Source organism: Macaca nemestrina, chromosome 11 (assembly GCF_043159975.1).
Source record: "Macaca nemestrina isolate mMacNem1 chromosome 11, mMacNem.hap1, whole genome shotgun sequence".
In the NCBI taxonomy this organism is placed as follows: Eukaryota; Metazoa; Chordata; class Mammalia; order Primates; family Cercopithecidae; genus Macaca; species Macaca nemestrina.
This window is the reverse complement of record NC_092135.1, coordinates 46,956,230-47,244,587: the sequence shown is the minus strand read 5'-3', so window position 1 is coordinate 47,244,587 and position 288,358 is coordinate 46,956,230. Positions and strand designations below refer to the sequence as shown.

Genomic DNA, 288,358 nt, shown 5'->3' with positions numbered 1-288,358 from the left:
CAAAGTTTTGTGTTTTTCCCACTGGCTGCATCTTATCAAAGGAAAGATTCTTATTGCTGAATTATGAACAACTGATGATGTGCATTAATTAAGTTATTGGAGTGAAAAGAAAAAAGGGAAAACTAGTAAGTATTTTGGTCAGCAGACACAGGAGCCTTTCCATGCAACAGAGTAGAGAAAGCCGGGTAAGATGTATTTTGTTGGATTTCTTCAGTGTTTGCCTGGGGCAGTGCAGCCCCTGTCTTTGAACAAGGTCAGGTGCATTGTGCATGCCCACGATTTAAAGAGCATTGAAAGATTCCTGCAGGGGGTGTAACCCCAAGAACAAATGGCTCTGTGGAGGAGAAGGGACCCCACACAGACTGCCTCTTTATCTCCCAAAGGTAGGGGCCCTGCAGGCTCTTAACTCGTGGGGGTGGGTTAACACCTGCTCCCAGAAAAAATGTACTCAGGCTATCTGGTCACAGGTAGCTGACTTCCTGATAGGCAAGGCTGGAGGCCCCTTTCATGGGGAAATTTTCTCTCTCCATATAAATGCAAAATGGATTGTAGAGAACTGTATTATGTTTTCCAAGTTGAAGGTCAATAGGCACTAACTCTCGAAGCACGTAGCAAGGAAATCCCCCCATGAAAGTGTCAAATATATGTACACATTTGTATGTTGTATATAGTTGTCCATTTTTTTATTTCAACATTACCTTTGGATATATTTTTTTAATCATTATGGTACACTTGATTAAGTAATTAAGAAAATTTGGGATACCTGGAGTAAATCAATTGGATAATTGATATTTATATTGAAGCTTACCGTGTGTGGCTACCAGAAAATATGTCATTTAGGGAATACTTTAATGACAAGTCATGGTCCCTGCTTTTAAGCAGTTGGCAGATTATTTGGAAATGGTGCATGCACACACATAACATTTCTAGCAAATCAACAAGTACCAACTTGTACAACATACCGCAGTATTAATAGAAGATATCAATGCTCAGGCTCTGTCAAGTGGAGGAATAAATAGGAGTTAATCAGAGGTGTCTTCCACAAGGATTTCTCATGTTATTGTAGAGGATGTGGATCTCACTCCAGAGACTTGTGCTTGAAAGAAATGTCATTTATTTACCATTTTCAAATGAATTAACTCAGATTTTTATAATGATCAAAAGCCAGTGAATTCACCTTTCTTCTGTGAACACATAGCAATGACAGATGAAATATTTTTAAAAAGCAGGAAAATCTAACTAGGCTCTGGTTCAAGATAAACATCTCTGTGGACCAGAAACAAAAAAAAATCCCATAAATCGTGGGTTGTCTGGGCTCTGGAAGTAGACACTGGTGACTGAGAGTTTGGTCCCTACGGGAAAAGGAGTTTTAAATGTGAGTGAGACCTGGAGCAGAGCCAGGCTTCCTATGTGATGCCAGAGGCGAACAAGGCTCGCTGCTCTATTATGACTATGGCTTCAGATGAAGCTGCAAGCCTGAAGAGACAAAGGGCGAAGACCAAGTGTGACTCCCAGGAACTGAGCCAGCACCAGGCAGACTCGGTAATGGATCTGCTATACTCCACAATGTCCCCTAGGGGCAGTACATCCCAAGCTGGATTGTAAACCTGATTCTGGTTTAGGAGTAAAAGGGCTGGCCTAGGTAAAGAAAACCACCAAATTCTTAGGGAGGGAAAAGTTTGAAAGGGATGCTCAAAATAAGCCTGCAAACCAAAGTTCCAAAACACATGAAGAAGTCTAATTTCTCAAAGGACAGCCAAGGAACAAGACTTGGTGGTATAATTCAGAAAGAGTAATTCACCCAGATAAAATTTATTTTAGAGAATAGCCTGAAAATAGGCCAGAATAAATTTGTTGAGGTGGTTCAAAGACATAATAAAGGTATTTTTACATTAAAGAAATAAATTATGGAACATAAATAGGCAGAAATGAAATATTAAATCACATCATCAGTTCCTACATTGTTGGAAGAGCTGGCAACCAGCCTATGTAATAATCAGACTCCTTCCCCTACCTCGGAAGGAACGAGAAATCTATGAGGCTTACCTAACATTATAAGATGAGTGAATGATCCCTATGGTTAGTCCGTCCTGGTCACTGTTACAATCCTCATGTCTAGGCTCTTACGGTCTTCCATGATGACTGAGCTGCTTGAGTTACAGGTGGGCAGAGGTTATACTGAAGCTGAGACCCCTCCTGTTCAGAGCTGAGACTTCCTACCTTGCATCTCCTCAGAAGTCATGTCTCTGAACAGAAAGCCACCAAGAAGGAGGACACTTTCTCTCTTAGAATATTCCATTACTACTGTATTTAAATATATAGCTTCTCAGGCTGGGCTTGGTGGCTTAATGCCTGTAAATTCAGCACTTTGTGAGGCCAAGGTGGGAAGATTACTTGAACCCAGATATTTGAGACTAGCTTGGGTAACATGGAAAGATCCCATCTCTAACCAAAAAAAAAAAAAAAAAAAAAAAAATTAACCAAGGGAGGTTGCCAGTACCCAGTACCTGTGGTCCCAGCTACTTGGGGTGACCAAGGCAGGAGGATTGTTTAAGCCCAGGAGGTTGAGGCTGTGGTGAGCCATGTTTTTGCCACTGCACTCCAGCCTGGGCCTCAGAGTGAGACCCCGTCTCCAATATATATTTTATATATATCAGATATATATCCATATATATAACATATATATAATGTGTGTGTGTGTGTGTGTGAAGGGGAGAGAGAAAGGTTCTCAGGCCCTACTCAGAAATTTTGATTCCCCAGATCTGGGGCAGGGCTTAGAAATTAGCATTTCTGACAAATTCCCTTATGATTCTTATGCAGCAGGCCCATAACTTGGAAAACACTAATACTGTTTATAATCCTCATTTTTCAAGTGATGAAATCAGGCAGAACCAGAGAGAACAATACTTGCCCAGGTCACACCGTTAGTTGTTGTTATAATAAAGCCCAACCCTTTTTTTAATGCTCATTTTGGGTTTAATTCTCTCCTGTTTGTCTAGTTTCTTGGGTGGAAACAAGTAATTGATTTGAGACCTTTTTCTAATATAGGGGATTAGTGCTGTAACCTTCCTCCTATGCACTGCTTTAATGGAATCCCACAAATACTGACACCTTATATTTTCATTTTCTTTCACTTCAAAATACTTTTTAATTCCCATTTCAAATTCTGTTTTGATCCATAGATAATGTATAGGTGTGTCACTTATTTTTCAAATACTTGGAAATTACCCTCCCTGGACCACCCTTGGAAACTGTTTCTAGGCAATAAGTTGGGGGCACTTATAGGGCTCACCTCATTTGTTTCCTGTCTCTCAGATATCACTGGTCTTCATTGCCTGATGTCCAATGTCCTGAACATGTTTGCTTCACATATTTAGTTCAAGATTTTAGTTGTTTCAGGTGGGAGGGTAAATCTGCTCCTTGTTATTTCATCTTAAGCAGGAGGCCACTCCAGCCCCTACCTGGCCCCACAACACAGCTAGAGAGTCAAAGCGGGGCCATGCCACAGCTCTGTGTCCATACAAGATCCTCTCAGGGCAGTATGGTGGCCCCTCCCTGCTCGACCTCATTACCCTAATTTCAAGCTTCCTTCTGCTGCAGGGAAGCCTGGTCCTGCCTGCAAAGGGGATGGAGCTCCTTGAAGAAGGAACTATGTTTTCTCCAGCAGCTCACCAATGCCCAGTATACACTAGGGGCTCAGTTATTTTTGTCTTATTTTCTTGTTGACTCTACTCTGACGTATGACATGTCACTTTCCCCTCTTGACCTCTATATTCAGATCTGTGAATAAGAATAAGTGGGTAACATACCTTCTACCTTTAACTATAGAGCAAACCCTGAAATTAGAAGCAGAAGCTGAGGACTTGTGAATGGGGCATTTTCCCTGGCATGATGGATAGGACCTACAGATGTGGCTATTACGAGGTTTGCTTGCCAAGTGAATGTTTCTGCAGAATTTGACCCTAGTTTTCAAATCAGACTCAAGAATGACCTTTAGTGTTGGTGTTTTTTGTTTGTTTGTTTTTTCTGTGAGTTTGTGTATTTCGATACTTTGACACAACAGCTTCTGGAAATCTTTTTCACGGAGAGTATGGGGGCTTCTTTGGCCAAATTGGGTGGGTGCAGGCTCCCATGTGCTTGGCAGCTGCTGTGTGAGCTGCAGCATGCCCCATGCATCCTGCTCTTCCACAGAGGTTTCTTCAGACATTACCCTGTGTCTGGCCATGTCATTTGTCACAGATGTAAAAACAACAACCGAAAGCCTGAAGCTGCTGGGATGAGCACCTGCTGCGGAATCCCTTACAGATGCACTAAGAAAGTACTCCCGCCCTCCGCCCTGCTCTTTCCAAAAAGACAGGCCACTGGGACTGCCAGGATCCAGCTCCCTGGAACACCACAGTCTGTGTGGGCAGCAGGCCTGGTGACAGTGGCCATGATGGTGAGGGCTGAGAGCCAGATGATTGGATTAGAAAAACAGTGGCCTGGCCTCCTGAGAGCAGAGAGACGCGGCCTCCATTTCCCACTGGGAGCTGCCATCTTGTCACGGCTTTCCTCGGGAGCACCGGGAATGCTTCCCCAGGACCCCCTTTCTCAGCTTCTCTTAGCAGGACTCCCAGTGGGCTGCCACGGCTGGGGACTGGGAGCAGGGAGGGGAGGGGCAGCCAATGGGCCTGAGGTGGACTAACGGCCAAGGGGCCTCCACAGGGCCTGTCCCTCCCTAGCTCTGGGCCTGCACTGCCGCCACAGCCTCCGGGAACCCCGAAGACTTAACAGATCTGAATTGCCCCATAGCTTCTGGAATGCAATGACATTTGCATGTCTTAATTTTTGTAAATAAAAGAAATCTGCTTCCTACACCCCTTTACCAAGGTTGATGGCAAGATTGACTATCAGGGCGTAGTTGACACTCTTAATCTGACAAGAACCTCAATCTTACATTGCCATGAAAAATGGAAGATAACCGAGTTGAGGTGGAGCTATTTTCTCTTATTTCTCAGGCCTTTAAGGGTATAACAACAACTAGCATTGCATACAGTCCCTCCAACACTCTTCCACACTCCCACTAAGCTCAGCTAAGGAAATCTTTGCTGGGACCTCCAAGTCTATGCTGCTTGGCTGCCAGTTTCACAGAGTCATTTCTATCTGAGATTCTACCATCTCTAGAATATTGTAATGCAGTGACCTCATCGCTTTGCCCAGTTGCAAGAAAACTACCATACTCTAGGGTCAGACCCTGTAACATAATAAAATCTAATATATTTGGTCTCTGCCCCTGGTTCCTGCCATAGAGCTCCTAAAACCCTTGTAATTTCCTAAGTGCTAGAAGTTTTAGAAACATCTTTTGTATAATGTGGTCTTTGATCCTGGTTCCTGACACAGAGTGGCCTAAATCCCTTAGAATTTCCTGGGGAGGATAAAAGTATCTTGTGTTCTAATGAGGCAACTTTGGATAGGCTTCTGGCTAGCTTCAGGATGGGAACTGGTACCCCCCATAGCCATGGTTAGAGCTTGGAACTTTCAGTCCTACTCCCCATTCTTCAGGAAGGGAAAAGGGGCTAGAGATTGAGGTAATGGTCAGTTATGCCTCTCTAAAATTCCATAAAGTGTGGCATTCAGAGAGCTTCCAGGTTGATGAACGTGCCCATGTGCAGGAAGGGTGATGCATCCCAATTTCACAGGACAGAAGCTCCCGGGCTTGGGACCCTTCCAGATCTCACTCTCTGTATCTCTTCATCTGGCTGTTCACTTGTATCCTTGGTTATATTCTTTATAATAAATCAGTAAATGCAAGTAAATGTTTCCCTGAATTCGAAGCCATTATAGCAAATGATCAAACCTGAGGAGGCAGTCATGAAAACCCTCAGTTTGTAGCCAAGTTGGACAGAAGTGTGGGTAACCTGGGACTCACTACTTGTAATTCGCATCCAAGCTGGGGGACAGTCTTGTGAAAGTGACCACTTAACCTGTGGGGTCTGCACTAACTCCAGGTAGTTTAGCGTCATAATTAAATTGTAGGGCACAATTGGTGCCTGGAGAGTTGGAGTACTGGTTGGTGTGGGAATGCCCTGTCCCCACATTTGGTATCAGAAGTGTTGTGAAAGTAGATGAAAACAGTTTGTTTTTCCTATTTAGGCCCCTTTCCTCTTCCACCTAAACAGCACCAAGTCCCCATCTTGTTCTCTTTTCAGACAATGCAGCCCATTCTCTCAATGGTCCTAAAGCAGTGTTTTTTATAGTGTGGTCCAAAGAACACTGGTGGTCCCTGGCAGCTCATCAAATCAGCTGCATGTGTTTCAACAGTTTCAGATAAATAAAAGCAAGTAAGCGACTTTGTTTCCAACCAGTTCACAAATTGGAAATGTAGGATTAATTATGACTTTTACAGAAAACCCATTGGATCCTTTGTAATAAACCCAAGCTTACCAGGAAGACTCTGCTGGAATAGATGCCCACAGGAATAAGATGAGATAGTGTAAGAAAGGACTAGTATAGGAGATAAGCCCTTGGTGTTTTGTAGGTAGCGTTAGGCATTAACCAATGTGACCTCTGCAGAAGAGCACAAGAGGTCTCCTCACACAGTATCACTCATCTTGTCATCTCCTTCAGCTTCCCCAATAAAAAGAATGCAACGCAGCTGAAGCAGGATCTTCATTGCAAGAAAATGCTAACACACCTCAGGGTTTAGAGTGCGTGACGTGAAGACCCCGCCACTATGCCACATAAAATAGTAACAGGATTGATGGTAAATGAAATCATGTAATGGAATCTACTGTCTTTAAAAGCTCCGTCATTAGTCTCCATGAACATTGTTAGACATTTTAGGAAAAGTTAGAAAACATTTTTAGGAGAGAAGAATGAGTTTAGTCAGTGGGATAAAAGCTACCAGGTAAAAGCTTAAATTAGCACCCCTTTCCCCATGGTAACCCTTCCCCATCGCCCTCAAATTCAGCCTAACACATCATAGCTGTATTGGTATATTCTTTTTCTTCCCTGACACTAGAGTAACTAATAGGATCTGATATCAACAATCATGAAGTGGTCCCAGAACAATGCAATACAACCAAGAACAAGATTTTTAAAATGCTGCCTAAGAGCTGCCTCCTCCATAGTTACCTAACAAAGCTGTGCCCTAATCATCTCTCTGCAACTGCTTCTTCATTTCTAATCTACACTATGCAATTAACACCTCATTCTACCCCACTTTGTTCTCTGGACTTGATTCTTTAGCACTTTGTTTTGTCAATATAAAATATAGTTAATTATCACATTGTCTTCTCACTAATTGCTATTTGAGATTATTTTGTTTCGCCAACTAAATTTTAAACTTCTTGTGAACAAAGAGTATTGAAACTCTTTGGCATGCTCTAATGACTAACATAGGCATAAATACCTAATTAAATGATCAATAATTGGTTGACTCTCAGGTTTAAATCACACATCAAAAATAAAACAAAATTGGATTATTTCTTAGTTTCTTTCCTTCTGAATTAGATGTTCCCTCAGAGGCACTACAAAATATTAGACTTTTTGGTTATAAAATCCATTTTTTTTTAAAGTCACTCTTAGTAAGCTAGTCAGAAAAATGCAACACCCCAGAGACATAGGGACATCATAGGAGAGTGAGGATAAAATGAACTTTCTCTTAGGGAATTATTTTAGTTTCCAATTTGCACCTTTGTTTGAACTAATTAGATTAAGAAGGATGGAACCATTCCTCAGGCATGTTCGGAAGAGTCAAATTTGGAGTAGGCGGAAAACTAAGGATACAAAAACAGGAGCCAGGTCAAAGGTCTTCCCCAGAGAGAGGCTTCATGACTCTGCCTGATGAAACCCTTACTGCCTGTCACTATCTTCAAAGCACAGAACAGTACACAGCCCAGAGCAGGCCCCAAGATGTATCTGCCCTGTGATTAGTTGACAAGATCACTGAATTGTGGGCTGATGACCCCACTCACAGATGGAATCTGTCGGGCTCACTTTTCATCATCCTGGTACCCTTTTGTGAATAACTGGAGTTTCCTTCCTTCCTTTCCTGTCTGGTTTGCATCACTGACAAATTCCACTTTTCCTCTCTTGAGAAAGACATTCTTCCTCGGCCCAACCCATTATAATAGCACATTCCATTTCAAGATGAACTGGAAGATAGCCTTCATCATAAAACAATTGTAAGTGGTTGAGATAAAGCACCCAATAAAGCAACTGAAAGCAGAAAAAGGCAGAAAGAATTTGTGCCTTCTTATGGAGCAATACTCCCCATCCATCAGCTAAAAAGGAAAATCTGGGACACGGCTTAAAATTTTCATTAAAATGGAACAGAGCATCAGGAAGTCAGATTTAGACCAACAACCATGAGATATTTTTCTTACAGTTCCTTTCTCCTGGACAGTCTTGCAGTGGGCTTCAAAGTTCTCTCTGTGACCAAGTTCAGCAAAGTTGCTTTTTCCTCCTCTTTGATTGTACCAGAGCTTTGGGAAGGGCAGTGAAGTAAGCCGAAATGAAATTGCCAAAGTTATGGTTCTCAAGTAAATGAGATTTTCTCTAATGCTTACCAACTGTCACCAGGTCAGATGGATTTTTCTGCTTGAAGTCCCCTGACGCATTAATTTCTTCGCTGTCTTATGGTATCCCTCCAAAAGTAACCCTAGCAGCCATAAAAGCATAAAAAGAAAATATATAGCATAACTGGTGCACAAAAAGATGGCAAGAAATAAAAAGTGGGGAGAAGGCAGAAAGAAAGGTCTTTAGAAAAGCATGTTGTTTTCTTGGCTTTTAACTCGGGGGACAATTTACACATCACTCCACTCAGACCTACCGGAAAATAGCATGATGTGACAGGTCTGGGTTGGCTGAACTAGAAATCCTTAAAGGTGGGTGCATGCTTTCTTTTCTTGATTCATCTAGTACAGTGATTATGGAGAACATTTTTAAAGCAGTGAAACCACTATATATAAAGCAGCTGAAAGTAGAGTGACAGTGGCTGGGTTAGGGGTCTCACTAGTTGTACTTCCCCTCCCCACAGGAGTAGCCCATATGAGTCTTCAAGTAATTGCAGGATTGGAGGCGCAAAAGTCACCACTCTAGAGGATTTTGGGTGATCCATCAAGTGACAGCACCAGGACTTAATTTATCTGAATACAAATGACTACCATCTAAATTAGGGAACAAGAAGATAGTCTCTGTTTCTCTCTAATGTATTGACATACAGTTTACTCATTGACTCTGGTTTATTGGGCTAAAAATTAGCATCATTTTTAAATAGAGATCACAAGTCTTATCACCTACCAGCTAACTGCCCTCATCTTCCTTCCTTCGTAAAACATTTCAACAGATGTTTATTGAATCCCTCTTTTAGGTCTAAGGCACTATCTTGTTGTTGAAAGTTACAAATAAGTATAATAGTAGTAGCAGTAACAGTAATAATGGTAAAAATAATAGCAAATATGTAGATAGTATTAACTTCCAAACACTGTTCTAAGCTACTTATATATGTTAAATCACTCAATCATGTAAATGACACTCTAGGAAAGACATGATTATCATTTCCAGTTTATAGATGAATAAATCAAGGCAAGAATGATGAATCTGCCTCAGTTTAAGTTGATTTTCATTTCTCTTGCCTACCAAACCAGCAAATAAGCAGTGCACATAACATATATAAGATTAGCCGGGTGTGGTGGCTCATGCCTGTAATCCTAGTGTTTAGAGGGGCCAATGTGGGAGGATCGCTTGAGGCCAGGAGTTGGAGCATAACATATATAAGATTAGCCAGGTGTGGTGGCTCATGCCTGTAATCCTAGTGTTTAAAGGGGCCAATGTGGGAGGATTGCTTGAGGCCAGGAGTTGGAAATCAGCCTGGACAGCATAGCAAGACCCCATCTCTGCAAATATTTCTAAAAATTAGCCACCATCATGGCATGTGCCACAGGCACAACTACTTGGGACGCTGAGGCAGAAGGATCACTTGAGCCCTAGAGTTCAAGTGACATAATCATAGCTCACTGCACTCCAGCTTGGATGACAGAGCAAGACCCTGTTTCTGATACAAAAATTTAAAAAAGAAAAAAAACAAGATTAAAGAGGAAAGCAAATAGCTGTCATTCTCCAGTTCCTTCTGTAAAATTCAGTGTTCCACTGGAGTGAGGATTCTGCTGTGTTGGAAGACATAGACCCATGGGTTTATAGATTTATTATTCAGGAGTGCCCTGGACTGGGTCAAATACCCATACAAGTGCCATCTGTTACGGCACAGTCATATCTCACTGCAGCCTCAAACTCCTGGGCTTAAGCAATCCTCCTGCATCAGCCTCCTGTGTATAGCTGTATAGGAGTATACAGCTATCCCGTGTATAGGAGTATAGCTACTAGTGTATGCCATCATGATCAGTTAATTTTTTAAAAAAATGATTAGGAATTTCTTGCAGCACCACTCCGCTTCTAAGTTCTATCACTTACTGCATCACTGGGTTTGTAGCAGGCCTGGCCGTGGCCTACTGACAAATAAAATCACTAATGTTTTATGTGTCGAATAAAAAAGTGCTGTCCCTGCCAGATACCGTTGGGTATCTTGTCTGGGCTGGGTGTGAGACTGTCTGTGTAGAGTGTGAGGTTAAACAATACAACTTCCTAAAAGTCTCTTTGGTTTTCTAAGCAGAAAGCCCCCTGTTGTAGATATTTACTGAATTTTTAAATTAACTCAGAGTACCTGAAGATATTTAAAACAGATCCCCACTAATTTTACTTGAATTTTATGGAAACTTGGAGACCTATGTCAAATAACTTGCATCCTCTGTATAATGCGGCTTCAGACATTACAGACCCATTGGATGAACTAAGTATTTTCAAAGAGAAGCAAGCTATAAGAAATGGAACCTGGACCCCTGGAGAAAAATCATCTTGAAAGGAAACCTGTCAGGGAGGCTAACTAAGCAAGAAGGGCTAACACTTTAGTTCTGAGTGGGGATTAAGGCCCTCACGTACCCACCCAGATATAACCCCAACCCCAGAATGCCTGGGGGCTCTGCAAAAGAGAAGAATGAGGAATAGAGAACTTTGTCTTTAGAGGCCCTACAGTTCTGCTATAGGAGGCCCTTCTGAAAAATCTGGTCAGTCAACGAGAAAGTACTTCCCTAGTAAATTATGGGGAAGAGCAGCATTGGCAATTGGTGAATTAGAGGAAGTTGGGAGCTGTGCAACAGGAACCTGTTGACAGCGTGGAGACCAGTGGTTTCTAGGGCAGGCCAGGTATGATCAGCGGTATAGTCAGCAGGCTCAAGCTTGATCAGTTTCCTGTGGTGGTGCAGACACTAGTCTAGAGGAAAACTGACGGTAATATGGGTAGCAGCAAGGGCAGTGTCCAGTGGGCGGCTAAGTGGCAGCAGAAAGGTGAAAGTTCTGCAAAACTGGATCCACTGGGAGATGATACCCTAACCTGGGGCTCCTGGAGGGGGACTAACTCCATGCCAAAACCCTAAATCCTAGAGGAAGAGTAAGGAGAAAGCTAGAATCATTCAGAATACACCTGTAGGCACACTTGGGGACTCTCCACTGTCTTTGGGGAGAGGAGATGACTTATTATCAATTAGGCAGACAGGGGCTTTGAAGCATTGAGATTCCAGCTATTACTATAAATGTGACACTCTCACTGTATGAAGTCCGGGACTTAACAAGCTACATATATAACATTTGGGGTTTTTTGTTTGTTTGTTTTGTTTTTGAGACAGAGTCTTGCTCTGTCACCCAGGCTGGAGTGCAGTGGCGTGATCTTGGCTCACTGCAACCTCCGCCTCCCGGCTTCAAGCAATTCTCCTGCCTCAGTCTCCTGAGTAGCTGAGATTACAGGCGCCTGCCACCATGCCCGACTAATTTTTGTACTTTTAGTAGAGACGGGGTTTTTCCGTGTTGGCCAGCCTAGTCTCAAACTCCTGACCTCCGCCTCAGCCTCCCAGTGTGCTGGGATCACAGGCATGAACCACCTTGCCTGGCCCATATGTAACACTTCAATCTTAGTCCCAATAAATGCAATCTTCGTTATTTGTAAAGGAGTGCTGACCGAGTTATGTTTCAGTAGATATGTCTTTGGGGGCCTCTTTAGTTCATATGCTTCCATGTTTCTTAATTTATCAAACATTTATTGAACATCTATTATATGTCTGACAGTAGGCCAGGGGTTGAGAATATAAAAATACAAACATCAAAATAAAGATGTTGTAGTCTCTGATCTCAACAATCTTACAGGTTAGCAGGGCACTAATCTATTAAGCAATGATGGGATGTGAAGTGGTCAGTGTCACAGAGAGGTACGGCCATGTGTAGGGAGAAGCAAAGAAGGGGCTGGTGAGAAGTTGCAGAACGTGGCATAGTGGGTGAGCTGCACAGGGCATAATAGGTGACAATGAATTTGCTAGGACAACAGATGGGAGGCAGGGCATTTGGATCTGTAAGGGTAAATGGAGAATGCCCAGCATAATCTCCAGGCTTCTCCCTTCTTAGTATGCTGCGAGTTTGACTTCTATGGACTGCGTTCCCTCTTGTTCCCTGCCTTTCAGGTTTGCATTTCTGAGGGGAGGTGCCAGCAAGAGGAAAGAGAGATATTTATTCCTCCACCTCCCTCTCCATCCAGTTTGATAGTAGCTTTGTTCTTCCATCTGACAAGGACTCCCTCCCAAGTTCTAGCAAGAGAAGGAAACAGTTACTAGAAGGGACCAAGGTTGGCAGCTGCCTGCTGTTGCTGGCCCCAGGGTAGGCACCTTCCCTTACTGGCTTCACTAATCCTGCCCACATCTCTACAGAGAATCCCTTTACTTTACTACCTTCCATTACCTTTCTGGATGCATCACCTGTTCCCTGTTGGGACCCTGCATGATATAGCACTCTGAGTATAATAGTATATGTAAAGGAGATATGAAATGACACTGCTCAGTTAGGGAGCTAGTATTAGTTCACTGGCTGTAGGCAGAGCTCAAGAAGCAGAAGCAAGAGATGTAGCTGAAGAGGATGCCAGGGGCCAGGTCGCATGGAGCCTGGTGTGCTATGTGTGAGAGGCTTTGTCCCAGAGACTCTGCTAATACAACTGGTGTTCATGTATTTGACTTTTCTGGTGATTTCCTCACAAATCCTCAAAATTCCTTAAAATCTTATATTATCATGGCATTGGATTAAAGGCATTTCTCTGCCTGTGAATTATAGAACACAGCTTTCAAATAACCTGGTTGAGACGTAATAGAACTCCTCTATTTTCTGCCAAGAACCCCTGTGAATTACTCTTAGGAATGAGAACACAGGATTTGGTTGAAGGTAGTAGCTTTCCCCTTCCAATATGTATAATCCTTAAACAAATCATGTTCTGGTAGATGATCCAGAATTGAGTGTTTCCCTAGAATTCAACATCATTGTTCTTCACTTTTTATTTTTCTCCTAAACCAGCACGGAATTATCTAGGAAAGGTGAGTCAGATAAGAGAGTCATTGCAAGCCCAGAGAATAAAAGTTCTCAGTATATTCCATATTCCTTCTCAAATACAGACCTTCTTGCTAGCTGAGAGCAGAAGAGCCAAGTGGAGGAGAAGGCAGTTCTTTACTTATTATTAAGCACAGTATAGTTAATATAATAGGATAGTATTAGTGGAGTGATTGCTCTAAAACAGAGATACTTAAACTCTCCGGCCAGCCCTGAATGAAACAGATATTGTAGGTGGGCTGATTCACACCCATTCACAACATTTTTCCCCTGTCAGCCTCTATCATAGAGAGTAGAAAAGTTAAATATTCATTTTACACACCTCCCTTGCATAATGATGACCAGCCAATGAAATGTAAGTGGAAATCTGCTAGGGATTTCTGGAAAAACTTTTATAGCTCTGATAAAAAGAGACAGTCATAGTTAGCATTATCCTCTCCTCCTTTCATTTTGACTTGAGCATGGGAGGGCTGTCTGGAGCAGCAGCAGCCATCTTGTAAGCAGGAGGTAATGACTAGGAGGACGAAAAGTACACAAAGAGATTGGATCCAGCATGGCATTACTAAACATTTAAAAGAACAACAGCAATGTTTCCAGATTTTTTGTTATGTTAGATTCTTTGAGGCTAATATTTGTTGAGCAATCTGCTCTTATACCTAAATATATTCTTAACAAATACACAGGAATAACAGAAAAACCAAAGATATTTGATACCTCTCATTTCTCAATTAGAATTAGTGCTTTTGTTTTTAAAATAATAGCATGTCTTGTATAATGAGCCAGTATTTTTTTCCAGAATACCTTGACATATCTCTACACAGAAATTAATGTTCCTATCTCAACTGACACGCATTTGGCAAGAACAATAAGCGCACTTCCATTCTAGTTAAGTTTAGATTCCATGGTCATTGTTATAATAATTTTTGAAAAGACCTTCCCCTCTTTAACCCCTCACTCCCTCTTTCACAATCAATTGGCAAAATCTCAATAATAGTGAGATCCAACCATCCTCTTCTTGTAGGCACCCAAGCTGCTAAATACTGTAGATTGGTTTCATGTCAAGTCATAGTTGAAAACCTCAGATGGGGCCGGGCGCGGTGGCTCAAGCCTGTAGTCCCAGCACTTTGGGAGGCCGAGACGGGCGGATCACGAGGTCAGGAGATCGAGACCATCCTGGCTAACACGGTGAAACCCCGTCTCTACTAAAAAAATACAAAAAACTAGCCAGGCGCGGTGGCAGGCGCCTGTAGTCCCAACTGCTCGGGAGGCTGAGGCAGGAGAATGGCGTAAACCTGGGAGGCGAAGCTTGCAGTGAGCTGAGATCCGGCCACTGCACTCCAGCCTGGGCAGTAGAGCGAGACTCCGTCTCAAAAAAAAAAAAAAAAAAAAAAAAAAAAAAAGAAAACCTCAGATGGGTCCACAACTCTGCCCCCAAACCTAGTTATGTTTCTTTAGGGCTTACATTTCTACTCTCTAAGATAGTTTTTATGCCTTTATCTTCTCAAATGTCTTATTCAACTTCCCCCTCCCTCACTCTCAGAGTTTACTTAGCAACTAGAAACTATCAGGTAACTGCCCCCGTCCCTGCCACCTCCGCAGCTACCCATCTTCTCTGGCTTCCCTCCTCTTGCAACTGAAGAAATGTCATTTCTTCAATTAAAGGCATAACCCTTTATGTACTACCCTTGCTACTCAAAGTGGTCTGTGGACCGGCAGCACCAGCATCACCATCACCTGGGTAAATGTAAGAAATGCAGACTCTCAGGCCCCATCATACACCTACAGCCTCACAGTCTGCCATTTAACAACCTCTCCAGGGGTTTTCTGTGTTTATGTACACAAACACTTGAGAGCACTACTCTTGACTTTATTCCTTCTCTTAAGAACTTCATGCCTTTGATAATCCTCATTCTTCTAAGTCATCATTTGCTTTTCCCCTAGTAATACAATAGTTGATTCCTATCAGTAAACTAATAGTGTCTGAATTTTTATATCTAAGAAAACCAAACACTCCTTTCCAATGACTACTCTGTCTCCCTAATTCCCTTTACCAGGTCCCTGAGATATTTTCTGAGTGTTCTGTTTCTACTTTCTCATTTCCCACTCACTCATAACTCAACCTGCTATCTGTCCCCTCTACTCTACAAAAACAACCTTGTCCAGGTCATTTCTCATCTTCATGTAGTTAACAGGGCTCAGAACACGCTACCCCAAATTGTGGTGCCTGGGTATACTGAATATTTGAAGCTGAAGGACACTGAGAAAATCACAGAGCAGGAAGGTCACTCTCTGACCTTCTCTCTCCCTTCTCCCACAAAGTAGGTCTTAAGACCTTTTATTAACATTTTTATTCATGAAGGAAGACATGGGAACACAGAAGAATCTGAGGAAACAGGCCTTGCCAGGTTCTTCCAGTTTAGTACCATTAGATCATACCCCTTTGGTCCAATCATTCATCTACTTGACTGTGCACTCTTCATCAAACTGAAGCATTAAAAATACACAATTTCCCTGTTTCTTTGAGTCTTCATTTCTGAAGGATCCCATGTTGTGTAAAACTTATCTTAAATAAATGTGTATGCTTTCCTCTTATTAATCTGTCTTTTATTATAGGGGTCTTAGCCACGAACCTAGTGATGGGTGGAGAAAATATATTACTTATTCTCCCCTACATAGCAAAACCCTCCCTTCTTTGAGCTTTTTCTTCCAGATCTCTCACAGCTGAGTACTTCTTCTTCTGTATATATTCTTTCCTTGCCCTTTATGAGCCTGCATTTTCCAGGTTTTCTTCCTTCCTCGTTGGTGGCTCCTCTGCAGTCTCTTTTGCCAACTTCTCTTCCTTTACCTCTCCATTAATTATGAGGGTTCACAAGGCTTGATCCTTGATCCTTCTCTACCTTGTCCCCAGGTGATCTCATCCAGCTACAGGCCTTTAAATACCAATCTGCTTATGTTTCTCAAATGTCTATCTCTAAGCCCTGAATTCCTTACTGGAATATTCACCTGCTATGTGACAAGTTCTATATGAATATCTTGTTAACATCTCAAAGTTGTCATGTTTAAAACTGAACTCACTTTATTTCCCACTCCCGTCTCTCAAAACCTTTTCCTCCCCCAGTCTTCTCTATCTCAATAGAGGGCACACTGGCCCGCCAGTGGCATAAGGCAGAGACTTAGGAGTTATTCTTCATCCCTCTCTCCCTCACGCCCTACAACGTATCAACCACTAAGAACTATTTTACCTTCAAGACACGTCTCAAATAGTCTACATCTCTTGGGCTCTACATTTTACCACCCGACCAAGTCACCACCACCTTTCACTTGAAACACTACAAAAGCCTCTCCTCTGTTCTCCCTTCTTTACAATTTTGCGTCCTCCAATCTACTCTCATATGAAATCCTAAGTAGTCTTTTAAAATCATAACTCTGATTAAAAGTACCTGAACTGTGTAAATGGCTGTGTAAAAGAAGACAAGATGTTGTTAAAGGCTGAATGCATTATTAACCAGTATGTGCTGAGCCATCAGCCTGCTGGGACCGGTGAGCAACACCTTGTTCTTGTGGATGGGGTGGGCTTCCTCCACAGGAGAAGCCATTTCCACTGTTCACTGTCTTGGAAATAGGTTGCTTCTAGAAAAGGAAGTAATGTTTGGGGAGGTGGGCCTTAGACTGGAGAAACTAGAAATTGGAGATACTTTGGTTTCTTGACCCCCAACTTCTGGATATAACAAGAATCTAGCCTCTCTCATTCATTCATTACTTAATATCTGTGGAATTATATTTCTGGTTACAGGCTAGTGAGAACTTTTCTTGTTTAAGGTGACATTTTTTACTATAACTGGCATTTTGTGTTTGTATTTTTTGTCAAAAACCCTTAAGATGCTGCGGCAGAAATCCAACTTAACTAGCTTACGCAGGAATGGGAATTTTTTGACCCAATGGCCTAGAAAGGCTAGAAGCCTGGGGCTCAAATGTCTCAAGCACTCCATGAAGCTCCCCCACCCCTCTCTCCTGGCTTTGCTATTCTTTGTGCTAGCTTCTTTCTTAGGCAGATTCTCCCATGTTGTGGCAAAAATGGTCCTTGCAAATCCTAAGTTTTACTCTCTTTACAGATACCAATTCCAGATGAAGTATAAGAAAGGGTCACTTTCCTAAAAGCTCCCACAAAAATCCCAGAGAGGCTTTAGGAGTGACTTGGTTTAGGTCACATATCCCCACCTGAACCAATCAGGGTTCAGGCTAACAGGATGGGGCCAACCTGAGCTGGGTACCAGAGGAGGGGAGATAATGCAATTAGACAGCCCCTCCAGGCAGGTAGGTCCTGAAAGAAAATCATGTTGAACTGACAAAAAAGAAGCAGATGTCCCTTATTAAAAGAAAAAAAGGGATGACAAGAAGCAGAAAAAAGGTTAAAATGTGTTGATTCCAAAATAACCGAGGAGCTGGCACACAATTGAAAATATACCACAAATAATAGGAGTGTCCATGGTTTCTGGAAGATACAGAAATGATTCCTAGAGCTGAAGCCCAGAGAGATACAACCTGAGACGATGTCATTCCCTTCAGTACCAAGGGAGAAACAAAGACTGGTCACAGATTGGAATTTAAGATGCAAGGGGGAAAAGGTGTCCATAAAAAACAATCACAGATGTTAGGTTTGTCCTCTATTATTTCTTCTAAATTAAATTTCTAGGCAGAGGATCCGTATTTTTAAATATTTGAACGAGTTCTGAGCTAACAGCAACTACTTTCCCTAAAGCAGAATACCAGGGGATCTACATATGATCAAAGTGACATGAGCGTTTGCGTGTAATATTCAGGGTGGCCAAAGACAGAGAGAAAGAAACTGCGTGTTGATGATGATCTTGAGATGCCATCTGACTCCAAAAGTTTGTGATGAGGCCCAACTGATATCTCAGCCAGTCAGTCTCTGGAACAGCAGCCTGACTGTGGAATCCTGTTAAAAATCAATCTCAGAGAGCAAGGCAGATTTCATAGGCTATACATGATCTGGTATTAAGTATGTAAGTGACTTCACTTCAGAATTCCTTAAAAATAGGAAAGGGCATATAGATAGGGACAACATACAAACAGAGGGAGAATGAGAAAAGGATTGGGGAATATATTGCACCTAGCTCCTTACTTTCACAAACAAAGAAACTTAAGAGAGGAATGTATGGAACTCCATAAGGCACACAGTAGCCAAGGGCCTCCTTTAGCACATAGTGACCTCATCACAGAGGGATGATCCCCATGGCTTTAGCCAAAGGACCAGCAGAAAGATGCCTCTGATTTTTAGCATTTCTGGTTATCATCTTTCCTTCACAGTGCCCCAGTCCTTTGCCCATAGCCATCCTCATAGTGCTGGGAATCTCTTTCGGTGGACAAGACATCTAACAATGTGAAAAGGAACAAAAAGTACAGAATAAGTGAGAAAAATGCAGAGGGCTATGTAAGTGATGCAGGGGAAAGGTAGAGTGCAGCTGTCTATCTCAGCCAGCCCCTCAAGGGGGCTAATCGGTTCCATATGAAATTGTCAAAACAACTGTTCCATTGAAACTTAAACACCAGCCATCATCCCTGTTATATCGTTTTATAGGTGCCACTCATCTTTCAACTTCAAGAGCTAAGACATTATATCGCTTAGTTTTGAAAATATACTAATAAATACCATACCTTGCAGATTCATTTTAATCAGCCCTGTCTTGAAATAGCTGTTTACTAATTTTGCATAATATAATTAAATTCCCAAACACTGCACTTAAGAACCACTAAAGATGTGACTTATCCTGATGAGAGTTGGGAAATTCCAAATTTAGGATGTCTACAATCCCTAGTGTTGTGAAAATAAGATTCTCCACAAGAAGAGCAAATTGGAATGAGAATTAAAGAGTACAGTTTCCCTTTTATTAAATATTACAATACATAAAGCATACAAAAGGCAGGAGGCTCAGACAGGTTGAGAATCTGGTTCAACATTTTCTCCCCTGGTGAATCCAGTACACAAACACTGATTTTGGCATTAGGTTTCACAAGCTCCTAGCTGCAAGGGTTTACAGCAAAAGGAAGAGAGGTGTGGTGAAGTGAGTTAATAATTTCTTCCACCTTCCAGACTACTGATTCTTTCTCTTTCATTTAATGTCTCTCCCTCCACCCACCCTCCACCATCAAGCAGGACATCCTTAATTTCTCCCTCTTCCCTTCACATATTTTGACAGTCTCTTATCCATCCCACATGGCCTTTGTCCTAGTGAGCCCCTCATCATGTTATACCTTATCTGGTTTATTGCAAAGGTCTCCCAATTAGTTTCCCAGCCCCCAATGTCTTTTTACTCCAGTCTTTGCTACTCATGCTGTCGAATTAACCTCTAAGAGTTGTAAATTTCACTTCCGCTACTCAAATCCCACCAATATTCTTTCAAACTCTTGCAGGCCACATTTCTAATACATTTTGAATGCTCCTCTACTCAAATGCCTCTGCCTCAGTTGAATTGATCTTCTCTCCCCCTAAAAAAGTAGGTAAATGACCTAGACAGTGCTTGGTACATAGAGGGGAGAATAAGAAATATTAGTTTATTCTGCTTGGGATAAAATAAAGCTATTATACTCCTAGACCTTTGCCTGTATCTTCCCTTTTATGTAATGTACTCCATTCTCTTAGCTGCCTGTCAAAATATGGTCTTTTTAAAAAAAGATAAAGTTTCACCTCTTCTGTGAAGCCTTTCCTATTCAGCCATTGTGATTATTCCCTCTCTAACCTTCTGTAGCAGTTGCTTCTCCATAGCACCATTTGGTTCCAGTCCAAGGGAGAAGAAGTTGGGGTATTTGCCCACTAACTCCCATGTAGCACAGGTTGAGAGCTGCTTCTGGGAGCACTGGCTCCCTGGCATGTTGGCCTGTCCCATGAATTGACCACGAATGATTTCAGTCCCCCATCAACTGGCGCCCCCCCCCCAACCCACTGCAAGAAAAAAAAAAAAAAACAAAAACATTCAGCCAGAAGAAAGTCTTGCAGGTCTTGCAATAGAAAGCTGTGGAAATGTAAGGACATATTGAGGTCCTAGGAGCATGGGAGGGGCATCCTTCCATGGTGTCTTATTGTAGGGAAGTACTAAAAGTTTCCCCAGGGAGCCTCTTATATGTCAGATGGCCTCTTTCCAGCTCCCATGCTGTAGCAGTCACCCTAACCCCTCAAAATGTCAGTGTCAGCAAGTGACTTTAAGAACCCCTTTCTCTGCCTGCTAGACCACTGGCAGGAGGCACCAAAATGCCTAGGCAGCAGTGGATTCGTATGATGTTCTGTGGAATGTCAAGATAACCAAGATCCTTTGGATTATATTCTGTCAAAAAGCAGTAACCACCACCCTGGGGTAAGGCTCTGATTGAGTACAGCTGTTCATCCCAGGTGACTGGAAGCTGCTTTTGATCCTAATTCCTGATGCAACCTGAAGGGTATATATGCCAAATAAATAGTCCACATACCAAGTGCCCAAGTGTGAGACGCTATGTAGATATGTTCTAGAACATGTCAACACTGATACGACACTGCATCCAGCATAGCTGCTGTGATTGAGGCTACTATTTGATTAAGCTTACAGTGGTCAACCATAATTTGCCATGATCTACCTGGATTTTTTTCAAGGGCTAGGTTGGCATATTAAATGCAGTACCTTGGGCTTATACTCTGAAGCTTGTCTACAGAATCTTTGACATCTTAATGGAGATACTAGGAATGAAAAACACAGCTGCTTTCAACAGGGAAGAGTTGGAGACTTGGATCCACTTAGATGGTTTGATCTGAGAAAACTACAAGAATCAACCATTGATTTACGTAAATGATAGATACCATTACTAGAAATATAAGGGTTGTGAAATGCTCTGGCTATACATTGTCAAATGGTTGAAAAGTTACCTATGTGAGAAGCAGCAAAAACTGGCAAGGTAAGGGGCTGGGACCTCAAAGTAGGAAGCAAGAATGGTGGTGTAAGCCTAGGTCCTAAACTTATTCATGAGAAGTAGCTGTGGTCACTTCTGGACCAGGCTGGATAAAGCTTAACCTTGACTGTATATCCTACACATGGTATTTAGACTGAATAAGTCAGACATAGGGAAATACACTTGTGTTTTTTGTTTTGTTTTGTTTTGTTTTTAGACAGGGTCTCGCTTTGTCGCCCAGGCTGGAGTGCAGTGTCGTGATGAGATCAGGGCTCACTGCAGCCTTAACTTCCCCGAGCTCAGGTGATTCTCCCGCTGCCTGAGCAACCCCCCACCCCCCTAGTACCTGGGACTACAGGTGCAGGCCACCAGGCCCAGCTAAGTTTTGTATTGTTTGCAGAGATGGGGTTTCGGCATGTTGTCTTGGCTCAAAGCAATCCACCCGCCTCAGCCTCCCAAAGTGCTGGGATTACAGACATGAGCACCTGGCCACACTTGCATATTCTGATATCATTTCTCGGTGGAGATAAAAAGTCAGGGTTGGGCCTTCCCTGAGGGACTGGTTGTTTCCACTCTCAGTCATCCTGGGAAGAGTCAGCTCCTAGGACAAGATAGAGATTATAGACAGGTTTCCAAGGACATAATACTTTGAGAAGAAGATAAGCATATGAGCAGTGATTATTAAAATAAATAATTATAAGAAAAAAAAACCAGAACTGAGTTATCATTATTTTCATCACAAGTTTAGCTGCCCAAGCAGGTTTAGCCTGCAATCCTATGAACCAGTTCCACAGAAGGGAAACACACAACCCTTATCAAAGACCCACACAACTAAAAAGCAACTGTTTCATCCTACAAAATAATTTCCAAGATGATAGAAACTATGCCAAGAAGAAATGGACTAAGGTCAAGGATAGAGGAATGAGCAAAAGAGCTCAGAAAAAAAAAGGCAGTAGTTACACTGACTTTACTCCTCTCAAAATCTTTGATGGAAAAGACCAACTCTTCATGGACAGTCAAGTATTTATAGTGATGCTGCTGGAGGCTCTTTGAGGTTATAGTAGGTTATTACTGACCAGCTCAGGGAACTAACTTGCAGGGACAGGCCTTTGTCTGCATCTTCTCTAGTAATAACCCCCTCCTACTGCTCATGGGATCCATCAGGGGCCTGTGCAAGGCATTGGATTTCTACAACCCCGTCATCAGAATGTAGAATTTTCTCTCCATGCCTCTTAAGGAATTTTGTTTTATGACATCATTTGATTTTCAGTGTCCCATCTCCATTGATTTCCAAGGCAAATAAACCTACTAAAGCTCATTAGAAAACCAACACTTCATGCAGTTACAAAACCACCCCTATCTATAGGGACTATGCTCTTAGGTATTATTAGGTAATATTAGGTATTATTCTACCACCACTGGATAGATCTTAATTATTGCCAAGTTTATAATAATAAAAAGTAAGTACATTAGTTCAGGCTTCATATCACATTAAAATATGCTAAACATTACACCTGTGAACTGGTCACTTCTTTTCACAAATGTGTCCCTTTTTGCCTTTGTTCACAGTGCTGCCAAATGTTATACTTTCGTCTGATGCTAATGGATGTGCCTCTACTTGGTCTATTCTCAGCAGCTGTGACCATCATCTAAATGAATATAAGAATTGAATTAACATGGAATGAGTGCCCACAGTGTCCTGAACTATATTAAAAATGATGATTGATGGCTCTGTGGAGTAAGTTCCTATTTTCTTTGAAGCTCAAAATCTGTGTGAGGAATAGATTAAAACTATCTCATACATAGTTTACCTCCCAATTGTGAACTAATAAGATGGATAACTCATAAGAGTACTATATCTGATTCTGGAGTTTATTTCTTTACTAACTTGTAGAGGTGTGGATAGATTTTGAGAATTCATAAAACTTTAATCAAAATAACAAAACCACTATGTGAAGCTCTGTCTCTGCCAGGAAGTTGTTCAGTTTCCTCTTGGTATTTCATTTCAGACTGAGGAAGCTATCCCTGTATTCGTTGGGACCCACAGAAAATAGAAGGCCTGCTCTGATGGGGTTTCTGAAGAGATTGTAATGAAAGACTTTTTTGCAGAGGTTTGGGTGTGATCAAGGAAATCTATAGGCAAAGCTGAGGATTCCAAGGATAGTACCAGGGCAAGTCAGTACCACCCTGAGACCTGAGCCCTGACAGAGTGAGGGAAGATACATGTCATTGGATCCTGGGAGAGCTGAAAGAGAGTAAGGGGGTTTGCTGGGGAGGCAAGATCATCAGGGAGGGATGCATCTACCCCTACGGCTGCAGTTCCAAGCAAAGGGAGTGGGGAAGACATACTCTGACCTCTCTCTTCCTGCTCTTCCATCTCTTGCATTGCTTCCCACTGGCCAAGTCCAACCGGAAACCAGAGGGCAATGGAACCCAGATGATGGAGCCTGTGGAGGTCAGGACAGAGGAGGTAGAGAATGGATCTGAGGAAGGGCAAAAGGTGAATGACCAACATAATCACCATCTAGACTAACACAAAATGCCACCCTCTATTGAAGTGTCTTTTCTTGCTCTAAGATAGTATTTCCCCAAATATATTCCAGATGGGCGCTCTGTGTTGGGGGGATTTGGGGAGAGGAGAATTTCTTGTGCATACATTCATTTGGGAAACACTGGATTAACACATTAAACTCACACTAAACAGAAATCTTTACTCAAGGACTTTTCAAAGCTCTACTATGTACATAATTTTTTAACAATAATTATTGAGAGTTATGATGAGCCAGGTTCTGGGCCTGGCTCGTGATACAATGAATAGGACAGATACCCACACTTGCAGGACTCACAAACAAGTGGAGCACAGACAATAAGCAGTAAACCAAAAACTAATTAATTACAAAGTGTCTGATGAAGCTCCCAATGGGAATGAAATGTGCAGCATATCTCATACATTATTTAGCTTCATAAATCTTTGCTTCTGGAAATCTTTTGGAAGGTGAAAGACTCTCTTTGAGAAAGACCACTCTAAGTTTTTATCAACTATTGGTTATATATTTTGGTCTGAAATTTACATGATTAAATGCTGGATATCTAGTTTTTGATAACAGCTTTTCACCCTGCTGGCCCTACACAGTCAATCAAAGAGCAAATCTGATATTTACAGAAAATGGGGAATGGGAAGATAACACAAAAAAGGAGAGGCAAAAAAAGGAGAACACAAAAAAGAAGAATCTTAGTTGTCAAAGCCATTTAAATCAACTTAGCATTTTTCTTGCAATGTAGACTTTTCCTTGGAGTCCATCCTATAAGGCAAGGTGATATTGTTACTAAAGTTAGCATTAGGGTGGATGTGCATGAAGAAGGTAAACCTACTTCCAGGTTTTAAAGTAAAGTCCGCAGGGGTTCAGCAAAGATGGAGAAAGCAACTGTCTGGGGTCATTTGTTCATAACACACATGTACATGACTTTTCATTAGAAAGGTCTTCACAGGAAAATGTATGGCTTGTTTGTCATAGATGTGATTTGGTGCCCCACCTCCATTCTCTTTACTGGGCCTGTGCATGCCACCCCAGCTGTGAGTATTGCTTGCTATTGCCTCCTAAGAGTTCACAGCTGCCTCTTCTCCAGCCTCCTCTGCCTTCCCCTCTTCTAAGGGGAGAGTGCTCTTGAGTGTTTTATGCCAGAGGTGCCAGTGAATCAGGCCAAGCCTCCACTTTTCCTGGGCCACATCCTTGCTGACTCTTTCCCCTTCACTCCTTCCCTCATAAATTCTTCCCAAATAGCCTTTCCATAGTTGTGGTCCCCTGTTTTCATCAGGCTCCACAGGAAACTGGAATCAGAAGAGATTTGGAAAAAGTCACCCAGCAAGGTAATGCCAGGACATGAAAGACACCATCAGCCTCTTTATACTGTGCTCACTGGTCTTTCCATTTGCCCCATGGAGATCTAACACATTTGCTCATTTAATAGTTTTCCATTTTGATTTATCTTCAAAAAGAATATATGTGCAGAAAAGCTTATTGAACTAGCTGTTCTCCACACCTATGAGAAGCTATTATCCACATTTATGAGAAGCTAAGCTGTTTAGATCATTTGTCATGATTCTTCTGTTGACCATTGATGCAAATTATAGACATAAATATCTATGAAGAAAATTTAAAATGTGAGCTTCCAAGACCAGCAAACTCTTTAAAGTGATAGCAAAGGTTACAATCTTTAAAGAATCTTTGCCACATATTAAATATTGTTAGCATATATAAGCATTTGCATTGCATATTATGATTTATAATACACTATCATAAATATTTTATTCATCCTCCCAGTAACCGTGTGCCTGGAGTAAAGTATTGGAATCTCTATTTTATAAATGAAGAAACTGAAGTTCAGGAATATTAAGGGACTTGGTCAATGTCTAATAGTGATTAAGTTGCATAGTGAAAATTTGACAGGTTTTTTATTAGCAAATTTTGAGGCTTTCTACTTTATTGCCTATTTTATCTACTTTGTCATATTTTATCATTTCTTAAATTGTTAGACCTTACAACATCAGTGTATCATTTAGTCATCATAAAACTCTGTAGTACTATTTGTATTCTAGAACACAGGACCTTCTAGAATTTCTATGGCATAACAAAACAGACTGCATAATTAAACATTTATCCTATTTCTAGGAAGTTGATGTGTCAAATTTTTATTTCTCTCCACTTGTTATAAATTTGACTTGTGGTTCTATAAAATTAATGTCCATTGATTTCTTAGAAAACAGTGCATTCCCTACACAGAGGGTTTGGTTTTCAGAAGAACCAAACAGTACATCATTATTGATTATGTATTGCCTTCTTAAGAGCTGTTGAGAATGTGAATACTTTTCTAAATGGCTACACAGACATAACACTTTATTTAATTCATTTCCAAAATTCAGCCAGTCTCCTAGCCAACTACAACATAGTTTAGTTTAGAAATATCAAAATATTGTTTCAGAAAAAAAAAATTCAAGTAAGAAAATATTGCCCAAGTGTTAGCCTTTATATACAGAGAAAATATATGGTTTCAACTTGGTAGGAGAAAATAGAAACCATTTCTTCTCTGTGGGTTAAAAGAATATACCCTCCATGTACAGTATCTTCTTGAGTCTGTGCAGTTAAAAGTGACAATGGGACTGTTGATGAGCCAGAGAGAGAACACAGAACTATTGAGGGTCTCATGCGTATCTTAAAAATTATCATTCTAAGTGCCTTATGCACTTACTTCTAACTCTAGGCATGCATGAAAACAGCCAAGCAAATTTCATGTAATTGCCATACTCTTACAGTTCCAGAGGGAAATTACTGATCACAGTTATTTACTTAAATACAAATGGGAAACTAAAGTAACCTCAGGGTCACACTGAAACATCCCTTGACTTGGGTTACAACTTCAAAATTAATGGGAAAGAGCAGGCAGTAAGGTCATTGGGGTGCACTGAGCAGCCTCACCGTAATTAAAGACCTGCAGGCAGACAAATGACATTATCCACTGCTCTGGGAGGGGAGACAGTTTACCCATTCCAGCAGATCTCTAAACATCAGTAGTTGTGAGTTCTTGCCATATGGTTCTATGCCTTTAAGAAAGCAAGCTTCCTTCAGTGTTGTCGATGAACTGATAGTCATGGGCAGTCTTTTTCATTACTTTTAGATCTTCAGTAATCATGCTACCAAAGGATTTAAATATCATCCCCCGCTTCAGGCACCACACACAAAAAGTATCCATAGGCCAGGCACAGTGGCTCATGCCTGTAATCCTAGCACTTTGGGAGGCCAAGGTGGGCGGATCACCTGAGGTCAGGAGTTTGCGACCAGTCTGGCCAACGTGGTGAAACCCTGTCTCTACTAAAAAATACAAAAATTAGCTGGGCGCGGTGGTGCGACACCTGTAGTCCCAGCTATCGGGAGGCTGAGGCAGGAGCTTGAACCCAGGAGGCAGAGGTTGCAGTAAGCTGAGATTGTGCCACTGCACTCCAGCCTGGGTGACAGAGTGAGACTCTGTCTCAAAAAAAAAAAAAAAAAAAGGTATGCATGTACAATTGGCTCTAACAAGCATAGAGAGCTTAACTCTGCAATTTTCAAACAAACAGAACTTGCATGTTGATCGAGTCACTCAGAGCCAGAGATCTAACCTAGATTCTTGGAAGTACAATACTATTTGGAAGATTATTATAATAACACGATGAAGTAAGAGTTAGAATAGAACAAGAAACACATGACGAGCCCAGCCAACCAAACCCTACTACCAGTTCTGCCACGTGAACACATTCAAGCAACAATTTAAACCTGTGGATAGGCTGAGATCATTGCAGTCATCTGGCTATTCATTATGGCTGGGTTTGGGTCACTCTGTGAGCAGTCTTTCCCCAGAGGTGTGTCTTCACACAAGGAAATAGCTCTGCTCTGGGGCCTCCCAAAACTTCTACTTTGGCCACTACTCCTTAAAATGAAGATGTCAGAGGGCTCATTTTTGAGAAAAATGTAAACATAAGCAAGGCAAAGAACCCAAGTAATATAACAATAATGGAAAAAAGATTGTTTCTTTCAAGATAGCTGATAAAATGAGCAGAAATTAAGGTTTTTGTTTTTGTTTTTTGTTTGGAATGTAGTGTGTTTTTGTTTTGGTTTGCTGTTTGGGGTTGTGTTTTAGCTTTATCCACATAATTGCTTCTGATCTGCCTGGCCTTGGTGGTGATACACTAGACGTCGGGGCCCTTCTTAGGGTCCTGAAAGATCTCGTTAGAACCCAAGGTTGGGCTGCACGCGGTGGCTCATGCCTGTAATCCCAGCACTTTTGGGAGGCTGAGGCGGGCTGATTACCTGAAGTCAGGAGTTCAAGACCAGCCTGGCCAACATGGTGAAACCCCGTCTCTACTAAAAATAGCAAAAATTAGCCAGGCATGGTGGCACGTGCCTATAATCCCAACTACTCTTGAGGCTAAAGCAGGAGAATCTCTTGAACCTGGGAGGCAAAGGTTGCAGTGAGCCAAGATCATGCCACTGCATTCCTGCCTGGATGATAGAGCGAGATTCCATCTCAAAAACAAACGAACAAACAACAACAACAAAAAAAAAAAAGAAAAAAAAACAAAACCAGGGTTGTTACAGGAGCAGCTAACTTGATTCAGATCAAGGCCACCATTCCCTAAGCTTTCCTGGCTTAGAAGGAGTGATAACAGCACTTTAGAGACCAACAGTAAGAACGAGAGATTTTATTTACACTGCACTTTCCCACATGACATTTGAAAGGCACAATTGCTCTGAGAAGTTGAATAATGAGGAAACTGAGTCAAAGTTGAAGAATTGCTTGCCAGTTGAAGAACTATTTCTCTATCAGAGAAACAGAGCCACCTCGCCCAGGTGCAGTAGAGCCTGCTTGTCAGTATAAGTGGGATGAGCCGGCTACAAAGACGCCCGCTGTTCTTCAGTGAAACTGACTCTCAGCAAGCACCTGAAAATAGTCATGTTTTTGTGTCTCTCTCTGATTCACCAGTATCTTCCTTTGTCATGGATTTCTACTACATTTCCACCTTATGCTTTTTTTTATATGCAATATCAAATTGCTTACAAGTCCTTACAGAATTCTAGATGTGATATCTGGAAGATTTGAATTTTTAAAGTTTCCCATTCCCAAGCACTAATGTTCATGCTATCTTCTTCCCAGTATAACTGAATCAGATGAATAGAGAAAACTAGGATTCAAATACTCATATTGTAGGCAGACTACAGAAACATCTGTATATAACAAGAATTTCTGATATAACAAAATATTCCACATGCTTTCTCTCCAATTATTGCACATTGTGTTAATTTTTTAAAAAATCATAAATATTTAATATTTAAGTGAATTGTTAAACATGCAATGCTGGCGTACTTGCTGCTGAGTACAAAAGCAATTTTAACATGCCACTTGGTTGATTAAGTCATGTGTATACAAGATCACACATGACATACATTCCTTCAAAGTTGCCTTAAGCACAGGGCCTACAACTACCTCCCTAGACAGTAGGATCAGAAGCCTATAATTTCTTCCAAAATCTTCTATGGCTCTTTAAATGAAAGCTTTAGACAGAATACAAATTAAGCTACATGCAGAAAGAGGCATTTAAAAAAAAGAAGTTGAGGAGCCACCCTAATATTAATCTATCATTCTTGTTTTAAAGAAATCTATTGTGTGCTTTTATAATTAATTAAAGAAAAGGAAAATTACTCATTTCAGAAAAGTAAAGTTAGGTCATTTTTGTCTTCATGTTTTTAATGACTCATAGGCAGGGTTTTTTTATTTTTTTTTTAATGAGTGTTCTCTTTGTTTTTTGAAATAAATATCATCTGTTCTGAACGTAATGCTTTATTTTCAATTAATCCAAGACCTGAGAGCATTAGTTATCTTACAAACTAAAACACTGATTACAGACATTTAAACTTTGACCCTAAGAAATAGTTACTCTTCAACATGATTCATTTTATTTTTTTCTCCAGAGGTCTAATCTTTCAACCCTTCCCAGACAACCTATAATTCTGTTCCTTTGCCCTCTCTGAAATTACCCAAGTGCTGTCTGCCTTCGGGGGAGATTTATGGTCCTAATAGTAGAAGTGGTGAAGGTCAGCTGAAAGCTTCAGGTCTGTCTACCCAGGAACAAGGAATTCCTAAATAATTTCAGCAGTCCTAAAAATAATGATTGGTTTCAGCAACTCGATGACAGATAAACTACTACCCCACTTGGCAAAAGAGTTTGTTTCTCCACTGGGAAGAATTCATTTGCTGAGTTTCTCTGTATAATGACGATAACTGTGGGCAGAGTCAACGTGACTGACCGTGTAACATCATAAACAAGCCATTAAACCACAACCACGTCTCCTGAAGTTTGTGGGGTGATTTTCATTGCTCCCTTTTAAGTGCACACAGTGATGGTTCTCATGCCAGATCTTTCACTTGTTTTCCTTAGGGCCATGCAAGGCACTGTTTTATCATCCATCATGAAAGCTCTTCAGACCTGGCTTTTCCCAGCTTCTCTTAAAAGTTGTATGAGGTGGTTTCAACTAAGTTCTTTTGAGGCTTTGGTCTTGAACTAGGTTAATATCCATCAACTTTGTGAGCTAATAGTTGACTCTGATTGCTAAAGTCAATATTCTGTTACCTGAGAGGGGTTTACCTGTGGCTCCCCATGACTTCCTACCCTGCCTGTGGGTCAGTGCATGAAACGTTAAAAGACTAGATGGTGGGGGGAGGAGAATGTCAAGGTACCAGAGATTGGTGTAAGTGCCTGTAGCTCAATGTCCTTCACATGGCATGACGAAGGCAGATATTGACAGCCACTCATTTGGTGTTCACTAAGCCCATTTATTATTAACTCCTCAGCACCTTCCATATTCTTCCCTTACTAATTGCATGCTTAAATTCTTTAATAAAAAAAAAAAAAAAAAAAAAACCTTGTCACAGTCGTGGCACCACATTTGTGCACAACTCCACAAGTATTTGTCTAAACAGTGATTCTCTTAATCAATTTTTCAGTCTCATGTGGACAAAAAGTAGAAAAAGAAACATACCAATAGCATAAAGCAAGGATCTGGAAATATCAGACAGTTGAGTTCCCAAGACTTGGTTTAAACATATAGGTGGCATCATAAAAAAAATTATTTAAATAATAGAGAACTACAGTTTTTTTCCTACTCTGTACCATCTCCTTTCAGTTTTAATTCCTAGGATTAGGATTACTTAAAAAACACCAAACGAGACACCAACCACATACTGTTCATGATCTCTGCTCTCAAAGAACATTCAATTGTACTATTTTCCATAAAATCTTCACAAATCATTATCTTCTGTTTCTTGGCCCTCATCTGCCTTTCTCAAGGGGTAACATTGACTTCCTCCCTTAATGTATACAACATCAGGGATCTCATCTCAGACTTAAAATGTCTTCCAGGAATTGTTCCTTCTTAAATTTCTTTACTGTCTTCACCATTTCTATTATGTTCTGCTTCTCTAATTTCCTACAAACTTCCTCTAGTCATTTAGTATTGTTCCTTTTTCTTTTCTAAGCTGAATTCATGTACAAATTAAATGACACAAACTATACATACATGCATGAGCTGTTTGGCTTATTTTTGTCCTCGCTTTAAGGTAAAACGCATTCAGTTTTAACAACTAATTATTTTATATCATTGTGCTGGTATGTATACCCCCAGAATACACACAGAAGAAAAGTTATTGGTTTTCTAAATACTAGGCCATTACCTCACTAATTGCTATTCTTGTTTAGAGCTATTTATGCAAGCTTGAAGGTCATAATTTAGCCTGGATTCCTTAAATAAGTTTCTGCTTCATTTTTCTTCCTTTATTTAAACTTGCTTTGTCCCTTTTTTCATCCTTCAGTTTGATTATTAATCACTTGTCCTTGTTTTCCACCAAACTTAGATTAAATTTCTTAATAAAAACCTCCCAAATACTAAATCAGCATTTCCTATGCAGCAAAAGACACAACTATTCACATTGTGCTGATGATTTGCCATCTATCCACAATAACATCTGCTTCCAAAAACAAAGTCAGACGTACGACTTTTGTTGATTTTTATAGTTTTGTTTCTGGCTTTCTCAGACACTCTGGATTTATTGCCCCATTACTATGATTTGGTCCCTTCTTCATCTTTGTATTGTTGACCCTTCCATCTATTCACTGATACAATTACTTTTCTTCAAAAATGGAAATAAATCTGCCCAAACTTGGGATGGAATTATAATTTATTCTTTCAGTTGACTTCTTTGATTAGTTTCTTACTTTTCTTTAAGAGTAGTGGATATTTCACATCATCTCTTTGTCCTTGCTTGTCTACTAGAGTCAACACCTTACAGTAATTTGACAAAAGTCAGGTAGCACTGGTTACACACACATTTTTCTCTCACCCAATAAATTCTACACTAGTTCCCTAAGGTTTAATCAAGATAACCTTTCTAGTTCTTGGCTGAGCAAATGAACCTTTCTTGATGTTTTCCAGTGAAGGAAACTAGCATTTACTGTGTGCCTTTCCTGCATCTGTCATTATACCACATTAACTCGTTTAATTATTGCAAACAGACTCATGAATTATGTACTATTATTCCTATTTTGCAAATAGGAAATCGACCACCTCACAGGTGAAGCGACTTTGCACAAATTACATACCTGCTAAATAGCAGATGGAATTAGTGCCCACACTAGCCTGACTTCAGAATAGCTGCTTTGTCTACAATATATCATTCTGTCTCTAAACCAATTCTACCTTTCAAGAAACAGAAGAACAAGACCTACCAACCAACCTTCCCCCCAAGTCAGAATAATAAATAAATACAATTCACATTTTTTGTAATGGTTCACCATATATTATTCCCAGGCGAGCTGGGGCAAGCAAGTCATTCCATAAGTGTTCATGCTAGAAAAACTTCTTATAAAATCATTTGTTACCTTTAATTCCTAAAGTTTATTTAGATCTCTATTCATACTATTCTTATAATTTAGTATCACCAACACCTAGTTCCTTGAACTAAGCCAAAAATTATTAGCTTGTTCTTAAACATTGTTGATTCTGAGTATATATAGCATATTTGTGTCTACAAAATAAGCATTGACCATTAGAAAATTTAAAAAAACTTTTAAAATTTATCTCTATGATTCATCTAACATTAAATAATTGAATATGTATTTGAAAGCATCTGGATTTTCGACTACATGTCTTCATTTTCTCCCAGCTGTTAAGCATATAAATTCTGCCTGTCATTATCTCTTATTTGTTCTTCCTTTATAGAATTTTCTCTTTTTTTTTGGTTTTGCCTCCTTCAGTCCATTCCCATAAACTTGGTCCATGGATTTTTGTTCTTTTATTGCTGTAAAACCTTCCTCTCTCTGCCTCTAATTCGTCCGACATACCATAATAACCATTGTAATCTTCTTAAAGCTTTGCTTTTACCCCCTTGAACAAGCATTTCCAATTTCTACCTGTTTCATCAAATATGAAATTCCTCTAACTGCTGAGCTCTCAGAAATCATGCCCTGCTCCCATCACACTCCTTTCTCACTGTTCCTCAGCACAAAACCTTCACTCTGATTAGGCTAGTTCTTTCTTTGGTTTCCATATGAGTCTTTGCTATATAGCCTAAGTCCCAGATCTGAGCCAATGTCATGTGGCTGCCTTGATTTAAAGCCTTCTCCACATCCTACTCCTGTTATATAACTGGATGTGCATATGATGGAATGAACTGCTGGTAGACAGCCAGAGCCTGAAGATCAAAGACACCAGGTAGCCTGGAGAAGGTAAAGGGAGCTGTCCTGCCAGGGAAACTGAGCACCAGTAATGGATCTGAGAGGGATGAGGAGTAGAAAGAAGTGCAAAGAAGGGAGGAAACTTATGGAAAAGGGGTTAAACCAGTGTTACCCTTACTGGAACAAGGGTCTTGAAGAAATAAAGCATGAGTCATTTCTGGACTTTAGGAACTAATGGGAGATCACCAGATGTCAATGAACTAACTGGAAAAGTTTCTATTCTCCTTGTGTAGAAGCAGAGAGTTTAGATTCTCAAGACAGACTTACCCATACCTGTGGGCAAGGTGACTCAAGGCTTCAAAGATCAGAAAATGATCATATCAGGGTACCAAGTAGAGCATTACAGCATTGAAATTCCCAAGGGCAATTCAGCAGCTTTAAAGAGGACCATGATATGAGACTAATTCCCCCTTTCACAGAGGGCACGTTTCCTCAGTCTTACAATGCTCAGCATCTTCCCTGTAACACCAGAACTGTTTCTAAGCTTATGTGAAACTTACGTTTTCGCTTATGTAAGTGTGTGATTGCAGGGGAATGGTCTTTAATACAAATCCTAAAGCTGGCAGAGCTAGGCCAAAACCAGGTCTTTGAATTTTTTTTCCCTCTTGAAACTCATGAATCTTTTTATTCAACTATATATGAATCTGGAGATCTGTGGGTAGAAATTAATCTTCCTAGAGCTTCAAAGTGCCAAGGGGGATTTCATTTTGGAGTAGTTGGATGGCAACAAAATAATCCTAAATTTGCTATTTGTATTATTACCCAACATCTTCTCTGGTAAGGGAAAGTGGGGTCCAGAAGTTTGTCCACAAATACTAAATCTCTAACAATAGCCTTAACCAGTCTAGGACTGGCTGTATTCTAACTTGGGAAAGGAGTTTTAAAGAGCCTCTTAATTTTGCAGTCAACATTGGGAATTCAGCAAAAGGTTTATTTTCTAGTGTGATGCTCTTGAGGAAATGTATAGGCATAGCTGGTGAGCTCTGTCAAATTACTTAAACTCTTTAAGTCCCAGATTCCTCAACAATAAAATATGTATAATTATAGTACTATGGTCTAATAATATTGTTGTGGGAATTAAATGACATCATACATGCAAAAACCTGAGCACATCCTCTGGGACATGGTAAGTGTTTTATTATGAGAAGTTACCTAACTTTATTGATAGTGCATACAATAGCCCCTTTTTTGCTCATTGTTTGGAAATACAATGTATTTTATAAGTGACTCAAGCCTAATTCTGTATTAAAACTTTAAGATGTCCATTTTTTTTTAGTTGAAAGTATTTCTAAAATGTGTTTCATACATTTGTATTCTTCTTAATTACATAACATAAGTAAGGTTCATTCTAGGAAAAGGGCAGAGGGGGCTTTGTGGAAGGATATGGTACCTCCTGGATTTTCAGTTGTTGTATGTTTTAAAAAAATTAGACCCCAAGATGATGCTGACAAGGACTAAGAATTTCAAGACTAATAACAAATTTGTTTCAATCTTAGTCTTTATTTTCATCCTCCCCAAACACCTCTCAAGCCCTGAAGGGAAGGAATTAGCTTGTTTATTTAACAAATATCTATTGGGTGCCTACTTTGTGCCAGGAATTGTTCTAGATGCGGAGTAAATAGCAGGACGTAAAACAGGAAAAACATCCCTGTTTATTCAGATAAACAAACAAAATGCTTTATGTAAGATATTAAAAGGTAATAAGTACTGGGTAGGTTGGTAGGGGGTATAATTTTCAGTAAGCAGTCAGGCAAACCCTCGCTGGTAAAGTGATGTTTGATTAATGTCATACATTTGTTTAATATAGTTGTTGCCTGGGTATCCAATTTTAGGCCTGATATAAATTGTTGAAATCCAGGTGTACCCTGTCACCTTTGCCCTGGTTAAAATGTCCCCTCCCTGTGTGGTTGTTTTTGGATAGCCCACTTATTCCTCATCTCACTGACCTCAAACTCAACACTCCCCACAGCTGCTGATCGTGATAAAAACCTAATGGCCAATGCTAGAGTCATGTCAATAAGTTCCCGCCTTGTGCATGTTTTCCTTAAACTAACCAATCCACAACATGTGAAGGAAAGCCTAGGGGATAATACCATGGACATTAAGAAAGGCATAGTTCCACAGGTTCTCTCTCTCTTTCACACCCGTTGCACTCCCTGCCACCACTGGATTCCTCACATCAGCACCCCTAACCTCTCTGGGTCATATGCATAATAAATTTATTCTCTTTCATGAAAGTCTTTTGGTTTCATCACCTCATTGCATTTCACCTCACACACACACACACACACACACACACACACACACACACGGGAACCTAGTCCCTACCCCAACAGTCTCTCCTGGAGAGTGACTATCTGGGCTTATGGCTACTCTCAAGAGAGAGATCTCAAGACCCAATTAGAAAAGATCACAGCAATCAAAGACATGAAGGAAATGCAGGAGGAGGAATATAGAATAATGGAGAAAGTGCATTCCAGCAGAGGAAACAGTGCCATAAAGGCCCTGAGGTAGGTAGAACCTCACCTGCACCTGCCATCAAGGAACAGCAGCAGGGAAGGGGATTGTGATGAATAAGACAGAAGGGAGTGGTAGGAAATGAGGTCAGAAAAGGTTTGCAGGATATGAAGGTTATTTTCAGGACCTTGGCCTTTTCTCCAAACCAAGGGAAAGTCCCTCCAGTGTTTTGAGCAGATAAATAATTTGACTTAAGTTTTCAAAAGGTCTTGAAACTCCAGCTGCTGAAAATAGACTCTGGGGAAAAGGGTGGGGACAGAGATCAGTATAGTCATTTGGGTGGGAGATGGTGTGGCCAGGGAAGTGATTACATTCTCGATGTATTTTGAAAGTAAAATTGCTGATGGAATTGGTGTAGGATGCAAGAAAGAGTATCCACAATGATGCCAAGATTTTTAGCCTGAATGATTGGAGGAATGGAAATATGATAAATTGAGATGGAGAAGACTACATGTAGAAGAGATTTGAAGGGGAGGAAGGAGCACAGTCCGGGAATATGTTTAACTTGAGATGTCTATTAGACACAATAGACAATGTCAAGTAGGGCATTTGAATATGAGTCTGGAATTTTGCAGAAAAATCCAGAAACAACCCCTCACATTAATAACCAATAACAAATCATTAAAATAATTAAATAGGGAAATGATATTTTCAATAGTTTCTGCAGGAAGTAGGTATTTACATAGAAAACAGTAAACTTGGGTTCCTACCTAACACCATACCTATACATTAATCTGAAATGGATTATACATCTAATTGTAAAAGACTAAAAACTTTTAGACGAAACATGGGAGAATATCTGCACCACCCTGAAGTAGGTAGATTTATTAGACCGGACACCAAAAGAAACACCAAGTGTAATGTGGAAAATTCATAACTCAAACTTCATCAGAATTTTAATCTTCTTCTAAAAATTAAGTCTCAGAATGACAAAATATTTTCAATATATCTGATAAATAGCATGCCTCCAAAATATACAGAGATCTCTTAGAAATCAATAATAAAATAACAACCACATTTTTATACAGAACTCTTGAATAGTCACTTCATTTAAAAACATACAAAAATAATCAATAAGCATGCTCAGCATCATTAGTCATCAAGAAAGTGTAATTATAACACCCAAGAGTTACTACTTCAAACCTATTAGATTAGCTATAATCAAACTTTTTTTAAAAAAATAATTTTTAACATTTATGAGTACATAGTGTATATAAGATATCTTGATATAGGCATACAATGTGTAAATAATCACATCAAGGTAAATGGGGCATCCATCACCTCAAGCATTCATCGTTTCTTTGTGTTACAAACATTCCAATTGTACTCCCAGTTATTCTAAAATGTACAACAAATTTTTGCTGACTGTAGTCACACTGTTGTGCTATCAAATACTAGATCTTGTTTACTGTATCTGACTATATTTTTGTGCCCATTAGACATCCCCATCTCCCACTCCCAACTACTCTTCCTAGACTCTGGTAACCATCATTTTACTCTCTTTCTCCATGAGTTCAATTGTTTTAAGTTTGAGCTTCCATGAGTTAGAACATGCCAAGTTTGTCTTCCTGTGCCTGGCTTATCTCACTTAACATAATCTCCTCCAGTTCCACTTATGTTGTTGGAAATGACAAGGTCTGATTCTTTTTTATGGCTGAGTAATACTCAATTGTGTATATGTACCACATTTTCTTTATCCATTTGTCTGTTGATGGATGCTTAGGTTGATTTCAAATCTTGGCTATTCCTAATCGTGCTGCAATAAATGTGGGAGTGCAGATATTACTTCAATATACTCATTTTGTTTCTTTTGGGTATATCCAGTGGGAATAAATAATAAATGTGGGAGTGAGTGCAGATATCACTTTGATACACTGATTTATTTTGTTTTGGATATATCCAGTGGGGTTGCTGGATCATATGGTAGTTCAATTTTTAGTGTTTTGAAGAACCTCCATCCTGTTCTCCATAGTAGTTGTACTAATTGTCATTCCCACCAACAATGTATGAGGGTTCTATTTTCTCCACATCCTTGCCAGTATTTGTTATTGCCTATTTTTTGGATAAAAGACATTTTTACTGGGGTGAGATGATACTCATTGTAGTTTTGATTTACATTTCTCTGATGGGCAATAATGTTCAGCATCTTTTCATATAGCTTTTCAACATTTGCGTGTCTTCTTTTGAGAAATATCTATTCAGATCTTTTGCCTATTTTTTAATTGGATTTTTAGATTTTTTCCTATTGAGTTGTTTGAGGTCCTTATATGTTCTGGTTATTAATTCATTGTCAGATGGATAGTTAGCAAATATTTTCTCCCATTCTGTGAGTTGTCTCTTCACTTTGATGATTGCTTCCTTTGCTGTGCAGAAACTTGTTAACCTGTAATCCTATCTGTTCATTTTTGCATTGGTTGCCTGTGCTTTTGGGGTATTACTCTAAAATGTTTGCTAAAACCAATATCTTGGATAGCTTCCCTGATGTTTTCTTTTAGTAGTTTCATAGTTTCAGCTCTTAGATTAAAGTCTTTAACCCATTTTGATTTAATTTTATATATGATAGAGATCTAGCTTTATTTTTCTGCATATGGATATCCAGTTTTCTCAGCACTATTTATTGAAGAGATTGTCCTTTCTCCAATGTATATTCTTGGCAACTTTGTTGAAAATTAGTTTACTGTAGGTATATGGATTTATTTCTGGGTTCCTGTTTCTTTTCCATTGGTGTACGTGTCTACTTTTATGCCATTACCATGCTGTTTTGGTTACTGTAGCTCTGTAATATAATTTGAGGTCAGATAATGTAGTTCCTCCAATTTTGTTATTTTTGCTTGGGATGGCTTCGGCTATTTTGGGTCTTTTGTAATTCCATATAAATTTCAAGATGATTTCTTCTATTTTTATTAAGAATATCATTGGTATTTTGATAGAGATTGCATTGAATCCGTAGACTGCTTTTAGTAGTATGGACATTTTAACAATATTGATTCTTCCAATCCATGAACATGGGATATCTTTCCATTTTTCTGTCATCCTCAATTTATTGTATTAATGTTTTACAGTTTTCATTGTAGAAATCTTTCACTTATTTGGTTACATTTATTCCTAGGTATTTTATTTTATTTGTAGCTATTGTAAGTGGAATTTCTTTCTTTCTTTTTCCTTTCCTTCCCTTTCCTTCCTTCCCTTCCCTTCCCTTCCCCTTTCTTTCTTTCCTTCCTTCCTTCCTTCCTTCCTTCCTTCCTTCCTTCCTTCCTTCCTTCCCTCCCTCCCTCCCTCCCTCCCTCCCTCCCTCCCTCCCTCTTTCTTTCTTTCTTTTCTTTCTTTCTTTCTTTCTTTCTTTCTTTCTTTCTTTCTTTCTTTCTTTCTTTCTTTCTTTCTTTCTTTCTTTCTTTCTTTCTTTCTTTCTTTCTCTCTCTCTCTCTCTCTCTTTCTTTCTTTCTTTCTCTTTCTTTCTGAGATGGAGTCTCATTCTGTTGCCCAGGCTGAAGTGCAGTGGCACAATCTTGGCTCACTGCAGCCTCTGCCTCCCAGGTTCAGGTGATTCTCTTGCCTCAGCCTCCTGAGTAGCTGAGACCACAGGCACATGCCATCACATCCAGCTAATTTTTTTATTTTTAGTAGAGATGGGGTTTCACCATGTTGGTCAGGCTGGTCTTGAACTCTTGACCTCAAGTGATCTGCCCACCTCGGCCTCCCAAAATGCTGGGATTATAGGCATGAGCCATTGCACCTGGCCATCTCGTTCCTTTTTCAGATTGTTCACTTCTTGCAGATAGAAATGCTACTGATTTTTGTATGTTGATTTTATACCTGCAACTTCACTGAATTTGTTTATCTGTTGTAATAGTTTTTCAGTGAAGTATTGAGTTTTTTCCAAATATAAGATTATATCACCTGCAAACAAAAATTATTTGACTTCTTCCTTTCTAATTGGGATGCCCTTTATATCTTTCTCTTGTCTGATTGCTCTAGCTAGGAATTCTAGTACTATGTTGAATAATAGTGGTAAACGTGGGCATCCTTGTCTTTTTTCCAGATCTTAGATAAAAGGCTTTCAGTTTTTCCCCATTCAGTATGATACTAGCTGTGGGTCAGTTGTATATGGCTTTTATTGTGTTGAGGTATGTTCCTTTTATACCCAGTTTGTTAAGGGATTTTATCATGAAAGGATGTTGAATTTTATCAAATGCTTTTTCAGCATCAATTGAAATAAACATATGGTTTGTGTCCTTCATAGTATAGCTAAAATTAAATGTTGGCTGTTAATACCAAATTTTAGGAAAGATGCCAAACTCTAGAAATAACCCAAATGTGCATGAACACGTGCATGGATAAAACAAGTGTGAAATATTCATACAATGAAATTATATTCACCAATAAAAAGGAAACAATTATTGACTCATAACAATATGGATGCATATCAAAATCATTTTGCTGACTGAAAGAAGTCAGGCCAAAAAAAGTATACTATAATAATATTCCATTCGTATGAATTATAAAGACAGAGAAATCTAACCTATAATGTTAGAAAACCAGAACAGTGATTATTACCTCTTTAATTAGATAGGGTTGACCAGAAATAACATGAGAGAATTTTTTGAGGTTACAGAAATGTTCTCTCTCTTGGTTTGGGTGTTAGTTATATGGGTATACTCACTTATTACAACTCATCAAGCTGTTTGAGTTCTGTTATGTCTTATTGAATAAAAAGTAATCTTGATTTTAAAATAAATTTGCTCTGTACAGCTGGTCAAAGTCATCCTCCCTGTCTTCCACATAAGCAGTTTTCCTCCCTGTTCTCCCATGTTATCACAAGATTCTCCTCAAAGAAATCAAGGGAACCCACAAGCAGAGTGTGAGCCTCCTAAGCCCTCTTAGGTACTGTTACTTCTTCTTAGATCTTGAGATGTTGGGGGTGAGAGGGAAGAACTTATAGAAAAGGCAGAATTCGTGTTTATAGATATGTCAGAGCTATTTCTTCCAAGATTTTACCTTTCTCAGTTGTACCGAAGGTTAAAAATAACCTGATTTAGGTGGTTATGCATGTTGCAGAACAATATTACAAAATTTGCATGTTCCACAAGCAATTTTCCAAAGAGAAGAACGCACACTTGCTAAGTAATTGGCTCAGTTATTTTGTGAGCTGATTTAAATTTGTATTCCTTTTTAGTTCTTCTATATTTTGAACAGATCACAAATAAGGGCTGAAATTTACTACATAACATCCAGCTGGTAGAACAGGGTCTGGGTATTCTCCATTCTTCACAATAACCCAGTTCAGTCTGAGAGACAGGCTCTGATTCTAAGAATATGTGAATGCTTATTTTTTATAGACTGAATTCTTTATGAGTATCAATCATTTAGTGAAAGTCTCAGAGGTTTTGGAGATCTTTAAAGAAGTTTGACTTTTATTTAGTAATCCCAAATAATTTTTATTGAATTTCCAATACTACTTTGTAGTGTTTCTGTCTCTCACCTTGTAGTCAAGCTAATCACAATTATTTCTATTTTTCCAGCTTTATCAAGATATAATTGGTAAATAAAAATTGTATATATTTAGAATGTACATGATGTTTTAGTAGGTGTATACATTTTGACATGATTACCTCATTAATTAATATTTCATCACCTCACATAGTTACCTTTTGTATGTTTATAGAGAGCATTTAAGATCTACCCTCTTAGCAAATTTCAAACATGTAGTACAGTGTTGTTAACTATAATTACCATTCCGTACATTGGATCTCTACAACTTAATTATCTTGCATAACTGAAATTTTGTCCCCCTTGACCAATATCTCCCTGTTCCTTTCACCCCCAGAACCTGGTAACCCTCCTCTTACTCTCTTGATTCTACAAGTTTGACATTTTTAAATTCCACACGTAAGTGAGATCTTCAGATATTTGTCTTTCTGTGTCAAGCTTATTTCACTTGGCATAACGTCTTCCATGTACATCTATGTTGCCACAAATGGCAGGATTTCCTTGTTTTATTCTAAGGCTGAATAATATTCCACAAAATCATTTCTTGATATATTCATGCTTCCAAGACCCTTGGGGTTAGTTCCTATAATTTGCTAAGGGCCAGGAAACTAGAAACCCAGTCAAGCATTGTGTAAATTAAGTGCATATTCAACAATAATTGAAACTAGTATAATATTGATGCAGAAATGTATTCATTAATACAGCATAGAAATTGAAGAAGAAAATGCATATATAAGAATTTTAAATATTTTAAATAAATGAAAAGGGGGTGGATTATTTATTACATAGGTAGGGTTAAAAGACTAATAATTTAGGAAAAATAAAGATGTCTCCCTATTTATTTCAAAATGAATTCCAAGTTGATTAAAGTTTTAAATGTACAAAAAAGACACCATAAAAATAATAGAACAATATAGGTGACTATTAAGATATTCTTGGGATGAAGGTGTACTTTCTATCATACTCAAGGCGGAAATAAAGAAAAAGATAATTGATTTACAACATAAAACTGTAACAATTTTATCTGTGTAGAATGAATACAATTATAAGGCAATAAACAGATAGAAAAATAGCTATACATTTATGGCAGCCTAAGGATTAATGAGTTTAGTATGTTCAAAAATTCAATATAAAAATCACCCAAATGAAAAATAGAGTAAGAACAGGCAAAGGCAATGCATGAAGGAAATATGTCTGCCAAGAGTAAGTATTAGAGAGACTCTCCTAAATAAAGAGGCACGTGGACCTGGGATTTATGACTACTATCTGGGTAATGTTTTGGTCTTCCTAGCCCCCTTCTTGGTCCCTGAATGGTTAAATTTGCCAGTTAAAAGTATAGAAGTAGAGAAGGATTTTTATTGATGAAGCAGCATTTTCACTGGGTTTCCATTAATCCAAGACTACACTTATAAGACAAGTAGCTTAGGCTAAGAATGCAGATCATGAACATGGAGTAGATAAAAGTTCCTTTGTGTTTACAGCCTAGAATCTATGGCTTTGTCCTCATTTATGTAACTGGCCTACGTTCCTTAAAATAAACAGTGCTATGGACTGAATGTGTTTACATACAATTTTTATGTTGAAATCATAACCCCCAATGTTATGGTACTAGGAGTAAGGGCTCTTGGGAGGTAATTAAGTTATGAGGATGGAGCCTTCATGATGGAATGTGCATCCTTTTAAAAGGGATGTCAGAGCTCTGTCTGGTCTTCTTTCCACTCTGTAAGGACACAAGAAGATGGCAATTTGCAATCCAAGAAGCAAGCCCTCACTAGAACCTGGCCATGCTGGCACCCTGGTCTCAGACGTCCAGCCTCCAGAATGATGAGAAATAAATGTCTGCAGTTTAAGTCACCCAGTCTGTGATAATTTGTTATAGCAGCCCAAACTCACTAAGACAAACAGCCATAGACAGACACCAAACGTTGTCTTCCATGTCACTGGTGCAGAGACAAGGGTGTGGAGGCAGTTCAGTGGAGTGGTTAAACTACAGGGCCTACACTATTCTAGAGTCATGGTTACTTCGTTTTGAATCCTGGCTCACAATTTGCAATCTGAGCTCTTAATCTCACAATCTGAGCTCTGAGCCTTACCTTCCCAACTGTAATATAGGGATAATATTATTAACTACCTTCTAAATTTCCTATGAACATTTAATGAGATCATGTTTATAAAGCCCTTAGCACAATTGACTGATAACATAGGAACTGCTCAACTATTGGCTATTATCCTTGTTATGGGCAAAGAACCTTAATTCTCTACCTTCTGAATAAAAAACATGCTAAGATATCACAGGATGATTTAGGTTGTCTTTATGTGGACATTTACATGGCATCTTGGGAAAAGTGTAGTACTTGGGATCAGGAGATCTCATCCTAGTCTCAACTCTGCCTAACCACATAACCATTTTGGGCCTCAGCGTCCCCATCTGTTAAAGTTGTTGAACTATTTATTGCTATATACGCTTTTCGGTCCAATGTTATGCCCTGGAGAAATGCAAAAGAACAGATAAATCAGGGTCTTTAAATATGGTTATATCTACAGTAGGTAATAATTAGGTCTTCGAGCTATAAGTCGAAGTGTTTAAAGCCTAAAAGAAAATATTTATTAGTTTGCCAAACAGCAGGAATTACATCAATCTGTTATAATACTGACTACGTCACATCAATCAGAAGCTCCAATTAGCAGTTAAACATCTTTGATTAATGTTTCAAAATTAATAAAAGGAGCTCATTTATTGTGCTATGAGATATGGAAAGCTCTTTAGTGGTAACATGTTTGTGAACCATTAGCCTGTGTGCTTAGCATTGATGAAGATATCCCAGCCACTAACGGTTTTATAAGAAAGCAGAAGTTGGCCGGGCGCGGTGGCTCAAGCCTGTAATCCCAGCACTTTGGGAGGCCGAGACGGGCGGATCACGAGGTCAGGAGATCGAGACCATCCTGGCTAACACAATGAAACCCCGTCTCCACTAAAAATACAAAAAAATTAGCCGGGCGTGGTGGCGGCGCCTGTAGTCCCAGCTACTCGGGAGGCTGAGGCCGGAGAATGGCGGGAACCCGGGAGGCGGAGCTTGCAGTGAGCCGAGATCGCGCCACTGCACTCCAGCCTGGGAGACAGAGTGAGACTCCGCCTCAAAAAAAAAAAAAAAAAAAAAAAAAGAAAGCAGAAGTTGATGCTAATTTGCAATGCAGAGCACATAGCAATAGTAATAATGAAAATACCCAATAGTGTTGACCACTTATAGTGAGGCCACAACTGTCTCAGTATCTTGTGTAGATTACCTCGTTTAATCCTCATAACAACCTCTTTAGTATTTCCATTTCACAAATAAGAAAACTGAAACTTGAAATACAGCTGGAATGTCCATAACACAAAGAAATGATGAATGATTCGTGATGAATACCTCATTTACCCTGATGTGATTACTGCACATCGTATGCCTGTATCAAAATATCTCACCTACTCCCAAAATATATATAGACCTACTATGTACCCATAAAAATAATTTTTAAGAAACCTCAAACTTAAGAATGGGATCTATTGTCATCTAAATAGAAGAATCTCCAACACTGCAGTGTTTCAAGAATCAAGAAGTCTACAAAAAAAACAGCTTGAAAGCATTGAAACTAAATGTACCTTTTTTTCAGGCAAAGTATTGATAATATGCATATGAAATAGCTCTTACAGTTGAAGCCCCAATTTTTCGGGGAACCAGGGGTTGGTAAAATATGTAAATAACATAGTTGTCATTTAGAAAAATTAACTGGATTACCCCCTTAAGAATTCTTACTGGGACAGTTTTACTCTACTCTTGATGTCTTCTTGCTATTCAGCACCCTCGACATTTGTAAATTTATGTAATTAGTGTGAAAGTGCAAAAATAAAAACATGAACTTTAGTATTAACCCAAACAAAATGTAATTAAGGAAGTAAATCTACACCAGAAAAAAGGAAAACCGTATAATGTTTTGCAGTGCCCAAGAAAAATGGCTTTTGGATTATCTGCTATTAGGAATTATTTTGCTCATGTTGCCTTCTCTTTACGCATTTACATATTCATTTCATAATTATAGGGAACCTGCCAAATATGCAGGAATATGACCCTGAATTAAGGCAGATCACGGAAAACTGACGATGCTGAATTGATGTTGAACAACTGTTATCATGATTAACCTGAAGTTTCTTCTAGAAGTATCCTTTGATCTGCAAATACAGCTGCAAAAAGTGAAAAAGAAAGAGAAAAGTCAACATTGGCCACAATTAGGGCTTTATCTTTTGGTCAGAGGGTTGAAGGCGGATTTACAGATAAATCTTTCACAACTGATTCCAATTATACCGCTGAGTCTCACACACCATTGGTGTCGTCCTAATATCCCCCAAAATACAGAGGTCACTTTGAAAGTGCCTTAAACTCTCTCTCAATTACTAGGCTTACTTGCTGTTTCTTTGAAAATGACTTTCATGTGAAAATGCTCCAGCAACATAAAAGTTAATCACCCTCTATCATTACTCGCATCTAGCAGCAGGGTAAAAAGGAAATTAAATTCTTCTTCATTCTCTCCTACAAAATGAATTAGAACCTCACTCAATCTTCTCCACATTATATGTAGAAATGGAGCACAACCCAATTCTTCTCTCTTTTCTTTTATTTTTCTTTTTCAGAAAGCAAAAGGTAAAACACAGAGAATGTTCTCACATTTTCATAGTTGGAGAGGAATTCGAGGGAGAGTTGCATTTCTGCTAGAGGTGTATTGTGAAGGTGTGGAAATACAAATTAACGAGAGGTTAGTTCTCTACCAAACGAGATGTGACTTATTTACATCTTCAACATAAACCATGGAAAGCTAAATAATAAGTCTGTTATCCTAGATATTTTATTGTCAGTGTTCAGCAAATCCTTTATGTTCATTATTTAATAATGAGGCCCAATCCCCAAGCTTCCTTCTATTTCAAACTTTTTCGTAGACTGGCCTGAGTGTGAAATAGAAACCTTGTGCTTTACTAACTCCGGGGTGCTCAGCTTGAGCCCTATGAATAAAATATGACTGTGATCATTAAAATGTAATAAAAGCTGGTACTTTGAAGCCTTAACCTAAACAAGTTTGCTCTCTGATCTTGGGGGCAAACTTCAGCTGTTCTCTCAGCAGGGCCTCCTCTGCAGAAAGCCCAGGCCTCCTAGAAACGACTGCAACCTGGTAATCTGTGACCTGCACAGCTAAACACACAGTCAGAGCCATTTCCACAGCGAGATCTCCCAGTGTCTCTCAGTGTCTCGTCATTTTCAGGCTACCACAGCCTTCCCAATTTCCTGCCAGAAAGAACAGTGCACGAGGCAGGTGTCCGGCTCAGGTTGTAAAGAGGCTAAGTTTGAAGTTTAGTGTCCCTCATTTTTATCTTCCCAAAAATCCCCTTCCAGGAGAATAGAACAAGGTGACTTTTCGGTCAGCTAATTCTCTAAGGGAAGGCTGGGCAAATATTCATGAAGATTGGCCAATAGAATTGAGAGAGAAGGCCGTCAAGTAAATAACAAAGAAATGGTGTAATGTGATCCGGTTGTGCTCTTGGAATTTCCTTTTGATTGGTGCTAATATAAGCTACTCAGTAGTGGTTGGGAAATATCCCCAAACTACAGCTGTTGCTGCTGCTGCCAGGATTGCCTAGAAAGGATATTGAACACCCAGAGAAAGCTGTCCTAAGGCTTGTGCTCCAATGCTGCGGGAAAAAGGCCAACTTCAGCTCACATCCCAGAAGAAAGTCACTTCTGTTTAAGAGAACATAGTGCAAGGTTTCTCTCCCATGATCACAGCATGGACAGAAAACAGAACTACTTGACTAGAGAAAAAAGATTTCATTGAAGAAAAAGAAAGCAGTAAGGAAATAAATAACCCCAGGCACTTCTCAGAGAAAGGAGAAAATATCTTAGCAAAACTAGAAATTAAATTCTTATACTTAAAGTAACTTTGGGACAGCAAGTAAAAAGAGTGATAACTTCTGGGGAAAAAAATACATAAACAAAAAACTAAGTGTGTAAATTTAAGATCTCAAACATCCTAGTACTAGGGAGGTGTGACTATATGAAAGTGCTGGGGTTTGAGACTACTGAAATACTAATAACTGTAAGTTTTTACTCATAATACACAGCTAGAAGCAGAGATAAAAGGTAACTGGTGGCCAAGCATCCCCTCACCCCCTGCCCGCCCCCTACACACTAAGTGATACCTGAATTTGGTATGGGGTTTTCAAAGCATACGGCCAACCTGTAATGTAACTCTTAATGTATGCTTATCCCAGATTTGGAACTCTGTTGAGCAAGTTTCTGTTTAAGAGGTTTGATCAGGCCGGGTGTGGTGGCTCATGCCTCTAATCCCAGCTCTTTGGGAGGCCAAGGCGGGCAGATCATGAGGTCAGGAGATCAAGACCATCCTGGCTAACACAGTGAAACCCTGTCCCTACTAAAATACAAAAAAATTAGCCGGGCGTGGTGGTGGGCACCTATAGTCCCAGCTACTCAGGAGGCTGAGGCAGGAGGAATGGCTTGAACCCGGGAGGCGTAGTTTGCAGTGAGCCGAGATCATGCCACTGCACTCCAGCCTGGGTGACAGAGTGAGACTCCGTCTCAGAAAAAAAAAAAAAAAAGAGGTTTGATCAATAGCTTGAATCTTTTAAAGAGATCAAATCATCAGATAACATGGGGTCAAGGTGTTGTTTAGATACAACACTGCCAAAGTTCTATGCTCAGCTGAAGTATTATTCTTCACCTTAGCTCCTTACTAGGCAGGGTGCCCCAGTTAAGCATAGCAATCTAATCCTACAGTTATGCTGATATCTGGGAAATATCTATATCATTGACTCAATTTTTCTCTTTCATTTAAGCTAGAGTCAGGAAGGCTGGCCTTCAAACCACATCTAATCCTTGTCCTCATTTCTTCCAGCCTACCGGATGACAAAATTTTTATCAGTACAGCTGAAACCCAGAGAATAACCCTTCAGTGCTGGGTGTAGTAACAACCCCATTAACACAGGGGTGACATTCAAAGTGTTTGCCAAGCAATCATCATGGATTTCTGAAGCAGGGATCTGAAGACTCTCTGCTGGTCCAGAGTTTAACCCTTTGGTCATTGACAGTGAGGAGTTTGGTTCCTGAGAAGGGGCTGAGACATCAGGAGCAAAAAGGGCTGGGTGGGCAGGTGTACCTCTGGGCTGAGACCATCTGCAAACTCAATATTACAACAGCTGCTACAACTATACCACTTCATCCTGGCTGAATCTAAGAACCAAGTGGCTCACAGATGACAGAAGAGAACTAGACTTGTGAAATTTGAATATCCATAGAATCAAAACTTTAAATGCCTTGTTTAATGTACCTGATAGTGAACCACAACTAAAGATTCCTTCAAAACGCCTCTGCTTCTCTATAACCCATCTCCACCTTTCTCTCAATTGTCTCTCATTTTTCTCCATTATTTATCTTCCATTTAATACCTTGACTCTCCCATTACCTCTTTCCTTTAAAAAAAATATACTTTTACATTTCTCTCTTTGCTCCTTTTCTTGGCTGTTTTCCCTTTCTCTTCCATTTCCCATCTTATCATTTCTCTCCATTCTCTAAAATGTACTAAAGTGCATTTATTTTTTAAGTGTTTTTTGTAAGTCATTGTGGCTCACTCCACTTAAGGGCTATATGTAAAAAGATATACACAAAAGAAAGTAAAGTGAAAAATAAGCCTTTGTTTTCATTGTGTGCAAAAGAGGAAGGCATCATTTCAAAATTACTAGTTTGAAGATTCCCCACCTTGGCTTCCTTGGGTGCATTACGAAAGTCACCCTGTTCTTAACGTTCCCAAACCAACTGGCCAGACTTATTCCCATAAATAATTTAATTGCATTGTTCAGCCAACGTCATGAGTTTGGCCATTGGGCTGCTTACCCCTCCTTTATCTTCCAGCTGCACTATCTATCCTCCAAATTTTCACAGCCTTGGTGGAACCTAAGGAGGACAGTCATATCCCTTCCAACTGATACCAGCCTAAGCCATAAAGCTTAGTCAGCAGATTTCAAGAGCTACTGCCAAGGCCAGCAGATGGCATGCATAAAAACAGGTAGGATCTTCCAAATAAAGCAGGAGAGGATTGTTGGTATCCCATAGCACAGCGGTACTGAGTACACTTTGCCATCCTGGTTCTGTTTGCCTTAGATTGATTCCTTGCCCTTTCCCCACTCTGTTCTGTTTCCCTGGTTCTCAGGTCAGTTGGTTTCTGGCTGGGTTGGCCAATAGAAGACACTGTCTGGAGGAAGGAGATGCCAGTACGTTTCTCCCATTTCCTATCTGCTTTGGACTCTTTCCCCGCTACTCTTCTGCTTTATACAGAACTCTGGCTTGGCAATCCACTCCCTGGTTGATTTTTTAGCCTCTTCCATCTTTTGTGAAATCAATCCCCTGAATCAAATTCCCTCTGTTTTAAGTGCTCACAGTGGTTTCCATTATTCTAGTTGGACCTTGACCTTAATACTACTCCTTAAGAACAGCCACTTTCCTAACAGGCAACACCATTCTTGCCTACCTCCACTCCTCTAACACTCCCACTCCACACCCACACACATACTCAGCCACCACCTACACAAATCCACACCTTCCTTTTTGTCATTCTAGTTCAATTCCTGTCATTACAAGAACTGCAGACCTACCTTTTCTCCACTAGAGGAAATACAAGGCCAGGGTCTGGAATCAAGCAGGTCTGGATTCAGAACACAGAAGAATAGGTGCTGTCTCTCCAGCACCCAGCATCTGTATCTAACCCCAGCCAAGTCATTGTAAACTCAGCAGACAAATGACAAAAACTTCCCTAGAGCCCCCTGGATAGATGCCAGGGAATCAGAAAACCTCATGAGCTAGCATGTGAGATTTCATTCAAATGTATCTTTTATTTTTATTGGGAGATGGTCTATTTATTTTATTGATTTCTCAAAGGGAACGTAAGCCACAAACTAGTGAAGAAAAATGTAACCACATCAAAACTTAAAACTTCAGAGCATCAAAGGACACAATCAACAAAGTGAAAAGGCAACTTATGAAATGGGAGAAAATACTTGCAAATTGTGTGTTCTGATAAGGGATTCACACCCAGAATATATAAAGAACTCCTATAACTCAGTAACAAAAAACCCAACTAGACTAAAAAATGAGCAAAGAACATGAATAGATGTTTTTCCAAAAACATATACAAATGACCAACAAGCACATGAAAAGATGCTTAACATCACTAACCATTCCTGGGCAAGATGGCCAAATAGGAACAGCTCTGGTCTGCAGCTCCTAGCAAGAGCAATGAAGAAGGCAGGTGATTTCTGCATTTCCAACTTAGGTACCCAGTTCATCTCATTGGGACTGGTTAGACACTGAGTACAGCCCATGGAGAGTGAGCAGAAGCAGGGTGGGGCATCACCTCACCCGGGAAGCACAAGAAGTTGAGGAACTCCCTCCCCTAGCCAAGGGAAGCCATGAAGGACTGTGCCATAGGGACAGTGCTGTCTGCCCAGATACTATACTTTTCCCATGGTCTTCGCAACCCACAGACCAGGAGATTCCATCAGGTGCCTACACCACCAGGTTCCTGGGTTTCAAGCACCAAATGAGGTGGCTGTTCAGGCAGACACCAACCTAGCTGCAGGGTTTTTTTTGTGTGTGTGTGTGCACCAGTGGTGCCTGGAATGCCAGTGAAACAGAACCGTTCACTTCCCTGGAAAGGGGGCTGAAGTCAGGGAGCCAAGTGGTCTTGCTCAGCAGATCCCACCCCCACAGAGCCTAGCAAGCTAAGATCCACTGGCTTGAAATTTTCGCTGCCAGCACAGGAGTCTGAAGTCGACCTGGGACTCTCAAGCTTTGTGGTGGGAGGGGCGTCCACCATTACTGAGACTTGAGTACGTGGTTTTCCCCTCACAGTGTAAACAAAAGCCTCCTGGAAATTCAGACTGCGCGGAGTCCACCGCAGCCCCTTAAAGCCCCTGTAACCAGACTACTTCTCTAGATTCCTCCTCTCTGGGCAAGGCATCTCTGAAAGAAAAGCAGCAGTCAGGGGCTAATAGATAAAACTCCCATCTCCCTGAGACAGAGCAGTTGGGGGAAGGGGTGGCTGTGGGCACAGCATCAGCAGACTTAAATATTCCTGCCTCCCAGCTCTGAAGAGAGCAGTAGATCGCCCAGCACAGCACTCAAGCTCTGCTAAGGGACAGACTGCCTCCTCAAGTGGGTCCCTGACCCCCATGCCTCCTGACTGGGAGATACCTCCCAGCAGAGGTCAACAGACACCTCATACAGGAGAGCTCTGACTGGCATCTGGTCAGTGCCCCTCTGGTACGAATCTTCCAGAGGAAGGAGCAGGCAGCAATCTTTGTTGTTCTGCAGTCCCCGCTGGTGATACCCAGGCAAATAGAGTCTGGAGTGGATCTCCAGAAAACTTCAACAGATCTGCAAAAGATGGGCCTAACAGTTAGAAGAAAAACAAACAAACAGAAAGCAATAGCATCAACATTAGCAAAAAGGATGTCCACACAAAAACTCAACGCAAAGGTCACCAACAGCAAAGATCAAAGGTAGATAAATCCACGAAGGTGGGGGAAAAAAAAAGGCACAAAAAGGCTGAAAATTCCAAAAACCAAAATGCCTCTTCTCCTCCAAAGGATCACAACTCCTCGCCAGCAAGGGAACAAAACTGTACAGAGAATGAGTTTGATGAATTGACAGAAGTAGGCTTCAGAAGGTGGGTAATAACAAACTCCTCTGAGCTAAAGGAGCATGTTCTAACCCAATGCAAGGAAGCTAAGAACCTTGATAAAAGGTTAGAGGAATTGCTAATTTGAATAACCAGTTTGGAGAAGAACATACGTGACCTGATGGAGCTGAGAAACACAGCACGAGAACCTCGTGGAGTATACACAAGTATCAGTAGCCAAATCGATCAAGCAGAAGAAAGGATATCAGAAATTGAAGATTAAATTAATGAAATAAAGCATGAATACAAAATTAGAGAAAAAAGAATGAAAAGAAACAAACAAAGCCTCCAAGAAATACGTGACTATGTGAAAAGACCAAACTTACGTTTGATTGATGTAGCTGAAAATGACAGGGAGAATGGAAGCAAGTTGGAAAACACACTTCAGGATATTATCCAGGAGAATTTCTCCAACCTAGAAAGACAGGCCAACATTCAAATTCACAACTACACAGAACACCACAAAGATACTCCTCAAGAAGAGCAACCCCAAGACACATAATCGTCAGATTCACCAAGGTTGAAATGAAGGAAAAAATGTTAAGGGCAACCAGATAGAAAGGTCAGTTTACCCACAAAGGGAAGCCCATCAGACCAACAGTGGACCTCTCTGTAGAAACCCTACAAACAAGAAGAGAGTGGGGGCCAGTATTCAACATTCTTAAAGAAAAGAATTTTCAATCTGGAATTTCATATCCAGCCAAACTAAGCTTCATAAGTGAAGGAGAAATAAAATCCTTTCCAGAAAAGCAAATGCTGAAGGATTTTGTGACCATCAGGCCTGCCTTACAAAAATTCCTGAAGGAAGCACTAAATATGGAAGGGAAAAACTGGTACCAGCCACTGCAAAAACAAATCAAAATGTAAAGACCTTCAACATGATGAAGAAACTGCAACAACTAATGGGCAAAATAACCAACTAGCATCATAATGACAGGATCAAATTCACATATAACAATATTAACCTTAAATGTAAATGGGCTAAATGCCCCAATTAAAAGGCAAATACCAGCAAATTGGATAAAGAGTCAAGACCCATCAGTGTGCTGTGTTCAGGAGACCTATCTCAGGTGCAAAGACACACATAGACTCAAAATGAAGGGATGGAGGAAGATTTACCAAGCAAATGGAAAGCAAATATAAAACAACAACAACAAAACAAAAAACTGGGTTGCAATCCTAGTCTCTGATAAAACAGACTTAAAACCAACAAAGATCAAAACAGACAAAGAAGGGCATTACATAATGGTAAAGGGATTATTGCAACAAGAAGAGCTAACTATCCTAAATATATATACCCAATACAGGAACATCCAGATTCATAAAGCAAGTTCTTAGAGACCTACAAAGAGACTTATATTTCCACACAATAATAGTGGGAGACTTTAACACCCCACTGTCAATATTAGACAGATCAACAAGACAGAAAATTCACAAGGATATCCAGGACGTGAACTCAGCTGTGGACCAAGTGGACTTAATAGACATCTACAGAACTCTCCACCCCAAATCAACAGAATACACGTTGTTCTCAGCATGACATAGCACTTATTCTAAAATCAACCATACTGTTGGAAGTAAAACACTCCTCAGCAAGGCAAAAAAAGGGGGAAAAAAAAAAAAAAAAAGGAAATCATAAGAAACAATCTCCCAAACCACAGTGCAATAAAATTAGAACTCAGGATTAAGAAAATCACTCAAAACCACATAACTACATGGAAACTGAGTAACCTGCTTCTACATGACTACTGGGGTAAATAATGAAATTAAGACAGAAATAAATAAGTTCTTTGAAACCAATAAGAACAAAGATGCAACATACCAGAATCTCTGGGACACAGCTAAAGCAGTGTGTAGAGGGAAATTTATAGCACTAAATACCCACATCAGAAAGTGGGAAAGATCTAAAATTGACACCCTAACATCACAATTAAAAGAACCAGAGAAGCAAGAGCAAACAAATTCAACAGCTAGCAGAAGACAAGAAATAAGTAAGATCAGAGCAGAACTGAAGGAGATAAAGACATGAAAAACCCTTCACAAAATCAATGAATCCAGGAGCTGTTTTTTTTAAAGATTAACAAAATAGATGGACTGCTAACCAGACTAATAAAGAAGAAAAGAGAGAAGAATCAAATAGCACAATAAAAAATGATAAAGTGGATATCACAACTGATCCCACAGAAATACAAACTACCATCAGAGAATACTATAAACACCTCTATGCAAATAAACTAGAAAATCTAGAAGAAATGGACAAATTCCTGGACACATACACCCTCCCAAGACTAAACCAGGAAGAAGTCGAACCCCTGAATAGACCAATAACAAGTTCTGAAATCGAGGCAGTAATTAATAGCCTACCAACCAAAAAAAGCCCAGGACCAGACGAATTCACAGCCGACTTCTACCAGAGGTACAAACAGGAGCTGGTACCATTCCTTCTGAAACTATTCCAAACAAAAGAAAAAGAGGGACTCCTCCCTAACTCATTTTATGAGGCCAGCATCATCCTGATACCAAAGCCTGGCAAAGACACAGCAAAAAAAAGAGAAAATTTCAGGCCAATATCCCTGATGGACATCGATGCAAAAATCCTCAATAAAAGTCTGGCAAACCAAATCTAGCAGCACATTCAAAAGCTTATCCACCACCATCAAGTCGGCTTCATCTCTGGGATGCAAGGCTGGTTCAACATATGCAAATCAATAAACATAATCCATCACATAAACAGAACCAATGACAAAAACCACATGATTATCTCAATAGACACAGAAAAGGCCTTTCATAAAATTCAACACCCCTTCATGCTAAAAACACTCAATAAACTAGACATTGATGGAACATATCTCAAAATAACAAGAACTATTTATGACAAACCCATAACCAATGTCACACTGAATGGGCAAAACCTGGAAGCATTCCCTTTGAAAACCGGCACAAGACAAATATGCCCTCTCTCACCACTCCTATTCAACATAGTAGTGGAAGTTCTGGCCAGGGCAATCAGGCAAGAGAAGGAAATAAAGCATATTCACATAGGAAGAGAAGAAGTCAAATGATCTGTGTTTGCAGATAACATGACTGTATATTTAGAAAACCCCATCGTCTTAGCCCAAAAACTCCTTAAGCTGATAAGCAACTTGAGCAAAGTCTCAGGATACAAAATCAATGTTCAAAAATCACAAGTGTTTGCATACTCCAATAATAGACAGAGAGCCAAATCATGAGCAAACTCCCATTCACAATTGCTACAAAGAGAATAAAATACCTAGGAATACAACTTACAAGGGATGTGAAGGACCTCTTCAAGGAGAACTACAAACCACTGCTCAAGGAAATAAGGGGATGCAAACAAATGGAAAAACATTCCATGCCATGGATAGAAAGAATCAATACCATGAAAATGGCCATACTGCTCAAAGTAATTTATAGATTCAATGCTATTCCCATCAAGCCGCCATTGACCTTCTTCACAAAATTAGATAAAAACTACTTTAAATTTCATATATAACCAAAAAAGAGCCCATATAGCCAAGACAATCCTAAGCAAAAAGAACAAAGCTGGAGGCATCATGCTACCTGACTTCAAACTACACTACCAGGCTACAATAACCAAAACAGAATGGTACTGATACCAAAACAAGTATATAGATCAATGGAACAGAACAGAACCCTCAGAAATAACACCACACATCTACAACCACTTGATCTTTGACAAACCTGATGAAAACAAGCAACGGGGAAAGTACTCCCTATTTAATAAATGGTATTGGGAAAACTGGCTAGCCATATGCAGAAAACTGAAACTGGACCCCTTCCTTAAACCTTATACAAAATTTAACCCAACATGGATTAAAGATTTAACGGTAAGACCTAAAACCATAAAAGCCCTAGAAGAAAACCTAGGCAATACTACTCAGGACATAGGCACAGGCAAAGACTTCATGACTGAAACACCAAAAGCAATGGCAACAAAAGCCAAAATTGACAAATGGGATCTAATTAAACTAAAGAACTTCTGCACAGGAAAAGAAACTATCATCAGAGTGAACAGGCAACCTCCAGAAAGGGAGAAAAATTTTGCAATCTATCCATCTGACAAAGGGTTAATATCCAGAATCTACAAAGAACTTAAACAAATTTGCAAGAAAAAACAAACAACCTTATCAAAAAGTGGGCAAAGGATATGAACAGACACGTCTCAAAAGAAGACATTTATGTGGCCAACAAACATATGGCAAAAAGCTCATCATCACTGGTCATTAGAGAAATGCAAATCAAACCACATTGAGATACCATCTCACACTAGTTTGACTGGCCATCATTAAAAAGTCAGGAAACAACAGATGCTAGAGAGAAAGTGGAGAAATAGGAACACTTTTACAATGTTGGTGGGAGTGTAAATTACTTCAACCCTTATGGAAGACAGTGTGGCGATTCCTCAAGGATCTAGAACTAGAAAAACCATTTGACCCAGTAATCCCATTACTGGGTATATAACCAAAGGATTATAAAAATCATTCTACTACAAAAACACATGCACAAGTATGTTTATTGCAGCACTGTTCACAATAGCAAAGACTTGGAACCAATCCAAATGCCCATCAATGTTAGACTGGATAAAGAAAATGTGGCACATATCCACCATGGAATATTATGCAGCCATAAAAAACAATGGGTTCATGTCCTTTGCAAGGACATGGATGAAGCTGGAAACCATCATTCTCAGCAAACTACCACAAGAACAGAAAACCAAACACTGCATGTTCTCACTCATAAGTGGGAATTGAACAATGAGAACATATGGGCACAGGGAGGGGAACATCACACACTGGGGCCTGTCAGGGGGTGGGAGGCAAGGGGAGCGATGGCATTAGGAGAAATACCTAATGTAGATGATGGGTTGATGGGTGCAGCACACCACCACGGCACATGTATACCTACGGAACAAACCTGCACATTCTTCACACGTATCCCAGAACTTAAAGTATGATAAAAAAGAAAAAGAAAAAGATTTCAAATAGTTTTACCACTTGCAAAAATATATAACTAATCATTACAAAAATGCAAATCAAAACCAAATGAAATGTCACCTTGTAGCCATAGGATGTTCGCTACAAAAATATACAAAATAACAAATGTTGGCAAGGATAAGAAAAAATTGGAAGCCTCATTTCCTGTTGGTGGAAATGGTGCAGGCACTATGAAAAACCGTATATATAGCAGTTCCTCCGAAAACTGAAAATAGAATGACCACATGATCCGTCAATTGCACTTCTGCATATACATCCAAAAGAGTTGAAAGCAGGGTCTCAAACGATCTTTGTATATTCATGTTCATAGCAGCACTAGTCACAATGCCCAAAAGGTGGAAACAACGCAAATGTCCATCAACAGATGAATGAATAAACAAAATATGGTATATGCATATAATGGAATATTGTGTAGCCTTAAAAAGGAAGGCAATCCTGATACATGATACAATGGATGAAACATGAGGACATTATGCCAAATGAAACAAGCTAGTCACAAAAGACAAATAGCATATGATTTCACTTATATGAGGCACCTAGGGTAGTCAAAGTCATAGAGACAGAAAGAATGGTGGTTGCAAGGACCTGCAGGGAAGGGAAAACAAATGGGCAGTAGTGATTTAATGGGTACCAACTTCCTATTTCACAAGATGAAGAGAGTTCTAGCCATTGGTCACACAACAATGTGAATGCACTTAATGTATCATTAGATCATACACTTAAAAATTGGTAAGAAGGAAAATTTTTAGTTACTTGGATTTTACCACAATTTAAAAAATTTTTTTAAAGTTTTTAAAAGGAAGAAAATAAAACCTACCATATACTTGAGAATTTATTTTATAGCCCAAAAGAATGGATTAAGGAAGATTGGATTTAGGTCACATTATATTTTTTCTTCTTCACAGCTTAAGTAATTTATTGGATTGAGGTTTGGTTAGAGGTGTGTAACTGGCCAGAGTTTCTCGATGAAGATGGCTTTGAAGATGTAGTTTGCAAATGCTGATTTGGTTTTAAATTTTAATGGATATCATATAGCATATAAGTTTACTGCTATGCAGCCAATGCTAGTAGCTCTGTCCTCTGGTAAAAAAGAAAGCAACATGATATGATAAAACATGATATGATAAAAGGAACATTAAACCTAGAGTCAAATCTGGGCCAGCCTGGGTGCGGTGGCTCATGCCTATAATCCCAGCACTTTGGGAGGCAGAGGTGGGAGGATTACCTGAGGTCACGGGTTCAAAACCAGCCTGGCCACATGGTGAAACTCCGTCTCTACTAAAAATACAAAAATTTTCCAGGCTTGGTGGCACATGCCTGTAATCCCAGCTACTTGGGAGGCAGAGGCAGGAGAATCGCTTGAACCTGGGAGGCAGAGGTTGTGGTGAGCCGAGATCGCACCATTGCACTCCAGCCTGGGTGACAGAGTGAGACTTCATCTCAAAAACACACAAAAAAATCTGGGCTAAATCCTTGTCCTACCCCTTGTGACCCAGGGCAAATCAAAGAGCTTCTCTAAGTCTCAAATCCTTCTTCTATAAAATAAGGCAGATAATACCTGTTCCCTTATTTCACTGTTAGGAGCCTCCAACAAGAAAATATATGTGCATATACTTTATAAACTGTAAATGTAATTTCAAAGAAGGTATTAGTATAATTTCCACTTACGATCCTTGGTTTATGTTCTCTTTCAATTATTTTTACATCACTTTTCCAAATCAATCTATTATTTATTAGTTCTTTTAAGCAACTTAGCACACAATGAAGACTATAATAAGTGATTAATACCAGCCTTATGAAAACTATCTTCCAAACTTTATTAATGTACAGGCACAAATCTCTAATTATAATTAGCTGTTGCATGCCACTTTATATTCTGTCTTTTCCATTTAACATTATACACCATTCTCAGGTATTAACATGCCATGTCGAATAACTATGGCATTGCAAACCATCAACATGCCATAGTTTGCAGCACGGTTCCTGAATGAGCATTAGTATTCAAATATCAACCAATAAACAGAAAGCTTTAGAGGAAAATCTATGTGCTGGATATAGCCTTGTACAAAAGTGCCAGAATATAATCTGATGGGGTTGGGAGCAGAGGCAGTACCTACCTCCTTGGCTGAAAGAATTCTGAGGCAATAACTGAAGGAAGACAGTAATGATGAAAATACTCCTACAGGACAGAGACCTGAAGCCTGCCAACTTACTAACCAAGAAACAAGACTAGATTGATCACAAGTCAAAGACCAAAAGAGTCTGGTAGGGAGCAAGGAGACTGTGTACAAAGTGGCCCACAATTTCAGTAGTGGAATTCATGAAAACTTGAGTTTGAGTTCTGAATCTGCCTCCAGTGAGGGCCACTTACTTACCATTGGTACTTCACTTTTATAAGTCTTCATTGTTCCATTTATAAGAAGAGATAATAGTAGCATCTTACTCATAGGGTTGTTTGGAAAACAAATGAGGTCATACACATAAAACACTCAGCAAGTGCTCAAAAACTGCAGATATGAAATTAAGTTTGGCACTATGTTTCTATACATAACCAAATACAACGTAAAGGCTAAATGAGGTCTCTGCAGAATATGCAAGTCGTATCAATCTTGTGGGAATCGACATACTCACCGAAGGGGTGCTGACTGAATCCTTTCTTAGGGATATTAAATATTTTACAAAAGCAGCACTTCGTTTGCATTCAAACAGTCAGTGAAAGGATAGCACCCATACCTTCTACTCTAAAGCCTTGACTGTCCCCTAGGTGCAGATCCAAAAATTCCAATTATCTAACATTAATAAAGCAATGTACCAGGCAGCCCTACCTGAAGTCTCAGAAAACGTCAGGTTGCAATTCACCCTTCATTAGAGAGCAGTATCTATTACCAAAGGAAAATATCAAAGTCCACTTCCAGATGTTACAGAGTTGTTAATGCGAAGAAGCTTTATCCACATGTGAAAGCGAATTCTGTGGCCTGAGGAAGGCAGGTGCCATGAAAGCAGCACCTTTCATGGAGACTCACAGAGTTACTAAATTCTAAGGGTCTGAAACTGCCCAATAAGCCATGACACCCAGCAGCTTCAGAATGCATGTTTCTCCTTTTAGTATTGACCCAGAAGTAAAGGTCATCTCCTTGCTTCATGTGGCAGAAAAGATAGTTTCCAACATGCAGAAAACATTGAGGAGTTGATGTAGAGAAGGGAAGTTGTGGAATTTTTCTCTTTTTTCCAAAATTTGTTCATTACGGGCATACCCTGTCTCAGAATCCAACTCATAGGTTTATACTCAACAGACAGGCTTTAAATGTGCACCAAAACACATGTACAAGAGACCGATGGTAGCTTCGTTCCTAATGGCCCCAAGGTGGAAACAACCCAAACGTCCACAATTGGAATGGATAAATAAATTATGGTGTATTCATATGAAGGAATAATAACCAGCAACAAAAATGAATAAACTACCACAGTACACAATATAAATGAATCTCCTAAACATAATTTTGAATAAAGAAGTCAGACAAATAAAGAATATATACCATATAATTGCTTTTGTAAAAAGCTCAAAAATAGGGCAGCTTAATCTATGGTATTGGAGGTTATGACAGTGGTCCCCTTTGGCTGGGGAAAGGGCAGGGGGAAGAAGGGCATAGGGATTGGGAAAGTGTCAGTGAGGTTTTGGGATGCTGGGAAGGTTCAATTTCCTGATCTAGATGGTAATAAATGAGTGTGTTAACTTTGTGCTAATTCATCAAACACTTTGATTTGTGCATTTCTCTATATGCATATTATATTTCAATTAAAATTCTTACCAAAATAGATTTTTACTTTATTGTAATTTTTAAAATTTTCTGTATTTTATATTTGGTGTCTTAAAAAATCTTTCTGACTAGGGAGAAGCTGCCCTTCTTGGGGCTGGTCAATTCTTACAGGTAGCAAAGGGCCCAGCCTGGGTCACACCTATATGTGAACTAACCAATCCAGAGCCACACCTCCTCTATCTGGCCATACACCCCAGGGGGTAATATTTTTTTGTTTAATCCTCCCCAGGCCAGGTGCCAGATAACTAGGCACCACACCTAAGTCCAAAGCCTGTGGAAATTATTCAAGCTAACCAGTCCAAAACTATTTACCTGGCCCTGCCCTGCCTTTTTCTGGGGAACCACAATAAAGTCAGTGACCTAAACTCTTCTTCCTTCTGACCACCTGGTGTCTTTCTCATGTGGCCCTGTGAGGTGTGGCATGACTTCCTCTTGTCTTTAGGATCTGTAAGCATAACAGACTTTGTTTTCCTGAACCTCTCCTATATCTCTTCTTATGGCCACACCCAACTGACCATCTCATAAAAGAATACAACACATTTATGAAATTGACTAACACCTTAAAAAAAGGAGATATTGCCTTACTGTATAGGACTGATGAACAATTCAATCTAATTTTCTTATAATGAAACCAAGAAAATGAAACCATGTGTTGAAGTTGCCAACCAGGGCATCATCATTAAGTTAAACTTCCTTCTTTTGTCCAAATAACCTGATCTGAAGCTCTAATCTAATAATTCATTATTACCATCTTTAAGTTTCATTATTTTTATTTGATCTGATAAGTTTCAGATATTCATTATTGCTCTGAAACTATTTTTTCATATGTACTAACAGTCTCTTTTAAACCTTGAGGAGTATCCCACCTATCTTAATAGGCCAAAATTTAATCAACAAATTCATTTTCCTTTTTCATAATTGTGTTAACATGTTTGGTATATTCTCTCTGAATATTCCCAGCTTCAACATTTCTAAGGTTTCAGAAGCTGCTGATGAAACGCCAGTGTTGAGTTTCTTTTTATACATGTCCTTCTGGCTTCCTGATCATTTTTGTTGCCTTCTTTGGACTGGGTCCACATTCATTATGTTTTTCCTAAGTTCACAATGTGCAGTGATTACATAGGAGGTGGGGAAGCTCTGCAGTGAGGAGCCTCCCTCCATCTCTTGCCCAGCCTGTCCTGGGCCTTCGTGGCAGCTTTAAGGAAGACAGCAACTGGTCTGGTTGGCCGGGACCAAAGCTGTTAGCTCACCTTTCATACATGTTATAAAAAAATGCATTATTTGTATATTTGCCACATTGAAGCTTATCTGCCTCATTTTGAAACACTCCAGAACAGATCCTTCTGTTAGCTTTCTAAAAAAAAAATAGCTACTAGACATTCCTAGAGTTTGAGTAATTTTGCAAAGTTGGCAACTTCTGTTCTCCTGCCTTCAAAACAATTATAAAAGACATAAAAATGTATAGGCCCGGCACCAGCTCCTACACGACCTCACATTTGGCCTTGCTGATCCAGAGAAGTACTTATGTAGTTCTTAGTTTACATTTGCTGGCATTCGTCTGGTTTCTTATCCTTGATAACATATTTTCCAAAGCCTATGATAATACATTTTTAAAAGATTTTCACATGAAACCTTGTCTGACATTTCAAAATCCAATACATACATCCAGTAGTTGACGCATTCAAATAGTGACAATAATAATAATTCACATTGGAAGCTTATCGCGTACTAAGCCCCTCGCTAAGTGATTACGTGCGTTTCTCTCTTTTAATCCTTTCAAATATCTGATGAGATAAGTACTGTCACCATTTCTGAGGTCACCTTTTTCTCCAACAGCATAGTCTTGATGAGAATTCTGGCACGTCTGATGCTGTCCACACTCTGAACACATTACTATCCCCTTTTCAGCTTACTTACTTCCTTAAATAATTGAACTAGATACCACACGTTGTGTGAAATATTATGAATCTTCATGATCCCATCTTAAAATTAAAGCACCAAAGTGCATTTCAAAGCTAAATTGAAGTCAATTTTGGATTAGGAACACTCCTAAATAATCTGCCACTCTTAGCATTGGTAATCCACATCTGAATGTAAATAGTAACAATTAAAAGAGTAATTGGAAAAAACATTTGACCTAAAGTTTTGGTACAAAGAAAGGAACAGAAGGAATCTCTCCTTTTGTCCCACTTCCCTGCTGCATGCGAATGTGATTCCATTGCACTGGAGATATTGCTAGCAAGCAAATATGTAGGCAGGCATATTCGATGTCTTTATATTTGCTACTTTATTGTTTCACTATTGTTCTCTCTTCTCCAGTAAGAAGACAATGGGATTAGTGTGCCAGCCACTTATTTAATGTTAATATATGAATTGTACTTTAATTTTAAAGGACCATTACAAATGCCCAGATACTGGTCTACAGAAATCTCAAGAAAGAGGTACTTAAATTTTCAGAGGAAAAGTTAAAGGCCAAGGAGTCACTGAGAACATTATGCTAATGTATACAAATACTCATAAACAGAGTCCACTAAATTAGAAGCTGTGAACTGAATTGGTAAGATAAGTGAGGGTCACTGTGACAATGTTCCTCTAAGACTGCTCCTCTAAAACAGGCTCAAATGAGGACAAGGAGATTTTAAAAGGCTTAATTTGAAACAAGCTGAAAAAAGAAGCTTGAGAGTGAAGAACTGCTGGACAGAAGTGAACTGGCATAAATTTCATTTTAGAAGAAGTATTTTTATGCTCAACATCATTAGCTCTCTGACTGAATCAAGAAGAACGCTTGAAAATTAATTACTCCTCTATTCAAAAATGGAGATAAGCCAACACATACAGGCCAAGAAAAAGCTCGTTAGCCAAGCGTGTTAATGCGAAAGTTCTGAGGTCATGGAATACTCTGTGCATACCTCAGTCACCTTTGGGAATTGGGCAATGAAGAAAGAGAGCTGATGGGACCTAAAAGACATCTATTCATCTCAAGTACAAGCCAATTTCACCAAGGTTGAATTGTCTCCTTGGAGGGGATGATAAAATATTCACCAGGAATAGGCTTTTCCATGAAGAAAAAGAAAAAGAAAAAAAAAAAAAAAACCTTAGATCTTTTCACTGCATCTGCCTTACTTGTCCTAACTGCAGTTGCAAAAGGAAGAAAGAGGGAAGGAGGGAAAAGCAGAAGGGAGGGAGGAAAAGAAGAAGGGAGGGAGGGAAAGGTTGCCAAAGGATAACCCTTCTTTGTCCAAAAGGCTATCTAACATTTACGGTGAGGCTAAGACTGTGATATTTAAATTTCCCACCGCTATCACATTTTATTCTTTTTTTTTTTTTTTTTTTTTGAGACGGAGTCTCGCTCTGTCGCCCGGGCTGGAGTGCAGTGGCCGGATCTCAGCTCACTGCAAGCTCCGCCTCCCGGGTTTACACCATTCTCCTGCCTCAGCCTCCCAAGTAGCTGGGACTACAGGCGCCCGCCACCTCGCCCGGCTAGTTTTTTGTATTTTTTAGTAGAGACGGGGTTTCACCGTGTTAGCCAGGATGGTCTCGATCTCCTGACCTCGTGATTCGCCCGTCTCGGCCTCCCAAAGTGCTGGGATTACAGGCTTGAGCCACCGCGCCCGGCCGCACATTTTATTCTTTTACTCTGTTTTATTCTTTTCACAGTGCTCATTGTCATGTGCTGGTTGTCATACATTTTCTCCACTGCAATGCAAGCTCCATGCAGGCAGGCGTGTTGTCTCACTGCAGCTGTGGCTCCAGGTCCTAGAACAGTGCCTAAAACAGTAGGCACTCAATAAATATTTGTGAAACGACTGCACAAATGAGTGAATTGATGAGTTAACTAATTAGCTAGGGTACCAGAATATCTTGTTTTGTCGAAATATTAATATCCGGCTTCCTTTTCCTCATCTAGCCATATTTACATGGAGGTAAGATGATTCTGACATTACTTCCTCAACCCCAAGCCCAATTTAGGACCACTGTCTTATGCACATACACACACAGACACACGTTTTTGTTGCAAGAAATTCAAGCTAAAAAAAATACACTCTGGTGAAAGGGAAAAGATAGGAATGGACCATTTTTTTTTTTTTTTTTGAGACGGAGTCTCACGCTGTTGCCCAGGCTGGAGTGCAGTGGCGCGATCTCGGCTCACTGCAAGCTCCGCCTCCCGGGTTCCCGCCATTCTCCTGCCTCAGCCTCCCGAGTAGCTGGGACTACAGGCGCCCACAACCGCGCCCGGCTAATTTTTTGTATTTTTAGTAGAGACGGGGTTTCACTGTGGTCTCGATCTCCTGACCTTGTGATCCGCCCGCCTCGGCCTCCCAAAGTGCTGGGATTACAGGCTTGAGCCACCGCACCCGGCCAGGAATGGACCATTTTTTAAAAAGAAGAGAAATAACAAAAAAAATACACCCTCTGCATTGAAGAAAAAAAATTAAAACAGAAATGAGATACCAATTTTTTAAAATCTTTGCCATTGGGATGCAAAAAAGCAATAATCACTTTCACAAGTGTACAGGGAGATGAGCACTTTTATATGATGCTAGTAGGAGTGTCAGGTGTTAAGTTTTCTCTTCACACCACGTAGTCTTCGTAGAGCTGTCAACTACAATATCCATGCTTCTGCCACAGAGGCAAACCCAAGATGGTCATAGGATCCAACAGAAGGAAGAGAAGAAGTTGTGCTTGGAAGACTAATTCTTTCCCTGATGCAGATTACTACAGATATATAAGGGCATTGAACTAATTCAGACAAATCAGTGACCCAAGGACTGATCTACCACTCTTCAATTGGCCATAAGTACATATGGACTTTTGGAGAAGGAGCAAGAAAAATAACATTTTTTTTTTAAAGAGACAAAGCCAGAAAAGATGCACTATCTAAGGCAATGGAAATAAAACTACCCTGTAAGTGTCCAGTTCCTATCAAACCAAAACCCCATAGAACTACGTCATTATCTAATAACAGTGCAATGAAGAAAGTCAAAAGAAAGTGCCTCACTGAATAATGTGCTAGGAATTATGTGTGATCCTCTCCCTGTGTATGTTTCTCTCTTGAAAGACAGTAGGTATGTTTCATAAGTTATAATCGATTTTTATCTATATATATACGGAAGAGATATGAACAATTTGGTGTTTGGTATCAATACTAAAACAATCTTAAATGGATTTTCATTTGCTTTGGCTGAACATAGATTAGTTAGATAACAAGTCATTTTTTCAATAAAAACCATCTGGAAATTTTCTGTTTCACTCATCTTTTTTCTAAAGTGATTGCAAGTAAATAAATGGAAATGTATTCTCTTTTCAATATAATTTAAAGAGAATCAAGAATAATTTTCAGAGTTTTTAAATAAAATATCCACCACTAAAATAGTACACCAGGAATGTCATATCTATAAAGAAAATGTCAATTTTGAACCTAGCCACTTCAGTGATGTAAAAGTCAAATTATTGAGTGCCCAGACCCATCTGATGACAATGGGGGCGGGGAGGATGATACTGACTCATCACTCTGCAGGAGTAATGGCAGATTTTGAATCACTTTGGGTAAGATTTCTGAGTTATATTTTTTATTATTTTTCTCCATGTTTCCTCTTTAGGAATTCTGGAAATTACATTTGGTTGAATGGGAATGGTAAAAAATAGAAGAACCATGGTTTGTCTACTGCTGAGTAGTAGACAAGTTCATGGAAGTTCATGGAAAGTTCATGGAAAGGCCATATGCCTGTTCCTCCTTTCCTTCCTACCCTTCCTACAAGTAACAGAATGTTTTTCTGAAAGTAAATGAGAAAAACAAGCCTTCACTTTCACCATCAAATCCAGAGCCACTGAACTTCCAGAATCAGTTGGCTCTAGATCTGATTCTTTATTGGCACTTACCTTCATAGTCATAAAATAGTTCAACGATTGAGCTCCAATCATCATACAATCACTTTACATTACTGGAGGCAGAGAAAATCATATGATTTATCATTCAAACTAGACTACTTTTATTTTATCTCTTTGATTTTTCATTTCAATAGTTTTTGGGGTACAGGTGGGTTTTGGTTACTTGGATAAATTCTTTAGTGGTGATTTCTGAGATTTTAGTGCACTCCTCACCCAGGCAGTGTACATCGTACCCAATATGTAGTCTTTTATCCCTTACTCCCAACCTTCCCCCCTGAGTCCACAAAGTCCATTATATCATTCTTATGCATTCTTATATCCTGATAGCTTAGCTTCCACTTATAAGTGAGAACACACCATGTTTGGTTTTCCATTCCTGATTTACTTCACTTAGAATAATGGACTCCAGCTCCATCCAAGTTGCTGCAAAACACATTATTTCATTCCTTTTTGTGGCTAAGTAGCATTCCATGGTGTGTATATACCACATTTTCTTTATCCACTCATTGGTTGATGGACACCTACATTGGTTTCATATCTTTGCAATTATGAATTTTACTGCTATAAATATGCATTTGCATGTGTCTTTTTCACATAATGACTTCTTTTCCTTAGGGTAGATACCCAGTAGTGGGATTGCTGGATTGAATGGTAGTTCTACTTTCAGTTCTTTAAGGAATCTCCCTACTGTTTTTCATAGTGGTTGTTTACATTTCTAACAGCAGTGTAAAAGTGTTCCCTTTTCATCACATCCACGCCAACACAAACTAGAATATATTTAAAAGTGAATGAAGCACTACTCATAATTATACAAGAACAATACACATAAACCAGTGCCATCTCAGGAAAATTGGGATATATGCTCACCCTACTTATTAGAGACAAAAGCATTTCCCAGAATCCCTGGGAGTTTGAAGGGGGCTCTCCTTCTCTGAGCACTTTGTCACCTATATACGCTTCTGTTAGCAAGGAAGAAGATGGAGTTGCTGTTGAGTAGGCAACAAACTGTATACACCATAATCCCAGCCCTCAGTCCAGGTCTATGATAATAAACTGAATTTGCTCTTCAAGTCCTAGAAATAAAAAAGGTTGCCTGCTTTTCTGAGAACAAAGCTGTAGGAGGAAGAGATAGATATTTAATGGTGGTAACTATTCTTCCTCCTGGCTTAAATCCTCACAAATCCCATTATTAGACACAAAACCCTCCACTGTCCTATTTGAGTTAGTATTCTCATGGTGTGAAGAGCAGTACCCTATCCTTGGCAATGCCTGCACTTGGCTTTTCAGTGAGTGTGCAGTGGGATAATTATGGAATCAGAGAGACCGAGGGGTTGAGGAGGAATTATTTAATTATTTAGGTGCACTGACCCAGTTGGATTAACATCCAAAGGACTGAGCCCCGAACAAAGACTCAGGCTACCTTTTAAGCATTTTGTGGAGTGGGGGGAGATTTGTGCAGGGGGGAGCATATTACAGAAACGAGAAACAAAGACAGTTATTCAATTAAGACATGCGTTGCATTATTTCTTACTTTTTAAGGAACATGTTTTATGACTTGAGATTATCTGTCTAGTGACCTTGCAGCTGCACAGCCAGAGAAACAGAGTCTTCACAATGCCTGGGAAAGGGAGAGATAAGGCTCACTAGCCACAGAAAAACAGGCAGTTAATTTTAAAGGACTCCAGCTCTTTCTCTTCTTCAGGGGGAATTGGATTTTCTTACATACAACTGAGTTTTTGCTTACACATTCTTTAATTTCTTTTAATTCCTGTTCCAAGTGGACATTCATTCCCTAGCCCAAAGCACATGAATGCACATGCAGGCAAGCAGAGACACATTTCACTCTCACTGTCAGGTTGAATGGCATTTATATTCTCAAAGTTGAGAATTACAGAATAAATATTTTAAGATTTTATTCTAGTGTCATTCTCCAAGTCACAATAATAAAATATTGCCTCTTATATAACCTCTAACCATCCTATTTAAAAAAAAAAATCATTTGATGCAACTTTAAACCAAAAAGCATCGAAGTCCTGAAAGGTTATTGAAAAGGTTGGAAGCAGTCAAACAGATGTGCAATTAACATCTTTGTTGTCCTTTTCTGATGGCATCTGAACCATCCGAAAACACAAAATCAACATTCTGTTCTAAGACTTTGTTTCTTATGGTGTGAACACGTATATAACATGCCTTAAAAACTAAATGCTGAGAGCACTGAACCAATTCAAGTTCAGTATGTTCACAACCAAAGGGGAAATACTTGCTGTCAGATCTTGACTTCCCTTCACATTTATAAAGTATGATGGTTAAGCTCCAAAAGCCAAGGCTTTTATATTCAGGATGAAAATAATACTATTAACCCTTAGATTTCTATTATTCAATCTTCATTTCTATCTGGAATAATTGGCAATGAAAAGTAGAAATGAAGAGAAACATTTTTACATTTGCTTAACTCTGACACCTGACATAAGAAGGCAAGTTGAGATTATGAAGACCATTGGCTAGAGCAAATGGTCATGAAGAGAATGCTGTAGGATGCATGTGCTTGCATGCGTACATGTTCCAGGATGATGCTGGTCACTCAGGAAGAACTCTGACTTAATCGCCACACCTCTAAGAGCATCAGTTCCAAGATCCCTGAAAACAGGAAGTTAACCTATATGTCGACTACTGATCCTCTCAGCTTGTGAAATACAGAAAACTTCTAATTAAGTGGAAGGCAATAGAAACCAGGTAAGATTCTCCATTTTTAAAATAATTATAACCCCATCATTCTAAACTGATAACTTCTACTTAGTTTTTAGTGTGTGGTAAAGAGGCACCATTCTTTCTTATTCATTTTTATTTTTTTGAGATAGATTGGGTCTCGCTCTGTCACCCAGACTGGAGTGCAGTGGCACGATCATGACTCACTGCAAACTCGAACTCCTGGGCTAAAGGGATCCTCCTGCCTCAGCCTCCCAAGTAGCTGGGACTACAGGCATGTGCTACCATACCCAGCTAATTTTTGTATTTTTTGTAGAGATGGGATCTCATTATGTTGCCCAGGCTGGTCTCAAACTCCTGACCCATGTGATCCTCCTGCCTCAGCCTCCAATGTGCTGGGATAACCAGAAGGAGCCGCTGCACCTGGTCAGCATCTCTCTTTCCATAAATGTATAATGTGCCCAAGAAAAGAGAGAGCCCCAACTCTGCTTTGGCTTCTGTGGGCATTTACCAAGGAAAATTGGTATTCTCATTAACATGCTTCCCAATGGTTGTGTATATTCTCTCCTAATCAGTCTAGTTCATTTTTTTTACATGATCACTAGTATTTCACTATTATTTTCAGCCATGTTGAATTAGTTAAAAACAAAAAAGAAAAACATTATATTTCTCATGAATTAAACAAAAGAGCAATGCTACCTTAGTAGTGGTCTCCTTCATGGCTCTTTTTTTTTTTTTTTCATGCAACAACAAGAAATGATGTAATGAAGAAGATGTTAAATAAAGAAGTGTTTTCAGGAATAGCAGCTTTCTGAATTTAAATTATTGCCAGTGATTGGAGGGGAAAGGAAAGGGGCTGTTTTGTACCTGTCAGACAAAAGAATTTTCCTCAGTACATTGCAAAGTGAATTTGTACAGTCTCCTACTAAGATCTCAGTTTGAACCCTACGAGCATCACAAAGTCCACCTTCTACCTTGGAAGGCTTAGCTGATTTCTTTGCTTTGCAGTTCCTCATGCAGAGATCACACGTCAAACATATCATCCCAGGAAGAGCACCAAAAGTGAAATGCAGTCAGGAGCCTGTCCAAGTGTATTAGAGGGTTGACAAACAGTCAAACAGACGCAGGTAAAAATTTTCTTATTCAGAGATGGCCTCAAAAAGCCACAGGGACATGTTTTGCTTCTTTGCTTTTAACATGCCTCATTTATGCAGCCTAAAATTGTACATTACTTAGCAAATGGGCGGATAATTTTAGTCAGAGGACAAACTCCATCAGACAATGGATGATTTGGCCCATGCTTCCCAGGCCTCAATGGTGATTCTCAGGAAAGGCACACCTAAGTCAGCATTCGAGGGAAAAGGATTGGAAAGTAAAATAACTCCAATAACAAGAAATAATTCCCTAAATAAGTAAACTTGTTCTCAGTATACAAGTTCACTCTATCCTCTTTTGTATATAAAATAAGTCTCTCCTATAGATTGGGGTGCTCTGAGCTAGCAACACTAACATTTAAGAATTTCATAGCAAAGTCATCCTTCACACTCAAAGCTATTGAAATAAAGCTTCTCTGCTTCTATGTGATTCTTCTGTCCTAGAACTTGAGATCCCCTTTCACCCAATATTATGTAGTGATATGAAAAGAAGTTAAGTTATAAAAGTTAAATGAAAAAAATACGATACACAGAAATATAGTAAAAATAGTTATTCTTGAGGTGTGAATATTAGTACTGTGGGTAGTACTATTTCTTTCTCCTTTTCAACTATTCCTAGGGTTCTTCAACAAGTATGTTATTTGCATAAAGAAAAATAAATGCATAAAAACTAATAGTCACAATAATTGTTGATATATTCTCATTCTGAAGTAAAGTATCTGTATTTTTCTAAATGAAAATTTTATGCAGTTCTCTTCAGGAGGTTTATTTCCTATTCAACTTTTGTCTTTACTTTTTTTCATTTCATTAGAATTTCCAGTTTTCTTTTATCTTACATTGGAAAGGGTTCTCTCTTTGATCCTCTTTAACAGAACGTTTAGACATTAGTTGAATACAAATAAGTTATATATACTGTGTTGTAACATATAAATATCTTCCAAGTATCTATGTATTGCTCCTTTACAGAAAAATCTCTTGAAGGTAGGGAAATTATTTTTCTATGCATTGTGTACAGCTGTAACTATGAGGCCTTAAGTGGAAAAGTAATACGGGCCTATTCTCTTACTTGAAAGAAAGTTTTATTTATCCATTATCTGTTCAAATGTTCCCAAAACCCATCAGCTGAAGTCCCAGAGTCCTGACTGATAAAGTGTGGAAGAGATGTCCTCGATCTGGGCTATTCTGAGAGTAAGGTCTATCAACCTTCTGCTGCTTCCAAATATAACCTTAAGATTGTGCCAGTGGAATACTTGATTTTTGAGGAAGACTGCATGCCAATGAGCCTGCCAGGTCAGTTAGCTACAAATGTACTTCCAGGTAAATCATTTAAGCATGCACAGCGAGCCCTTTTAAATACAGTTTCCACATTGAATTGAAATTATTCACATACACCTTATCACTCTGGACATGAGGGCTCCATGAGGACAGAATTTCTCCTTCTCCTTCCTGCCCAGTTCTTATCAGAGTGCTTAGTATATAGTTAACACTTATCAAGTATTTATTCAAACTTACTTAACAGTATAATTGATTATTTGAACTTTTAGATGAACAAGGCTATTACCAGGAAAATGTTTTTTAAATCAGACCTGTGTGACCGACACAGATTAGCCAAGGCATGACACTTCAACATCTCCCTCTACCCAATCCTGCTCCCCCTGCCCTTCCTCTCACAGGAATTGATCCTTAGTTAACACTGTGCACCTCAAAGTCTGTTTGAGCTTCTGCTTCCAGAAAATCCAATCTATGACTGCTGGGAAATAAAATATAAGACAAAGTAGACTTCAAGGCAAAATACCTTAATGGCCTCTGATCGAACGTCACATCCTCAAAGAGGCCTTTGCTGAACCCCTCTCTAAAACAGGTCCCCTTGATCACTCACACACACTTCCCTCCTCTTCATTCCCCTCATATTGCTTTTTCTTTCTGGCAATATTTCTTCCTGAATTGTCTGCTTGCTTACTGTCTCCCTGTACTAGAAGATAAATTCCATAAAGCAAGGACTTTGACTTGTTCATCGCTGTAAGCTCAGCACCTGAGAGCACTGCCTGGAATATAGTAAGCATTCAATAAATATTTATTGAATGAATAAACCATTACCACATTTATTATCTTGGAAGCATAAAGGGAAAACCTAGAAGCCGGGTTCTACATAGTGAAATTTTAGTAAGAGTTTCTTATGGTTAAACTTAAAAATATATATCTGATATTCTAAATAGTCTCAACTGTTAATTGGATTCAATGGTTGTAACTATAAGCCTTTGTGCAATCATGGAAATAATTACAAATTCATAAATCCCAAAGAAATAAAAATCTGAGAGGCATTCCTAAGAGAATCATCATCTACCTTTCTCCACTACTGTATTTGGGTTTGGTTTCCATGTCACCTTCTTTTGTTTTGTTTTTAGGGAAAATTTCAAGGGTATTTGTTTTAGGATGTTCTCATGGTCTCAGAGGCTAGAGGAGGAGATTGTAATAGAGGGAAAATGCCGTGCCAAGGAAGAGAAGGATATGACATTATTCCGTGTGAGCTCAGCCTAATCATTAATTTGCTTTAAAAGTGTGCATTTGCTTTTAAAATGATGTATTTAAAAGCATAGCAACATAGAGATAACTTGTAAAGCCTTGGAAGTAGATCCAACTACCTAGGAGAGAGCAGGTTTTCAACACTGGCTGCTCATTAGAGTTTATATTGTATCCCTTTACACTTCACCTCCGACACTTCACACTCCTTACGTGGTATTTCCTTCCTCACACTCCTCACTTCACGCTTCCTGTTTCCCATTCACAAATGGAAAAGTTTACCACAGTGTAATTCTATTGGCCTTCCCGTTCATCCTATGTGCCATTGTTGTCATCTCTTTTCCTTCTATATTCATTATAAACTCCACCTTAAAATGTTACTTTTTTGCTTTTAGTTAATTTACTTATTTACTTTTGAGACAGAGTCTTGCTGGAGTGCAGTGGCGTGATCTCGGCTCACTGCAACCTCCACCTCCCGGGTTCAAGTGATTCTCCTGCCTCAGCCTCCAGAGTAGCTGGGATTACAGGTGCTCACCACCACACTCAGCTAATTTATTTTTGTATTTTTAGTAGAAACAGGGTTTCACCATGTTGGCCAGACTGGTCTCGAACTCCTGACCTCAAGTGATCCAACCATCTCAGCCTCTCAAAGTTCTGGGATCACAGGTGTGAGCCTTTGTACCCAGCCTGTTTTTGCTTTTAAATAGTCAGATGTCTTTTAAGAAAATTAGAAGGGAAAACCATATTCTTTTGTTTAGGTGATAGATTATGTACATTTTTCAATAACCATAGAACAAAATACTATACAGCAACTAAACTCATTGTGTAAGTAAAGTCAGTGATATTGAATATAATCCTTTCCTATTATAGTAATTGAGAAAAGGTTACAGAATAAAATCTATAATATTATCTCAGTTACAACAGAATCCACATATATTTAGAAAATTGTATAGGAAACATATTCTTCAAAACCTCAACATTACTTGTTTTTGATCCAGAAACACTAGAATGTTTAATTTTTTTGTTTTTCCCTCCAGTTTGATATTCAGATTTATTGTAATTTCTATCAAAATCTCAGCAAGATTTTTTTTTTTTTTTTTTTTTTTTTTTTTTTTTTAGTTTTTTAATTTCAATCATTTTTGGGGAAACAGGTGGTTCTTGGTTACATGGAAAAGTTCTTTAGTGGTGATTTCTGAGATTTTGATGCACCTGTCACCGAGTCAGTGTACACTGTACCCAATATGTAGTATTTTATCCCTTAACTCCCAACCTTCCCCGTCAAGGCCCCCAAGTCCAGTGTATCATTCCTATGCCCTTGTGTCCTCATAGCTTAGCTCCCACTTATAAGTGAGAACATATGATTTTTTGTTTTCCATGTGTGAGTTACTTCACTTAGAATAATGGCTTCTAGCTCCATCCAAGTTGCTGCAAAAGACATTTCATTCATTTTTGTGACTAAGTAGCATTCCATGGTGTGTATATACCACATTTTCTTTATTATGGCCATTCTTGCAGGAATAAGGTGGTATCACATTGTGGTTTTGATTTGATTTCCCCGATCCCTAGTGATGTGGAGCATTTTTTTCATGTTTGTTGGCCATTTGTGTATCTTCTTTTGAGAATTGTCTATTCATGTCCTTAGCCCACTTTTTGATGAGATTGCTTTTTTCTTACTAATTTAAGTTTGTTGTAGATTCTGGATATTAGTTCTTCATCAGATGTACAGATTGTGAAGATTTTCTCCCTCTCTGTGGGTTGTCTGTTTACTTTGCTGACTGTTCCTTTTGCCATGCAGAAGCTCTTTAGTTTTATTAGGTCCCAGCTATTTATCTTTGTTTTTATTGCATTTGCTTTTGGGATCTTGGTCATGAAATCCTTGCTTAAGCCAATGTCTAGAAGGGTTTTTCCAACGTTAACTTTTAGAAATTTTATAGTTTCAGGTCTTAGATTTAAGTCTTCAATCCATCTTGAGTTGATTTTTTGTATAAGGTGAGAGATGAGGATCCAGTTTGATTCTCCTACATGTGGCTAGCCAATTATCCCAGCACCATTTGTTGAAAAGGGTGTCCTTTCCACACTTCATGTTTTTGTTTGCTTTGTCAAAGATCAGTTGGCTGTAAGTATTTGGGTTTATTTCTGGGTTCTCTATTCTGTCCCATTGGTCTATGTGCCTATTTTTAACCAGTACCATGCTGTTTTGGTGACTATGGACTTATGTATAGTTTGAAATCAGGTAATGTGATGCCTCCAGATTTGTTCTTTTCACTTAGTCTTGCTTTGGCTATGCGGGCTCTTTTTTAGTTCCATATGAATTTTAGAAGCATTTTTTCTAATTCTGTGAAGAATGATGGTGGTATTTTGATGGGGATTGCATTGAATTTGTAGATTGCTTTGGGCAGTATGGTCATTTTCACAATATTGATTCTACCCATCCCTGAGAACGGGCTGTGTTTCCATTTGTTTATGTCATCTATGATTTCTTTCAGCAGTGTTTTGTAGTTTTCCTTGTAGAGGTCTTTCCACTCCTTGGTTAGGTGCATTTCTAAGTATTATTATTATTTTTTGCAGCTATTATAAAAGGGTTAAGTTCTTGATTTGATTCTCCACTTGGTTGCTGTTAGTGTATAAAAGAGCTACTGATTTGTGTACATTAATCGTGTATATGGAAACTTTGCTGAATTCTTTGATCAGTTCTAGGAGCTTTCTGGAGGAGTTCTTAGGGTTTTCAAGGTAAATGATCAGACCGTCAGCAGTGACAGTTTGACTTCCTCTTTACTGATTTGGGTGCCCTTTATTTCTTTCTCTTGTCTGATTGCTCTGGCTAGGACTTCCAGTACTATGTTGAAGAGGAGTGGTGAGAGTGGGCACCCTTGTCTTGTTTCAGTTCTCAGAGGGAATGTGTTTAACTTTTCCCCATTCAGTATTATGTTGGCTGTGGTTTTATCACAGATGGCTTTTATTACATTGAGGTATGTCTCTTGTATGCTGATTTTGCTGAGAGTTTTAATCAAAAACTGATGCTGGATTTTGTCAAATGCTTTTTCTTCATCTATTGAGATGATCATGCGATTTTTAAAAATTCTGTTTATTCAGAGTATCACACTTATTGACTTGCATATGTTAAACCATCTCTGCCTCCCTGGTATGAAACCCACTTGATCATGGTGGATTATCTTTTTGATATGTTGTTGGATTCAGTTGGCTAGTGTTTTGTTAAGGATTTTAGCATTATGTTCATCAAAGATATGTCTGTAGTTTTCTTTTTTGGTTATGTCCTCTCCTGGTTTTGGTATTAGGGTGATGCTGGTTTCATAAAATGAATTAGGGAGGGTTCCTTCTTTCCCTGTCTTGTGGAATAGTGTCAAAAGGATTGCTACCAATTCTACTTTGAATGTCTAGTAGAATTCTGCTGTGAATCCACCTGGTCCTGGACATTTTTTTTGTTTGTAATTTTTAAATTACTATTTCAATCTAACTACTTATTATTGGTCTGTTCAGGGTATCTAATTCTTCCTGAATTAAGCTAGAGGGTTGTATTTTTCAGGAATTTATCCATCTCTTCTAGGTTTTCTTGTTTACGTGCATAAAGGTATTCATAGTAGCTTTGAATGATCTTTTGTATTTCAGTGGTATCAGTTGTTATTTGGATTTTTGTCTCGGTTAATCTTGCTAATGAACTGTCAATTTTATTTGTCTTTTCAAAGAAACAACTTTTTGTTTCATTTATCTTTTGTATTTTTTTGTTTCAATTTCATTTAGTTCTGCTCTGATCTTGGTAATTTCCTTTCTTCTGCTGGGTTTGAGTTTGGTTTTGTTCTTGTTTCTCTAGTTCCTTGAGGTGTGACCTTAGAATGTCAGTTTGTGCACTTTTAGTCTTTTTGATGTAGGTGTTTATGAACTTCCCTCTTAGCACTGCCTTTGCTGTATCCCAGAGGTTTTGACAGGTTGTGTCATTATTGTCATTCAGTTCGAATCTTTTTTAAATTTTCATCTTGATTTTGTTTTTTAACCGATGCTCATTCAGGAGTAGGTTATTTAATTTCCATGTATTTGCATTATTCTGAAGATTCCTTTTGCAGTTGATTTCCAGTTTTATCCTACTGTGGTCTGAAACAGGACTTGATATAATTTCAATTTTCTTAAATTTATTGAGGCTCCTTTTATGGCCTATCATATCATCTATCTTGGAGAAAGTTCCATGTGCTGTTGAATAAAATATGTATTTTGTGTTTGTTGGATGAAATGTTTTGTATATATCTGTTAAATCCATTTGTTCCAAGGTATAGTTTAAATCCATTGTTTCTTTGTTGACTTTCTGTCTTGATGACCTGTCTAGTGGTGTCAGTGGAGTACTGCAGTCCCCCACTCTAATTGTGCTGCTGTCTATGTCGTTTCTTAGGTCTATTAGTAATTAATTTATACATTTGGGAGCTGTAGTGTTAGGTGCGTATCTATTTAGAAATGTGGTATTTTCCTGTTGGACAAGGCCTTTTACCATTATATAATGTCCCTCTTTGTCTCTTTTAACTGCTGTTGCTTTAAAACTTGTTTTGTCTGATATAAGAATAGCTACCTCTGCTCACTTTTGGTGTCCATTTGCATGAAATACCTTTTTCCACCCCTTTATGTTAATTTTATATGGGTCCTTATATGTTAGGTGAGTCTCCTGAGGGCAGCAGATAGTTGTTTGGTGAGTTCTTATCCATTTTGTAGCACTATCTCTTTTTAAGTGGAGCATTTAGGCCATTTACATTCAATGTTAGTATTGAAATGTTAGGTGCCATTGCATTCATTGTGCTCTTTGTTGCCTGTGAACTTTGTTTTTTTTTGTTTTTCATTTTTGCTTTTTAACATGTATTTTTGTTTTATAGGTCCTGTGTGATTTGTGCTTTAAAGAGGTTCTGTTTTGATGTGTTTCTAGGATTTATTTCAAGATTTAGAGCTCCTTTTACCAGTTCTTGTAGTGGTAGCTTGGTAATGGCAAATTCTCTCAGCATTTTTTTGTCTGTAAACAACTGTATCTTTCCTTCATATATGATGCTTAGTTTTGCTCAATACAAAATTCTTGGCTGATAATTGTTTTGTTTGAGGAGACTGAAGATAGGGCCCCAATCCCTTCTAGATTGTAGGGGTTTCTGCTGAGAAATCTGCTGTTAATCTGATAGGTTTTCCTTTATAGTTCACCTAGTGTTTTTGTCTCACAGCTCTCAAGATTCTTTCCTTCGTCTTAACTTCGGATAGCCTGATGACAATGTGCCTAGGTGAAGACCTTTTTTGTGATGAATTTTCCAGGTGTTCTTTGTGCTTCCTGTATTTGGATGTCTAGGTCTCTAGAAAGACTGGGAAGTTTTCCTCAATTATTCCCCCAAATATGTTTTCCAAGCTTTTAGAATTCTCTTCTTCCTCAGGAGCATCAATTTTTCTTAGGTTTGGTCATTTAACATAATCCCAGACTTCTTGGAGGCTTGTTCATATTTTCTTATTCTTTTTTCTTTGTCTTTTTGGATTGGGTTAATTCAAAGACCTTGTCTTTGAGCTCAGAATTTCTTTTATCTACTTGTTCAATTCTATTGCTGAGACTTTCCAGAACATTTCACATTTCTAAAAGTGTGTCCAAATTTTCCAGAATTTTGTATTGTTTTCTTTAAGCTATTTATTTCCTTGAATATTCCTCCCTTCACTTCTTTTTTTTTTTTTTTTTTTGAGATGGAGTCTTGCTCTGTAGCCCGGGCTGGAGTGCAGTGGCCGGATCTCAGCTCACTGCAAGCTCCGCCTCCCGGGTTTACGCCATTCTCCTGCCTCAGCCTCCGGAGTAGCTGGGACTACAGGCGCCCGCCACCTCGCCCGGCTAGTTTTTTGTATTTTTAGTAGAGACGGGGTTTCACCGTGTTAGCCAGGATGGTCTCGATCTCCTGACCTCGTGATCCGCCCGTCTCGGCCTCCCAAAGTGCTGGGATTACAGGCTTGAGCCACCGCGCCCGGCCCCCTTCACTTCTTGTATTATTTTTTGGATTTCCTTTAATTGGGCTTCATCTTTCTCTGGCCCCTCCCTAATCAGCTTAATAACTAACCTCCTGAATTCTTTTTCATGTAAATCAGGGATTTCCTCTTGGTTTGGATCCATTGCTGGTGAACTAGTATGATTTCTTGGGGGTGTTGAAGAGCTTTGTTTTTTTATATTACCAGGTTGGTTGTCTGCTTTCTTCTCATTTGGGTAGGTTCTATCACAGGGAAGGTCTAGGGTTGAAGGCTGTTGTTCAATTTCTTTTATCCCATGGGGTGTTCCCTTGATGTAGTACCCTCCTTTTTTTCCTATGAATGTGGTTTCCTGTGAGCTGAACTGCAGTGATTATTGTCTCTCTTCTGAATCTAGCTACCCAGCAAGTCTATCCAGCTCCAGGCTGGTACTGGGGGCTGTCTGCACAGAGTTCTGTGATATGAATCATCTATGGGTCTCTCAGCCATGAATACCTGCTCCTGTTCCATTGGAGGTGGCGGAGGGTACAATGGACTCCATGAGGGTCCTTAGCTTTGGTGGCTTAATGCTCTATTTTTGTGCTGGTTGGCCTCCTGCCTGGAGGTGGCACTTTCCAGAAAGCATTAGCTTTAGTAGTATGAAGAGGGACTGGTGGGGAGTGGGACCCTAGAACTCCCAAGATTATATGCTTTTTGTCTTCTGCTACCAGGGCCCATAGGGAAGGACCATCAGGTGGGGGTGGGGCTAGGTGTGTCTGAGCTCAGACTCTCCTTGGGTGGGTCTTGCTGTGGCTGCTGTGGGGAATGGGGGTGAGATTCCCAGGTTACTGGAGTTTTGTACCTAGGAGGATTATGGCTGTTTTTGCTGAGTCGTTTAGGTTGTCAGGGAAGTAGGGAAAGCCAGCAGTCACAGGCCTCACCCAGCTCCCATGCAAACTGAAGGGCCAGCAGATTGGACACAGCAGGATAGAGAGTCACTGCGCCCCCCCACCACAACATCCCTGAGGTCTGTTTCCAGGTGAAGGCTTGAAAACTTGCCCTGGGCTACACACCTTTGAGCTGCAAAAGAAAAGGGCTTGGTTCTTCCCCTACCTGCAGAGTCTGCATACCTGATTTGCACCTTCTGCTGAGTTCTGGCCAGGAGCCTTCTCGCCCTGTTCAAATTGTCACAAAATTCAGCTAGAGATTTCCTTCTCCCTGTGGAGTTTTACCCCCTGCTCCTCTGGTCACCCTCCTGATGGATCCCTGTGGTGCAAGGCAGGAATGGTCTGCTAGGGGACACAGCGAGCTCCCAGTGCCTTTCTGCTGCTTTTTCTACCCATGTATTCCACTAGGCTTTCTAAATTGACTCAGCTCCAGGTAAAGTCAGAAACTTCTCCCACAAACAGACCTTCAGATTTTCCGTGGGGATGTGTGTTCGGGAGAGGAGGGTCTCCCTTTCCCTCTTCCATAGCTGGGTACTCACAGTATTTGGGGTGTCAGTCCTCTTCCTTCAGACGGTCTGTCTCAGCATTTTCGAAATATTATTACATTGTCTTTTGGTCTCCATTGTTTTTGATGGAGTGTCCAGCCATAATTCATATCTTCATTCTCTACATAATGTGACATTTTTCTCTGTTTGCTTTCAAAATTATCTCTTATCTTTGAATTTTAGCAGTTTCACCACATACGCCTGGGTGTGATTTTCTTTGTTTTTTTTTGTTTTTGTTTTTGTTTTTTACTTGGGGGATCACTGAGTTTCTTTAACGTCTAATTTGAGGTTTTTAATCAAATTTGAGAAATTTAGACAATTTACTTTTTCAAATTTTTTTCTGTCATATATTGTCTTCTCCTTAGACACCAATTATACATATATTAGATCATTTTATATTTTCTATAGGCACCCAAGGATCTATACATTTTTCTTCAATCTTTTTTCTCTCTTTTCTCTAGATTGAATACTTTTTATTAATCTGTCTTCAATTTCACTGACTATCCTGCTATCTCCAATCTGCTGTTTAGTCCACCTAGTGAATTTTTAATGTCAGTTATTGTACCCTTTAGTTCCAATGAGCTTTCTATAGAGTTGAGAGTTATCAAAGGGTATGATGTTAAAAACCGAGAGTTTTAATTTGGCAGTTTTTCCTTTTGGCTAGAACTGTGGGAGAAGTTTGTGGCTGAGACAGTCAAGGAACTGAGATGTTAGGGCATCAATAGAGTTCAGAAAGGTGAGAAAGTCTATGAATCTAAAGATAAACTTCCTTTGGTTTATACCAAAGGAAGAACTTTGGAGCAGGGAGAGAGAATAGGAGATGTACCAATCAATGCAGAAAATAGTCCAGGTGATGATGGCTACCTGGAATAAAGAGTGGGACTATTAGAAGAACAGAAATAAACATGAATGAAACATGTAGAAATTTTGAAGCTTCCTTGGAGAGTAAGAATATAGTTCTAGAATAATGGATTGCATATTTAACTTCTTTCAGCTCAAAGTATTCTGGCAGTAAAATGATTTGCACCAACCATATGCAATTCTCCCAAAAGTCTCTGACACAGGCGTGGATAGGCTGATGATAAACTCTACCTCAATAGCAATATCTACTCTTGCTCCTCTGCCCAAATATTTTTTGCAAAATTCATGTCATATTTCTATCTAGCTTTGGTATTCACCAACTATACCTAAATCAACTCAACATAATAACTTGTATAAATGTATAGACAGAGATTATTTTTCAATTTACAGAAGAAATTAATGTTAGAACTCTTTTTATCAATCAGCATGCATCTGAGTTTGATCATGAACAAAGTAGAAACATGTACTTTTTACAATGGGATTATTACACTCAGGTGTGGTTTACAAATGTAGTCTGGAGAAATTTCAACACTCTCCAGATTTTGGATCAAATGAAGTAGTACTGAAGAGGAACATGGATGTTAGAACTTGAACTCAACATGTCCAGCACAGCTCCTTAGGAAATTATCCCAGCCTCCTTCATGCTTGTAAGCTAAACAAGCAAACTGTGGAATCATTTTTAAAGAAAAATCCCTTCATTCACAAAGGTAACACAATAAGATAATAATCTCATACACTGATATGGTTTGACTGTGTCCCCACCCAAATCTCATCTTGAATTGTAACTCCCATCATCCCCACTTGTTGTGGGAAGGATCTAGTGGGAGGCAACTGAATCATGGGGGCAGGTTTTTCCTGTGTTGGCCTCATGACAGTGAATAAATTTCAGGAGATCTGATGGTTTTACAAAGGGAAGTTCCCCTGCACATGCCCTCTTAAAGGAAAACACCCAGACTTTGTCTCCAAAAATGATATAATTAATCTGCCCAAATAGTAGCAATGGAAATACACTTCTTATGCCCTACCACATACCTGTGATCCCTGAACTATTCCCTGCATGGCCCTGTGCAGCCATAGTACTTTGCACTGGTTTATGTATTTCCTTTGTGAACATTAAGATTTTTCACATCTGAGTTCTGTTTTTGTCATTACAGTAAAGATTTACAAAAGAATATGCTCTTTACTTCTTTCCTTTTCTTCTGTGTCTCTGCCTTTCTTTCTGCCTCTCTCTCTCCAGCTCTTTTTAACTTTCTCTTTATTTAGTCTCTGAAGGAGTTATATTAATTTATATGTCTCTTTATATGTCTCCTCATTTACTCCCCCATTCCCACCCTCACTCTTAACTTCCAGGCTCTCTCATAGTCTTGGAACTTTCTTGGGTAAAGGGAAAAACCTTCCATGCAGAAGGAATAGTAAGAATTGGTCTTGGAGGGTATGTAGTTAACTTCATTGTACTTCTTTTTTGGTGCATCTCTGTGAGACACAGAAAGTTGTGAGAAGATTATGGTTTACCTTGAAAGTTGTGCCATTTACCTGGGGCAAGAAAACAATGTCAGGTGTTGAGACTGGAGAGCCAGGGACCAAATTTGACCTCAAGAGCTTAGACAAAGAGGTAGAAGAAGGGCTCTTTCCAGATGTAGTTTGTAGCCAAGATTAGAAACCCCTCAGACTCATCTATCTGCTATCACAGCATAGAAATGCCTGGAGAAATGTTTGTATTTAAGACCTAAAGTAGTTAGTAACTTTGGAAGTCCAGTTCTGGGAAAGCTTGAAATGAGTTTAAATGAGCAAAATAATTGAAGATAAAGACTTTCACCTTAAACCCAGGACCACTGATATGGTCAGTGATTCTAGATCACCCACATTTTCTTCTTTAGTGAGTATATGTCACCCCAAGCTGCCAGGCTACTGTATTTCAGAGTCAAATCACTGCAGGGCTTCTAGCCACAGGCTGGCATGGCACCTGATTACCTAAAATCAATGTTTCAGCAGCATAAAGGCAGCAACTACCAAAAAATAAGAGGACTATTAGCTGACTGAGAAGGTTTCCTGGATTTCTGTCAGTAAAAGATGGTATCAAATTAGGCCTAGATCCTAAGATGGTGTGGACACTGCTGGAGTTCTTAGAAAAATTCCAAGAAGGAGAATATCAAGGAGGGAAGAATGATATTATGTGTGATAGACAGAATGCGACTCCATGACATTTAATGTGAATATTAAAAGTAACGAGCTGCTGTTCTATGCCCTGAGCTGAAGCAATTTTTGCCCCTAGCCAACCCAGAGGTCACATGCAGACAATTCCAGCACACACCAAAGTGCCTGCAGCTCTTCCTGTCTCTCCCCCCAATCCCCTTTATCTCTCTCTCTTTCTTTCTCTCTCTCTTTCTCTAGAAGGAGCCATAGGAGCATGTTCAGCCAGTGAACAGCAGCCCAGAAAAACTGGGAGTTAACAACCCAGAAGCAACCCTCAGCCCTTTGGGAATTCATGGATAAATGTCTCAACTTTCTTGCTTTTCAAGGAGACAGTTCGTAGTTGTGGTCCACAGTATCTCAAAAGGCCCCAGGAAGATTGAGCCTCAGGTGCCCATGGCAGTAACCTACTCATTTGCCATCTCCTTCCTTCCCTACCCTATCTTGCTTCTTCACTCTCTCACGGTACTGCCTACAACTTTTTTCCCCTCAAACAAAGAGAGACAGAGATGGGAAAAAAAACTAACTTGTACCCAAATGCTTGCCTCAGGGTTTGCTTTGGGGGAAACAAAACTGAAACAAGCCTACACTATGAAGAGGGACACTTCTGTTTAATCTATTTGCACATCTGGCTTCCTACTAGACTCAACTCTTTGGAGAAAAGGACTCAGTATTCTTTGCATCTATCACATCCTGATATTTTAAAATTAAAAAGACTTTATCAGGTCTTTAAATATTTATCAAGCAAATGAATGAGATACCTGAAAAAGTCCATGTAAGCTACCGCATTTTCTATCCTATAAGTAATGTGTTCAGTTTATTGGGTAAAAGCAAATTGGTGACAACTATTATAGCTACTTCTAAAAAAAAAATGTCCATTTTTGCTTTTAGCATAGTGAGAAGCAAAGATGAACCCACTATGCTAAGTGCAAAATGGGCATCTTTTGCTAGGCCTACCAAGAATTCACTGAAGAATTATCCACCACACACACAAGGACACATACACACTCACACACATGCACATACATGCAACCACGCTTGCATACCCATACACACACACACACCCCCACGACTTCTCCCAGCAAGGCAACACCAATACTATGCATGTCAGGGAGGGAAACAACACAGCTCAGGCAAAATGCCTTTTCATTCCACACACAAACATTTGACAGAGTCCATCCCGACTGGTGAAACAAACTTAGAGAACCAACTAGCTGCTGTCAGAATGGAAAAATATCTGAGACCCCGTATTGAAAGACAGTAACTCCAAATGTATTTCTGTCCCTTACTTCTTCTGCTAACTTTTGTATCTTTTTCTACCACTACCCCAAATTAACTACATCTCTAATAGGACAAAGTATGGTCTGACATTAGTATGTTTTTCAGTCTTATTTTTTGTATAATCATTTTTGAGGTAAAGAAGCCATAACGTACCATCGGGGTGGGATGGTACGTTATGGGTTTCTTGGATGAAGTAGATATTCCATTGCAGTCATACTGAGATGAGGCAGCTTCTAGAGTAGGAACAGAGGGCTGGGAGACAGGCTAGGAACCCAAAGGGGAAGAAACTCCTTTTATTTTCTGTGTCAGATACAGATGGGACTTCAAATAAAGCATTAAAATATTCAATAAATTCCTGGTGGTCAGGGGTGAAAAAAAAAATTAGACAAATTAAATTTAACAGAGTCTAACTGAGTAAGAACAATTTGTGAGTTGAACTCCGAAACCAAGTTCAGAGAGATCAGCCCCGCTGCGTGGTCAAAGAAGATGTATGCATAGGAAAAGGAAAGCAATATTCAGAAAATGGAAGTGAAGTACAGAAACAGCCAGATTAGCCTAATCAGCCTTTGCCTTACTTGAACATGATTTCGGCCACTTGTGATTGGCCGAAACTCAGTGATTGGCACCAGAGTATAGTCTGTTTACATATCCAGTTAGGTTATATTCACTACATACGAAGAAACCTTTACAATAGGTAAAGAGGCAGTTTTAGGCTAAAGTTAATCTAGCCTAAAGGGAGGAGTAGTGGCAAATGGGGAGGAATTGTTCGCTGGCTGCTGGCACAGGGAGGCAGGCCGGGGGTGTCAGGGCTTTGTAGAGTGACCCTGTGCAACCACTTTATGAATCAGTGGTCAGTTATTTTGTGCTCTACTTCTTCAAGATGACCTAACCTTCAGTAAAGTTGTGTTCAAACCTTGCAGTGCAGTCTTAGCTAGCAGAGGTTAAGAGAGAGGATTAATGTAGGGGAGGCCATGCCCTGCTCTCTAAGTCCTGAGTGGTGTTAACAGGAGCAAACAGCAGGAGAACAGAACAGTGTGTTTAAATAATGGAGAAAACAGAGCAAAAAGACCCAGGGAACCAGTTTCTACAGAAAACAGCACTCAGGACAGCTTTTACAAATGACAAGAATCACTTTTTGATTGTTAGCCCCCAGGCCCTTTTAACTTCAGTTATGTGCAGCGGGAATCTGTTTGTTCTGTGTGATGATGATGACACCAGATTCCTTGAGAGACTCCCGTGGTAGCAGGCTAGCCAGAAGTGACCTCTCCTTCTCTTGAGAGTCCATTGCAAATATTGCCCAGACATTTTTCATCTCCCAACTATTTGGCAGGAAAGAATAAATATCACTTATTGATTACAGTGCTATTTATTGCAATGACCAAGGTTAATGATTTGTTCATTTTAACTAGACTGGTGTGTTTACATTAATCATTAGGGTCCAGGAGCAAATTTAATGGAATTTGAATTTTCTCCTTGATCGTGGCATTTCAAAATGTAATTCATCAGTCTCTGAATTCTTTTCTGCCACTTGGACATCAGCCTGTTGGACTTTGCCTTTTAATGTAAATCCATTAGGGTTAATCCATGGGTGTTAAATTCTAGTTCTCCTCCACATCGATTTCTAGGGTCCCTTTCTCTACACCAACCAAAACAAAACCTACATGTAGAATATTGAAATGCATTAAAAATTGAATATTGAATAAGACTATGTTTCTGAAATTTTTATATTAGGGCACATTTCCGAAGAAGCTCTTATACACCGATAGTCCAAATATCTTGACCTTCAAGAAACATGAGAGACAACCCTGTAGCCAGCCCTTGGCCTAATTCAGTTGAGTCCCAGAGCTGACATTATTTATGGCAACATAAGCGGTTGGTTGGAAGAATGCCCAGGGACCTTGGCATCATAGGTACTTAAATAAATCAAATGATCCAGAAAACCAGGATTATGTGAGACCTCCACTTGAACTGCCAGCTCCCCCATACCCATTGGCAAATTCAAAGGGCAGGGAGGACCCTCATCTATTACAATGGAGAGCAGGGCCAGGGAGAATGAGGGAACCCAGCCAGGCATGCCCAGTGTTTAACAACATGGAGACCTTGTAATATCATGGTAGGGGGCAGAAAGAGAGCGTGCCCTCAGAAATGAGAAATGCTGACGAGAGCGTTTCCAGTGCAAACTTGGCTGTGAGAATCCAGGCTGTTCCTCGGGACCTTGTCCCGAAGCTCCACTAAAGCATACTTGCATTTTAAATCAGGTTTTGGCTTTTATTATTTCTATCATTTTACTAAATACCTTTACCCCTGTGGCTTGAGGTTTCAAAAAATGTGGTTATCTTGCAGTCTCAAACATTTCTCAGAAATTTGCCCCTAGGATACAAAAATTCTACCTGAATATTAAAGAAATACAACCTTACCATCCAAAAATTCAGGATAAAGACCAAAAGATCTAATTGAATATTGACCACATAAAAGCTATCTTGTTTATTCCTTACTTTCATATTCTTTCTTAAAGCAAATTTAAGCAATCTAGTCAGTTTTTCATTAGATCTTCCAGCAAGATCAGCAGGAAATTGGAAATGCTGCATTAAGATATTTAGATCATAAGTCTCCAAAACTGGAACCACATCTGTCTGCTGGTTCAATGAAGGCTTGGAAAGACCGATGAATATTACATCAGCATAACAGAAACACCAGCAAATATGCAGTGAGTTACAACTTGAATGCATCCAAGACGGACTGTACTTCCTTAAGAGTTAATTAGTCACTGTACATATAACTAATCTCACATATTCTAAATCTCTATCCCAGGCAGGGTACCCCTGGATTGCAGCCTCTTGCTCCATTTCATGACTAGGTGTTGATGTGAAAACTAAGAGCAACTAATAAAAGGGGTCGGTCCCACGGAAAAGCAAGCATTCTGGGCTGTTACCTCTCTGACCTCCTTCTTTGTGTCTCTGGATTTTACCCTTGTATAAACATAACCCCCACAGGCCAAAACAGTGGAACAAAGAGCATTCCCCACCAGTACTTATCTTCAAAGTTTCAAGTCAGTGAAAATCTGATAGCTAGCAAGTCATGGTCTCATTACTTGAAATTCAAATGCAGATAGAATAAATTTAAAGATAGGAAAGGTTTGAGTATGGAAGTGAGAAGAGAGACCAAGAGAGAAAAGTATCCCCACATTGCCACATTTAGCTTTAAAAAGTACCTCAAAGGTGTGTCCCCACATATTATTTGGGGTGCTGGCCAATCACAGTACCACAGAACCCACCCACATCCACTTTTAAAGGAAATTGCCCACCTAGCTGCTATGGGCAACACCAGGCACCCATACCCCCTTGTCTGTAAGCCATGCTATTATCCCCACTATTGGACCACAGTTTCCTGGAGCAGAGGCAGCCAGCTTCTAGGCTGGACAGGGTCCTCTGTGGGAGCCTAGAGTGGAAATGACTTCCAAAACAAGAAAGCGCTGAGCAATTCAAATTATGCAGTAGGAGCAAATGCAGAAAGGGTGTAAGGTAAAAAAGTGACAAAGGCCAAAAGAGCCAGAGTTATGAGGGATTTGAACATCTGAATAAGCAGAAGCTACATCGTAGAGAGAGGGTCAGGGAGCCAGTTCCTGGGAGGAGGGCTAAAATGAGAAGACACCAAAAGGAAGTATAATTGGAAAGTCACATTAAAGGTATTGCAGTAGAGAGAAGATCCAAGCTCTTCTGCTTTATAAGGGTCTTGATTCCCAGTGGGCCTTTAGTTCCAGTCTCAGAGAGAACTGTCTGAACCACATTCTGTTCTGCCCAGGAGTCCTGGTTTCTACATTGCCTTGTAGCTGAGAGACTCGCTTTCTTTTTTCCCCACATAGAAAAACTAAGCCTCAGATAAGCTGGGCTAATGCTTTTCTGGTGGGCATATTAAAGTCTCCTTATGTAACAAGCATCAAGGACAGCATAGGAACACTCCAGATGAATTTACTTTTAACTGTCAAGTGCAATAGAACTGTTACCCATCAACATCTTGAGAAGCAGGCAAAAGAAGGATAATTAAACCCAGCCTTTCAAATAAGCAGCATTGCAAAGGTTACAAAACACTGCAGAGTTGCCAAACTTGGTGAAATTAATTTCCATTTTGTTGCACTATGTGTCATGCAGAGATTGCTGAAACCAACAAAATGAAAAGCATTAATAATTGGTATTAATAGCTTGTACAAATTAATGTGCTTATTTGCCTAAAAAAATTAGCCAAACAATGCATTAAATGGAAGCCATGCACATTATATAGTATGAAGCATACAGACTTCCTATTGTTTTTGAAAATGAGGCATTTGAAGATGAGGAAATCTAAGCAGTTGATGAAAACTAAATGGAAATCTCATTGTCAAGAAAATGAAGTCAATTTAATGGAGTGTGGAAGGGGCATCTTAGTGACATCAAAACCACAGAAAATATAAAAGGTAGTGAATAAAATATAACCGATCTAAAATGAAATGGAAATAATTTAAATCTGTAGTTGTTTTGCAGCACTTGCCGACTACCAAATACTTCAAATAGTCATTACTGGATCCTCCTGCAATGCCTAGGAGGGAGATGGAGAATAAATAATAAGTACAATTGGGAAACCAAATGCTGATGAGTTAAGTACCTTGTGAAAAATATTTAATGGATTCAATTCAAACAGATATTTATTGTTGGGCAAAGCCATGGTTTACCTGTTGGCTTAGTACAGGAATCAGTGCTGGGCATGGTGGGAGGTGGTAGGAACAGGGAGTTGAAGACCCTCTGTGCCCAGTGTTTTGTTTATAATCATATCTCATCACATGCCCAAGCCATGTTCACTTCTTCCAGGACTGAGTTACAGGATTTCATGACTGTTAGACTCTGGGCTTCTTTCTCTGTTCTTCCTGTTCGTCTGCCTGTTCATCTTTATTAAGGATTCCACAGAGTTTGGTTTCTAACTGCTAACTACAAAGGATGAATATATCAAAAGTTGGCTAAAATTACAGAGTCTTAGAAATGTATCATAAAAAGGCAGAACTTAAGTTACATGGGGCAAAACTGGGAGCGGGAAGAACCTGCCTCTCAAATGGGATAATATATGAGATTGCAAAACCATTTCCTAGTCACATCTTATAAATTACTCACCTTCACACCTATTGACCTACACAACACCATCCACCCTTCCTCCATTCAAGAAAACCGCAAGCAGTAAGCTATTCTCATTCAACTACTTGATCCCGAACACCTACTCTGATCCAAGCATCTAGTACGTTAGGGCATAAGTCATTTAAACTCTAGCTACTTACAAACTCTCAGAACAGAGCTGCAAGAGCCAAAGCTCGCTCCCTAAGGGTAAACTATTGGGCCAGGCTTGCCCCTAGATTTAAGGCACTGCTGAACACTAGCAGAGATCTCAAGAGAGCAAGCATGGCCAAGCCCCTCCGTCTGTGTGGTTTTCTTTCTCATTGTGCAAATCTCCGATTACACTTTGCCTCAAGGCACTGCGGGCTTCTCTCAGTAAAAGAATTAAATGCTTATTAGGATTCTGCACGTGCACCCTGGGAACTGCATCCCACATACCACGGTGCTGTCCTTGCATCGTTAGCACAAACACTTACCCACGTCTGACAAGGGACATCAAACCACTTCAGGTAATTGCATTTCCAGAGCAGCTGATAATGAAACAGGGAAGATTTAGCCTTATCCCTTGCCTCACTCAAAAAGTAGATAAAAATCGAGCATTTTTGCTTTTTTTCCCTTCAATAATCCGTCAAAGTTTTGCCTTAAACTATTTGACTGTTTTCTCTCTAATCATGAGCTCTAAGTTTTTAACCATGTTCATTTGTTTGCAATATCTGCTTTATTATCTTATTTAATCATGGATTATCTTTCCACTTAATTAAACTCACTTTTCATTTTGAAACTTTACATTAAAAAGAAAAATACAGAAGTCTTGTAGAATTATTCCACTGTTCTATCAGTCAAATAATAATTCCCTATCCTTACATAGTTAAAAACGAGACATTGTTACAATTATAATCAAAATCTTTCTCTTGTCTTTCTTCAATTCCTGAATTCTTAAGGCCAGGTGAGTAGAAAAATGCTCAGATCCTAAATACTGCTGAAAAAAACATCCTCCAAAATCAATGTTGGACATTCAATTTAGGATTAATTATAAGAAAAAATACCACCAAAACAAATGTGGGCATATTCGTCCGTTTTCACACTACTACAAAGAAATATCCGAGACTGAGTAATTCATAAAGGAAAGAGGTTTAGTTGGCTCACAGTTCGGCATGGCTGGGGAGGCCTCAGAAAACTTACAATCATGGCGGAAGGGAAAGCAGGCACCTTCTTCTCAAGGCAGCAAGAGAGCAAAGAGCAGGGGAAACTGCCGCTTTTAAAGCCATCAGATCTCGTGAGAACTCACTTGCTATCATGAGAACAGCATGGGGGAAACCACCCTCACAATCCAGTCACCTCCCTCCCTCGACACCTGGGAATTACAGGTCCCTCCCGCCACAAGTGGGGATTACAATTCGAGATGAGATTTGGGTGGGGACACAGAGCCAAACCAAATCATATCAGTGGGTTTACCTATGTTAGTTAAAATACTGCATTAATCCTTATTTTACATTTCCACTTAATTATGTATTCATTTCCTTTGTCGGATAAGATATAAAAGGACTTTCCTTGAAGATCTGTCCAGAAGGGAGGCATTCTCTCAGTCCATGAATGAATTTTGGTTTAAATTTATTAGTTAAAATGAGGATAAATCTTAATATTCAGGACTCATCTCTGACTCAAGATTGATTTCATAGTAAATCTAGTAATATACAGACATAACAAATGACTGACAACTTCAGAGAATTCTTCAGAAGACATATGCAAAGAGAGGAAACAAGAACATACAATCTTCAGGAACCGTTGACTTTTTTATTGATTTACAGTTGAGCCCTAAGGAGTGGTGGGCATGAGTGGGATTAATATCCATTCTAGACACTGAACAGTGAACAAACATAAGGACAAAACCAAAGAAAAAGTATTTGAAGCTTCCCCTTTTTAAGGCAGTTTTTACATTTTCTGCTTCCGCTCACCTGAGGATGATGGCAACAGGTCTGTACAGGTAGGAGCCTATGATCTTGGAGAAGTGAGTGTTTCTGAATGTTTAAGGTTTATTCATTCAGCATGCATTTATTAAGTACCTAGGATATACCATGTGATTTAGGAGTCAATGTCTTACCCACCCCCAGGTTTTGCAGGTTTCCCCTCATACCTGTCTACATTTGTAAGGTTGTGTACACAAAAGTGTATTCTGTGGAAACCAGATGCTCGGTGAAACAATGTTTCTCTCATGGAATAGTTTGGGAAGCACTGCGTGCTCTTTCCCCGCCCTTGCAGATTTACAATGTACATTAATCACAATGGAGCACAATGGGAATTACAGTAGGCATGGGAGCTTCTTTATCTGTGTCTGCTTCTCGCTAGCTGTGTGCTTCGGGCAAGTCCATGCAGCTCTTAAAGACAAAGGCTCCCTCTCTTATCTCTGACATGATAGCATTGCCTCAGCCACCTTAACAATGGCCCCACCACACAGCCTCACATTGTGGGAATCTGTAGCAGACAGTTCTGGTTGCTTATCTAGATGCATTTTTTCCTGCCTCCTTTCTCATTCCTGCTTTGTTCACATATCTAGCCTCCACCGTGTACCACACTTGCCTCGTGCACCACACATGCCTCGGGGACACTGAGCTTCCTTTAGCTGAAGTAAGCCAAGGGTGACCACAGCTTTCTGGCTTGTGATTTGCTGGAAAGCTGGGCAAAGGCCTTTGCTTGGAGAGCTTCCAGAGGCATCCCCCTGCCTGTTTCCCTGGACACTGGGTAGGCAGTATGCCACAGCTATAGCCATCTAGTTACCAAAGGATATGAGGGAAGGGAGAATCAAAAGAACAGCACAGAATGGGGCTGGAACCACTGGACTAAGTACACTTTGAAGCCCTCTCTCTCTCTCTCTGAACCCCCAGTAATGTAAGCCAAGAAATTCATGTATGCCAATTTGGGACTCTCTGTTATTTGCAGCTGAAGCTATCTGATGGCTACAGCATTCTATAAAAGATGCCTTCCCTGACTGAGGATACTCAAAAATTGAATCAGAGTTTATCTTCAAGACCCGCTTGCCCCATGTTGCCTGTCCTCCAAATATTTGGAAAATATTTGCATTGGAACTGATTTTGAGTCTGTGCTTAGGTCCTGTGGATGGGCTCACCTTGCGCATTGCTTTCCATGGCTTCTTACTGCCGCACTCAGCTATGATGCCCAGGGATGCAAGTCAGTGCTCAGAACCCTTGACATCCTGCTTGCCTGGAAGGGGCCCCAGAATCCATTCCTGGAGCTCCCACTTGTCCTAGGCAACTCAGGGCCATTCTCAATGTGTCAGCTCTGCCAATCCACAATGTCCTCCACGTGCTTCCAGACCCTTAGCTGGAACCACTTTTCATGAACTAAAAAATTCCTTGTGTAGTGGCTTAGGAGACTGTGAGCTCTCAACACAGAGCTCTACAGCCTTATGTTGAGGGCCTGGGTTATTTTTTTTCTAAAAAATGATGCCCTAAGACTCCCAGGGTGAGAATCACCAATATCAGAATCCGATGCTTGTTAAAAATGAAGATTCTCAGACCTGCTAAATAGCATTTCTGGCACTGAGCTGCAGAAGCCCTATTTTTCACAGCCCCAACCAGAATGATCTCAACTCTGGGTCACCCTAAAGACAGTTCAGCTTCTAGTCTCAGCATCTGATGAAAGAGAAGCCAAGGCAAGGAGTGAGGGGGGCTGGGCAGGAGACAGAATTGTGAAGATGAAAGGGGAGTGGGAAGAGTCATAGAAAGATGCTGCACTGTTTCAGATACACAGGAGAGGAACTGTGCCTAAAGGCAGACTCAAATCACAACTGTTTTTCAGTTTCTGGGACTTTCACCTTTGTGCATTTGTTAGCCTTTGTCTTCTGGCATGATTTGCACCCAGACACAACCAGCATCACCATGTCACCCTCCACAAATCCTATAGTTGACAACACATAATGAGGCAAAAATAAAATAAAATAAAATGTCGAGGATCCAAAGGTCATAGCAAACTTTGTAACTGGTGAGCTACATGTCACGAAAGTTTTGCCTAAGGATCATTTCACGAATGTAAAACATAGTTTCCCAATTTCATGCCACACCTCACCTCCCATGTCCATGCGTGTCCTCATTGTTCATTTCATGCTTTGCGTGGCTTCATAAGTTCCTTTCCAGTGAGAAAGAGAAACCAACCCACCTTCGCCTTCTTCCTTTCTCTTATGAAATATATTTTACCCAGTGATTGACATGACAGAATGCAGATTGTATAGAAAGTAATGCCGATAATTTCTGACTGCTTTCACTCAGAATTGAATTTAGGGACAGCATTTACACATGGGTGGGGAAAAGGTGTTAGGTGACTTTTTTTTTCAAGGAATGATTGATGGATGGAATTCAAAGTTTATTCTAGAATGTAGATCTATTGAAAGTGGACCTTTGACAGGCCATTCCCTCAGATCTTCCTCATATTCATAGCTAATCCCCTTGTCTCTTTTATACTAACAAATCTACATGTTCCCCATCTTTCCTCACTCCACTACTAGGATTCTCATTGGACATTTTGACACTAAAGTATTTCTCATTTTCTTACCCACAAGGGGCAAATTAAATTAATCTGAGGCCTGGGATGCTTGTCCATTCCAGGTCCCTATGCAATGGACTTTAAATATCTATGCAGTGAACTCCAATGATTGAATTTATTTTTTGCATTGTAGTTTTTAAATTACATTGAAGATACCACAGAGTCAACTTAAAGTACATAGGGCTTTCAGATTAGAACTCAAAGGTCAGGTGTTGGAGTCTGGGCCTTCTGATCACCAACATGACTTCCATCTTTTATTCTTTCCTTTGGTGGCTCCCAAAGTGGCTGTGTTTCAGAATCATTTGAGGAATTTTTTTTAACTACACATTTTTTGACTCAACACAGCGAATCTGACTTTGTGAAGCTGGGGCCCAGATTTGTTTTTTTACAATATCCCCCAAGCAATCAGGCAGATACCAGGGACACATTTACTGAAGACTTTTAGGGAGCACTTCTATCTGGTACAGGGGTTCTTAAACTTGCACATGCATCAGAAGCACCTGGAGGCCTTGTTAAATCACAGCTTGAACCCGCAGAGTTTCCGATTTAATAGGTCTGAGATGGAGTCTGAGATTTGCATTTCTAACAAGTTTCCAGGTGATGCTGTTGGGCCACACTTTTAGAGCCATGCCTGTAACCGAGGTTGCTTGTGTCTGTGTTTATTACTCATCAGCATACCTATTATGTGCCCAAGGACCAGGCTTCAGAAAAAGGAATGATCCTCTTACATCAGAGGTAACACCTGGATGAGCATTATAATCACCTGAGCGCTTTTTTCCGTTTGTTTAAATTTAACTTTCAGCTATTGGGGGTGGGCTTCAGCTTCATCCCAGAGCTACTGAATCAACAGCTCCAGAATGCCCTGGGGACTTGTTTTGTTTTGAAGTTACTCAGAAGATTTTATTACAAGGATTCGAAACCATTTCCTTAGATGAGCCAGTCTTGTGAGTTCATGAATAACTTACACAAAAAGTTATTTTTTTATCTGAAATTCAAATTTGATGCGGCATCCCATATTTTTATTTGTAATTCCCTGTTCACTCAGCTGCCTTTACCAGAAGCTTGTTTCCTCTGCACTCCTTCCTTTGCTCAACATACCCTGATTTTAAATGCTTAAGGGAATGGAGGTGAGACGTGAAATCCATACGAACTTGATGTTCAGGGTAAAGAAGAGAAATTAAGATATTTCCTCAGGAAAGAAAAAAACACACACAAAAGAAACTTCATTAATCTATACAGCAGAAACAAAATCAGGAAAAAAAAAAAGTGCTGTCTGCTAATGGTTTTTTTTTTTTTTTTTTTTTTTAACCAGACAATTTGTCAATTACACAGTCTAAAGAAACCCTGGGGAATAAAAAGATGCCAAAGATGCTATTAAAATTTCCAAGCGAAGCCCCACATAATTAATTTCAAACAAGTATAAGCTATGAAAACCCAAATACTTCAAGGTGCTGAGTGAAAGATGGGATAAATCTACATTAGGCTTCAAAACTGATGCTACCAGGTGAGTCTAAGTTTGGGCCACAGACAGGGAGATAATGATGTCTGCTCCCTCCCTGTTTGATAGGACGCTAAGGAGCCTTAAGACGAAATGCTCCCGGTGCATCAACGATGAGAAGAAACATAAATACAGCTCAGCCCCTGACATTAGTACATAACGGAATCAAATACATGAAACAATCAAAACAGAAGACAAATTCACTGACTCAGAAGACAGAGAAAACAAGGGAAGTGATTTGGCCAACCATTGCTCAGGCTGAGTAACCACCATTAGCACCATGGTCCCTGCAAAGAAAGCTTCTTTCTCCTTAAGCAGTCTTGACATCCCATAGATTAGGGGTCAGCAAATTTTTCCTGAAAAGGGCAAGATAGTAAAGCTTTTAGCCTTTGCAGACTATACAGTCTCTGCTGCATCTCGGCAACCCTGCCATTATAGCACAACAGGAGACACACACAATACATAAACAAGTGGCCATGGCTGTGTTTTAATAAAGACTTATTCACAAAAATGGATGGTGGAATGTATTTGGCCTGTGGGCCATAATTTGCCAACTCATGTCATAGGTGAGCCCATGCGGCAAGGATAGCATCATTAATAGAGTCTACAGGGCACCCAGCATTCTAATGATGGATATTTAATTAGGGGAAAAAACCCATTCCATTAACTCATCACTAGAAATACAAGGACAGAGTGTTTAAAGGTCATCCCAAAGTGTGACCGAAGGCAGGAAATCAGAATTCTAGAAACAGGAAGAAGATGCTCATTTGAAATTCAGAGATTGCATTATAAGTGGAAAGAGAAGAGAATGGGACCAAATATTTTAGCATGTATTTACAGAAGTTCTCTTGGTAGACATGGCATGCATAAAGAATATGACTGAAGGAGGAAAAGGGACCCTCCTTGCCATTTTCTCTGACTAGAACTTTTGAAGCTACTACTGCTGAGGGTGCATCATATGACAAGGTGTCAATCTTCCTTTATCAGGGAGGTTTCCCAGATATTCTCAGGTCACTGAGTTTGTATTAGCATCCTAAAATGCATCTCTCCCCCAAAAGATAAAAGCTAAGTAGCTTTAGCATAGAATTTTATAGTTTTTTTTTTTTTTTTTTTTTTTTTTTTTTTGAGACAGTCTCGCTGTCGCCCAGGCTGGAGTGCAGTGGCCGCATCTCAGCTCACTGCAAGCTCCGCCTCCCGGGTCTACGCCATTCTCCTGCCTCAGCCTCCCGAGTAGCTGGGACTACAGGCGCCCGCCACCTCACCCGGCTAGTTTTTTGTATTTTTTTAGTAGAGACGGGGTTTCACCGTATTAGCCAGGCTGGTCTCGATCTCCTGACCTTGTCATCCGCCCGTCTCGGCCTCCCAAAGTGCTGGGATTACAGGCTTGAGCCACCGCACCCGGCCAGAATTTTATAGTTTAACACATATCACCAACGGTGCATGGACACAAATGTCAGTGACCTATTTTATGGTCCTGGTAACTGTTTCACCAGAGGTCTCCACATCAGTCAAGAAACACACAAGCATGCATTTACATTGTATAATTTAAAAGCTTTATTTCCCCCCACAATTAGCAAATAGATTTCATGTTAGTTCAACTGGAAGTTTTCTTCGTGGCAGTTGCCTTTCTCATGCACTAGTCTGTTGGTGGGGAAAACTGCTTTCTCGTGAGGGGAAGGGCTAGATTTCATAGAGACGCTCTGAGCTAATCATATAAACAAGAGGGTTTGACCTGGCAGCCTCTGAGGCAGTCAAGGAGGTCAAGAAATTCTTTCAGCTAAAGGCCTAATCAGGTGGGACTAGTTGCCAGGATCCACTCTGCAGAACTGACCAAACGTAGCTCTCTTTGACCAGGAAGCCTGGAAGTCAGACCATCTTCTCAGGCCCTGCCAAATTCCCATTCTCAGTCCTGTGGCCTCATGTGGGAACATTTTATCAAAGCAAACCACTGGCTTTCGCCTTGGGGTCCAATGTGCACTCTTCACCAAGTGCAAGATTGATCTTCACTCCAAAGTTCGCCGTTCACACAGTTTTTGGCTTGTGCTTTAGAGGCTGGTCTCTGCCTCTCCTAGGAATGGTGGCATCACAGTAATGGAAGCACAAAGACCCAGGCGAGCACTGGTAGGTAGGGTGTGGGGGCACTGCTGCCGGATGTTCTCTGAGCGTGCATTATGGCAAACACTGCATTACTGTGATTGGTGGGTAATTCTACATTGCAGATCATTCCTTCACAGCAAGACCTACACTCCTGTTACAAAAAGGAGAGGAAAGGACAGTGAATAATAGGAAGAAGAGGGAAGAGGCAAAAGAAAGAAAAAGAAAGAAAGATAAAAGAAAGGCTTCTTCAGCTCTATCTGAAGACAGACAATTGGAGTTGGTTATCCAATTTTGTATCATCTAGGCTCTTGGGTACCCTTCCCCCACGAATGCCAATGGAATGGAAGGGAAAAACCATGCTGACAGTCTTTTATCCTAACTGTGATTTATCTGCATCAAACCCAACCCAAGCGTTAGCAAGGCAAAGAGGAAGAGAAACTGAATAAGAGTGCTTGATTGAATCCACAAATCTTCTAAAGGTTTGTAAGGGAAAACACTCAGACAAAAATGAAAGCTAGGAACCTTTGGGATTAGTCATTGATTTTCTTTCCTAGTGCTACTTGTTAGGGGATAATAATGACTCTGTATTGTCTATGCTAACACCTGATTCTTATCATTACAGCAACAATGGTTTGCTAATTATGGTTGCTGAGTGGTGTAAGAAAAAAAAAAAAAAAAAAAAAGGCTTGTCCCTAACAGGTGTTTTCAGGGGATGTTTTCAGGTAATACCAAACCTTGCCAGGTACAATGCCTCAACCTGATAAACCCAGCCATTCATAGAGGCTTCCAGGATGACTAGGTATGATAAAGGCATCAATTTTAGGCATCCATATCAGTCGTTCTCAACCCTGGCTGCACATCAGAATCACCTTGGGGAACTTTTTAAAAAGATCCTGACACCCAGGACCCTACTCTGAGGTTCCATTTCAACTGGTGTGGAAAGCCTGCCGGCCCACATCCCTCAACAACAAGCAGAGCGTGTAAAAGCTACCCAGGTGATTCTTGTGTAGCTAGAGCTAAAAGCCACTGATTTAAGAATCATTTTCTGTACTTACAGGGCAAATCAAATTCTAAAACCTCATGAAATGAACATACTTTCAAGTAATTCTTTCTTAAGCATTTCAGAATTCCAGGCATATAAAGGAGTGAAATGCTCATTTAGAATGATAGAATGAGAACGTTACAGTGATCAATTGATCTAAAAGGTACCTACAGTTCATCATATTAAACTGAGGCTAATCCTTCAGACTCCCTCATCTAAGCAGAAGCAGCGGATAAGACAAGGTTTCCTTCATAAAAACTGTCACCATAGTCCTCTTGTCACCTTCCAGTGTCCCTTTGCAGTGTTCTTGGGGACTCCTGGCCATCAAAAGAGCAGAGCAGGCGTTGCCATTTTCTTGTGGATAGTTTGCTCTCAGGTCACCAGAGTTGGCCTTACATCATTCACCCACAGTCTGAGGTCTAGGGTCTAGCTCTGGAGTCTGGGGAATGCCGCTTGTTTATAGTAACATTATTTCTTTTTGAAGGACAGAAAGTCCAACTGTTCTTTGGTCTGTATTTTATCTTTGTATGGAGTCTTTCCTCAAAATGCAAACATGGTCAACATTTTACTATCCTTCCTGCCTCTCCTTTGATCTACGACTTATGTTACTAGCATGAAAGTTTAGACAATAACACACACACACAATCCTTACTGTATGTTCAGAATCTCGGCTGTGGTGGCAACCGACAAAATGACATTCACTTCTGGAGGCGCACTTTTTAGTGATGGATGTGCTTCTTCCATGGCTGGTAAAGTGATGAACTGTCAAACAGTACTGTGTGTCTAGGGAAGAGGAAACAAAAAACAAAACCGAGAAACAAGGTAATTTCATTATCCACATTACAAAAGAGATCGCTCAACAATTAATGCAGAAAGAACTCAAATTCAGGCCAGTCCTGGGGTTTCTAGGCAAGACATTTCATAGCAGTGAACTCTGAAGTTTCTAGGAGATATTTTTCAAGACACCAGCTTCTGAAGCATGTGCGTGTTTTGAAAATGAATGTAAACGGGCACTCATCCTGTGGTTTCGGTTAGAGCTGAGGAAAAACTGAAAGCATTTATTTTATCAAACCATGGGTCTGCTCATTTGATATGAAAATATTTATGTCTCTGGCCCTTTCTTTTTCTCTCCCTCTGAAGCACGTTCTCGAAATCTAAAATAAAATGAAAATTGTGAAGGTAAAATGCAATGGGGCAGAACACTTGTTTCATTATTCATCATTTTTCTCTTATATATTAATAGGCCATGTGGTGAGCTGGGGTGAAAAGCAGGTGCTTTGAATTACACATCACGATCACCTTTTTCACTCATCTGTTAATTGCAAACACTGCAATTAATTTTGTACCAACCTAATAATTTCTATTCTGGTTTTAATCCTACCAATATGTTAGACTTTTCTCATCAATGTATTTCCATTTCTCTCCTCCTCTTTAATTAACTCTTACTTTCCCTGTTTCCCACTCACCACCTCCTGCTTAGTATAGCTACAGTACCTCATTTCTACCCAGAATTATCCTTAAGGTTTTATGCCACTCACATTTTATTACTTAGGGTTCTTTCGAGAAGTTTCATTCAATATCCTAGGACATTATTCTTTGGTTCTGTGTCTCTTTTATACCGGAGGCCAATGAAATGCTTCTTAGTTTATTGATCAGAGAGTACAACAGCAATGCCATAGAATGGGAAAAAAATTGGACTAAAGTTGAGAAGATTGGGCTTATGGAACTGCCTCTGTCATAGGTGAGCAAGTCATGTTAGATCTTCTGAGCTCATTTTTTTTTTTTTTTTTTGGTTTTAGGAAAATGATGATAGATAATAAGTGTCTTGGTGCTTTGATAGAGTGGTGGTAAGCTTTACATAATACGAACAGTAGCAAGCCCATACTGAGTGTGCACCATCAGCCAGGTACTCCTCTAACTTGTGTTCAAGCGTTCAATCCTTACCATAAGCCTTAAGGTAAGTCACATTAACAGCCTCATTTTACAGTAAATTGAGGACAATTTCTTGCTTATGGTCACATAGAAAGAAAATGGTGAAGAGTAGGATTCTAACCCAGGAGGTTTTCTAGGGCTTGCACTCTTAACCAGAACATTATTCTACTCCTCAGTATACTTAATATTAAACCACGTGGCAATTGATATGGTTTGAATCTGTGTCCCCATCCAAACTTCATATCAAACTGTGAGCCCCAGTGTTGGAGAAGGGAGGTGATTAAATCATGGGGGCGGATCCTTCATGAATGTTTTAGTGCCATCCCCTTAGTGCTGTTCTTGTGATAGTGAGTTCTCATGAGATCTGCTTGTCTAAAACTGTGTAGCAGCTCCCCGCTCTCTTTCTTGCTCCTACAACCACCATGTGAGATGCCTCATTCCCCTTTTGCTTTCTGCCATGATTGTAAGTTTCCTGAGCCCTCCCCAGAAGCCAAGAAGATGCCAGCATCAGGCTTCCTGTACAGCCTATGGAACCATAAGCCAATTAAAGCTCTTTTCTTTATAAATGACCCAGTCTCAGGTGTTTCTTTATAGCAATGCAAGAACAGACTAATACAGTGATATAATGTAGAGTGCCCTACAAGAGTAGCTGACTTCCGGATTCAAAAGGAAAGGGAGCCGCTAAAAGTTCTGGAGAAGACATTTCAATTTCTATTCCAAACAAAGAAGAATCGAAAACTGGTAGCTGCATGTGTTCATACAGAATGGCACATATGCTAAGGCAGCCCTAAAAAGTCAGCATAAAAGCCAGGGTAAATAAAACAAGAAATGTCATTCTTGTCATATCCTGTTACACAGAGAACTTCTTTTAACAACCCCGACAGACCACAGAAATGAAACTGTAAAGTGAAAAGGAAACCTGAGATGACAAAGAACAATAGCTGTAGGCCTATTTGCCCCCAGAAATGGTTGACTATCACTCCCTGAAATGACAGAGTGAAAAGTAAGAAGTTACACCCTCAATTAGAATTCCAGGTGGTTAGTGTCTTTGGGACCTGCCTGGCCTATAGTCAAGAATGGTCCTGTCATGCCATGCTGGAATGCAGGGCCATTCCGTATTGAGCCCATTAAGAGTCAGCCTCTCAGGTGGATGCAGCAGAGCTGACTCTCTTCCACCCTTCCCATCTCTGATGTTTTCTTGGTGATGGAAAGCTGCAGCTTCTCCTTTGGTTCAGCCATGTTTCAACAGAGAAGAAATGCTAAAACCCAGAAACAGCCACACAATCTTTGCCTGCATGCTAAAATGGCTTTGGTTAACTAATGACAAATTGGAGCATTATGCACAGACTTAGTAGGAACAGTGTTTTGGTACAATTCAAAACAATAGCATGATCTATGAAGATAAGGCCTAATAGGCTGGTCATCAGTGCCGCAGTTTACTACTGTTCTAACCCTTGCTGCGCAGTTTTCAAGGCAACTTAAAGCAAATTGTTAAAGGATGATACTCTCTGAAACAAAGTAGTAAAGAGAAGCATCAACAAACTTGAAAACTTTGAAATAAAGATAAATTTCTGTTGAAAATGTAGAAATAAATCCCCAAATATATATAATCACGCATGCACATACACTCATAAGCACACACACAACTTAAGGACGGTCCCTTGACAGAAATGTAAAAGAACCCCAAGAAAAACATATTTTGGTAATTAATTATTCTTGAAAATAAATAACAAAAAACACTGTCCATATGGATGTCACAGCCATTTGTGCTAATTTATGGCATAAGATTCTCAGGCATAGTAGAGGTCTCCAGTGTGTAGTATTTATTGACTCCACACATTGGTTTTAACTGGAAGAGATAAGGCTATGCCACTGCTATAAATAATGTGGTATTGGAATTTCCAAAAGATTCCTGGTAACAGGAGACCAAAACTAGTTATCTCCAATTCCACAGGAGTTTGTTTTTCTTGGCCTTTTATATCTGAAAAACCTAAAACACAGTACATTCTAAAATCTGAACAACCCAATCTCCTCATAAGTAGGATTTTAGCATTTCAATTCATCCATCAGCACATTCTGTCTGCTTTACTTCCAAGTTCACATGCATTCAATCATTCACCTCCCCACCTCCTCTGCTCCTACCAACCTAGTCCAAATTCTCATCTTCTGTCTGAAGACAAGAGTCGTCATTTGGTGGTCCCTTCTACTCTTGTCCCCAACCCTCCATTCTCCACACAGGAGCCAGAGCAATATTTTGGAACACAACTGCTGTGTACTCCCTAGCTTAAAACTCCCTACCGCCTTCTCATCACCTTTACAATAAAATCCAAACTATCAGAAAAAAGAAGCTCTTGCATGTCCTGGCCCTTGCTTCCCTCTCAGATCCTTCCTCCATCTCCCACTAAGCCTCTGCAGCCAGTCTCCTTCCTGTTCATTGAAGAGGCCAACTATCAACCTTGAAAACTCTGCATTTGCGATTCCCTCTTCCCGGTATGTTCTTCCTACAGATCTCCACATGGCAGCTTGCTGTGGTCACTCAGGTCTTAGTTCTAAGGTACAGTTCTCAGAGAAGATTTCCCTGACTATCTATTCAGAGACTTTCATTCATTCTGTCAGCAAATATTTACTGAGAAAACATGGGCCAGGCACTGGATTAGGCACTGGGATATATCAGTAAACTAAACAAACTAAAAAGATACTTGAAAGTTTGTTAAATGAATGAATGAGTTTCCCAAATATCAATGTATCTAAAGAGTACAGAAATCATCCTTTGTTTTGAGATGGTAAGTATGACTTTTCTAGACGTATAATCAGGTATTTCTGAAATTCTGAGAATGACTTAATCAATATTGTGGTCTATGTGTTCTCCCTGGTAAATAACATTTAAGAAATTCTTTCTTAAGGTACTCAACTTCAATTTGAGGCTTTGACACCGGTTTCCAAGAACTCTCAATATAGTCTGATGTTCGGATAGTCTCAGAAAAAAATACATCTGATTCCTAAAGAACATCATCAAATCGGGAGAGATTCAAAAGAAATGAGATCACAGAAGTCTTCCAAACTCAGTACACTTACTTTGTGGACACCATTTGTCTTCTGCCCATCTATTGCAGTTATAATTATCCCCTGCATTTTCACAAGTAAAGCACTTGAAGCTATTTGGAAATGGTGTAGCTTTAAAGAAAAAAGCAAAGTGAAACAGTAAGTTACAGAAGACAAAAATTTCAAACATCAAATATGGCACAAAATTAGCAACTTTAACAGATGAAACAAAACTTACAAGCTTTCATCCTTAAAATTTCTGTTTCTAGAGAGCTAGATTTACCCATCAGGCTTTTGGGGACTTTTCTTTATTCCCTTTTGTTTAAATGTCTTCTAAGAATTGCCACTATAGAGTAATGAAAGTGGTCCCACAGCTACTTTGAAAGATGCATAGTATTGTTCTATTATCATTTATAATTTGGGAATAAGTAGGGGCTGAGGGGGTGAATGAGAGTGGGAGAGGTATTGGAACACATGTGTCATCCCTGAAAAGAACTGGAGTCAGATTAACCTGAGTTTGAATTCTGTTCTTCCCACGGATTAGTTGTGTGATTTTAAAAATTCTAAGCTATAACAATATTTATATTAATAATGAAGATGCTCATGACTTGCAGAAGTATAATGATTAAATGGGGGGTTGCAAGCAAATACCTTGTAGTCTCTAGCACATCAGATCATGCTGGTTTCTGTCCATATGCACTTCCAATACAGCTACATTTAACCTCAAACAAGTAATCTCATCTGATAATATGCCACTTATCACAACATTAGACCTTGGCCAGGAATATAACATTTAATATGAGGATGATAGTAATTCTTAAGCCCTTATCATTAGACTAGTTTGTTATGGAAAGAAGGATTTCTGAGTTGCTGGCAGTCTGGACTGAGAGCAACTTGTCTTTACACCTTTTTTTTTTTTTTTTTTTTTTTTTTTTTTTTTGCCTTCTTGTATCTTGTAACTTTAGTGAACAAGAAGAAAAAACTAAAATAATTTGACATTTCTGTATAGACAAGGTATAGGACCCTGTGTACAACTTTCAATTCTCCCATTTTTGTAAGACAAAGACACTGTTTCATCCTCTTCGTTCTATTAGTAAGACGGTAACCATCCTAGTAATATAACTAGAAGTTGGGGTGAAAATCAGAAAACAGTGGGAATGTCAGATAAAGGGGAGGATATGTATGGTAGCATAAAACAAGAACAAAATATCAAAAGCTAAAGTTTGGAGGACAAGAAGTTAAATACTGAGGATATATTTCGGTTTTGCCTATGTTTGAAAGTGTATTAGGTAAATAAATAAATAATGACATCCATTTTCACCAATTAAATCAGTACAGTTAAAAAATACTAATATTCAATGCTGGTAGCTAAATGGTTAAAGTATAAATTGGCACAACCTTTTTGATTTAGTAATTCCAATTCCAGGAAATCTATTCTAAGGTCATTAGCCAACTGAAGAGAAACTGCATTTAAAAAGATAATCAGTGAAGAATTATTTAACATTTAGGTTGCTTGTGATTTATTTTTCTTTCTGATATAAAGTGTGGGGGAATAGTGAAATAAGCTACAGACCAGCCTTATGATTTTTTTTTTAATGTAGAAGACATTAAACTATCTTCAAAGACATTGGGAAATATTCAAAATATGTATAAAGAGAGGAAAAACTGTGTAAAACTAAATTTGTACCATCTCAGTATATCACATATGTAAATACACATACATAGAAAAAACACTGGAAGGAAAATATTCCAAAAGAGAAACTCCTTTGAATCTTGAGGTTATGAATAAATTTTATTTTCTTCTATATGTTTTCTGTCTCTGCAATTTTCTATAATGAACATGTATTACTTTTTTTCTTTTTTAAAATTATTTTTTTTCTCATCATAAAATTGTACTAAGCTTAAAAATTTCAAAATTTGTAGAGAAGTTAGGGTCTATGAAAATGATGTCTGTGCCATGTCTTTCAGTTATCAGTATATAATTATTACCAATTTAGGAATGTATAACGGTAGTTCAAGGTGTATATGTGTAGTATATGTATGTATATGTACATGTATAGTATACATGTGTATATATGCACACACACAGAGATAACCATCCCAAATAATAAAACACAAAGTAAAGAACAGTAATAATATAGATCTCATTTAGGAGTAGTATAAGAAGAGGGGGTTCTCACACCTGACCATGTATCAACAGTATCAGGAGAGCTTCTTAAAAAAGAAAAGCAGGGAAAAAAAGAAATAAATATATTCTGCATCTCACCCTCTTGACTATTAAATCTCTGGAGAAGTGATTAGGGATATGCAGTTCAAAATCCTTTCATAATGATTCTGATACTCTTCCAGGCGTGGGAACTACAGGCACTCACATGTATACCAAATAATTTTTTATTTATAAGAATCACTCTTTAATAAAGTACATCAAAGAAGTTTTACTTGTCTAAAAAGAAAGGAGGGTTAATGACATATGTATACAAACACGTATCTATACATATGTATGTAAAATGTATTAACATATATGTCCTGTAGATGATATACACTAATATTTGCCTATTTTTAAACTATTAGTGGGAAAGTTGAGTCTTATGTAACCTTTGCTAATGGTGATTATGCGTGGTAGTAATGAAAATCCAGGTGATATTTTCTTCCAAATTTCAAACAAATAAATCTGTTTTCAAAATCCTTAATGGCCATTTGAAAAGATTAATAGATCATTTATGCAGAAACATTCAACAGCCAATTTCCTTCTCCAGGGAAGACACAAAGAACAATGAATTTCCTCTACTAGGCCATGATTAGGAATGGTGTTTCAGAAGTGTGTGTGTGTGCGAGTTCTTTTTTTTTTTTTTTTGAGACGCAGTCTCGCTCTGTCACCCAGGCTGGAGTGCAGTGGCCGGATCTCGGCTCACTGCAAGCTCCGCCTCCCGGGTTCACGCCATTCTCCTGCCTCAGCCTCCCGAGTAGCTGGGACTACAGGCGCCCGCCACCATGCCCGGCTAATTTTTTGTATTTTTCAGTAGAGACGGGGTTTCACCGTGTTAGCCAGGATGGTTTTGATCTCCTGACCTCGTGACCCGCCTGCCTTGGCCTCCCAAAGTGCTGGGATTACAGGCGTCAGCCACTGCGCCTGGCCCCAAAAGTGTTTTTTAAAACAAGAATGCTATTAAAACCTCAGCAGGAAGCCAGACCATTTTAAGAAATGGAGAAACTTTCACTTACCATACGCTTACCCATAGAAGTAATGGAGACTTTCTGTTTTATTCTAGGGATAAACCAAATGTTCTGGGAAAGACGAAGTTACAATAAATGGAAAAGGGGGCTTCATATGAACACTCTGACCCCACAGCCACGAACTAGGATGGCAACCATCACTACTTACGGTCGAGAGGAGGCCTCACATTATAGAAGTTGATGTTCTTGGCAAATGCCCAGCTTTCTGAGAAGATAACGATCTGGACAACAGCTATAGCGAGAGCGTGACAGAGGAGCAGCATGCTGACCTTGTGTGCTGGGCGGTCCAAACTCTTCTATCTACGGTGAAAAGACACACTGGTTCAGTTTCTTTATATTTTACACATCAGTGGGTGTTTGTTTTGCTTCTGTTTGGAAAGCTCCATTATTCAAATATATCCAACCATCTAACCTGTTCTGTAGGGCCAGGACCTGTGAGTAAATTGCATTGTTTCTGATCAGATGAAAGGTGAGTAATGACCTCCTTCTACTGGTCAGGCCTCTGCACTAGCCAGGTAGGCTTTAGCAGCACACACGATGGCCTTTTGAGTTCAGAAAGGACAAGCAGGCAGAGCTGGCCTGGCTGCACCCCATTCCCTCAGTGCCTGCGGCTAGCTGGTTTCCTCTGTGCTGAATCACCGGATTTCTTAAATCAACCATGGTTCTGAGGCATGTTGAGCCAAAGTCATTGGACCACCTATCTGTCAGTTCTATTCCTTGAGTCAACATTTACATTTGATAAATTTTGCAAGTCTTTCAAAACCTGGAAGAAACAATAAAAGTGGGAGCAGTGAGAAGGATGGCAGGGGAAAGGAGAAGGAGTCTGAGAAATAAAATCTCTGCTAGATCTCAGAGCACACTGATAGTAAGAAGAGAGACAAGAGTCGCTGTGAACTGCCAGCCCCTCCTGTTTCTGTCACCCTGGGCACAAGAAGCTGCCAGGAGGTTCTAGAGGAAACAGAATAAAAGTTGTCTGAAAAACTGACAACCATATAATGTTAGTCCTGGTCCACAAATACTACTCACCGTGTTTATAGACTTTAAGTAGGCAGGGGAAAATCCCAACAAAATGACAGACATGTACATAGCACTGAGTAAAAGCTATGACATCTTAAGCCCCCTGGCTCTGCTCCCCCAGAGGCAGACCTGGTAGCAAGAATATTTATAATGTCACCACTGACAGGTTTCCTTTGACAAGGGGGAGCTGTGGGCAGCAGAAAAAGTATGTTAACTGGGAACACAAAGACTTTGGTTCAGGTGCTGGCTCTGCTATTTATTAGCTGCCTGACCTTGGGCAAGCTCTTTAAACTCTATTAACCTTAATTTCCTCATCTGTGAAGTGGCTTAATAATACCTACACTGCCCACATATGTAGGTAAATGTGAGCATCAAATGTAGGTTCAGAAGGGATCACATAGGATTGTGTACATAAAATAACTCATCATAAAAGTTCTGTGAAAATACTGGAATACTAGAGTTCAATAATATTGGCTGAACTCCTTGCTGAATCAACCAGTTTCAATGGGTTTGGGGAATTTTTCAAAGGAAAAAGTTCGATCTCTGCATATACAAGCATAATCCTTCACATGCACATTTTGTTTGAAGCCAGAGCAATAATGCAGAGATTCTAGGAATTTTCTTCTCTTATTGTGGGTATACTGATTTTGCATGTGTCGCTAATAAGGCCTGCCTATGGGGATGGAACTAAGTTATTAGACAATATGTAGCCATAACATCCTATCATCCCTATTGATGGCGTTTGCCACTAATAGAACTGAGTTGCTAAGAAAGTACTCAGAGTTATAAAACAACAACAACAACAACTTGTGTGAGTATGTTTCAAAAAACAATAGCGAGACTTTCTACCTGCATTTTAGCTCATGTACATAATCATACCTAGTGATATATAAAAATATATATAAATCTTTCCTGGTTCATTTTAGAAACCAAGATTGGCCTTTCAGTTATTGGATTTCTAAATTCTATTCTTATGCTCTTTCTGAAGAAATGGACAGTTAGCAAAAAATATTATCCCTTACAGTCAAGTGGTTGTACCGATACAGATTCTGATTCTCCTATTTATTTCTCTGAATTGGTCTATTCCATAGTCATTATTGTACCCTTCTTTATACCAGTGGAGACCCTTTGAGTGGGGGAAACTAATTAATCCCTTTTTCACAGTCTCAGAATGACTGTTCCAGTAGCAATCCTCAAGTGTTCTTATAATATGGAGAGAAGGCCTAAGATATAGGTTTCAGTGTCGTGTTGTCTATATTCAAATCTCTTTTTCACCACTAAGCAACTATGGGACCTTGGACAAGTTGCTGAATTTCCAAGACTTGGCTTCCTCATCTCTAGAACAAGCATAGGATAGTGCTTACCTCATAGTTTTGAACCGAGGACTGAACGACCCAGTGCATAGGAAGCGAAGCACATAGTTCGCATGCACTGAGTCATTGAGCTGAGCACATGTGCTGAGTGCATGGTTAAAGCTCTATTTATTGAGCACTTTCTACTCATCAGTAAAGAGCATTGGCTCAAATACCTGCAATCAAAACTGCTATTTGGTGCAAGCTCCTTAACTTCCCTGTACCAAAAATTTTGCATCTATAAAATGGGAGTAATAATACCCACTTCATAGGGTTGTGGGAATTAAATTAATGCCTGTAAAGTACTTAGTTACGTGCATGGAATTTTACTAATTTTTACTAAGTAAGCACTTACTATTATGAACAAATCCCCAGTTTGGTATCACAAGTAAAAAGTTTGGTTTTCCTCATGTAATCTCAGTGTGAGACAAAAGCCCACTCATTCATTCAACATGTTGTTATTGATACCTAATAAATAACAAGTTATTGTTATCACTGACTCCCCAACAAGGTCTTGACTCTAATGCAAATTGCATTTTAGAGGGAGAAGACAGGCAATACATGTGGGCAAAACATAATTTCAGATAGTCATAAGTTTCATGAAAGAAACACAATAAGGCGAGACGATAGTGAAGAGAAGGTGCTACTTTACACAGACAATGGACCCAGTGTGTCTCTCTGAGTAGGTGACATTCGAACAGGTAAATTAAATGATGGGAAAGAATCAGCCAAGTAAAGAATCAAGGGAAAAGTAACGAAGGTCCTAAGATGGGAGGAAGCTTGCCTCATGGGGGGAACTCAAAAAAAGCAGCCAGTGTGGCTGGAACATGAAGAAGTAGGGGACTGGACAGTCAGGGAGTCGGCAGGGCCAGATCACACAGATGCTTACTTGCCACGGCAAGAATTTTGAGTCCAGCAAAATCAAGAAGTTGTTTAATTTAGACCATCTAATCGTGAACAATGCCAACAATGCTTTTTCTCTATCAAGTAATTAGTCCCAGATTCCTAGCCTTATCTCTAGTTCCTGAAACAAAGCGATACAAACGATAGTGAACATAGAGGAATATGGAATTCAGATACACTGCAAAAGTCTCTCTAAGAATAAATGACAGACAACTTAAAAACAACTGATTGAAAACAAACACAAGGATTAGGCTTCTTTCTGGTTTTTCTATCCTTCGAAATAGCACCGTAGGAACCCTAGCTTCATTATCATTGTACAAGTGAGGAAACTGTGGTTTGGCGGCAACATATGTAATGATCCCAACACACTTCTCAGAACATAGTATCCTCTCAAAACACTTCCACATAGCACAGCCTAGCCTGCTAAACTTGAAAGCTAATGAGAAGTATACCAAAAAAAATTGCTTCCATATAGACAAAATGTATTTTCATTTCCATTTTTAACTAAAACAGCATAGACTTATTCTATCAAAATTCTGCAAAACTGCCAAAGTTTTGCCTGTCAAGTGAGGAAAGTACTAAATAAAAATGTCTTCTATTTCCAGAGCATGTTTTCTGATCTCTTACCATCTACTGCTTCTTCCTGAGGACTTATATCTATCTCTATCTATTCTTCAGTGTGTAGGTTTGTGTTAACATGACTGTTTTATTTTTCACAACTCAAACACATTAGGATAATGAAAAAGTAAATGACTAACTCTAGTAGCTGACAGTTGTTTTACATTTAGAATCATTTCACAGAGACTCTGAACTAAAAATTATCTGCTGAGACTTTGCTGAGTAGGCGTTCATTGCAGCCTTTGTGGCAGAACAAGGTCACAAGAGAGCTTATATTTTGCTCCAGAGGCGGAGAAATCTTTCATATGGATTAGATTAAGTCATTCAGGTTATTTTCTCCAAAGCCATCACATAGAGCAGTGTTACTTCTTCATACGCGAAGAGAGGTGGCCTATGAGCGTCTTCAGGTTATTTGCAAAACTATGTGTCTAGACATGTTTTCCCTCTGGGTGGAGTATCTCAAAGGAATCCACATAACTGATTGTAGAGACCCACATAATGGTTAAGAGCAACTTCTTGCTGTTTCAGAATATGGCTATAATAATTTGGCTTCCTGTGACTTAGACATTTTCATATTTTGACACTGAGAGAGAAAGTTCCACATATATATTAGGTATCTGGTCCACTTCGTGAACTCAAGGGTAGCTCAAAACATTTTTCCCAACACAGAGCTTATTACCTTCATCCATCTTTCCCACATAGTAGGCCTGGTCAGAAATCCCTCACCGATGGTACTGATCTTTCCTGTGCTTTATGAGTCCTCCCTTTGAAAGATACATTAATACTTGCTCCAGAATGCAGAGTGCTTCCTTGCCAGAAGGAAGGGATTTCTGCAAGGCACATATATATAGGGATACAGCAGGGATGGGTGACTCTCAGGCTTCCAGAGAATTGCAGGTAGCCAGATTTGTAAATGTAGGAAGCCCCACCTGAGACTTTGGCCTATTACTGACCAGAATCAAGGACTTACCTGGCACTTGGTCCAGAAGCATGACTATTTCCCAAGTTTGAGCCTGGATAATCATCTCATCCAACACGTGGCATTTTACACTTCCAGGGAAAAGACAGAAAGCTGATGGGGTCTTCAGGAAGCAGCACATCTTTGACATCATCAACTCTTTTGAGGTAGGAAAACGACCCACATTTTTTTGTTATATTCCCCAGGCCATGCTCAGTGCATGCTAGATACTCAGCAAATACTTTATGGAATAGAGCCAACCTCATTAGCTAGGACCTATAAAGACTGCCTTAGTTAGTAAGCTAGACAAAAGTGGTGGGCTGTTTAGAATTGGCAGGGTGTCCAAAGATGATAAAGAAATGATGAAAGGTGATTTGAAAAAGAAGAGACTAAACAAAGGTGGCAAATGCTGGCATTTCTTGCACAATTGCTAAAAATGAGTCAGCAAGCACAAGGCCAACTTCAGCTGCCAATAAAATAAATGAAATAGATAATGTAAGGGGAACAGCTCTACTAAGTCCAACATGCCTATCAACACTCACATTCACACCTTCCCTGCAAGCACCACTTATCTCACAGTAAGACACTTTAATGACAATCTTTAACAGGCCTGGCTTCCCTTGTCAAAAGAATAGAAGGCAAAGTGGAAATTCAAACTGAAAGCTGAAATTTTACTCAGAAAGAGTGGAATAGACAAAAAGACTCTTCTTCCAAAGGGAAATTAGCCAGAAAAGTTTACCATTTACAACAAGGGTTGTGCTATTTGCCTCTGGCTGTTAGGCCAGGTTGGCAACTGGAGACATGCTGTTTTCCATTAAATTTAGGAAGAACACTGGTGGGGCTTAGTCAAGACCAGGTGCTCACTCCCTTCCTTGCAGGGGAACTGAGGCTTCAGTTCCTAACCTTCCCTGGGCATTGGGAACCTAGTTCCTACAGCTTCAATTTCTCTTTGCCAATACGTTCTCTATTTCTGGTACATGGAGGGTTGTTTTCCCCCACAAGTTTAAATATGAATTATTTTAATTTTAATATATTTAATCTAGCATTCTATGTGCCTGAAGCAGAACAGGAGAGAGAAGTTGAGCTTATAATCAACCCCATCATCTCAATCTGACGATATTAGCTCTCTATCGAGCACAAGACTTTACTCTTGGATAACAACATTCAATAGGGAAAAATAAAATCATGATTCAGGCTTAGCCATCATTATAGCTTGTCTGAATCTTGAAAGTAGTGCAATTAAAAGTCATGCATTTGTACCAGGTACTGTACTGAGCACACTGTCCCTGTGTACTCAAAAATTATTGGGACCAAAGTCAATATGAGCCACTGGTAAGATGTGACTGACGAGAATTAATACAATCATCTTTGAGAGGAGGAATAACAATGAGCTTTAGGTTCAGAAATACCTAGAAGAAAATTCTGGTTCTACATTTACCAACCAGGTGACCAAAGAGTTAAGAAATATTGTGCCCATTTGCCAGTAAGAAAAGTGAGTCTTAGAGTCACGCAGGAAACTTCTAAGTTGTGGTGTGGATTGAGCACAATTACATAAGTAAAATACATTTCACTTAGGTGGGGTTCAAGAAATCTTAGGTGCTTGCTTCCCCCATTTCTCCCTCCTTCACCCTTGCTTTAGACATTATTAGCAGCATAATAGAAATCAGATCAAGTGGCATAAATGTTCAGCTTCATTGCATACTGGCTGGAGTAAACCTGGTCAATAGGATTGAGTTCTGTGCACTGATTTCTTAAGAAGATTTAGAAATTCTCTCTATTGCAACCAAGGGAAAGTTGGAATGAATGACTGCCAAGGTGCCTTCCACTTCTAATATTCTATACTTTTTATGGAAAGAGATTAATGAAGAATTCTAGTTATTCCATACAGTCATAAATGTAATATAGCAGTCCCATCACATTTCAGATTCCTGCTGTACTGCTTTAAATAATCTAAACTTACAAAAAATCTCATCAAGCACAGGATCATAAACTCAGAGAAACAAGTAACTCATTTTTTAAGTTTAAAGGTGTACATTTTGCAATGCCAAAAACAGAGCTTTTTCTACTACATGCAACCTGATCAAAGAGAATGTCTAAAGCAGCACCGATGTTAAAATAATTTCATTATGCAAATCAATTTTAAATCTAATCATGAATTAATCCATGGCCCATAAGTGTATAATTTGGGTGGAGAAACAGTCTAATCAATTTTAAAGACATCTTTTTAAATGTGATTCAAATTTTAAGAAAAAGCTAAAAGACTCTTCTAAGGTAACAGCTCTTCAGCTACATTTCCGTCACAGACAGGATTTTATACCTTTTTGGAGAAGCCTTTCATGACATTAGAAAGGCAACATGGTAAGAGGTCCACAGAGATAAAATTTAAGAGCAGCCAGGCATGGTGGCTCATGCCTGTAATCCCAGCACTTTGGGAGGCCGAGGTGGGCAAATCACAAGGTCAAGAGTTCAAAACCAGCCTGACCAATATGGTGAAACCCCGTCTTTACTAAAAAAATACAAAAATTAGCTTGGCGTGGTGGCACGTGCCTATAATCCCAGCTACTCAGCAGGCTGAGACAGGAGAATCACTTGAACCTGGGAAGTGGAGGTTGCAGTGAGCCGAGGTCATGCCACTGCACTCTAGGCTGGGTGACAGAGTGAGACTCTGTCTCAAGAAAAAAAAAAAAAATAAACAAACAAACAAACAAACAAACAAAAACTTAGATGTTTAGGAATTAGAAACTCCCTTAAAAAGAGTCAAGACTGGCTTGTCATGTTTTATGCAACTATTTGGACAAATGGTAGGAACCTAGTAAGAATGCGTTGATGAAATTTGAGAGTCTCCTTCACACGGGTGGAATAATTTTTACCCTGTTTGCTTCCATAAATGATTTTTGGAAGGCTTATGCCCAGTCATGTATGCATTAAAGCTCTTACAATACTGAATAAAAGCCATATTGGATGAGAGGATAGTAAAGATCCTAATCCCTTCTAGGAACAAAGCACTCAGCTGTGGGTTTCCCTTTGCTCTGCACTTCCTAGAAGCCAGGGGAGACATGGGACACACTGATTCTCACTATTTGAGAAAAGATAATTCTTCCTGATACTTAATTCTCTAATTAATGAGTCATACCATTACATATAGGGGGCACCAAACAACATATGAATAATGTCTGAAATTTGTTTTGAGGACCTCCAGATGCCTTTGTCATTTGGCTATTTATTTATTTATTTATTTTTCTTGAGACGGAGTCTCACTCTGTCGTCAGGCTTGAGTGTAGTGGTGTGATCTCGGCTCACTGCAACCTCCACCTCCCGGGTTCAAGCGATTCTCCTGCCTCAGCCTCCTGAGTAGCTGGGTCTACAGGTGTACGCCACCATGCTCAGCTAATTTTTGTATTTTTAGTAAAGAAGGGGTTTCACCATGTTGGCCAGGATGGTCTCGATCTCTTGACCTTGTGATCTGCCTGCCTCGGCCTCCCAGAGTGCTGGGATTACAGGTGTGAGCCACCGTACCCAGCCTGGCCATTTCTTTGAAAAAGCCAAGGACATAACATTGAAAGGTAATTCTATACAGTTACTTCTGCTATCAGGTATACAAATGAAAGATTTGTTTTTCTTTTCTATGGAAGAGGAGTGTCTTTATACTTGAGAGAAAGATATAGCTGGACAGAAGTTCTGCAGGAGAGCTGCTCTCTTTACTAAATTCATTTCTTTTAATAACCAATCAAAGCTCTCCTAAGAGAAATCGAGGCTGAAATGTCCAGCAGCTGGCTAAAGGACCATTACTTGACACTGGTTGAGTAGAGGAGTGTATCATGCCACAAATGCAATCTAATACGTGACACTCAGTTGAGGAAATTTAGCATTCATCGTCACTCAGTGTGTAAGGTGACAGCTAATGCTTTTTTACTTCATTTAGCCTCAGCTGACATAGAAAAATGATTGTAAAAATAAAGTTTTCATACAGATGTGTTTCTCACTTGAGAAATTTCTCTGTATATGTGTGTTTGGATAGGTGTATATGTGCATACACACATACATACATACATATATTTTATTGAATGAATTCATTGCTTAAGCACGAACTATGTGCCAGATTGCAAAATTGTCCCTAGAACTCTGTTTAAGGGACAGTATTCCCTATCATCTCAGCTGCCTTCAGCACCCACATGGTTAAATGGGAGAGCTGCACAATGCAGAATTGTTACTAGGCATCTGTCCCGTCTTTTTACTTCCGTCCCAGGGTTTTATGTCACTGACCATTGTTTATAAAGCCCCCACTCACTCAACTTCATTCTTGAATCTACATCTAGAAATATATTAACCAAGTAAAGAACATGTTTTTTGATATCTATCATTTTGAAACAGGAGGGCATTTAAAAAGGAACAATAAACTGCATGCTACGGCAAAAGAATATCATGCTGACTTTTGCATAGTCACAAAATCCAGAACAGATTATTCAAAGAACTCTCTGGAAGCTGACAAGCTTATAAAAGCAATCCTAATAAAAAATTTCTGCATTCTGCATATATAACAAAGTTTACAGCGTGTCACTTGCTCCATAAATTGCCACTATTACCACTTGGAGCAGAAGGAACTGTACATAGATAAAGATATATATGTGCATAATTTCATATTCCCAGAGGAAACTGAAAAATTATGTACATTAAATAGTGTTTTAATTGCAACATGAAAAACTACATTAAATGGTTCATGATATGGTTCATGGTCCCACAAGGGTAAAGTCAAGTGTAAATGCTGACTAGTATAATGGGGAGAAACCGGCCTTTGGAGGCGCTCAGGCCTGGGGGCAAATTCTAGCTCTGTCCAGGATCTACTGCCTCTAGGTGATCACTGGATTGCGCTGAGTCTGTTTCCCTATCAGTAAAATGGAGATATCACATACCTATATTACAGAGAGTTTTGTGGAAATTAAAGGAGAATAAAAAATAAGCCCCTACCTATTTCCATTTTTGTCAAATTATTAAATCAATTAGAAAGCTTAATGCAGAGATTTATTGTTCCTCTATGGATGATCATACAGGCAAATATTATTATTATTATTATTATTATTTTTAATTGTATTTTTTTTTCTTTTTTTTTATTATTATACTTTGAGTTCTAGGGTACATGTGCATAATGTGCAGGTTTGTTACATATGTATACTTGTGCCATGTTGGTGTGCTGCAGCCATCAACTCGTCAGCACCCATCAACTCGTCATTTACATCAGGTATAACTCCCAATGCAATCCCTCCCCCCTCCCCCCTCCCCATGATAGGCCCCAGTGTGTGATGTTCCCCTTCCCGAGTCCAAGTGATCTCATTGTTCAGTTCCCACCTATGAGTGAGAACATGCGGTGTTTGGTTTTCTGTTCTTGTGACAGTTTGCTAAGAATGATGGTTTCCAGCTGCATCCATGTCCCTACAAAGGACACAAACTCATCCTTTTTTATGGCTGCATAGTATTCCATGGTGTATATGTGCCACATTTTCTTAATCCAGTCTGTCACTGATGGACATTTGGGTTGATTCCAAGTCTTTGCTATTGTGAATAGTGCCGCAATAAACATACGTGTGCATGTGTCTTTATAGCAGCATGATTTATAATCCTTTGGGTATATACCCAGTAATGGGATGGCTGGGTCATATGGTACATCTAGTTCTAGATCCTTGAGAAATCGCCATACTGTTTTCCATAATGGTTGAACTAGTTTACAATCCCATCAACAGTGTAAAAGTGTTCCTATTACAGGCCAATATTATTAAGGCCATATGATAGCTGACAAGATTTAAGACTGAAATTCAATATACATATTTTCAGCTCTCAAATTCTATGATTATCTGAGCACATATGACAGCAGAATGTAAAATTCCTCTGAAGACCAATTTTAAGAAAACTACTCTAGCATACATGTGAGAGCAATATTTAGGCCTCACTGGAGTGTTTCCATTTATCAGCCTTCTAGTAAATCTATATGATTTGCCTATACTCATAAATAACATGCAGTAGTTGTAATAGCATTTGTTTTAAAAAGCAACAGGCTCTGTGCTTTCACTCGTATCATTGTTTTATTGCCTCAAGTGTGTGTCACACTCCCCACCCTGCTTTGAAGGTCCAGTTCAAATACTTTTCATTCACCAAATCTTTCCATGCCGACTCCAGCCCATGAGGTACTCTCTAGCCTGAAGAAAGCTTGGAGTTTGCTTGTGGACACAGACTGTCCTTCCTTGCTTAGCAATGGGTTGGGCAGAGAAGGCCCAGTCCATGTTTGGAGACGGGCTGAAGGTCTCTAAGTGAACACAGACCTCATACACTTGCAAATATTGCGAATTTTTAAAAAATGACTTTTCACGTTTTTACCATCATAATTGCCATTTCTATTTTGATTGTTTATTTAAGTGAATAATCTTTTAAGTTTTGTGACACTCTTTTAACAACACTCTTTTCAGTTACCCACGTGGAGATTATGAGAACTCCATTTTCAGCAACTGAAGGTCTGTTCAACAATGGTCTAGTACATTCGCCTGTGATTCAACACACACTGTGTGGGGCCTGAAATACACTACAACCACACCACCTTCCCAAGCTATCCCAGTCGGTGAAAGGGAAATGAACTCTGCTTGGCTTCTCTCTTTGCTTCTCCAGAAACACCCTCTATCCCTCTCCACCCTACACTGTGCTCTGGGAAGCTGAGCTAAAGAACGCTCACACGGTTCCCCTTCCACTGGCTGCTGGTTTGGCTTTGCCAATAGCAGGTGCTGGTAGATTGGAAGATGGAAAGACAGTGAGATTGGGCATTTATTCCCCTGACTCCCTCCCCATCAGGTTATCATCATGTCCCACAGATCCTAGCAGGGGGCCAACTCTGCAGCTCCCATCTCCTGGATTCTGGCAACTGTTTTCTCCTGTCTTCTAGGCCTATAAAACAATACAGTGGAAATGATTTTCTCTGTTGCTAACTCTGGAATCTGTTACTACCCCTAAATCTGGCCCACATCATTGTAAACAGTCCCTCTATTAACTCTCTTAAATAACGCCAGGTTGTTTATACCAGGTGGTTTCTGCCATGACCCTGACTGAGCCTTGAATCTTGGCTAGAAACACCAGGAAAAGAGCCACTCTGGACCAAAGCATTACGACTTGTTTTAGCAGAGGTATTACAGGCAATGTTGCAATGAATAAAGGGTAGCCTCTTTACTATGAAGTTTAAGGGCAATTGTTATGATCTATTAAGTTGTAGGAAACCAACAACTAGATTTATGCTACAAACCAATCAGGGTAAGAAGGAAGACATTAGTAAGAAAACGAGAATATTAATGAGCAGTATACCAGAAGATAAATCTAGCTGAAGAATATTTTATAATTTCATACAAATATCACCACCCTCTCAAAAATTTAGCTTTTTCTGCTTCTACCATCACTAAAGCACATCGTTAAATAAGCAGAGAGAGATGGGCAAGATTCTCAAACTTTAATAAAAGGGCTCAGAAAGATGGGCACATGTTGGTATGGACATAGCGTTGAAGCCCACTGAGGCTATACTATATTCTGGGCTGTATGATTTTACTGCATTATTATACCTATCAATATCTACAGAGATGTAAGTTTATTTGAATATAATAAATTCACTGAAAACTGGAATCCTCTATTTGTGTGATGATGCTTGGCCCTATAGTTTCCTTTCTAAGATCGAGTATTTCAAGAAATAACACTAGATTCCTACTTGACAAAAGGCTTCTCACTTAAATTAAGAAACTACTCTTGAACTGCTGTCTGCTTATTATTCTGGCGGCCTCTCATCTTCCACAGTCCCAGACCTTTTCACTGCGATAATGTTCTCAGGAGCCTCACGTGTCCAGGAAAGCCCTTTCCTGCACCTTCCAAATTTACTCGTACCCCCTTTCTTAATCAATTTTATTTCCTCTTCACCCTCTTCTTCGCCCTGCTACCCTCACTCAAGGTCACCTCAAAGAGAAAAAAAACGTTTAAAAAAGAAGTTAAGCTGGAAACGCACACTGAGATCTCATTCGTATTCTGCACTGATTTCCAGACCATAAAACTCCTAGAGAAAGTGTTCTTTGATAATGCCTAAAATAGCCCCTTTTAGCTTGTGTTTTGAAAAAAGCACACCTTGGATGTACCTTTAAAAGGAGTTGCATATAACAACAGAACTGAAAGAGGCCAAGAAAAAGGATTCATCTCGTTTTTATTCCTTTTTTTATTAATGCAGAGATTCTTCTCACTAAAAGTGCCTAAGAGAGACTGGCCAAGGTCTCTCTTAGTGAGGCAGCCATCTGGAAGGTGAGAGGACCGGGGAAGCACCGATGACCCTAATTGTTCACAGTGTATGGGATGTGGAACCCACTGTACCCAATGCCCAGCTCACATCCACTGACGGCAAAGACGACTTCTAGTCCACAGACTCACAAGTCTGGCAACTGTCTTCTGCTGTAGGTAATAATCACTCCAGCAGTGAGCACAGCTCATCACTCCCCCACTTAACACTCCCCCAAAGTCCCCCAAAGATTGCCCATTACAATTTGTACAGGATAGACACTTGGAACATAATCATTGAATAAATGCTTGATTGAAGTTGACTTCACCATTCTCTTCAGTTTGCAAACCCCACTCCCCTGGCTCTAAGGCAGATCAATTTCCATTTACCCTTTAGTGTCTGTGTTTGGACAGTGGGCAGTTATTCCTAATTGAGGGCTGAGAGGCCTCAAATGAACACATTCCCTATACCACATGATTCATCTTTAAAGAACTTTCCCATCCGAAACTAATTAATCCTCTCCACATCCCTGTGAGGTAAGAGTGGTGTGATCATCTCCAGGGTATAAGGAAATTGGGGATGAGGAGGTTACAAGCTGTGCCAAGGGTAATTAAGGGTGTCTGCAGGGGAATTAAGTCATGATATACCAATCCCAGGCCATTCCTCCACCTTTCACCATGCTTTGACCGACTGAACATTCTCTGGGTTTTGGTGAAGACATAGACAGAGTCCAGGAGACATGAGCATTTTGGAGAAAAAAACCGACTGAACATTCTCTGGGTTTTGGTGAAGACATAGACAGAGTCCAGGAGACATGAGCATTTTGGAGAAAAAAAAAAAGACTTGCCCCTGCTAAACACTTGAGATGTCTTTCCTACAATAAGTAGGTATTAGAAGTCACTTCTTTGCTAATATCAAAGAAGGTATCCAAGGAAAAAAAAAAAAAAAGCCACTTCTCTTAGCTTATTCTCAATAAAAATATGTCGTTAGGTAAATTTAATACTGTCTCCCAGAAAGAAGGTTGAGAAAAACACATCTTCATCTGTCTTCCTGGGAAGCACACAGTGAGGTTCACTCTAACGTCTTCAGAGGCACAAGCCAGCCCACTGGCAGCCTTGAGGTTCAGGGTTGCTGCCTGTCCAGACCTGTGATCTGCCCGGAGCAGGATGATAGCACAGCCCTCCTTAACACACTTTACCCAGGCCTTGCTTCTCTGCAGCGTGTCTCTCAGCAGCTCCCCAGAGAATGGCATAAAGCAAATATTACAGCCATCTCTATCCTAGACCTTTCTCACTTTGATGAAGAAGAACCAGGATTGGTGATTTCCAATTCAACCACCAAAACCGTATCCTTTTTCCTTTGCTGGCTCCTCTTCTTCCTCCCGCCCGCCCCAAGCTTCAGGCTTTTATGTTATTACTATTTACTTTCTCATGGTATATTGGGATATAACTAATATATAACTATATAATAGGAGGATGCTATTACTAGTACTTTCATTAGGGACCACATTCACTGTCACACATTTGACTCCCATTTCTCTACTGCCGGTTTCTAAATCACCAGGCCTCTCCCTGACCTGAAAAGGCTGCATTGTAAATTATAATTTTCTTCAATTTTTATATAGTATGAGTTGGAGTAGGTAATTTACTATTTCGTTTGGAGAATAACTAGTCCTAATAGTGAAACTCTATAATGTGCCAATAATTAAAACAGTATAGACAGGACTAGCATATGATCAGACAGACAAATGAAACAGAATAGAAGGTCCAGACATAGACTCAAATACATATAAGAATTTGTTGTGTCACAAACATAAACTAGTAAAGGAGGGATATACACTTAAAGAAGTTGAGTTGGGACAACTGAGTGACCAGGAAAAAAATAAGGTTGGATACATACCTCATACTGTACACACAAAAACAAAGCCATAAACATTTCCAAAAAGAATATTTGAACACAGAATAATTTTATTAAGTCATTTTACATTATTTAATTAAGTTTTTAAGGAATTGTTATCTTAACGGTTTAGAGGGTATATTCTAAAAAGTCCATCCTTACATGTTATTACATATATAGATGCAGTTATGAAGAAAATAATATATCTGGAGTTTGCTCTAAACATTCTCAAAATAGGTGAGAAAATAGACAAAATAAGATTGGCAAAATATTCCTAATTGTTGAGGCTGAATGATGGATAGCTGGGGTCTATGATACTATTTTCTCTATTTGTGTATGTTTAAAATTGTTCATGAGAAAATGTGTTCTTTTTAGTGCCAGAAGAAAATATAAGTGACTTCCTTGGAGTGGGGAAAGGTCCTTCTAACTATGATTCAAAACACAGAAAGTATAAAATTAAAGTTTGATAAATTCAACTATATTAGACAACTTCTGTATGTATAACAAAAAAATCATAAGCAAAGTTAGAAACAAATAACAACTTGGAGAAAATATTTTCAACTCCGATCATATTTAAAATAATAGATAATCTCACTAGTATGGAAATAGCTACTAGAAATCATAAGAAAATTATCAGAAATCCAATAGAAAAATTGGCAAAGAAAATTAATACACATTTCATAGAAAAATCCATCAAATGGCCCTTAAACATCATGAGAACAGTTGAGCATCTTTTTGAATAGGAGAAATGAAAATTAAAATTATACTTTATAACTTCTAGATTTTGGCCAAGCTGATAGATGAACATGTTTGCTTAACACTCTCCTTTTGAGAAGATCATGGGAAATCATATTTTAATATATTGCTTGGGGGAATACAAACCCTGTGGAGCAATTTGGCAACATTATTGAAATTTCAGATGTAATTACCCTTTACCCCAAAAATCCTACTCTAGTTTTATTCTACAGGTAGACTTGCATACATGTACAACAATGTATTGGCATCATATCATTGTAGCACTGTGTGTAATAGTAAATGTCTGAAAACAACCCAAGTGTCCATTAAAAGGAATACAGATATGTGCACACACACACAGACACACACACACACACATTACCTATTGTGTTATCAATGTTACTTCATATGTTACCTATTGTGTTAGAGAGGGAATAGTATGAAAAACACTATATGTGTTTACTCATATATGGATAAATATACTCGTAAGAATACTTAGGAAACTAATAAAAGTGATGGCCTACAGGTGGAGAGCCAGGGATAAAACAAATATAGTACAAGGGAACAGAAGTGAGAAAAGGACTTCTCAGAGTATAACTCATTTCATTGTTTTGATTTATAATCCATGTGAATGCATGACTTATTCAAAAATTAAATTAAAACAAAACAATTCAATTGGCTCCATAGTTTATGGTTAAAGCTCAATAGTTCTTTCTAATGGACCAATGACTTGGAAAATTCAAACAGCAGATGGTACAAAATAGCATTTTTGTTTGGCTTTGAAATGCATCATTTGGAGGTGGGTGTAGGGGTACCTGACAATTCACCATCCTAATTACATTTTGCAAATTGCACTGATAATGTCCCCTGAGATCCTGGTAAGAACACATTCACAGTTGTCTGAAATAAAAGTCAATTAAGAATGAAGGTAAGGAAGATCAACAGCCAGGAAGCATTGCCTTGCTTCCCCAATAGGTTTATTTCCATGTATGTATACAGTGTTGTGATGTGCTGACTATTAGCAGCACTTCTCCCTTACTCTATAGACCAACAGGCATCAACTTTTCTGTCCCCCAGATCTATTTCTATCTTGCCCCTATGCCTAACTTCAGATTCCATGTTTAGAAGGATTTATCTAAACTCTACGTAGAAGATAATTCATTATCCATTTTTAAGATTAAAAGCACATAATTGCCATAAAAAGTGATCCACATGAGATAATTACTATTTAACATGATGTATACATATATACATGAGATATATATAATGTTGGACAAATCAAAAAATTGTTTTTATACACTCATTAGCTCATATTGTTTTATTGCCCTTGAATAGACAATTTATTTTATGCTTTGTGAAATATTAAAAATAGCTTCATCTCCCACGACTACATTTGAGGTTCTGGGACCCCAGATTTCAGGCTGCTGAGTAGGCAAGAGAAGGAGGCCTGAGAATTCTCACTCTTTAGCCCCTGGTATGAAGTCTACATAGGAAGAGGGGCTACCATCCACTCCAATAGGAAAGGAAGCAATAGTTTCTTGTACATATATATGAAGGGGGAAATTCCTGTTATTTAGCTTAGTGAAAAAGCTAAATATTTTGCCACACCTGGGCTATTTCTCAGCATTTCAGTTTCCTTACAGGTAGAATCAGTCTTTAAAAGTTAGAGTATAACATTGGGCAAGTTACTGAATCTCCCAGTGCCTCAGTTTCCTCATTGCAAAAATGACAGAATAATAGAAAACAATGACCTCAAGTAAGTGAGTTAATTTGTCTCAAGACACTTAGACTAACGGCAGGAAGAGAGAAAGAACTCCATAAATACTAGCTACCCACATGAGACATCTTAGAGGTAAGTATGTTTAAAACTACCTCTCTGGAGCCAGGTGACCTCCTGAGATGTTAGGAATATATCCTCTGTCACCATTTTCCTTAGACGAATTAGCCATAATACAAATGGAAAATGATTGACTTTCACAACCTCAACTTTACTGGGTGTTGAGTGATTTACGTAACACTGTAGCTAGGAGGTCCCAGAACTGCATTCCTTTCTTTGGCAAATTTGTATGTCTTCCTCCAAAGGCAATATTTATTCATCACATCTTGTCTGAGTAATGACTCTGGGCTGGGGTTAGGTGAAGAATGTCAATCCTTTTTCCCACCCTCGGTGCAAGGGCTTAGAACATGGGAGCAGAGGAAGACATCACATTCAGATAAAGTCAGAACCAACCAGCCCATGGCTTGACAAGAGAGTTTAGAAGAGATCCAAGGTAGGGCCTATTTATAAGTGAAAAAACAAGGCCTCCAATTTGCCTCCAGAATCTGACACTGCTGAGTCTCTACTTTGCATCACAGGGGGGATATTAAATTCATGATCTAGAAGTAAATGAGAGAAAATAATGTTTATAATCAGTAGTTTAAATGTGCACTTGTCTCTCTCCTATACTGTCTCTTCACAACATCCAAACAGGTGAGCAAAAGAAACTAGGAATGCTGTACCCAGGAAAAGACAATTTTACAAAAATGCTCCCCCAGTCATTGAATCATAGGGAAGAAAATGGAACCAAACTGTGTCCCTGATGGGAAATGAGAAGAATAACTAATGTTTTCCCAGCTAAAAGTTTGAAAAATATACTTTGCCACATTCAAAATCTTCACCCATTTCTTTCTTTCCTTACACTTTCCTCACCAAAAAGCCACATTTTAATTAATTTCATAAAATAATCCAATTTATACCCTCTAAGGCAAGCTTGTCCAACCCATGGCCCACAGGTCGCATGTAGCCCAGGACGGCTTTGAATGTGGCCAAACACAAATTTGTAAACTTTCTTAAAACATTTTGAGATTTTCTTTTGCAAGTTTTTTTGCAGTTTATCAGCTATCGTTAGTGTTAGTGTATTTTTTGTGTGGCCCAAGATAGCTCTTCTTCCAATGTGGCCCACAGAATCCAAAAGACTGGACAAGCCTGCTTTAAGTAACTAAATACGTTTATTCAGTTACTCAACCAATATTTACGGGGCACCCACGATGTGTCGGGCGTCATTTTGTTCATTGACGTTGCCTGAGTTCCTGCTCTCAGGGAATCTTACTTTGCAATATTCTGCTGAAAATGTGTCTTCTGCATTTCCTTTGTTTGGTTTACTGTGATTCTCCTCTTCTTCTGTACAATGCCTTTCACATCTAGAAAATTATAATCTTATAACAATTGTATCATGTCATGAGACCATGACAGAGCAGGCTAAGAAATGATAGCCATTTGGGCATAAATATTTAAATACATGCAATACACTTCATTTAGTGCATTGTTCAAATTCTGGGCTTATACAAACACGTTTCCGGAAATCACCAGCTGCTTCCTTTTGTGAGCTCAGTAATTCTCGAAAAACAAGACTCAAAGGACCTACAGGCATACCTCAGAGATATTGTGGGTTTGATTCCAGAGTACTGCAATACAGCAAGTCACACAAATGTTTTAGTTTCCTGGTGCAGACGAAAGTTGTGTTTACATCATACTAGAGTCTATTAAGTTGTACCTACCTTAATTTTAAAATACTTTAAAATGCTACCAATCATCTGAGCCTTCAGCAAGTCATGATCTTTTTGCTGGTGGAGGGTCCTGCCTCAATGTGGATGGCTGCTGACTCATCAGGGTGGTGGTTGCTAAAGGCTGGGGTGGCTGTGGAAATTTCTTAAGTCAACAATAAAGTTTGCTACATCAATTGAGTCTTCCCAGCATCAAAGATTTCTCTGTGGTATGTGATACTGGTTAACAGTATTTTACCCGCAGAACATTTTTCAAAATTGGAGCCAATCCTCTCAAACCTGCTGCTGTTTTACCAACTAAGTTTCTGAAATATTCTAAATCCTAGCTACTCAGGAGGCCAAGGCAAGAGGCTCACTTGAGTCCAGAAAGTTGAGGCTGCTGTGAGCCATGATCACACCGCTGCACTCCAGCCTAAGTGACAGAGTGAGACTTTTTTCTAAACAAACAAACAAACAAACAACTGTTGTTTAGTGTAGCTACCTTCGTCAATGATCTTAGCTAGATCTTCTGCAGCACTTGCTGCAGCTTGTCCATCAGCACTTCCTGCTTCACCTTGCACTTTTATGTTATGGACATGGCTTCTTTCCTTCATCCTCATGAACCCACTTCTGCTAGCTTCAAAGTCTTCTGCAGCTTCCTCACCTCTCTCAGCCTTCACAGAATTGAAGAGAGCTAGGGCCTTGCTCTGGATTAGGCTTTGGTTTAAGGGAACGCTGTGGTTAGTTTGGTCTTCTATCCAGACCACTCACACTTTTTCTGTATTAGCAATAAAGCTGTTTTGTTTTCTTATCATTCATGAGTTCACTGGAGTAGCACTTTTAATTTCCTTGAAGAACTTCTCCCTTGTATTCTCAATTTGGCTGTTTGGCACAAGAGGCCAAGCTTTCAGCCTGTCTCAGCTTTTGACATGCCTTCCTAGGTAAGACTAATCATTATTAGCTTCCGATTTAAAGTGAGAGGCATGTGACTCTTCTTTTCACTTGAACACTTAGAGGCCATAGGGTTATTAACTGAACTAATTTCAATATTGTATGTCTCAAGGAACAGCGAAGCCCAAGGAGGGGAAGAGAGATGAGGGAATGACCAATCACTGGTACGGTCAGAACATCCACAGCATTGATGGATCAAGTTCACCATCTTAGATGGGTATACTTCATGGTGCCCCCAAACAATTACAACAGTAACATCAAAGATCGCTAATCGCAGATCACCATAACAGGTATAATAATAATGAGGAAATTTGAAATATTGTGAGAAATACCAAAATGTGATGCAGAGACACAACATGAGCACATGCTGTTGGAAAAATGGCATCGATTGACTTGCTTAAACCTTTCCATAAACCTTCCATTTGCAGAAAACGCAATCTCTGTGAAGGCAATAAAACCAGATGCAATAAATACACGTAGGCCAGTATTTTCCAAATCAGCCTCCTTCTACTTACATGTTGTCACTGATGTCATTTGCCTCCTTTTCTGCCAGCCCCAAACTGACTAGGGAGGAGAATCAATTGGAATTCCTTCTCCCTAATAGCTTTCTTTCCTTTTTCTCCAAACCTTGTATTTTTCCCCACTAAAACCACCTATGCCAAAACCATAGTTCAGTGAAATGAGTGTGATTAAGCAAATTATAAGCGAGCTCAGGGAGTCGCTCTAATTACTCTAATCAGGGATAGGTTCCCAGCTCACAGGAGGCCTGACTGGCCTAGAACTCTTGCTTCTACTGGTGGGTGGTGTGTCAGCAGATGGCAATCACTGCTGCTATTTCACCAGCTTAATGTGAGATTGTTCTAGTTTTGGGCTTCAGACCCTCATTATTCTTCAATTTCTTTAATTGGTCCACTGGAAAAAAATCTTGCCTTTGATCCCTGAGTGCCCCAGAAGCCCATGCAACAGTTGGGCATGGTGCCAGATTCTTCAGGAAGAAGAATACGTGTATAGGAGGAGATGCCGGTCTCCCTTTCTTACCATATTCGAGCTCCCTGATGGCAGGAGTAATCTTTCATCCCTAGAAATGAGCCTGACATGGAGCAGAGACCCAAATGTTTGCTGAACATCTTGGAATGAACAAAGAAGAGAAAGCGAAGTCATATTTTCTTTCAAGAGGCACTTTATGGGAAAAAGGATTTAATAAGAAAAAAATGCTTGTACGGGGAACATGCCTATCGCATACTACATTTAAATGAGAACACATACTACATTTAAATGAGAAGACAGAGACTTAGGAGTGTTCTAAGCCATGTGGCCACCACTCCATACACACCTGACAGCAATGCATATCTGGTTTCTCATCATTAACTCAAAACAGTCAGAGGTGGCAAGTCTGTATGAGAAAGAAAAAGAAAGAGATAGAGGCTGGAGTGCAGAAGAGAAGTACCAAGCTGGTATCAAATCACAAGCTTCCATCAGGAAAACAAGAGCCAAGCTACAATCAACATTCTAACAAGCTTTATTTGGTTATAAAATTCTTCAAGGAAAATTCTAGAACTTCAGGAATATAATACCTTAATGAGGTCTACTAGGTGGTGGTATATCAAAATAATTGCTATCCCTTCTTATACTTCTACTTAACTTTCTACACATTTTGGCAATGGTAGCTCATGAGAGAAAACTGAGAGATGTTTCATGAGTTTCTTTATGAGGCTGAGTTCCCTGGGCCCTGCAGAAGGACAGATGTAAGAAAACTTGGCAAAGTTCACAGCTGCTCCATGGCCACACATTGATGAATGTATCCCATGTTGTTGGCTTCCTTCCATGTAGATAATTATGTTGCACACTGGATTAGAAAAGCCATGTTTTGGCATCATCAATCCAAATTTACCTTTGGAGTTTCTCTCAGTGGAGAAAGCATTAATCAAATCAAAAATCAACTTTTTTCTTTTTTTTTGAGACAGTTTCGCTCTTGTTGCCCAGGCTGGAGTGCAATGGCGCGATCTTGGCTCACTGTAACCTCCGCCTCTTGGGTTCAAGCGATTCTCCTGCCTAGGCCTCCCAAGAAGCTGGGATCACAGGCATGAGCCAACATGCCCAGGTAATTTTGTATTTTTAGTAGAGATGGCGTTTCTCCATGTCAGTCAGGCTGGTCTCAAACTCCCAACCTCAGGTGATCTGCCTGCCTCAGCCTCCCAAAGTGCTGGGATTACAGGCGTGAGCCACTGCGCCTGGCCAAATAAACTTTTAAAACTGAAAATACAGGCATATACATGTATATGTATACATATACATACACATATATGTATATGTATTTTCCTCTTTTATTCACTGAATAAACATTCTCGAGCACTTACTGTGTGCTATATGAGGAACTAGAAATAAAAATTTAAGTAAGGCATGGCCCATGTCCTAAAGTGATTTGAAGTAGTGATGAAGGCAGTCCATGTACAAACTACAAACATGTGGCAGTTGCTATAGGGACAACGAGTTATGGAGCATTACTAACTCTACAACATGAATTTTTCTAAAATGCCAGCAATTTCTGTAACTTATAGTAGGTAGGGAAGCATATTATTTATGCTGAAACCATGCAGAGATGTTCCCAGAAATAAGCACATCTGCAGAAAACAAATCTACACACATTATAGATTGGCCAAGTAGAACAAATGGCTCAGGAAAAAAAAAATTCTTTTCTTAAAAAAAACAAAAAAGAAAGCAAGCACACTGTTTGGGATTTTCTGCAGATGTCATCAGAATAAATGCATGGGTACAGACAAGTGCTTAGGTTTGCAGTATGACCAGGTATCTTGCTGAGGCTCAGCCTACACACCCTAAACTAGGAATTGGGCAATTTCCTACTTAGAGGATTTCCAGCAAACTCCATAGCTCTTCTATCTCCATTTCTGGTTCAGAAATTTCACCCTTCCAGCAAAGTTTACTTCTTCCAGAAGCATAAGGTACAGTAGATACATCAAGCTTAAAAGGGAAAAAAATTAAATTTTACTGATCACCAACTTACCCTTTGCAAATTAAATATTCAGTGTCTTAAGTGGTACCCAGAATGCCTGCTTCTCTGATAAGAATTTATCACAACAGGTTCACCTTATTTTCCTAAAGGTATTCTAGTTATCTAAAAGAAATGGTATATTTCTCTGTGATCCAAAATGAAATAATTTCCACTTACATGAAGAAGTATTTGCCATCCACTTACTGAAGCACTAAGAGCATTCACTTTTATAATGGACATAACTTAATGCAGGAATCTTTTCTCATGGAAAGCATTTGACTAGGAAAAAGTTGAATGCAAAGTAATGTGGGCTGTTAAAATATATAATCCCTTGACCCTATCGAAGGGCAATTTGGCTATTTCTGAAGCAGCAGCCCCTTCAGTAAATAACAGCATATCCTGACAGTCTGAGATGCTTTCCTACTGAAGGGGACTTTCTCCTTGTTGGTTGTGAGCATCCACAGAGCTTTAGAGAGGCAATGCTGACTCAAGGGACTGATAGCTGGACTCATTCTAACCAGTGCTAGGACTGAGTTCTACTTGAGTTAATTTTCAAGAGAGTATCTCACCCAAGCAACTTATTTACTGCTCCTTCTTAAGGTGTTCCATGTCTGTTTTAAATCCTTAGAATTTCAATCTTGCTGTGGGAGGATTGCCAAAACTTCAAGTATTTCTCTGATGATTAAATGGCTGCTACTGCCAGCACACCAAAAATAGTAGGTGTTGGAGGATATCAGAAATCAAAGTTCTATTAAACAGATCCATATGAAGTATGTATTGTGTGGTTGACGCTGTGAGAGCCACGGAGTTTTAAACCATATGAAAACTCTTCGACCCAAAAAACTGATGATGCATTAAATAACTGGAGTAAGCACAGGGCAGCGTATAATAAAGAATTAAAATGAGTGCTATAGGGTACAGAAAATGATTATGATTATACCTCATAAATACCTTACTATTAAAGAACAAAAATTATAAAATATAAAGTGCTTAAATTAGATGAAATGCATTCACATACAATACCTCTTTGACTCTTATAACCACGTGGTAAGGTAGGTGAGGCAGATGTTATATTATTAGCCCCACTTACAGATGAGGAAACTATAACCAAAGAGGTCAAGGGGCTTAGGCAATAGCACCTGCAGATACACGGCAGAATTCCAGACGGCAGCCATGGTGCTCTCTTCTGGTTCCCTAATCTTGCTGCCACATCACGCTGCCTTTTCCTTGCTGTGGGAGGGAGAAGAAAGAAGAACTTGAAGGGTGAACTGAAAAGGATATTGTTGAATGAAAAATAGGACGTAAGATTTTTCATGGGGAAAGGCAAATAGTGAGAGGGGCAAAGAGCATGACCACAGGTTTAGAGGCAGAGACTAGAAGAATGATTTCGTGAAATGGATATGTATTAGAAGGAAGTGTATTAGAAGGAAAACAGGCTGTGATAGGAAAATGGAATTATCCATGGAGGATTCAGAAAGGCAGGAGTTGAGTTTAAGTCTTTCAAGCAATGAGACTTTTTTGCAAAGGAGACTGCCAGGATCAATGCAAAGTTTAAGGAAGTTGATACGGTGTTCCTGTGCTAGACGGGTTCAAGGGATGGCAGGTGGGAGGCAAAGAGTCTGGGTTTCTGGAATCCAGCAGGAAGTGGCTGGGGGCCTGATGTAGTTCTGAGATATCAAGGTGGGTATGCCTGGCAGAATTCATCACAGATGCCTTTGTCATTTCATGTCACTGAACAACATCAAAGCTGAATGACTCTGGCTACAAGGGACAGGAGATGATTGGTGTTTACAAACTTAACATGGATTAAGCCATTTTAGGTTGGTTCCCTTAAAACCTGCAAGATACGCTGTCTCCAGGATTCAGGATTAACAAAGGTAAAATTACCTGCATTTTCAGGCCTCCGTTTAATGTGACTTCCTGAACTCAGCCAGTCTGTTATTAGGCTGGAATGGATGGGGGCCTTACAGCCCTGCTGGAGTTCCAACGGATGAAGGGGATTCGAGAGGGGTGGGGGGTAGGTACTCTCAGTCCCTCACCCCCTTTAAATGAGAATAGATTTGATTTTATAAAATTGCTTCTTTTAGGATCTTTCACAAAATTTTATTTGGGTAAAGGCTTCCATAGCTTAACACATCTGAAAAGCGAACAATCTAGTCCATCCCCACCCACAGACAGAGTGGGAAGCAGGACCAGTGAAGTGCAGGGCCTGGTCTCAGGTCACAGAGCAGGTGAGGCCCACTGAGAGGCCTTTTTAAAGTACGTCAAATTGGGCAACTGAGGACTAAAAGAACAAAAATCATTTCGTGTACTTTGAAGCCCCAGGGTCAGGATTCGTTCCAGGCCCTTTTTGTGCCTGTGGCAGAGCCGGTTCCCAGATGTCCTAACCAGGACAGCACACACAGCCAGGATGGAGGATCAGGATGCAGCTCCCGGCCACCAGCAGCCAGGCTGGGCCTCACATCGCGAGAAGTGAGACCGGGAGCCTGTCTCAGGGCTGAGCCTCCTGCCCACAAATTAAGCTTAGGATGCTTCCAACAGCAAAGAGGGTCTAGTTAACACTTCCTCTGACTCATTCATAGTTCAACACTTGATAATTTCTTTTCTTCCTCACTTTAGTCTCCTTTGGAGGGGCTAAGACTAAGGCCAAAACAAAGTAAAAATCTACCTCCACCACCACCAACAAAAACCACCTTAAGAAAAGGGCTGTCGTGCCCTGGGGAAGATAAAGAAGAGCTGCAAGTTTGGAATTCTCGCAGTTACCAAAGAATTATGACCCAGAAGCAGGGAATCATTAAATCCGGCTGGTTTCACTCGTGTAACAGCATGTAACATTGTACCAGCTCCTGCACTGCCCGCTGAATCAGGAAGTTTAGGGAGAAAAAAAACCCAGCAGAGCCTCTAGTAAATCTGTCTTTTTGTATTCAAATCCTAAAAAAGTATTCCCCACACCTCTTCACATAAGGCCTACCGTCACCTTAACTATGTTTATCCAGACAGACAAAGTGTCTTCGCAGACGCTACAGCATTTCTCTTCTTTGACAGCAAATACTGATTAAATCTTCGGGGAGAAAAGTTAGGCAAACCCAAACCCAGTTTCTCTCCAGTTACAAAGGGACAGACTTTCCGTTTCCGATATTTCCTTTCCTTTTCTTATGGTCAGGAAAAATAAAGAAACAAAAATGACAGAATTTTGTAGAAAATGTCTCCTGAAGATATGGTTGTTTTGGTTTTAACTTAGGTTGAATGATTTCCTACCGGTTTTGTGAATTATCTAATCTAACTAAAAGAATTCCTAAACCAACTAGGCTTCCTATTAATTTAGAAAAACTGGGGAGAATGTAGATGATACACAGACCAACAGTGCCAGGTGAGCTTTCTGCTGGCAGGGCGGCATGTCACCCTTTCAGGATGGAGGATGCTGAGGGGACTGACTTTGCTGGCAGTGACATTAGTGGCAAGAGACTGTATATTATGAATTAGTACATCTCTATGAACTGATTAACTTCTGAATATTCTGAATGCCTGGTTTAAAAAATAATAAATCAAAATGACCTTTCAGGCACTCACCAACACTGCTAACAGAAATATCCCAGTTAGAAATCTGGGTGGAAAACACGTTTGTGGCACATATGCTGATCTGAGCAATAGAGTCTGTCTCTTTAATCACCCCTGTTAGGAATATAAAATCTCCTGAAAATAAGTCACACAGCTCTCTATACATCATGAGTAATTCACCAACATAAAAGCTACAGATTGTATCATCATTATCGGCACTGCCAGCTAGCTGCTAAGAGTTATTGAGATGAGTAGACTTGGTTTGAGGGTTAAAACAGTGCGTGTGCTGTCTCTGAAAATCATCTGCATAACTGCAGAGCTTTCTAATTCATGTTGAAGACCCATCATTATGTCAGGAGAAATTGAGGCTCTCAGGTCCCCAGCCTGATAACGCAATACACAAGCCTCCCTTTGGGTTCTTCCTGAAGGACCAGCATCACGGTGGGAGGTGGCAGTGGGCCAGCCAGCCGGCATGCACTCATCTCCTGCCTGCAGCTAGCTGGTGATTCTGAAGTCAGTGTGTACCGCTGCGACTTTCTTTGCCCACTCCCAAACTTGGGAATCTACAAATTGACTAATGAAGGAAAAATAAGAAATCTCATGACCATGGTAGTAGACAGAAATGAAAACGGATATATACTTTTATTCCTGAGTTCGATTTTAAAAGCAATCTCCATTCCACCAAGCTTTAAAGGGCCGCCTCTCATTCCATCGGGGAAGGTGGAGAGCACGTTTGTGCAGACTAGCCTGGCCTTTGACAGATTTATTGACAAGACCCACTGGCTAGAGTAAGTACAGGGATGCATCATCTGTTGAGAAAGAGAAGAATATATACCACTGACAGGTTTCCAAGAGCTCATAAAACAGCCGTCAGGCCTAGAAGATCATGTCTACAATGTATTAGTATCAGGAAGAAAGCATTAAAGGCATTTCTCAAGTTTAACGGAAAACAAAATTTCAAAAGCAAGGTGAGTTAGCTGCCAGTGTCTGAAGTTGATGGAGACGCAGAGTCCCTTGACTTTGACAGGCTCTGCTCTGTGAACAGGGACTACACACTGCATGGCGTCAGTCACTTCGTTGCTTGTTGTCAGCCGAAAGGACAGACCGTTCAGGTAGCACTGTTTAGTCTCACGGGGGTAGGGGAAGTAGTGATAGGAAACTGACTTTTAGTTAATTTTGCACTGACCTCTAGATCATAGTGGTGGACAAGATGTTGTCTTTATAATATTTTAAAATAGATTTCTAAAAGATGAAAACTAAATATGAAAACACTGACATTATGGGATGGCGATAGAGGAAAGAACAATGGACACTGTCTATATGCTGAATCCACATGGAAAGATTGTGCTGGAAGCCTAATTACCTCTCAGCCTGAGCATTTAAACCTCTGGCCCCTAATGGAACACGAGTTCTTCTTAAGACTTAGTGTATTTTAGATTTAATTGGATTCAAGGATATTTTTCTCAGATCCTCAACTTAAGAACTATTAGGCACTGTTTAACCTGAAAAAAACAAATACTTCTTGGAGTCTCAATTTTCTCATCTATAAATCAGGACAGTAATACTTACATGTTAGGGATATAGTACAGAGTAAATTATAAAAAATGCAGTGAAAAAATACAGTGAAAATTAAATTAATAAGTACAAAGTGTGTTTTACAATGCCTAGCATATAATAAGTGCTCAACAAACATTACCTTACTTCCAGTTCTACTCACTTTCAATAGTACAAACAAAACAAAACAAAACAAAACAAAAACAAAAACAAAAACAAAAAAACTCTTGCAGAAGGGATATAGTGCCAGGTTGTGTAAGGAGAAGATGCAGTTTGAGCTTTCTTGTTGTTTGGGCAGCAGATTTTGTGAACCACCATCAGTCCTATAAACAGGCTCTGCACATCGCCTGCTAAAGCTGCTCATTGCAGAGAATGGATAATGAAGCACCGGCAGGCATGAGATTTGCTCACAGAGCATTAGCCATCTACTCCAATCCCTTGCAGATCCCACAGCAAAGCATCCTGCTGTTGACTCCCAAAATGTCGGGCCTCTAAGCCAAAAATCAATGTATGAGTTGTTTCATTGCCCCTGGTAATTTGCATCCATTTTCTTTACAAAAAGCAATGCTACTGGCTGCCAAAGTAACAAGGTGAAGGGGAATAAGAGACAGGAGGAAATAGCCAAATGGGAGCAGAGCTAAGGTAACCAAATAAACATCTCTCTTTACTGCCAAGATACTAAAAACATAATCCCAGCCAGCTTTGTGAGTTACCACCTTAGCCACATGGCTACATATTTGATGGGAACAGAGATCCAACAATGGAAAAATAAAAGCATTTCCCCACCAAATGAGTAGCTGGACATGCATTTGAAGAAGAATGGCATTGGGGTGTTCCAGGCTGACTCTCTCCATGCAACGCTAATCAAATTTACCCAGTTCACGTGCTTGGGGGCCATTTCTCTAACCACAGATGCTGCCAATTCCACCTGCAATCTAAAAACCCAGACTGTGCATTCGGTTCCTCAGTTCACAACAATAATAACTGAAATACCATTTTTTCATGTCCTACAGAATGCAAACACAGCTGAATTGATCTACTTCAAATCTTCATAAACAATTCAACTGAGGATGAAAGCAGGTAAGACATTTCAAAGTGAGGATGTTTAGATGACCAGGTACATGGGGATGGTGTGTGTATGGGGAGAGGCACTTTTTGGCAAAGTTATTACTGGTTTAAAGCACAGGTGCTACTCTAATTTTAAAGTTTGTCAGGTATGCATACTATATGGCTGCATGGGACGTCTTTTAGAATCAAATCCACTGCCTTCTGTAGTCTTTGGGGTGGCTGCCATGCTAGCATGTAGGTGGCCCTCAGGCAGGTCTTATCAACTGCCTGTAGTCCCCTGTTTAGCCCGAATGCCCCACCAAAGAAAAACATCAGACATAGTTTGGAAGTCTGTGAATCAAATGGTTGAGGAAAGGGCAAGAAAGTCAGTAGATAACATGACTAAGTACAAGCCACAGGTCAGGGGTTAGGACGTCGGGGGGCAGGCAGAGGGGTCTTTGCAGGCATTTGGAGTCCAGCTCCAGAGAGCTCATCAATGGAGGTTTTATTCCCTTGTTTCAATACCCTGCCGCACTAATGATTGACTCCTTACTCTGTAAGGCCCAGCTCAAATTTTACTTCCCTTGTCCTGAGCTCACCAGGTGGTTGTCTGCTCTCTTGGACATATATTTACTAGGTATGATTTACTCTCTTATGTTTATAAAACTCCATATTTATTATACAAGTAACACAAACACATACGTGTGTGCATACATGCACATACAGTCACATGCTGCATAATGATGGTTTAGTCAAGGATGAACAGCGTATACAACAGTGGTCCTACAAGATGATAATGGAGCTGAAAAACTTACATCCCTTATTGACTTCATAGTCATATAACATCATAGCACAGCGCATTACTAAAATGTTTGTGCTGATGCTGGTGTAAACAACCTTACTGTGCTGCTTGCTGTCTAAAGCTACAGCACAGACAATTATGTACAGTACGTAATACCTGATAATAAACGATTATGTTACTGACTTATGTATTTACTATATTTTATTATTATCTTAGAGTATACTTTTATTTATTTGTTTTAAAAAGTTCACTGTGAACAGCCTCAGGCAGGTCCTTCAGGAGGTATTCCAGAAGAAAGCATTGTTATCATAGGAGATGTCAGCTCCATGCATGCTATTGCCCCTGAAGATCTTCCAGTGGGACAAGATGTGGAGGTGGAAGACAGTGATGTTGATGATGCTGACCCTGTGTAGGCGCAGGCTAATGTGTGTGTTTGTGTCTTAGTTTTTATGACAAAAGTTTAAAAAGTAAAAAAAAAAAAAAAAAAAAAAAAAAAAAAATTAAAAATTTGAAAAAAGAAAAAAGACTGATAGAATAAGGATATAAAGAACAAATATTTTTGTATAGCTGCAAAATGTGTTTTAAGCTAAATGTTATTACTTAACAGTCAAAAAATTAAAAATGTTTTGGTTTATAAAGAATTACAGTAAACTAAAATTAGTTATTAAAACATATTTTTAATAAATTTAGTGTAGCCACTGTAAAGTATAAAAACACTAAGTATAGTGTTTTTCAAGTCTACAATAATGTCCCAGGCCTTCACATTTAACTCACCACTCACTCACTCACCCGCCCAGAGCAACTTCCAGTCCTGCAAGTTCTATTCATGGTAAATGCCCTATACAGGTGTACCACTTTTTATCTTTCATACAGTATTTTTATTGTACTTCTTCTATGTTTAGATATATTGGATGCCCAAATACTTCCCATTGTGTTACAACTCTCTGCAGTACTCAGTATAGTAATATGCTGTATAGAATTGTAGCCTAGGAGGAATAGGCTATACCATATAGCATGAGAGTATAGTAGGCTATACCATCTAGGTTTGTGTAAGTGCACTCTATGATGTTTGTACAATGACAAAATTCCTTAATGATGCATTTCTCAGAACATATTCTTGTCATTAAGTGACACCTGACTATACACACACACACACACACACACACACACACACAGAGAGAGAGAAAGAGAGAGAGACGAAAGAGATTATGCACAGAGTATTATAATTATTTATCTCTTCCCTTTGCTAGACTATAAACTTTATATTTTTATTTCCAACTCTTATTCTAGGTTCAGGGGCACATGTGCAGCATGTGCAGGTTTGTTACACAGGTAAACGTGTGCCATGGCAGTCTGCAGCACAGATCATCCATTCATACAGGTATTAAGCCCAGTATCCACATTCTTCCTGATTCTCTCCCTCCTCCCACCCCCCAACCTCCGACAGGAATCCAGCAGCACATCAAAAAGCTAATCCACCACGAACTAATAGGCTTCATCCCTAGGATGCAAGGTTGGTTCAATATACACAAATCAATTAATGCGATTCATCACATAAACAGAACTAAAGACAAAAACCACATGGTTATCTCAATAGATACAGAAAAGGCCTTTGATAAAATTCAACATCCTTCATGTTAAAAACTCTCAATAAACTAGGTATTAAAGGACCATACCTCAAAATAATAAGAGCTGTACATGACAAACCCACAGCCAATATCATACTGAATGGGCAAAAGCTGGAAGCATTCTCCTTGAAAACTAGCACAAGACAAGGATGCCCTCTCTCACCACTCCTATTTAACATAGTATTGGAAATTCTGGCCAGGGCAATCAGGCAAGAGAAAGAAATAAAGCATATTCAAATAGGAAGGGAGGACGTCAAACTATCTTTGTTGGCAGATGACACCATGTTTTTTCTAGAAAACATTGTCTCAGCCCAAAAGCTTCTTAAGCTGATAAGCAACTTCAGCAAATTCTCAGGATGCAAAATCAATGTGCAAATTACAAGTATTCCTTTACACCAAGCTGAGAGACAAATCATGAATGAACTCCCATTCACAATTGCTACAACAAGAATAAAATATCTAGGAATACAGCTAATAATGGAAGTGAAGGACCTCTTCAAGGAGAGCTATAAACCACTGCTCAAAGAAATCAGAGATGACACAAACAAATGGAAAAACATTCCATGGTCATGGATAGGAGGCATCAATATCATGAAAATGGCTATACTGCCCAAAGCAATTTATAGATTCAATGCTATTCCCATTAAACTACCATCGACATTCTTCACCGAATGAGCCTATAAGGTTTTTGAAAGCAGGAACCATGTCTTGTAAATTGAGTACTAGACATGACACTGAACATTCACAAATAAACAAATCTCTGAATCAATAAATAAAGGTGCAGATTAATGTGCAGATAAGTAGCTGGTTTATAAGCAAACAGAAAAAAAAGGAAGTGATTAGTTAGGTCCAGGATGTGTATCATAATGTAAAGTCAAGCCGAATAAATCTTCCTTCTTTTGGACACGGTTACAAGATATCACATCAGGAGAATTCCATACACAACCTAGATTTTGGCAAAGCAATAAATAGAATATTCTATCCTTAGGGAAATGATAGCAAATTATGAGCTGCCAAATAATTTTTTTTAATAGATGAGTCTCAACCCTAATGTGTTAATAGTATCCTGTGGAACTCTGTCATTTATTGTAGTTAACATTTTTATCAATTACTTGAATAAAGATAAGACATTTTTATCAAACTTACTGATGGCACAAAGCCAGGAATAGCAGCTACTATGTTTCATAGCAGAATCAAGACGCAAAAAAAAAAAAAAAAAAAAAAAAAGGCCTGACAGACTAAAGCATCAAGCTGAAATCAACAAGATGTTAAAGATAAACTTAGGTTCAAATAATCAACAGCACAGGCAAAGAGTAACCAAGACCTCGCTAGTTAGCAATTCATCTATATGAATTATAAGTAATTATAAACACCATGTCTTTTTTAAAAAACAAAACAAAACACAGTAATAGTACTGCTGCTTAAAGAAACTAATGCACAATGGAACCTCATCCTGAATCAAACAAAATTCTTCTTCACAATTGTATTAGTCAGGGTTTTCCAGAGAAATTCAACCCATAGAATATATATATATATATATATATAAAAATTAAAAGATACTGGTTCATGATATTAGAAAGGCCAAAAAGCCCCATCTGCAAGCTGGAAACTCAGGAAAGCTGGTGGTATAGTTTGGAGCTGGGAGACCTGGGATCTAATGGTGTTGATTCCAGTCAGAGTCTGAAGGCCTGAGAACCAGGAGCACTGAAGGCAGAAGATCCATGTCTCAGCTCAAGCAGTCAGGCAGAGAGAGCTAATTCAATCCTCCTCTGCCTTTTTGTTCTGTTCAGGCCCTTAATGGATTGGACAGTACTCACCTACATAGAGGAGGGCCATCTACCAATTAAAGTTTAGCTCATCTCTTCTAGACACACAGACACACCCAGAAATAATGTTTTACTAGCTATCTAGGCACCCCAGACCTTCATGAGTGTGATCACCATTGGAATATTACATCCAGTTCTGATTAGGAGGTTCACAGAACAGATGTCCTGGTTGGACCACTGAACAAGGCATAATCACATGCTGTATCAACTCTGACCTGAAATCACCTCTCCAAGAAGAGCTTTGCCCTTACAAATCCACGCATGTGGTCGGGTAGGTTTTGAAGCCCATGAAGACTGGTCTGAAGAAGGAGATCCTGCTGCTGATACCTTAATGGAAGGAGGGTGATATGGTTTGGCTGTGTCCCCACCCAAATCTCATCTTGAATTGTAGTTTCCATAATCCTCACATGACATGGGAGAGACCCAGTAGAAGGTAATTGAATCATTGGGGTGGCTATCCCCATGCTGCTATTCTTGTGATACTGAATGAATTCTCACAAGGTCTAGTAATTTTATAAGGGGCTTCTCCCTCTTTTGCTCATTCTTCTCCTTCCTGCCGCCATGTGAAGAAGGACATGTTTGCTTCCCCTTCTGCCATGATTGTAAGTTTCTTGAGGCCTCCCCAGCCATGCTGAACTATAAGTCAATTAAACCTCTTTCATTCGTAAATTACCCAGTCTCAGTATATCGTTGTTAGCAGCATGAGAACAAACTAATACAGAAGCATATGGAAATTGAGGAGGAAATGAGCCAAAAGGGCAGAGGGTAGAAACCAGGGGCCTGGGAGCCATAAAGCAGGGTGCTTGAATTGAAGACATGCAATTCAGGATGGAGGGGAATCACAATGCCTTGGGCTCTCACACAGATCACCAGTTTTTATTGTAGATCCTGGGAAAGAAACCACAGAGCAAATTTCAGTAAACCAACACATCTTCAGCAGCATAGTGCCAATGTTCTTACATCTTTAAATAATGGAGAAGAGCACTGAAAAAATATTTTTCTTATTCAAACCCTTTCCCTGCCATCCATATGTTATTGTAAACACGTGGCACTTCTTGAGTCCTCTTTTCCATATACTCCTTTCCTCTCCACCCATCCCACTCACAGATATAAAGTAACAACAAGAAAATAGGCTGGGGATATGGGATCAAAAAAAAAAAAATCAGACTTCAAAAAAAAGCTCTCACATAAGGAATGAGAAAAACAGAATTCCTATCCTTGAGTTATAAAAACTGAAAGGGAAGGGGAATTTTGTAGACCCAGAAAGTGATGAAATGAGGAGAAAGACATCAAGTTTACCCAAAAGGTAATAAAATATTGTATTTGTTTTTTGATTATGAAAAAGAAAATAAATCATTAAAATGACTGTCAGAATGCCTCAAGGACAAGAGCATGGAATAGGACTTGGTTATAAATGCTGTGGAGAGTAATAAAAGACTTGGTGTTGTTTCCTTAGCATTTGCCTGGGCTGAGCCTTCCTATTTCAACACAGGAATCACAGGCAATGGTAAAGTCAATCCGCTCCTGGACACACATTATTGCCTTTCCATTCAGGCCTTATCCGAGAGCACCAGAGTGGCGGCTCCCACCTGCAACCAGGTCCTATCTCACACTGATCCAACAGGACATGCTGGCAAACTGCCAGGGCTTCAGGATCACCATTTGTTTCATTTTCACAGCCACTAATTATTTCATATATGCCTGCTTATAAAACATTTATTTTTCTTAGTTCTCAGGATTCAAGATGAAGAAGACAAGGCTCCTGCCCCAAGGAGTTCTGTCTAAAGTCTAAAGGGCCTTGGATTAATTCTGATGTTGTTTAATGATGTATTTCAAGTGCCTGAAGACAGAGAAAGGTGATAGGATAGCTCTTTTAACAGTGACTGTTGGTTTTATTTAAACCTAGGAAGGATTAGTTGAGAATTTGCAGGAAAAAGGTAGGATTTTCTATTAACCCACAAACTTACATTCAGCATTCTGCCTTGAGTATTTTCTTTTGATTTTCTATATGCCAGGTTCTCCCATAAACCATGATGTTTCAAAATACAGCCCCTACACAAAGCTATGTGTCTCTAGATCTGTAATAAATATAAATATTAAGACTTTTGAAATAAACTGAACCTTGAAATGAACTGAACACACATGGCTATCAATATGATTTCTATAACTACCCATACATCCAAATTCAATCCAGGACAATGCAGTCTCACATTTGTCTCCCAAATCAGGCACAACAGGGCCTAAGAATAGCACGGAGAACAGTGACGTGATAGAAGACAGATGGTATTTGTAAAATGGAAATGACTCCAGCTGCCTTTCAATACTCCTCATCTATGATGGCACATGTCAAGTGTGAATGCCCTCTCAGCACTGTCACAGAACAAGGCCTGAAAAAAGGTTTACTAAAATCCCCCATGAATACTGAGTGGCTAACATGCAACATGACTATGAAATTACAAGCAAGAGGTACAGGCAAATAGCTATCCATTTTCATAGCTGTATCTTTGCCCTTGTGACCAACCAGACTAGCTGTATCATCTGGTCACTCATATAATCACTCTGTACTGACCATTAAGATGTCCACTTTTGGCAATACTGACCAATACAATTTCTCAAATAGAGACATGGCTGAAGACCTGGGCCTATGAAATATCTTTCTAGAAGGAGCCACAGCTTCCATGTCCAAGGCACATTTATATAATTCACATTACTAAATAGAAACCATGGCCCTAGACTCCCATTGCCTGGAGATTTTTATTCAGTGGAAACCAAAATGCACCAGCCTGGATGACTCAGGGGGAGTGGTAATGATGGGATGAGTAATCATTCTCTTGAAGTTGCTAGTTAGGATAAGAACAGTTGTTCATTACCTGACGGGACAGGTTTCTCAGGCTGGCAGGGAACAGAACAAATAAATCAATGTCGCTTTCCTCCCTAACATCTTAAAACCCTGTATTTAAAGTCTGCATTTCAGCTCACAGCTCAAGGAAAACAATCCCCAGAACTATCCATTTGTCCTCTGGTGATAACAGGGATCGACTGAAGATAGGTGAAAAATGGAAGAGAAGAGATGTGTAACTTTAGTTTCAGGAGAGAAATCCTATGGGAACACTAGCTGGTTGTCTTTCTTAGGTCACTCCCTTGGTTATTTTAGGAATCCCTTGTATACAACTAATGCAATGTCTTTTTGAAACAAGCCAAACACACACGTTGACAAGGAACAGTAAAAGCCTCTAAAATGGCAGTCCAGTTTAAAGACTTGACAATTGAGAACCTTATCCCCTTCAAGGTCATGCTCCAATCAGACTTCCAGAGTACCACTTCCTCCTGTTTGGTCAATCAGGACTACCAATGCCTGCCAGCTTTGCTTTTTAGTAGGTTTGGTTAATTAACATGAGTTTGCTTTTGGTTTTTGCTAACATTGCCTGTTTTGGGGAATCAGTGGTGCCCAGGAGAAGGACATGAGTGTGATATGTGTGTTGAAGATGGACAGGTGAGAGACAGCTGGGTCTCTCACCTAGACCTCCAAGAGCAGGTCCATGAATGAATTAGGGTATTTCCTAATTAATCTGAATTAATCATTTCCTAATTAATCTGAATCTCCTTACCATTTCCATACTGCATTACTCTAATTTACCTTTTTTGAGGGGATATGTTAAAATACAGTTTAATTACAAATGAAGCACTATTTAAAAACCTATAGAAAATACACTGATTTAATAGATGACAAGTAACTGTCTACATAATTGTTGCCCATGAGAGTTTTGTTAGATAATACCTAAATAGGCTCATACCATGTGTGATTTTGGCAACAATCTGTTTGGGTACCCTGCTAAGGCCCCAAAGTAAACCTAAAAAGACTTGACCACACGCTTGATCAAAGCATACCTGAGGCTTAATGCAAAAGAGAAGTTAGGCCCCTATGATCAGAGTGTGTGCTGCAGGTTACATTACTGTCCAAACACATTCATTCATCGTCTATCTGGTGATTACACAGATCTGCCATCCAGGAGTAACAACCTTTACTCTTTTTCTTCTAGCAAGGACCTACATTCAGAGAACAGGCATGGGGAGACACAGCTGATAGCAGACAGAACTCAATATTCACAGTTTAAATATGGAAATGACTATGGTGAGAACAGGCAAATCATGCATGGGCTTGCCATGTTGAGACACAGAAGAGGTTTTCATCTCATTCTAGAAAGACTTCCTGAGGATAAAATTTCAAGGGCAGCTTAAGGTTAAATTTTGAATGCAATGCTTTGGTTGGATTATTGATAACAAGCTTTAAAGAAGGTGCCACTGAGGATTATGAGAACGTTGCTAAAGTGGCTGCTACTGTGGACTGGAATCTGACGGGTGCATGTGCAAATGTGTAAATATGCCTTTAGCCATTCAAAGCACCATTCCCAGCTTGTCTTCGTCACCAAGAACCAGCCTAGAGCAAGGTTTTTTGTTTTTTTTTTTTTTTTTTTTTTTTGAGACAGAGTCTCACTCTGTTGTCCAGGCTACAGTGCAGTGGTGCAATCTCTTGGCTCACTGCAAACTCCGCCTCCCTGGTTCAAGCGACTCTCCTGCCTCAGCCTCCTGAGTAGCTGAGACTACAGGCAAATGCCCCTGCACCTGGCTAATTTTTGTATTTTTTGTAGAGATGGGGTTTCACCATGTTTGCCATGAACTCCTGACCTCAAGTGACCCACCTGCCTAGGCCTTCCAAAGATTACAGGCATGACCCACCACACCTGGCCCAAAGTTCTTTTAAAAAAAAAAAAAACAAACATAAAAAAACCCTCTTTATATGTTTATTATTGTTAAGCAATCATCATCACTGCAAAGAAAAAAATCAAAAGAAGGGGCTCCCACAGAGTTTCAAGTATTGTCTTTCCTGCAACACTGGTCATAAAACCAACAAGAAAAGGGAGCAATTAAACCCAGAAATCCTAGGGTGAGTCAGAATTGCAGTGATTTAAAGGAATTGCCACATCTGAAACATCCTCTATGGGGACAAGGTGAATAAAACCTCCCTTTCAGAAAGCACGATGACTTACTCATGCACGTGAGGACCCTGTGGTAAACCACAATTTTCTGAGCCCACTAAATCATGCCTGCTCCCCTACTGTCCCAGAAGACCCAGCTGTCTCTCATCTATACCTCACCACACACATACCACACTCACATCCTTCTCCTGGGCACCACTAGTGCCCCAAAATAGGCAATGTTAGCAAAAGCCAAAGGCAAACTCATGTTAATCAACCAAACCTCCTAAAAAGCAAAGCTGCAGGCTTTGGTAGTCCTGATTGACCAAGCAGGAGGCAGCAAAAAGGACACTGGTAGGTTTGCCAGATACATCACAGAAAGCAATTAAGTTTATGGCAGGGTAAAAACAGCTCCAAAGCCCTCTGAAACAAAAGACGCTTCCTGCCTGTGGTCTGTTCTGGGCCATTCTGTCATAATGGCAGGCTGAGCTATTCAGCTGCAACAGCCAACAGTAAAACACTGTTTGGAGAGAGAAGCATCCCAATCTCTACTGCAGAGACCTGCCTGTCAGGTTTTCATTTCTATGCTAGGGGATAAACTGTCCCAGCTGGTTTGAATAAGAAAAGAGGAAAGTGAGCATCCACAAGAAAAAAAAAAAAATTACTTGATGCAGGAGAGGATTGTAAACTCTTCAAGATTAGTTAAAGGAAAAGATTTTGAAGGTAACAGAGTTTCCAGTGGTATGGGGGAAATATCCCTAGGATGTCGTGGTTGACAAGCAAGAAAGCTGTCCTTCTGAGGAGTTTTCAGTGTGGGAAGGTGAGCGATGATGGGAGGGGCGGGGCAGTCTGCAGCCTGGGTCTCCCTAGTCCCCAATCTGTGATCTCTCCTCTCTGGTGGGGCCATGCATGTCCAGATTGCCCATTTTCCCCGTCAGATTCTAGCTGGAGTTCACATTAGGGTGAACATGCAAGTCCTCCCGAGTGCAAAGTTGTAGCAAACACTCTTGGTAGCAATGGAACAGACATTGATGCCAACCTGAGCCCACATAAGACGATGAGGGTGTCAGAAGGAGGCCAGTTGTAGAGTCAAGAGACAAGGATGGGATTTAAGGGAGATAAGATACTAGACAGCCAGAGTGACTTCCCTTAAGTCTTAGATTGGCAGTCTGTCTCTCACTCCAGAGCTAAATGGAGAGTGAGATATGGCCATCCTGGAGACGCAAGTCTAGTTCTGGCTCCTAAATGTGTTCTATGCCCCTCAAACAGAAATTGTCCCTAATTTATAGATGAGAAAACTGAGGCACAGAGAGGTTAAGTAACTTCTCATTGTAACTCATATTGGTACTATGAGCCACTTTATTCATGGCTGCAAGGATGACCTCAAAACTGTCGGCAAAATTTCATTTTTCTTAGATAAACCACCTGTTCTACCTGGACACTGGACTGAATTTAGTTCAACAAACCGTAGATTAAAAAGGCTATTAACCCACCCTTTCCTTGGGATAGTCCTTAAACAAAAAGCTAAATAAACACAACATTCTTTTCTTTGGGGCTAAGTCTTTCGGATTACTTGAAGCCAAAAAATAAGAGGCTATTGGAAAGGTTATAGAGGACGTTATTAAATATCCTCATTCTTCAAATGCCTGTCAACCAAAGAGAAGAATAAGAACCCTCTACCCCCACCCCTATCCCCAGGAAATACCGTTGGGCTCAGGAGAATTACTCTGTGTTCCATGGGATAATGAGTGTCTTTATTACATCTAATTAGGGTCTCCTATAATGTGACATAACCATTTTTGGTCACTTGGGTGTACCCAGAAAGGCCTAGCAACCATCTCTAAATAGCCAATCCCCCTGTCTCTAGAAAAACCACACAGTCCAAGAGAGAACTCTGCTAAGAGTCAGGAAGATGTAATTTCCATTAACTCAAGAAGCATTAGGTTAACATGCAGACTCTGAAGCCTGACCTCCTGGGGTGGAATCCCAGGTCTATCACTTAGCTGTATGACTTTGAGGGAAGTCACTTAACGTCTCTGTGCCTCAGTTTCCTCACCTATAAGTTAGGGATAAAAATCATACCTATTCATACGATTTTGTAATGACCAAATGAGTTATGATATGTAAAGGACTTCAAATAGTGCTGGGTATATAGTAAAAACAATATTAGTGCCTGCTTGTGTTGTTATTAACTTTATTATATTCTTAGGTACATTACTGAAGACCTCCACTTTCCAGACTTCTCTCAGATGGGCTGACAAGACCATCCCTATTCCAGGATTTTTAAAAGACAAAATAAAATAATTTTAAAATAAAGTAATTTCAGATTGCTTTTATAACAAAGTTAAGAGCCTGCAATAAATTTAAAATGGCCATGAATTCTTTGCAGCTACTCCAAGTTAGAGGTGGAGTCTATTTCCAATCCCCTCCCCTTGAATCTGGGCTGGCCCTGTAGCTTTCTTTGACCAACAGAATGTGGCAGAAGAGAAGCTATGTAATTTCTGAGTTTAACTTACAGTTTTTGCTCTTGTCCTCTTGCCAGAAAGTCTGTCATGTGAAGGAGGCTGAGCTAGCCTATTGGAGGGGGAGACGATGGGCAGAAATGAGTCATCCCAACTGAGATCCCCTAGATCACCTAGCTCCCAGGTACCAGCTGAGCACAGGGGTATGAGTGACCCCAGGTGAAACTAACAGAAGAACCACCCAGCTGAGCCCAAATGGAAATGTTAGTAAAAGTGCCCAAATTGCTGACCCACAGAATCATGAGCAAATTAAACAGTTGTTGTTTTAAGCCACTATGTTTGAGGTGGTTTGTTATGCAATAAATAACTGATGCAGAGCCCTCACTGATACAAATAAGGCTTTATTATCAATAGCATTTCAAACACACACACATAAAACCAGGCCACTTGGTTATTTGCCAGCAGGTTTACCAACCATCACGTGGTGCTTCCAAGCTCTTATCTCACTGACCTAGGGCCAGTGAGGCAGCACATTCACTTGGAAAAAGCGAAGACCAATTAGTGATCAAATTTGGGAAGATGGAGGCAAGCTTTCAGCACCAAGGTAGGGTGCCAAGTTAGATCCTTGTAGAGGGATATTGTGGGAATACAGGATTTTGTTTGTTCCTTTTAGTCTGCAATAGAATACAAAGCCAGAAATGCCTGAATTTGGCTTCCTTAGAAGCAGTGTTATTCCTGGGTCTTGGATATTGCACAACAGTGTGGGTAGATACCTTCATGGCATGAGTCAGAAAATTCAAGGTCAGCATCACTAAGGGAGAATCAGGGGAGCCAGTCAGAACCAATTGTGTCATTTCCATGGTCCAGATATGTGGCTCCAAGAATGCAGGAAGCCCTGAATGCCTTCATTTTATTCTGCTGGTCAAAGCAAGTGAAGGACTTCAGGATATGCCACTCCAAAACAGGCTGTATTAGTATGATTATTTTGAGCTGAAGGCATTCGAAAAACAGCAAATGCAGAGAGAGGCTTTCTCTGAGCTCCCCTTATCTGCCTAAAGACAGACAGACACTCTAAAAGAAACTAGGTTATCATCAATTCCCTCTACAGAAGTTTCATCAACCAGGGGAGATTAACTCTTATCACGGGTCAGGAGACTAGAACACACAACCCACCCAGACAAACTCTGTCACAAACTACCGTATCTCCCATCTATTCTTCTGAGGGCCCATTCATCTTCCCAAAAAATCATTTACTCTTTTCTTAGTTGCCTACATCCCTCCTCCCCTCTCTCCTGCAAAGAGAATATATGAGCTCCTAAATCTGACTGTATCTTTGGATATTGACTTTTTTTTTCCCTATGATGCACTCATGCATATAATAAATTTGCATACCTTTTCTCCTGGTAATCTGCCTGTTGTCAGTTTATTTCATAGACCCAGTTGTCGACCCCACAGGTTAGAGTGAAAGTCTTCCCTTCCCAACACAAGAGAATGATTACATTCTAAGCTTTGATTTTACTGTGACCTAAGCAAAAGGTTACTTCACTCCAGGGCACAGGGGTAAAAACAGCAAGTTCCATAAATCAATGTTCCCTCTCCTGTAACATGAGGGAAGAACTGACACCCAAGTTTATAGGGAAATTACTCTGAAATATGTGATGAGAGGCTTTGGAAGCTTAAGTCTCCATTTGTTATAAACAAAGCTACCACACTGAAATGAAAACAATCTTACTCAATTATTTGATAAGCTGGACAGCCATGGTGCTAAAGGTTCTTACACAAGCCCGGTAGCCTTTGTCTGTGCATTACTTGTTTATTCATCTGTTTGTTGATTTCTTACCTTGTGCTATTTTGTGGGTATGTCAGCACGGAGGAAAAAGTTTGTTGAGGGTGCAGAAGTGAGAATGGTAAGAATTATATAAAAGTAAGACACCTCTCCTTCCAAGAGCTTACAGGTCTGATCATCTTGAAAAACAAAATTCCCTGCTTACAGCATCTCAGAGTAACTCCACTCAGCCCAACCAAAATTGCTGCATCTATTGAAACTACTCAGGTTATGAATCAAGAGAGTTCAGAAAACTCCTGACTGTGTGGAATCACAGAGCTGATGAGATGTTCACAGATGAAGATGCCATAAAATAAAGTAACTTACCCAAGAACTTGCAGCTAGCTTTGGCGCAGAGCTGAATCTGGGCTCCAAGCAAGCAGGACTCCTGCCCCACCCCACAGAGACCCCTCTCAAGATGCAAGGTATTTACAATGTGAGGGGATACAGGCACCCCACAATTCCAACCCAGTTGCCCAGAAAACAGAAATTAGCTATCATATACGGTGAGCAGAAGCTCCACACTTATCATGTAGGAGCAAGTCAAGGATATAACTTCTTGTGGTGTAGACTTAAGGCTCTCTAACCACACACATTTAATAGAGTACTCAGCAGCCATTAAAATAGGCAAAAGCACAAGAAACGACTTGTGTTACATTTAAAGTTCAAAACTTAAGTACATAGAGACTATGTGAAGAAAGTCAATACAAAGGGAAAAACAACAGCAAAATGCACTAAAGTGTTCATGACTACAAGTGGCACCTTTTAAAATTGAGTGATTTTTACTCTTAATTCTTTCTGCTGTTCTCCATGGGCCAAATATGCTTTAACGATCTTGAACTACTAAAATGCTCTTGAATTTGTTGGCTACCTTCATGCAGAAGAGATAGCTAGAGTGTCAATAGTAGGTGGTGGTTGGGGCAAAAGGGAATGTGACCAGGGGCGAGTGTGGACATTGAGTAAAGCTCAGTCGTAAATACTCCGTGTTGGTTGGCCCCATTCGGTGCTGTTTAATTGGTTACATCCCAGTTCTGCCACTTTTTGGGTTGATTGTCTAACTTTAGGCAACTTACTAATCTCTTAGGTAAGCCTCAGTTTCATCAACTGTAAAAGGTGGATATTAACAGACCCTTCCTTACAGGAATGCTGTGCAGATTGAGTGACCGAATGCGTACAAAATGCTTAGGGTGTTGCCTGGTAGACAGTAAGAATGAATAAATGTTACCTGTAGTGATGGTGGTGATAGAGATGGTTAATAATAGAGTTACATCTTATCACCACAGTGGTGATGATGATGATGATGATCCTGACACTGTTTAACACTGTAACTAACAATGAATTACGTTTCCTTGCTTTGGAAAACGACCCAATGTTCCCATATGTCTTATGACTAGACCGTCATTCCTCTGATCTTCATGTCCTTTGGGTTTCTTACTAGCAGATTCTCAAGTGGAAGTTACAGCTCACATACCACCCAATATGCCCTGGGGAAAAGAGTGATGATAATATACAAATTCCTGCTTGTTGCCTTGGACCTTATTAGCGTCATAAAATGTTATCCATTTAGAAAGGCATCTTAGTAGATGTTTTACAGAATGCTGCTTTGTACTTGAAACATATAATTATAATTAACAAACACGGGGGCTAACAATTCAATCTGCTCTTTAGGCAAGAAACAGGAACATAAACATGGCCCTGGCCAGATCAGCACATAATCTTAAATGATTTCCTTTGCATGTTTCCTCCTTCTCTTCCAGCCATCAGATGCAAAGTGGGAGGCCTGTTTGACAGGCAGAAGGCCTCTTGGCTTGTAGTTGATAGTCTTGATAGCCAAGAAGACCACTGAGACAACCAGGCCCAGTCCCCGAAGCCTCACACACACAGGCATTCCTTGGCATTTGCCACCTGCCCTCAGAAAAACCAGACCTCTGATTTGATGTCTTCACCTAAAACAATGGAGTCAGGCCTGACACACTAACCTGGTCAGCCTGTGCAATAAGCACCACATCTAAAACCAAAAGGCAAAATGCATCAAGTAAAAAGCAATCATCAATTAAACACATAACTTTCAATGTGCCCACGTCCATCTATCCTGTCTCTCTTCTTTGTTGGGGTAACACTCTTGTCCTGTTTTAGATCAGTAAATATTTTCTAAGGCTTAACATGTAAAGGTCCTATAACTACAAATGCTCAATAATTAGTGCACATGTGTTCTAAGTGTATTTAGCAATGCATTTCATTTAATGCAGACACTTTTGAACACTGCTCCACATCCCCGACACACCCCCTATCCACCACTGAGAAGACTACTCTGAGGAAGTTCTCTTTCAATTGACCAAATTAGCTTCTGTGGTAAGCAGAGAAGTCTTTGATCTACTAACCATTTGCTGAGCATGGGGACTCCCCTTTTTGGTTCACCAGAATTGTAACTTAAGCTCAAGCCAGGCTTCCAAACCGCAGGATCACAGTGAGCAGTGAGGGCTTAGGATGGGAAACCGGGCAAACTGCCGAGGAGATGGGAAAAAGACACGATCCCAGGACTTTCGGGAGTCCATTCCCAACAACCTAACCAGAGCTCCCAAATGAAAAGCCGGGGGCTGCCGTAACAGCTGCCATTCTTACCTTAAGAAAGAGAACGTGGTTGTCAGGCTCCTCTCTGGAACAGTGAAAAGGTTTGCACTCACAGTAATCAGCCTACCAGAGATAAAAAAAGATAAGGTAAGAGCCACTGCTGACGATGAGTAACGTTCTTGAACAACTGGAATGTTTTCTAACAAAAGGCAGGTTTCTGGATGTTTGCAGACGTTTCAGAATAGAACAGCAATACAGTCAATTGAACAATATCAAATGCATGAAATCCCTGGAATCAAGTCAAGGTGGGGCCGTTAACATTACAGAGAGTGTGAGCTAGTGTTTTATTAACACACACCTGGGCCCCATCTAATTAAGAATGGTAATAATTGGTGAAATCATACACCTCATCACATCCCTCCACAAAAATGGCTATTTACCAAAGAGCTGGCAGAACTCTCTATAACACCGGCATATATCAGGGTATTTGGCAGGCCGTGGCATTCACACATTCAACATATCCACAATGAAGACTCTGTGCTATTTAACCAGGTTTGGAAGACAGTCCTACCAGCTGATGAAATAATGACAACATGAGTCTTGAACCCAGATGAGGAGGTGGGAGGGAACTGGAATGTTTCCATACATGCATTCAAATGAGCAAATATAAAAGACAAAACTTATGCCCAATTTTTTCTATTATATATTTATACCTTTTTTTGTAAGAGATGGGATCTCACTCTGGCCCAGGCTAGAATACAATGGTATGATCACAGCTCACCGTAGCCTCAAATTCCTGGGCTCAAGCGATCCTCCCACCTTAGCCTCTTGAGTAGTTGGGACTTCAGGCATGTACCACCACACCTGGCTACTGTGATAGTTAATTTTATGCATCAACTTGGCAAGGCTATGGTGCCCCTCTGTTTGGTCAGACATCAGTCCATGCTGCCAAGAAGGTATTTTTTAGATGTGATTAGCATTTAAATCAGTAGATCTTGAATAAAGCAGATTATCTTTCATAATGTGAGTGGGCATCACTTGATCAGTTGAGGCTTCAAAAGACTGAGGACTCCCAAGAAGAAATTTTGCCTCCAGCCTCTCTTTGGACTCAAGATTGCAACAGTAACTCTTCCTTGGATCTCCAACCTGGTAGCCTGCCGTATGAATCTCAGACTTGCCAAGCCCCAGAATTGTATGAGAAAATTCCTTAAAATAAATCTCCTTGCCCCTACTCTCTCTCTTTCTACACACACATGCACACACACCCTCTCTTGGTCAGGGTTCTCTGAAGAACCCTAATTAGTGCTAGTATGCCATCTAATTTCAAAAAAGAATGAGTTCATTTGCAAAACATATATACTATGTAGAGAAGACAACATAAAAAGAGGCTATAAGAACACGAGAAAAAGTCCACAGAAATGTATGTTGTAAGGTGCTAAATTATTACTAGATGTGGTTCATAAATTAGGCTCTGAGCATGCTAGTAGCCAAAGCAAAGAAGAAAATAGACACACTATGGTCACATTGAACAAAATATAAAATACCATACACACACTCCTCAAGAGTGTTAGCTTCGTGTCATTGAGAAACGTCTTCCAAGGTGTCCCTACCTCAGGCAAATTATTCAAGGATCCTTTATCATCCACATTTGGGGAGGAAGAGGAGAGTAATTAATTAACAATGTCTCTAAGTATACACATGAGGGGGTCTCCTATAATGTCTTCTTACTGCATCCCACCACATGAAATATGACACCAAAGTACAACTCACTAAAGTGATATGGCAAGGAAAAAAAAAAACACATACAAATCCGATGAGCTGGCTTGATCCAGGGATAAAAGTTAGAATTTCTGAAAATACTAATGAACTCCATATCCTTTGAGATATTTCCCATAAATGTTGTTATTTCTTCCAATAAAAAGTTGGGTAGGAATTGGTCTGTAACTGTCTGAGACTCCAGTCCTGGCAACAGCCTGAAGTAGAAGTTTTCTCTATTGCTGATTAGTGGCAAATCCATAGAAAAACTGCCCTCGGGCAGGTTTTTAAGCTCAAGTAATATATGTCTAAGGAATGCAAAGTCTGAAATATGCTTTCTACATTGGAATCAATGTTTTAAAACTTTTTATCATGGTAAAACAAGCATAATAAAAAGTTTATCATTTCAGCCATTTTTAAAGTGTCTGATTCAGTGGCATTCAGTACATTCACAATGTTGTATAACCATCACCATTATCCATTCCTATAACTTTTTCATCATCTCAAACAGAAACTTTGTACCCATTAAACACTAATTCCCCATTTCCTCTACCCCCAGCCCCTGGCGACCTCTATTCTACCTTCTGTCTCTTCTAGTTTGTCTATTTTAGGTACATCATATAAATGGAATCACATAATATTTGTCCTTTCTTGTGTCTGGCTTATTTTACTTAACACATTGTTTTCGACTTTCATCCATCTGGTAGTATGTATCAGAATATCATTCCTTTTCAGGGCTGAATAATATTCCATTGTAAGTATATACCACATTTTGTTTAGCCTGGAATCAATTTTTATATAGTTAATTCACCAAGTAACTATAGAGTACTTACAATATGAAAAGCCTTTTTAAAATATCAACTATATTCTTAAGAACTGCATATAAGAGGTAGAAGAGCTACTCCACAAGAAACCAGTTAATCATACAAATCCTAGTTTCAGAATCAGTAGTAGCAGCAAGAAAACAAAAGTCTGTTAAATAGTTTTTCTTCCCTAAGGGTTTGGTAAATCTCCCCACCCCAATCTTAATTCATGTTCTTCATATTTAAAGCTGACGTGAAACTACAATACCCCCTGCTATGCCTAACTCTTCATACCATGTGCCTAAAGCTTAGAATGTGTCATTTCTGACCCCCTACCCAGTGTTAATGAGCTTCTGTCAAAAAGCTGATGTCAAGAAGTCAGATACTGCAGTAACCTGAAGCATTGGTTTCTATCCCTGCAGGTAAAATATCATCCAAAAGTTTTTCACTTCTAGGGTATATAAATAAGGTAACCAGCCTTCTCTGTGCAAACATGGGTCCTCAGAAGAACACAGCTCTCAGCAAGAGAATCTAATAGTTGAAAGAAAAGAAGAGAGGCTCTACTGCTGGTCTTCACTTTCAACGTGTATAGAAGAGCAGATGGCATGAAGCAGGCATGTCAATGCACACCTGAGTTCACAAAACTGGCACAGTGTGAGTCATCAAAAGATGTCCAGAGGAATTCGACAAAAAACAACCATTTTTGCACACTGGCAAGGGAATTGCAAGCAAAATCAATAGCCATAAAGGATTCAGGCCACTTTGTTCAGCATAAACTTCTCAGCTGGGAGGATCTGCTGTCATCCCAGATTGTTAGCACTTGGCTGAGTTGAAGTTCATTCACTACTTTTGTGTTCAGGTAGTTGGGAACATGCCATTTAAACAACAAAAGCTGTCACAGAAAATTATAGAGAATTAAGTCTGGAATTCCTCCTGTGTGTTTTTAAAGACTGACTTCTAGAGCAACAGGTTTTTTGTTTTTTTTTTTTTTAAAGACAAAATAAATACTGTTAAGATTGTTCTTTTTAGTATATAAGCAAGCAGTCCTTTGCCTCTAAAACAGGAGACATTCCCACAGGCTGCAGAAGCTGGACCCCAACAGGCTGAAACTAGGATGCTAACACAAAGGATCTCAAGTTAGCCTAATCAGGAGCCCCCGAATGAAAAAGGCACTCAGCTCTCTGTCCCAAGTAATTACTTACCCCATCTCAGGACATCAGTAATATGTATTCTGGATAGACGAGACGCACAATTTGAGCGCTAAACTTTTAACTGTGAATACCATTCCTACCCTCCAAGTGTAATTAAGTTAACTCAGGCCTTTTTGATGTACAACCACACCCCTACTCTTCCCAAAAAAGTCCCATTGGCCTGAATCCAATTATCAAAGGTAAGAACCCCAATAAGGCAATCAACGTTTATCAGTTATGAAATTGAACTTGAACTTGTAGAATGACAATTCCCTTCTGTTGTGGGCTGAACTACGTACCCCGACCTTACCACACCAGATTAATATGTTGAGGTCCTAATCCCCAATACCTCAGAATGTGACTATATTTGGAGAGTTTTAAGAGGTAATTAATTTAAAATGAGGTCATATGGGTGGGCGCTAATCTAATCCAATAGGTGTCCAATAGAAATAGGGACACAGACATACTGATGGAAGAAAATATGAAGACACAGGGATAAGACCAGCCACAGGCTATGGAGACAGGCCTCAGAAAGACCCAACTGTGCTGACCTGACACCTTGATTTTGAACTTTCAGCTTCCAGAAGTATGAGAAAATAAATTTCTCTTATTTAAGCCACATCATCTGTGGTGCTTTGTTGTGGAAGCCTGAGCTAATACACCTTCCTTTCTCTCTCCCCTCCGATTGCCAGGATTCCCAGGGAAAAGTCTGGAAAGGTCACAGGGACACTCTGTGTCCTACTCAAGGCCCTCACTGTCATTCATTCCCTTATCCCCAAGCAGGGTAATCTCTAAATCCAAAGAAAGTGACAGACAGGAACACCTCATAAACATCGTGAAGATCCTGACTCTGAAACAGGAGACCACTGCCTTCCCCGTGCCCTCTGATCTCCATAGCATGGGACCGTTCCACACCCTTCTCAAATGCTCTGGGCTGACTAGAGGTTCCACTGCAAAACAGTATCTTTGGGATGCTGTTTTCAAAAATCGTATCCTCACTTCTCTTACCTTGACACCCAGGGCTGGCTCAGATGCCTTAACCAATCATAGTTTCCTCTCTTTCTGAAAAGAAAAGGAAGAGTAGGGGCAAAAATCCTTGCACATTACAGAAGCAAGTCCAGAGTAAGACATTATCAGCAACAAAAAGACTCCCAGTTGCCTCAAGGCTTGATTCATAAGTAATCACTTTTTCCTTCACTGGAAGAGTTCACACAGGAGAAGTGATTGATGTCCTTTGTCAGTGCTAGGAGCCATGAACACCATAGTTAATTTCTACAGCCTCCACAGACAATGTTTGACCTATAGCATAGGTGGGCATTAGGTCCGACTCCCAATCCTATGGCTCAAAGGAGATTGCAGTGTATTCAGAGGGGGAATAAAATAAAATGGACTGCTGGGAGGCAAGTCACAAGTGACAGTGGTAGAACGAGGGACCACTTAACCTGTCCTCATGTCCTAGATCCATTACACTCCCTGGTCTTGCTCCCCAGCCTCTGGACAAAGCCAAAACAAGCTGAGTGCAGTTTTACCCAGAAGTATCCACAAATGAATACAAAATTTCCTTTGGTATTAGAAGTAATGCCCTCCAGCACTCCCTGGGGCAGCAAACAAGGCCCTTGGATCTCTCCAGGCTGCAGTGATGGGCTGGGAGTTCTCATCCAGGGCACATTGCAGCCGCAGGGCAATACTGACACTTGCACCTGCCAAGTTGCAGCAGTGGAAGGAAAAGGAGAGGGCCTGATGCAATTAGCCAGGTGAATAGAGAACTTGTCAAACCATTTAGATAAGACAGTCCATGAATGCATTCAGTTCCCATGACCAGAGGGTGATTGTGCTTCTGCCGGCTGCTGATTCTGCAGGCTGCAGAGCATTTTCCTAGTAAGGAAGTGAGAAGCAAAAGGATGATTTCTCAGCCTGCAAGTTCCAGGGCTCTTGTGGTAATTCAGCATGCATCATGCCTCAAACCAAGAGGTAATTTTACTTTAAGGGATCAGGAAACATACCCTTGACACTGAGTGACTTTGTAACAGAATCTCAAACTCGATGGTAGATTTTTTTAAAAATCAAGTATCCAATTAATAAAAAAGAAACAAAGCTTCCATATGCAGTTCAATATTCCTTACTTCCCTTACCAATTGGTTATGTATTAGCTTTGCTAAATGATTTTGTTTCAATTGTTGGATTGTGAGTATTTGGGAAATCCATATGGAATCGTATTATCTTGTATCTCTTTCAGTACCTAGCATATAGCATTGGACACAAAATAGAAACTCAATAAATGCTCTATTACTGATTGCTTCTTGCTTTTGAAATAGTTTTTCCTGTAGGGAAGCAAATCTACTGTACCTGCCTCATTTTTTAATAACATCACTCTGCCACTCTCCCCACCCCACCCCATCCACATCACCAAATGTTGCTAACATCAGCAACAGGATCTTCTCAATGAATATCTATCTTTTCAGTGGATCACGTAAAATAACAAAGTTCAGGATGGAGCTGGTTGTCTTGTGCTCGATGTTTAAATCTGAACATAATCTGAATTAGTTTCCTAGGTCTGCTATAACAAATTACAAAAAAAAAAAAAAAAAAAAAAAAGGTGGCTTAAAACAACAGAAATCGATTCTTACATTTCTGAAGGGCCAGAAGGCCATAGTCAAAGGTGCTAGCAGGGTTGGTTCATTCTGGAGGCTCGGAGGAAGATGTGTTCCAGGCCTCTCTCCTCCTAGTTTCTGGTAGTTCTAACAATTGTTGCCATGCTTTGGCTACATAACTCCAATCTCTGCCTTTTCTTCACATGCCCTTCCCCTTGGGTCTGTGTGTCCCCTCATTTCTCTTAAAAGGACACCAGTCATTGGACCTAGGGTCCATACTCAATCCAGGATGAGCTCATCCTGAGATTCTTAATCACATCTGCAAACACACCAGAGGTTGGGACTTGGATTTTTTTTTTTTTTTTTTTTTTGCCGGGGGAGGGGGGAGGTGCGGGGAGAGGAGATACAAATCCATTATAATATTTAAAACAAGAAGACATCATCTTTACCACAAAACTCCATCTTCTTCCCCATTCTCTTCATATTATTAGAATCATCATCCTCCTAGTCAGGAGCCAGGCTGAATTCTTGAGTCATCTTCAAGGGCTCTCACCTTGTTGCTCCCCAATGCCAATAAATTCCATAATCCACAGTAATGAAGGACAACTGAATCAGCTGTGCCCTGCAAAAGTGATCATGCCTGTCCTCTCTTTTCCATGCCTGCCATCACAATCACCCTGGCCCCAGCTGGGATCACCTGTCTTAGACCAGGTCAAGACTTTTTTTTTTTTTCTTTTTGTCACAGAATCTCGCTCTGTCGCCAGGCCGGAGTGCAGTGGCACAATCTCGGCTCACTGCAATCTCTGCCTCCCAGGTTCAAGCAGTTCCCCTGCCTCAGCCTCCCAAGTAGCTGGGACTACATGAACGCACCATCACACCTGGCTAACTTTTTTGTATTTTAGTAGAGACGGTGTTTCACCATGTTGGCCAGGATGGTCTCGATCTCCTGACCTCATGATCTGCCTTCCTCGGCCTCCCAAAGTGCTGGGATTACAGACATGAGCCATCGCATCCCGCTAAGACTTCTTCTTAACTATTCTCCCAGTTTCCTTTACTGATCATACCACATACTACTGACCATCCCATGACACTGTCCAAAAGCTTTCAGTGGCATTGAACCAAATAAAACCCAATCTATTTATAACCAAGCACCCAGGCCCACTAGAATGGGTCCCAAACCCCTCTCACAAGCGTATTTTCCACTGCTGTCCTCCATTTGGTCCAAGCCCTGGTCAAAACAGATGACTGACTGTCCTTAAATAGAGCCTCCAATCTTGGAGGACTCTGCCTGGGATTTATTCATTAATTGAAGAAGCCCCTATCTCAACCCGTGTTCCTTGTTAATATCTTACACAGAAAAGCCCAGCTCAAAACAACTCATCTAAAAGACCCTGTTCAGCTTTTATCAACCACACTGGATTCCTCCTTTTAAAATTTAACAGCATGCTTGACAGACAAGGGATTCTTGTTTTCTCCTCCCTTAGGGTATTTACTGCTCCATTAGGGGACTTAGCGCTTCCTTAGAGCACTTGCCATAAGCCTCATGGCAGAATATAGATGGAACTGTTACCCACTGCAATGCCTAGGTGACTTAGCTGGACCCCTACCCCACTTTTGTTGCCCAGTGTTTATGCAACATAGCTAAATGCCTACTGAGCTTTAACCCTGCTTATTTTTAGGAACAGGATGTCTGGGGTCAGAAGTTCCTTCTTAGGCAGCTTACTCAACCTCTGAAGAACCTCTAGCTTCATTATAATTCAATTTCCACACTGAACGACACTCCCACTAGTGCTAAGACGGTTGACAATCACAATGACAATGACTGGATGAGACGAAAAAAGGACAAAATAAAGGAAACTCTTTGATTCCTAGAAAATCTTTATCCCTTTCGAAGAAAAAGCATGAATATGCCTCCCACTGTTCTTAATGCCCAGCCCCTTCATTAAGGATGCCCCATATCCGTAACTTCCAGTTCGTAGGAACCCAGAAGTTGATTTGTGAGCTACACTCCCACTTGTCCAATTCCATAGCCATTGACCAAAGCCTGTGGTGCCTGACACTCACTTTTGGTTTTGTGTGTTGGCTTCATGAAAATGAACAGGCAAGAGCCCCTTTCTGGGGTAACCAGGACCCCGGGTAACAGAACTCTGCTTTAGTTACATGCATACCCCATGATCTAGCACAGGGCCTTGCATATGACATGCACTCATAAATATTTGATCAATAAAAGATATATAGAACAGGTGAATAATACAGCCCCTGCCTTTAAGGAGCTTGCATTTGGGGACCGGGGACAATGCGATAAGCATAAAAGTGAGTAACAATGACCTATACCATAATATTCTAAGTATCATAAAAGAAATATAAATGAAATTATGTAGGGAGCACAAAAAAGAAAGCTTTTCAAAAGAAAGGAGTTTTATGAAGGAGGTAGAACTTAAAATAGATCTTGAAGGAGAAACAATATATTGGTGAGCAAATGTCAGAGAGTGAGGGAAAAGAGTTAAATACAGAACCAAAAGCATCTGCAAAAAGCACAGAATGGTGAGTAGTGGAAGGCAAAGGCCAGAAAGTGAGGCCAGCATCTGTAATACCACAATAAGGAATTTGAAATTGAGTCTGCAGGAGACAGGAGCCACGGAAGGCTTTGGAGCAGAGGTGTGATGTAGCCACATCTGCATTTTCAGATGACCATTTACACAGCATCGCAGAAACCAAGCTGGGATGTGCATCAGAATCACCTGGAGAGTTTCCAAATTGCTTAATACATACAGAAAAGTACAAATAACAATACAACACTTCTCCATTCTCCAACAAGACACCAAGAACCAAGCTAACTTGTTCTATAGAATCCCTGAGGAGTTTGGCACCTAAGGACATCCATTGGCAAGAAGGCAGGGGTGAATCTTAGGTTGAAAACAAGGTGATTTTTAAAAAGTAGACAGAACAACTTAGACCTCCAGAGCATCTCCTGAGCCCTATATGGCACGGCACTGATCCTATAGAAGATTAGAGCTTCTTCCTTTGGAAAAATTTAACTAGAGGGTTCTCTGGACTTGAAAGCATCAGGCAAAATGAAGCAGTGGATAAAGTATGGCACGGAGAACTGGGAGATTCAGCCACAGTCTGAACACTGAAGCACCCTGCACCTATACAGCTGCAGAAACACAAGCCTTCTCCCTGTGTCCTCCTTCCCACCTGGCCTCTCTCCTCCAGGAGACTGGATAATTCTTCTCTGGAGAAACTACAGGGTCCCAGAGGACACCATACATACCTACCATACAGCGCCTACAGGAGAGCTCCACCTACTCATACTGAACTTTCAGCTTAAAGACAGCCCAGGATCACCAGACATTGGAGGCAAACCTCCCACATGAAAAAGTGGGTCCAAAAATAACAAATAATACATGGACCTCAGAGACAATAAGGCATATGAAAACTATGTATTTTTTTCTCAAAAGATAAAAATGTCATCTGGTTATTGTTTTATACATCCAATATTTCTTTGTAAAAGGAATAATGAAAATAGGGTAGGACTCTTAGAAGTAAAAAGAAGTTAGAAATTTTTAAAAAATCAGTAGAAGGGTTAAAGATGATGTCAAAGAAATCTTTCAGAAAGTAGAAACATTTGTGAAGGGAAATGATAAAGGCACAGAAGATCAGTACACGAGCCAAACGAGTTCTAGAAACAACCAAAGGGAAGAAAAATGTAAGCTAAGAAATAATCAAATAAATATATTTTTTTAATTTTCTACTACTAAAATACATGAGTCTCCAGTTTGAAAGGGTTCAGAGAAGGCCCAGCAAAATGAATGAAAAAAATACATGTACATTATTGTGAAATTTCAGAACCAAAGAAAATCTTAAAAGTTTCTGGAGAAGGGGAAAAAATTACAAATAAATGATCACAAACCAAAATGACATCAGACTTTTCCATAGCCACATATATAGAAAAGCATGGAAAGTAACTACAAAATCTTAAAACAAACTAACAAACAACAAACTATTTCACTCTTTGTTCAGCCCTTGAACTTGAGAGATAATTTTTCTGATACAGAATTAAAGATACTTTTAGATATGCAAAGGGTCAAGAATTTGACCTCCTATTAAAAGATGCCTAGGAAGAAATCAGGGGGTGTGCACCAGCAAAACAAAAGAGTAAGCAAATAAAGAGGATGATGGATTCAGAAAACAAGAATATTGTAACAAAGAACCACCACAAAGGGAAATAGCAATACAACAGCTCCACACCAACCATACAGAGCAACCCATCCACATTAACGCAAGAGGACTCAGGGCTCCAAGCTGCTTGTAGCAATGATGTTTACATATACTCAGTCAATAATATTCTAGGTAAAGTGAGAAGATAAACAAGAAAGGGAGTAGGTGATCACAGTACATGTTGGGTAAGCAGTGACAAATTGCAGAATTATAATGTCAATTGTTACCACTAATTTAACTAGAGACTTTTGATAAAACAAAAGGTCATAGATAACATCCAAAACTGATAAGACAAGGAAGAGTGGTATATGCATGTTATTTAGAAATGCAGAGGTCAATACCAAAAGAAACAGCTACAACAATAAAGGAAGGTGGTCTCTACAGAGCAGGACTAAAGGATGTGGATCACAAGGCTTCCATTATATGCCCTTTAGAGGTTGTATGGAGATAAAGGGGAAGGATTGATTCATGGATACTTTCTGAGGGTAGACGATATGAAGGAAAGTTGAAGATGTTCTTCTACAATTAGAAGTAGGGGAGGTTGGTTATACATAGGGAATGAATCAGGGGGTTAGGGAGGGTGAGAAAAGAATTTAATCAAGGAACCCACATTATGGTGCATGTGATACATTCTTGTTCCTTGTGCAGAAGTCTTCCCTGGCTGCTTGGAATATGAATTCCTCAAAGGCAGGTACTTCCTTTGTACCTTCTACAGGAATTTGCATTCAGTAGTTATTTTAAAACTGTAAGTTGAATGTTTAAGATTAATAGGGCCAGCAATTACTATGCAGACAGGACATAGGGGTGTGTGTGTGTGTGTGTGTGTGTGTGTGTGTGTGTGTGTGTGTGTAGGATTTGAGTACAGGAGGAGACTAATTTATGCTCAATAAACTATGAATGAAAGAAAAATAGAATATAAAAATCACACACAAAATTAACTCTTGGAAATCTTTCTAGAGAGCTTAGTTTCTTGGTTGGGCTTTGTTTTTTACCTATAAATGAAGAAAATAACATGTGAAGACACATAATTCAAGTTCCTTCTATTAGGCTGGTGCAAAAGTAATTGCAATTTTGCCATTACTTTTAATGGTGAAAACTGCAATTACTTTTTCATCAACCTCATAGACCTCTGATCATTCTTGTGTAACTCCAAATGCCTGGAATGTTCCTCCTCCCCCCACCCCTTGTCAATGTATCCTTCAGGTTTGAGTTTAGCTGCTTTCTTAAAGGTCTTTCCACGCCCTCTTCTGCTTTCGTTAGTTCCCCGGGTACTCTCCCTCATATACAGCACTCACCACCTCTTCACAGCACTTAGCATCATTTCCAATTACATATTTGATTTGGTGTTGCAACTACTGTTTGCTCAATAAGACTGCAGGTTGTAGAAGTCTGTAAAACACATGTTCATCCACTGTCCCATAATCCTACTCTTTTCAGGTCAGCCAAGGGCTCTTGTCACACCTGTGAGCCATTGCATCCAGGCTTCCTCAGCGCTGCTCTAAACAAGAGGAGGCAAACTGGCAATCTAGAGGGTACAATGGCCCACAGAGGTTTTTAGTTTGGCTAACACAGTTTTTTAAATGGAAACATTCACACTAAAGTCTGTATTTCTAACCTCTATTGAAATAACAAAAGGGCTGGCCATTTCTGCTTTACATGATAACACCACATGTCTGGAACTAGAGTGAGAAAAGAGACAGGCCAAAAACATATAAGCCTGGACATCCCTCTAAGGAGATGGTTCAGAGCTATAATGAATTTGCAAAAGGTCCATGACCCAAAAAGAGATTAAGAGCCTTGAAATAGCCCCTCTTCCTTCCCCAACATTTTATCATCTTCTAAGTGTTTTGCCCTCTGCTCGCCCCACATCTGTAGTTTGGCAAAGATCCGAATTTCACTCCTTTAATCTCTTTTCAGTCACTCCCTCCAGCCCTTAATCACTTTTATGACTCTTTCCTAAAAGCCTCCAATTTGTCCAAATCCAACTGTGAAGTCCTGCATTTCTTTTCCCTGGAAAGATGTAACACAGTTTAGAATTACTAAGCAAGGGTTCACCTAAAAGCTTTTAGAAGAAATATCCAAGATTTGATATGTTAAATCAATTTTCACATGCAGCTGCTCAATTCAGAAAGGAAAATGCAGGGCATTCCAGAGAACGGAAGGCACTGGGATATTGCAGAGAGATATTTCCTTTGCCTGATTGTGTACTGAACTGACAGGCAAATGGGTCAAGAGAGATTTGCTCCATTAGCCATCTTGAATATCCTGAAAACAGAAGAAGAATGGAAACTACCCATAGCTCAGAACACATGACTACCATCATTTCTGACTATATACACACACAACTCAAAACACCCTACACACACACACACACACACACACACACACACACAGGCCCATGTACATAAATTTGCAATCAGCCAATCAGCCAAACCTGCCCTACTCAATCTTGAAGCTTCTTGTAGTCACATCAAAACATCACACAAGGCTGGGCACGGTGGCTCATGCCTGTAAACCCAGCACTTTGGGAGGCCAAGATGAGTGGATCACCTGTGGTTAGGAGTTTGAGACCAGCCTGGCCAATATGGTGAAACCCTGTCTGTACTAAAAATACAAAAATTAGCCGGGCGTGGTGGCGCTCGTCTGTAATCCCAGCTACTCCGGAGGCTGCAGGGGGAGAATCACTTGAACCTGGAAGGTGGAGGCTGCAGTGAACTGAGACTGTGCCATTGCACTCTAGCCTGGGTGACAGAGAGAGACCCTGTCTCAAAACAAAACAAAACAAAACAAAACAAAACACACACACACACACAAACAAGCAAACCCTCAAACAAAGCATCACACAGTATGATCTGACTGGAGGTAGTCACAATACATAAATTCCTATCAGATGAGAATTCATTTAAATTCCTCTCAAAGCTTTTCAAGAGGCAGAAAAACCTGTTCTTCAGCGATACCCTCCCCTGGATTAATGACTTGGGTTACCCTGTTTATCACAAATTAAGGTAACTTAGTAGTTGGATTGATAATAGCTCTTCCTCCTCAAATTGCTTCACTATGGGGTTTCTGCTTCATTTTTTGTTTTGTTTTTGTTTTCTTTTGAACATGTAGAGTTTGGGGTCACATATCAACCCCCAAACCTCCTGGAAGCAGAGTAGGCATCAGGGCCTTGGGCAAAGCAAGGCTCAAAGAGAATCTGAGTCAACGCTCCGGGAACCGCTGAGAAGCCGGGGTTCTGCTTCTCTGCCCTGGAGTCTCAGACCGTGTGGGAGAAGCCCTTCATCTGACCATCCCCAGCAATCCTACTGGAGGGATGAGGCCTCAGGAGGGTGCCCGTATTTGTGATACAATTCTAGAACTTTCCATGTGTGCACCTCGAGTTTCTTATGCCCTACCTAACAGTGTTGTGAAGAAATAAAAAATAAAAATAATTTATAGAAGATTCTACAGTGTTTGAAATATGTTCCAGCAGGTAAGCACAAGGGTATTCTAATTCCATAGCTACCAGCCCTAAAGTCTCCAATTCCTATTGTTTGTTATTATCGGAATTTTCCTGGAGTTGCTTTTCCTTCACACATCCTTGGGGTTGTTAATATTTGGAGTCTCTGGGGAGTGGTCTCTAACAGCCATAATTCAGCCAAGACTGTCTAAACTGAGAGGGTCTTTAAGATCTAGGGGTTCTCTTCACTGGGCCTTCCAAATGACCCCTAACCTGATTATAATACTTATCTACAAAAATGCCTCCAAAGGCTCCCACTGCTCCTCAGACAAATGCAAACTCCTTTCACACAGCCTGGTGTGGCCCGGCCCTGCTGCCGACCTCCCATCTTGCCACTGCCATTCTCCCTCATCCACACGGCCTTCTTTCTGAGGTTCATATTTGCCATGCTCCATCCTTCTGCAGAGCCTCTGGAGACAGCATCCCGCCCCTCGCCTACGGTGCCCCTTCCTCCCTTTCACTTGCCCTTAACTCTTAGTCTTCCTTTCTATCTCAGTGTATGCACCACTTAGCCTGGAGAACCTGGCCTCTCTCACCAAGATTAGCTCCACCTAATAAAGGCTCACAGCACAGTCCATTCCTCATTCTCCCATGAGCATGCCACATCATTGCAATTTTGCATGTGCTTGTATAATGACATGATTAATATCTGTCCCTTGCACTGGATATTAAGCTCTGCGAGGATAGGACCATGTCTGTTTTTGTTCACTCATATCATCATTGGTACAGAAGAGGTTTAATGAATATCAGATGGACATGCAGATGGAGGCATGAATACGCCGTCTCAGCAGAACTGTCTTCTTCCCTGCCCTAGTTTGCATACCTTATCCTCTCCAGTTTTCACCTCTGGCCATATGTTTCCTCTGCCCAGAAGTTCCTTTCCCCCAACTGTCACCTGTTTTCTTCAGAGGTCTGCCTCCCCTACTATGAGGAACAAACCTTGTGCACCTTCCTGGATTCCTTAAAGCATTGCCTTTATTTCTCTTTCTTTTGATTGGCACCTTCACTTTCACTGGGTCACCACTCTGTTTTGCATTGACCAGAATGCCACACCACGGAGCTTCCTGAGAAGTCTCTGAGGGGTGGAGGATGCCAACTTCAAGTGAAGTAGCATTAGCGGCTCATGGGACAAAATTTTGCTGATGTTAAAAGGGAGAAGAGAAGGAGGCTGGCAGATACACCCACCCCTCTTTCTCTCTTCTATGGGCTGTTTCAACATGTGGCCCCTCCTTGTGATTCTCCTGCATTAGTTGCAGAAGAGACAGATGTGGTTCTTCAGGCTTGCCGGAAGGCATCAGTCAGCACAATAAAGTATCCCAGTGCGTTCACTGTATCTTCCCCTGTCTCACTTCTCTTTTCCCTCACTCTCGCCGCTGGGCTGTGTCTTCCGAATAAATTGTTAGCATCTTAATCTTTTTCTCAGACTCTGCTCTCTTTTTTTTTTTTTTTTTTTTTTTTTTTTTGAGACGAAGTCTCGCTCTGTCACCCAGGCTGGAGTGCAGTGGCCGGATCTCAGCTCACTGCAAGCTCCGCCTCCCGGGTTCACGCCATTCTCCTGCCTCAGCCTCCCGAGTAGCTGGGACTACAGGCGCCCGCCACCTCGCCGGGCTAGTTTTTTTGTATTTTTAGTAGAGACGGGGTTTCACCGTGTTAGCCAGGATGGTCTCGATCTCCTGACCTCGTGATCCGCCCGTCTCGGCCTCCCAAAGTGCTGGGATTACAGGCTTGAGCCACTGCGCCCGGCCAGACTCTGCTCTCTTGAGCATCCAGGCAGATATCCTGTGATACCCCAGGTCCCCTCAAGAGCACAACTGCATTTATCGTCCAAGCACACAATCCAGTAGTTTGAGAAGGGCTTCTCTCTAAATATCCTGTGAAAGGATGAGGCTATTGGAAACTTGGCCTGGACTAACAGAAGGAAACTCATAATGGCTCTGCTTGAATCTGCTCTAGTCAGAACCCACCATCAGTAGCACTGATTTTAATTCTGAGAAGTCTAATTTAAAACTGTGTTTCTCAACATTTTCAAATGATGGACCGCTTAAGGAATCTGACGGAGGCTATGAACCCCTCTTCCCAGAAAAAATGCACATATGCATCTGTTCACTGTCAGTTCAGGGGGTTCTCAGGACCTCTGAAGCCCCATTCGTAGATTTCGTATTAGGAAACACAATCAATGGGCAGTGACAGGTAGAGCAGTTGACACCAGGTTTCATAGGGAACAGCGGAAAGAACAAATTCAATACAAATCAGGGGTGGAAGATGTGAAAGTTTGTGTATTTGAAGGCATGTCAAGTGGAAAAGTCATTAAATGTTTGTTCCTATAGTATCTCCTCTTCTGGGGGTGACTTCTCTAATTTCCACAGAAAGGTTTTGCTGTCCTAGCCTCATGAGTATGCTGTAATTCTTACTTATAAAATACTACTAGTCTTGGCCGGGCACCGTGCTCACGCTTGTAATCCCAGCACTTTGGGAAGCCAAGGCAGGTGGATCACTTGAGCCCAGGGGTTCAAAACCAATGTGGCCAACATGGTGAAATCTCATCTCTACTAAAAATACAAAAATTAGCCAGGTGTGGTGGTAGGTGCCTGTAATCCCAGCTACTTGGGAGGCTAAGGCAGGAGAATCCCAGCTACTTGAGAGGCTAAGGCAGGAGCCCAGGATTTCAAAACCAGTGGGGCCAACATGGTGAAACCTTGTCTCTACTAAAAATTAAAAAAAATAGCCAGGTGTGGTGGTGGGTGCCTGTAATCCCAGCTACTTGGGAGGCTAAGGCAGGAGGTGGAAAGCGCAGTGAGCCAAGATCACGCCACTGCACTCCAGCCTGGGTGACCGGGGAGGCTCTGTCTCAAACAAACAAACAAACAAAAACCAAAAAACAAAACACACACACACAAAAACAAAAACGAAAAAACAAAACAAAACAAAGAAAACCTAGTCTTTCATCTAAAGGGCCAGATAGAGGTTCCACTTTGGACAGAAATGTCAAAAAAGACAGTGTCCAAAGACCTCACCCCCATTCTTGTTTTCTTTCTTCTTCATAAAAGTCATTCTGAGCTTGTATGCCATACAGAAACTGGCAGGAGGCTGGCTTCTGGCCATAGTTTGCCATCCTCTGCATTAAGCTGAAGCCACTGATGAACCAGTCCATCACCCCCATCATACTACAAGCTCCTCTGAGGCAGAAGTCATCATTTATTTTGCCCTGGGGCCCCAGTTCTAACATAGTGATGAGTACAGAGTCGAAGGTTAATATATGTATGTTAGATGAAAGAATCCGCCACAAAGACCTCCCTTATCATGCAGTTTGAACTGATCTCATCTCATCTCTCAGGACCTGCTGACCACACTTACCCAATTATGTGGAGTGCTGTGGCTGTCCACTGACTTGAGAGGCTTAACAAAAAACCAGAGAATCCTTTCTTTGCCAATTTTCAGGTTGTTTTTTCAGTTTCTGATGTGAAAAGCATAAAATAACCACTCACTACTTATTTCCATAGCTAGCCTTTTAAAAGTAATATTCGAAGTGGGGATGATGCCAAGAAATCTGTTAAATATTCTTGTGCAGCTGTTCACATCTTAGCATTTAATTAGTTATAATTGCAATTTAAAAACAATTAAACTCTGTGGGAGTTATTTACTGCATCTCGTGGTGATTCTGTCTTTATGCTCCTCAGAGGAGACAATTGGAAGGAGAGATCTGCTGAGATTGATAAGACAAGTTATTGTCACCCATAGTTAATTTCCCTTGTCATTGTTTTAGGGTGACGGAGGTGTGACGATTTGTTGTTGTTGTTGTTGTTTTGCATCACATGTTACAATTTTAGAACACAAATTTCTAAACTTTTCAAATGGTATAGTCAAAACGTGGTGTAGATCTGTAGTTTTCTCTCACATCCTCAGCATAGGAAGACCAAGAAGAACCACCATTTCTCATCAAAGGTCCCTGCCCAGATCATAAACTCATTGTCTTAAAGTTGGAACTAAAATTTACATACAATGAGCCAAGAAGCTGAGATGGAAAAACAAAGGGGAATTCGAGTGTGCTAATGGTCTCATCTTGTACAAATAGAAACTACCAATTAAACTTTCCTGGGAAATAAGTGGATTTATGCATCTTTTTAAAAGTGTAGTCCATACATGTAATATCATAGATGGGATCATGGGGGAAATAATGGACAAAAGGAAAAGATCTAAGGAAATCTGAATAAATATGGACATTAACTAATAATAACATATCATTATTGTCTCATTAATTGTGAAAAATGTACCATACTGATGTAAGATGTGAATAATAGCAGAAACTGAGTGTGGGGTATATGTGAAGTCTTCGTACTATCTTTTCAACTTCTCCACACATCTATAACTATTCTAAAGTAAAAAGCTTATTAATTTCTAAAACTAAGGGTATTCCCTAAAAAATACAATTAAGATATGTAGCTTGTAATCAGATGAAGAAGGAAAAAGTAGGTTTAAAAAAATATTTATTTCAAGAGGTCAGGAAACCAGGTGTAGTGGCATGCCCTTGTAGTCCCAGCTGCTCGGGGGGCTAAGAAGGGAGGATCACTTGAGACCAGGAGTTCAAGGCCAGCCTGGGCAAAATAGTGAGACCCTATCTCTAAAATTAAAACATTTATTTTAAAAAAGACAGGAAATAAGAAAAAGTTGTCTATGGGGGGAGAGGTTGATAAGCATTATACACAACACACACAAAAGAAAGTGGCAAAAGCAAGGTTTGTATTTTAAGGATGCAGTATCTCCTGTACTGTTCCCCTACTTTAATATTTGGCTGGCACTCCCCAATTCCCTTCTCATTCAAAACTTCTTTCACTCGTATCCCAGACCCCTTATCAGTGATCTGCGATTCAATCAACCAATGAACAAATATTCACTGAGCCCCTGGTGCTGGTGTAAGATCCTCAGTAAATGCTACATGACCCCATTCCTGGAAAAACGCAAGGCAGCTGCCCCATGGGTCTTCCTCAGGGGCACCTCCCAAGCCCGGTGCAGTGCTGACTGCACCCGGCTGGCACTCAATACACATTTGTCCAGATTGTCTCCGCGGCCTGGGTCTGCACCCTGGCTGCGTGATGAAATCACCTGGGGAACTTTCAATAAACGCCAATGCCCAGAGCCACGCCAAACAAGATTCCAATTTAACTCGTCTTAAGTGAAGTTAGCCAGAACACCAGCATTTTTAAAAAGCTGAGCAGAAGTTTTTAATACACAGCAGGGTTTCTTATACAGGAATCCATAAGGTAAGTGATAGCATACTAAGTCTCGATGTTATCAGTTAACGATTGTAACAGTACAGGTATGAGAGTTCTAAATTACTACTATCGTCTCTCCAGCAGCTACCAACTCACTGTGCAGACAAGACTGGAGTTACGCAGCTGCAAACCAGGGAGCACCAAAGCCAGCAAGCCACCAGAAGCTGGAAAGAGGAGAAGAAAGATTTCTCTATAGATCTTAAAGGAAGCATGGCCTTGCTGACACCTTGATTTCAGACTTCTAACATCCAGGACTATGAGACAATAAATTTCTGTTGTTCTGAACCATCCAGATTGTATTACTTTGTTACAGCTGACCTAGGAAATTAAAATTAATACAGCTTCCAATTAGGTATGGGGGGTAAAAGAAGAATAAGATAAAACTTCATAATCCAACAGAAGGTTGGAATTTTTTTAATAGTAAAAGGAAAAAAAGAAAGAAAGATTTCATATAACAAATACAAAATAATATGGCAGAAATAAATACAATGTATCAGTAATTCAGAAACTATGGACACATTACATTCACTTGGAATGCAAAATGTTGAATGGCTTTACAAATCTGATTCATTGCTATGTAATTCCTAGTGACATTTCCAGAATAACAGAACAAAATGATAGAAAATATATAAAAAATACAGAAGATGAAAAGACACACCAAACAACTATAAAAAAAAAAAAAAAAAGGCTGAGATGGTAATATGATATCAGAGGCAAAAGGCAACAATTCATAGTGACAATGCACCAAGTAGATGTCCCTAAACAACACAGCCTACAAAAATTTAGAGGAAAAACTGACAACTCTGAGGAGAAATGGAAAATCCCACAGTGGAAAGTCAGTAGGGCTACAGATGATGTGAACATGACCAGCAAGATGAATCTAAAAATATGCTTAAAATTTTACTCCCTATGAACAGAATTCACATTCTTTTCTCTTTTTTTAAGTACATGGAGTATTCATAAAATGAACCATGTACTAGGTTTTCAAGAAGTCCCAATAAATTTCAAAGAATCAGGGTTACTACAGACAACACTCCTTGACCAAAATACAATATTTTTTATCGCTGAATTCAACTTAACTTTGACAGAAATGCGAATTAAACTAAAATGAAATTGGATTTTTCAATGATATTGCAAATACAAAAGAACAGTAACACCCTGTGTTGGCAAGGATAGGAGAAAATGGGATGCTTCGCCATGGCAGAGTGTATATGGACAGTATTTGGCAGTATCTATCAAAATTTAAAATATACATTTCCCCCTTTGCTTCCAATCCATTTCCAGGAATTTTTCTTATAGATACACTTAACAAATGTATGAGGATTGTCATCACAATATTGATTGTTATAACAAAAGATACAAAAACCTTAATGGCTATCAAAGTGGGAATGACCAAATTGCAGTTTTCTCTTATAGTTAAATATTAATAAGAATTAGGCAGCTCCATGCTCACTAATTGGAAGAGCTCCAAGACCTGCAAGGTGCAAAGCAACATATATAGTCACAATCTTAGTATTTATAAGGAGAGGAGTATTTACATTCTAAGAACATAACCAAGAACCTGCTAACATTAGGTGCTTCTGAAAAGAAGTACAGGGAGACAGGATAGACCTACTTTCACTAAATACCTTTTTGTAGTATTTGCATTTTTACCATGTTTATGAATTACTATTTAAATAATAAATAGGCAGAAGTCTCTAGTCATTTTATTTATTCATTTAAAATGAAACATCTAAATAAAATGAAGTCTCTGGTGATAAGCCTAATAAACTAATTGCAGATATTCCAAATTCCTTTGCACAGTCCTTTTAAATTCGCTTATTGATGAACTGTCAGGGCTAACTTGTCTTTGCAATGAAACCAGCAAACACATTCAACAAGGCTTTCAAGGAGGTCATTACCTGATTGGTACATGCAAACGTACTCAGTAAAAACTGCAGGGCAAGAACAGTGCAGACAAATGGAAGACTTTCCTAGCAAAGCAATGTGATGAACGCTGGCTACCTCCCTGATTTCTCACCCAGCTGTACTCCATGTGGATGCACCAAGTACAATTGTGGCCCTGCCTCAGGACCTTTGCATGCATCGTTCCTATTTTCTGGAATGCTCTGCCCCGGACAGTCACATGGCTTACTCCCTGGATTCACTCAGCTCTCTGCCCAAATGTCACTTAGTCACAAAAGCCTGCCCTGACCAGTTTATCTAAAAAAAATTCTACCCTGTCGATCTCTATTTCTTTACCTGGTTTTAGTGCTTTTTTCATCACTTAGCACTACCTGATGATTTTTGTTGGCCTCTCACATTAGAAGGTAAGCTCCATGAGGACAGGGACTTTTTTACTGTTATCTGTCAGTACCTATAGCACACAGTAGGCACCAAATAAATATGTGCCTCTATCATAAAATTTGCAGATGGGAAATCTAAACATTGTTTTATGTTTTGGCCAAACTCCTTCTAAAGTGTTTGTTTATTTTTGCAAACTACAGCTTCCTCTCTCCTTTTATGCCTAACTAACGATCAAAGACAGGACAAATGGAAAAAAGTTTTCTCTGGAGAAAGAAAATTCAAGGATGGAGAGAAAGAATTTACTCCATGATGCTGGATTTTGTGGAAATTCACTAGGCATTTATTTCCTTGGTCACCCAATCATAAAAGTGAAAGAAAAAACCTTCTTTCAGCCAGTGTGGGGAATACAACAACAATGCTACAAAAATACTGGTATTCTAAATGCAAGGATGAGTTTAAAGAAATTATTTGAATCTAAGAGTGTGAGAGGGACATTGGCTATCATGGTCCAGCAGATGTGAGTCAGATCTAGCTAACTCCCCAAGGATCAAGGATTCAGCTGCCATGCCCTGAACAGACACCCCCGATTCCTACAAGTTCAACTCTCTATGAGACTCCTCCCATTTACCTTCTCTGGACCTCACTTAGTGCTAACCTATGTGAGGGAATCACTGGGACAGAAGGAAGCCTTCTCGCCCTGCCACTTCCCAGCAGCCCTGCCCTGAAAGAACTCCCCACACTTTGGTTCTTTAAGGGAGCCCCACATCATGCAAAGCACTAAGCCACAAGCTCGCTCATTGCCTTGGTGTCACCAGCACTGACTGAGAAAAGATGGTGGTAGGTGTAGGCTACAAGCCAAACACTCAGGGTCCCCAGCCTTTTCCCACCACAGCCTGTCACCCAGAAAATAGAGAACAAATCTTTCCAATCCCTCCCACATGCACAAGGTCCTCTGGAAGCAGGTTATATACATTTGTGAATACATTTGTGAATTTATACACAGCCTGGTGTCAGGCCAATAAACTACTTCTGGAATTCAGTTCCAGCAAAGAAAAAAAAAATAAATAAAATTCACCCCCATGCAACAATGAAAAAAGAAGGAAGCAAGAAATTTTAAAAAGAGGTGAGTCTTCTATTCTTCCTACCCACGGGCTTTTCCAGTCTCTAGGAAGTTCTTCTTATAGTCTAACCTAATTTCTTCTTGAACCAATGTAAGACTTGTATGTCTCCAATTTTCATGGGAAATGGAGAGGAGCTCACAACTATGATCCGTATTACCTATCTTCAAATACTTCAGGGCTTCTCTCTGCCTTCTCTTCTCTAAGGTAAACAAGTTATCTTCTTTAAGTCTGTAATAAAAATCTGATTTATTTCATGGCCCCCTTGATCTTGAAACACTGCAAATTTGAATAAGAGATTTTTTTTTAAAGTAGTTACGTTGCTGTAAGTTCTGCTCCTGTAATACTTAAACTTCCCCCATTATGATACCTCTTTGCTTGTTATATTTTAGACAGTGCAGGGAATGAGAAAAGATTTGCCTTGCCAGCATCTGTCACCGCCGACCCTGGGTTGCCTCTGAAGTGTATGCTTACAGCATTTACCTAAAATTATTAAGTGCTCTGGTGACATTATTACAAGAGGGGGCAGGAAGAGTGTCAACCTAATGAAGCGGCAGATTCTATCTGATGGTCTCCATCTGAAAATGGGCACAGGCCAGGCAGTGTGCTAATCAAGCCACCAAGGGCCCTTCACCCTTGGACAACAGTAGCCTTTGACTACACCTGAGAGGAAAATGAGCTGCCCCCTTTCTAGTGCTAATAAGCTTAGTGGAGAACGGGTTATGTTTCATGGGAAAAGCTATGCTGTCCCCTTCCAGGGCAAGCATCCAAAGCATAGGGGCTCCAGGAGGCAATAAACCATTCCTTCCCGAGCTGGAACTTGAACTACCTTGCTGGAAGGCTGACACTGTGGCCTTGAGTTCGGGACTGCCAGCACTTCACGGTGCTACATGTCATAGCGTTTCCATGTATCCTTATTGAATAAATGAATTAATGAGTTATTAAGATTTACATTTGGGTCTGAACTTCCTAGTAAACAGCAAGAGGAATATACCAGTTCACGTAGTTTTCATGTGCATAAGACAGAAGAGAACATTACTTTAGAAAATATAACACTGCCAAAATTGTTTTGGAGAATGTTGAACACACGCTTCTGTGAGTTCTTAAAGTCCTCTGCTGATGGTCATGTGCAGTGGCTCACACCTGCGTAATACCAGCAATTCGGGAGGCCAAGATAGGAGGATTGCTTGAGGCCAGGAGTTCAGGAGTTCAACACTAGCCTAGGTAATATAGCAAGGCTCCGTCTCCACAAAAAAATTGAAAATGAGCTGAGTGTGGTACACATACCTGTAGTCTTAGCCACTTGGGAGCCTGAGGTGACAGGATGGCTTGAGCCCAGGAGTTCAATGATACAGTGAGCTATAATCATACCACTACCCTCCAGCCTGGGTGACAGAGCAAGACCCTGTGTCTACTTAAAAAAAGAAAATCTCCTCTGCTGAAAACCCATGCAAAAGGTCAGTGCTCTTATTCTTTATTTGCTAATGGAAAGATCTGTTGGTCACACATGGATTTTCCCATCCACATCTGCACCTGCTTATGTGGCAAAAATAAAAGTCAGTAGCTTCTTCTCTACATCTTTAATAGCCAACATGAACATACTATGGAGTCACACTCATTCAAACTGTTGGGCCTGGAATAAGAAATCACATGGAGTACTGTTCAGCAATACATAAATTGTTTCTCATCAAGTGGTCAGATTCTACGTACTAATAATGTGCAACTAATTCTAGACTTCCTTTCCCTCCCTAGGTTCATATTTATCAATGACAAGAGTCTGAATCCATATATTCAAACAGGAGTTCAGAGAGTAGAAAAGAGAACATAATTTGTGTTTTTTAAAAAAGTAATTTCAATGAATAATGTCATCACACAAACTCTTTCAACTCAGCAGGAAAGAAGCCACAGGACATTATTCTATCTTCTAAGCAGGATAAATAGAAACTTGGAGGAAGCAATTAGCCTTCTGAATTTTGGAATTTAATGATACTTTATAAAGAGTGAAAAGATTAACTCCTAATGTCAGCCGGGTTGACATGAAAACAGATAATTTTACATGGCATTAGAGGTAATGGCATTGGTACATCATACCAAATTGCCCCCGAAAGACTGTATTAAAATTTAAAATATGTATTCCTTTGACCCAGCAAGTTTACTTCCAGTAATCTATTATAATGAAATAATAGACTATTTCTTTGTAAGTTACAAAGATATATGTATAGGGATTTATTTATAGTACAGATGTGTTGTTTATGAAAGAAAAAATGAAAACAATCTAAATGTCTACTAACGAAAATTTGATTAAATAAGCCCTGGCATATTTAAAGAACTATAATGATTGTTTCACTCTTGTATGCACAAATATTTATTGAGCAGATGTTATGCTGAGCGTGGCTCTAAGCACGAGTTGTATCACATAAAATATACAAAAATCTCTGCTCTTGTTGAATTCATATTCCAGACAAAAGTTTTTGAATAAAATTTTAATTGGTAAATTTTGAAATGCCTACATGTTTTTGAAATAGAGGCATACATATATTTCAGAGATACATTTTTTCTTAAACATAGATAAGCCAGATGTGCCCTTAAATGAACCCTCTGCAATCTCTCTGAAGCCCCTGTGGGTCCCTTACTTGCAAATGGGAAACCACTGGAGTATCTTAAAAGTAAAATAATAGCAGCCTGAGCTTTGGAACACACTTAAATGGATCCACTCATGGCTTTGATATATACACTAACTGCATGATCTTAACAATTTAATTAACCTCACTCATCCAGTTCCCCCTCCTTGACTCACAGGATTACTATAAGAGTTCAAAGAAAAAAAAAAATACCGAAAATCCTTTACACAATGCCTAGAAAACAGCAGATGCTCAATAAATGTCTGCTGCCTTCATTCTCTCCTTAGACTGCCTTGGCATTCAGAACACAACTTCTCACTGCCTTTCTTTACTAAGTTATTATCCAACTTAAAAGGAAATGCATCCATCCAAAACATTTAAATGAAGAATTATTGTTGCTGGATCAAAGGATTTTTAATTTTCCTCTCTGTCCTCTTTCTCTATCTTGGCCCATATATACACAGCAAAAATCAATCAATCTTCTTTCCTTCAGCAACCACATCTTTGTACTCCTTAGCACTGTTCCCTCTTCACAGAATAAGCTGCCTAAAAACATTTTTTAACTAGGCCAATATTCATTAGCTTACTTCCACCAGTATTCACATTTTTTTCACAAAATAATTATTTTCTCACAAAGCTTATAAATCAACAAGGACAAACGCCTCTGCGGAATTTGGAGGAACCATACCCTTCTAAACTGACGGCAGCACCCTCACAATTTGTTTTCTATTGGATGTTTTTCCTTAATTCACACACTCCACTTAATGCTTCAGCACAGAAAAATCTTTCAGCAGAATATCTATTAGATACTCGCAATCATGAAAATAAAATCCAGTGGCATACAATAAGATGGCTCGTGACCCACTGCCATCTGCGAGTGAGACGTTGTACCAGTAAATCTACTAAGAAGCTAATGAAGACTTGGAATCTCTGGATGCTAGAGTTGGCCTCTGGCTGTCAGGTTCTACCAAAAGCCACGGTAATTCTTTCATTTAGTCCAGGGCACTGGTAGCTTATGAAATATTGAAAATAATGTTTCCTATGAAACTCACTGTTTCATCAGATAAATACTTTCAGGCACTTGGCACCAAGGGGAGAAAAATGCAACTTCCGAAGTAATGCTCTGTTTAGGCTTATATGCATATGAAACTGTGAAACTAATATATTTTTCTTTTTGCTTTGGTTGCCAGAATGTTCTGAATAAGATATAAATCTTAATAACTCATTCATTCTTCTACGTAGTCAATAAACATACACGGAGCCCCTATTACATGTCAGCCACCATGCAAACTGCTGGTAATTTTAAGCTCAAGGACACAGTGTCAGCCCGCCAGAAAGCCATGGAAAGATATGAATTAGCAGGTAGCGATGACTATGATTAGACATTCATGGGATACTCTGGGAACACAAAGAAAGGGTACGACTCCCAGCCTGGGGTGGGGAGGGATGGCAGGGAGAATCAAGGAAAATATCCCCTTAATGTAACATAAGATATCAGCTCTGGTTCTTAGTAAATTATCTCTCATTTGATTTATGAGGTTTCTTAATTCTTTCTTTAAAAATGTTTTAAGCTTCTAGAAATAGTTTGGAAAAAAACGGCACTTTTGTTTTTTGAGACAGGGTCTCACTTTGTTATCCAGGCTGGAGTGCAGTGGCATGATCTTGGGTCACAGCTGCCTCCACCTCCTGGGTTCAAGCGATTCTCCTGTCTCAGCCTCCTGAGTAGCTGGGATTACAGGCACCTGCCACCACCCCCAGCTAATTTTTGTATTTTTAGTAGAGATGGGGTTTCACCATGTTGGCCAGGCTGGTCTTGAACTCCTGACCTCAGGTGATCCACCCACCTTGGCCTTCCAAAGTGCTGGGATTACAAGCGTGAGTTACTGTGCCCAGCCAAAAATACCCATTTCTTTATTCATACATACACATATTTAAATATGCACACAAAGCTCATTAAACAATAGCCTTTTAACCTAAAGGAATTCTCAAAACTAACAAAAAAAATAGTTGACAATTGACATTACAAAGGCACCCTGGGAAAATCAGACACAACCAAAAGTAATCTTTTTTTTTTGTTTGTTTGAGACAGAGTCTTGCTCTGTCACCCAGGCTGGAGAGCAGTGGCGCAATCTTGGTTCACTGCAACCTTCGTCTCCCAGGTTCAAGTGATTCTCCTGCCTCAGCCTCCCAAGTAGCTAGGATTACAGGCGTGCATCACCACACCCGACTAATTTTTGTATTTTTAGTAGAGACGGGGTTTCACCATGTTGGCCAGGCTGGTCTTGAACTCCTGACTTCAAGTGATCCACCTGCCTCAGCCTCCCAAAGTGCTGGGATTCCAGGCATAAGCCACTATACCCGGCACTACAAGTAATCTTCAAAGATGGTTCCTGTAAATATTTCCCATTATTCTAAAATAACTTTGGTTTTTAAATATTATTTTATGAATACAGTATGTTCTTAACCTTGCATGCCTCGCTACTCTTTATTCCAGCACACCAATTCCAAAGATCTTGATCAAGTAGCCCTGGGCTGGTAGACAGTGATTGACAACCCAGATTGACTACGTGGTCTCAGGACGGATCTTGGCTTGCTTCCAAATTTGGCTAATGCAAAGCTCTTGCATTCCACTGCCTCCTCTTATACCAACTTTTCCCTCTGCCACATCATATACTGTGAGAGAATGGGGTTGTTGGCATAGCTTCAAGTTATATCATTGATTCAAATCTATCCTAAGCAAACCTACTTTTATTTCAGATGAATATTCTCTAGTGATCTGAATTGCAGGGGCAGTAAAACAACCCTACATTTATGTAAGCATTCCCATCCCCCAAGGAATAGTTTTCCAGGCGTACAGATACCTTAGAAGCGATAAAGAGTTTAGTAGGCTAGAGTCTTTTTTGTGGCTTTCTAAAGAATCAGAATTCCATGTAATTGAAATATAATGAATTTGGTGCTTAACAACAACAACAACTGCCTTAATAAAGTACAATCTAGGCATAATTCTCATTTAATAGCAGCCACCTCATAAAACTACGGTTAAAATGAGAATAGCCAACTTGTAAATCAGAAGCAGCCAAGGTAGTAAGATGTGACTGCAGAGAAGAGCGCAGGGAGAAGCTGACTCCATCCCATTAAGCCTTCTGCCCGATCCTTCTCCAGCTCAAGCACACAGGGCTCTCTCTCTCTCCTTTCTTCAGGTCTCTGCTCAATGTTCCCTTCTCGGAACCACACTTCATAAAATAATACCTAAAGCATTCCCCAGCCCCCTTCCCTGCTGGCTTGCTTTGCTTACTCTTCCTTCCTTCTTCCTTCCCTTCCTTCCTTCATTTATTTGCTTTTGCAGAGCATTTGCCACCACTAGAAACATATTGCTTGCTGGTCTTTCCTCTCCCCTCAATATAACATATCCCCAGAGAACAGGAACCATGGTTTGTTCACTACTGTATCTACAGCATCTAGCACCAAGTAGGCATTCAATACATATTTGCTACACGGATTTTCTTTATTTCACTCTTTTAGCTCACACACATTCTCTCTGTGCATCTCCGTACTGACACCGAAGCACACTGAATGAAGGTAGAAAGAACATTCTCTAACCTTCTCTTCTCCCTGATTCTAGCAAAGGAAAGGACTCTACAAAAAGTCAAAGCCAATTGAAGCAAGTGCCCCAAGAAGTTCTGCTAATCTTGCAGTAATACATCTAGGATTATACTTTACAGACTGACATGTGAATGTATTTTGACTTAGTGGTTCTGATACTCTTGAAAGATGCCCAACTCTGCCTGGTTCCCAAAACTATTCTCTAAGATATTCCCAAAGGGAGGAGAAATCAATAGCAATGCCTAGTTATGATCTTGAAGTGAAGCAGATTTACGCTGGCTACCCTACACCCTTTCCAGCACCTGAAGTCAAAGGACAGGGAGGAAGGAAAGGTACTAAGACTCACTAATTATCAATGAAACTATACTAATGAATATAGTGTTTTATTGATAACCACTGGGTCTTAGTACCTTTCCTGGATCTTGGTACCTCATTAAACTGACCACAGAGCCTTAGTACCTTTCCTGGGTCTTAGTACCTCATTAAACAGACCACAGAGCCCCAGTTTCCCAAGATTACTTTGCAGTTTAGAATCGCGCTAGCCAAAGACATTCAATTTCCTGAATATGAGTCTGTGGGCCCTTTAAATCTTAAGTCTGGCTAAAGAGGAATTCACTGGAGATCTAGAACCTAGTAAAAACAAAACTCTGAAATATAATTAAATAAGCACTACAGTTCCTGATCCATAATTGTTCTTGGTCTGTTGCTACCATGAAATGCACCATAGAAAAAATTTTTAAAATAAGTAAATAAATAATAGCATCAGTTCCCAGAAGCTGAAGGCTTTGGACAGACTTTGAGACATTCTAAGTCTCAGTATTCCGTGTTGGTGCTTGCTACCAAAGTGTTCTACTAAACTGCCTGCCAAGCAGCAATGAAGCAGAGCCCTAGCAATTCATTCAACAAGCTACCAAGAGTGGAAGGCTAATTTAATGGGGCAGGGCCAAGCACAGTTAACAAACTGCACATCTGTAAAATGGAAATAGGTTGTCCCGTCTTCAGCAGTAAGACTCCTTGCTAAGTAGCTCTAAAAAGGCTTCAAAGCCTTTCTCCTTCTCGGTGTGTAGCTGCCAATGAGTTCATTTCACTTCCATCTGCGGAAAAGGAGAGGGAGCCAGAATGTGGGGCTTTGGCCCCACACCCACTAGAGTTGCCAGGGATTGAGAAATCGAGCTGCATCTAACCCCTTCCCTGGAGAAAGGACCTAAGCAATCATGTTCCACTTGTCAGTAACCTATGTGCCTTTCTATGTCCCTTTCCTTTAGCCCAAACCGAAACCAAATCATGGTACATGAAAGGTGAGTCCATTTCCACATGAACCCTTTGTAAATCTGTCCCAGGCTCCCTGGGTTCCATCTAGAATGCTGCTTCTGTTTGCTGCACACAGGCAATCTGGCATGGCCCTGGAAAATTTACATTTTCAAAACCTCAAAAAAATAAACTTCATTCTAGGCACGGCTCTTCTTTAAGCATGCAGTGAAATAAATTCTGTCTGCCCTATTTCATTTAATTCTATGCAACCAGCCCTGACTTGCCTATGATTGTTTCTTTTAAAAAAGGGAGTATGACAGTATAAAAAAGGACCCAGGATGCATGGCTTTGCTCAGCTCCATACTGGGTTAACTTTGGCATGTCTCTTCCCCTCTCCCGGTCTCAGTTTCTCCATAAATAAAGCACAAATGACAAGACTAAAATGATCACCTGAGAGTGCTGTCTAAGATTCTGTGGTTCTGTGGATTTTTCTGAGATGTTTCTCTCTTTGAAAGAAGTATTTTCATCATCAGTTCTTTCTAGCCTCTCATTCTGTTTTAGCTCCCAAAGACTTTGCTGGTCAGATGTCCTTCGCTTTATGTTAGGAGATTTTCATTGTGACTCTTCAAGTCAGTCACACAAGAGACTGACTTAAGATCCAGGAAGGGATCTGACAACTTTCCCATTCTTTGATCATTAAACTTAGGGAGGAGAGAAGTGGTGCTGACCAACCATACAGGCCCACATATATATTTCTTTTGGGATTCTGAAGATGGGCCCTTTCTAACTCTGGGCTTACAAATAAATTATTGTGCAGAAGGCTTGCAGCTCTAAAGTAATTAGTGGCCTATATCACCTTCCCAAGACAATTCTCTCTTTCCTCTTTCCGTCTTCTTTTTCTTTCTCATATTTGCTCATTCTTTCTCTCTTTCTTTCCTTTCTTTCCTTCCCTCTTTCTTATCCTTTGTCTTTTTACTCAGTCCTGCCAGTACAACTAAGGAGGTTATTTAGACCTATTGGCGATCCATAGGAAAATAAAATAATCAAAAACTTGCAGCTTATCTTCAGTGAACAGAACCACAAGATTAGGACTCAAAGCCATCCGAAGCACTTTCATGTTGGCAACATTAAGAAACCTATAACATAAAAGCATACAAGATGAAATGAATCCACAATCGCAAATTAAGATCAGCAGCTACCTTTACGTCAAAACATTCTGAGACACAGCTTTGTGTCAAAAGTTCTTTCATAAAAAGTCAATATGATTAGGGGAAGATACTGAAACCACATTATTTAACCAATGAACAAGCAGTGTAATCCCTGAGATTAATGAAACTCCAGATCACAAATGTTTAATATATTTTTGCTAAGCATGAGTAGGTCATGTGGTGAGGATTTATAGTTAAATAAAAGTATCTTCTCTACATCCACTTGTGAACATAATACTCACAACATCCATGTGATTAACAAGAGCAGCCTAGTCCAGGAGGGTTGCCAACAGCAGGCAGAAGTGTGGCATATCTAAACAAATGAACGTGAAAAGGTATCATTATGACTGATATTGTAGACATTTGGGATAAAGGGATTTTAAGTAAGTAGGGGGTTTTAGGCTGGGGACACATTGTAAAGAGGTCCTGAGGCTCAATAACCTTTCCTAACCACAAACCAGGTACAAGAAAGACCCAGATTTTGTACACTGTCCTCTTGTCCTTGGGTAGAAATATTTGGCAGGACACAGATGGAGTGGATACACATTTTTAGTGTCTGCAGGAATTAGGAAGGGGAATGCAGTCAATACTCCTTTCCCCAGTCACAGAAAATCACTTAATCTAGCTCTGTTGTAAGTTAGTGGGACAAGGCCTGATACCCTCTGTAATATGCAGAAGCTTTTGGTTTTGAACATGCGTCTTCAACTTTACCACCAGGTATAAAACAGAACTTGTCAGGTACCTAAGATAAATAACCAGCTTCTGCCCCTCCTGGATTAATTACTCCATGGATGTGTGCCTAAATAAAGACTCATTATGATATGGCTATAGGACCCAAGCCAAACCACTCTGTCCAAATTAAACTAGTGACTTCTCTTCTCCTCCCCTTCAAAAGGCATTTAAAGAATTTTTTCCCCTAGAATAATAAAAATGTCATACATCTGGAAATTTGCCATTTTGAGAGCAAAGGCTGGGGGACACATCAGGTGACTGGCACAAACTGTCCTCAGCAACAGCCTCACGGGGGAACAAATCTTCCCTCTGTGTCCTGACCAATCCAAGGCTCGGAAAATCAGACTTAAGAGTTGGAGGGAGAAAAGCTGCCATTTGGAGTTGTGGTCCAGTTGGCCTCTCAGGGGCCTACAGGAAAGAGGGGGGTGTACCCACTTAATTGGAGCACAAAGCCTGCAGTACCCAGGCTCCTGGACCAAAGTTGAGGACCTGGGATGAAGAGGAAGCAGAAGTCCAGGCACCTGTGTGAATACCTCCTCTTTCTTCCTTCCCAGACACCACGGCCCTGTGTCTGGGAAGGAAGGTCCCAGGCTGACCTCCATGCAACAGCCAATACTTACAGAGTTTCTATCTTGCACCAGGCATTGAATTAGAAATGAACAATACAAAGATGAGTTATACAGGCTCTCTCCTCTGCCTACAAAGCCCCATCAAGAAGTCTGCATAAAGTCCACCATAAGTCTCACCTACCTCATCATAGCACCAGCAGCTGGGGATGCTGCATACACCACAGGAAAAGCATAATAACTCTAAACAGCACTTAGAACTCCTCACCACTTCCTCCAAGGAGATACCCTTGGCTATTACACAACTGAGGCTGCATCCCATTGACTTAAAGATTATCTCCAGCTATAAACCAGGAGGAGGAAACCCACAAAGCTTATTAGTCACTTATACTTCAGCAGGAAGGAGTTCACTGCATCCGTCCCAAAGATGAGATTTTTCAGATAGAGAGTTTGAGGAGGGGTTCCCTAAAGAAGTATGGGTTGGGACACATATGCAGAGGGTAGCCAGGCCTGGCACTTGTCCAAAGTGTTTTGTGCCACACTCTCAAGAAACATCCTGCTTCCTATATTTTGTACATTCCCAAGCTTGTTGAAATCATTTATACCCTAAGCAACTTTACCCGCTAGAGCTCTTACATTTATTTGCTTTCTTATTAGCATCTCGGAGATGACTTTTTCAAGAACTGTCCTAAACATATGGATTTTGGTCATTCTTACCTTGCATATCCCTGGCAGATAACCAGCAGAGGACCTTTTTGTGTTTAAAGGATGTGCCGTATATGCTGAGTTTTAAAAAGCATGCAATCAACCCCCCAAATCTCACATGCCCTTTGCTATTCACCCACTCAGCATTACATTTCAAGCAACCACGGATTACTCATCATTTTTCATCAGAAAAGAGATGAGGTTCCCCAGACAAAGTCTCCTTTTCTCTCATTTGTGAAGTTAGAGCAGATGGCCTACATAATTCTCATCAGATATTCTTATGGTTACAACCAAGGGGATCGGAACACTAGGCAAGATAAAAAATAGAGCAGTCTCTCAAAAGCAAAGAAAAAGCAGGTGATATGTTCTTTACTGGTATTTCTTATGCACCTGAGCAATGAACAGATACATAACCTTCTACAACACATCCTGTTGCTATTTTGTTGATACAAAAGCTCTGTAATTTCCCTAAGAAATTTTGACTTGTTTTGTTAAGTTTATTTTTTGAGAGATAAAATTTAGGAAACGTTCACATTCAAAGGACCTGTTACCACTATTCATTGCGAAATGCTTAATGCCTTACACATTTCTTTCAATAGTCTCTATCCAGGTGAGACAAAAACACTATAAAGACTGCCTTGATTAACACCAAATAAAACCCAGTTCTATCTCCACCTTCCATCCTGTGAGACTCTCTCATCTAATTACAGTAACTGCTCAACAATAATGTGGAAAAGATGCAGTGACAATGATTAGAACTAGGGCAAGGAAGCAGTTTTCATAAAGTATCCCTAAAGCCCATGATTTGGATCTATAATTTGAACCAAATAATCTGCTCTACTAATTAAAGACTGGCCTGTCAGGAGATTTAAAATGCTATTTGATGGAACATCCCTAAATGCCATATCCAGGTCTCTGTCAAACCATCTAGAAAATGCAATTCAATTCCAGTAAAGTTTATTACATGATAGATATGACTAGGTGCAAAAGGAAATATTAAACTCAAGCTTGATTTTCAAGAAGCAAATGATGGCAACATCATATCCAAGAAGATAAAAAACAAAAAGATTTTAGAAGCAATAGGTTATAGTTTTCCTTTTAAGAAATCATGTAAGTAATATATGTTAGCTGAAAACATATCTTGTAAAGGAGTTGAATACCCAAATATGGGGCCCAATTTGTTTCTTTTTTTAAAAAAAAATCATCATTTACCTATGCAGTACTATATTTTGAAGACATACCTCTGGCCAATGACCTCAAGGTGATCAGTCCAACAAAGAAGATCATTAGGTAGAATGTGAAATGGTGCTGGGTATTAGGGCACCATTGTACCCCACAAACCAAGAGTAGAATACTTCCAGGTCTCATTTGACACTTAGGCCCAAGTTAGCTGTAACTGAAAGGAGACAAGGAACTGGGGGTATTCTATAAGAGATCCATTTTTCTGCTTCTAGCACATATTCTGCAAGGTCTTCCTGATACAATATAATGGGATCCTGGGTAATTATAACAATCTTATAATACATTTATGACCACCAAAAAATTAAAGACAATGTCCCAAGAAAGTACATAGATATACACATACATACATACATACATACATACATACATACAAGGAAGACGGGAGGAAAGGAAGGAAATATAAAATCAAAATAGTAAGTGGCAAGCATACACCAAGTCAGGGTTGCCCTGGGAGCAGGTGCTGCTAAGACCTCTGGAACCAGAGACTGAGCAATGGGACCCTCGCATGGTGGGGCAGCTGAACCTGAGACTTGGGCAATAAGTCAAGATCCTTAAAGGTTACGAACGCAGTCCCAGATCAGTCCTGATCCCAAGTTCCAGGACACAAGAAATTTAAATCTTCTCTGGAGGAAAGTTCTCAGTTTGAGCCCTCAATATTACTAAATTTTACCAAATATAAGCTCACACAAATAATTTCTCAAAACACAAGAAAACAAAACAATGAAAATGAGAGTTGGCATAAATGATAAACAACAGAATTACACCCTCAATTACCAAATAACTAGTATTCTCAGACAAATAATATTACTATATAAAAAATATTTCATGTAATAAAATATGAAATATCAAAATGAACAAACAAAAAGAGACTTCAAGAAAATAACCAGAAAGATCTGCAAACTAGACAAAGAGAATTACAAAACAACAACAGTATAAAATCATTAAAACTGAAAACTCAATGGATGGACTAAACCACAGATTTATATAGCTGAATAGAGAATTACTGACCTGACAAGGCTTGTGAAAAAAAATAACCAGAATGCAGTACAGAGAGAAAGATAAAGAGATGGGAATTATTAAAAGGCTATTAAGAGGCATGAGGCACAGAAGAAGAAGGTTGAACACAAGCCTAATGGACGTCCTAGAAGGAGAGAATAGAGAATGGAGGAGAGGCAATTTTGTGACACAATGGCCAGGGTTTTTCTAGAACTGGTGAAAGACACCAATCCAAGGATGCAGAAACACACTATATCCCAAGCAGAAGAAATCAAAAGTACAGTTGACCCTTGAACGACACAGGTTTGAACTGCGTGGATGCACTTATACGTGGATTTTCTTCTGCCTCTGTCACCCTTGAGATGTAAGACTGACCCCTCCTCTTTCTTCTCCTCCTCAGCTGATTCAATGTAAAGATAAGGATGAGGACCTTTATCTGTATATTTCACTTAATCAATGGTAAATATATTTTTTCTTCCTTATGATTTTTGTAAGTTTTTTCTTTTCTCTGGCTTACTTTATTGTAAGAATACAACATATAATACATATACAAAATAAGTATGGATTGATTGTTTATTGGTAAGGCTTCTGGCCAACAGTAGGCTATTAAGCAGTTAAGTTTTAGGGGAGTCAGAAATTATACATGGATTTTCAACCATGCAGAGGGGTCAGCACCCCTAACCCCACCATTGTCCAAGAGTCAGCTATATTCCACATCTAGAGACATTGAAATGATACTACAGAATACCAAAAGCAACCACAATATTATGAAGGCAGCCAGAAAGAGGTCAGCAATTAGACTGACAGTTAATTTCTCAACAGCCACAACTGAAGTCAGAAGATAGTAGTTATCTTCTTTTCATTTTCACTTGCATTTGTTTAATTATGAAGAGTTTAAGCATCTCTTCTCAAGTTCAAGGGTCAGTTGTACTTATTTACCTATAAACTGACAGTAGTTATCTTCAAAGTGGTAGGAGAAAATAAGTCTTAACTAGAACACCCAATGAATAAATTTTTTAAGAATGAGAAATATATTTTCTGATAAACAAAAACAGAGAGAGTTTACTATCAACAAAACTTCACGAGAATTTCTAAAGACCTTACTTTAGCAAGGAGGAGATAAGGAATGTCAAGGAGCAGAAAAGTTGGTATATAGGTAGGTAATTTTAAATGAGTATTTTTAAACTGTCTCTGTAAAACAAAAGATATCTATACTGTGGTGGTAAAAGAAGTCAGAACTAAAATATCGGACAACAATAGCATATAATTCAAGAGAGAGTGATTGGAGTTAAAGTACTCTAAGATGTCTGAGTTGTTTGGAAATGGGGTTAGGATAGCAACTTTATTCACAGTGGGAGAAAGTGGTATCACAGCCCTAATCTGCCAAGACCTCCAGCCAGGACTTCCTCACCACTTTCCCTCCTAACCTAATCCATCCCAGCCAAGCCTGCCCTCCACACTTGTGATGGGGAAGAGGTTGACTGGTTTCCAGACAGAATTAAACTCTCCAGAGGAATCCCATGGGCCCTGGAGGCAGGGTGGCTTCCCTGGGTGGAAGAGGGGCTTAGAGCAAAGAAAATCCTCCAGGAGGAGGAAAGAGTGTTTTGGCAGCTTAAACTTTCAGCTGTGTCTAGAGAGTAATCTACTTATCCTAACTTGCAGGGCAGGTGTGGCTTTGTTTGTGAAGGGCTTTGTCCGGGCTAGGTGTTGTTTGACTTTGGCAAACAGGCTTGGTGATTAGTGATTTGTGAAGTTACAGCACTGACTGGGAGGTAAGATGTGTTTGAGTTCCTGGGTTTTACCAATCCAGAGGATTAGGATGGCGGAAATGAGGCAACACGAAAAGTTTCTGTTTCACTGGGAGAACCCAATTTCCTCCTGGAATTTTTCTGCTAGACACAGTCTGACCACATCGACCTACATGAACTTTCTTCTTAGAAAATAATAAATCACAGAAAGACCATCCTTCAAAGGCTTCTTTGTCACCTGGTTGCTGAGCCTGGGTCTACCTAAAGGTTGGGCTCTAGGAAAATGACCTACAGAAGCTTCTTATGGCCATTTCTTCATCACGTTCCCTGACAAGTTGGACAGTGGGGCTGGTACAGGGAGCAGGAGGTGGGAAAAGAGTTGGGGAAGAGCAACACCGCAATTGGAACCCTAACTTGTGGAATTCAGGCTCCTTTTTATGTAATCCTAAAGCAAGCAAGTAGAAAGGTCAGTTGGCCGGGGAGAAAATGTGTAACACATTTAAGTGCCACTTCCAAATTATTTATGAACTATCTAATATTTTCATGGGGCTCTATTTCTGATGAACTCCATTAGAGGAATTAGTGAACAGTGGCAATAACAGCTAATAGTAGCCTGGCTAATACAACTTCAGAACTGTTAGAAGTGATGCTATGCTTGTGGGTTGCGAAGGACAACCCTAGTTAAGAATGCTGAGCTACTCCAACATGCACACTTGTTCATGGTATCGTGTGATGCCCACTTAACATCATGGGTTTCAGAACCCCTGCCAAAAAACAGACCATGCACTTACCACCAAACACACCATTACCTGGGTTTCCCACATGCACATAATTGCCCTGAGCATTGATAACAATTATCTGCTATACGCAAAGAGGAGACAATGTTCTCTGCCCAGCGGAAAAACTGTCATTGATAATTACAAGGTAGCTGGTCTCAGCCCCCAAAAGGACTATATATTGGCATCCTCCAAGAAGTGTTGTATTCATAAGCCATATTCTTGGAGGGGTTAGTGCAGTGAGGAATTAAAAGGACAAGACATTCTTTAATATTTTCAACAAAGGGAATTAGTACTTCAGAAAAATTAGTGAGTAAATATTTATGAGAGTTCAGTATGCTGTTTGGTTATGGTAAAAACAGGAAGAATGGCCCTTGGATTCCATAGGAGTGGGTCCTTAACTAGAAAAGCATACAGCAAAGGAGCCCGTGGTGCCTTCTTGGATAACATCAGGTGAGTATTACATTTCCTAAATATGTGCTACTAAATCATCCAAAACTTCATGAATTCTTGGGGTGAAGAATTGTGGTTTTTTACAGCATTTATTATTTATTTATTTATTTATTTATTTATTTATTTATTTAGAGACGAGCTCTGTCTCTGTCGGCCAGGCTGGAGTGCAGTGGCGCAATCTCAGCTCACTGCAACCTCTGCCTCCTGGGTTCAAGCAATTCTCCTGCCTCAGCCTCCAGAATGAGTAGCTGGGAGTGCGTGCCACCACGCCCAGTTAATTTTTGTATTTTTAGTAGAGACAGGGTTTCACCATGTTGGCCAGGATGTTCTCGATCTCTTGACCTTGTGATCTGCCTGCCTCAGCCTCCCAAAGTGCTGGGATTACAGGTGTGTACAGCATTTTTAAATAGTTCTTTTCTTCCTCCCTCCCTTCTCTTTTCTTCCCTTTTCTCACGAGGAGGACATAAAGGCCAAGATTACCAGTTTAATGCCCTTTCCTCCACACAGTAATTGTCCACCTTTAGTCATGTACATATCTTTTTTTAAAGATCTTCTCTTGAAGTCTCATAATGTTAACTCTAATTATCATTAGGTTGTTACTTAGAAAACAACCAACATAAACTCAGGTCCAAAATCCTTAGACATACTACCCTTCATCTACCCACACCACAGAACATGCATAAATAAAGACAACCCAAACCATAAAGCCAATAGCATTCAAGTTAAAGCATTAATTTAACATGCTGGATGATGTTCTGCTGAAACCACACTGCTGCCCAAATGAGGAGCTGTACGGTATTGATCACTGTGGCACAGATTCTCCGGAGCTCAGCAAGCATTTATTTCCTGTTCCATGTGATGACTGAATTCTCCTGCCACCTTCCCTTCTGGAACTACTGTGAAACCTTTCTTCATCAGCCTGCTGTATGGGCATTTGCTCTCTGAATGTAAACAGTGCTTTGGGATCAAATTAAATGTACCATGATTTTTTCTTAAGAACACTCCACATTGAAAGTGGTCCTGCTTGACACTAATTTGAACACAAACCTAACATAGGTGCAGGCACTGAAACCATGTCACAGTACTCAGTTATAAGGTAGTCATCCAAATGATCCAGAAAATGCCTATCTTAAATTCTTGTTGCCATCCAAATAAAAGCGACATGTGAAAATGTGTATAGAGGACTCACAAATCCCCGAAGTCCATAAATGTTCAGAGGCCCTCAGCCCCCAAAGTGAGAAACTGCCCTGTGGAATGCAGTTTGGCGATGTGGTTACACAGACAAGCTGCCTTGAGTATGTACTGAAATGAGAAACGTGCTCTCACTCATAGGTGGGAGTTGAACAATGAGAACACTTGGACACAGGGTGGGGAACATCACACACCAGGGCCTGTGGGAGGGTTGGTGGGGGGAGGGATAGCATTAGGAGATAGACCTAATGTAAATGACGAGTTAATGGGCGCAGCACACCAACATGGCACATGTATATATATATATATATAACAAACCTGCACGTTGTTCACATGTACCCTAGAACTTAAAGTATTAAAAAAAGGCCGGGCGCGGTGGCTCAAGCCTGTAATCCCAGCACTTCGGGAGGCCGAGACGCACGGATCACGAGGTCAGAAGATTGAGACCATCCTGGCTAACACGGTGAAACCCCGTCTCTATTAAAAAATACAAAAAACTAGCCGGGCGAGGTGGCGGGCACCTGTAGTCCCAGCTACTCGGGAGGCTGAGGCAGGAGAATGGCGTGAACCCGGGAGGCGGAGCTTGCAGTGAGCTGAGATCGCGCCACTGCACTCCAGCCTGGGCGACAGAGCGAGACTCCGTCTCAAAAAAAAAAAAAAAAAAGAAAAAAATAATTTTTCAAAAAAGAAAAAAAGAAATGAGAAACATGTTTCCATCAAAACCTGGAGGCACTGAGTTAGGAGCTGGAGCAGAACTGAGACAGCTATTATAAAGAATAAAACCAGAGCTAACACAAGATGACTAGAAACATGGTCACAGAGCGAGCACGGCGTCCACAGACTTGTGACACAAACTTGGCGGTGCTGAGTGCTCTTTCGGGAGCCCCCAGCTCTCCCACTGTGACGCAGTTTTCATGGTAAAATGGATGCACTATTTAAGGCCTTTCTGGAAGCTCGCAGTCCAGAGGGGTGTGAAACACAAACCAATTCCAATAAATGGGTCCCCAGTGCTGCTACTGAAACAAACCTCCACAATTATGGTGATAGTTTGTTTTGGTCTGTTTCTTTCTCGTTGGGGGTTTTTCCATTTGCCCCTTCACCTCCACCAGCACTGAATCCATTACTGGCCCTGCTCTGTGTTCCAGGAGGGTGACTCCTGAAGGCAGCACCACCCAGGGTCCCGTGCCAGGTGACTTTTGGTTGGGTCCTGCCAGTGGGAGGCACTAGCATGAGACTGGAGGGAGAGAGGAATGGGAGGTTGGCCTCAAATTCTCTCCCACTGCTCAGGTGCTTCACTGCAGCATCTCTGGTGAAAGCTCTGTCCTCCTACAGCCCCGGGGCCAGCAGGTCCTACTTCTCCATGGCTGCAGCTCTAAGTGCTCATACAACATTACTTCCTTCCACCACCCCTTCAGCCCAGGGCTGGCCACGAGCCCTCAGGAAACACTATACCCCTCTCTCATCCCTTCAGCCCAGAGCTGGACGTGACTTTCCGCTGTTGGAGTCCCTTGTTTGCTCTTTAACCCTGCACACACTTCTGTGAGTAGAGCCCTTCAGGACGTCCTCTTCATTTGAACCAATGGGGTGAATTCTGTGTTCGGCTGGGACTGCTACAGTCATCAGATTTGGTCAGTCAAATCAGCACTATGTGAACTCCTGAATCCAGATTAGAGTTTTGAAAATTAACCACATAAAAAAGTAGAAAAAGCACTCACCATCTCTCAGGGAAGCAAACCCATGAAGATAATTGCATAAACAACAAAAGTGAACTTGGACCCTCTAAATCCACTCTTGAAAAAATTTAGCTTCAGAAAACAATACCTTAGGAAATAAAAAAGCTATCTTCATGAAGAAAACTGGTATCATGTCATCTACAGCAGAGAAAATTTTAGAAACAAACTATATGTCCAACAGGATGGGAATTAATTATGACATATCAACTTAATGGACTATGATGCCATCTTGAAACATTATTAAGACTTTGATGGGTGGGTGGCTCATACCTGTAATTGCAGCACTTTGGGAAGCTGAAGCAGGTGGATCACTTGAGGTTAGGTGTTTGAGACCAGCCTGGCTAACATGGTGAAACCCTGACTCTACTAAAAATACAAAAATTAGCCGGGTATGGTGGCACACACCCGTAGTCCCAGTTACTTGGGAAGCTGAGGCAGGAGGAGCACCTGATCTCAGGAGGTAGAGGTTGCAAGGAGCCGAGATCACATCACCACCCACTTCAGCTTGTGTGACAGAGCAAGACCCAGTCTCAAAAAAAAAAAAAAAAAAAAAGGCTTTGTAGCATAGTAGCAAAAAATGTCTATACTAACAATGATGAGTAGGACAGATATTTGGACATGCATCAGAATTTTATTTATGTAAAAATATATATGCATGTCCCTAAAAGTTAGATGACATTTCACAAAACTAAATCCTATTTGGAGAACTCAAAATTCTAAGTAATATACATTTCTTTTCTAAAATATCCTTAAAAATGAAACAAAAGAAATAAAACAAAGGACATGATATTCAGAGACCTCATGGCTATAGCTTGTGACAGCAGAGGTGCATTCTGGGAGCTCAGGGCTCCCCAAGACTATATACCCTGCCTTCCAATCAATAAGCAGCCTTAAGCAGAACATTTAACTTCAGTCTCCATTCCTTTTCTCTGCAGTAGGATGACTACTGACCCACTCACAATAATGTGCATTTAATAAAGCTAACTGGACTGCAAGATATTTTTTTTTGCTTTCATCCATATGCCCCACTGTAACTACTGTCTATATATGCTGGCTCTAGCTGGGAAAATTTAAAATGAAAGCATTTCCTTAGACAATTTGTTGTTGTGCAGTGCTTGTGAGCTCTGTTTCAGAGATTGCACACTTTCATTAGGAAGTGGTAGGATGAACATCGCCATTTGGGGGCCTTCATTGGAGCTTTTAAAATATGTTTCACACTCCTCCTTAAAGAGATCCTATCTAGCAGAGTGATAACAGATTGATGGCCATGACCTTCTTCACATTCTTCTAACTCCTTTAAAATGAAATCAAAGCTCTTGCTGCTGGTGCCTACGGGCCCAGCGCCAAGGCAATGTAATGAAGGCTACATATCATCCCTCACCCTCAAGACCGTCAACTGAGTTCATCGTTAATGTGTTCACGCCACCAAGGTACATGTCAAAAGACAGGAAAATCCAAGAGAAATGTACCTTCCCCATTCCCAAGGCCTATTTTCTTAAACAGTGGTTGTCAGAAAGACAATGTCTTCGTGTGGAAGACAAATATGATATCATATTGACATTACAACAAAATAGTTTTACAGACATAAAGCTTCTTATGCTTTAAACTGATGGTTTGATATCTTCCTAAATTGTACATTTTAGCAGAGTTTTTTTAAACTAAAACATTTATTGGTCTAAAATACATATTAACTTGAAATATTGCTATTCCCATTTCATAGCCAAGTGATAATAATTTTCTTTAATTACACATTAACTCCAGTGTGTTACTGGGATAGGCAGTTATTGTTTTACAGGGTCAAGATTAATGGGCAGGTGTTCTGCGATAATCTGAATGAAAAGAAATAGAGGAATTATACATGATTCATTTTCTTACTTCTCTGAGCTGAATAATATTAATAACACTGCCACCTTACATTTATAAAGCACTTTTCAGTTTCAGAGTATTTTTGTATCTGGGATTACAGTTTCCTGCATTTTTTACCTTTGACAGATCCTTCCAGATAATACACAACTCTACCGCTTTTCAACTTTCTGACGCCCAAACATTGTGTTTGTGTGTTTATAACAATGGAATACAGTGAGAGGCAGTAGATTAACCACAGCCTTTAGAAACAGACAGACCTGGGTTCAAATCTCAGCCCAATCATTCACTACATGACCTTGAATAAATTACTCTGAGCATCAGTTTTGTCATAGTTAAAATGGGGTCAGTGGAAGAGCTAAATAAGATATCACGCAAAAGGTCTGAGACATATCTGGCACATAGCAAGAACTCAAGAAATAAAGTAGTTATTGCTGTTATTAGCAGCTATTTCTACTCTGTCTTAAACATTTTCTTGCCTTTTTTTTTTTTTTTTTTTTTTTTTTTTTTGAGACGGAGTCTCGCTCTGTCACCCAGGCTGGAGTGCAGTGGCTGGATCTCAGCTCACTGCAAGCTCCGCCTCCCGGGTTCACGCCATTCTCCTGCCTCAGCCTCCCGAGTAGCTGGGACTACAGGTGCCCGCCACCTCACCCGGCTAGATTTTTGTATTTTTTAGTAGAGACAGGGTTTCACCGTGTTAGCCAGGATGGTCTTGATCTCTGACCTTGTGATCTGCCCGTCTCGGCCTCCCAAAGTGCTGGAATTACAGGCTTGAGCCACCACGCCCGGCCTCTTGCCTCCCTCTTATTTGTTTTCTTCAAAATATTTGGATTCAGAGACAGATGGAGGATGCGGAAAATCAAGAAATATTAATATTAGTACCAAAAAGTGTACCAGAAGGAACTGCATCAGGGCAATCTCAGGTGTCCTCTGCCCTGACGGCCTTACTCAAGCAAACAGTCTGCAAAAACTCATCCATTTTCTTTCTGCTTAACAGAATGTAAAGTTAACTGTGCTTTGTATAAATCCAGTTATTTATTGGTTGGCATTCCCGTATTCTCAGTTTAAAAGTACATATCAAACCCAAGAAAACTTCTCAAATAAAAAGTGCTCTCTGGTTACTGTGGTACCCAGCCTCGGTAGTGGTCCCCAGAGACTGCACCCGCTGGTAGTCACAGCTATGTAGCAGCCCCAGCCCCAGCACACACACTGAAGACTGGCTAGTCTCTTATGCAGCCAATAGAATTAGGTGGAAATGAAGATGTGGAACTTTGAGGCTGTCATAAAAGACACTGGAGTTTCTGCTTTGGTCTCTTGGATTACTTGCTCTGGGGAAAGCCAAGCACCACATCATGAGGATACTCAAACAGCTCTGTAAAGAGATCCACATGGAGAAGGACCAATTCGCTAACACCAACTGCCAGCTTAGAAATATATCCTCCGGCCTTCAGATGACTGCAGCCCTAGCCTAGATGTGACTACAACCTGGTGAGAGACCCTAACCCAGAACTGCCCAGCCAAGCCACTTCGGAATTCCTGAATTCACAGAAACCATGAAAGATAATAAATGATTATTGGTGCTTTAAAACAGTAAATTTTGGAGTACTTTGTTACATAATAATAGATGATTATTATAATAACGAGGATAATTTGGCAAGACTAAATTGGAACAACTTGACCCTTCACCATGTAGCTACATAACCCAAAGAGCATGGACAAAAATGACAGATAAGCAACAAAGTCCTGCTATACAAAGGAAAGTGGCTTTAACATACATGCACATATATTAAGCATAGCCACTTCACATACTGACAAATCCCCAAAGTGCCACACTAATTCGAAAAGCCTTAAAAAAAAAAAAAAAAAAAAGGAATGAGGTCAGGCACAGTAAATCACACCTGTAATCCCAGCACTTAGGGAGGCTGAGGCGGGCTGATCACTTGAGATCCAGAGTTTGAGAACAGCCTGGCCAACATAGCGGAACCCCACCTCTACTAAAAATATAAAAATTAGCAAGGCATGGTGGTGTTTGCCTGTAGCCCCACCTACTCAGGAGGCTGAGGCACGAGAATCGCTTGAACTCAGGAGGCAGAGATTTCAGTGAGCCAAGATCGAACCACTTCACTCTTGCCTGGGCAACAGAGGGAGACTCAAAAAGTCTCAAAAAAAGAAAAAAAAAAAGAGTAATAGCCTACCAACCAAAAAAAGTCCAGGACCAGATGGATTCACAGCCGAATTCTACCAGAGGTACAAAGAGGAGCTGGTACCATTCCTTCTGAAACTATTCCAATCAATAGAAGAAGAGGGAATCCTCCCTAACTCATTTTAAAAGGCCAGCATCATCCTGATACCAAAGCCTGGCAGAGACACAACAACAAAAAAAAACAAAACAGAATTTTAGCCCAATATCACCAATGAACATCGATGCAAAAATTCTCAATAACATGCTGGCAAATCGAATCCAGCAGCACATCAAAAAGCTTATCCACCATGATAAAGTGGGCTTCATCCCTGGGATGCAAGGCTGGTTCAATATACGCAAATCAACAAACATAATCCATCACATAAACAGAACCAAAGACAAAAACCACATGATTATCTCAATAGATGCAGAGAAGGCCTTTGACAAAATTTAACAGCCCTTCATGCTAAAAACTCTCAATAAATTCGGTATTCATGGGACGTATCTCAAAATAATAAGAGCTATTTATGCCAAACCCACAGCCAATATCATACTGAATGGGCAAAAACTGAAAGCATTCCCTTTGAAAACTGGCACAAGACAGGGATGCCCTCTCTCACCACTCCTATTCAACATAGTGTTGGAAGTTCTGGCCAGGACAATCAGGCAGGAGAAAGAAATAAAAGGTATTCAATTAGGAAAAGAGAAAGTCAAATTGTCCCTGTTTGCAGATGATATGATTGTATATTTAGAAAACCCCATCGTCTCAGCCGAAAATCTCCTTAAGCTGATAAGAAACTTCAGCAAAGTCTCAGGATACAAAATCAATGTGCAAAAATCAAAAGTATTCTTATACACCAATAACAGACAAACAGAGAGCCAAATCATGAGAGAACTCCCATTCACAATTGCTTCAAAGAGAATAAAATACCAAGGAATCCAACTTACAACGGATGTGAAGGACCTCTTCAAGGAGAACTACAAACCACTGCTCAATGAAATAAAAGAGGACACAAACAAATGGAAGAACATTCCATGCTCATGGATAGGAAGAATCGATATCATGAAAATGGCCATACTTCCCAGGTAATTTATAGATTCAATGCCATCCCCATCAAGCTACCAATGACTTTTCTTCACAGAATTGGAAAAAACTACTTTAAAGTTCATATGGAACCAAAAAAGAGGCCACATTGCCAAGACAATCCTAAGCCAAAAGAACAAAGCTGGAGGCATCAAGCTACCTGACTTCAAACTATACTACAAGGCTATAGTAACCAAAACAGCATGGTACTGCTACAAAAACAGGGATATAGACCAATGGAACAGAACAGAGCCCTCAGAAATAATACCACACATCTACAACCATCTGATCTTTGACAAACCTGACAAAAACAAGAAATGGGGAAAGGATTCCCTATTTAATAAATAGTGCTGGGAAAACTGGCTAGCCATATGCAGAAAGCTGAAACTGGATCCCTTCCTTACACCTTACACAAAAATTAATTCAAGATGGATTAAAGACTTAAATGTTAGACCTAAAGCCATAAAAGCCCTAGAAGAAAACCTAGGCAATACCGTTCAGGACATAGGCATGGGCAAGGATTTCATGTCTAAAACACCAAAAGCAATGGCAACAAAAGCCAAAATTGACAAACAGGATCTAATTAAACTAAAGAGCTTCTGCACAGCAAAAGAAACTACCATCAGAGTGAACAGGCAGCCTACAGAATGGGAGAAAATTTCTGCAAGCTACTCATCTGACAAAGGGCTAATATCCAGAATCTACAAAGAACACAAATTTACAAGAAAAAAACAACCCCATCAAAAAGTGAGCAAAGGATATGAACAGACACTTCTTAAAAGAAGACATTTATGCAGCCAACAGGCACACGAAAAAATGTTCATCATTCACTGGCCATCAGAGAAATGCAAATCAAAACCACAATGAGATACCATCTCATATCAGTTAGAATGGCAATCATTAAAAAGTCAGGAAACAACAGCTGCTGGAGAGGATGTGGAGAAATAGGAACACTTTTACACTGTTGGTGGGACTGTAAACTAGTTCAACCATTGTGGAAGACAGTGTGGCAATTCCTCCAGGATCTAGAACTAGAAATACCATTTGACCCAGCCATCCCATTACTGGCTATATACCCAAAGGATTATAAATCATTCTGCTATTAAGACACACGTACATTTATTGCGGCACTATTCACAATAACAAAGATTTGGAACCAACCCAAATGTTCATCAATGATAGACTGGATTAAGAAAATGTGGTGCATATACACCACTGAATACTATGCAGCCATAGAAAAGGATGAGTTTATGTCCTTTGTAGGGACATGGATGAAGCTGGAAACCATCATTCTCAGCAAACTATTGCAAGGACAAAAAACCAAACACTGCATGCTCTCACTCATAGGTGGGAATTGAACAATCTGAACACTTGGACACAAGGCGAGGAACATCACACACTGGGGCCTGTCGTGGGGTTGGGGGAGGGGGGAGGGATAGCATTAGGAGATATACCTAAAGTAAATGATGAGTTAATGGGTGCAGCACACCAACATGGCACATGTATACATATGTAACAAGCCTGCACATTGTGCACATATACCCTAGAACTTAAAGTATAATAAAAAAAGATAAATGGCATATGATTATATAAAAATGTACATTGTCTATGAAAAACTATAAATATAGTAAATACGTAGTATATTAAAAACTATAAAGTAAAAATCTAATAACAAATGAGGAACATCATCAGCAATGTAGGATAGACTGAGGGTTACTACTCTCCATATAAAAGAGAATGTATAAATCAATAAAAGGAAATCACTCAATAGTAAAACAGCAGATATAACTGAGAGATTCAAGTAAAGAAGAAGGGACCCAAAGACTGAGCTCTAGGGCACTAGAGTATTTAGATATTAGGAAGAGGGGGATTCTGCAAAGGAGACCAAGCAGCGGCTACCAGGATGGGGGGCAACTAGAAGCTTCTGATGTCCAAGAAGCCAAGGATCAAAGAGTTTTGAGAAAGAGAGAGTGATGAAAAGCTCCAAACCCTGTTTACAAGGTCAAGGAAGATGAGAACTAAACATTTACTAGATTTTGCCACATGAAATCACTGGTAATAGCCACATATCATCCAATTTCTCTTCCTATTGTCAATAAATGTTTGCTGAGTGCCCATTACATGTCAGGCACAGTACTTCTTGAATTTAGCTTCCATCCTTTTATGTTGTAACTGCCAATATGTTATGACTGCTAATACTGTTTGTTCCTTCAGGTCACTTCCAGGACATGACTTCCAGATTCTTGGGTGTGGGGCATGAGAAAAGAGTCAAAGTGGTCAGATTCAAATCTACTAGGTGTCAGAAAATGGCACAACAGCAAATTAGTAGTAAATATTAGCAGAGGGTTAGGAAATATCTCACTAATAATTACAATTAACAATTTTAAGAATTATTTATACCTACAACAGTATGGTTAGGCTAGGTTCTGCTGCCATAACAAACAACCCCTCAATCTCAGTGATCTGACACAGTACAGTAGTTCTCCTCTATTTTTGTCAGAGACATTCCAAGACCCCCACTGGATGCCTGGAACTGCGGATAGTACCAAACCCTACATATACTATGTTTTGTCCTATATATACATAACTATGATAAAGTTTAATTTAGAAATTAGGCACAATAAAATATGTAAAACAATAATTAAATATAACAAGTATAACAATATACTGTAATAAAAGTTATGTGAATATAGTCTCTCTCTCTCTCAAAATATCTTATTGTACTATACTCAACCTTCTTGTGATGATGTGAGATGACAAAATGCCTACACGATGAGATGGAATGAGGTAAATGACATAGGCTTTGTGATGTAATGTTAGGCTACTATTAACTTGAACACAAGCACTGCAATACGGTCTCAGTAGATCTGACAACCAAGATGCCTACGGCAGGTCGCATAAAAAGCATGCATACGCTGGACAAAGAAATGACTCGTGACCATGAGAGGTTGTGTCACACTATTCAGAACTGCCTACAATTTAAATTTTATAAATTGTTTATTTCTGGAATTTTCCATTTAATATTTTCAGACTGAGGCTGACCGTAGGTAATTGAAACCTCAGAAAGTGAAACCACAGATAAGAGGAGGCTGATACACTGGTTTCTTTCTTGCTTCCTCAAAGTCTACGATGGGTCTAGTCACCTCTCCTGGATAAACATCTTCTATGTGTTGCCTTAGCTTCCAGATAGATCTAAACTGTGAAACATTCCCAACTCTAAACATTCCATAATCACCACAGCAGAGGAAGAGAGTCCTAACAGGTCTCACATAAGCAATTAAGTGATCTGCTCAAAAGTGGCTCATGTTCAAGCACAACTCAATGGCCAGCAAGAATCATAAGACCTATTCAATTGCAAGGGGAGTCGGGAAGAGGAATCTTCCCATGAAGATAAACTAGACGTGGGTGAGCATTCTAAATGTCTACTATAATCAGGATTCTAGTTTTTCAAAGGATCTGACATCTAATCATTCATTTGACCATGAAAACATCCCAATAAGGTAGATAGAAAGCTGCTTAGAATTTCCATTTACAGATGTGGACATTGAAGCATAAAAAATTTAAACAACTTATCTAATTAGTGGTAATATTTAATTTAAATCACTGTAGGCTGGGCATGGTGGCTCACATCTGTAATCCCAGCACTTTGGGAGGTCAAGGCGAGAGGATCACTTGAGGTCAGGAGCTCAAGACCAGCCTGGCCAACATGGTGAAACCCCATCTCTACTAAAAATACAAAAATTAGCTGAGTGTGGTGGCGAATGCCTGTAATCCCAGATGCTTGGGAGGCTAAGGCAGGGGAATCCATTGAACCTGGAGGCAGAGGCTGCAGTGAGCAGAGACTATGCCACTGCACTCCAGCCTGAGCAACAGAGCGAGACTTCACCTCAAAATAATAATTATTATTATTATTTAAATCACTATAGTGAGGATTGCCTTCCAGCTTTATGAGCTTTTTTTTTTCCCCCACAAGTCCATGTTGACATTAACTAGGGGAAAAATTAGGATCACTGATATCTGTAGTCATCATGGTTTATCTAAAATATATCACAGAATAGAATACTACATGATTCTCTAAGAACATTAGACAAAAGAAGACCCTTTGAAATAGCTAGAATTAGTCCTTTCAAACATAGTCTTGGCATTGACTGACTGACATAAAAATGAAAGCCAAAACGCTTAGGACGGAAGAACACTTTGGTTTCCCTAAGAACACGTGAATCTCCTGTCTCTGCATCTATCACTAAAGATTAGCCCTTAGAACAGTAGTATGTGAACCCCCTTCACGTTAACACTGAACTTTAAATTTCAACTTCCCAACAGTTTTAATTTGGAGGCTTCTGACAACCCAGCTCTAATGGAAACCAGTCTTCCTGACTTCTGTATTAAGCCTTAAGGTACAATTTCCTTTTCTCAGATATGTGGGGTCTTGATATGGTTTTAGGACAGCAGGGAAGAACTGCACTGGGGATTTCCTTTATCATGAGTGATTTAATTCAGCAGCACAAAATGCTAACACTTTTCCAAAAGCAATGTATATCCTGGATTCCTAGATCAAAATGAAATATCACTTGGCATTGAGATAAAAGCATTACTTATAATTATAAGACTTTTCTCCAAAGGTTGTGTACTCAGAAAGAGTTGAAAGAGTGACTAGTTATAAGCTCTTATTTTTTTTTCAATCCTTAAATTCCATACATGAATCCTTAATCTAGAGGCTGGTATGTGAGTAAAGTACCAAACAAGAGCCTCAACAAGTATCAGGTCAAGCCCTTGAAGTTTTGTCCACAGATTCCCTTCCCTTTGCTTTACTGAGCTTTCAGAGGGAAAGAGGAAGGAATGGAATGTCCAATGTCAAGATAAATGGCACATACCCAAATCTAACAATTGTCAACCACCTAATATTCCATCTTAGAAATGGACAAGTGTTTTCAGTCCAAAACTCTATACCATCTTGTCAATACCTTACATAGCAAAGGCACTTTATGTAGTGAGGATAATTTCATCTCCTGAAAAGTAACCATGCAGCTCACTCCAGGAAGCCAACTGAACTCAGTTTTTGTGGTAGTCAGAAAAAGCCCTACCCAGAGAGTGTGGAGAAGGTGCCAGATGAGTGTTCCAATTAAAACAGCATGAAATCTGAGTTTTATTCCCAGATCAATCAATTACTAGCAATTTCCATATCTATTTTTTTTAAACCCACTAGAGACTATAGTGAGACTCAAATGGAACTGCATATACACATGAAAGCACTTTACATTTGAATAGCGCCTTACAGATTGCGATGTATTTCACTTAATATTGTTCCCCCTGGTGTATATGAAAAACTCAACCTTATACTGCCCCCTTAGCCAGGACAGAAAACTTTGCAGTAGAGTCTCTTCACATCTCAAATGCTATTTATCTTTCTTGACTTCATCTAAGAATTTTACACCTAAAAGTTGACCTTGATATCCTTTCAATCTCATTGGCCTTCCATCCTTCTCCGCACTGTAATACACAAATCTTTGAGCAAAATCATCCAAGAGCATTATTGGGTCCTTTGAAAACTTTCAAGGAATCCACATCCTTTAAAGTAGGGGGATCACATACTTCAACATCCAAACTAGGACCCCTCTGAAAGTGAAAGAGAACTCTGTAAATAATGACACAAAGGCAATAGAAAAACTAAGACTGTCTTTACAAGCCAACCTCCTTACAAATCTAAAGGTCTATGCAGAAGAAACCTTGAAGGATATCTATAAATAAAAACACATTTTCATTAATTTATTTTTCTGATGCATTCCATTTTCTCCACCTGATTTTTCCGATGGTAGGTACCATGTAAACTTTCATTCCTCTCCTACTATACCTTCTATCTGCTTTCTTCTCCTGTTCAACAAGTCAGTAAACTGGGAAGAAAAAATACATATCACCGGGTGTTTCTATTTAAAAGAACTCTTTGTTTATTTTGGCTTATTGGTTCTACAAACACAGAAACTATACTGAATGGAAAATAATCATCAGTTATATTCCCATCACCTAGAACCAAACACTGCTAACATTTCGGCAACAGTTGTTCCAGTTTGTTTTCAATAATTAATTACACTAGTAACATATGAGTACTTCTGTCCCTTTTAAAAGGAACAAAAAGTTTCGAGGAATAACATAATGGCCCAAGAACCTACTAATTTTCAGGCACCTAACATTTAAGTCACTCCATTTAGGCTTCATACTAACCATTAATGATGGTAGTATTTTTATATACATATTACAAAAAAGGAAACCAAGGATGAGAGACATTAAGGGATGTGTATGGGAGCCAGATTTTAGTCCCAAGTATTTCCAGATTCCAAAACTCATTCTATTTCTACCATATAATATTATTTTTAAGGCTTTATGCATTTCTTCCTGTCTTTTCTCGGCATAGCTTTTTGTTTGTTTAACCTAAACATACTATGTATACCATACTCTATCTTTATATGTATTTTCACATATTAAACCTTGTGAGGATTGCATCTGAACAAGAGCACTGCAACTTGATTGGGGAAAAAAATCAAATAGCACATAAAGTTATAAAGGGCAAAGTACAATTTTCCTCTATCCTCTCCATACCAAGGTCCACTCAATCTGTCTTTCAGAGGTAACTACAGGGAACTTCTTTTCATATCTCTTCTAAGACACCTAAATCAGTCAGACATCCATCTCCTTACAACCCATTTCTGTGTTTCCCTTTACAACACAACTTCAACAGTTGCCTATGCTCTCTGTTGCCATTTCCTCTCCTCCATTCTCTCTTGAATCCAGTCTAATCAGACTTTCATTCTTACCACTTCAACCAGACTGCCCTTGTCAAGGTCTCAATGTCTTCCATACTGTCAAATCCCAAAGTTAGTTCTAAGATCTTGCAACTGACATAGTATATCACACCCTCTTTCTTGAAACACTTTCTTCTCTTGGCTCCTAGGATATCACTGTCTTGGATCGCATCGTGCCTGTTTGGCCATTTCTTCTTGGTTTCCTTTAAAGGCTCTTCCTCATCTTCCTGACCTTTAAATGTTGGACAACCCCAATCTTGAGTCATCTCTCATTCTCTATCCATACTTACTTTCTATGTGGTCTCATCCAGACCTAACCTTTAAATGCCTTCTATATGCTGATGACACTCAAATTTACATCTCTAGGCCAGACTTTTCCCCTGAACTTCAGAGGTGTGTATCCAACTGCCTCCTTAACACTTTATAGAAAATCACAAACTCACCATGTCAAAACTGAACTTCTAATTCTCCACTCCCAATCTTCTCCATCCCAGTAAATGTCAGATGAAGAGACACACAACAATAATAAAACCTTGAAATCACTCTTAAGCTCTCTCTCCCAACCCTCATCCCACCATCAAATTCATCAGCAAATCCTCCTAGCTCTAACTTCTAAATATATCCCAAATCAGACTGATTTCTCATCACTTTCACCACTCCCAACTCCTTTGGCCTGGAAGATTATAATAACTTCCAACCTGGTCTCCCTGCTCTACCCTTTACCTACAGTCAATTCTCCACAAAGCAACAAAGGTACCCTTTAAAAAGGTAAGTCAGGCCATGCCATTACCTTTCTCAAAACCACTAAATGGTTTCTGTCCTGCTTTTAATAAAATCACCTTCAGCAAAGCCTTACATGATCCCCCATCCTCCTAGGGGTCCCTCTGACCTCACCTCCTACTATTCTCTCCCTTACTTTCTCACTACACCTCAACACACTAGCTTCCTTGTCCATCCTCAAGAATGCTAAGACCATGCTCTCCTCCTACTATTCTACCTCAGCACTTCGTATTCCATTTACCTGTAATGTCCTTCTGCCAGATAGCTACCAGCCACGCTACTTCACTTTATTCTAGTCTCTGCTTGAATATCGCCTTTTCGAGAGTTCTTCCCAGACACATATCTGTATCCTATTCCACTCCCCATTGTTCTCTCTTTTACTCTGCCTTATTTTTCTTCAAAGTACATATTACTACCTGACATAGAACTATTGTCTGTTTCCAGACATAGAATATAAACTCTTTGAGAGGAAAGATTTTGTTTTATTGCTATTCTATATTTGATATCCCTTACATTGTCCGTATTCAAAAAACAGCCATTGAATAAATGAGAGAAACATATCTCTAATCTATGTATATTTTTACATTAAAATGGAATTACATAACACATAAGGTTGCCATATTCAGTAGTCAGATTGAAAAACCTCATAACTCATAGGTCTTATAATACAGTAGTCAGAAGGGACTTCCCTCAATATTGGGGAGTACTTAGCCCTAGACTAAATGCTGCTACAGTCCTGCCTAGCAAACATTAAAAGAATGTCAAAATTTCCAAGAAATTTAACTGCATCCTAAAACAAGGTTCAAGAATATTTACAGGAATGCAAAAACATCCAGCACCCAACAAAGTAAAATCCACAATATCTGGCATCCACGCAAAAATTAGTAGGCATGATAACAAGCAGAAAAATACAACCATAATGAAAAGAGAAAATGAACCAAAACCACCCAGAACAGACACAGATGTTAGAATTATCAGACAAAGGCACTGAAACTATTATAACTGTACTCCATATATTTTGAAAAGTAGAAATATATATATATAAAAATGTACAGCCCCAAATCAAACATTTGCAAATTAAAAAACCCTGCAATGTCTAAGAGAAAAAATACATTGGATGGGATTAATGGCTAATTAGATATTGCAGAACAAAAGATGAGGTGACTTGTCAACATAGCAATAGAAACTATCCAAAATAAAACAGAGAAGGAAAAGACTCTTTTTAAAAGAAGAGAACATGGCTGGGTGCAGTAGCTCATGCCTGTAATCCCAGCACTTTGGGAGGCCGAGATGGGTGGATAACTTGAGGTCAAGAGTTCGAGACCAGCCTGACCAATATGGTGAGACCCCATTTCTACTAAAAATACAAAAATTAGCTGGGCATGGTGGCATGCACCTGTAATCTCAGCTACTCGGGAGGCTGAGGCAGAAGAATCGCTTGAACCTGGGAGGCGGAGGTTGCAGTAAGCCGAGATCATGCCACTGCACTATAGTCCAGGTGACAAAGCTAGACTCCATCTCAAAAAATAATAATAATAAATAATAAATAAAGGGAACTGAAAGACAACTTTAAGCAGCCTAAAATACTACATGTAATTGGAATTACCTTAAGAACTGAGAATGGGGAACAGAAAAAATATTTGAAGATACATAGGTTAAAATGTTTCCAATTTGATGAATATTATAAACTTACAGATTTGAGACAGTAAAAACCTTGTGCACAAGAAACATAAATAAAACTACAGCAAGGCACACAATAATAAAACTAATCAAAGCCAGTGATTAAAAAAAGAATTAAAAAGTAGCCAGAGAAAAAGGGCAAATTATGCACAGAGGAACAAAGATCAGGAGGAAACAAACTTCTTATCAGAAACAATGTAAGCAAGAAGATGGCGGAACAATATCTTTAAAGTGCTGAAAGAAAAAAGAAAAACTATCAACCTAACATGTATTTCAAAAACCGAAGTGAAATAGACTTTCAGACATACAAAAGCTTTAAGATCTGCACTACAAGAACTATCAAAGGAAGTTTCAATTTAAAATAAACTGACACCAGGTGGAAATATGAATCTACATAAAGGAATGAAAAGTACCAGAAATTGTAACTGCATAGATAAATGCATAATATGTTTTCTTATTATTTAACTCTTTTTTTAACAAATATCTTACTGTTTAAACAAAAATAATAATGTATTGTGGGGACCCTTACATATGTATAAGTAAAATATATGATAACAAAAAATGGTATAAAGGCTAGGGGCAGGGAGAAGGAATTTATACTCTAAGTGAAGGGAAACAATATCACTTTAAGGTAAACAATGTAAGTTAAAGATGTATGCTATAAACTCTAAAGCAACCATCAAAATAAAACAAACAGGCATAACTAATCAGCCAATAAACAAGCTAAAATTGAATTTTCTTTAAAAACTCAATCCAAAAGAAGCCAGAAAAATAAGGGAAGGGGAACAAAGAACAAAAGGGGTGATTATAAAATAAATAGCAAGATGAAAAACTTAAACACATCAAAAATAACATTCAATATGTGTTCTAACACCCCCACTGAAAGTCAAAAGTTGTCAGCTAAATAAAAAGGAAAGATTCAATTATATGCTGCTTATAGGAAACATACTTTAAATGTAAACATAAAAGGGTTAAAAATAGAATGATGGTAAAAGATTCACAATTCTGTCACGAGTCAACAAACAAACTGGAGTGACAACATGAACATTAGGCAGTATATATTTGAGGGCAACAAAGGTTTTCAGGGATGAAAATAGCCATTTCATAAAGATAAAGAGGATATAACAATCCTAAACTTTATGAACCTAAAAACAGAGCTTCAAAATGTGTGAAACAAAAACTCATTGAACCGCAAGGGTGTATTTGTCCATTTTCATGCTGCTAATAAAGACACATCTGAGACTGGACAATGTACAAAAGAAAGAGGTTTATGGACTTACAGTTCCACATGGCTGGGGAAGCCTTACAAAGATGGTGGAAGGCAAGAAGGTACAAGTCACGTCTTACATGGATGGCAGCAGGCAAAGAGACAGAGGTTGTGCAGGGGAACTCTTCTTTATAAAACCATCAGATCTCGTGAGACTTACTATCACGAGAACAGCACAGGAAAGACTTGCCCCCATGATTCAATTACCTCCCACAGGGTCTCTCTCACAACACATGGGAATTCAAGATGAGATGTGGGTGGGGACACAGCCAAACAATAACAAAGGGGATGGAAATAAATCTACCATTATATTGGAAATTTAAATACCCCTCTTTCAATAATTGATAGAACAAGTAGAAAAACAAGAAGTAAGGATATACTATCAACTAACTTGATTTAACTGGCAGTTATAGATCCCTCCACCCTTCCAAAGCAGGATACACATTCTTTTTACACATAAGTGGATAATTACCAAGATGGAATATATTCTCTGCCAAAACACAGGTCTAAATAGATTTAAAACATTCAAGTCATAGCAAATATGCAAATATGTTCTTTGAATATAATAGAGTTAAACTAGAAATCAGTTACAGAAAGATAGTTAGAAAACCCCCAAATATTTAGAAATGAAGCAACACATCTACATAAACCAGGCATCAAAGAGGAAGTTTAAAATAAAATTTAAAATTGTTCTGAATTAAATAAAAATCAAAACATGTCATATCAGAGTTTGTGGGATATTGCTAAAGTATCTTCCTAAAGCACTTAGGAAGAATTTTATAGTACTAAATATCTATGCAGTAGTCCCCCCTTATCCTCAGGTTCACTTTCTGCAGTTTCAGTTACTCATGGTCAACTGTGATCTAAAAATATTAAATGAAAAATTCCAGGAATAAACAATTCTTAAGTTTTAAATGGCATGCTGTTCTGAGTAGAGTGATGAAATATCACACGGTCCAGCTTCATCCCACCAGGGAGGTAAAACATCCCTTTGTCCCACATATCCACACTGTGTACACTACCTGTCCATTAGTCACTTAGTACCCTTCTCAGTTATCAGATTGATTACTATGATATCTCACCATATAGGCATTTTATCACCTCACATCATCACAAGAAGGAAAAGGGTTAGTACAGCACAATAAGATACTTTAAGAAAGAAAGACCACGTTTACATAACTTTTATTATAGTATATTGTTATAATTGTTCTATTATTAGTTAATCTCTATTAATAATAATCTATTATTGTTAATCTCTTATTGTGCCTAATTATAACTTAAACTTTATCATAGGTGTGTATGTATAATAAAAAAATAGTGTATATAGGATTCCGCACTATCCATGGTTTCAAGAATCCACTGGGGGCCTTGGAACATATCCGCTGCAGATAAGTGGGGACTGCTGCATTGATACTGAAAAAACAGTTCTCAAATCAATTACCTCAGCTTCTGCTTTAAGAAAGTAAAAAAAAGAAGGGAGGAATTAGCTCCCAAAATAAGCAGAAGAAATGAAATTAAAAAGGACAAAGCAGAAATAAATAAAATAGAAAGCAGAAAAATAATAGAGAAAATAAACAAAACCAAAAGATGGTTCTTTGAGATCAATCATTTCATAACCTTCTATACAGATTGATTAGGAAAATAAGGAAAAAAACACAAATTATCAGTATCGAAAAGGAAGAAGGAAAGAGTTGACAACACAACATATTCTACAGATATTAGAAATGTAGTAAGGGAATATTATAAACAACTTTATATCAATAATTTCAAAAACATAGATTAAATATAAAAATACTTAAAAGATACAATCTACCAAAGCTCACTCAAGAAAAACTGGCAACCTTTGAATAGCCCTATATCTATCAGAGCAATTGTATTTGTAGTTAAAAATCTTCCCATGAAGAAAACAACAGACCAAGATGTCTTCACTGGCGAATTCTACCAAATGTAACAAAGAAATAATATCAACTATATACAAACTTCCAGAAAATTAAAATGGAGAAATACTCTCCAACTTATTCCATGAAATCAGCACTACTCTAATACAAAAGCAGAAAAATACATTATAATAAAAGAAAATTGCAAACCAATATTCCTCATGAATATAGATGCAAAAATTCAAAACAAAATTTTTGCAAATTGAATCTAACAATACATAAAATATCATGAACACATAGGTTTTACTGCAGGAATGCAAGGTTGGTTTAAAATTCATGAAAAGAAGAGTTGATGCAATTTACCATATTAACAAACTTAAAAAGAAAAACCATATGATTATCTCAAGAGACACAGAAAAATAATTTGGCAAAGTTCAACATCCATTCCCAATAAAAACTCTCAGCAAACTACAAATAGAATGGGATTTTTGGACCTGATAGAGTAGAGTATCTATGAAAAACCTACAATTAATATATTATTTAATAGTGAAAGATTGAATGCTTTCCCTTATGAGAAGAAACAAGGATGTCTGCTCTCACCACTCCATTCAGTATTGCACAGGAGGACAGGAGGATCTAGCCAGCAATAAGTCAAGACAAAGAAACAAAAGGCATCCAGACAGTAGTAAAATATCTTTATTGGAGCATGCCATGATAATCTATGTAGAAAATCTGATGGAAGCATCAAAAAAGCTACTAGTACTACTAAATGACTTTAGTAAGTCTGTAGGATACAGTAAGATAAATACACAAAAATCAATTGTATTTCTACATACCAGCAACAATCAGGAATTAAAAATTTTTTAAGCCATTATTATTTATAAATACCACCAAAAATAGAAACACTGAGGGGTAAATCTGACAATAATCTGAAAGAATCATTCACTACATAACATTGCTGAAATGCATAAAGAAAACTTAAATAAATACTGAGTTACTGCATTGTTCATGGATTGGAAGACACATATTATTGTATTAAAATTGCAATCCTCCCTTAATCATTATATACACCCTACAATTAAAATCCCAGTGAGCTTTTTTTTGTAGAAAGCAACAGGCTGATTCTTATTCCAAAATCCATATCAAAATGCAAAAGGACCCAGAATAGCCAAATCAACTACTTGATTTCAAGACTTAGCACATAGCTGCAGTAATCAAGACAAGGGCGGCACATTGATCCATGGAACAGAATAGGGTCAAGAAATAGACATACATTAACAAATATATGAATGACTGACTCTTGACTAATGTGCAATGGCCATTCAATGGAGAAAAGGATAGACTTTTCAGCAATGGTGCTGGAGCAATTGGATGTATATTCACAAAAAGTTGAACCATTCAAAGCAATGATAATTGTTTAAAATTATGGATATGATAATTATCCCAATTTGATCTTTACACTATATATACACACACTGAAACATCACATCGTAACCCATAAATATGCACGTGTCAATTATAAATTTTAAAATTTCTTAATTAAAATTTAAATTAAGAAAAACAATAACTCAATAACTCAAAATGGATCATAGACCCAAAAGTAAAACCTGAAATTATAAAACTTATGGAAGAAAATATAGGAGAAAATCTTTATGACTTTGGGTTAGGCAAAGATTTCTTACATATAACACTAAAAGCAAGATCCAGTAAAAATTTTGATAAATTAAATTTCATCAATATTTAATTCTTCAGTTCTTTGATAGACATTGTTAAGAGAATAAAAAGACAAGCCAAAGATTATAATAAAAGATTTGCAAAGTATATATTTGATAGAGGATTTACATACAGCATACATAAAAATGCTCAAAACAAATAATGAGAAAACAACCCAAATTTTTAAATGGGCAGACACCTCACCAAAGAAAATGGTATATAAATTGTAAATAGCACATAAAGAATGTTTGACATCATTACTCACTTGGGAGATGCATCCTCACCAACACACAGTATGTTAGCCATTTTATCTCTTAAACCCAGAAGATAAAATAGCTAACATACTGGGTGTTGGTGAGGATACAGAGGAACAAGAACTCTCATACATTGCTTGTGGGAACATAAAATGGTATCAGTCTTTGAAAAACACTGTCTACACAACTAACAAACGTTCCAGCCATTGCAATCCTAGCTGTTTACCCAACAGAAAAGAAAATATATATCTGTACAAAGATCTGTACACAAATGTTCTACTAGCTTTTTTTGTAATAGCCCAAAGCTAAAGCCAACCCAAATGTTCATCAACAGGCAAAAAGATAAACAGATTGTGGCATAACGATACAATGGACTGTTATTCAGCAGTAAAAATAATGATATGCATGGCCGGGCGCAGTGGGTCACGCCTGTAATCCCAGCACTTTGGGAGGCCGAAGCGGGCAGATCACTTGAGGTCAGGAATTTGAGACCAGCCTGGCCAACATGGTGAAACCCCATCTCTACCAAAAATATAAAAAAAATTAGCCAAGTGTGGCAGCGTGTGCTGTAATACCAGCTACTTGGGAGGCTGAGGCAGGAGAATCGCTTGAACCCGGGAGCCAGAGGTTGCGGTGATCCAAGATCATGCCACTGCACTCCAGCCTGGCCAACAGAGCAAGATTCCATCTCAAAAAAAAAAAAAAAAGATATGCACAACATGTATGAATCTCACAAAAATGATGCTGAGTGAAAGAAGCCAGACAAAATGCAAATTATACTGGCAGAAAGTACTTCCCTGCCTGGGCAACAGGGCAGGCAGGGATGGGTGGGAGGTAGAGATTTCCAAAGGGCACAAGAAAACATTTGGGGGTGATGAATGTGTTCATTATCTTGATTGAGGTGATAATTTCACAGATCTATACTACATATGTCCAAACTTAGCAAACTGTACACTTTAAATATGTACAGTGTATTGTAGGTCAATTGTATCTCAAAAAAGCTGTTTATAAATAATAAGATGAGATTGCCTACTTGAGGGTGCCCTTTGCCAACCTAAATTTTGGCCTCATTGCAAAAATTTTCTTGAACAGCATTTAGGAACAGACTGACATTGTTAAGCTTAATGCTCTGTGAAATCGTCTAAACTAATTGTTTCAAAAGCCTGTGGCAGCAGTTTTCTGAGATTATATCAGAGGACACTTTTCTTCTTTATGCAAACATACGTTAACGTTGCCACTAGATACCATGCAACGCTTTCACTGTACTCATCTCCACCATGTTTGTGCCAACTGCTGAATGTGTTATTTCATCTAAAGAGGACCGAAAACAATGCCTTGAGTTCCCTTTGTCATGCCTGTCACGATACAGCATGACTTCTGCAGGAAACAGTTCAAGAGAGACAGCAGATCTGAACCACAGGTGGACTGGGTGGTGTATGTGTACCTAGAGTACATTCATGTGTGGAAAGACTGAGAGACGGTGAAGGACACGGACACAGAGGGACATATAAAAGGACCCTGAGTCAAATATTAATTAACAGATGTGTTCCCTTTCTGGAAATTTCTTCCTTGGCTGGGCACGGTGGGTTTTGGAGGTCAAGGCAGGTGGATAATTTGAGGTCAGGAGTTCGAGACCAGCCTAGCCAACATGGCAAAACCCCATCTCTACAAAAAAATACAAAAATTAGCCAGGTATGGTGGTGGGCACCTGTAATCCCAGTGACTTGGGAGGCTGAGACAGGAGAATCGCTTCAACCCAGGAGGCGGAGGTTGCAGTGAGCTGAGATCGTACCACTACATTCCAGCCTGGGTGACAGAAAGACACTCCATCTCAAAAAAAAAAAAAAAAAAAAAACACAAAACAAAACAACCCTTCCTCGGAGAAAAAATATGGGGCCAATCACTTGACTTCCAAATAGCTGCCCTCCCTCCTACATCTTCTGGTCCCACCCTCGGGAATTCAAAATCTCCAAATTGATTCTTCAGCTTTTGCTTATGGAACAAGTATACAAACAACAGATACACGGGCATACTTGTGCATCTGAACCCCAAATCCCTCCAACAACAGTGCAAATGTTTCCTTTTATTTGCTTCTTAGCAGAAGTTGTCAGAAACCCGTATTATTGTGGAGGCCTCTCTTCCTCACGCTCAATAGTTCCATCTCACTGTGTCTCTTTACACTAACTCACAGTTTCCTAAATTCAGCTGTGCCAGTAGTAACTTGGATTTGATTAAAACAATGAAGATGGCCCATATTATTGTTTACCAACTACTTTTTAAAAGTGATTCGTTCATTTTATATATTAATTTATTTTTTCAATGTGCCTTTACTTCTTTAAGTAGGAAGCCAGTAGCCCTTGGTAAAGGTAGAGGTAATTCTAAAAAGAAATACAATGAACATTAACGCTGTGAGTAAATGCCTACGGAATTTCCCAGAAGCCTCTGGGTCTACATGCAGCTCTCTCTTTGTGGCTGGTATGTCTAATTAAGGCATCTCTAGCACTTGCTGACATCCTTTTTTAACAAAGGGATACTTTATTTTCTTCTTAACTAATGAATGGGACTGAAAGCGTTTTAAAAAGAGAGTAATTGGTTACATGTGTTGAGTGGGCACCACCTGAAATCATCTCAAGCCATCCGAGTTCCTGCCTCTGAGATCTCATTGAGAGCCTGTCTTTCTGAGCCTTGAGGCCAAGATGCATTCAGAGTTCACATAAAAGTCTGACCTACTCTGAGGACCTGGTTGTAAGTGTCAGGGCCCCACCAACCCATATGGCACCTTTGTCCAAATGAAAAAAGTGCCCACTCTCGGCAGACGAGCCCTGCTGTGTTCAAGGTTTGGAGAAAGGATGGTGCCTGTGGCAGTATTTGAAAAGGTCTCCCTTGCTCCAGGCCAACATAGCCTTCTGCCAGACAGCACATGAGGTGGATCTTGGCCCCCCTTCAGCTCCTGGCTGGGTGCCCTTGGGCAGTGATCAATAGGCACAACTATACATGAGGGTTTGCCAAGCATTACTTAAGCTGCAGCATTTTCACTAGTTACTATACATTCATAATTCTGTGTCTTTTAGGACTTTTTAGGGCTACTTGTGATGTCCCTCCCCACTGCACCCCAATTCTGCTCTATTTTCTGCCTTTGGCATGTGCAGTTGCTTAATACGGGGATGCAAAAGGGGATTCTACTGGAAAAAAAGGAAGCAGTCGCAGTTCCCTTGAGGGTTCCAGATGTTCCCTGGTTTGGGCTCATTCCTGCTTGCCTTGTCACCTGCTACATTTGAGGCTGGCTCTGGAGGAGAAGCACCCCTTATGGAGACGGCTAGGTTCCTTTCAGTCCTGCTGATATTGAATAGCTGAGTAATCAGCTGTATTTGGAGGTATGCCTCTTTTGCCGACGGCACGTACTGGTGAACATCAAGTCAAGGTAAATTATTGAAAGCAGCAGAACTGACAACAAGAGGGTCTATTGTTTAAGTAAATGCATTCTGACTGTCTGAAGACACAGCTCTGACCTGCAAGATTAGAACATTGACAAGGGTTGGTTCAAGAAACAAGAGGTGAATTTAAAATGCTGCAGAGAGCTGACGGCAGGAGGGCCTGGGTTATATTAACACAGACAGGAAGCAGATTTTTAAAAATTTGTTTTGCTTCTTACACTTTGAATTCTAGGTCACTCACAGCTCAGCCTGCATGATAATTTTTAAAAGAGGATTTTAAAACATAAGTTCAAAGGTGAATTTGTTTAGCCTTTTACTATAGCTTACATAAAGCTACCAACTTAACAAGTCCACATAAATAAGACAGACTTAGTTCATAAAGACCAGTGGGAGTTGGAGGGATTGATGAGAAGGAACTAACCCTGTCCAAGTACAGGAGCATTGACTGGTTAGCCCTCTTTGAAGGTAAATCTAAAAGGTCCTCTAGCTCAGTCTTAGGACCCATGCCAACTGGTGACAGGGCAAGGGGATCCAGAGGATAAAAGCAAAGGTCCTCTGTGCCAACCCCTACCAAAACATTGCCCCACACCCAGAGGCAAACGACCCCTTCTGCCTCCAGCCTGGGCTTTTTTCTGCCAAAGTCAAAGGACATCAACCTAACTTATGCTTTTAGAAGATCCAAAAGGGGCTGCTTTTGAATACTAATTTTGAAAGAAGGAAGGAGAAAAAATAATCCGTCTAAACCAAAAGTGTCAAACCGGCATCAGTTCATGAGCCAATGCCAAGTGATGAGGACTGATTGCTTTGAACACTGAGTTAAGAAGGATTCTGGGGTTACACCTGGGACCAAAAGACAAGGGGCTATGTTTGATGATAACTTGAAAATACAGGATGACCCAGTTTAGATCATCATGTACTCTACCACAGCCCATCCCTCTCCAGCCGCCCCTGGCCAGCATCAAAAAAATCAATCTTTTCCTAAGAGGAAATAAGTTGGTATAAATGTTCTCTTTAGAACAAAAACACGAAACTGAACATGATGAGGCCAAACTGCTCATTCAGAACAGCATCACTGAAATGATGAGACCCCTCAGGCTGCCCAGAACAGCTCTGTGAGGCCTGTGTGACCCCAGAAAACACTTCCTAACCAAAGCCCCTGGCTGCCTAGTTTTTAAATATCACACTGCCATGTCAACAAGCTTACGAATGGTCTAACTCGAATCATAGACAATCTGATGTCGTCTCACCTTAAGTGCTAAGTTCTATTCTCAGTTCTGAGACAAACAAGATTTTAAAGGTCTCTGGGTTTAAAACTTGTATTCATGAATATCAGCCCGCTAGAAAAGGAGGCATTTGACCCTAGACCATGCATTGCCCTGGTGCCACGGACAAAGTTTTTGAGAACTCTTGGAGGCCCAAGACGGACCTAGCTACCTCCTGGTTATCAGGACTCACTTCATTATACAGAAAATGTGGTATTTGACAGTCTTAGCGTTCCACTGAGTTCCAGGGATGAGGATCTCAGAACACGGATTGCCTCCTGCTGGCCCTGCTGTGACCCTAGCATGAGGGGGCCAAGGATCCTAGGTGCAAGGAACTTGTCACAGCCTGGGGATGACACATTTAACTCCTGCCCAGCTGAGATTGTAAGGGCCTGGCAGCCCCCAATGGGGGTGACTGTCTCTGAGTTGCTAGTTTAGCAAATAAAAATACAGGATGCTTAGTCAAGTCTGAATTATAAACAACATATATTTTTTTTAGTTGTTATTTACTGTAATTCCGGTTTAAATGGATGACCTGGCATTTATCTGGCAGTTCAGAGACCTACTCTGGTCTGTGAAGAAACAGATTTAAGACAAGTGCCTCTGTCCCTCCCTGAAGGGATTTACCTATCCTCCCGAGTCCAATGGGCCACAACAGCAAAGCTTGGTTTTTTGCAGATTTCACTAAGAATGGGCAGTAGACCTTCAAAAGTTCAGTTCATCAACAGTTGTACGTGGAGGGTGTTAATGGTCATTGGCCATCAGGAAACATTTACTTAAGCAATTGTTTTGGCAGCTGGTCAGGAATTCAGGAAGCATTCTAAGCCACTGATCATTACTGTGACAGTTCAATACGTGGGAAAGGCATTTGGGAGCCTTGCAAAAGTGTAGGATGTGGCAGTGCATCAAAGTCCCGTCATCATGCATTTGTCTTAAACTTTTCACTGTAAGGCAGTATGATAAAAAAAAAAAAAAAGAAAGAAAGAAAGAAAAGAAAAAGCACATGTATATATACATAAGTAGATATACAAAACAAAGTTCCAAGGTACTCATACAATAGACAAGTTTAACTTACAGAAGCAATGCAATAAACCAAAGCCATTTTTTTCTTTCTTTCTTTTTTCTTTTTTTTTTTTTTTTTTTGAGACAGAGTTTCATTCTTGTTGCCCAGGCTAGAGTTCAATGGCACGATCTCAGCTCACTGCAATCTCCGCCTCCTGGGTTCAAGCAATTCTCCTGCCTCAGCCTCCAGAGTAGCTGGGATTACAGGCGCCTGCCACAATGCCTGGCTAATTTTTTTCGTATTTTTAGTAGAGACAGGGTTTTACCATGTTGCCCAGGCTGGTCTCAACCTCCTGACCTAAGGTGATCCACCTTCCTCAGCCTCCCAAAGTGCTAGGATTACAGGTGTGAGCTACCACACTCGGCCCAAAGCCATTTTTAAAAATCTCCTTGGTCATATCCTATACAACTCATGTGAGGAAAGCAGATTTCAACAACATGGATCAAACTCAGTCTAAGAATGTAAAAGTTACAGAAACTTAAGAAAATTTAAGTCTTAGGGATTCAAAATTGAACTCAGAATGTATAAACATAGGTGCTTGCTCAAAAAGGTGTGCTGAAATCATTCAGGGAGCACATGAGGGCTGGGTCTATTATCTCGTAGGATTTTCCACCTCAAAAAGTGAACAAAAGACAAAGTTATAACAAGGAATTATTCACCATTTTTATTTGCAAGATCTTTAAAAGATACTGCCCAAAGTAATAAAAAAAGTGTAAGATTTCACTCAATGATTATTTTTCTATTATATTACCTTCTATTTCCTCTCTAAATACACTGTATGTCTATGCATTAAAAACCATTTGAGTACATGATGGAATGACAAAAATACCCCATAAAAATCTGTTGATGTTTAAATTCAAGCACATTCATATTTCCAACTGATGGATCAACAGCCATTGACTTTTTCCAAAGCTGGTAAAGCAATTGAATGTATTTAAGACTTTTTATTGCCTACTCTGTAACTTTGTATAAATCTCTGATAATATGGAATCCAAAAACTCTGCTTTCTTTCGTTTACAATTATGCCTAGTTACATCTACTCTATCTTCCAAAAGAAAGTACAAGGATCCTAGGCCAGAGGAATATGTCACAGGCTGGGGATGGCACATTTAACTCCTACCCGGCTGAGACTGCTAGGGCCCAGCAGCCCCCAACGGAGGTAACTCTCCCTGAGTTGCTAGTTCAGCAAATAAAAATACAGGATGCTCAGTCAAATCTGAATTTCAGAAAAGCAACAAATAACTTTTTAGTCATTAGTTCTGTAATTCGGGTTTAACTGGGTGTCCTGGCATTTATCTGGCAACCTTACTTCCCTCCACAATGTGTTTCCAGGTATGGTGTACACAAAAGGATATTCCTTCCTAGCATCCTGTTGGGAAGACTGCAATTTAAGCAGATAAAAAGTTGAAGAACATTCCCATTGTCTGCATCTTGTTCCTGAAGGCCTCATACTTTAAGGACTTTCACAGTGGCTTTGTCCTGCACTTCCAGTAGGAGAGGTTCTCTTTGCGGGGGTGGTGGCGCAGGGCAGGAGCAGAAGACAGTAGTGCATGGTGCCCATGGAAGCAGTGTGCCCACAAGTCTTTCAGGATTCACTTCTCTAACAACGCACAGCTCCTAGGGCATTTTATGCATAATAATAATGTGTTGCTATTTTTGAGCACCTGGTTACTATTGGCCAGAAACTGAAATTGGCAAGCATGTTTGGATGCCTCCCATTGAGAATGGAGATTTAGCTCCACATTTTGAGAAGTGGCTCAAAAATACTCCTATAAAAACAACTGGAGTTTTAGAGGTTCTATTCACACTTTTAAAAAATTATTTCCTTTGGGCCTGGAAAAAGCAGCTGATCTTTCTTTTTCTTCCTCTTGAGCTCTACAACATTTTGTTTGTTCCCTTCTGCTCCTGATGAGACCTTTACCTACCCACAACTAATGAATCCCTCAGTCAGCAACTTGCTATCTTTTCCCACCTGCAGAGAGTATGTTTAGGAAAAAGACAACTAAGAAGAGAAAAAAAATCAACCACCCAGGGATATTCAGAGGTTTAATTATTGCCTGGAAAGCAACACCCTTTCACAACATCTTTAAGACTGATTTTCATAATTACTTGCTGATTGAAACTGGGGCTTGCAACAGAGTAAACTCATTTCCATATTAATATTAAGTAATGATTAATGTCGCTCAGGACCCAATTCGGACCCAAGTAGAAATGAAAGAAATTTAACCCACAAGTGTAAATTTGCTACTTCCATTCAATAACTAACATTCAACAAACTTACATTTGTGCCGTGATAACCCACAAAGAGGGAGTTCAGTTACCTCACGCCATCACGAACACATGACCTCCTCAGACCTGACATCCTGCTGCCCATTTCTCTCTCCCTGTCCCTCCCTACTGGTTCTAATGCTTGTTTTTCTATCTTCTCTACTTCCGTGTGTGTCTCTCTCTCTTTTTCTCTCTGTGTCTCAGTCTCTCCGTGTCTCTTTCTGTATCTCGTTGTCTTTGTCTCTCTTTTTCTGTGTTTGTCTCCCTGTGAGCCATTCTCTCTTCTTCTCTGTCTTCTGGTTGTGTCTCTCTCATCACTCTTTTTGTGTGTCTTTGTGTGTGTCTCTGTCTCTCGCCGTGCTTCCCTCTGTCTTTCTACGTGGGTCTTTCTGTGTGTGTCTGTGTGTCCTGTCTCTCTTTCTCTCTCACTGTTCCTCTCTATGTGTGTCTCTTTCTCTCTCTGTCCCTCTCTCTGTCTGTGTGTGCATCTTCCTCTGTGTGTCTCTGTCTCCTATCTCTCTGTCTGTCTGCCTATGGTCTCTTCGTCTGTCTCCTGTCTCTCTTGTCTCCTATCTCTGTCTCCCATCTCTTTCTCTGTCTCCTGTCTCCCACTCTCTGTCTCCTGCCTCTTTCTCTCTCTCCCTCATTCTAACACCCTCCCTGGCTCACTCTCTCACCCCCTTGCATCACGGCTGCACCCTCTCCCTTTCACTTACTTGAGATCTCTTGCTCCATCCTGTGCTCTCTCACATGGCCTAGTTCATGGTTTTGCTCTCACTCCCTCTCTCTCCAGCCCCAAGGAATCCAACAGCTTCAGCACCAAACATTAAAAAAAGCAATAATTAACTAGATTAGCTAAGAGTAAATAATTTTCATTGTTTGATCTAAATGCATACAAATCTCTAAGTATTCCTATGCTTAACCAAACTCCCATGTGGGGGAAATACACAGCTACACTATTACTAATTTTCACTGTGAAAATTAAATGTCTTCAACTGTATTTATCTGAGAGCACAGTATCACAATGGATGGAGTGCATACTACCCTTTCAAAAAAGTCCTTCTATTTTATTTTATTTTATTTTATTTTATTTTATTTTAGTTAGATATGGAGTTTTGCTCTGTCGCCCAGGCTGGAGTTCAATGATGCAATCTCGGCTGACTGCAATCTCCACCTCCCGGGTTCAAGCGATTCTCTCACCTCAGCCTCCCGAGTAGCTGAGATTATAGGCACCTGCCACCATGCCCAGCTAATTTTTATATTTTTAGTAGAGACGAGGTTTCACCATGTTGGCCAGGCTGGTCACGAACTCGTGACCTCAGGTGATCTACCCGCCTCAGCCTCCCAAAGTGCTGGGATTACAGGCATGAGCCACCACTCCCGGCCACCTTTCTTTTAATATATTAACTATGGTTTCCATGCCATAATCTTGTAAAATAAAAATTCTTAAACATTAAAAATTCCATGATAAGCCAGAATAATGATATAATAATAATTTTTTTCTTTTTTTTTTTTTTTTTTTTGAGACGGAGTCTCGCTCTGTCGCCCAGACTGGAGTGCAGTGGCCGGATCTCAGCTCACTGCAAGCTCTGCCTCCCCGGTTTACGCCATTCTCCCGCCTCAGCCTCCCGAGTAGCTGGGACTACAGGCGCCCGCCACCTTGCCCAGCTAGTTTTTTTGTATTTTTTAGTAGAAACGGGGTTTCACCGGGTTAGCCAGGATGGTCTCAATCTCCTGACCCCGTGATCCGCCCGTCTCGGCCTCCCAAAGTGCTGGGATTACAGGCTTGAGCCACCGCGCCCGGCCGATATAATAATAATTTCTTATTGTTTTGATAGCAACTGTTGGAGTTGCTACTTGATACATGCCTCATCCTCCTTAAAATTCCTTTGATAAGAGGCAAAGCAACACCAAGCAAACAAAGCAGCCACAATATGGCAGGGGTTTTGAGTAACAAGGCAGATCTATCTATTGACAAGGACGAGAAATGAAATTTGAGAATGCTAATGGTGCTTATGTTCATATTTTTCTATAAATATTTAGTTTTAAATATTTTAAAAGTAAAATCTATTTTTGTTTATTCTTCTTCACAAAGAAGAATCTGTCTAAGAGCTAATGAGTGCTCTCAAGAATCCCAGTCTTACAGGAAATGCATAATTATTCTACTGCTGTAACAGGTACCACATCCAGAACCTAATCCCTAAGTGGTTAACCACAGGGCAGCAGTCTCCCGACGACCTATTCATTTCCACCAGTCTGGGGTTCAGGAAGATTTTTCAGGCAATCCTTTAGATACTTGGTTTAGCAAATCTAATTATGATCTTTATGCACACAATATTTTCCCCAAGATTATATCATGTCCCTGGCATTCCAGAAGTCAAGTTATAAGGCTTTATTTAATTTTTCAAATTTTTTCCAGAGTCCAATCATTCCTATGTCATTCACTCACATTTATTTAGTAAAATTGTATGCCGACAGTCGAATCCTTTCTTAAGCATTTAGAAAAGAAAAAAAAGTTTTACTCTATGAACTATTGATTATGTCTACTCATTCATACATAGGGATCAAAAATAATTAAACCAGTACCAAAAAATAAGTAGATAATTATTTTCTTATTTGCTGGAGAAACTCTTCTCATTTATTATACTATGTTTATTTTATCCATTTCTTGTTCCACCACTTTCTATCCATCCCATAACATCAAAGTCATATTCTATTTGAATACACCAGGAGAAAAAGTCAAGAAAACTCTTGTTTCATTATAATCATAAAGACAAAATTGATGTAAAGGAATTTCAAAGTGTTAAGAATTACAGATGAAGAAGCAAATGCATCAACAAACTGGTAGAAGAGCTGGATGTAAATGTGAGAAAACAATTTAAAGTAACCATCATAAATTGGAAAAAAAAATCAGATTATTCAAAGACAAGAGCTGAATAAGCAAAATAAAATGCAGATTCTTAATATATGCAAGAAATGTAGAAGAAAATTTGAAGTGGAACAGAAATTCACAAATTGTTTGTTAACAATCACAAGTAATGAAGACAATGTGATACTGGAACATACATGTAGAAACAGGTAATAAAGAGACCCAGTTCTGTCTAGATAGTGAACAGGTACAGCTGAAAATCTCAAATCCAAAGGAAAATTCCTGAATTTGATGTTTAAAGAGATGGCCCATGGGCACTTAGAGGAAAAGTAAAGATCATCAGAAACCACCATGGATTGTCTCAGAATGATGGACAGTAGACTACTCTTATTTCCTTTTGGAATAGCGTGCCCAGTCTTATTAACGGCAATACTAGCAGGACATCTGACAGTTTATTGTGAGGTCCCTTTAGACCAGGGCCTATTCCTGCCCTGGTTCCAGCACCAACAGGCCCTTCCTCCACATGTACATCTGGACCGATACAGACTACATCAAACATCTGCTTGAATCTTGGAAAGCAGCCTCCACCACCAATGCCTCACATCCCCACTTCTTTGATCTCTGCCAAAAAAGTAAATTCCTACCTATGCATTCCCAAACTCTCTTCCTCATCCTTTTTCTCCCTGGCAACCATCTTCCTCTGCTCCCTGCCCTCCAAACCTTTCCATTGTACCTTCTGACAGCCTTGTTCCAGGTCAAACAGTCCTTAAGCATCTACAGCTCTTCTCAGAATACTGTTTCCAACTTTTGACTTAAATTGAAATTTGACTGCCTCTTGAAGATATTGCCTATTCCCCTGCTGATGCCAACTATTCCCTCCTCCCAATCCAAGACATGTGGATTAGTCTGTCTGTGAGTGACAGAATCCCCAAGATAGCAATGGCTTTAGAAGATAAGACAATGTATTTCTCTCACATATAAAAATAAAAAATACCTTGGGGTGGGCTTCACAGACTCAGGAAGAACCCAGGTTACTATTATCTTACTGGCCCACCATCCTCAGGAGGGCCTTTTGCCTCATGGTACAAGAAGGCTGTCACTTTACAAGAGAGCACAAACATATTGAAGTTAGCAAGAAGACAAAGGGCTTCTTTTTTCTCTCTTTAAGGAGGCTTTGTGTCAGGTGCATGTGCCACAGCCACTTATACTCAGGTGCATGTGCCACATGCACTGATACTCTCTATTAGTCAGAATTTAGTCACATGGCCGCAGTAGTTACAAGCTGGTCTGGGAAATGTAGTCTTGCTCTGGGTGGCCATATGCTCAGCTAAAAATTATGTTTATATTTTTAAGGAAGAGCAGATATGGAAAGTCAACTCACAATCTCTGTCTCAGATGTGAATATCTTACTCCCTGGGCTACTTCCAGATTGTATGCCTGTCTTGGTTTATAAAGATCGCCTAGTCACTTCCACATACTCATTGATACCTGGCCTGTGGTCTTCATGACATTCCAAGTCTAAGGCAACTCTCACGACATTCACAGAGCCTACTCAGCACCCCTGCATCACAATTATTCTACTTCCTCAATGCTGAGACTTCCACTTCCCCTCCAGCTCTTCCATCGTCTCCCCTATCCACACATTAAACCCTGTCATCACCTTTGATATCTTAAATTCACCCCCATCACCACAATCGCAACCACCAATCCCAATTTCCTATCCTTCCAGCTTTCTCACTCTCTACCCTGACACACATCAAGACCTCTACTCCTCCGAGAGCTACATTTTTCCCAGTCTATTAGGCTTGTACTCTCTCCCTCTCTCTTTCTCCCTCTCCTTCCTTCCCACACCCCCCACCCACCCTTCCACCCACAGCCCAATCTGGACAACACAGTTGTTTACAAGAACTATCACCAGCAGCCCAGATTTCCATAGAATCACACTCCACCTTGCCAGCAAACCTCCATCTTCAATTGATTATTTCTAAAGCAGTAGTCCTCAAAACTGGCTTAAATTTGTCACATTATTTTAAAATTATCCTTTTATGCCACTTTCTCTTCTACTAAGGCCTGTAACTTCTCTACATTTTATTTCCAAAAGGGGCACAGTATGTGATTCACAGGAGACATCTAATAAATGTTGATTGGTTTATGGGTGGAATGATGGATAAGTAAATTAAGGACAAGAAGAACAGAAACTGGACTGTAGTATACTTAGGTAGATGTGTAGATTTGTACCTACATTTTAAAAAAAGAATGCCAATCATGATGAATATAAACCCAAGGGAAGGAGTGAGAGGTATTGTTCATTACTTTATCCTTGGATTTGTCCTACTCAGAAATATGAATGAGGACATCGTTGGCATGGTTATTAAAAAATACCAAAGACGTGACACTAAGAGAGTGAAATAAATGTGGTATTCCAGAGCAAGATCTGAAAGCTCTCACTAGGCTAGAATAATGGTCCAGATCTTTACTCTTTATATATATAAATATATATGTATTCTATATAGTCTTTATATATAATCTCTTTCAATCTTTATACATAACCTTTGTATTCTTTTATATAATCTTTACATATAAATTTATATATATTAAAATAAGGATAAAAGTAAGGTCCTTCATTTCATTTAGGTCCTTTACTTAGATCCAAAATCCCGACTTCACAGAGGCAGCAATAAAATAGAATAAACAGAATTATACACATGAAAATATATCTGTTAAGGTTTCATTTTATTGCAAAGTTGAGTGTAAATCAAGAGTTCCCCAAAAGCTAACGCTACTGCATTCTATCTTAATAGACATAAGACATCAAGAAATGAGACCTACTTTAGTCTGTATATAATCACACTTCAACCACTGTTTTTAATGCAGGGCACTCACGTGTTTTCAGAATAATTTGAATGGACCAGAACAAATTCAAAAAAAAAAAAAAAGTAACCACACAAAACTCATGGGGAAAGTGTGCATATGAATCACTGTTGTAGCTGTTTCTACGCTTAACACACTAACATTGCCAAATGCTGTGGTTTTACACCCTTGTGATTTCAAAATGATCAATGCCTGTCGCTTAATAGAAATCTGTTAAATAATTAAATGAATAACGACAAATGCTTATTGCTCTTATATCAAGTTTTTAAAGATTTAAGACCCTTCTATTTGCTTAATGTAACCAATATCTTTGGGTCCTCTGCCTGAGTTATCATCCCTAAAAGTCTGAGATTTATTTTTAAGAAAAGTGGCATTCCTTCAAAATAACTAAAATATATATCTCCATTTATGTAATTCTTATAAGCAGAACTTTGGTAAGTCGGTTTAATATGAACAATCCTGGAGGAACGGACTAAGAGTACTGACAATATTAATAAAGATCATTTCCTAACATTCTATGAATACCTCTGACCTCTCTCACTTGAGCCCAAAGAAAAGAATTCTAAAATGGAACGGAGTGATCCAGAAAAGCTGATTCAATTGTATTATTTAAGTGCACATTGATTTCATTCTGCCACGTAAATCACCATGACCCTCTGTTCAGTTGAAAATTATGTCAGAACCATTCTTGGAAAATCAGTCAATTTGCCAAAAAGGGAATATAATTGTATGCAGTCTATATTATGTTAATGGTTAAGCTGGATTTATGCTCTTCAAAAGGTGAATTCACATATTTCTGAAATACAAAGTCTTTTTCAGGGATATCACCTGTTATCATTAATTCAACATCTTATGATGACACAAAATCCTCACCACACTAAAGTAATGGAAAGATACACAGAGAGAACTACAAAATTTACTGACCCTTCCAATACAGAAATCAAGGCAGAGCCATAGATTTTGGGTTCCCAGAATAGGTTGTCTCCATCCCCATTACACACTCTTAGATGCATTTAATAGAGGAAGAACGTGAGGTAAGATCTGAGCACAAAGGGCCAAGATTTCTACCACAGCTGTGAAAAATAAACATTTGGCTGCAATAACAACGCTCCAAACACTCACCCATCCAGCCTCTGCACAATTAAGCAATTCTGATTTTTTTAAATAAATTTACTTTGTTAATGCTTTTTTAGTGAACCATCAAAATATTTTGAAATAAATGCTTTAAAAAGCCTTACAGCTACAGGATGAACAAGACTGCACAGCAACAATTAAAACCAACCAGCACACAGAAAACCAGGAATTGTTAATAGACAAAAGAAGCTGTCAGAAATTTACTTCCTCTATTTATTTAAAATGAATGCTTTCCTTAAATTTTCTACCATATCCATTGAAGCATAATATTTTCAAGCAATAAATACACAGAATATGAGTTGATCATCCCTGAAAATATATTAGCATCAGATTTGAGTATTTTAATTATTTTACAGATTCTTTTGTCCATATTAAGCATAAAAAGGAATGGAAGAAAACATTACTAGATTAAAGAGCTTAGCTATGAGTTAGAGTAGAGGGCTGGCAAACGCATGGAATGTATGTTACCAATCATCCCTCCAGAACCTGCAGACCAAGCTAATCCCAGCACTTCCCACTGCATCCAGAGGCAGCCTCCCCATCCTCAGCCCAGCATGCCAACTGGCCCCTTCCAATGTGAAATCAAATAGGTTAATCAACACCAACTTTGACTCACCATAGATTTCTACACAACAGAAGATGAACTAATTTCCTGGAATGTTCATCCATGTTTGAAAGACTCTTTTATGTTCCACCACATGTCAAATGACTCTTTCAATACTGAAAAATAACGATCACAGAAGTCTGAACTTGATTCATGTATAGTACACTAGGCACTATACTACACACTTTACATGTATTCTATCTTTTCGTCCTCATTATACTGGGTACTAATATTATCACCACTTTAAGGAAGAGGAAACTGAGTCTTTGAAAACTCTTCAAAAGGAAGTATGTGGTAGCTCTGTCCAGTCTTCATTCCAAAAACTGTGCTTTTAGGCAGCACTCAGTACTGTCTCCCCTTTTCTTCTCAAAGGCTCAAATTGTGTATTTTATGAAACCTTTAACAGGAGAATTTCACAAACTCTATTTGTCCTGTGTCTCTTGGCCCTAACAAAGTTAAATACTACTGCAAAAATCCCCTAAGTTGTCAATGCCACAACATTTTGTTTAGTTGTTGCACAATGGTCCTACCACTAAATCTCTTATTATTGCACTTAAATTTCATTGAATGTTATTGCACGTGCTTAGAATTCCTTTGTGATAAACTTTCAGGAGGATTGTCATGTGGTAGAGCTGCGCAGAAATTATTGTGTCCCTACATCGTTAAAAGTGGAATGGGAACCATCAGCAAGTGGCAGGAGAAAAGACAGCGTGGCTGGGATTTGCTCCTGGAAAACAGCACTTTCCATGTAATCCTTGGTCCAAAGAAGAAAGAAGCAACCAAACCAAGAAGACAACCACACATTCACATAACTAAATTTTGAAACTAGAAAATCAAAACACTTGGACAAAAGAACATGTATGATATGAATGTATCTGTTTGAATTTTCCTCCCCCTGCCAGCATAACTATATTCTGGATTGTTGTACCCTAGCCTACACTGAAAACACAGACCACAAGCAATTAAGAAAACATCCCCAAATCCTACACATTTCAAAGAAAACCTCTGAAAGACTTTAGGTTAGTCTGTTTTCCAGATGTCTCAGAAGGTTCTAGAAGCCACTCACCATCACAGAGAAGAAGCTTAGGACATACTTGACACCCACAGAGAACATAACAATTCCAAAGGTGGACAGTAGGGGACATAAAGTTGTGGGGGAGGGACAACAGGAGGAGGTTACTGTAGGGGAGGGAGCAAGGAGATATGAATCCTGTGCTTATGAGGCCGAATGTTGATGGGAGTTGAAAGGCACCAGAAACCAGAGCACTAAATTCTTTAACTGCAAAGAGAGATGTGAGATGAGCATTACCCCCTAGTGATGGCCCAGAATTATGAACCCTGCCAATAAAGCAGTAATTTTCAAATTCCATTTGCCTAAAATCTCCTGAGGCACATGTTGAAAATGCAAATTCCTGGGCTCTGTTTACATGGGCTCTGATTCAGTAGATGCACAGTAAAGGGCCCAGGGATGAACATGTTTTAGAGCACTGCATGTAATTCTGATGCAGGTGGGCTAGGCTGAGAGGCTATACAATTTCCTTTGGGCACTAGGTCCCAATTCTGCTAGCTGCACCAAGTAATTGTGAGTACCTGTTAGTAGGTGGGCAAAATTCTGGCAAAGTGCCTCATATATGGAGAATTTGCACAACAAATACACAGTCTGCCTGTTGGAGAGGTATAATTTTTTTTTGAGACAGTCACACTCTGTTGCCCACGGTAGAGTACAGTGACATAATTACAGTTCACTGCAGCCTTGAATTTCTGGGTTCAAGCAATCCTCCTGACTCAGCCTCCCAAAGCACTGGGATTACAGGCATGAGCCATCAAACGCAACCATATTACAACTATTAAAGAATACTTAATGACTGCTTTCTTTACATACCTGAAAATCTAAAAAAATGGAGAAGAAAAGGAGAGCATGAGGTAAGTATTTTTTTCTCACTAAACTCAATTATTGTAGATCACTCCTTAACTTTATGATTGCTCTTCTTATTTCTGATACTTTTTTTTCAGGGGAAGGGAGAAGGGAAAGTGGCACACCAGAGCACTGTTTAGGAAACTTGCTTTTAACAGTGTAAGGTTACAAGTATATTCATGATTGTTAATATTTGAAACAAAGAATAGGATATGTTTCTTTAGCTCCTGTTACGAGCTGATTGTGTGCCCGCAAAATTCACATGTTGAAGTCCTAATACCCAAGTGCCTCAGAATATAACTGAGAATATATATATATGAAAATATATAACTGAGAATACATATGAGAATATAACATTTGGAGATAGGGTCCTTTTTTAAATACCATCTTACTTCATTGAGAGGAGATACGGTCTTTAAAGGAGTAATTATATTAAAACAAAGTCATTAGAGTAGGCTTTAATGCAATATGGCTGATATCTTTATTTAAAAGAAAATTTGGACACAGATCGTTTCAGAGAAAAGTTGATGTGAAAATACAGAGAAAAGACAGCCAGCCTGGGAGAGAGGCCTGGAAGAGATCCTTCTCTCACAGCCCTCAGAGGAAACCAACCCTGCCGTCACCTTAATCTTGGACTCCCAGCCTCAGAATTGGGAGAAAATACATTTTTATTGTTTCGAGTACTGGGTCTGTGATATTCGGCATGGCAGCTCTAGCAAACTAATACATCTCCCCATAGAAAAAAGGGAAGCTGTCTTTGTTCATCCAATACCTTCCCTAGGACAGCCTATGACCCCTTACCCTTTGTCCTGGCTCTGATGGGAGGCCAGCCTTGCTCAAAGTTGACACCCCAGAGTAAGACTCAGCAAAAGGAAGGAGAGAGTAGCACCAGATTTAAAATTATCTCTTTGTGATACTTTGAAGCTCATGGGACCATGGCTGTTCAACTTCCTGCAGCTCCTTCTCCTTTCTTCAGTCTGGAAGAGCAAGATGAGGACTGGGGAGGTGAAGGCTGCTATGAAACCAGACCCAATATCCACAAGTCCAAAGACCAGCCCACTCTTCTCCTTGCCTTTCTGATCAGGGGGAGAATGGATGGCTGCTTTCTATTTTCTAGATGTAGCCTCCTTTGATTTTATTATTATGAAATGTATACAAATGCTGGTAGGCTGTTTTACACTGGGACGACTGCATATTGGGGAAGTGTTTATGTGTATAGCAGTGAGGGAGTACATTCTAGAAACCTTTGATTTTGGAAGAAGAAAATGGGCCATCTTCCGTCCTGGTCAAAACACTTCATCGAAAGTGCATCCATGCATTGAAATAGCTGAGCCTTCCACCTGGCAATGCTCTGGATTTTGACAGAGTTGTTTTTAATGGACCTTTCTTCTGTTGCCTGCAGTAATTGAGGCATAGATAGCCTACCTTCCTCTTGCAGGTAATCCCAGTCCTCACTGATCAGCCTTCTAAGCAGAGAGCTGCCTTCCCATCCTCTCCCACTAGTCTGTGATCATTCTTCTTCCCTATCAGTGATAGAAAAGTTGGAGAAAGGATAATGCTTCAAATCACACAAAAACGTCTTAAGAAAAGTTATCTTAACATACAAGTTACTAGAAGAATTCTTCAGTCTCCTCTTTACTTTAGCAATATTTATTTATCACCAAATTCTTTCTTAAATTCTACAATGTTATAACTGGCTCAAAGAATGTTGATTCTTAAAGAGAACTAACTCTCCACATCCACAGCCCATTGCTGGGACATTCCAGTCTTTAAGCTTGTTGCCAATAGTTAAGAAACTACTTTAAAGGACTCAACTCTTATGCAAACAGAACTTACCTAACTCAACTTCCTCAAAGGCAAAAGAAATCCCAAAGAAAAGTCAAAACTGGAAAAAAATAAACAATTCTCTTAAGCCACCCCTTCCCACTCCAGTTGAGGCAGGGGGCCAAAGTCTTCCCTTCATTTCTTTGGAGTTTTGGGTTTGGGTTCCTACTGCAAGGGCTTCGCCACCAACTCAGGGTGAAAAGGACATGTAGCAGATGGACCTGGCACATAAAGAGATGAACAGCAGGCCACACAAAGGCATACTCTCTGGGGATACTGAGGGGCACAAACATGTAGGGGTTAGGACCATGTAGTGCAGAGACAGATGGCCTGTTTGCAAGCCCAGTTCTGGCAAGTCTGAGATGTGTAACTGGGCAATGGACAACCTCATGGTGGCTCAGCTTTCTCATCAGTATGGGGACTATGACACATCAGCACCTGTGACAGAGGTGTCAGAGGCCAAGAGGATCAATGCACAAACAGCTCAAAGAGTGTGAGATGCTGGCTGGCACATACTAACTGGTAAGCAATTTTAGTTGTTTTTGCTGTTGTTGCCTCCCATATCCTTGAGATCTAGTCTGTACTTCATCTGGAGTTGGTATCCATGTCTGTCTATGGCTACTCTTTCCCAGTCACTGACACTAAATCACAGTTAGGCTGACTTTGAGAACCAAGAATTCCACAACTAACTTTGAGACAAAACGAATCAACAGAAGAAACTCAAAGGCAGACAAGGCTAGGAGTCTATGGGAAAGGTCGCCTAAGAGGGGAGAAGATGCAGGCAGAACAGCTCACATAACACCACAGGTCAACAGAATGTCCTTATTAATCTGAACATTCCTTGTATCATCTTAGATTTTAAAATATGAATGAACTCACGTTTTTTAAAATCTATTTCCTACCTCTGTCCATTGAACAAACCTATACTGACTTCTGCTAGCAACAAGCCCACCTGGCATCCACATCTGGGTTTCTTAATGCATTCTCCACAAAATATACCCAGGGATTCTTAATGCATTCTCCACAAAATATACCCAGGGATTCTTAATGTATTCTCCACAAAATATACCCAGGGATTCTTAATGCATTCTCCACAAAATATACCCAGGGATTCTTGGAGTATCTGGGATGGAAACGTGTAAGATGAGCCCAGGACATCTGGTGGTGCCAGAAAATAAGGCACTATTTGTCACAGGGGCTCAATTTGAAGGACAAGTAGAGTGTCAAAAATAATAATGCCTCTAACTGATCATAAATATTAAATAAATAAAAATCATGACTCCATAATGATACTCAGAAAAAGGGTGAGTGAAGAAAACTCTTCTTCACAGAGGAATGCCAGTAACTCAAGGTAGAAGGAGTAAAAGAATTACAAAATCTTAATTTTGCAACTCTAGTGGAGTAGCTAATACAGGCTACTTGACTTAAAGGAAACTTAAAAACTGGGTTGGAAAGTTGACAGCATATTTGCACTTTGCAAAATACCACCCCACAAACTATTACTAATTGCAATTACAAATGTTTTTTTTTTTTTTTTTTTTTTGTGAGACACAGTCTCGCTCTGTCACCAGGTTGGAGTGCAGCAGTGCAATCTCAGCTCACTGCAACTTCTGCCTCCCAGTTCAAGTGATTCTCCTGCCTCAGCCTCCCAAGTAGCTGGGACTATAGGCATATGCCCCCACACCCAGCTAATTTTTTTTTTTTTTTTTTTTTTTAGTAGAGACAGGGTTTCATCGTGTTAGCCAGGATGGTCTTGATCTGCTGACCTTGTGTTCGCCCTCCTCGGCCTCCCAAAGAGCTGAGATTACAGGCAGGAGCCACTGTGCCTGGCCTAAAGTGTATTTTTACAGTGGAAAGATCTAGTAGTCATCAGCTCAACATCAGTAATATTGAGACAGCAGGGCATCGTGCCATACGAAGTTCACAGCATCACCTATGAAGTAGCTTTGGCAAAAAATGTTTAACCTGAATCTACTCATGCCTGTAAACCTAGCTTCCAGTTTACAGGAAATACACAGGATAAAGGAACAAGTAAATGACATGTAAAGAAACCATCAAGAAACCCATAATATGGGGCATTCTCTAAGACAGCTAGGCTAGACTCTTCAAAAAATTAAAAAGGAAGGTGTAGAGACTGCTACTGCTTAAAGAAGAATAACCAAATACAACGCATCTTTTTTTTTTTTTTTTTTTTTTTTTTTTTTTTTTTTTTTTTGAGACGGAGTCTCGCTCTGTCGCCCAGGCTGGAGTGCAGTGGCGCGATCTCGGCTCACTGCAAGCTCCGCCTCCCGGGTTCACGCCATTCTCCTGCCTCAGCCTCCCGAGTAGCTGGGACTACAGGCGCCCACAACAGCGCCCGGCTAATTTTTTGTATTTTTAGTAGAGACGGGGTTTCACCGTGGTCTCGATCTCCTGACCTTGTGATCCGCCCGCCTCGGCCTCCCAAAGTGCTGGGATTACAGGCTTGAGCCACCGCGCCCGGCCAACGCATGCATCTTGATTTTTATCCCCGTGTTGGAAAAAAGCTATGTTTTCAAATAAGCAGGGAAATTTGAAAATGTGCTAGATACTATTAGATAATAAAACAGAATCATTGTTAAGTTCTTCGGTACAATATTGCATTATGGTAATGTAGAGAGAATGTTCTCAGGAGATGCATCTCAAGTATTTAGGGGTGAAATGCTATGATGTCTGAAACTTAAGAGAGAGAGCGAGACAGAAGAGCAGACACAGCAAAATGCTAACTGTATGCTGTTGCAACACAGGCAAGGTATGCATGAAGCGCTTTCCTTTTTTAGGAACTGCTCTGCAGGTACGCCCCCCTGTGCCATTTTATTCCCATTCGAGGGTACTTTATTCAACCTCTCCAGAGTTTAGCCCAGAGACATGGATTTCTGCGTTAGCTTCATTATCTGACAGCAGGAGCATCTGCTCTACATGCTGGTATCAGGTTTCCTGTCCAGAGGCACACCCAGGTGCAGCCAGGGAGTCAGTGAGAAAGCTGTTCCACACCCTGAGTTCCTTATTTCCTACAGGCAATGGGGTAGAAAGGGAGCCCTGAATTATGGCTGTACCCAGCCAGGTAACGCTGACAAGCTTTTCCAGCTGCCTTACTACATGGTGATTATTCACCACACAATGGAAGTCCACCCAGCCTGGGTCGTCCACTGCCACAAGAGGAGCCCCAAATGATTTCAAATAGTAACAGTGCCAACCACAGCTCTTCAGTACTCATTACATGCCAGACACCATTCTAAGTGTCTCACATTTACTATAATTCATGGATTTCCAGATGGGGTTAATCTTTACCATCGTATCATTAAGTAATACTATCAAGTACTGAATGGAAAACGCTGTCAGCAAAGGCAAAAAAAAAATTGCAATATAATTTACATTCGTAATGCTAAGTCATCTTTGCTAGAAAAAGCAGGAATTGGTACTGGGAGTGGGAAGAACTTCACTATTTCTCTTCTAAAAACCATTAATACAAGCCCCCTTCAAATTCTTGCATGTCTAGGCATCTATAATCATTTATCGTGAGAAAGAACATATCACAGTCAAAATCACAGCTTGCTTCCTGACGTGGGTTTTGTCTATCATGGCAGTGAAAGCAAGAGAGGTGAAGATCCATGACCTCATCCAGCTGTTCCTCCCGGGGCCTCCCTAATCGGCCATTTTGCCAGTGCTCATATCTCTCTTTTCACATTAATGTCAGAAAGTTCAAAAGACTTAACCAGATGTTTCCCTGCTCAGAGTTACTGTAGTCAGTTATCAAGGGGGAGAAAATAAGCTTCAAATATCCCATGGGGAGAGAATAAAGTGGGGTGGGGAAACCTGCAAACATCGAGGAAGTTAGGCATTTGAATCTGTGAGAGCAGCAACATGAACATGTGTAAAAAAGAAGTGTGGAAAACCATGCGGAAAGTGACTCCAGGACTTAACTACACAATACCTCATAGAAGACAGGATTTTGCATTACTCAAACAGGAAGTCTTCACTGGAATACCACACAACCATTAGAATAAACGAACTCTCACTATAGGCAACAACATGGGTGAAGCTGCATATAATGTTGAGCTAAAGAAGTCAGACACAAAAAAGTACATACTCTAGGATTATATGATATTTATTTAATTTTTTAACTAACAAAAATTAAATGTGTTTTAAAATATGTACATAAAATTCAAATCAAGCAAAAAATCTTGATGCTGATAGACCTCAGAATAGTGAGGAGGGGCAGGGATCATGAAGGGCACGACAGAGAGGCTTGCTGGTCAGGTTCTGTTTCTTGATCCAGATGCCACTTACCCAGGTACGTTCTGTGTGAGAATTCATTAAACTGTATGCCTCTATCTATACACAGAAAACTGTTCCACACACTGAGTTCCTTGTTTCCTACAGGCAATGTGGTGGTAAAGGAGGCCTGAATTTTGACTGTACCCAAGCAAGCTCAGCCGACGAGCTTTACATTAAACATCAGTAATATCTAGATTAAATTTCCAGATGTGTATACGTCAATAAAAAGTTTAATTCAAAATATGAAAACAATTTAATGTCCCCACCCCAAGAGACCTCTGACTTCTACTTCTGAAACAACCTCAGAAATGGTGGCATTACCTAAAATCATCAACTTAAAGAAAGTGAAGAGCTCAAGGCAATTGGGAGCTAACATCTAGTCTGCATGTAAAGTGAAATTAGACACAGCTTCTGCCACAGTCTTACAAATAACTCTGCAGGCATCAGCAACAATTGCTAGGGGAAGTAATTACAAAGGCCTTTGATCTTCTCTCATGTCCTCCATCTGAGATCTCAAGAAGCCAGTAAACAAACAAGGCCCAGCAGTCCTCTGACAGTGCCACCTGTCTGCATCTGTTTACAGCATCAGGCCCAGATCCAGTCACCTTTCCACAGGAGCAACTAAATTCAGGAAAGGACCTAGAGGTTACTAAGGTCCTAGCATAAGAACATCATGACTTAAACTGACTTCATATAAGTTAACTCCCATCTACTCTTTATAAACAGGACCCTGGTCAGATAGCAAATCTATGTGTCCTAAGTTGGCATTGCCTAATATACCGGATTCTTTTTTTTTTTTTTTTTTTTTTTTGAGATAGAGTCATGCTCTGTTACCCAGGCTGGAGTGCACTGGCGTGATCTTGTCTCACTGCAACCTCCGCCTCCCAGGTTCAAGCCATTCTCCTACCTCAGCCTCCCTAGTAGCTGGTACTACAGGTGCACACCACCACACCCGGCTAATTTTTGTATTTTCAGTAGAGTCGGGGTTTCACCATGTTGTCCAGGCTGGTCTCAAACTCCTGACCTCAGGTGATCCGCCCACCTCGGCCTCCCAAAGTGCTGGGATACAGGCATGAGCCACCATGTCCAGCTAATATACTGGATTCTTAAAAGTGAGAAAGAATAGAGAACTTGAGAGAAAGCTACATCAGACCTCCCAATTCTATCTGACTTTCTTGCCTATTGTTACAGGTTGAATTGTGTTGCCCCCGCCAAATGTACATGTTATACTTCTAACCCCCAGTACCTCATCAGAATTTCGAAACAGGTCCATTGCACACATAATTAGTTAAAATGAGGTCATACTGGAGTAGGATGGGCACTGATCCAACACGACTGGTGGCCTCATAGAAGGGTAAATTCAGACACAAACACACACACAGGAAGAACACAAGTTATAAAGTTATACGGCCACAAGCATAGGAAGTATCAGAAGCCAGGAGAGAGAGACCTGGAACAGTTCTTTCCCTAATGCCTTCAAGGGAGCCCAGCCTTGCCATCACCTTGATTTCAGTCTAGCATCCAGAACAGCGAGATGATAAATTTCTGTTGCTTAAGCCACCAGTTTGTTACGCTGTTATGGCAACTCGAACAAAAACACACCTACATAGCCCCTTTGGCGATGTTGATAAACAAAGCAGTGCTATCCTTATCTCAGAGATCGGGAAAGAAGTGCAGAGAAATAGAGCAGATTGCCTGAGATCACAAAGCCATCTAGTTTAGAATTCAGGAATGAGATAAATTTTGTTGCAAAAGGTTGTGAGCAGGAAAGAAATGACACACTCCCCTTTTCTGGAGGCCTGCTAACCCTTCTGGGTGCGTTGGTTTAAGATGCTGATGTCTAAAGGGAACTCTGGGGCCTAAAGCACATCCCGGAAGGTGCCTTCTACCCCTAGAAATCTAAGCCAACACCAGCACACCTTCCCCCATAGACTTGTAATTCCCACTGCGAGAACGAATTACTCTTCAAACGCCTGAATCTGCTAAAAAGAATGTAGTTACTGAAAATGAGGCAAGAAAAAAAAGAGAATATGAATAGAAATGGCATTTTAATAAGTAATGAGACTTCAAGGGAGGCTGGTAGTTCGGAATCACTTCTGAACTTTAATACAGAATTAATCTACACTGTCTTCCAAAAACAGCAGTCCAGCAAAAACCTTGCACAACGGTGTCCATTTCAAATGCAGCCACAGAAAATAAAAAGGAACCTCTAAAAGTGATCAATGTGAGATTTTATGTTAGGGTTTTATGAATTGATCTCTGGTTATTATGGATCAGCTATGGCAAAAGTCCAAATTACATTAAACATAGTAATATCTGGATTCAATTTAGTATTAGCTAGAACAGTACAGCTAGAGTTACATTTTATGAAACAGAAATGCTCTCATTTGAGAGACATTAACTAAGTACCTGCCATAAGCTGGATACCAGTCCAAGCACCAAGCACTGAAATTAGACCCTTGGAGGACAAAACAGACACCAGCCGCACCCTCACAGAGCTTAGAGTTGAGCTCACAAACTAGACTTCAGAGGTAACTCACACCATGGTAATATTTGCAGGTCTGTCTTTAAAAAAAAAAAAAAAAAAAAGGCTGGATCTCACTCTGTTGCCCCAGGCTGGAGTGCAGTGGCATGATCATAGCTCACTGCATCCTCAAACCCCTGGGCTCAAGTGATCCTCTGCCTCAGCCTCCCAAGTATCTGGGACGACAGACACAAGCTACCATGCCTTGCCGATTTTTATAAATATTTTAGAGATGGGGGTCTTGCTATGCTACCCGGGCTGGTCTCAAACTCCAGGGCTCGAGCAATCCTCCCACCTCAGCTTCTGAAGCTGCTGGGACTACAGGCATGAGCCACCATGCTGGCTATACAGGTTGGTCTTTAAAGGTAGAAATTAGGTGCCTCATTAGCACAGTAGGGAGAAGGTCAGTCTCATTAAAGCGAAAATTCAGTGATGACAATCTTAGAAATTTCTATTTGTACTTTCAAATTTTAAAACGGGCCAGACCTCCATAGCTATCTCTGAAATGAGTTCCTCTTAGGTACACTGTATGGGAAGAGTGTTCCCCCTTGTGTTGTGTGGCAACCATGGAAGGAGACAAAGGTATAGCTTGAGAAAACCAAGGTCACTGATTAACCCCCAAAGGACCAGGTAACTTTAGAGACTCTACTCATTATCCTGGCTGGCAACCCCAGGTTTTAAGCCACTGGTTTATAGGAAGACATTATGCTCTCCAAAATACTCAGATGCTATAGGTGCAGAACATTTTATGAATGGGAAGGGAAGCAAAAGCAAACACAAATAAAGACCCCATTATAGCAGGAAATGTTCAGGCCTCCGTGCAGAGATCACGGCGCCTTCTGAAGGGAGGCAGGGGTGCAAGGTGATGGCGGCGTTCCTTCTGCTGCCACAGTGGGACTCCCTCAGTCATTCAGGAACCCTCTCCTGGCCTGACAATGTGGCACTGTGACCCTTACCCTGACAATGTGGCACTGTGACCTGACATCCTCAGCCTAGCAGGTGAATTAACAGTGCTGACTGTCACATTCCTCAAGTGAATCCTAAGATTCTGAGCAATTCAGAAACAGACACTTTAACAAAGTCTGCCCTCCAGGAAACAGCAGCAGTTGCTTCAAGGAGGCAACTCAGCTTCAGCCCAAAGCTACACCATTAGGACTTGAGGCCATTCCAACTTGCTTTCTTTCTGAATGACATCAGATCACTTTTAGCCAAATGACAAATTGGAAGAATAGATGCCAGTGTGATTAACTTCAGTTTTTATATTATTAAATTTGCAATTTGTCCATTAAAAAGATGCCCAGCACTTCAGAGGATCAGAGCTGGCTCACTGTGCTAATGGTGTTGAGTTTTCACTGTGGCACAAGTGAGCTTAAAATTGGGGCAATTTTAATTGTATGTATTTATGTGGATGTGCTCAGCTCACCAATTTTAAAAAACAAGATACTATACATGAAAAAGTAAGGATGGAAACCTTCAAAGCCACTCTCTTCAAATCACTTTAAAAGCAGGCTGAAAACAAACACTTTGAAGTCCTGCTCCAGCAGAGTCCTGGGGAAATTACAAAAAGAAATTAAACTATAGTTATAGTTCTCACTTCTTATTACATGCCACATTGTCTTTAAGAAAAAAATCAAAATGTATAAAAATAAGGTTTTCAAATACAAAAGGATCATATTTGCAGAGTTAATCAATCATGTCCAGGCAGTTATTTCAGGTATGCCAGAAAACAAAGCACTCAACTTCCCAGGCTGCAGGAAAGCGAGGAAGTTTCACTGCTCTCCAGACTTTTCTACAAAGACATGACTGGGGGCGGCCTGTGCTCTGGGCATGTCCCCAATCTGATCTTTTGCCTTATCTTTGCAAAGTTGCAAGCAGCTTCCTGGGAATTAAAAATTAGCTACCAGGGCATTCTGTGGCATTTTACAGGCCACTGGTCACCAAGTCGTCCATGGCCATGCATTCTAACAGACAGCAGTTCGGCTATGGCCGGAGGCACAGTTTGTCATCACTGCAAATTACAAATACCAGGCGTGCATGTGGGTCTGCGGGGCTACAAACCCTGCACCTACTGGGTTAGGAATGTTTCCACTTCTCCCTACTAAGAGTTTCCTCCTTCTCCTCACAGAACCAACTCCAACCCCAGCACATCTTACCTCAGCACTACACAGCCAAGGAATTCACAAAAATGCCTGAACATCTGAGGTTTAAAATATTCATAACAACCTCCACTGAATTAAGGCAACCAAGTTTTCCATCCACTTTCAACTCTTGGTCTTTTTTAGTGATGATTGTTTTCCTCTACCTTTTAAGGTAATATATCCACATTATAGCCCATATATTAGATCCAGAACAGTTTTTTTAAAATTTCATCACATATACACAACCACCATTAACATTCCCTTCTTGTCTTATTTTCATAGAATTTTATTCTGCCTCATACCTAACTTAAAACATACCCTAAATATTATTTTACTGGTAAAATGGACATAGTACTACCATTTCCTTATCCATTCCCTTCTTGTTAGACAAATAACTCACTTTCAATTTTTCATTATTATGAATTACACTTCAAAGAACATCTTTATGACAAATCTTTTTCTGTGTGTCGACCATTCCCTTGGAAATAGATTTCTAGAGTTAGGCTGAAAACTTCCAAGAGCTGTTCTCTGAGTCCTGGGGAAATTTTCTTAAACTATAGTTATCACTTCTTATTATATGCTGCATTCTCTTTAAGAAAAAAAAAAATCAAAATGTATAAAAATAAGGTTTCCAAATACAAAGGGATCATATTTGCAAAGTTAATCTATTCCGTCCAGGTTGCTATATAAGGCATGCCAGGAAATAAAGCCCTCACCTCCCCAGGCTGCAGGAAAGCTAGTAAGTTACTCTAGTGCTACTCTGGTAGCTAGTAAGTTACTCCAGCGTTAAATCCTGACATTTCACTTGCCTATATTCAAAACCCATTCTCCCACTCCTCTGGATTCTTCTCCGGGCTCTCCTTCTCTCCTAGATTGGCCTTAAACTCCGTCAGCCTCCTGCCTCATCAGCCCTGTAGCACTGGCCATAGTTTCTAAGGCTTTCTGTCTTTGCTTTGGTCTCTGCATGTTTTCACTCATCCACCAACACTGCCGAACACACTCAGAAAAGTACTCTGCTAACATTGTTTTTACAATTATATGGATTACATATTATCTTACCTGCTTTTCAGAATATATGACATTTAGTGATCAGAAGTATTTATTGGGTATGTACCACAGAAAAACAAAACTAGGATTGTCATGTGACCAACTTTATACTTTCCTTTTTGTTAAGATTTTCCACAAACCTGTAGTCAAACACAGGTCATATTCAAACTACGCACATTAGTTACAGGTTCGTCTAACTTCTGCCCTCTATTCCTTCACTTACAAAAAATAAATGAGTTTTCTTTTTTCTTTTCTCCAAGAGAAGTTTGACAACTTTTAAACAGTTTAAAAGCATGATTTGTTGGTTGTTGTTTGTTTCAGTATCCTATGAACTATTTAACTTCATCACATGAACAGATTTAATGCAAACATACACATTAAGTCTAAATTGGTCAGAAACGTGTTCAATAAAATATACACACTGCAAAACACAATGTAAAACCACAGCCATAAACATATAGACCCATCTAAATAGACACAGTCAATCTACACCTGATTGTCTGTGTCTACATTTTTCTATTACTATAATATTTGTTTACCACTTATCCAATCAGCGCTGGCACTGCCCCATAAGGAAGCAACAGCAAGTGCCAAAGATTTGAGAACAATTTATAAAATGGGAGGGAAATAGAGGGGAAGGAAGATTTCTGAATTTAAAAATCAAAAGCATAAAGTTTATGGAGCATCTACGAATTATATACTCACTGGATTTATAGTAAAAGTTTCTAAAATACATTTCTATATGACTGATTGGCTCACTGTGTTTTATGAAATACGAAGTCCTTAAAAAGAGAAAAGGCACCTTGTTTTCTTTAAGACTATTAACACTGATTGAGCACACTGTATTGTATATTAACAAAATATGTACGATACTGCTAATATGGGTTGCCTTGTGGGAAAAAACTAGCTGCCTAAAGGAGGAAAAATGGGGTGGGGGATTCTCACTGTACATTCTTTTGTCGCCTTTAAATGTTAAATATGAGTAAATTACCTATTCAGAAAATAAATTGTATTTTAAAATTTTAAAGCATTTCATAGGATATTCTGGGAGCTCAATAAATGTTAACTCAAATTAATCAATTTCCCAGGAAAGTAAGTGGTAGGCCCAGAGAGATCACTTAGTTAACATTTTTCTTCAAAGAGGGAACCTCCCTTCATTTAGCTACCTTCTAGGATCCTGGCAATATTATATTTTTATTATAATAACATTTTTTCACCCCAGTTACTCTTCTCTGAGGCTGGAAGGGCCCATCAGCACACCTTGATTGACAATTGATTGCCAAAAGCCTCTGTGCGTGCCCTTAGAAGTCAGCTTCACGTTGCTGGAAGCAGGGAGAAAACCTCAGAGAACAACCTCTACTCTGTAGGTTGAAGAATCAGGCCTATATGAGATATAATTATTCCTATTAACGGCATTAAAGTTGATGTTTTAGATCTATATAGAAATAATTGCAACTAAAATAAAAAACAAAAGGACAGAATAAGTGAGAGAGCACGTGTGTGTGTGCACATGTACACATCCATGCATGCATGCGTGTGTGCACATGTGCCATCACAAAAGTGGCCCTGTGGTCAACCCTTTGAGTAAACATTCACTTGAGCCTCTGACCTGAACCCATATTGACCCACCCCACCTGGACACTCACAGGGCTCCACAGCAGACACCTTCTTTATGTAATTTGGTCATGTCTTGGCTATAAGATCCTCTGAAAGCACTCGTTGCATTTGAAACTTCTGGATTAATACTGATCCTTAGATGCTTGTATGGGTTCTGATTTTCTATTGAGTCTCCATAAGCCAACGGAGCATGGTCTGTCGAGGCTTCCTTCCCCAGACCCATCACTTCCGCCCTCCTTCTCCTTTCGTACGACCGTCACCCTGGTCTGGGTTTCCACGCCCTCACCCGAGGTTGCTGTCCTCTCCCTCTCTCATTTAGCTTCTGCTTGTAACTCAGAGGATCAGCAACATGGGCTAAAGGGAAAGGATCAGAGACAGGCAAATCCAGGCTGGAGGGAACCTGAGAGCATCACCCTGCTTGCAGAGTTTTGGCGACAGTCCAGCAGGTACTTATAGAAGTGCAGGCACCCGTGCCCACTTGGGTCCCCAAGTCTGTCATCCAAGAAGACACAGCAGTGGCAGGATGATAAGCAAAAGCACTGAGTGGAAGAAAAGGAGGCTGCAGCAGCACAGCGGATCTTCCTAACATTCTGCGCAGCACAGAGCCCCAAACAGCTGCAGGACACAGCCCAGAACCAACACTGCCTCCCAGCATCATGGCAGTGGGCTTGGACAGGACGACGGCAACAACAAGGCAGGTCCCAGGACCCAGCCAGCATATCAGTAACAGCAGGAAATCAAAGAAGAAACTCAGAAACACGGATCAAGAAAACACCATGAGGGTGGAAGCAAGGGTGTCATTCAGGGCACATGCCTTCTCTCACTCAGGGCTTCAGCTGGTTTTCTACCTGCCAGCTAATGGGTGTAAAGCTGTCAGGGTGCCTCTGCCCACATCAACAATGGGTCAGAGACCAAGAGATATACTGGGCTGAGCCTGCTAGTGAAAAGCAAGGGAAGCTACAACTGCACGGGGTTGCAGAAAGCAGTGACAGCTGCTAGCCTGCCATTCCACTCACTCAAAAACTCTCAACAGCTCCGCCTACCTCACCATTATCATCATCATTAAACCCAGCAGTGACTGGGCATGCAGTACCCATGAAGTCATCACCCCTTACTATTCTTCCTGCTCACTATTCTCTAGCCACTCTGGCCTCCTTGGTGTTCCTTGAATAAACGAGGTTAAGTTCCCATCGCAAGGCCTTTGCACTTGCTGTTCCTTCTGCCTAGAAGGCTCTCCCCATAAATACCTTTACAGTATTTTCTCTCTCCTCCTTCCATCTTGACTCAAATGTCTCAGGCTTTCCTGACCACCCTATTTAAAATTGCAAATCCAAGCCAGGCACGGTGGCTCAAACCTGTAATCCTAGCCCTTTGGGAGGCCGAAGTGGGCAGATCACTTGAGGTCAGGAGTTTGAGACCAGCCTGGCCAACGTGGTGAAACTCCATCTCTACTAAAAACACAAAAATTAGCCAGGCATGGTGGTGCTCACCTGTAATCCCAGCTACTCGGGAGGCTGAGGCACAGGAATCATTTAAACTGGGGAGGCAGAGGCAACAGTGAGCTGAAATCATGCCACTGCACTTCAGCCTGGGCAACAGAGTAAAACTGTGTCTCAAAAAAATAAAATAAAATAAAATAAAATAAAATAAAATAAAATAAAATAACAAATCCCCTCCTTCACCATTCTAGCATTCTCCCTTTCCCGTGTTATCCTTCATAGCATTTACTATATTGATCTCCTGTATGTTTACTTATGTGTTTGTTTATTATCCTCTTCACCAGAGGAACGTGTGCTGAAAATCAAGAAACAGTAAAACATAGGGAGACTGAGGAGGGCAGATCACTTGAGATCAGGAGTTCAAGACCAGCCTGGCCAACATGGCAAAACTCTGTCTCTATCAAAAATACAAAAACTAGCCAGGTGTAGTGGTGTGTGCCTGTAATCCTAACTACTCAGGAGGCTGAGGCAGGAGACTCATGTGAACCTGGGAGGCAGAGGTTGTAGTGAAATGAGATTGCGCCACTGTACTCCAGCTTGGGTGACAAAGCAAGACTCTAGCTCAAAAAAAAAGGGGGGTAAAACAACTTTCAACAGAGAAAAGGAATGTTACCAGCAAAACAACCAATGCCATTCTGCCCTTTTTCTTCTTCCCATTGCAAAAGCCATTTGCCTCCCAATCTTTAACATCTGGACTGAGAGACCCTGTCCTTGAAGTTTTCCTTCGTGGCTCTTTGATTCCCTGGTCTTCTCTTTCTCCAAATGACATTGTTTATTCTGTGCAAAACTTCACACTAACCAAAAGCGTCTGCCTCTTTGTGCTACTGGAGGACTTAAATGAGTTAATTCATGCTTAGAAAAGTCCTAGGATGGTGCTCAGTCCTTGTTAAGTGTCCAGAAAATCACAGCCATTGTTATTATTTAGTATATGGACCTTCTATTATATCTACTGATTCAAGTCTTATTTCTATAGCTAGAGCATAAGCAAACTGAAGGCAAAGATCTTATCCTATGTTTTCAGATTTCCCAGAGTACTTAATCCAGGTTTTCAATAATTATTTGACAACTGATTGAAACAAAGTATTTCAACTTTTAAAGATTTGCTTGAAAACCCTTAGAACCTCTATTTAAACAGTGATTCCAATCCTTTACCTCTCCCAGGACTGACCTGGTATGCAAATACAGCAAATCCCTGAAAACGGTATTTATAACAGGAGCTTTGCTATAGCATGAACAGCAAAGCCAAAATACTATACAAAAGATCAAACAAATATTGACTAAAAGAATTTTCCCCAAGGCAACTGTTATAGTCTTATCTTGAATAGAATGTTTACACAGTTAATTAAGTATTGCTATGGACTCAGCAAAATCCCAGGCAGACCCTGCCAAGCTGCGTTTTACATTCCCACTGCTTTATCGCTATTTACAGAGCCACGCACAAGTCCCTCTCTTCCTAGCCCCTCACCTATCAGTCCTGCTAATGCCGGGTGTGGAATTAAATGATAAGTAAGTCATACACCTTTTATCCGTAGACAAAAGATAATGGAATCTCAGTGCCAAGGATTCCATTTACCTATCCCACGGCAAATATGCTCTGTCATTACCCTCCCAGAAATCAATCAGGCTGCATCTGTTACTACCTGTTGACTTCTTGGAAATGTATGAAATAGCAGAATCATGTAGAGAGAGAGGTGTTTACTGGTTTCACAGAACATGCCTCTATACAGCAGATACTAATGAAAGTTTACTTCCTATGATTACCAATCAGGAAGCCTGCCGGAACACCTCAAAATTCACCTCAAAATCACAGGCTGTTCTACATAGTGAAGAAGCTGATTGCTAGCTTACAATGGGTTGTCTAATTATGGAGAAGGTCAGTTATGATGAATAGAAGCCAACAAGAGTCATTCACAACCTTTCTTCCTTCCCTCCTTCCATTCAGCCATTATTTATTGAGCACTTGTGATGATCCAGGCACTCTTCCAGGCACTGGGAATACCATCAAAAATTACAATTACCATAGTATTAGGAAGGTTATATGAGGGAGGAAGGAGATCAATAAAATAAAGAGCTTAAAATTTTATAGTGTGCTAGATATTAATAAGTGCTAAAGAGAAGAAAAATTAAGAAGCAGAATATGAAACCCCGAAGCTCCAGCAGAAGGAATAAACTTGCAGATGGGTAGCCAAAAACATCCTCAGGGAGAAGCCACTATTTGAAGAAAGTGAGACAGCCAGCCTTGTAGGTTAGTGGGGAAGAGTCTTGCAGGGGGAGGAAATTGAAATGCCAAGGTCCTGTGGCAGAGCACGGTTGGCATGTTGGGGAACATTAAGGAAGCCAGTGTGGTGAAGCCTCGTGCTCACTGGGAGACATGGAAGGAATAGGCCCCAAGAGAAGCAGGGGACAAGACCCTATAGGGCCTTGCTTCCAAAACATATGCATTTTTATTCATCACAGAAGAGCCACCTGTTTACCAAATTTTCATTTACTCACAACTCTCCAGCCATTATTTTTCTAAGAACTTATGTATTTCAAGAAAATGATTCACACACACACACACACGTACACACACACACCACCCACCCTTGCAATTTAAAAAAAAAAAAAAAAGTTGTACAGCTAGCCAACATATTTGCCTGGGGAAAACTCTTAAGCTTCTATTAATAAAAATGAAAACTGTTCATGGCTTTGAGTGTAAGCCTTTGTAGGACTGGAACCAGGCCTCACAGTAGTGGACACTGTTCAGCGCCATGGACAACTGGGCACTCGGTGATGCTGTGGAAAGATGTCACGCTGGCTAAAAATAATAACATGCAGAGTTATAGGAGACGGGAATGTTGAAATTTACCACAGGGACTTTTTTTTAATGTGGCAATGCCTCAAAGTCTTTGGCAAATTTAAATGCCAAGCTGGCTCATGCAGTATCCAGACCACACATCCTTCCTGCCCAACCAGCTTCTCAACATAAATAAGATGCTATCAGCCAAAATCTGTGACACAGCAGGGTTTGGGGTGGTACCTTAAGATCTGCTATCTTCCAATTCTATGCAATCGTAATCAACCCAGTTTCATTTATCACATAAACAGTTTTCCATTACGAAACATTCATAAACAATTCCACTGCAGTGATTCCACTGTTCCTAGGTATACACAGTCTATGTCCCCAAGGCAAAAAGCACAACTACAAGGCATGTCCTGTGTAACAAAAACTAGCTATTATGCTACATGGATATTTTGTGTAATAAGAAAAACTTAAAAATATAAAAAACAGTTATGATTATTAATGACCAGTCATAATCCTGCCTCCATCAAGTTCTCCCGAGGCCACCCCCACCAGCCCACCCACAAAATGGACAAATTCCTGTGGCTGGGTCACTTTTCTGGCTCTCCTTGGTTAGAAGTTATACCAAAACTGGAAAAAAAAAAAAAAAAGTCTACATAATAAAGAACTTCGGGGTGGGGGCTGGGGGAAAGCAGTTGAAACGTCAGAAAGGTATGGATAGGGAAGTAAAAATGAGTTTTAAGAAGAAGTGGAACAGTGTGGAACAAGAGACAGAGGAGATACCTTTTAGAAATATTTCTTAGAAGACCCCAGCAGCCAAAATGGTGAAGCAAATTAAGCAGAAGTTTGCTTTTCAGGAAGCCTTGGAGGTTGCAAGTGATAAACCTGGAGTAGTTGACTTCTCAGCCACATGGTGTGGGCCTTGCAAAACGATCAAGCCTTTCTTTCATTCCCTCTCTGAAAAGTATTCTAACATGATATTCCTTGAAGTAGATGTGGGTGACTGTCAGGATGTTGCTTCAGAGTATGAAGTCAAATGCACGCCAACCTAGCTTTTTAAGAAGGGAGAAAAGGTAGGTGAATTTTCTGGAGCTATAATAATAAGGAAAATCTTGAAGCCACCACTAATGAATTAGTCTAATCATGTTTTCTGAAAACATAACCAACCATTGGCTATTTAAAATTTGTAATTTTTTATTTACAAAAAGTATAAAGTATAGAGACTATATGCCCAACTGCCATCTGGGTGACAATAAAATATTAACAAACAAAAAAAAGTGTTACTAATGTTCTCTGAAAGATGCAAACAAAGCTTGAAAATTCAGAAATACTTGTTTGCCACTTTAGTTTCGGAACTGTGTTCCTCTCAATGCTAAGCCGTATCAATTACTCTAGGAACAACTGGACTTGGAGAAAGAGTCTAACTCGTGGACATAAGAAATGCACGAGGTTTTTCACTTAACATAATACATTCTGCATTATTGAGGGCAATGATGTGTTCTAAAACAAAGCATGGTAAAGGGGCTACAGGAAAAGTCATGGCCAGATTGCCCCTGCCCTGCCTCAAACACAGAAGCCAGTTATTCTACAAAGGTTAAAAATTACATGCTGATGTCTTCTCAAACTGCCTAACACAGCAGAGATTTGGGCAAAGATTTTTCCAGTCTCAGCAAAGAAGCCAAGAAACAAAAACCTCCGTCCTCACAGTGATGAGATGTTCCCCACTCACCTTAGAAAAACAGGACTTTCTGTTGAGAGCACTCCCTCCTTCTCCCCTCCTATCAGGCCGGTTTGAGAGGAGGGTGGTCACGCCTCCTTCCAAAGCAAAAGCTTTTCTACCCTCTAGAAAGTTTTGGTCAAAGAAGATTCATATATAATACATAATACATGCTACCAGTGAGTAGTCAATTACATTTTTCTGTTGCACAAAGAAGATAATAAATTCTCCATTCAGACTGTAAAATAACTATTTGAGACATTAATGATTATACCAGGAATCTTCCTAAATTATATAAAATTTAAATAAAAATTAGAGAAAAACTTTTCTTTCAAGACAAAGATTATCTAAGAGAATTGCCTTAAACCAAAGGAAAAAAGCAAAGACTATATAGTACCACTTTATCGCCCTACAAGGATAATATATAATGTCTACAATCAGGAAACAAAAAGAGGAAGTTTTAAAAAATTATATACAGAAAAGATATGAAATATATATACATATTTCAAATCTTATCAATAAATATACTAGAGGGGTAAATTCCTTTTTACTTTTTACTTTTCTGTGTTTTCTGAAGCTCTCATGGTATGTATTAATTTATAATGGAAAACAACTTTTTAAAGGATGTTTAAATTATTAAAACATTCAAAGATTAAAATGTTTATTAAGGATCATAATGTATACATATAAAATATGATCAGGAAAAAGCATTCACCACTGACCATGCCACCTTTCCCAGATAAATCATTTACATATTATGTACCAGTGCTTCTGAAACTGAAGCAGGCATAAGAACCACCTGGAGAGTGTGCTGAAATACAGGTGATAGGAATGGTAGGCAGCCATAAAAAATAAGGAAATCATGTCCTCTGCAGGAACATACATGTGGCTAGAAGCCATTGTTCTAAGCAAATTAACATGGAATAGGAAACCAAATACCACACATGCGCTCTTAGAAGAGAGACCTAGGCCGGGCGCGGTGGCTGACCCCTGTAATCCCAGTACTTTTGGAGGCCGAGGTGGGCGGATCACGAGGCCAGGAAATCGAGACCATCCTGGCTAACACGGTGAAACCCCATCTCTACTAAAAATACAAAAAATTAGCCAGGCATGGTGGCGGGCGCCTGTAGTCCCAGCTACTCGGGAGTCTGAGGCAGGAGAATGGCGTGAACCCGGGAGGCGGAGCTTGCAGTGAGCCGAGATTGCGCCACTGCACTCCAGCCTGGGCAACAGAGCAAGGCTCCGTCTCAAAAAAAAAAAAAAAAAAGAAAGAAGTGAGACCTAAACATTGGGTACTCATGGAAGTAAAGATAGCTACAATAGACATGAGACTACTAAAGGGGAGTGGAAGGAAGGGGGGCAAAGGTTGAAAAGCTAACTATTGGGTACTATCCTCACTATCTGGGTGACAAGATCAATTGTACCCCAAACCTCAGCATCATACAACATACCCATGTAACAAACTTGCACATATACCCCCTAAATCTAAAATAAAAGTTGAAATTATTTTAAAAAGGAAACAAATAATGGCTAATAGAACATAGTGTCTCTAGACACAAGACACAAATGGGTAGGCAAAAACGGTACTGCCCCATCTGTACCATGGGCCAGTGAACTATTTAGCCCATGAACTAAGAGCCTATTTTTGTAAATAAAATTGTATGAGGGCCCATAATCCAGACACTTTGGGAAGCCAAGGTGGGCAGATCTCTTGAGCTCGGGAGTTAGAAACCAGCCTGAGTAACAAAGCGAAAACTAGTCTCTATGAAAAATACAAAAAAAAAAAAAGGGGGTCAGGCACAGTGGCATGCCCCTGTAGTCCCAGCTACTTGGGAGGCTGAGGCAAAAGGATTGCTTGAGCCTGGGAGGTGGAGACTGCAGTGAGCAGAGATAGTGTCACTGCACTCCAACCTGGGCAACAGAGTGAGACCTTGCCTCAAACATAAATAAATAAGTTGTATTGGAACACGCACACACAGAAGACCCTCACAGGTAATAGAACCTGATAATCTGCATTTTAACAAGCTCTCAAGTAGTACTGATGCTGCCAATCAACCGGGCTCACTTTGAGTAACAAGGTTTGATGCAGCAGGAAGTGACTGGCGTCTAGCTTGGGTTCTCTCCCAGGAAGCATGCCACGCTTATTCTAGATTGGGCAGAAGAGAAAGTGAACTCAAGATTCCACCTTCTTTCAAGGTTCTAAAGCAGGAGCACAGATTCATTTCTCTCTAATCAACCCTTGGTGATTAAATGCTTAGTCATGTCCTTACTAGGGGGTCAATGAAATTTAAGATAATCATGATTCCAGGACAGTGGCAGACTGCCTCTGCCCTCCCTAGAGTTCGTCACACACTTAGCAAGTATTTTGACAGTAGTTTTCAAACACCACATTGTTTCCTACTATTTCCATCACTTCCAAAAAATGATTTTGTTGGATGTCTAAGAATAGGAGGTAGTCCATGAATTCAGTATCTATCACTCATAAGGAGACAAAAGAAGGCAGACACACTTCATGAGCTGCCCAAGCGGGAGGGAGGGTGAATTTCAAAACAGTCCAGGTAGTCCCTGTCCTTTTACTCCCAACTATGCACTCCTTAGACACATCGCAGTCCTCTGGGAGCCAATGCCAAAAATCATACTCAGAAACTCCAAAAAACCTCAGTAATACAATGCAGTGCCTAATAAATTACTCAGGCCCCACTCAAACTCCTCCACCAGGCCAGCCCATCAAAGCACCAGAGGGTGACCATCATGTTTCCTTACACCCTAAGGAAGAAGGTACCTGGCTGAGAGGCCTCCACGTTCCAGAGAGTGACAGCCCCTGAGAGGAACTAACTTAATTAACCATTCAGATGAGCACAGAGAATTCCCACCAGCCTCCAGGTCCCCAAACACCATATCTGCCATTTATTCCCAGTGCTGTCATTTCCTGCCTGCAGTGAGCTAATTACACACAGTGGGAATTCTGGAGCTGCCGGTTCTAATGTTTATCCGCTGTTAACTTGTTGTGTGACCTCAAAGATATGTCTCTAGTGCCTTTATTTCCTCTGCTATAAAAGCAAGATAAGGGAAAGACATGCTTGACAAAGTGCCCTAATATAATACTAGAGTCACTGCTATCCTCAAGACGCTCACAGGAATTGTAATTAACATGTCTCTTTTACTCAGGCCTTTAAAGATAACTGATGACATGTTGTCAAAAGTGTGGGATCTCAAACGATATTTTCTCTTTTGTTAAAACAGGTTTTAGTGGCAAATACCACCTATAAAACTGTTGATAAAAGCGGTATTGAATGTGCTTCTTTGTAAATCATTGATCCATTCAAGGGGGTGTCCATAACCATACCTCTAATCATGACTTCATAAGTAGAAAAGATACTGGAAAAGTCACCCTAAGTTAGTTTTCCATAACCTTAACATCCAGCATTGAAAACACAGTTAGGCAAAATAGGACTGTACTTCTAAAACTATGTTTTAGAAGACTAGTTAATAACACAGTCTGTGCTGCTATATCAGAAAAGCTGGTTACAAAACATGTTGTATAAAAAACAATCAGTATAATCAGATTTTGTAAATCTATATGGGCATGGAAAAATATTCAGTAAATGGCAGCTATTAAATTCCAGAGTTATCTGCTATGGCCCTGGCCCTTTACTTCTGCATTTGGGTTAGCAATATATTCCAGTTATAACATGTTGTTAATCATTTATGTGTCACAAATTTACTGTGAATTGTCCCAGTCTTTTATATAGAAGTTTTAAATTAAAATATTCAAACTTGTTCATTTTTTCCTTGCTAGTTGCTTCTTTTACTTTAAAGCCAGAAATGGTCGCTCCTGTACAAACTTAATACATATTATGTTTTCTGCTACTTTTTCTATAATTTGATTTGCAATATTCAACCCTCTGGAGTTTATTTCTGGGATATGGCATGTTTGGTGGGTTCTAAATTGATACTTTATTATGTTAAACCCCTGTATTAAATAATCCTTTCTCACTACTTTATTTTGAAAACTTTAGCTACATGTAGTTGGCAAATTATCCTAATTCACTTTTAAAATATAAGACATAAACAACTCAAACTAAAAACTCAAATATACATGGCAGATTTTTAAGAAATCTCAGTAAGACATTATCAACAAATCAAATCATCATCAAGCCATTTCTACCTCAGTGGAGCATCAGTCAGCTAAGAATTCCTGTTAAAATCAGTCCTTCCTATTCAGCAGAAGACTTTAACAATGTAATTGTAGGGTATATAAGTATATGGGAGGGCGGAGCAAGATGGCCGAATAGGAACAGCTCCAGTCTCCAACTCCCAGCGCGAGCCACACAGAAGACCGGTGATTTCTGCATTTTCAACTGAGGTACTGGGTTCATCTCACTGGGGAGTGCAGGACGATCGGTGCTGGTCAGCTGCTGCAGCCCGACCAGCGAGAGCTGAAGCAGGGTGAGGCATCGCCTCACCTGGGAAGCGCAAGGGGGAAGGGAATCCCTTTTCCTAGCCAGGGGAACTGAGACACACAACACCTGGAAAAGCGGGTAACTCCCACCCCAATACTGCGCTTTAAGCAAACAGGCACACCAGGAGATCATATCCCACACCTGGCCGGGAGGGTCCCACGCCCACGGAGCCTCCCTCATTGCTAGCACAGTAGTCTGTGATCTACCGGCAAGGCAGCAGCGAGGCTGGGGGAGGGGCGCCCGCCATTGCTGAGGCTTAAGTAGGTAAACAAAGCTGCTGGGAAGCTCGAACTGGGTGGAGCTCACAGCAGCTCAAGGAAACCTGCCTGTCTCTGTAGACTCCACCTCTGGGGACAGGGCACAGTAAACAATAACAAACACAGCAGAAGCCTCTGCAGACGCAAACGACTCTGTCTGACAGCTTTGAAGAGAGCAGTGGATCTCCCAACACGGAGGTTGAGATCTGAGAAGGGACAGACTCCCTGCTCAAGTGGGTCCCTGACCCCTGAGTAGCCTAACTGGGAGACATCCCCCACTAGGGGCAGTCTGACACCCCACACCTCACAGGGTGGAGTACACACCTGAGAGGAAGCTTCCAAAGCAAGAATCAGACAGGTACACTCGCTGTTCAGAAATATTCTATCTTCTGCAGCCTCTGCTGCTGATACCCAGGCAAACAGGGTCTGGAGTGGACCTCAAGCAATCTCCAGCAGACCTACAGCTGAGGGTCCTGACTGTTAGAAGGAAAACTATCAAACAGGAAGGACACCTATACCAAAACCCCATCAGTACATCACCATCATCAAAGACCAGAGGCAGATAAAACCACAAAGATGGGGAAAAAGCAGGGCAGAAAAGCTGGAAATTCAAAAAATAAGAGTGCATCTCCCCCGGCAAAGGAGCGCAGCTCATCGCCAGCAACGGATCAAAGCTGGACGGAGAATGACTTTGACGAGATGAGAGAAGAAGGCTTCAGTCCATCAAATTTCTCAGAGCTACAGGAGGAATTACGTACCCAGCGTAAAGAAACTAAAAATCTTGAAAAAAAAGTGGAAGAATTGATGGCTAGAGTAATTAATGCAGAGAAGGTCCTAAACGAAATGAAAGAGATGAAAACCATGACACGAGAAATACGTGACAAATGCACAAGCTTCAGTAACCAACTCGATCAACTGGAAGAAAGAGTATCAGCGATTGAGGATCAAATGAATGAAATGAAGCGAGAAGAGAAACCAAAAGAAAAAAGAAAAAAAAGAAATGAACAAAGCTTGCAAGAAGTATGGGATTATGTAAAAAGACCAAATCTACGTCTGATTGGGGTGCCTGAAAGTGAGGGGGAAAATGGAACCAAGTTGGAAAACACTCTTCAGGATATCATCCAGGAGAACTTCCCCAACCTAGTAGGGCAGGCCAACATTCAAATCCAGGAAACACAGAGAACGCCACAAAGATACTCCTCGAGAAGAGCAACTCCAAGACACATAATTGCCAGATTCACCAAAGTTGAAATGAAGGAAAAAATCTTAAGGGCAGCCAGAGAGAAAGGTCGGGTTACCCACAAAGGGAAGCCCATCAGACTAACAGCAGATCTCTCGGCAGAAACTCTACAAGCCAGAAGAGAGTGGGGGCCAATATTCAACATTCTTAAAGAAAAGAATTTTAAACCCAGAATTTCATATCCAGCCAAACTAAGTTTCATAAGTGAAGGAGAAATACAATCCTTTACAGATAAGCAAATGCTTAGAGATTTTGTCACCACTAGGCCTGCCTTACAAGAGACCCTGAAGGAAGCACTCAACATGGAAAGGAACAACTGGTACCAGCCATTGCAAAAACATGCCAAAATGTAAAGACCATTTAGGCTAGGAAGAAACTGCATCAACTAACGAGCAAAATAACCAGTTAATATAATGGCAGGATCAAGTTCACACATAACAATATTAACCTTAAATGTAAATGGACTAAATGCTCCAATTAAAAGACACAGATTGGCAAACTGGATAAAGAGTCAAGACCCATCAGTCTGCTGTATTCAGGAGACCCATCTCACACGCAGAGACATACATAGGCTCAAAATAAAGGGATGGAGGAAGATTTACCAAGCAAATGGAGAACAAAAAAAAGCGGGGGTTGCAATACTAGTCTCTGATAAAACAGACTTGAAACCATCAAAGATCAAAAGAGACAAAGAAGGCCATTACATAATGGTAAAGGGATCAATTCAACAGGAAGAGCTAACTATCCTAAATATATATGCACCCAATACAGGAGCACCCAGATTCATCAAGCAAGTCCTTAGAGACTTACAAAGAGACTTAGACTCCCATACAATAATAATGGGAGACTTCAACACTCCACTGTCAACATTAGACAGATCAACGAGACAGAAAGTTAACAAGGATATCCAGGAATTGAACTCATCTCTGCAGCAAGCAGACCTAATAGACATCTATAGAACTCTCCACCCCAAATCAACAGAATATACATTCTTCTCAGCACCACATCGTACTTACTCCAAAATTGACCACGTAATTGGAAGTAAAGCACTCCTCAGCAAATGTACAAGAACAGAAATTATAACAAACTGTCTCTCAGACCACAGTGCAATCAAACTAGAACTCAGGACTAAGAAACTCAATCAAAACCGCTCAACTACATGGAAACTGAACAACCTGCTCCTGAATGACTACTGGGTACATAACGAAATGAAGGCAGAAATAAAGATGTTCTTTGAAACCAATGAGAACAAAGATAAAACATACCAGAATCTCTGGGACACATTTAAAGCAGTGTGTAGAGGGAAATTTATAGCACTAAATGCCCACAAGAGAAAGCAGGAAAGATCTAAAATTGACACTCTAACATCGCAATTAAAAGAACTAGAGAAGCAAGAGCAAACACATTCGAAAGCTAGCAGAAGGCAAGAAATAACCAAGATCAGAGCAGAACTGAAGGAGATAGAGACACAAAAAAACCCTCCAAAAAATCAATGAATCCAGGAGTTGGTTTTTTGAAAAGATCAACAAAATTGACAGACCACTAGCAAGACTAATAAAGAAGAAAAGAGAGAAGAATCAAATCGACGCAATTAAAAATGATAAAGGGGATATCACCACCGACCCCACAGAAATACAAACTGCCATCAGAGAATACTATAAACACCTCTACGCAAATAAACTGGAAAATCTAGAAGAAATGGATAATTTCCTGGACACTTAACACTCTTCCAAGACTAAACCAGGAAGAAGTTGAATCCCTGAATAGACCAATAGCAGGCTCTGAAATTGAGGCAATAATTAATAGCCTACCAACCAAAAAAAGTCCAGGACCAGATGGATTCACAGCTGAATTCTACCAGAGGTACAAGGAGGAGTTGGTACCATTCCTTCTGAAACTATTCCAATCAATAGAAAAAAAGGGAATCCTCCCTAACTCATTTTATGAGGCCAACATCATCCTGATACCAAAGCCTGGCAGAGACACAACAAGTAAGAGAATTTTAGACCAATATCCCTGATGAACATCGATGCAAAAATCCTCAATAAAATACTGGCAAACTGGATTCAGCAACACATCAAAAAGCTTATCCACCATGATCAAGTGGGCTTCATCCCTGGGATGCAAGGCTGGTTCAACATTCGCAAATCAATAAACATAATCCAGCATATAAACAGAACCAAAGACAAGAACCACATGATTATCTCAATAGATGCAGAAAAGGCTTTTGACAAAATTCAACAGCCCTTCATGCTAAAAACGCTCAATAAATTCGGTATTGATGGAACGTACCTCAAAATAATAAGAGCTATTTATGACAAACCCACAGCCAATATCATACTGAATGGGCAAAAACTGGAAACATTCCCTTTGAAAACTGGCACAAGACAGGGATGCCCTCTCTCACCACTCCTATTCAACATAGTGTTGGAAGTTCTGGCTAGGGCAATTAGGCAAGAGAAAGAAATCAAGGGTATTCAGTTAGGAAAAGAAGAAGTCAAATTGTCCCTCTTTGCAGATGACATGATTGTATATTTAGAAAACCCCATTGTCTCAGCCCAAAATCTCCTTAAGCTGATAAGCAACTTCAGCAAAGTCTCAGGATACAAAATAAATGTGCAAAAATCACAAGCATTCTTATATACCAGTAACAGACAAACAGAGAGCCAAATCAGGAATGAACTTCCATTCACAATTGCTTCAAAGAGAATAAAATACCTAGGAATCCAACTTACAAGGGATGTAAAGGACCTCTTCAAGGAGAACTACAAACCACTGCTCAGTGAAATAAAAGAGGACACAAACAAATGGAAGAACATACCATGCTCATGGATAGGAAGAATCAATATCGTGAAAATGGCCATACTGCCCAAGGTAATTTATAGATTCAATGCCATCCCCATCAAGCTACCAATGAGTTTCTTCACAGAATTGGAAAAAACTGCTTAAAAGTTCATATGGAACCAAAAAAGAGCCCGCATCTCCAAGACAATCCTAAGTCAAAAGAACAAAGCTGGAGGCATCACGCTACCTGACTTCAAACTATACTACAAGGCTACAGTAACCAAAACAGCATGGTACTGGTACCAAAACAGAGATATAGACCAATGGAACAGAACAGAGTCCTCAGAAATAATACCACACATCTACATCCATCTGATCTTTGACAAACCTGAGAGAAATAAGAAATGGGGAAAGGATTCCCTATTTAATAAATGGTGCTGGGAAAATTGGCTAGCCATAAGTAGAAAGCTGAAACTGGATCCTTTCCTTACTCCTTCTATGAAAATTAATTCAAGATGGATTAGAGACTTAAATGTTAGACCTAATACCATAAAAATCCTAGAGGAAAACCTCGGTAGTACCATTCAGGACATAGGCATGGGCAAAGACTTCATGTCTAAAACACCAAAAGCAACAGCAGCAAAAGCCAAAATTGACAAATGGGATCTAATTAAACTAAAGAGCTTCTGCACAGCAAAAGAAACTACCATCAGAGTGAACAGGCAACCTACAGAATGGGAGAAAATTTTTGCAATCTACTCATCTGACAAAGGGCTAATATCCAGAACCTACAAAGAACTCAAACAAATTTACAAGAAAAAAACAAACAACCCCATCAAAAAGTGGGCAAAGGATATGAACAGACATTTCTCAAAAGAAGACATTCATACAGCCAACAGACACATGAAAAAATGCTCATCACTGGCCATCAGAGAAATGCAAATCAAAACCACAATGAGATACCATCTCACACCAGTTAGAATGGCGATCATTAAAAAGTCAGGAAACAACAGGTGCTGGAGAGGATGTGGAGAAATAGGAACACTTTTACACTGTTGGTGGGATTGTAAACTAGTTCAACCATTATGGAAAACAGTATGGCCATTCCTCAAGGATCTAGAACTAGATGTACCATATGACCCAGCCATCCCATTACTGGGTATATACCCAAAGGATTATAAATTATGCTGCTATAAAGACACATGCACACGTATGTTTATTGCAGCACTATTCACAATAGCAAAGACTTGGAATCAACCCAAATGTCCATCAGTGACAGATTGGATTAAGAAAATGTGGCACATATACACCATGGAATACTATGCAGCCATCAAAAAGGATGAGTTTGTGTCCTTTGTAGGGACATGGATGCAGCTGGAAACCATCATTCTTAGCAAACTATCACAAGAACAGAAAACCAAACACCGCATGTTCTCACTCATAGGTGGGAACTGAACAATGAGATCACTTGGACTCAGGAAGGGGAACATCACACACCGGGGCCTATCATGGGGAGGGGGGAGTGGGGAGGGATTGCATTGGGAGTTATACGTGATGTAAATGACGAGTTGATGGGTGCAGCACACCAACATGGCACAAGTATACATATGTAACAAACCTGCACGTTATGCACATGTACCCTACAACTTAAAGTATAATAATAATAAATAAATTAAAAAAAAAAAAAGATTGCACTAGCTTCAAAAAAAATAAATAAATAAGTATATGGTAGTTGAGTCATCAACTACTGTTTGAATTCAATAGTGTTATGGGGAGGAGCTACTTCTTGGGTGGCAATGTTATTCTAACCCTGAAACAACTGAAAATAAAACCTTTTGGCCTGAAAAAAATAAAAGTAAAGAAGTAAAATTCATTGTTTAATTTGGTCAAGATTTGGCACCATCATTTTCACTCTATCGATTTTTCCTCCAGATATATTAGAAACCTGACATACACGATATGTACCATATAAATTTGCACTTCTTGTTAGGTTTCTAATGTCTGCATCTTGCCATTCCCATTAAGATATAAGTTCCTGAAATGCAAAGGCTGTGCTTAAATAGGGAAGGAAGGAAGAGAGAGAGAGAGGGAGAGAGGGAAGGAGGGACTTGGTGAAATTTGCAGCTCCTTCTTTACTGAGCCTTGCTTACAGGGGACACTCAGGAAAATCTGCCATTAGACAACTAGTTCAGGACTTCGGCCACAAATGATACTTAACCAAAAAAAAAGAGAACATGTATCACTGAAAGCTTTCATTTGAATTCATCTCCCCTACTGACTAATACAGACAGATTTTTGCCATCAATTCACACCCTGAAGCACAGGACATGATGATCTTTCTTTTCATTTGCAGAGCTATGATTCGTCATTATCTAGCCCTATTTTTTACTCAACAAAATAACATTGCACCGTTAAGATTTCGGCATGTCTATTCTTGTCGTGGTTATTTTGAATTTTGCCTTTTAGAAGCAACTACTTTAAGAAAAAAAAAATCATCACTTCTCAGGTATACATTTGGCTTGATTTTATAACTTAAGCTCTTCTGGGTTCATTTTCCTGCTGCTTTTCCATGTAGGGAAGGAATGCCTGAGAGAGGTTCTTCTGGATCAACAGAGTTGATGAAGTCCTCAGCTTTGTAATCTCTGCTTTCAATCCCTTTCTCCAATAAATGGGCTAGAGAAATCACTGCCATCGTCACCATCGTCATCAATGCTACAATTTACTAAGCATCTTCTAGATGCCAATCACACTGCTACATATTTTACACGTGATTTTCAACGCTTTTTTTGTTATCCAAAAGATTCTACGATGTTTCTCCTTCCTATCCCTGAAAAAATGCTCAATTTAATCTTGCACTTAATTATTAGGTATAATTTTACACATATTGTTTAACTTTTTAACCTAATAAATAACTATCATTCTAAGAAATTTGATGCTTACTTTTATAATGTACTTGTATTCTCCAATGTAAAATAGAAAAGTATACCCTATAAGAATGTCTTGTCCGTCCCCACTTCTCTCTTTTCTGTCTGGGAAGAATGGATATGCTTGTCACACAGCATAAGGAGTCCAGGGAAAAGGAGGGAGATTATTTTACATGCTGGTAAAAGAATGGTATTTGACTCCTTCCATCTCTGCCCCCATCTTCCCAAGCCCTGGGGAATCCAGGAGCACTGAGAGGTAGAGTTACACACCAATAAATACTAACTGGGCTACCTCCCCCTGTCCTGTCTCCCAGCATTTGCCAAGGATGTCAACTTGAGAGTCAGGCTTACCTCACAGAGGACTCCCAGGGAGTAGAAAGAGAACCCCAAGGAGTCCACCAAAAATGCAACTCCTTCAATTATATTGGGATAGAGTCACCTAAAAACACATATAAACAGACACATATTTTATTACTAAATCTAAACATTAACTCTTATCATAGCAATTCACATGTTCAAGAATGCACTGCAAGGATTGCTGGAGCCCAGGAGGTCAAGGCTGCAGGGAGCTATCATGGCTCCCCTGCACTCCATCCTGTGTGACAGAGCAAGACCCTATCTCAAAGAAAAAAAAAAAAAAAAAATGCACCGCCGACTGGTAAGTCTGAGAAAGGCTACAGAGCATGCCTGCAGAAACACCTCTGCTTATCTCTAAGCTTTCCATTAAGTATCACAGGAGATACCACCATCCCCATCTCATTCCAGAGTCTAGATCCAAATCCACAACAGCATATTTTCCCTTCTCTCCCAAAGGCTCTGAAAGCAAGAGAAAGAACACATTTGCTAGGCCCAAAGGTTAAGTCCGAAATGACTGTAGGAAGGTCACTAATTGAAACCAGACCCTTGGGGTGCCAAGCATGCTCAAGGTGGGTGTCAACTGCCCCTCATGGAAGTTCCCTCTGGGAAGCTACAAAGATGCAGATCAGGAGACATTAAATGCAGCCTGTGCCCCATATTGTTGACCCCGATCCTTCACCTCTCCCTGTGCTCCTACCCTTTTACAAGTGACTCTGTAGCTCCTCCTACTACTATAGGAGAGCAATATAAAGTCCTGCCCATTGATCCTGGGCTTTGCTGGGTGGAAGCCTAGGCCTTAAGAGGATTGCAAGTCTCCTCTTACCCCTCACAGCTGTACCACTGCCTTGGGAAGCTGCCCCAGGATGCCACTGCCCTCAGCCTGGCATGAGACCCAACTGTATGCCCAGCCAGGTCTCAGCCAAACCCCAGGAAACTCACAATTGCAGGAGTAATAATAAAGAATTGTTGTTTTAAGCCACTGTGTTTTACAGTATTTTTACATGGTATTATTATGCCAGTAGTTAACTAATACATAGTGTAGGAGACTGCTCATAGAAAATATGATATGCCCCCTTCCCAGAAAAAGGATAACTAGATTTTTCTATGTGCTGTTGTTATGAGAGGTTTAAGTGAATTTACTTAGTTATTGCTCACAACAACCCTACAAGACAGATAGGATTTTTATCCCTATTTTAAAGATATGGCAGCAGAGAGAGTTAAGTAATTTGCCCACAATTGGAAAGTGGTCAAGGCAGGATTCAAACCCCAGTCACCTGAACCCAGCGCCCTTGCTCATGACTTCTGGGCTAAATGGCCTTGCAAAGCGCCAAGCCCACCTTGTCTAACCCTTTGCTGTGGGTTCCCATGCCCTCTGGATAACATTTGACCTGACCAGCACTAGTAATTAGTACAGTAGTCAAGGCCCTGCATAGCTCAGTGCCTGATTATCCTGTCCAGACTCCTGCCCCTCCTCCTCCTCCTTCTCCTTCCCTACCCCTCCCTCAAGGCCTGCTCCGACCCTGCTGAGCCTACAGTTTACCAAATCCACCAACTTCCTCAAACCTTTGCACCAGCCACTCCTTCTGCCTGGACCACCTTTAGGTCATCTTCTGGGACACAGGCCCAGGGAAAACTTCTGAAGGAACCATTTCTTGTCCCCAGACAAGTGCACAGGCTGCTTTATTCTGAGTGTTCTCCCAGGCTCCAGAAACTTCTCTATGGAGCACTAAGGATTCCAGGCTGTGGCTGTCTGCTTAGCTCATGTCTGAGCAGGATGAAAGCCCCTTGAGAGCATGGCCTAAGATCTGTTCATCTTTCAGCCCAGGGGTCAGCAGGATGCCCGCTCCCATAGTGAGAACGTAGTAAAAACTGGCTATATTAAAAGGCAGGTGAAAGGAACAATGCTGTAATGAAGAAATGGATAGGGAGACAGGAGATTTGAAATTTCATTTTAAAATAACCAAGTCTTCATTTCTAACAACGTTAATTAAACTGCTCAACACCCCTGGGTCTCAGCTATCTATTCTTCAATTGGAATCTTTCTTTCATGACGGTTTCCTCTGCCAAGCCTTTCCTTGCAGGCTGATGTGTTCAACAGAGTGTCTTGGGACAAGTGACAAAAGGCACTATATTGGCTTGGAACCGCAGAAGGAATTGAAGGCCTACTTCCTAAACATTCACTCCTGGCAACACAAAAGTCCCTGTACTGTGCTTCCAAAGGAAATGGAGGAAAGTGTGTGGCAGAGGAAGGCACATTATTAAGGAGTGAAAGGAAAAGATTCCCATGACAGAGAACAGATAGGTAGGGACTAGATATGGAGTCTAGTTAACAGGAGCGAGCAAGTGACTCACGGGGAGGCTCAACCCTCAGAATCCTGTGCAGCTGACAGGTGGTTATCACCGTTGTGCCCTCAGACTTCCCTCGACAGAGAGCTGAACAGGGCCCAAGATGGAGACCATGGCTGCCCTCAAAATCTCACATCTCCAGGCGTCTTACAAGAGACAGATCACAATCATGGAGCAAAAAGGGAACTATATCCAAGAAGAGAGAAATGGACTGGCTGGGCACTGTGGCTCATGCCTATAATCCCAGCACTTTGGGAGGCCAAGGCGGGTGGATCGCCTAAGATTAGGAGTTCAAGACCAGCCTGGCCAACATGCTGAAACCGTGTGTCTACTAAAAATACAAAAATTAGCCGGGCATGGTGGCAGACGCCTGCAATCCCAGCTACTGGGGAGGCTGAGGCAGGAGAATCACTGGAACCCGGGAGGCAGAGGTTATAGTGAGCTGAGATGACACCACTGCAGTCCAGCCTGCGAGACAAGAGCGAAACTCCATCTCAAAAATAAAATAAAATAAAATAAAAAATAAAATGTGAAATGGACTGTTTCTAGAGTCAGAGGCTGAGACTCTATAAACACAAATTCCTGTCCCCACTGACAGCTTCATAATCACTAATGAGCAGTGTTTCTGTTGCTGAAAACACACATTCCTTGCTTGTGTTACCTGAGAAAGATGGGGAGCCCCAGAATAATGGATGCTTCTTGGTCTCTTTTACATTAAGCTTAGACCAAAATGCAGAGTTACAGACAATTGAATATAAGAATCAGAAGAGATCTTTGCGATCAGGGCACCTAGTAGTTTTCAAAAACACTTTGTTCAAACAAAAGCTTACAAAAGCATAAATATAGGAGAGGAAACTAAGACTGCTCCCATTGGGGTGCAGGGGCCAGGAACCCCAGTTGTTAGTGCAGGGACAACCTCTGAGATGGCTTGATGGAGGCTTGGGAATTTGGTTGGAAAATCATGGCTTTAGTCCAAACCTGCATTTTGCAGCTATGAAAACTATGGTTCAGAGGGCCAAGGTGACTCATCCAAGGTCACATGGTCAGAAGGCGAAAGGACCAAGAACAGAACTCAGGCTCCTGGCTGCCAGTCCAAATGCCCTTTCTTCTACATGTTGAATGCCACCCCTTTCCTAGGAATGGACCTCCATACTTTCGCTTTCTTGGTCCCCATTAGCAAGTCCCAGGCCACTCAAGAGCTTAGGCTATGAAAAACAGTAACTGAGTAACAATACATCTTACGGATGCATTCATCACACATCCCAGGGAAAGCCCTGCGATGACCACCAATCCCCACCACAGCTCACCTCTGACATGGTCAAATCATCAGAGGCTTGCAATGACCTGCGACTTTCTCAGGATCCCCTTTCCACCCCTTTCCTCTTCTGTTGCATTTCTTACAACACTGAATTAAAGGACTGCCTGCAATGCTATAATTCTTCCATTTGCTGGGTTCGTCCCTATACAGTATTTGTGTTTGGTTTTAAAATGCTGTTTGCTCCACTTTTAATTTCCTTTTAGAGAGCTGCAAGAGAGACGCCAATATTTAATCGTAGGAACTGGAGGGGACTTTACAAGCCGCTTACAAGGCACAAATAGAGTAGTTATTTTCCTATTTCCCTTCTGATTGAATTGGCTGCTGTATCATATGCAGTAAACAATGTGAACCCGAAAGCATTTTTACATCCTTATCTCACCCTCCCATACAATCAAAAGAAAAAATGCACTGTAATAAAAAAAAAAAAAGTGCAGGACAGGGTCAGGGTGGGAGACTAGAACTTTGTACTTATTTAAAAGTTAATTAAACTTGAAAGGTTTGTGGAGACAATTCATTTTGTTTTGTAGCCTAAGACCGTAAAGTTTGCATTCCATTTTACCAATAGAATGATAAAAAGTAACCTGATGTTATTTTCATCCTAATAATAAATAATATATAATAAAACTAGAATAAAGAGTTTCTTTTTAAATAGAGAAGTAAAAACAAAAACACATGCAGCATACAAGTCTGAATTGACTTACCAAAAAACTATGTAAACTATTTTAAGGTATGACCTATGCAATTGCTTTACTTTCACTCTTTTCTGGAAAGATGACTTTGCAGTAAGCACACAGGCTTGGCTTGACTTTATAGGCATCCTAGTTAATCTTCTGAATTGACAAATTTAAAATAGATGGGGTATACTCTTGAGAAAGAAAGTTGAACATACAACTAATAAGAACAGGAAGGATCCCCAAAGCTTTATAGGTAACTCAGATTTGGAGTCGGATAACATCCCGCTCCTTGTCAGTTCCTGGTCATAAGCATCTATGGACAATGCTGAGAAGTCTTCGCAGGCGAGAAGAAGCAGGAATCCTAGATGAGTCATATTGAAGATGAACCCGCGGCCGGTGTTAGATTACCCAAACCAGACACAACAAATGGAGCCAGGAGTGGGCTGTACACAGATTGCCTCCCTACAGAAGATGTATGTATGTGTGTGCATGCGTGTATGTGCATGCGTTGTGTAAGATAAAACATTTCAGAGAAATAAGAGTTACTGATGAGAGAGAACAAGAATTGTTAAATAAGGTAAGCAGTTCCTCCTCTTGGAAAAATGTGGACTCATTGGAAAAAAGGATTTCCAAGGCTCCAGTTCTACAATTCTTTGATTCTACAAGGTAGAAAGTGAATCTTCCAACAGCACATTGAGATCCCAAAATCCTGATGGTGAAGCCCATGCCGATCACCTGTTTCCTTCTGACAGTGGTTACTCTTTAATGGAAACCACTTGCCAGAATATGTAACTTCCTAATCCCTGCGTGTCTCCACTCCGTGAGCACCCTGGGGACATGGCCTGTGTTTCATTCATCTTTGGGATCCCAGCACAGTACCTGAAGCATACAGTGGGCACCCCAAATTGTGGAAAGGCAGGAAAGAAAGCTAGTACTTAAATTTTATTTTAAAATATTGAATGTTTACATATTAGATAATGTTAGTCAAATTCCTTGGCACCTATATGTTACATGAATATGTTCTTCAATTAAAATACGTCTTTTCTAGTAGCCGTTATACCAAGTCTCCCTACGCACAGGACAAAGGAAATATTCCCTAAGAGAAATCAGCCCATACCTCCTGCTCTATCACTCAGATTCTTAAGAGTATAAAAGCAATCATAGAAAAACAGCATAAATCACACTGGCCATCTCACTGATCAGGAACGTCAGACAGAACAAGACAAGGATGTTGCTCTCAGCACTATGTGCTGTCTTTTCTAGCAAAGGCAATTAAGTAAGGAAAAGAAATAAAAGGCATTCAGATTGGAAGAAAGAAGTAATACTACCTCCATTTAGAGATGACATGATCTTGTATGTAGAAAACCCTAATACATTCACCAGCAAACGGTTAGAGTTCATCGACAAGTTCAGCATGATTTCAGGATACAAGAGCGAAACACAAGAATTAACTGTATTCCTATGCACTACCAATGAACAACCCCCAAAATGAAACTGACAATGTCATTACCCCGCATCAGAAAAGATAAAGCACTCAGGAATCAATTTAACAAGAGAAGTGCATAACTTCTACATAGAAAATTATAAAACATCATTGAAAGGAATGAAAGAAGACCTAAATAACTGGAAAAGCGTCCCGTTTTTATGATTGGAAGACTTACATTGTTAAGATGGCGATACTCTTCACATTGATTTACAAAATCAGTGCAACCTCTAGCAGAATTCCAGCTGGCCTTTTTGGTAGAAATTAACAAGCTTATTCCATGGAAATGTAAGGGACCCAGAATAGCCAAAATAATAGCGAAGAAGAAAAAAGTTGGAACACTTACACTTCTCAATTTCAAAACTCTCACAAAGCAACAATAATCAATATTTTGTGGTACTGCCAATAAGGCCAGATGCACAAATCAATGGAATAGAATTGAGAATCTAGAAATAAAGTCATGTATTTATTATGGTCAGTTGACTTTTGACAAGGTTGCCAAGACAATTCAATGGCAGAAAGAACACTCTTGACAACAAACAGGGCTGGGACAACTGGGAAGCCACATGCCACAGAATAAATGTGGAGTCCTAACTCACACTGTATACAGAATTGACTAAAAACAGACCAAATATCTACATAGAAGAGCTGAAATTATAAAATTCTTAGAAGAAACCTACGTGACCCTGGATTAAGCAGTGGTTTCTTAGATGTGACAACAAAAGCACAAGCGAAAAAAGAAAAAGAAATGGATAAATAGGACTTCATCGAAACTAAAAACTTTTTTTTTTTAACAGAGTTATCACTCTGTCACTCAGGCTGGAATGCAGTGCTGCAATCATGGCTCACTGCAGTCTCAAACTTCTGGGCTCAAGAGGTTCTCCAGCCTCAGCCTCCTGAGTAGCTGGAACTGCAGGTGCATGCCACAACGCCCAGCTAATTTTATTTTTTCTCTTTTGTAGAGACAGAATCTTGCTGCATTGCCCAGGCTGGTCTTGAATTTCTAATCTCAAGTGATCCTCCCGCCTTGGCTTGTTCAGGTTACAAGTGTGAGCCACTGCACTGGTCAAAATTAAAATCTTTCGTGTTTCATGTTTCAAATGATACTACTAAGAGAATGAAAAGACAGCTTACAGAATGCAATAAAATATTTGCAAATCTTATATCCGACGGGGGTCTACTATCCAGAATATGTAAAAACAAGATTATAACTTTAGAATAAAAAAAAAAAATCTTAAAATGGTAAAGTATTTAAACAGATATTTCTCCAAAGAAGATATACAAATGGCCAGTAAGCATATCAAAAAATTCCCAACTCATTAGTTATTAGGAAAATGCAAATTAAAACCACAAAGAAATACTACTTCACACCTACCAGAATGACTATAGCAAAAAGATTGACAAAAAAAAATCGTCAGCAAGAATATGGAAAAATTGGAACCCTCACACATTGCTTGTGGGAATGTAAAATGGCACAGCTGCTTTAGAAATAGTTTGGCAACTTCTGAAAGGTTAAACATAGAGTTACCATATGATCCAACAATTATACTCCTAATTGTATATGCAAGAGAACTGAAAACATTCCACACAAACACTTATACATGAATGTTTGCAGAAGCATTATTTGTAATAGTCAAAAGTGAAAACAACCCAAACGTCCATCAACTGATGAATGGATAAACAAAATGTGGTGTATTCGTACAACGGAATATTATTCAGCCATCAAAAGGAATGAAGTATTGGCTTATGTTATAACCTTCAAACCATTATGAACCTCAAACCTCAAAAACATACGCCAAGTGAAAGAAACCAGACACAAGAGACCACATATTATAGGATTCTATTTATATGCAATGTCCAGAGTAGGCAAAGGCAAATCCACCGAGACAGAAAGTGGATTAATGGTCGCCAGGGAATGGAGGGAGGTGGGAACAGGAAGCAATTGTTAATGGGTATGAGATTTCTTTTTGGAGTGATAAAACCCTCCTGGAATTAGATAGTGATGATGGTTGCACAACTTTTTAAATATATCAGAAACCACTGAATCATATACTTTAAAGAGGTAAATTTTATGGTATATGTATTATATCTCAATTAAATAATAATAGTGAGATATTTTCAAATACTACTGGTGAAAATGTTCACTGATAGAACTTCTTGGACGAGAGGTTTGAAAATGGGTATTATATTTGACCCAATAGTTCAAATTTAAGAATTTAACCTCCGTAAATAATTAGGAATGTTACAACTTTAGCTATAAACACGTTCTCTGCAATGTTGTTTATAGTATCAAAACACTGGAAATATACTAAAGGTACAATTAAGATTTTGTTAAGTTATTTATGGTACATTCTTTCAACAGAATATAATTCAGCCATTAAAATTATGTTTATGATATACTGTTAGTAAGACAAGGGAGTATAAAAACACAATGTGCAGTATGATCCTATTTTTGTTTGTTTTTAACTATGTACCTATCTTACCTCCATATGTATGTATGTATGTATGTATGTATGTATGAATGAAAGGTATCTATCATACCCCCATATTATAGAAATCATAAAACTATTCTGTCCAACACCATAGCTGGTAGCCACGTGTGAATATTTAAATATAAATTAATTAGAATTCATCAAAATTAAAAAATTCAACCCCTCAGTTGCACTTTCCACATGTCAAGTGCTCAATAACCACCCAAGAACAGTGGCTACCGTATTGGGTGGCAGACAGCATTTCCATCATGGCAGAAGCCTCCACTGAAACAAGCCAATAGAGAAGAATGAACACCAAATGGGCTTATGGGGGCTTTTCATTTTCTTCTCTTTATGTTTATTTTCCCCTTTTTCTTTAATAAACATAAATGTTTAGAATAAAATAGCACTGTTCTTTTATTTTCTTAAAGAGTCAAGGTAAACTAAAACAGGGAAGAAGGGGACTCAAAAAACACTCACAGGATAGTCACCCACTTGGTGTGCTGCAAATTGAGCAAGTCCCTTCCATCTGGACAGCAGTAGGGTTGGTGTTCATCATCTCCTTTGCCCAGGCAACACCTCTGCACCCACCGAGCTGTGGGTGGTGGGGTACGGGGAGCAGCCCCAGACAAGACCACAGACTCCCACTGTCCTTACTTGAAGTTCAGCAATTTTCCACAAATAAATATCTTCTCAGATTGTTGCACGTCTTTGATAGATTACCAGAGTGATAAAATGGCTGCTTCTGTTCATTTTGTCCGGATTTATAGTAGCTTTCTGGGAGAGAGAACTTGCCGACCTCCTCATTTGGCCATAAGCCAGAAGTCCTGACTCCTAACATAGAATTAGAAAATAATGATCCTGGACGGGCGCATGGTTCACACCTGTAATCCCAGCACTTTGGGAGGCTGAGGCGGACAGATCACGAGGTCAGGAGGTCGAGACCATCCTGGCCAAAAAGTGAAACCCTATCTCTACTAAAAATACAAAAACTAGCTGGGAGTGGTGAGGTGTGCCTGTAATTTCAGCTACTCGGGAGGCTGAGGCAGAAGAATCACTTGAACCCGGGAGGCTGAGGTTGCAGTGAGCCGAGATTGCGCCACTGTACTCCAGCCTGGCGACAGAGCAAGACTCCATCTCAAAATAATAATAATAATCCCAGTATTGTATGAGGCTTAGGAAAAGAGGCACTCTCAAACTCCCAGGTGATAAAATAAATTAGTTCATGCTTTCTGGAGGACAACATGGGAAATATATATCCAAAGCCTTAAAAATAATATAGCCCAAAGTGCTGGGATTAGGCGGGCAGATTACTTGAGGTCAGAAGTTCCAGACCAGCCTGGCCAACATGGTGAAACCCTGTCTCTACTAATAATACAAAAATTAGCAGGGCATGGTGGCACTTGCCTGAAATCCCAGCTACACAGGAGGCTGAGGCAGGAGAATTGCTTAAACCCAGAAGGAGGAGGTTGTAGTGAGCCAAGATTGCACCACTGCACTTCAGCCTGGGCAACAGAGTGAGACTCCATCTCAAAAATAAATAATAATAATAATATATAGCCCTTTACTCAATTATGTCATTTCTAGAAACTTGTTCTATTAAAATAATCATGGGTGTGCTCAGAGATTCAGCTACGAGAATGTATATGACAGCTGTTTGTAACAGCAAAAAGCTGAATTCTAGCTGAAAGTATAGCAACAGATATACTTTCATGATTAAATATAAAATACATTAAAAATAATGTTGTTGGGCCGGGCGCGGTGGCTCAAGCCTGTAATCCCAGCACTTTGGGAGGCCGAGACGGGCGAATCACGAGGTCAGCGGATCGAGACCATCCTGGCTAACACGGTGAAACCCGTCTCTACTAAAAAATACAAAAAACTAGCCGGGTGAGGTGGCAGGCGCCTGTAGTCCCAGCTACTCGGGAGGCTGAGGCAGGAGAATGGCATAAACCCGGGAGGCGGAGCTTGCAGTGAGCTGAGATCCGGCCACTGCACTCCAGCCTGGGCGACAGAGCCAGACTCCGTCTCAAAAAAAAAAATAATAATAATGTTGTTGGCCGGGCGCAGTGGCTTACGCCTGTAACCCCAGCACTTTGGGAGGCTGAGGCAGGTGGATCACGAGGTCAGGAGATCGAGACCACACTGGCTAACACGGTGAAATTCCATCTCTACTAAAAGATAGAAAAAATTAGCCGGGCATGGTGGCGGGCGCCTGTAGTCCCAGCTACTCGGGAGGCTGAGGCAGGAGAATGGCATGAACCCAGGAGGTGGAGCTTACAATGAGCAGAGGTCACGCCACTGCACTCCAGCCTGGGCGACAGAGCGAGACTCCGTCTCAAAAAGAAAAGGTTGTTCAGGGATATTTAATGACATAGAAAATGTTGATAAATGTTATGTTTTAAACATGAGTTGTAATGTGAAAGGTATTTCATTTTTGTTATATGTATATGTATACATATATACATATACATTTAGAATAAATTAGAATGGTTAAGATTAAAATGTAAACAATGACTATTTCTATGTGGTAGGAAAATATCTGGATGGGGTGGGAACATGTTATTTTAGACATCTTTTATAATGAATATATATCATTTTTGTAATAAGAAAAAAGTTACTGTTTTTAAAAAGGTGAAATCATATTAAGACAGGAAATATTTGAACTTATAACTTGAAATAAAATTATCACTACAACTAGCTCTGGACTTCCTGGGTGCCAAGACAAAAAGAGAAATATAAAACAAAGGCGTCCCCTGTTTGATCTACTGGCTCTTCCCAGGAGACAAACTACCATCCCGGCACCAAATTCTAGGAGAAATGTATAACGCACACTTCTCAGTAACACTAATGCCACCTCTATGATGCTGGCACAGCAGGGGGTTACTTGCGGCTCTCATCTTTGTTCTAACTTTCCTGTAGTTGCCTAAAAACTGTGGTTCCCACACCTTACTAAAAGACAAATAAAACACACTGTGCCTAGTTTTTGGTAATGTACTTCATTCTCTGTTTTTTACCCTAGTGAAATAGTCCCAAAATGCAGGAGATGTTTTCAACACGACACCAATGATGTAATATCTGGCTTCTGTGCAATATTTTGATGGTGACAAGGTTTCACAATGAGCAAGAACGCTCAGAAGACTGTCTCCAGGGTGAAATGGATCATGAAGAGCAGTAGGTGTAGCATACTTTGAGAACTACATTTCTTAGTAATAGAGCTGGTTAAGGGCCCCCGAGAAGAGAAGGTGGACAAAACTAGGTCAGTAACTATGGGTGATTGCTCCAAAACTTTATGGAAGTCACAAAAAGGCAGGTCTTAAATCTACCAGCCTTGAACTGACCCCTTGCAAGCTGAACCTCACCATGACAAGAAACAGAATCCAGAGCAACACACAAACTACATTTGTCAGAGTCACAGCCCCTGAAGACTCTGATTTGGGGGGGCAAGGGGAATGTGGGGAGTTGAGTCTAGTACCTTCTGTGGACTTTGTCTATCCTCTGCTATAGAAACAATTCAAATTAGATTTCCCCTTAGTATCTAACCTATAGTTTCTCTTAGTTACTGTGAATCCACGTCACTCGAGACAGCCAAGGTGTTGGGAGACTGCTAACATAGCTCTTTCCTCCCTCTGAATCTTCCCCATCCCCAAATACCTTCCACTCCATACATATCTGATGCTTACCTTCAAGGCCCCAGTCAAGTCTTTCCTGACCACGTGTCTAATCTTTCTTTCATCTGTGACCTCTAAGAGCACTTACCCACAACATAACTAACTTTTTGACACTCACTTTGCATGTCATGTGTCCCCAGACAAGCCATAAGCTCTGAAATCCTGGGCATGTCACCTAGCACCGGCTCTAGTATCTAGTGCGTAAAACTGGCCAGGGTAGTGAAGAAGCTGGAAACACTGCTGGAGAAATCAGCTTTACACCAGACACAAGAACACTCTCAGGTACTAAGGAACCTGTTTTGAAACCTTCAAAAGCTTGTCCACTGGAAGATGGACTGAGCAAGCGTTTTTCATACTGTAAGAAGCAACACATGGGCGATCATGTAATCAATTTAAAGGTAAAAGACTTATTGTAAGAGTAACTACTGTTTCATAAAGTGCTTGTCACGTGTATGAGAGCATGTATGTGTATGTATGCACATGCATGCATGCATGCTCATATACTGAGTCATGCAAACTAATTTCTTTCAAAACAGTTTGCAAGGTAGTGAGTTACATAAACAGATTAAAGACGGGTACATTTCAATGATGAGAGAGTCATTGAAAGTTAAATGAGGAGAACTCTTAAGTTTTCTCCCCATTCTATGAGACTATCAGCTTAGATCACAGGCACTGTGTACCACTGAAGGCACAATTAGGAGAGAACTGATTCTACAGGGTGGATGTATACAGGCTGAGATTTCATTTGGCCATTTATATTGGAATAGCACATGAAAGGCAAGATTGAAAGTGATACTTAGACCTGGAGTTTTCAATGCAGATGAACATCAGACTCACCTGGGGAGCTTATAAATAATATCCATACCTAATCCTGACATATATCAATTGAAACACTGGGGCCCAAAATTTGTGTTTCCTTTTCAAGCTTCCCAAGTAAGGGCGGACAACCATTGATTTATATGTACCAAATGTGTAAATTATATTTGATAAAGCATAAGGGGAAGGGAAACAACACCAGTATTTACAAGATCACCAAAAGAAAGAGTTTGAAAACATGAAATCAGGGCTTTTGATTTTTGTTCAGGATGTAAAGAACTGAAAAGAACATTATTACCATGCTTGCAAAAAATAAAAAGCCAGGTAAAGCACAAGATCATAATCTTCTCAAATCCATGAGAAAACTCAGGCAAAGGAGAACAAATTAGCCCAAAATCTAGAGAGGCATTTGCAGGAAGAGACAAGACATGAGCACTTGAGGCATGTACCTGGACACTGACTAACAAGCATCAGGTCACAAATAACAATGGACTACCACTGAGAGAGCTGAAAGAGCATGGAGACAGACCACTCTGGGGCCCAATACCACAGGAAGACCAAAAAATGGGAATGGCAAAGGCCTTTGGCAAGCCAGCTCCAATCCTAAACACAAGGTATCACTAGAGGAATTTGAAGTCTGGGGGTACACTGAGAATAACCAGAGAAATGTGAACCCTCAAACCCAGTTCATCTTCTGACTAGATTGATCAATCTTCACACTAAAGGCCTAGTAAAAAGAGAATGGCATGCCCATTCTCAAGCATAAATCCTATCTCCATATCTAATGTCCTATATAAGATGTCTAGTTATCAACAAAAAAAAATTATAGGGCATGAGAAAAGCAAGAAAAGATCATACTGTGAAGAGACACTGCAATGAATAGAACCAGACCTAGATACTGAAGCTATCAGACGAAGAATTTTAAATAAACAAATTAATTATAAAAGTTCTTAGTGGAAAGGGTAGACAACCTGAAAGATTAAATGGAAAATGTATCAGAGAGAAAAACTGCAGGAAAGAATCAAATGGAATATTTGAAAGGCTAAACACAGTAACAAATAAAGAATGCTTTCAACAGGCATTCTTCAGTGGACTTGATACAGCAAAGGAAAAAAATCATTGAACTTGAAAATAGATCAGTAGAAATTACCCAAACTAAAATAAAAAGAGAAAAAAACATGAATAAAACAAGCAAAAAATAATGGAGTGCCCAAGAGCTGTGGGACAGTATCATAAATTCAAACCTAGGTGTAACGGAAATTTCAGGAGAAAAGAAAGAAAATAGGCAGAACATTTGAAAAAATAATTGCTGAGAATTTTCCAAAATTAATAACAGATACCAAATCACAGATCCAAGGAGCTCAAGAACATCAGGTATGATAAATATCAAGAGTGTGCATGCATGCATACATGTGTACACACACACACACACACACACACACACACACACACACACACTTCTAGGCATATCATATTCAAAGACCTGAAAACCAAAGACGAAAATAAAATCTTAAAAGCAGCAAAAGAAAAATGAAACATCAATAAAAAGGAAGAAAGATAGGAATTACAGAAGACTTCTTGTCAGAGGCGTACAAGAAGAGAATGAAGCAACATTTTTAAAGTCCTGAAATTTTTTTTAAAATGTCAACCCATTGCTTCTCAGCCTTTTAGCTAAGATCAAGTATAAAAATTGTCAACCCAGAATTTTATACCCAGTGAAATACCTCCCAAAAATGCAGGAAAAATAAACATCAAAGACAAACAAAAACTTAGAATTCATTGCCCGGAGACTGACACTACAATAAATGTTAAATTAAGTTATCCGGGCAAAAGGACTATGTTGCCAGACCAAAACTCGGATCTACACAAAGAAATGAATGATGGAAATGATATAAATGAAAATCAAAATTCTTTTTTCTCTTAATTTTAATTGCTATGAAAGATAATTGAATATCTAAAGCAGGAGTAAACAAACTATAACCTACAAGCCAAACCTAGCCCTTGGTCTATTTTAGCATAACCAATGAGCTAAGAATGTTTTTTGAAATACATTTTTAAAGAATTGTTTAAGAATAAAAGTTTATGCAACAGAGACCATCTATGGCCTCAAATCCTAAAATACTTACTTTCTGGCTTTTTTACAGAAAAAGTTTGTTGACCCTTGGTCTAAAGCAAAAAATCTTTTATTTATAGCTGATATAAAAAATGATAATAACAATAGCACAAAAAATAAAAGAGAACTGTGAATATACTGCTATAAGACTACAAATGAAACAGTATAATATTACTTGAAAGTAGACTCTGATTAATTAAAGATACATATTATTAACTCTAGAGCAATCACTAAAAAAATTTAAAGAGGCATAGATAAGAAGTTCATAGTGGAGATAAGGAAAATATAAAAAAATGCTCAAGACCAGGAAGTCGAGGCTACAGTAAGCCAAGATTGCGCCACTGCACTCTGGCCTGGGTGACAGAGTGGGACCCTGTCTCAAAACAAACAAACAAACAAACAAAAAACAACAAAAAAACTCAAGAAACAAGAAAAAAAAGAATAGATAGAACAAATAGAAAACAACTAGCAAGATGGTCAATTATAATTAAGCCATATCAATAGCACAGTTAAGTGTGAATGGTCTAACATACCAGTTAATGGACAGATATTGCCAGATTAGTTGAAAAAGTAAGACTCAAGTATATGTTGCCACAAGAAAGCCACCTTAAGTATACAGGTTATTTTATAACCTAAATATAAGTTAAAAGTAAAAGAACAGAAAAAGATACACAATGCAAACATTAATCAAAAAAAGCTGGAGTATCTATATTATTAACAGCCAAAGTAGACTCCAGAACAAGGAATATTAACAGAAATACAGTGGGATATTACATAATAAGAAAGGGATCAAGATGTTCTCCAAGAGGACATCACAACCCTGAATGTGCATGCACTTAATAACAAAGAGTCAAAATACATGAAGTAAGAAGTGATATGATTAAAAAGAAAAATAGAAACATCCACAATTGTAACTGGAAACACTAACATTCCTATCTTGGTTATAGAGAAAACAAGTAGAAAATTAATAAGAACACAGAAGACCTGAACAACCCTATCAAGCAACTTGACCTAATTGATATTTCTGCAACTTCCCACCCATCAATAGCAGAATACACATATTTTCAAGTGTGCATTGAAACTCACCAAGATAAACCACATTCTGGGTCATAAAACAAACATGAACAAATTTAAAAGAACAGAAATCATGCAAGTCATATTCTAGGATAATAAAAGACTTAAACTAACAGAAAAACTTCTAGAAAACCCCCAAATCTCTTAAAATTAAATGATATACTTTAAAATAACATATGGGTCAATAAGTAGTCTCAACAGAAACGTTAAAATAGTTAAACTATTTAAAATAATTAGTTTAAAATTTATTTTATTTATTTAGTTTCATTTCATTTATTTAGTTTATTTAGTTTAAAATATGTAAACTAAATGAAAATTAAAATATACATTTCAAAATTGTATAATGCAGCTAAAGCATTAGAGGGAAATGTATAGCATTAAATACTTCTATTAAAACAAAAATCAGTAATATAAGCTTATCCCTTAAAAAATAGAAGAGTACATTAAACCCAAGCAAAGAGAAGGAAAGCAATAATAAAATAAGAGCAGAAATCAATGAAATTGAAAACAGAAAAATAATAAACAAAATTAAACCAAAATCTGGATCTTTGAAGAGATCAACAAAATTGATAAGCCTCTAGACAGACTGAGCAAGAAAAAGACTGAAGACATAAATTAATAATGTCTAGAATAAAAGAGGGAGTATTATTACTGACCATTCAGACATAAATGGCTAATAAAAGAACACCACAAAAAATTCTATATCAATGAATTTGACAACTTAGGTGAAGTGGACTGAATCTTTGAAAGATACAAACTAACAAAACTTATCAAGAAGAAATAGATAACCTGAATAGTCCTATATCTATTTATAAAATTAAATTTGTGCTAAAAACCTTCCAACAAAGAAAACTCTAGGACCAAATGGTTTCACTAGAGAATTCTACACAACACTGAAGGAATAAATAATACCAGTCCTACATAATCCCCTCCAAAAATACATTACAATCAAGTGGAATTTATCCAGAGAATATATGACTGGTTCAACGTTTGAAAATCAATCAGTGCAATTCACCATATTAAATATTAAGAAAAGTCATATGATTCTGTCAGTTGATGGTAAAAAAAGAATTCAATAAAATTCAAAATCCACTCATAATTTAAAAAAACACTGTCACTAGGGGAGGGGGGGAGGGATAGCAATAGGAGATAGACCTAATGTAAATGATGAGTTAATGGGTGCAGCACACCAACATGGCACATGTATAAATATGTAACAAACCTGCACGTTGTGCACATGTACCCTAGAACTTAAAGTATAATTTAAAAAAAAAAAAAACACTGTCAATAAACTAGGAATACAAGGGAAATTCCTTAACATCATATTGTATCTACAAGAAACTCAACTAACATCATACTTAACAGTGAAAGATTTATTGCTGACTGCTCCATAAGAAACAAAGCAAGGATGTTCTCTCTTATCACTGCCATGCAACATTGTACTGCAATTCTTAGCCAGTGTAATAAGTTGGAGGAAGGGAAGGAGAGAGGGAGGAAAGAAAGACAAGTCATTTAGGTTAGAAAGGAAAAAATAAAACTGTCTCTATTCACAGATAATACGATTGTCTATGTAGAAAATTCCAAAGAATCTAAGAACAGATGAGTAACTTTAGCAAGGCCACAGAATACAATACGAACATACAAAAATCAATTGTATTTCGATACACCAGCAACAACAGCAATCCCCAAAATGAGATACTTAAGTATAAATCTAACAAAATATGTGCAAGATCTATATCCTGAAAACTACAGAGTGCTGATGGAAGAAATCAAAGACTTAAATAAATGGATGGTTATATCCTGCTCATGAACTAGAGGACTCAATAATGTAAAGATGTCAATTCTTCCTAAATTAATCAGTCGATTCAATGCAATTCCATTCAAAATCCAGAATTTTTTGTAGATATTGACAAATTAATTCTAGAATTCATATGGAAAGGCAAAAGAACTAAAAGAGTCACAGCAATTTTGGAAAGGAATAAAGTTGGAGGGCTTACATTATGTGCTTCCAAAATGTATTTTAAAGCCACAGTAATCAAGATACTATAGTGTTGGCATGAAGTGAGCACACAGATCAATGGAACTGAATTGAGAGTCTAGAAATAAAACCCCTACATTTTAGCTAATTGATTAGTGACAAAAGTTCTAAGACAATTCAAGGGAAGAAAAGACAGTCATTTCAACAAATGGTGCTGGAACATTTGGACTTCCACATACCAAAAAGAAAAGACTTTTGACTCATACTTTATCCCTTATACAAAAATTAAAGCAAAATGGATCATAGACTTAAGTGTTAAACATAAAACTGAAACATAAAACATGAAACTTCTAGAAGAAAATAGAAATGTTCAAGACTTTCTGGTTAGAGAATTCCTCAATTCAACAACAAAAGTTGGATGCATTAAAAAATTGATAAATTGGTTTATCAAAATTAACCCAGAAGACACTGTTAAGGGAATAAAAATGACAAGGCAGTTGTTGGGAGAAGTAATCTACAAACTACATTTGTGACACAAGACTTATACCCAGATTATTATACTGAACAACAAGAAAACTCAATAAAAACAGGTAGTTAAAATTACCTCTACATAACACTTCAACACTTTAAAATTTTATTTGCATTTCTGTTTTTTCCAGGCAGTAATGGGTCCAAACATAACCTCTCATCAATTTGTATCTGTAGCACATTATTTAACTTTGGAATTGGATTTTTGATCTGTTAACTTTTGGTGTACTTTATACTGACCCAAAAAAAAGTTAGTTTTCTTTGAATTCAGAAGATAAATTCAAAATCCCCTGGAGGAGGCCTAGGCGGGCGGATCATGAGATCAGGACATCGAGAATATCCTAGTTAATACGGTGAAACCCCGTCTCTACCAAAAATACAAAAAATTAGCTGGGCGTGGTGGCGGGCGCCTGTAATCCCACCTACTTTGGAGGCTGAGGCAGAATGGCGTGAACCCGGGACGTGGAGCTCCCAGTGAGCCAAGATCGTGCCACTGCACTCCAGCCTGGGTGACAGAGTGAGACTCTGTCTCAAAATAAATAAATAAATAAATAAATAATAAAAATAAATAAATAACGAACCCTTAGCATGAATCACCACATTTGTAATCACCATATTTTCTCCTTTCCCTGCTACCAAAACTAAACAATTCTGGAACATAATGATGAAAGAAATGACCCTTATTTTCCCTTTGCTCATATTTCTTCATTTATTTCTCATGACCTGGTACCATGTTTTTGAAAGTCATTATAAATCATATTTAGGAACATTGTGAGGTGTAACAAACAACCAAAGAAATTCTGCATGAAAGAAATCCTATAAAATTGAGTTATTTAATATGTAACTCTCTTTTTCCAAGTGAACACCTGTCCTTTTTGCCCAAAACCCTACCTGCTTAGACCATACTGCTCTGCTGGAAACAAGAGAGAATAAGCCATGATTTCCAGCACTATATCCAGTTTGTTTCTAATGACTGCACTCTTGTCTGGATCTATTTTATTTTTTATTACAGTACTTCTCACTGCCTGACTTATTAGACAAAACATAAATAAATGTCTCCTTCCAGTAGACTGTAAGCGCCAATCCCCAGCACCTAGAACAGTGTCTGGCACACAGTAGATGCTCAATAAATATTTGTGAAATGAATGACTGCCCAAGGCATTTCTCTCTACCTCATTCCCTCACATTCTTCCAGTGATCCTGGCCAGCCCATGGCAGTATTGTTGCTGAAAATAGGAAAATATGCTGCCCTCCACTTCTGCTTTCTTCCAGGATTACTGACCATGTCTTTTTGCCAATTTCTTTGCTAACTAGATATTGAGGATGAAAAGCGGCATCCCTGGTTGCCCAATCTAATTCCAAAAGTCCAGCACCAATGTCCACCAATGTCTACCGTATAAAACAGAAACAAAGTGCAGCACCCACTTCATGTTTCAGATGAAAATAGGATAAATGATTTCAAAGCAGTTCATGGTAGAGGCTGGTTTCCTACTAAATGCAACTATCAAAGCTATCACTCATTGGACTTAGCATCAGGAGAATTGTTTTCTAGTCCAGGATCTACCAGTAATTGCATCTTCACCAAGTCCCAGCCTGTTAGTTTGAAGACAGCAACACTGAAACAAAGACATGATTTAGAGCAAGTAAGTGTTCTCAACAGAGGGATGGGGAGTTACCAGGGAAGGTAGGCAGTGGGTAGCCCAGAAAAATCATCTGTGAGGCTTTTCAAACTACAAAGAGTTTGAAACTCCTCTGAAACTCCTCCACCCCAATCCACCCCTTGAGAATTACCACCATAAAGTGAGCCACTGTTGCTATTACTATTGGGAGTATGGAAAACACAGAAAAGCTTTTCCAGGTTTCAAGTGTAAGCTCGTAGAGGAATAGGACCAAGATTTACTATGCTTCTTAGTAACATCCACAGAATCTAATACAGGGTAGTCCTGTCTTTACTTACTTTTCCAACCTCAGCTCCTTTCCTCCCCTCAGCCACACCCTAGGCGTCTCCCATGGTATTGGACTTCTGATTACCCATCTATGCCAGACCTTGCATCACCTGTCCCCGCCTCTGAGAGACACAGTTGGTTGCCCACATCAACAGCCCAACAGGCAGTCTCACTGTCCTCCTTGCTAACAGAATTCTGATTGTGTTCAGACATGGGGCATGGATGCTCAGAGTAGGTGAGCCCCTCCTACAGCTCCAGAAAATAGCTTGGGCAAAGCAATCATAGGCCCCTCTTCTCCTTTGCCAATGACTGGTTTCAGGGTAAGCATGAGACCACTTTGGCCAGTGACACAGGGTACTTCGGGGAAAATTTGTTCTTTGTTATCTACGGAAAGACTAAGCAGCAATCCCTGACCTTCTTGTTTCTGCTTTGGATGTTGTCATGTGAAGGCATGATGGAGCTCTAGTCACCCTGGAAAACCAAGATAATTTTCTAGAAGCCACCCAAGAGCTGTGGCCACTTTGAACGACCTACCTTCAGATGTTCTAAGCAAGACAGTAGAGTAACCTAAATAATGTTACAACAAAAAGTGTCCCTCCAGAATCCTACCACATGGCCTAGAAAATCTCTCAACTTTTTCTCCTAGACCTGTCCTTTTCATCTTCAATTCAAAGCTCAGCTACAGTTTCTTTGGGGAGTCTTCACTATGTCCCCAGACAGATGAGTCCTCGACGATGTTATCTACATATCTGTCTTTCCAACTAGACTGTGAGCTTCTCAAAAGCACGCATTTTCGCCCTTGGCAGAGGCCCTGGCATATATTGAGCATTTATTAAATGTCGAATGAATGAATAAAAAATGAATGAAAGGAGGGACACACAGGATGCCTTCCATGCATTAAAGACTTGACTGACGGAATATGGCCCCCAGGGTGTCTACATTCTACTGCAGACTACGTTTAGATGCTGGTGAGCAAAGACAGAGAGAGTACAATGAGCATGTCCTATTTTGTCAGACTTCTCATTGGGAATTGCGCCCCCTACCGACATCCCTTGCAGCTGAGGTGGGCCAGTCTATCAATCACAGTGGGTCATGCGCCCATTCCTGTTGTGGGAACCTCTTCCTGTCTGCTGAGATGGCTTGGCTCTGCTTTGGTCCAGTATGTCAATAAGATTGTTATAAGGGGCCGTGCAGTGGCTCATGCCTGTAATCCCAGCACTCTGGGAGGCCAACACGGGCAGATCACTTGAGGTCAGGAGTTCGAGACCAGTCTGGCCAACATGGTGAAACCCCATCTCTACTAAAAATACAAAAATTAGCCCAGCGTGGTGGCCCACGCCTATAATTCCAGCTACTTAGGAGGCTAAGGCAGGATAATCGCTTGGACCTGGGAGGTAGAGGTTGCATGCAGTGAGCCGAGATCATGCCACTGCACTCCAGCCTGGGTGACAAAGTGAGACTCCGTCTCAAAAGAAAAAAACAGAGAGAGAGAGAGAGACAGAGAGGCTGCTATATGGATAGAGAAGATGGGATTCTCTCTCTCACTCTCTGTCTCTGTCTCTCTCTCTGAAGGAGCAGATAAGCCTGAAGGTGCAAGTCCTATTTATAGTCCATACTAAGAACCAGTCAACACAGAGAGAAAAACAGCTAAGAGATACACAAGAGAGAACTAGCCCTGGAACCTTATATGAGCCTCTGGAACTAGCTATAGCTTTAAGCTAAAATCCTCGACCTTTTCATTTATGTGACCCCATCAGTTTCCACATAGTATAAGGCAATTTTCAAGTGACCAAAACCCAACCCAAAGAAAACAATTCTGACAAATACGACGGGTAATGATGAGGGCAGTCTGACAACACCACCTCCATCTGCAGGGCCTGTGCACTGGCAGCCCTAATCTTGACCTCTGGGATAGTGTCAGTTCAAGTAAGGCATCCTGGAGGAAGCCTAACCATGAACAAGTCAGGGAAGGAAAGAATGCCCCCACCCCACCACACACACACCACCACATCAATACAAAGGGGAAAAAATCAAGCAGTATGCTATGTACTCCATGAACATCATATAACCTAAGGCTGTTGTCATGATTATAATATTAATAATACCTATTTTACTTTGAGGGAACTGAGGCTCAGAGCAGTTAAGTAACTTGCTCAAGGTCATATAGCTAGTTACTGGAATTTAAATAGCATTCTAGACTAGCATTCTAGACTTTTCCCACTTTCCCACTCCTGATCCCCAGGCTTTGGGAGGTGGACAGTACCCCTCCACCCACCAGCTCCCCGCAAACGCCGCAGGGCATACAGACCTGAAGCCTGACAACACAAGCCCCCTGGAGTCACAGCAGCCTCCAGACCCAGCTTTTGAGAAGCCCCAGGTAACTAACCAATGTGTAAGGTTGGTTATTCAACAACAAAAGTAAAGAGCCGGGGCAGGGGAAGCGGCGGCACCCGCGCTGGCCCCGCGTGAAGCGCGCAGAGGAAAACACTGGAGCTCGCTCGCTCGCTCTTGGCCCCACGATCGGCCTTGAACCCCAGCCCCAGCTCCGCGCTCTCTCCAGCAGTTTGGCCCCCAGTCTCTCCTCCCCTCTCGGCTCTGCCGAAGTCTCTGGCCCCACAAGGCTCTGGACGATTACAGACCCACACCGCTCCAGCCTTGCCCCGGCCCTCTGCTCCCGCCCCGTCCAGATGCTGGCAGCTGCTAGCCCCGAGGCAGCGACGAGACCCCGACGCCGCCACTGCGCCGCGGCCCCGCGAGCTCCCGGCTGCCCCGGCGCGCCCGGCAGGGGCGCAGCGCATCTCCCGCCGCAGTCGCGCGGCCCCGCACTCGCTCCGGCTCGGGGTGAGCCGTCCGGAACCCACCACCGCCCCCGCCTGCTGCGCTGGCCCCGCTCACCTCGCCGCCCGCGCCCGCCGGGCCTTTCGGCGCCCTCGCCCGGCTCCCGGTACCGGCTCCCAGCGAGCCCGCCTGGGGCCGGCGTTGGCTGCGGCCGCGCGGGGCGGGGCGCGGCTCCTCCCCGCCCTGAGCCACCTGGGGCGCGGGAGGGGGCCGGGCCGGGACAGGTGAGCCCCGCCCGCGAGGGAGCAGTCCCGGGCCCGGCTCCGCGGGGAAACCGCAGGGCTCTGCCACGAGGTTGAAGGGAGGCCAGGACGGGCGGCCGTGTGGTAGTCGCCAGTGCTTGGGAGGCGGCGAGGAGCCTGTTCCCACCCAGCCAGCCCCGCTCAGGAAGTGAAAGAAGCATGGGATTTGGACCCCACCCAGCTTAAAGAGGGAGGGTCCAACCCCTTTCTTCCTAGAATGTAGAAACGAAGAGTGCAGACCCTCGGGAGTGAAAATGATTGGGCCAAGGGTGCAGGTGAGTTAGTTCAGGATTGGAAAAACTCTGAAAGACCTTTTTTGACCATTCCGTCCAACCCCGTCCCCACCTTGCCCACCCCTCAAGTGGCAAGGCCTAATCTTGGCTTCTGTGATGGTGTCAGCAAGTAAGGCATCCTGGAGGAAGCCTAACCATGAACAAGTTAGGGTGGGACTTTAAATAATGACATTATTATTTAATGTCCCCCCTTTAAATAATGACATTAAGCTATAAATAAGATAATTTCATATAGTGACGTCCTCCCCACCCCTGGACGGGAAGCCCCAGGAGAGGCAGGAACCTTACTTGTCCACTACTGAATTACCGGAGCTTTGAAAACTCAGGGCACTTAATACCTGATGAGCAGACTAGGTGGCGCCCAGTCTTTTGCATCCAGCCTTAGGCTGGTCCCCTCTGCCCAGAGCTGCTCCAGCGTCATTCCAAGTTTACTAGGGAGAATCCAGAGGCAAGCTGTCAGCTTCCAGGCCACCTGTCCTCTCTCTACTGCTTACTGCCCACCCACTGCCAGCCAGGCAGCTGGGTTGTGGGAGGTCTATACTCCCAGGGCACCTTATAGTGGTCAAGCAAATCTTTAACTTCTGAAGATGCCACAGACAGGAGAACTCTGAAATAACACTCTCCAGCCAGGCTTGCACTGTGGAAACACAGCTCAAAGTATGGGCCACTGACTCAAGATCCCACGGCTGGTAGCAGAGCTGATCCTGGGCCTGCATTTCTGAAGACAGTGGGCTGCTCTGGGGCCTTTCAGGGGCTGCTGGTTATGCCTGCAGTGGGGAAACCTGGGTACAGAACTTCTGCAGAAGCGGGGTCTGGGTTTGGTCCTTTGCTGAGACTTCTAATCTGTCTTCCAGACCTCTCAGGTCAAGCATCACCTGAGCCAGCTTGCATTTATTGAGGCCCTTGACAACTGCAAAAACAAAAACAATGGTATTTTTAGGTGTTCCATTTAACAGATGGCCTTCACACACACACACGAGGTAATGTATCATGCTGCTACTCACATGTTAATTTCAAGACTCGTTAAAAAAATCCATTCCGTGAAAAAATTCATTTCACTCAGAAAGCACTGTACAACGTTAAAGTTATATGGAGAACATTCCTTCTTATGACTATTTCAGTACACTTCTGTGACTATGTATTAAACCTCCGAGGCCAAAATGGGAGGATCTCTATTAAGGTGAGGTCAGGGCCAAGAAGGCTGCT

At 40.0% G+C, this 288,358-nt stretch overlaps 1 protein-coding gene, 3 long non-coding RNA genes and 1 pseudogene across 17 annotated transcripts; 3 read left to right on the top strand and 2 right to left on the bottom strand.

The window, feature by feature from the left end:
• Positions 1-8,284: 8,284 nt before the first annotated feature.
• Positions 8,285-22,600, bottom strand: LOC105492689 (uncharacterized). 4 transcript variants are annotated; one of them, XR_011609550.1, is made up of 5 exons: positions 22,467-22,600; positions 21,737-21,991; positions 8,813-8,897; positions 8,550-8,641; positions 8,285-8,465 (listed from the first exon to the last, which is right to left on the bottom strand). It is a non-coding gene; the product is annotated as an uncharacterized lncRNA (long non-coding RNA). The 4 variants fall into 4 exon arrangements; XR_011609549.1 differs by having other exon boundaries at positions 8,285-8,641; XR_011609551.1 differs by lacking the exon at positions 8,813-8,897.
• Positions 22,601-22,681: 81 nt separating this feature from the next.
• Positions 22,682-49,429, top strand: LOC139356969 (uncharacterized). The gene is made up of 4 exons (XR_011609547.1): positions 22,682-22,850; positions 22,960-23,128; positions 46,380-46,501; positions 48,650-49,429. It is a non-coding gene; the product is annotated as an uncharacterized lncRNA (long non-coding RNA).
• A 48,679-nt stretch (positions 49,430-98,108) lies between these two features.
• LOC105492691 (LY6/PLAUR domain containing 6B) lies at positions 98,109-286,952 on the bottom strand. 11 transcript variants are annotated; one of them, XM_071072719.1, is made up of 9 exons: positions 286,675-286,952; positions 223,216-223,310; positions 185,076-185,146; positions 153,469-153,540; positions 149,076-149,133; positions 108,074-108,225; positions 104,725-104,823; positions 100,370-100,500; positions 98,109-98,826 (listed from the first exon to the last, which is right to left on the bottom strand). In XM_071072719.1, exons 6-9 carry the CDS (start codon positions 108,186-108,188, stop codon positions 98,662-98,664), a joined length of 510 nt encoding a protein of 169 aa, XP_070928820.1. In that variant the 5' UTR covers positions 108,189-108,225; positions 149,076-149,133; positions 153,469-153,540; positions 185,076-185,146; positions 223,216-223,310; positions 286,675-286,952; the 3' UTR covers positions 98,109-98,661. The 11 variants fall into 11 exon arrangements, with proteins under 11 accessions (XP_070928820.1, XP_070928821.1, XP_011758224.1 ...); XM_071072720.1 differs by lacking the exon at positions 149,076-149,133 and adding an exon at positions 132,308-132,398; XM_011759922.3 differs by lacking the exon at positions 149,076-149,133 and having other exon boundaries at positions 286,675-286,950.
• LOC139357109 (uncharacterized) lies at positions 198,194-230,704 on the top strand. Its single transcript, XR_011609760.1, has 3 exons — positions 198,194-198,326; positions 204,428-204,501; positions 230,589-230,704. It is a non-coding gene; the product is annotated as an uncharacterized lncRNA (long non-coding RNA).
• LOC105492690 (thioredoxin pseudogene) lies at positions 250,441-250,760 on the top strand (annotated as a pseudogene).
• Positions 286,953-288,358: the final 1,406 nt, after the last annotated feature.

Coding starts and splice junctions, on each gene's coding strand:
- LOC105492691 (XM_071072719.1), bottom strand. CDS start 108,188: ATGCTGCTCCTCTGTCACGCTCTCGCTATAGCTGTTGTCCAGATCGTT. Junction 104,824..108,073: donor TGTGAGGCCTCCTCTCGACC/GTAAGTAGTGAT, acceptor TTTTCTTTAAAG/CTACACCATTTCCAAATAGC. Junction 100,501..104,724: donor AGACAAATGGTGTCCACAAA/GTAAGTGTACTG, acceptor CCTCTTCCCTAG/ACACACAGTACTGTTTGACA.